Source organism: Rhinoraja longicauda, chromosome 14, assembly GCF_053455715.1.
Source record: "Rhinoraja longicauda isolate Sanriku21f chromosome 14, sRhiLon1.1, whole genome shotgun sequence".
NCBI classification, from domain to species: Eukaryota; Metazoa; Chordata; class Chondrichthyes; order Rajiformes; family Arhynchobatidae; genus Rhinoraja; species Rhinoraja longicauda.
The window spans coordinates 52,885,304-53,173,661 of NC_135966.1; the positions used below are offsets into that span (position 1 = coordinate 52,885,304).

A 288,358-nucleotide genomic window follows, 5' to 3' on the forward strand; every position below is an offset into this window, starting at 1 on the left:
ATCTACTCCGCCACTCAATCATGGCAGATCTCTGCCTCCTGTGAGAAACAGGATGATTAAACCACCAGAAACAGGATACTGGAACAACCACTCTACCAAGGACAGGGCTATTAAACTGTCCGGGGGGGGGTAGAGATAGGCTGGATGATTGAACTACCATGATGCCGGGGACAGGGCTATTAAACCGTCAGAGACAGAGACAGGCTGGATGATTGAACTACCACCGAGTTCGTTGGAGCACTGAGAGTGTGGTACGGGGATAGAGGCAGACTGGACAAAGGGCCATAAATTTAGGAGAGTGTCAAAGCAGCAGGGATGGGTTGAAATGGGTTGTGAAGGTAACTAAGGGTCATGTGGATAACTACTGCGCTTGCTCAACTAGATAAATGAATATTGCAAATACGCCCCTGAGTGGGGAACTGCCAATTGCCATGCACATACAATGTATGATCTGGGGGGGTACCTGGGGGCGGTACAGAAGATTGTGCACCTCAGCGCTCTGATTGGAAGGAGCCCGAAGGGGAGGAGGATTCAGCAGAAGGGAGGGAGATTCAACGAAGTTGTACTGTATAAAGAGAAGGCACTGTCTTTGTCTCGGGGTGTCTCAGTTTAGGGAGGCACCCGGTTCTGCAGACTCGTAAATAAATTTCTTGTTTCCACGACTTTGTCTCTGGCATCGTGATTGTGAGCACTCACATTTTACATCTCACACTCCTAATCCCATTTTCTTGCTTTCTCTCCATAACCCTTGACACCCGTTCTAATCAAGAATTTGTCTATCTCTGCCTTGGCCTCCACAGCCCTCTGTGGCTATGAGTTCCACAGATTAACTACCTTCTGACTGAAGAAATAAGGCCACATCGGGAACACCGGATGCAGTAGATGAGTTGCGAGTGAACCTCTGTCTCACCTGGAAAGACTGCTGGATGGAGGCGAGGGAGGAGGTATATGGACAGGGGGAGGAGGGTGGAAACTAGTGGGGAAGTTGATGAAATCAATCGTTTACTCGTGTGTCAGACGATGTTCTGCCATCGCTTTGCCACAGTCAGTGGCACATCTGTGCCTCTGCGGAGTTCATCCACAGTGCATGCCTCTCCACCACAAGTCAGTAGGAGGGCCATTGTCTGTACCTCTCCACTGTTGCATTTGTCAAAATGCAGAACTCAATGAGTTCTGCACGGGTGCAGGAGGCAGCCCCGATGCGGTCGTTGATGTAGCAGATAAAGAGTTAAAGCATGGTGCATGTGTAAGCCTAAAACAAGGACTGTTCAATGTAAAAAAACTTTAGTCTTTCATGCAAAGACAATCCATAGAAGTTCATAGCTGAGGTTCATGTATGCAAAATAACAATTTTAAGATGTTGGCACTAAGACTTGAAAAAAGCTCAAAGAACAGCCAATGCCAGATAAAAATAATCATAATAACACGCAAAAAGCTGGAGTAACTCAATGAGACAGGCAGCATCCTGTCCCGCTGAGTTACTCTAGCATTCTGTGTCTATCCTCAGTGTAAACCAGCATCTGCAGTTCCTTCCCAAACATCATAATTACGCAATTGTCCCATCCTGCAGGAAGTCTGGAAGAACAATTGAAGACTGAATTAAGTTAGAGTGCTGATGTTACCCACTAAGTTACTCCAACACTTTGTGCCTTTTTTGTTGTAAAGGAGCTTCTCTGGAGAAGAAGGATGAGTGATGTTTGGGGTGAGGATCCTTCTTCACACTGCAGTTGCTTGTGCCGGAGACTATTTTGTTTCTTTTGCTACTCCAGCACTTTGTGTCTATCTTTGGTATATACCAGCATCTGCAGTTCCTTTCTTGCCTGAGACCACATGCTGGCATCCAACAAAGTCTCTCTGACAGTGTCTCTCTCCAGCATTTTGTGTCTACGCTGGCATCCAACTACTGCCTTGAGCAAAGATGGCGACGCCTGGAGCAAGTTGTCACAGCCGCAACACGCATGCGTCTGGAATGACGTGACGTGAAGCTCTATATAAGGGCGGTGGGGGGAGGCGGCCGTCCATTTTGTCGATGCCCAGGTGAGGAGAGAGGAAGGGAGGGGAGGGGAGGGGAGTGGAGGGGAGTGTAATCCGCCGCCATCCTGGGCGAGGGCGGCCTGCCCGGCACCGCCGCCCGTGCCGGGGGATAGGGTGGGTGCTGGGGAACCCAGGGATCCCTGTATGGATGGCGGTGTTTCCCGCTGGTGCCGGGCCTGGCGGTGGACAGGGCGGGGATTGTGGTCGTGCAGCGGCCTGGATGTGTGTGTGTGGCGGGGCCTGGTGCCGGTGGCTGCACCAAGCCGCAGTGTGCTCCATGCACACACTGAGTCTCGGGGTGTGGGCACCAGGCCCACAGCTGAATACTAGCCCTCCCTCGCCGCCCCACAGCTGAATACCAGCCCTCCCTCGCCGCCCCACAGCTGAATACCAGCCCACAGCTGAATACTAGCCCTCCCTCGCCGCCCCACAGCTGAATACTAGCCCTCCCTCGCCGCCCCACAGCTGAATACCAGCCCTCCCTCGCTGGCCCACAGCTGAATACTAGCCCTCCCTCGCCGCCCCACAGCTGACTACTAGCCCTCCCTCGCCGCCCCACAGCTGAATACTAGCCCTCCTTCGCCGGCCCACAGCTGAATACTAGCCCTCCCTCACTGCCCCACAGCTGAATACCAACCCTCCCTCAGTACTGCGGTTGTTTTAAGTTGCATTTTAGGCACTCAGCCGGTTGCGATAGTCAAAGAACAAACAATACAAAGTTGGGATGGAGCTCTAGAATTATCCCTCCCTGTAGGCAGTGGATGTATAAATTGGATAAGGGAATTGGGTGAACAGATGATCAATGGTCGGCGTGGATTCGGTGGGCTGAAGAGCCTGTTAACATGTTCTATATCTAATCGGGTTAGGAGGAGAGATAGATCAGCCATGATTGAATGGCGGAGTAGACTTGATGGGCCAAATGGCCTAATTCTGCTCTAATCACTTATGGTCTCATATTCACGGTCTGATAGCATGGATAGGTGCCGATTTTCGTTGTGACCTTTCTCCAGCATAAAGTCTGAAGTCATAGAAGGTAGACACAAACTGCTGGAGTAACTCAACAAGACAGGCAGCATCTCTGGAGTGAAGGAATGGGTAAGGTTTTGGGTTGAGACCCTTCTTCAGAGTCAGAGCTGTATACTTCTAACCAAATAACCTGAACCAATAACATGGAAACAGCTCCTTCAGCCCACCGAATCCATGCTGAACAAGTTCTCGTTTTATAATCTTCCACATTGGCAAAACAACTGGGTGTTCACTATCCATGTCCCTAACGATTTTGTACATTTCGATAAAGCCACACCATGGCTTCTGTTGATACTGCTCAGCAAGCCCAAGGTTGTATCTTAGCTCCTTTAAGTGAAATTGGTTCCTGTTTGTGTAGTTACACATTTTTTGGTTATTAGTTAGAAACGAGGAACTGTAAATGTAGTCTGTAGAAGTGTCCCAACTTGAGACGTTACCTATCCATGTTTCCCAGTGGTGCTGCCTGACCCACTGAGTTACTCCAGCACTTTTGTGTTTTTTAGTTATTAGTTGGTAGATGCTAAATGGTTTAAATTAGCAAAAAAACTCCAGATAGGTTGTGTTCAGCTGCTATTCAAAATAGCTTGACACTGGACTGCAGAGGGAGTGTGAAGCAGTGATCTGTGTTTTTAGTTAGAAGCTCAAGGGTGTAGGCCTGGAAGGGAAGTCCTAGGCAACTGAAGGCTCAAGCTGTGTTTCCACTTTGAAGGAAGTTACCCGAAATTCTGGTTGTCTTTGGATAATTTTAGGGAAATCATTTCGGGAAATTTCCGCATGCGAAGGGGTCCAATCCGGCCCGTGGTATGCTGTGGGGGAAAAATACCGTCTCCCCGTGCTTGTGTGCTGTATCCGCACGTACGCAGTGGGCTCGGTATCCGCACGTACGCAGTGGGCCCGGTATCCGCGCGTGTGCAGTGGGCCCGGTATCCGCGCGTGTGTAGGGGGCTCGGTATCCGCGCGTGTGTAATGGGCCCGGTATCCGCGCGTGTGCTGTGGGCCCGGTATCCGCGCGTGTGCTGTGGGCCCGGTATCCGCGTGTGTGCTGTGGGCCCGGTATCCGCGCGTGTGCTGTGGGCCCGGTATCCGCGCGTGTGCTGTGGGCCCGGTATCCGCACGTACGCCGTGGGCCCGGTATCCGCGTGTGTGCTGTGGGCCCGGTATCCGCGCGTGTGCTGTGGGCCCGGTATCCGCGCGTGTGCTGTGGGCCCGGTATCCGCACGTACGCCGTGGGCCCGTATTCCACGCATGCGCAGAGTGCCCGTTATGTGCGCAGAGGGTCCGTTATCCACGTTTGCCTGGTTGGGGAAGGCTGAGCATCGCCTCGTGTATGGGTGAGTGGTGGGGCATCGCCGCCACCAAGGCCCCGTCGTCGCGAGGCTTCACCGCTGTCGACATCCCCCACTTCGTGTTTCCATCCAAGCCAACCTTCTTACTTACTTTTAATTGGTACAGAATCAAATCATCTAATACCAAGCGATTTGGATCATGTTGCGAAATGGATCGCTTTACAGGGATTGGATCTAATGAAAGTTCCAATGATCATCGTATTCATGATGGACCTCGCGGTTATACACGTTCAAGCAAGGATGGGGAACAGTCCGATGCACCAGAAGCAGTACTGTCGTGTTCGTCTGCCAAGAAGAAAGTAAGTATGAACCCAAGTTTTCAGATGGGTGGATTCATAACCCGCATTTTTCACAGTGGCTACAGAAGAAAGACAGTGCTGGGCAGTTTGTACCGTTTTGTAGCACTTGTAAAGTGGACATCACTATAGGGGAAAGTGCAATTATAGACAATAGGTGCAGGAGTAGGCCATTCAGCCCTTCGAGCCAGCACCGCCATTCAATGCGATCATGGCTGATCACTCTCAATCAGTACCCCGTTCCTGCCTTCTCCCCATACCCCCTCACTCCGCTATCCTTAAGAGCTCTATCCAGCTCTCTCTTGAAAGCATCCAACGAACTGGCCTCCACTGCCTTCTGAGGCAGAGAATTCCACACCTTCACCACTCTCTGAAAAAGTTCTTCCTCATCTCCGTTCTAAATGGCCTACCCCTTATTCTTAAACTGTGGCCCCTTGTTCTGGACTCCCCCAACATTGGGAACATGTTTCCTGCCTCCAATGTGTCCAATCCCCTAATTATCTTATATGTTCAATAAGATCCCCCCTCATCCTTCTAAATTTCAGTGTATACAAGCCTAATCGCTCCAACCTTTCAACATACGACAGTCCCTCCATTCCGGGAATTAACCTAGTGAACCTACGCTGCACGCCCTCAATAGCAAGAATATCCTTCCTCAAATTTGGAGACCAAAACTGCACACAGTACTCCAGGTGCGGTCTCACCAGGGCCCGGTACAACTGTAGAAGGACCTCTGCTCCTATACTCAACTCCTCTTGTTACGAAGGCCAACATTCCATTGGCTTTCTTCACTGCCTGCTGTACCTGCATGCTTCCTTTCAGTGACTGATGCACTAGGACACCCAGATCTCGTTGAACATCCCCTCTTCCTAACTTGACACCATTCAGATAATAATCTGCCTTTCTATTCTTACTTCCAAAGTGAATAACCTCACACTTATCTACATTAAACTGCATCTGCCATGTATCCGCCCACTCACACAACCTGTCCAAGTCACCCTGCAGCCTTATTGCATCTTCCTCACAATTCACACTACCCCCCAGCTTAGTATCATCTGCAAATTTGCTAATGGTACTTTTAATCCCTTCATCTAAGTCATTAATGTATATCGTAAATAGCTGGGGTCCCAGCACCGAACCTTGCGGTACCCCACTGGTCACTGCCTGCCATTCCGAAAGGGACCCATTTATCCCCACTCTTTGCTTTCTGTCTGTCAACCAATTTTCTATCCATGTCAGTACCCTACCCCCAATACCATGTGCTCTAATTTTGCCCACTAATCTCCTATGTGGGACCTTGTCGAAGGCTTTCTGAAAGTCGAGTTACACCACATCCACCGACTCTCCCCTGTCAATTTTCCTAGTTACATCCTCAAAAAATTCCAGTAGATTTGTCAAGCATGATTTCCCCTTCGTAAATCCATGCTGACTCGGAATGATCCTGTTACTGCTATCCAAATGCTCAGCAATTTCGTCTTTTATAATTGACTCCAGCATCTTCCCCACCACTGATGTCAGACTAACTGGTCTATAATTACCCGTTTTCTCTCTCCCTCCTTTCTTAAAAAGTGGGATAACATTTGCTATCCTCCAATCCACAGGAACTGATCCTGAATCTATAGAACATTGAAAAATGATCTCCAATGCTTCCACTATTTCTAGAGCCACCTCCTTAAGTACCCTAACACTATCCTACACCCACTAGGGACAATTTTTACCTTTACCCAGCCAATTAACCTACATACCTGTACGTCTTTGGAGTGTGGGAGGAAACCGAAGATCTTGGAGAAAACCCACGCAGGTCACGGGGAGAACGTACAAACTCCTTACAGTGCAGCACCCGTAGTCAGGATCGAACCTGAGTCTCCGGCGCTGCATTCGCTGTAAAGCAGCAACTCTACCGCTGCGCTACTGTGCCGCTACCGATCTCTTGGAAGATCTGCTTGCACTGCTGAGGAGTTTATTACCCTCTGATGAAACTCAAATATGTTACTTAGATAAACAGAAAGTAACCAACACAACCAGACAGGTACTAAGCTTTCATTACATGAAAGAGGGAGTTGAGTAACTGAAAGGTCACAAATTTTCATTAATCAGCTGGATCCTTGCAAGGGCATGCTCAAACTACATGGCACGATGCAAGCTGCACAGCTGGACATGCTCAAACTGCATGGCACGATGCAGATAGTGCAGCAAGCTGCACAGCTGGATCCTTGCAAGGACATGCTTAAACTACATGCCAGGATGCAGATAGTGCAGAGGCAGCTGAACTTTGCAGGAAATTCATGGCTGAGTTCTGCCAGTAAATTGATAAGTTATGAAATGTAATATTTTTTCAGTTCATCTTTCATTCAATCCAAAGTTAATTTTCCTGTACACATACTGTGCAGTAGCTGCGTGTTGCATAAAGTGAACCAATGACCAGTGAAGAGACTGAAGTGAACATAGTCAATGACCCTTATTGTATTGAGTTCTTTGTGACACTATTCCAGGCACACACTGCACTGAACACACAATATGTATACCATGCAGGCTAGGCTACATCATATATAATATGCACAGTGCATAACGCCTTGCTTAAGTGAGTAACAGAAGCAGGCAGATACAGTTTAGTTACATAGATCTGTTTTGCCTTCTTTGTGTTAACGTGTGCCCGCGAAAGAAATACAACAAATTGCACACAGGAAGCATTTTTGAAAATTTCAGGAAATGCCATCAAATTCCAGGAAATTTGGGATTCTATTTAAGGATTTATTTATTTTTTGAGGTGTGGAAGCCCTGGGCTCAAGTACAAGTGGGGTGAACATAACTTGGGTGTGTATATTGATAGATAAATGAGGAACCAGTGTTGAGACAGGATTAGGGTGTTGTGTGATCTAGGGGTTGCAGTTGAAGGTGAGAGTGTGCCCATAAGTAACTTTCTCCTTGCATGTGCAACTTGCCCATCTCCAGAAAAGGTGGAAGATTCCTGATCTGGTAGGTGTTGCTTTTAAACCTGCCAGTGGTTAGTCAGCTGCCCTGTGCTTTGCTGTGCCTGTGCTGGCGTTACATCACTGGGAAATGAATGGCTGTTAACCTGGCAGTTAATTGTTGCCGTTTTGGTGATGGTTAACGATAGGCCAGGGCAGTACTGTGCATCCTAGAGTGGACCACTGCATTCACGTGTGTGGCTGGTCCTAGTACGGTTGCATACATGATTACTGCTTCATTTAATGTTTGACCTGTCAGTTTATCATTGTGGTTACACCTGCAAAAACAATTATTGTTTTTGTTGCAAAAACAAATGTCCTGAGTTTTTAACGTGGCATTAATGAAAGGCATACTTTTTGATATGTGCAATTAATGATATATACTAGTTATATTTCAGATATATACTAGTTGTATTTCATAGCTAGTTGCTGCCATTATGAAACTTGTGTTATTTGGGCTTCACATCTGAAACTTGCCTTGGTTTGATGTTGGTTTCGTTATTGTCACATGTACCAAGGAAATGCTAATAGTTTAAGGGCTGCAATAAGTTAGATTGGGACTTCATCATTGGTGTGTGAGGACTGTTCAGTTGTCTGACAACAGCAGGGAAGAAGAAGCTGTTCCTGAATCTGTTAGATTTGTTGAAGCCCATCCATACTCTGGAATAACAAACACCATCACACACTAATATTAAAGGCACAACTTTATTACGCTAGCGGGAGTGGGAGTCACTGCAAGTATGCACATTTGCAGCCCCTTCCGGTCCCACTCAATTATTTGGTGCACCGGCAGTATATTTATACATTAGTCACGGGTCCAGCTAATCACACAATCAGCACATTTCTGCACTAGTTCTTATTGTCTAGAACAGACTTGTTTTTCTCTGCAGTACTACTTGATTTAGTCGTGGTTTTCTTCAGCTTCGAAATTAAAACAGGCGACATGGAGAATTCTTCAAGAAGTTAAAAGCCTTTATTTGTAGACTGATGGGACTGAAGGCTGATAAATCCCCAGGGCCTGATGGTCTGCATCCCAGAGTACTTAAGGAGGTGGCTCTAGAAATAGTGGAAGCATTGGAGATCATTTTTCAATGTTCTATAGATTCAGGATCAGTTCCTGTGGATTGGAGGATAGCAAATGTTATCCCACTTTTTAAGAAAGGAGGGAGAGAGAAAACGGGTAATTATAGACCAGTTAGTCTGACATCAGTGGTGGGGAAGATGCTGGAGTCAATTATAAAAGACGAAGTTGCTGAGCATTTGGATAGCAGTAACGGGATCATTCCGAGTCAGCATGGATTTACGAAGGGGAAATCATGCTTGACAAATCTACTGGAATTTTTTGAGGATGTAACTAGGAAAATTGACAAGGGAGAGTCAGTGGATGTGGTGTACCTCGACTTTCAGAAAGCCTTCGACAAGGTCCCACATAGGAGATTAGTGGGCAAAATTAGGGCACATGGTATTGGGGGTAGGGTACTGACATGGATAGAAAATTGGTTGACAGACAGAAAGCAAAGAGTGGGGATAAATGGGTCCCTTTCGGAATGGCAGGCAGTGACCAGTGGGGTACCGCAAGGTTCGGTGCTGGGACCCCAGCTATTTACGATATACATTAATGACTTAGACGAAGGGATTAAAAGTACCATTAGCAAATTTGCAGATGATACTAAGTTGGGGGGTAGTGTGAATTGTGAGGAAGATGCAATAAGGCTGCAGGGTGACTTGGACAGGTTGTGTGAGTGGGCGGATACATGGCAGATGCAGTTTAATGTAGATAAGTGTGAGGTTATTCACTTTGGAAGTAAGAATAGAAAGGCAGAGTATTATCTGAATGGTGTCGAGTTAGGAGGAGGGGGAGTTCAACGAGATCTGGGTGTCCTAGTGCATCAGTCAATGAAAGGAAGCATGCAGGTACAGCAGGCAGTGAAGAAAGCCAACGGAATGTTGGCCTTCGTAACAAGAGGAGTTGAGTATAGGAGCAAAGAGGTCCTTCTACAGTTGTACCGGGCCCTGGTGAGACCGCACCTGGAGTACTGTGTGCAGTTTTGGTCTCCAAATTTGAGGAAGGATATTCTTGCTATGGAGGGCGTGCAGCGTAGGTTCACTAGGTTAATTCCCGGAATGGCGGGACTGTCGTATGTTGAAAGGCTGGAGCGATTGGGCTTGTATACACTGGAATTTAGAAGGATGAGGGGGGATCTTATTGAAACATATAAGATAATTAGGGGATTGGACACATTAGAGGCAGATAACATGTTCCCAATGTTGGGGGAGTCCAGAACAAGGGGCCACAGTTTAAGAATAAGGGGTAGGCCATTTAGAACGGAGATGAGGAAGAACTTTTTCAGTCAGAGGGTGGTGAAGGTGTGGAATTCTCTGCCTCAGAAGGCAGTGGAGGCCAGTTCGTTGGATGCTTTCAAGAGAGAGCTGGATAGAGCTCTTAAGGATAGCGGAGTGAGGGGGTATGGGGAAAAGGCAGGAACGGGGTACTGATTGAGAGTGATCAGCCATGATCGCATTGAATGGCGGTGCTGGCTCGAAGGGCTGAATGGCCTACTCCTGCACCTATTGTCTATTGTCTATTGTCTAACAACGGCTGGAACAATCAGGAAGTCAACCGCATGACTGCCCTGACTGTCCACTTAGTACATCGGGCAGTCTATGTTTATAGGATTATTCCAAACCTTATCTTCTTTACATTACCTCATACCCACACTCTCCTGCTCTATAATAATTCATTTCTTTGCAACCCTCCTGTCTGGTCTGCCACCATTAAATCCCATTTACTGACTTACTCTTATCTTAATACTCTTATCTCTTCACATTCCCCCACCCTTGTTTTCTATTCCAGTCCATCCATCCTCCCAAGACATATGTCTTCTCTTGCCACCATTATCTTTCATCCAAATGTGACAAGACAAAAGAGATAATGGTATACACGCTATAATGGTATACATGGTATAATGGTATAAGTCAAAAGTTACCAAAGTAGGAATGCCTAAGAGTACACATGCTACACAGTTAACACTTGAATGTCTGAATAGTTACAATGTGTTTGTTCGTGCAATATACAAAATATATACTCCCATATATCCCCCCTTTGAGACCTACAAGGTCTCAGAGAAAAAGAAAATCAACAGTCACACATGTCATTGACTTACGGCATATACCTGATCATTATTAGCCCCCAATTCAGGATGTTTAGATATATAATGTGCAGCTCGTCAGTGTTCTTCTCATACTAAAGTCCTGGGTCACTAGGCCAAAAACCCACGCCCATTTGCCTGGGGTAGGAAAAAAGACCCAGCTACCCTTACAATCTATATCCCTAGTACTCCTCCAATGCAATTTGGTCCTCATTATAGTATTCTATCGGCGGGGTCTGCTTCTCTTAGAGGGTAGACGCGCTCTTATCCTGGAACAACGGGAACTGCTTCACAGTAGCTTTCACGAGGAGAGATTTGATACATGGAAAAACACAACACAATATTATAGCAATTACAAGCAAGGCGATTCCAATAGACATCCCCATTGCTAATGTCCCTTCGATCCCTGAGGTCCTGCAGCCTTCTGATGTCTGCTTCTAGTCCCCGTGCTTCTTGCTTCATCCTTTCCTTTTCTCGCTGCCCCCTTCTCTGTCTATATTCCTTTATGTCTTGCTCATCGTTCCAAGTTGTGACTTCTCCCTCTGTCTCCACTATTCCCTTCAGCAAAGGACACTGCTTTATTCTGCCCTGGTCGGAATAGGGAGGGGGATACCCAGGGTCCCTTAGGCTGGGGTACAGAGTTGATTTTTTCTCCTAAAGCTCCTGACTTTCATGCTGTTTTTCAGGGTTTTCACCCTTGTTTGGAGTGGTATTCTTTTCCTGGTATGCTTTCCTCAGCCTTTCTCCTATTCTAAACAATTTAAGCACGTCTAGTTCTTTTTCCTTTTTCGTTACTCGGGTTTCTGATTTATCCTTAGGCTTATAGTTCTTAATTAATACTTCCATTTCATCACACATATCTATATCAAAATAAAAATATATCAAATTTGTATCAAAATCTATATCGGAATTTATATCATTCCGTGGGCCATTTTGTAACCAATTTTTTCATCCTTTTTTCCCATTCTTCAGAATGTTTTTTAATATCCTCTTTGGATACGAGGAATTTCTTACTTAGTAGTTCAACTGCAGTTATTTTATTCATTGTACTCGTCTTATGTTAGTGCACTTGGTCAGTCAGTTTAAATACAGTCCTTGTTCTCACTCCGTTCCGTCTCTATAGTCACTATGCTACCTATTACGCTATTTCTATCTTCTACAGTTCCTTTAATATTTTGCAATTTTATTTTTTATGTTATCCAATTATTCCAATTCTTGTTCTGCCCGTACAGACCCCCACTCACTTAGGGGGGTATCCACAGATCATCTGATCCTGCCCGTACAGACCCCTAGCTAACCAAAATGGTATCCACAGGACGTCTCGTCCGTTCAGTCCCCTATTCTCTTAGGGCGGTATCCACGAGAGTTTAGTGACGTCACAAAATCTTACTCAACTATTATCCACTTACCCCACTGTGCAGCTTTCTCGAGCAATCCTCCGGGTCTCCTTTTTTTAGAGTAATTTAACGATAGGTTCTGTTGGATCGGAGAGGCCCTGACCCTGTGTCACCAGTGGTCCCCCGTTTTCAACAGGATGTTAGTCCAAATAAAGCGGGAAAACCACCTACCTTTTTGCGGGTGGCCACCCTTTACCTGTTGAACCGGGGAGCCTCTGACGGGCTTGGAAGCGCCTTTAGCTTGTCGTCCGTTATCGAACGGGCCTCTTTCCGATCCTGCCGACTACGCCAATTTTGTCGTGGTTTTCTTCAGCTTTGAAATTAAGACAGGCGACACGGAGAATTCTTTGAGAAGTTAAAAGCCTTTATTTGCAAACAACGGTTGGAACAATCAGGAAGTCAACCGCATGACTGCCCTGACTGTCCACTTAGTACATCGGGCAGTCTATGTTTATAGGATTATTCCAAACCTCATCTTCTTTACATTACCTCATACCCACACTCCTGCTCTATAATAATTCATTTCTTTGCAGCCCTCCTGTCTGGTCTGCCACCATTAAATCCCATTTACTGACTTACCCTTATCTTAATACTCTACAGATGCTTCCTGAATCTGCCTGACCCGCTGAGCTACTCCAGCATCTTTCAAAATATTGTGTCTTCTGCCCAGCAGGAGGGGGGTTGATCAGGATGTGGATGCACACTACAGTCTTATTGTTAGCTATCCTCATTATAAACTTTTTTTAAACCATTTTTCGTTTGTCTTGAACATTAATGTGGAGTAATACTTTCCTCTGTCATTTTAATCCATGCTTCCATGTAACTTTTGCAGAGCGGCTAAATTGGCATTGAATAGTTTTGAGAGATTGGAGCACCATCTTGAGATATCAGGCAAGATTTGTCTGCCCAGCTTGCACCAGTTCAAACATTCACTGCTTTGATGGTTATTTGTTTGAATGGGAAGGTGTGGCTCCAAGCAAACCAGGTATGTTTCAGTAATTTGTTTGTCTTGATTTTTTTAATTGTCAATAGTGTGTGTTAGCTTGTAAGTGGAAGCACTTGCTTTTACCACCAAAGTACCATTTTGGTAGCTCTACTTAACATTTCCTGCACATATGCACTGCATGGCCATTGGTACTCAAGAAGGACTTTGGCTAAAGGTTTGTCTTTGTGCTCTTGGGTAAATGGTGCACAGCCCTTGAATAATGGTGCCATTTTTAAGGAACTGCTGGGGCTGTGTAGGTTTAGTTAGGTTTTACATTCAGCACTGTTTAACTTTTGGTCGAGGGGCTATGGCGTTGAGTAGGAAATTCTGAATGCTTGCATCTGGTTGGCTTGTCTTGCAACAGTTTTCTGATTAGGATGTCAGAAATCTCAGACAGTACTTTCTTGTTTTTACGAGTCTGAAAATAGCCCTTCAGCCCAGCATTGTTTCCAAAATATCCTTGTTCCCTGGTTGGGGCTCTGGTTCTGAAAGTGAGCATTGTGGGTTGTCTGGTAAATACAAGCCTTTTGATTTATCCAAAATGATCACTGGCATCCTTCATAATGTTGGTGCTGCAGTCAGTATTTTGAGGTTGTCATTGCAACTTCGTCAGCCATTTGTGCAGTTTGTCTCAGTGCATATCTTTTATTCTGTAAGCAAATGCTAGTTTTTCTGGTGGTGCATTCCCTGTAGCTTTTAAATTGGATCTTGCCAACAATTTATTTTTGCTGATCTTTAGGCTGAGGTAACCTGATTGAAAAGACTGGTTCTTTCAATGCAAAGTCAAAGCTACGATGACTTGTAAAAACAAGGAACCACGGATGCTAGTTTACAAAAGACACTGCTGGAGTAGCTCAGTGGGTCGAGCAGCATCTCGGGAGAACCTGGATAGATGATGTTTTGGGTTGGCACCCTTCTGACAAGGTAACATTTAATTATGCATCTGAAAATTATTGTACCCTCTTTGTTGTCAAGGTTAACTAAAATGTTGTACTTTGACTCTCTTCTTTGATGTAATGCTGTTATGCGTGCATTTTCTGAATTTGTTTCAGAGGTTTACAGCAACAACTGATTACAATGCAGTAGATTGAGTGCTGGCATTCGGAATGAAAAACAATGAAGCACAGTCAGCAGACCAGGTGGCATCTTGGAGAGACGTGATGCCTTTTCATTGTGACTGGTGAGTTCTGTTTTATCATTTCTGAAAGGATGTCCGTCTGTAATGTTAACTGATTTTTCTACAGAAATAAAAATATGACACAGTGGAAACTTAATTGATCGGGCAGCATCTGTGGAAAGATATGATATTATCGTTTGAAGACTAAAAATTGGGAAGCCAAGTTTTAGGTTGTACAGAGGATGGTGCTGTCAACCTTTTCTATTCCATTTTGACAGGTTTTGACTGGCCTGAGAATGAATTGTGGCCGAGACGTTTTGAGTGCACGTGGCCATTTAATAAGACGTGGCTGATCTGATTGTATGGTTTAACAGCTGATCATTTATGACCAGCAGGATCTTTATTAACTATTGTACAGGATTTCTGACCGGCAAATTACCAAGTAAGTACACTCATGGCATAGGCTATTCCTGGCCGTGATAATCATTCTTGGGAGATTATAAACAGGACTTGGCACGGGCTAAAGTGGCTTCAATTCTCCACAATTGCCTGACTAAAAGACCTGTAACATGCCCATGAGTTGCATTCTGACTGGCACTTCAGTGCAGTATACCAGAAGTGTTGGTGTTGGTCTAGAATTGAATGAACTATTTTCCACCCAGGTAGCAGTGTTTTTCTCTATATTTTTGTCGTATAAGGGTTCTATTGTTCCTGGGCTCTTCTATTTACAAATATTGCTGGCTAAGAGCTGGCATAGGGTGAGCAAGTGCAATGATTGGTCAGGCACTTGGGTCGTGAAATTATTCTCATACATTTCAGTTTTTTATTCCTAACTAAAACAATTTTTAGAAATGGATTCTAGACTGGGATGTTCAGTGTAAATCATGATGACTACCTGACTGAGATAGTTTTATGCATGCCATGATTTACAAAGGGCCTGTACAGAAACAACAAAACCAGCTGAATGAATGAACTGCAGGAGTTTTACTGAGACATTTGGCTTTGATACAGACAATGCTTTCCCAAAGATTTGTACTGCCTTAATGTTCATGGCATAACATTAAGTTTGTTTGCACAGAACATAACTGACACCAACATTGCACTTGTATTGACAATCCAGGAGTCACCATTATTGATGCAATCTTGATGTTGTGAACCTGTTGTGGAGATGCATCGACTTGTTTGGCAGGTGAGCTTTCCATATTTAATGCTGCAACTACTGTGAATGTGGTTGCAGTTACCATGAACAAATTCTTCAGTCTGAAGAAGGGTCTCGACCCGAAACGTTATCCATTCCTTCTCTCCTGAGATGCTGCCTGACCTGCTGAGTTACTCCAGCATTTTGTGAATAAATACCTTCGATTTGTACCAGCATCTGCAGTTATTTTCTTACATGAACAGATCATTAATCATTTTCAATTTCTACACATGTTTACTGTGTTGATTCCAACATATTTATCATTTGTTTTAGGGTTCGAACACATCTGTATGCTTGAGAAATTCAACCGATGTGAAGCTTTCTAAGTCATCCTAAGTAAAAAAGAACTCTGCTATTCAATCTGCAGCACCTGCCAAGATTAATGAAGACAAAGTTCTAACTTAATGCCAGTTGCAAAAAAATATGTATTGGATAGTGTGCAGTATGCTTTTACACGGGTATACATGACTAGAATTATTGAACAATGTATCGATGTTTGTTCAAAATTGGTACTTTCAAATTTGGGTTGAAATCCTGAACAGTGATTGCTCTGTCGTAGAGAAGGGTCTCGACCCACAACATGACCCATTCCTTCTCTCCAGAGATGTAGCCTGACCAGCTGAGTTACTCCATTTTGTGGCTGTGTCATAGTTGTGCAAGAGGGAAATGGGCCCTTTAGCTCACCATGTTCATGTTGACATTTCAGACTACACTTGACAGAATAAACTTTGTTATGAGTGGATTTGTATGTTGAATCTAATTTTGCAGTTTAGGTGACCATTCTGTGGCTAATTGGCAACATTAATTATTTTGAATCTTTGACATGTTGACTGTTCTTACAATATAATCAGTGCATAACTCTCCCAAATCATAAAATGGTTAGAGCACAAAAGGTTTTGGCTTGCAATGTCTCCAGCTTTCTAATAAAATGGTTGGTCTTCTCGCTAGAGTGAGGTGGAGGTAGCCTGAGCATCTTTGTTATAGCTTCACAGACAGCTCAGATGGTGATGGATTTCCGCAGGCGCAGCCAGGTCCCCCCAACACCGGTGAACATCCAGGGAATGGACATCGGGAGGGTGGATTCTTATAAGTACCTGGGTGTTTACTTCAACAATAAATTGGACTGGACCGAAAACACCAATGCGCTATACAAAAAGGGCCAGAGCAGACTTTACCTGCTGAGAAGACTCAGTCCTTTGGAGTGCAGGGGGCACTCCTAAGGACCTTCTACAACACGGTGGTTGCATCAGCCATTTTCTATGGAGTGGTCTGCTGGATCAGCAGCATCTCAGCGGCGGAGGGGAAGAGACTCGACAAGCTGGTCAGAAAGGCCAGCTCTGTCCTGGGTTGCCCCCTCGACTCAGTACAGGCAGTGGGAGAGAGGAAGATGATGGCAAAGCTAACATCTAACATCGCTGCTGGAGAATGACTCCTGTCCCATGCAGGACACTGTCACTGCACTGAGTAGCTCCTTCAGTGACAGACTCCTTCACCCCAAGTGTGTGAAGGAGAGATATAGGAGATCCTTCCCGCTGCTGTGAGACTGCACAACCAGCACTGCTCCCAGCAGACCAGTCAACAGTGACAGTTAAGGAAAACACAGTAAACTGATGACAATTTATCATTGTCTTTACTATTATTTATAATGAATGATCTCTTGCTACTGTAACATTAAATTTCCCCGGTGTGGGGCAAATAAAGGAATATATTATAATAAATTATACGCATTTTGCGATTACAGTGGAAAAAAATCCCTCTTCACCTGTCAGCCACCCTTTATCTCTCCCTATCCACACACGCACAAGACTACAATCAGTTTGGATTGGGGTGGGATAAGTTTTCGATTACATTAACAGCTATTCTGAGACTGCAGTGTGAGTGGAAGATTTATAGGTCAGTTAACCTGCCAGCACACCAATTGGATGTTAGAGGAAGCCAGAACATGGGAAAGTTACAGGAAGGATGTATGAAGTGCAGTTACCTGGGAGAGCAGCAACATCTCTGGAGAACATTGTTGGTTGATGTTTATGGTCAAGGCACTTGTTCAGACAGATGGGGAGGGGGGCAAGAAACCTGAAGGGTAGAGGTGGGACAGTGCAGCAGGTTAGAGGGGGGGGGGTGTTTAGCAGGCTGTTTTAGGCAGTGGAAATAGGCCCTTTGGCCCACTGCATAAATTAAGTGAATCGCAAAATCGATGTCTTGCACTTTCTGTTAGTGAAGTAAATCCCAGCTTCCCATCCTGCATACTGGGGGCAGTTTATTGATGCTAATTAACTACAGCCCTGTGTGCCTGGAATGTGGGAAGGAGCTAGAGCAGCCAGAGAAAATCCATGTGACGAGGAACACACAGACTTTGTACTGACCGCACCTGTGGTCAGGATTAAAGTCAGATCTTTGGTGCTGTAAGGCTGCAACACTTGCTGCTGCACCATTGAACAAAGGCCAGCTTTGTGAGCCATTTTGAGAACTGATATTATTCGCCATTAGCAATTGTACAATAACTTAAGGCCATGAAGTTATTGGTAGTATTCAAGGAAGAGTCGAAAGGTTAATCCGAAGTTGGACAACTGATCTTGTTTCCGCTAGAATGAAGGAAATGATACTTTGTGAAAGGAATCTGATAATTGAGATCTGAAAGTCTGATAATTGCTTCTTAAAAACTTCTTCACAACCAAGCTTAAATTTCTGAAGAATTCCCTGTTGCATTTTGAGGGAGAAACTGAAGAATAATGTTAATTTGTAATCCCTTCAAATTCAGGAGGGTGATCAATTATTTCAGGTCTCTGCTTTCTAGAATGTAGATCCAACCATTTCCCATCTACTACCTACTGACTTATAGACAATAGGAGCAGCAGTGTGCCATTCGGCCCTTTGAGCCAGCACCACCATTCAATGTGATCATGGCTGATCATTCTCAATCGGTACCCCGTTCCTGCCTTCTCCCCATACCCCCTGACTCCGCTATCCTTAAGAGCACTATCTCGCTCTCTCTTGAATGCATTCAGAGACTTCCACAGATTCTGAGGCAGAGAATTCCACAGATTCACAACTCTGACTGAAAAAGTTTTCCCTCATCTCCGTTCTAAATGGCCTACCCCTTATTCTTAAACTGTGGCCCCTGGTTCTGGACTCTCCCAACGTGTCCAAGACCTTAATAATCTTATACGTTTCGATAAGATCCCCTCTCATCCTTCTAAATTCCGGTGTATATAAGCCTAGTCGCTCCAGTCTTTCAACATATGACAGTCCCGCCATTCCGGGAATTAATCTAGTAAACCTACGCTGCACGCCCTCAATAGCAAGAATATCTTTCCTCAAATTTGGAGACCAAAACTGCACACAGTACTCCAGGTGCGGACTTGTTGCATTTGTTCTCGTCTTTATCAGTTTCTCTGATTCCTTTCACAAAGTATAGGTATGTACATCAGAAGTGTCAGTGTTGCAGTTGAACAAAGGGGACTATGAAGGCATGAGAGGAGTTGGCTAAGGTTGAATGGAAAAGGATCCTAGCAGGAATGACGGTGGAACAGTAAAGGCAGGAATTTATGAACATAATCCAGAAGATGCAGGATCATTTCATTCCAAAGAGGAAATATTCTAAGGGGAGTAAGAGGCAACCGTGGCTGACAAGGGTAGTTAGGGATGGAATAAAACTAAAAGAAAAGATGTATAACATGGCAAAGAGTAGCGGGAAGCCAGAGGATTAGGAAACTTTCAAATGGCAACAAGTTAGCAATACAGGCTGAAAAGATGTACGAGGGTAAGCTGGCCAAGAATATAAAAGACAGTAAAAGTGTTCGGTATGTTAAGAGAAAAAGATTAGTAAAGACAAACGTGGGTCCCTTGAAGGCAGAAATGGGAGAAATTATTATGGGTAACAAGGGAAATGGCAGAAGAGTTGAACAGATACTACGGATCTGTGTTCACTAAGGAAGATAAACAAACTCCCAGATGTACTAGAGCAGGGGCCTCCAAACCTTTCAGCATGAGGGCCACATTATATATTTGGCACATTTTTGTGGGCCATAGGAAAAAATAATGTGTGAGTTTTATAAATATAATTAACTCAAAAAAGATTAGACCATATTATGTTCGATTAGATTAGACAGTAGACAATAGGTGCAGGAGTAGGCCATTCGGCCCTTTGAGCCAGCACCACCATTCAATTTGACCATGGCTGATCATTCTCAATCTGTACCCCGTTCCTGCCTTCTCCCCATACCCCCTGACTCCGCTATCCTTAAGAGCTCTACCTAGCTCTCTCTTGAATGCATTCAGAAACTTGGCCTCCACTGCCTTCTGAGACAGTGAATTCCACAGATTTACAACTTTCTGAAAAAGTTTTTCCTCATCTCCGTTCTAAATGGCCTACCCCTTATTCTTAAACTGGCCCCTTGTTCTGCACTCCCCCAACATTGGGAACATGTTTCCTGCCTCTAACGTGTCCAACCCCTTAATAATCTTATATGTTTCGATAAGATCCCCTCTCCTTCTAAATTCCAGTGTATACAAGCCTAGCCGCTCCAGTCTTTCAACATATGACAGTCCCGCCATTCCAGGAATTAACCTAGTAAACCTAAACCTAATAGCCCTCAATAGCAAGAATATCCTTCCTCAAATTTGGAGACCAAAACTGCACACAGTACTCCAGGTGTGGTCTCACTAGGGCTCTATACAACTGCAGAAGGACCTCTTTGCTCCTATACTCAACTCCTTTTGTTATGAAGGCCAACATTCCATTGGCTTTCTTCACTGCCTGCTGTACCTGCATGTTTCCTTTCAGTGACTGATGCACTAGGACACCCAGATCTCGTTGTACGTCCTCTTTTACTAACTTGACACCATTCAGATAATAAACTGACTTCTTATTCTGCCCACCAAAGTGGATAGCCTCACACTTATCCACATTAAACTGCATCTGCCATGCAGTGAAATGAAAGATTACCCACAGTCCAACAATAAGAGCAATAAAAATAAGCAATAACAATAAGCAATTACACACACAATCATAAACCAACACCAAACAAAAAGAAACATCCATCACAGTGAGTCTCCTCCAGTCACCTCCTCACTGTGATGGAAGGCCAGAATGTCTTTTCCCTTCCCCTGCCGTCTTCTCCCGCTGTCAGGCTGTTGAAGTTGCCACGTCGGTGCTCCCGACATTGAAGCCCCCGCCGGGCAGAGAATATCCCGCAGCCTATTTCAGGCTGCGCCGGACGGTGAAAGGTCCGCGGCGGGCCGACCCAAGCCCCGCGATTCAAGGCGGGCGAAGACGCCGCTGCCAGAGCTCCTGGTGTCAGCCCCCACCCAGAGGCCTGTGAGCTTACGATATCCACGCGACCCGCGGCCAATGTAGCCTCCGGAGACGAGTCGCAGCCGCTCCCGCAGTGCCACCACAGCCTCCGAAGGCAGCCAGCTCCTCCGGTCCCCGGGCTCTGCGAACCAGAGCCCAGGTGGTCCCAGGTGGAGGGTGCCAGCTCCAGGTGCATGGCCAATGGTAGGCCGCAGCGGGAACAGAGACACCACCCAGAAAAATGGTCGGGTCTCCATTCGGAAGAGACAATTTGACAGTTTCACCCCCCCCCCCCACAAAACACTACATCACATCTAAACACTACAATTAAGACAAAAAACACAAAAGACAAACGGACTGCAGGCAAGCCTGCTAGGGCAGAGCAGTTTTGGAAGTTTTGAGAGGACAATAGGCCATTCGGCCCTTCGAGCCAGCACCACCATTCAATGTGATCATGGCTGATCATTTTCAATCAGTACCCCGTTCCTGCCTTCTCCCCATACCCCCTGACTCCGCTATCCTTAACAGCTCTATCTAACTCTCTTGAATGCATTCAGAGAATTTTTCCTCCACTGCCTTCTGAGGCAGAGAATTCCACAGATTTACAACTCTGACTGAAAAAGTTTTTCCTCATCTCTGTTCTAAATGGCCTACCCCTTATCCCCCCTGGTTCTGGACTCCCCCAATATTGGGAACATGTTTCCTGCCTCTAATGTGTCCAACCCCTTAATAATCTTATGTTTCGCTGCGATCTCTCGCCTTGTCCCAGCTCTGGGTCAGTGGCGATCCGCTCTCCGGCGCACCTTCTGCCTCCAGTCCCCACTGTCTAAGAGCTTGCTGCAGGCCGGATAAAATCTCGTGGTGGGCCAGATGTGGCCCGCGGGCCATAGTTTGGAGATCCCAGTATTACAGGATGGAGGATCTAGGGAGACAGGAACTGAAAGGAATTTGCATTAGGCGAGAAATAGTATGGGTAGACTGATGGGACTGAAGGTTGATAAATCCCCAGTGCCTGATGGTCTATATCCCAGGGTACTCATGGAGGTGGCTCAAGAATACGTGGACGCATTGATGATCATTTTCCAATGTTCAATAGATTAAGGATCAGTTCCTGTGGGTTGGAGGATAGCTATCCCACTTTTCAAGAAAGGAGCGAGAGATAAAACAGGGAATTACAGACCAGTTAGCCTGACATCCGTGGTGGGAAAGGTGCTGGAGTCAATTATTAAAGAGGTAATAATGGCGCATTTGGATAGCAGTAAAAAGATAAGTCCAAGTCAGCATGGATTTATGAATGGGAAATCCTGCTTGAAATTTCTGGAATTTTTTGAGCATGTGACATTGAGCATTTGAGTAAAATGAATGAAGGGGAGCCAGTGGATGTAGTGTATCTAGACTTTCAGAAAGCATTTGATAAGGTCCCAAACGGCAGGTTGGTGAGCAAAATTAGAGCACATGGTAATGGGGGTAGGGTATTGACATGGATAGAGAATGAGTTGGCAGACAGGAAGCAAATAGTAGGAATAAATGGGTCCTTTTCAGGCAGTGGCGAGTGGAATGCCGCAAGGCTCGGTGTTGGGGCCGCAATTGTTTGCCATATATATTAACGATTTGGATGATGGAATTAGAAGCAACACTAGCAAGTTTGCAGATACACAAATCTGGGTGGTAGTGTAAACTGTGAAGAGGAAGTTAGGAGGTTGCAGGGTGACTTGGACAGGTTGAGTGAGTGGGCAGATGCAGTATAATAATGTAGACAAATGTGAGGTTATCCACTTTGGCATCAAAAACAAAGAGGCAGATTATTATTTTAATGGTGTCAGATTAGGTAAAGGGTAAGTGCAACGAGACCTAGGTGTCCTTGTACATCAGTCACTGAAAGTAAACGTGCAGGTACAGCAGGCAGTGAAGAAAGCTAATGGCATGTTGGTCTTCATAACGAGAGGATTTGAGTATGGGAGCAAAGAGGTCCTTCTGCAGCTGCATAGGGCCCTGGTGAGACCACATCTGGAGTATTGTATGCAATTTTAGAAGGATGAGAGGGGATCTTATAGAGACGTATAAAATTATAAAAGGACTGGGCAAGCTAGATGCAGGAAAAATGTTCCCAATGTTGGGGGAGTCCAGAACCAGGAGCCACAGTCTAAGAATAAAGGGGAGGCCATTTAAAACTGAGGTGAGAAGAAACTTTCTCACCCAGAGAGTTGTGAATTTGTGGAATTCTCTGCCACAGAAGGCAGTGGAGGCCAATTCACTGGATGAATTTAATAGAGCTCTAGGGGCTAGTGGAATCAAGGGATATGGGGAGAAGGCAGGCACAGGTTACTGATTGTGGATGATCAGCCATGATCACAATGAATGGCGGTGCTGGCTCGAAGTGCCTAATGGCCTCCTCTTGCACCTATTTTCCATGTTTCTACAGTGCCCTCCATAATGTTTGGGACAACGACCCATCATTTATTTACCTCTGTTCTCTACAATTTGAAATTTGTAATAGAAAAAATCACATGTGGTTAAAGTGCACATTGTCTGGTTTTAATAAAGGCCATTTTTATACATTTTAGACAATAGATAATAGACAATAGACAATAGGTGCAGGAGTAGGCCATTCGGCCCTTCGAGCCAGCACCACCATTCAATGCGATCATGGCCGATCATTCTCAATTCCTGCCTTCTCCCCATACCCCCTGCCTCCGCTATCCTTAAGAGCTCTATCTAGCTCTCTCTTGAAAGCATCCAGAGAATTGGCCTCCACTGCCTTCTGAAGCAGAGAATTCCACAGATTTAGAACTCTCTGACTGAAAAAGTTTTTCCTCATCTCCTTTCTAAATGGCCTGCCCCTGTTTCTTAAACTGTGGCCTCTGGTTCTGGACTCCCCCAACATTGGGAACATGTTTCCTGCCTCTAACTTGTCCAATCCCTTAATAATCTTATATGTTTCAATAAGATACCTTCTCATCCTTCTAAATTCCGGTGTATACAAGCCCAGTCGCTCCAGTCTTTCAACATACGACAGTCCCGCCATTTTGGTTTCACCATGTAGAAATAACAGCAGTGTTTATACATAGTCCCCTCATTTCAGGGCACATAATGTTTGGGAAACAGCAATGTCATGTAAATGAAAGTAGTCATGTTTAATATTTTGTTGCATATCCTTTGCATGCAATGACTGCTTGAATTCTGCGATTCATGGACATCACCAGTTGCTGGGTGTCCTCTCTGGTGATGCTCTGCCAGACCTGTATTGCAGCCATCTTTAGCTTATGCTTGTTTTGGGGGCTAGTCCCTTTCAGTTTTCTCTTCAGCATATAAAAGGCATGCTCAATTGGGTTCAAATCAAGTGATTGACTTGGCCACTCAAGAATTGTCCATTTTTTAGCTTTGAAAAACTCCTTTGTTGCTTTAGCAGTATGTTTGGGATCATTGTCTTGCTGTAGAATGAACCGCAGGCCAATTAGTTTTGAGGCATTTGTTTGAACTTGAGCAGATAGGATGTGGCTATATCAGAATTCATTATGCTACTGCCATCAGCAGTTGTATCTTCAATGAAGATAAGTGAGCCAGTACCTTCAGCAGCCATACATGCCCAGGCCATAACACCCCCACCACCGTGTTTCACAGATGAGATGGTATGCTTTGGATCTTAGGCAATTCCTTCTCTCCTCCATAATTTGTTCTTGCCATCACTGATAAGTTCATCTTCATCTCATCTGTCCACAAGACCTTTTTCCAGAAATGTGGTTGACCTTTTTAGTACTTCTTGGGAAATTGTAACATGGCCATCCTATTTTTCCAGCTAACCAGTGGTTTGCATCTTGCAGTGTGCCCTCTATTTCTGTTCATGAAGTCTTCTGTGGACATTGGTCATTGACAAATCCACACCTGACTCCTGAAGAGTGTTTCTGATCTATCGGACAGGTGTTTGGGGATTTTTCTTTATTATAGAGAGAATTCTTCTGTCATCATCTGTGGAGGTCTTCCTTGGCCTGCCAGTCCCGTTGCGATTAGTAAGCTCACCAGTGCTCTCTTCTTAATGATGTTCCAAACAGTTGGTTTTGGTAAGCCTAAGGTTTGGCTGATGTCTCTAACAGTTTTATTCTTGTTTCTCAGTCTCATAATGGCTTCTTTGACTTTCATTGGCACAACTTTGTTCCTCATGTTGATAAATAGCAATAAAAGTTTCCAAAGGTGATGGAAAGATTGGAGGAAAGACTAGGTGCTGAGAGCTCTCTTATACCTGCATTAAGGAGGCATTTAAACACACCTGAGCAATTACAAACACCTGTGAAGCCATGTGTCCCAAACATTATGGTGCCCTGAAATGGGGGACTGTATAAACACAGCTGGAATTTCTACATGGTGAAACCAAAATGTATAAAGATAGCCTTTAATAAAATCTGACAATGTGCACTTTAACCACCTGTGATTTTTTCTATTACAAATCTCAAAATTGGTGAGTACAGAGGCAAATAAATAAATGATGGATCTTTGTCCCAAACATTATGGAAGGCACAGTACACCTATGCCTACTTTGTCATTGGCTATATGGATCAGTCTTTGGTCCAAGTGAATTCTGGCCACAACACTCCACAACACTGATTTTATTGATGCTGGCCCTGCACCTGTGCAGAACCTGAGCTAATAACTTTCATGCCCTAATTCTCTCGCATCATCTTTGACACCCCCCCCCCCCCCCTGATCTCAGGGACAGAATATCCACTGATACTACAAATGCACCACCTCCCACTCTGGAGTAACTCAGAGGGTCAGGCAGCATCTCTGGAGGACATGGACAGATGACATTTAGGGCAGGACCCTTCAGACTAAACCTGAAAAGTTGACTGACCGGCTGATGTTTTTTAAATATACATATAAACCAGTATCTGCTCCTGTCTTGAGATAAGGCTTTTCGCTTCATGACATCGGAAATCTATCTGCAAATGCAGCAATCCCTGCCCTTTGGTGTGGTTGACCTCGTCCTCACCTGTATCTTCTGTCCTCACACTTCCCACTGATAAAACGAGTAGACTTCCCTCAGTTCTTACCTTTCACCCCAACAGCCTCTGCAGTCAGTACATAATTCTTTACCCACCATCTGTCATTTTCTGCATTCTGCAAGGACCATTCTGGTTCACTTATTTATTTATTTATTTTTTCATATTTCAGATACAGCGCGGAAACAGGCCTTTTCGGCCCACCAAGTCCGCACCGCCCAGCGGTCCCCGCTCATTAACACTATCCTACACACACAAGGGACAATGTTTACATTTACCCAGTCAATTAACCTACATACCTGTACGTCTTTGGAGTGTGGGAGGAAACCGAAGATCTCGGAGAAAACCCACGCAGGTCACGGGGAGAACGTACAAACTCCTTACAGTACAGCACCCGTAGTCAGGATCGAACCTGAGTCTCCGGCACTGCATTCGCTGTAAAGCAGCAACTCTACCGTTGCGCCACCGTGCCGCCCTATCCTTCCCTACTCATCCACCCCCCTCCTTGGACACTTGGCCCTCCATGTAGGGAGCTAAACTGCCTACATCTGGCAAGTGAGACCGATTCACTTGCACCTCCAATGGCAGTTCATGCTGCCAAAGTGCTCTTATCCACATCGTGAGACCAAATGCAGAGTTGCTGTGCAGCTGCACTCTGTGCACTATGGCCATCTCCTGATTTCAACCCATTTTAATCCCATTCCCACACTTACCTGTCTGCCCTTGGCCTCCATTGACCAAAGCAGACCAGTGGAACAGCACCTCAAGTTCTGCCTGGGCAATCTATATAGTTAACTCCATCCACTGTCCCCCTCCCAAACCTATCTTGTCATCTCACTGGCACCCTTCTTCCCATGTATGGTGCGATCTGCACCAGACAAATTGCAAAAAGCTTTTCACTGAATCTCGGGACACATGGCAATCGGCCAATAAACATTAAATGCTGTACATTTGTTGCAGGTGAATGAAAGGCGTGCACCTTAATAATAAAGTACAGCTTCTGGAGTGTACTCAAGATCAGCAACTTGGAATTGGGAGAATGGAGAGGTGTTAAACATTAATTATTACAATGATATTGAAAAGGAAATCTGTATTTAAGACTTTTAACTTGCATAAATAAACAAGCAATGCAGCCAGTTTGAATTGTGATACACCACAAGTATAGCCCAGAAGGTGGCACCATGGGACAAGGAATGGTACAGAGGGAGCAACGAAAGTTAGAAATGCAGCAGTCAATGAAGATCCCATAGTGTATAAGGAAGACATGATTTGTGTAAGGGAGGAAAGAATATCCATTGTAGATAGGAGTTGAGGAGGTGGGGAGAGACATTTACATCATGATGCGTATCTTACCAATTAATTGGGAGGTCAGGAAAGTAAATACTCCAGATAGACCCTTTCAGGACTGTTAAATGAGTTAGTGATCTCAAGATTATTCCCATTACCACTAAGAAATGAGAATGAGCAATATTTTCCCAACTTCACTGAAGTAGCAGTACTGACTCCGAGTGGGCTGGCAGCTCAACATTTCAGTGTTTTGATGTTTCAGACATAAAATGGAGGGAAAAGAGGTGAAGTTGCTTTACTCATCATGGAGAATCATGTCACAGTGGCACTCATATTGAGATGACGTGCTAAAAGTTTAACCACTGAGCCACTCTGGGTAGAGCTCAAAAATAGTGAGGGTGTAATCCCTCTAATGGGATGATACTGTAAACCTCACAATAGCCAGAGGGAGATAGAGGAACAGATATGTAGATTGGGTACAGAAAAATGTAAAATCAACATGATTATCATTAACATCCCCAATATTGAATCGGAATCAGAATCAGAATAGCCTTTATTGTTGTCCAAAAAAACAAGTCTTTTGAACAAAATTCCATTATCCACAGTCCAACAATAAGAGCAATAAAAATAAGCAATTACACACACAACACAAAACAAAAAAAGAAACATCCATTACAGTGAGTCTCCTCCAGTCCCCTCCTCACTGTGATGGAAGGCCAGAATGTATTTTCTCTTCCCTGCCGTCTTCTCCCGCGGTCAGGCTGTTGAAGTTGCCACGTTCCAGGCCGCGCCAGATGGTGAAAGGTCCGCAGTGGGCCGACCCAAGCCCCGCGATTCGGGGCGGGCGAAGACGCTGACGCTGCACGTCGGGGCGGTCTTGGCTCCCGACATTGAAGCCCCCGCCGAGCAGAGAAAAACCTCCCCAATATTGACTGGGGCCTTTCAGGTGCAAACGGCTTAGGCCGTTTTTCAGGTGTATCCAAAAAGGTTTATTGAAACAGTATGTTGATAGTCTAATTCAAGGAGGGACCATATTTGGAAACACGCCTGACCAAGTGACTGGTAGACTTGGTAGATGCTGGTTTACAAAATAAGACACAAAGTGCAGTAACTTCTGAGAAGGGTTTTGATCCAAAATGTCACTTATCCATGTTCTCCAGAGATGTTGCCTGATCTGTTGAGTTACTCCAGCAAATTGGGTCTTTTTTCTGACCTAGTGACTGGCATTTCACTGGACAAGCATTCAGTGAACAATGATCACAACTCCATTAGTTTGAAGAAAGGTCTCGTCCCGAAACTTCATCCATTCCTTCTCTCCACAGATACTGCCTGTCCTGCTGAGTTACTCCAGCATCTTCGGTTTAAACCAGCATCTGCAGTTCCTTCCTACACCCTTAGTTTTAAGATAGTCAAGAATAAGGATAAATATGTATCTTGGAGAAAATAATTAAATTGGGGGTAAAGCAGATGACAACATTATTAGCCAGTAGTTGGGGAGAATACATTGGGATCAGAGGCTATTGGGATAAGTCCACATCAGACATGTGAGAGTAATTTAAAGGCCAGCTAATCAAAGTTCAGGGCCGGTATATTCCCATAAAGAGAAGGGATACACGGTTAACAAGATAAGGGAACTTTGCATGACCAGAGAAGTTGTAAATTTGGTCAAAAAGCAACAAAAAAACATATGATGTTTAGGAAGATGAAATTAGCAGGGCCTTTGAGGAATATACAGCAAGCAGGAAGGAACGCAGGCAGGCTATTAGAAGGGCAAAAGGGATCATAAAATGTTATTGTCAGGTCTGATTAAAGAAAATCCCAATGCTTTTTAAACCTGCATTAAAACAAGACACCAACGAGGCAGAAGGTAGGATAATTCAAGGATAAAGGAGGGAATTTATGCTTGGAGTTGAGGGAAGTAGACAATGCACTAAATGAATACTTTGCATCTGTATTCACGTAGGAGAAGAATATAGAGCACAGTGAGATCATTGGGAGGTATATTAATATACTCAGGCAGTTTGAGATCAAGGAGTTGGCGAGTCTTTGGAAAAGCATTAAGGTGGATAAAACCCCACAGCCTGAGATGATCTTTCCCAGGTTATCGAGAAAGGCAAGGGAGGAGATTGCAGGGGGCTTGACAAAGATCTTAATATCCTCACTAGTCTCAGGCAAGGTCCCGGAAGACTGGAGAGTAGCCTATTTTGTTTATTTAAGTATAGACAATTCAAGAATCTATAGGCTGAGGACCCACCTGTCAGTGGCAGGGAAGCCATTAGATGGAGAAACATAGACAATAGGTGCCAGAGTAGGCCATTCGGCCCTTTGAGCCTTTCCATATGGTCATGGCTGATTATCCAAAATCAGTACCCCGTTCCTGCTTTTTCCCCTTATCCCTTGATTTTGTTAGCCCTAAGAGCTAAATCTAACTCTCTCTTGAAAAAACATCCAGTGAATTGGCCTCCACTGCCTTCTGTGCAGAGAATTCCACAGATTCACAACTCTCTGGGTGAAAATGTTTTTCCTCATCTCAGTCCTAAATGGCCTACTCCTTATTCTTAAACTGTGACCGCTGGTTCTGGACTCTAGAAAGGAAGATTCTTTGGGACAGGATTTACTCACATTTGGAAGAGAATGAGCCAATTGGTGATGTTTTTGCCTACAACAGGTCATGTCTTCCTAACTTGACAGAGATTTGAGGAGGTGATACAGCTGATTGAAGGGTAGCACAATGGATGTTGACTATAGTTTTTAGTAAGACATTTGATAAAGTTCCCCCATGGTATGCTATTCAAGAAGGTGAAGATGCATGGGATCCACAGTGACTTGGATTCAAAGCATGCGAACCCATGGAAGTTAGAGGGCGGTTGTACAAGAGTGCCATTTTGGCTGGATGTCGGTGATCAGTGGAGTTCTGCAGGAATTTGCTGTTTGTGATTATATATAAAGAACTTGGACGTAAATGTAGATGGGTTGGTTAGTAAGTTTGCAAATGACACCAATGTTGGTGGAACTGCAGACAGTGACGAAGGCTGTCAATGGACAAGACAAAGATAATTTACAGATGTGGGCGGAGAAAGACCAGATGGAGCTTGATACAAGTGCAAGTGTGAGATGTTGAACTTTGGGAGTTTGGAAGTATACAATTAACGGCAAGGCCTTTAACACCAATGATGTACAGAGGGATCTTGTGGTCTATGTTTATAAGGAAAGGTTGCACAAACTAGGATTGTTTTTTTCGGGAGCGTCGGAGGTTGATGGGAGACATGTTGGAAAAATAATAAATGATGAGAAGCATAGACAGGATAGATAGTCAAAACCATTTTCCCAGGGTGAAAATGTCAAAGACTAAAGGACTTGGCATTGTGGCATTAAGGGCAAAGTTACTGTGGTGTTTAAGAGGCTTTAACACAAGGAATTGAGGGATATGGCAGAGAAGATTAGTTGAAGTCGGAATCATGATCAGCTCAGACACGGACCATAGAGCCAATTACTGTGCTACACTAATCAACGTTCTCTGTCTCCTTGGATTTCTCCACTTTATATACCTGATTCATTTAAATCCCTTCTTGGAGGTCTCAACTTGTACTTTATATACCTTTTGAATGGAAAGTCAGCGTAATGATGTCACGTGACAATAATAAATCAACACCAATATCTCATGATTTTTGTACTGCTGACTTTAATCTTACCTAGCTTTGGTCAATTCACATAGTTATTTTTTATTAAGTACTAATATATTAGCAATAGCTAGAACTACTGAATTTGAATTCTCTAAATTTGGAAAGTGCAGTGAATAACTTGCCAAACTACTTTTGTTTGTACAATGCCCAATGTTATTAACACTCTCCTGTTATTAAACGTGACTAATCTAGACTTTTTTTAAATAAACTTCTCTTTAAATTAAAGTAGTAGCCAGGACATTTATTTCAATTTCAATTTCAATGATTTTATGGGATTTTATGGGGATTTCATTTTGTATTTCATCTTTTCCAGATACTGTTAGCAAAGAACCTCTCAATAAATTGGTGCTTTTCACAATCTCTTTCCAAGCTGAGGACCATTGCTGCTGTACTGAGCAGCAAATGCTGAATGAATCCTGCACTTCAGGTAGCATTCATGTCGCCATCAGGGAATTGAAGAATTTGATGTCTTTCTTGAGTTTGGAGGAATTGCAGCAAAAACCACAACCCCACCTGAGACTTTCTGACTCAGCACAACCTTTTATTGTATAATTCCTCAGCTCCAGAAATTTAACCTTGGTTGTGGCCAAATGTTTAGAAACAATAATCAGAGTTCAATTATTCCTGATGGATATAACCTTTTCCTTCAAGCTACACTCTACACTGCATCATTTCTAATCCAAATCTCAAATTGGCTTTCTTGGCTCTTTTCCAGATCATCTGTTGGTAAATAGATTGACAAGCTTTTAAAGATAGTGTTCAAACTGCACATGATATTTCAAGCATGTTTTAGCTTTTGATCTATGCAAGGCACAATCAAATTAATTAACCATACTTTAGTGCAGCAATCTTAAGTTATTCTTCCAAAATCATGGAAATAAACCAAGTAATGTTCAGTGACAAACCTTGAAAAGATATGAGCTGTTAATACAAGAGGTGGCCACAGACCGAGGGATTAGATGGATCGAGAAGATTACCACATTTCTGGGGTGGAATGACAGTTATTATGGATGCCATACATCTTCCCAACACCTGGGTTTGATTCTCAGCTTAGATGCTGTCTCTGTAGAAATGTTGCACGTTCTACCTGTGATTGGACAGTGTAGTTGTCTCCTGACTTCTTCCACCAAAAGTGCAAAAGACTCTCGTCCCTCAAATTTCATCCATCCATCTTAAATTGATAGCTGGTTAGTGTTGAAAAGTGACCTATAGTTATAGATTAGAAACATAGGAAATAGGCGCAGAAAAAAACAAAATTTGAAAGAATTTGGACAGCTACGATGAGAAAGGTTTAGAGAATGAAGCAGGATGAAGGGGAGCCAGTGGATTTAGTGCATCTAGACTTTCAGAAAGCCTTTAATAAGGTCCCACATGGGAGGTTGGAGAGCAAAATTAGAGCACATGGTATTGGGGTTAGGGTATTGACATGGATAGAAAATTGGTTGGCAGACAGGAAGCAAAGAGTAGGAGTAAACGGGTCCTTTTCAGAATGGCAGGCAGTGGCGAGTGGAGTGCGGCAAGGCTCGGTGTTGGGGCCGCAACTGTTTATAATATATATTAATGATTTGGATGATGGAATTAGAAGTAACACTCGCAAGTTTGTGGATGACACAAAGCTGGGTGGCAGTGTGAACTGCGAAGAGGATGTTAGGAGGTTGCAGGGTGACCTGGATAGGTTGAGTGAGTGGGCAGATGCGTGGCAGATGCAGTATAATGTAGATCAGTATTTCTCAACCTTTTTACACTTGTGGAAGCCTTGAAATAATTTTCATGTCTCAGGGAACCCCTACATAAAAATTCGTCACGTACAGCTCCTGTCCACTGACCACTGAAGGCCATTTCATACTGACGCCGTATAGACATCACTAAATATATTCCCTATGATTATTTTACTTTTAAATTACATAACAGGTTGAAGACTTTATTATAATACCCAAGTGTTTTCCAAGAATATGCCGTACGTGTATAATAAAATTATGAATATGAAATTAAACACAGAAATGACTCAAAAATTCATTTGCATATGATTAGCAAGGATGTGCATTTCTGCTCTACATTGGTTCCAGTCCTGGGGAAAACAAATCCACATATGACCACTAATGCAGTAATTTAGAGTATAATGTCATTTTGCTTATTGAAGTACATAAAGTACTTGTTGAAGTAAATTCGCACATAAATTGATGATCAACCCAAAAAGGTGGCAATTGGCTTTTCTGCTGTGTTTTATATTTTAACCACGTCTTAATTAATTAATATAGTGTAGCGAGTCCAAATCGAGCGATGTTATCAAAAGACTTTATTCTTGGTAAAAACCGTGACAAAACGCAACGCACTTACTTTGGACACACACTACTTAACTAGCTAATATAATCTAATCTAATCTCCCCAGTTTGGCGCCAGACACATCTATACCTCGCGCTCCCGCACCACGTGACCCGTTAGCCCAACCGAGGGTTCGAGACCCCCCCCCGCCAATCCGTATGTCCCTACAATAGTTATATAGTCTTACACTTAAATTTAATATTTACTCATCACAGTTCCACCACTCTTGGTTCCAGAAAATCAAAAAATGGTTTATCCATTGTACCTGACCAAAGGAGGTCACGGCCTCTGATAGGGATACAACGGTACCAGAACGGTCCGCCTCGGCTGCTGGGGGTGCCGAGATACCGCCTGCAAAACCGGCTATGGGGATAGATGTGCTGGCTCTAGCTGGGCTGGAGTTCCAGAGCCCCGGCCGCAGATTGCAATTCAACATACCGATCGGCCATGGAAGTCCCGATGAGGTCGAGATTGGCTGCCTTGCCCAGCCTAGGTGCCACATTTTTGGGGAGATTTCCAGGGCATGGGGGATTTCTCGCAGAACCCCTAGCGACCTCTAGCGGAACCCTGGTGTTCTGGGGAACCCCGGTTGAGAAACGCTGATGTAGATAAATGTGAGGTTGTCCACTTTGGCGGCAAAAATAAGGAGGCAGATTATTATTTCAATGGGGTCAGATTACGTAAAGGGGAAGTGCATCGAGACCTTGGTGTCGTACACCAGTCACTGAAAATAAGCGTGCAGGTACAGCAGGCAGTGAAGAAAGCTAATGGCATGTTGGCCTTCATAACAAGAGGATTTGAGTACAGGAGCAAAGAAGTTCTTCTGCGGTTGTATAGGGCCTTGGTGAGACCACATGTGGAGTAGTGTGTGCAATTTTGGTCTCCTAATTTGAGGAAGGACGTCCTTACTATTGAGGCAGTGCAGCGTAGGTTCACGAGGTTAATCCCTGGGATGGAGGGACAGTCATATGAGGAAAGATTGGAAAGACTGGGCTTGCATTCACTGGAGTTTAGAAGGATGAGAGGGGATCTTATAAAGACGTATAAAATTATAAAAGGACTAGACAAGCTAGATGTAGGAAAAATGTTCCCAACGTTGGGGGAGTCCAGAACCAGGGGACACAGTCTAAGAATAAAGGGGCCATTTAAAACAGGTGAGAAGAAAACAGGCAAATGGGACTGACTCAGATGAGGCATCTTGAAAGGCATGAACACGTTGGGCTTGTTCCGAGTTGTATGTCCCGACAACAACCCGCTCCTTCCAGTTATTAGTTTAATAAATCTTGGCACTGCTTCTAATGCAGTAATAGTATTCCTTAAAGACACCCCTGCTGCACAGTCCTTCAGCTAATGCCCGATTAACTGAACCAGAACTCCCTGTACATCATATTTCATTCTACAAGCAATAGACAAGGCAGCTTTTCTAAGTCCTTGCCATGGCTGGGAACAAACCATGCAAGTCCACAGAGCAGTGGAATGCCACTAACTAGATCCCTCTGCTGGAAACCTGTTCAGGCTTAATGAACCGAATAACCTTTAGTGACATACCAATTCTATGACATGGAATAATTATGGACCTGACTTTGAAAGGGAGTGGCTTAAATTGTCATGTGCATTGTGAATAAATAGAATAAGGATATGATAATGTAATGAATTACCTGCAGACTGGCCCCTTTCACTTTGCAGGATCAGATTTAATTGAAATACAAATCCATTGATGACAAACTTTGCAGAGTTAATGCTGTGAGCAGGTTCACACAATCATATGCTGCAGAATGGTGGTGCAGAGTTCTGTACAGAGTTTGCCTTCTCCCCATGACCACATGGGTTTTCTACGAGATATTCGGTTTCCTCCCACACTCCAAAGACATACAGGTATGTAGGTTAATTGGCTTGGTGTATGTGTAAATTGTCCATAGTGCGTGTAGGATAGTGTTAATGTGCGGGGATCGCTGGTTGGCGTGGACTCGGTGGGCCGAAGGGCCTGTTTCCGCACTGTATCTCTAAAAAAAGATTACAAACCCACCAAGGCCAGAAGTGACATCAGCTATAGCACGAGCTGCCAACCAACAGTGACCAAAGTGAAACAAAAACAGGAGCTGGAAATCTACAAAAATAAAGAACACATTCAAAAGACTGTTCAGGCAGCACTTTTGCAGAAAATTAATGGTATCAGCACAATTAGTACCTGCAATTGCCAGTATTTGGAAAGATAGATGCAGTTATTAAATGTTGCAGGCTTTGTCGGGAGACTGGGTGGTGTACCCAACACCATTCATTACACAATTTGAGTTTTGTTTTTCTCCAATGTAGGTTACATTTTATAAATGTCAACAAAGGTGGACTGCCAGGAGGGGGGGGAACCTGGCACGGGATATTTGGTCATTTTGTCGCCGGCCTTTATGAGACGACTATCGCATACCTTGGGTATGGAAGCAAAGAATCTCACTGTGCTGATAAAGTATTCATTCAAATGTCAATTAATGGGATGGCAAAGAATTGGTACAAAGAATTGGTGTCACCTGCGTTTGGAAAGGTGCCAAGCACTACGCTGGAAAAATTTTCATTGGTCCTTGCCATTCATTTATGTTATGGAAATCATTCAGGTGATGTCTTTCACTTGAAAATCAGGCATAATGCTGCAAATTATTCATAGAAGAAGTGGACATACCCTGAGAGATTAGATGCATTTGTAAGTCTAAGCATATGGATCCGTATTAAACACAAGCTTCTGCAATACCTAAGCAACTGTACTTGGCCCCACTTCAACTCTGCTACGTTCAGGAACACTATTCACTCTCCAATCCAATTGCAACTCACTAATGTTGACGCTTCCTCTCTCAAATAACACCAGACTCTCCAAACACTACATTCCATGCCTCCAAAACTACATTTTCTCTCCAAGTCACCATTCTTTTTTTTCTGAAGATAGACACAAAAAGCTGGAGTGACTCAATGGGACATGCAGCATCTCTGGAGAGAAGGAATGGGTGCTGTCCAGAGATGCTGCCTGTCCTGCTGAGTTGCTCCAGCTTTTTGTGTCTGTCTTCGATTTAAACCAGCATCTGCAGTTCCTTCCTACACATTCTTTTTTTCCCCGGTAGCTATTACCTCCCATCAATATCCATTTCACTCTCTTTATCCCTGAATTTTACTGGGTGATTTTTGCATTCCCACTCTAATCCTACCCACCTTCCCTGATCACGTCCGATCCCTATTTCCAATATCCATCTATTAACTGATATGAAAAGCCAGAAGAAGTTGTTTCCTGGTGTAAGACCCATGACATGCCCAACTATAGCTGACCCCATTACTGAACCATGACCAGGTTGTGTGGGTGGGGTAGGTGGTCAGCAGAAAGAGGAGTGGGGTGCATTGGAGTTATAGTGGAGGAGATAGACTACAGGAGCTGCAAACCCAGGGGACGATAGGCATGACATGTTTGTTGTCTTTCAGGAATACATGCCTGGTACACTAGGAGACACAAAGTGTTAGAGTATCTCAGCCAGTCAGGCAGCATCTCAGCAGGACATGGATGGGTGACATTTTGGGTCGGGACCCTCACACTGATTGTTGGTGGGTGGGGGGGAAATGAAAGCTGGAAGAGAGGAGTGACAGGACAAAGAGAGGCAGCTAATAGGTGAACACAGGCAGGGGGTAATTGATAGATAGTTGGTTGGATAAAGGCTAGGAGGTGTGAGGCAATAAAGAAGGAAGAGTCGCAAATTGTGAAGCTAGAAGAAGAAATGTTGGTGAATGGGGGAGTGGGAGAAATAGGTGCGTGTCTAGGTGCAGACAGTCCTGGTACAATGACTGCAAGTACTGCAGAGCCAGAAACAAGAATGTTGCAATAAAAACCCAGAAAACAGGTAGTCTTTCAAGCTTGCGTTGTCATTCAATATGATCACAGTGATCTTCTACATCGATCAGCCAAAACATTATGACCACTGACAGGTGAAGTGAATAACATTGATTATCTTGCTACAATGGCACCTGTCAAGGGGTGGGATATATTAGGCAGCAAGGGAGTGGGATATATTAGACATCTTGAAGTTGATGTGTTGGGTGCAAGAGAAATGGACAGGAGTGAAGACCTGAGCGACTTTGACAAGGGCCAAATTGTTATGGCCAGACGACTGGGTCAGGGCATCTCTGAAACGGCAAGGCTTGTGGGGTGCTCCCGGTCAGCAGTGGTGAGTACCTACCGACAGTGGTCCGAGGAGGGACAAACCACAAACTGGCGACAGACAGGGTGTTGGGCGCCCAAGGTTCATCGATGCGCGAGGGCAATGAAGGCTATCCCGTCTGGTCCGAACCGACAGAAGGTCGACTGTGGCACAAGTCACAGCAATTTTAATGGTGGTCACGGGAGGAATGAGTCACAATACACAGTGCATCGCACCCTGCTGCGTATGGGGCTGCACACGGAGGACCAACAGCATATTAGGCAGGTGGGCAAAATGTTTTTGTCTGATCGGTGTATCTCGGTACTCTATTCCCACTCTCCTCCCATGGCCCTTGCATCAAGGAATATAACTGACCCCTTCTTAAAGCTTTCTTAGATTCCCTCCCATTCTATCGAGTTAATCTCTCCTCCTATTGCAACTCTGCTGGCCCAGGAACCGGTCTGGTGAAACCTCCACTCCATTCCTTGTTTAGCAGCCGTATCCTTTCCCCAGGTAGGGAGACCAAAGTTGCACACAGCAGTCTGTTAGTGATCTCACCAAAGCCTTGCATCTCGCAGCCGAACTCAAATGCCCTTCCCATGAAGGACAGCGTACCACTTGCCTTCGAAACTGCTCGCTGCAGCTGCTGGTTTCATTTCAGTGACTGGGTACGAGAACTCTTTGTAAATCAATACTTCCCACTCTACACCATTTAAGTAAAGAGCCTTCTTTCTGGTTTTTCCATTGCCTGGCATGACTACACATGTATCCACAGTCTACTGCATTTGCCAAGCTTCTGCACACTTGGCTTAATCTGGCTGAGCCAATTTCACGCCGGTCCCATTTCACAACATACCCATTCTAGTGGCATTGGCAAACATTATAGTATTACTTTCTGCCCATCATCTCTCACTCCCTCGTGCAATGGAGCCCCTCATAAATATCGGAAAGATTTGACCTCACGCATGGTGACCCTGGCTTCTGCCTGGACCACTGTGTTGGCCCCATCCTCACTGACTTCAGGAATTATATCTGGTGAACCCAAGCATACCTCTGGCAACGTCACAGCAGTAGTTTGCTGCAATGTTATAGGTACTTACAACCTACTTTAAAAATATATATATTAGAACTGTGGCTAGACTGTGGGTTGTAGAAAAGTCCACATACTTCACCTGTGATTGGATGATTTTCATCACCCTACTCTTTGCCTACCATCTATTAGCCAGTCATTCAGCTCCGAAATTCCTTCCCTAACCTCTCCACCTATTTCTCCTCCACTAAGATGCTCCTTAGAGCCTGCCTGCCTCTGTGGCCAGCTCTTGGTAACTTCTCCTATGCCAACACAACCAAGTCCCACTGCCTCCCCCCACCCCCACCGCAGTCAATCCATCTTTGCAGAAATTGCAGAGAGTTGTGCATACAGCTCAGTCCATCACAAAAACAAACTTCCTCTCCCAATCGACTCCATCTACTCTTCCCGCTGCCTCGGGAAAGCAGCCAACATAAGCAAGGACCATTCTCACCCCCCAATAATGAATCTATAATATACCAATGCCTTTTATCTTCCTCTGTCGTTTAAGGACACACTGCGTTGATAAAATTCTGTGAAGCACCTTGTCATATTAAAAGTGTAAGCCATTGCGTGGGAAACAACATGGTGTTGCATATATGAGGTGATTGCTTGCTTCGTGCTCGTGCTGGTGTCAAAGAAAACTCTCAGAGTGCTCTGCCCAAGATCGTAAGAGACTCCAGAGAATCGTGATGCAGCCCAGCCATCACTCAACCCCCCCTCCTCCTCCAATGACCATCTACTGCTCAAGCCCCAGTCATTCTCTCCTCTCCACTCTCTCGTCAGGCAGAAGATACAAAAGCTGGAAAGCACATAGCACCAGTTTCAAGACCAGCTTTTTACTTAAACAGACATCTCACATGCCAAGGATATGGCTCCAATCGTATAATCTACCTCATTGCCCCACTTGCACTTTTTTAAATCTGTACTTTCTTGGAAGCTGTAAAACTATATTCTGTACTCTTGTTTATTTTCTCTTTTGCCCTACCTGATCTACTTATGGTATGATTGTTTGGATAATAGGCAGAGCAAAGATTTTTAAATAATAATAATCAAAATGAACCAATACCAGTTCTCAAGGCTGTTATGATAAAAGTAATGGTCCACATTCCATATTACTAGATGTAGATCCGATATTATTAAGAGAGTTAAATAATGCCTTACCTTATACTTCCTATATCCGACAGGATGTTTGTTAAACATTCTCTAATTTGCTAGAGTCTACTTTTCACCTTTAATACTCAGATTCATAGTTTGTAGCTTATTTCCTCTAGTCTGGTACATGTTTATATTTCCGCTATGTAAAGACTACAGATCTCAGGGACCCTCGCAAAGTACCTGTGTCAATTCATAGACTAACTGCATCAATCAATGTTTTGTATTTTGTCAGACGTGCATTTGGTTGTATGTTATATGGGAATGTGCATTTTAAGTCAGATTCCAGGCTGCAAGGAGCAGAAGTTAAGCATGAGAGAACATGGCTCAGGTCAAGAATCAAGAGCATTTCATTGTCATATGTACCAATGATGGAACAATGAACTGCTCATTTGCAGCAGTTTAAGACATCCATAAACTCAAAACACACAGGTAATAATATATTATATATATATTTTTTAAATCAGTAAGTTATTATCTAAAATACCAGTGCAATATCTAATGTTCTCATTGCAAAGACAGTCCATAGAAGTTCATAGTCAAGGTTCGAGTTGTGTTTTCTGCAAGAGGCCAATGGTTGTTGGGAAGAAACTATTCTTGAACTTGGCTGCACCATTGTGCCATTCTAAAGATTAGATTGCAACTCCATCACAGACATGAGGATGTACCGTCTCATCAGAGCTGCTGCCTTCAAGATGAGACTTAAAGCTCCGCATGTTTATTCAGGTCAACCCAAAAGGTCCTATGCCACTATTTTCAACAAGAGTAGGAGCATTTTCAATGGAGTCTTGCCAGTGGCTATCCTTCAATGCAGATGAAGTAAACAGGAGGCAATGGCAGATGATGCGGTTCATTTAGATTTCCGAAAGGCATTTGATAAAGTACGATGTAATAAGGCTGCTACCACACTCGATGCCCAGGGAACTAAAGCATCTGTGGCGGCAAAAGTTAACAAACTGTCTAGGCAACTGAAAACAGGTAGCAGTGATTACAGACAGTTGACTTGACAGGGATATGAAGTGGAGCTCTCCAGGGTTAGGTGAAAGGAGGACTGCTTTTCTCAACACATATAAATAATTTGAAAGGGGGAGAATGGGGTAAACAGCAATTCCACATTAGCAGATGACACAAAACGACGGTTAAATGAACGTGAGGTGGATAGTAATAGATTTTAAGAAAATATAAATAGCTAGTGGAATGTACAGGCAGTGATAATGAGTCACGTCTGAAAAATGTAAAATATCACATTTTCGTAGGAAAAATTAAGAGGTAAACACTGATCCTCTCCCTAGTGTGAGAGCAGCATTAACTGCTGCAACACAGACAGCAGCACTAACTGCTGCAACACTGACAGCAGCACTAACTGCTGCAACACCGTGACTGCAGCACTAACTGCTGCAACACCGTGACTGCAACACTAACTGCTGCAACACTGTGACTGCAACACTAACTGCTGCAACACTGACAGCAGCACTAACTGCTGCAACACCGTGACTGCAACACTAACTGCTGCAACACCGTGACTGCAGCACTAAACTGCTGCAACACCGTGACTGCAACACTAACTGCTGCAACACTGACAGCAGCACTAACTGCTGCAACACCGTGACAGCAGCACTGACAGCAGCACTAACTGCTGCAACACCGTGACTGCAACACTAACTGCTGCAACACCGTGACTGCAGCACTAACTGCTGCAACACCGTGACTGCAGCATTAACTGCTGCAACACTGACAGCAGCACTAACTGCTGCAACACCGTGACTGCAGCATTAACTGCTGCAACACTGACAGCAGCACTAACTGCTGCAACACCGTGACAGCAGCACTGACAGCAGCACTAACTGCTGCAACACTGTGAGAGCAGAACTAACCCAGTCCCAGCTGTAGTGTAACAGCAGAACTCACCTGGATCCATTGGGTAGTGTAGCAGTCTACAAAGCCAGTCCCTGCTGTAGTGTGGCAACAGCACAGATGCCATGCAATGTGCCAGTCAGCTGGACATTGCCGCACCATCTGTCGCTCGTGGAAAGGTTCTTCCGGACCAACACCTTTGACCACAAGTCCATCGGACAGTGGTCAGCACAGAATGTCCTGCAGGCACTGCAGGGGAATGACTCCATGGATCCTGTGGCGTGGTTCCCAGAGCAGACTGCCCAGCTTGTCTGGCAAAATGCCTCATCGCCAGAACTAACCAACAAGCACCAAGACCTGGCTTGGCTGGCGGTGAGGGGAGCCCTCTCAGTCAGATCCTTCCTGCACCGCCGCAACCTCACTACCAGCGCACGCTGCCCTCGGGACGGCTGCTATGGAGAGGAGACGGTGGCCCACCTCTTCACAGAGTGTGGATTTGCCAAGAGAGTCTGGAGAGGTCTGCAGGGGTCCCTGTCACGATTCATTCCGAGCAGCTCCGTCACAGAGGACTCTGTGATCTACGGACTGTTCCCAGGGACACATTCCGAGACTGACATCGAGTGCTGCTGGAAGGTCATCAACTCGGTGAAAGACGCTCTTTGGTCTGCCTGAGCTTTGTTGGCCTCCCAACGGAGCAAGCTGTCCGTCAAGGAATGTTGCCGACTGGCCCGCTGCAGACTGCAGGAGTACGTGCTGAGGGACGCACTGAAGCTCAGTGCAGCCAACGCCAAGGCCCTGTGGGGGAGGACCACAGTCTAGGGTCCTTCCTCTGCTGGACATGGGGGCTAGGGTGTGGTGGAGAGAGACGCCTCTCCAAATAAGGGAAGGGATTCCACGCCAGTGGGCCACATGAGTGGCAAGGGTGGGGGGTAAAATTGTGTAAACCGTATTGAATGTATGTACAGCCTCCGAGAATGGCGGATGGAGTTTTATAAGGATCATATTTATTGCTCGAATAAAGTATATTTTGAAATTTTAAAAAACAGTACTAAGCTAGTCAACAGCGCAGTGTGGCAGCAGCACTAACTGGCAGCAGTACTTCAATGTGGCAACAGAACTCACCTGGATCCATTGTGTAATGTGGCAACTCACCTGGATCCAACTCACCTGGATCCATTGTGTAATGTGGCAACAGTACTAAGCCTGTCGGTTGGTCATGGTGGATACAGTGTGTGGTGTGGTAGCAGGATTCGCAGATACTTGTAGAATCTGACAGGGACCGCGACGAGATCGCTCCTGCTATGGCCCCGACCAACCGTGGATAACCTGACGCAGTCTCAACAGACTGTGGACAGGCATGGGGAGGAGCACATCCAACATGCTGAAGTGAGGATAGACTGAAGATGCGGCAGACTGCCAGTGTGGACGGGGTCTCCAGACTATGGAGCATCTCCTGAGCTGTGACATGCTGCATAACACATGCACTGTAAAGGATCTTGCTAAGCTAGTCAATGGCACAGTGTGACAGCAGTACTAACTGCTGCTACTGTGTGACAGCAGAACTCACCCAGTCCCTCTGTAGTGTGACAGCAGAACTCACCTGGATCCATTAGGTAGTGTGACAGCAGTACTAACTGCTGCAACACTGTGTGACAGCAGTACTAACTGCTGCAACACTGTGTGACAGCAGTACTAACTGCTGCAACACTGTGTGACAGCAGTACTAACTGCTGCAACACTGTGCCATGTCCTCTCAATAAAGCTCGATCATGTCTGGTTCTACGTTCATCAATCATGCATCCCAACCCCCACCCCAATGCCCCAGCTAAGTAGGCATTGTCCACATGTGAGCCTGTTTAATCCCGGGCAGCATCATAAATGATCTCAGTACAATCCTGACTCTTCTTCCACACTCAGGTTTTTTTTAGCAGAGATCATCAGATAATAATGAGTTCTCAATCAGAATACAAATTGGAGAATAACTGCGGGAGTCCGGCAACATCTGTGGAAACATAGAAACATAGAAAATAGGTGCAGGAGTAGGCCATTCGGCCCTTCGAGCCTGCACCGCCATTCAATATGATCATGGCTGATCATCCAGCTCAGTAGCCTGTACCTGCCTTCTCTCCATACCCCCCGATCCCTTTAGCAAAAAGAGCCACATCTAACTCCCTCTTAAATATAGCCAATGAACTGGCCTCAACTACCTTCTGTGGCAGAGAATTCCACAGACTCACCACTCTCTGTGTGAAGAAATGTTTTCTCATCTCAGTCCTAAAAGACTTCCCCCTTATCCTTAAGCTGTGACCTCTGGTTCTGGACTCCCCCAACATCGGGAACAATCTTCCCGCATCTGGAGGGGATGAATGGACAGTGTTTCGGCTTGGGAACTTTATTCCCACCTAGATAATTGTAACTAATTTTCCTCCTCTTCCCCCCAGCCCCCCTGCCCCCCCCCCCCCCCCTCCACAGCCTAGATAATCTGAAATCATTTACAGCACCATCTCTGCCTCAGGTCTGTTGGTGAACTCAGCGAAGCACAAGCACTTTCCCTTCTTCTCCCAAATCTCTTCCATTCTCAACTCTGCCCTTCCAGTACCACCTCACATCCACCACTACTTCACACTCACTTCCTATCTCCCTGATAGAGTTGCTGCCTTACAGCACTTGCAGTGCCAGAGACCCGGGTTCCATCCCAACTATGGGTGTGGGTTTTCTCCGAGATCTTCGGTTTCCTCCCACACTCCAAAGACGTACAGGTTTCCAAGTTAATTGGCTTGATATAAATGTAAATTGTTCCTAGTGTGTATGGGGTAGTGTTAATGTGTGGGGATCATTGGTCGGTGTGGACTTGGTGGGCCGAAGGGCCTGTTACCGCACTTTGTCTCTAAACTCAACTAAACTTAGGGGCAAAATTAGGCTATTTTGCTGATCAAGTCTACTCCATCATTTGATAATGGGCCATATATTATTCACTCTAAACCCCATTCTCCTGCCTTCTTCCCATCACCATTACTTAACGCCCTTACTAATCAAGAACCTATCAATCTCCACTTTAAAAATGCCCAATGACTTGGCCAGCACAGCTGTCTGTGGTAATGAATTCCACATATGCACCACCCTTTGGCTAAAGAACCTCCTCCACATCTCCATTCTAAACATACATCCTTATACTCTGAGAAAACCACACGCAGGTCATCTGCCATTTTATTGTTCCCCATTACTACTTCTCCAGCACTTGAATGACCACTCTTGCCCCTCTTTCACTCTTTATATATCTAAAACAAATTATGGTATCCTCTTTAATATTATTTGCTAGCTTACCTTCATATTTGATCTTTTATCCCGTTATTGCTTTCTAGATGCCTTCTGTTGGTTTTTAAAAGCCTCCCAATCCTCCAGCTTCCCGCTAATCTTTGCCATATTATATACCTTCTCTTTTGCTTTCATGCTGCCTTTGACCTCCTTTATCAGCCATAGTCGCCTCATACCCTTAGTATGTTTCTTCTTTTTTGGGATGAAAAGATCCTGCATCTTTCAAATTACTTCCAGAAACCCATGCCTTTACTGCTCCACTATCATTCCTGCTAGGTTCTACCTCCAAACAATTTTAGCCAGATCCCCCTCATTCCTCTGTAGTTACCTTCACCCAAAAGTAAAACCGATACATCCAATTTCAGCTTATCCCACTCTCAATTCAGTTACATCAATATTAGTTAGCTTGCAAAATGATACCTGATGTGCTTGTGCCATTTTAGATATGTAGACTGCCCACATGTTCAGTGCCAATTTACTCAATGGCAGAAGCACTGAGGTCCACTTGTCATAAACACTCAATCTTTTCATAGATTAACACAACTTGGAAACATCCCACTGAGTCCAGCAAGCCCCAACCTACACAAATTCTACCTTAATTCCATTTTGAAGATGGAGCAAGAGAGGAATTGCAGAACGCAGAGGAGATGAAGGTGAGCTTTCCATCTACGATAACAGAGCACAGACCACATTAACTAAAGAGGAAATCTCGACGTCCTGGAGTGGAAAGCTTCATCTCAGGAGCAGAGATGGAGAAATTGAGAGTCAGGGATGGCATCCTTACAAGAGATGGCATGGGAGGAGGTGTAGTTAAAGTAGCTGTGAGAGTCATTGGGTTTTTAGCAGACGTCATTTGATAGTCTGTTCCCTGTGATGTAGACAGAGAGATTGAACAATGGACGAGAGGTGTCAGAGAAAGTCCAGAGCTGAACCAAAAATAAAACATGAAGGTAGATACAAAATGCTAGAGTAACTCAGCGGGTCAGACAGCATCTCAGGAGAGAAGGAATGGGTGACGTTTCGGGTCGAGACCCTTCTTCAGACTGAAGAAGGGTCTCGATCCAAAACGTCACCCATTCCTTAGATGCTCCTGAGATGTTGTCTGACCTGCTGAGTTACTCTAGCATTTTAGACAATAGACAATCGGTGCAGGAGGAGGCCATTCGGCTCTTCGAGCCAGCACCACCATTCAATGTGATCATGGCTGATCATTCTCAATCAGTACCCTGTTCCTACCTTCTCCCCATACCCCCTGACTCCGCTATCCTTAAGAACCAGCATCTGCAGTTATTTTCCTACAAAAATAAAACATCCTACATTTCCGCTGTTTTCAACTTGATCCCACCACCAGTCTTATTTTCTTGTCTCCACCCCTGAACCAACAATAAAAAGTAAAAAATCTCAAACATATTTATTGCCAGAGATTTTAATAGAATCAAGGTCACCAAAGGACAATCTCTCCACAAGAAAAGAGAAATAATCAAATAACTTCAATTCCTAATATTTGCTGAAGAAATTGATTACAATCAAAACTTATTTGGTCTCCAGGTTTAGTCTCAGCATTCCTTAGGCAGAGAGGAAGGGCATTTCCAGGTCTTTTGTTGCTGATTGACTAAACTTGATTCTATGCGAGCACTGTGTGATGCCGTGTGTGGTTGGATAGTCATAGAGTGATGCAGTGATACAGTGTATTAACAGGCCCTTTGGCCAACATGTCCCAGCTACATTAGTTCCACCTGCCTGCGCTTGGTCCATATCCCTCCAAACATGTACCTGTCTAACTGTTTCTTAAACGTTGGGACAGTCCCAGCCTCAACTACCTCCTCTGGCAGCTCATTCCATACACCCACCAACCTTTGTATGAAAAAATTACCCTTCAGATTCCTATTAAACCTTTTCCCCTTCACCTTGAACCTATGTCCTCTGGTCCTGGATTCCCCTACTGTGGGCAAGGAAAGATAACAAGCTGATGATCGCCGTAAAACCGGAATGATAGTCGTCGTGGTCAAAAAGGTGAGTGGTGAAATCCAGGCAGATTGACTGTCCTGATACACAGTGTTGGCAATAGCCGAGAGCTCACAGCAGAGGGCAGTGGCCAGCGACCGGGGGAAACTTTGATGCTTGTGTGAAAGTTGTGTGAAAGTTTGAGTCGAGAAGTCAGCGACTCGTTTAACAGTGTGTTCCCCACCTCCAACGTGACAGCAGCAATCTGACCGGCTCGCAAACTCAGGCACACAACCCTACGGATACGTAGCAAAGAGAATCAGTAATGCCTGTTGTCACTGAATGGTTTCACATCGGGACACTCAGATGTGAATTCCCACAGATCTTACAGTGACATTTAAACCGTTCTCTTGGTTGATCTCCACCAACACATTCAGGAAATGATTGACTCTTTTTCTAAAATATACATATACTGAAATTTGCAAACCCTCAAGACCTTTTCTGTTTCGGTATTGGAATATTGTCTGTAATCTTGGCATCAGTGTGCGATGATTTGATTTCCCACCACCGTGGAAGGTGGACAGTCATCTGAGTTGGTGGATGCAGATATCGTGGGGTAAGTTGCTTTATTGGGGTATCTGAGAATGTTCGTGCACGTTAATCATTTTAAGAAAAAGAGTGTGTTCGTGTGTTAGACGGAAGCCTGTGTGTGGACAGAATGGCAGTGAGATAAGCAGACAGATTCGAGAGAACGGGTACAGGGAGGGGTAGAATGGGGTTTGATTGTAACCAATTGCATCAGCATATATCTGGATTGAAGTTATCCGATAATTTCCTAATGTACGGGCCAGTATACAAACAAGATAAGACCAGAGGCAAAGGAAACCAGAGCTGGATGAGCAAAAGTGACTGAAAGACAGATTCTGAAAGAATCAAGAGAGATGTGTGACTGATGTGGGAAAGTGGCACTGATTAGTGAATGGTGACGCAGGTACGAGGGGCCAAATGGGCACCTCCCGTCTCTACTGTCTCCAGTTCTAATAGACTTATTCACAGAAACAAAATGCCTAGAAAGCCAGTAAAATAGGAGGGAGAGAAAGAGAGAGAGAGGGTGTGTGGGGGACAGAGAAGGTCCATGGGACAAGGAAAGTATAGGGAGTTAAGGTGATCTTTCCAAGCTCTTTGGTACATCCAGGATAATGTAAATGTAGTGCAGCTTGGTACAATCGAGTATAAAGGGCGTCCTTCACCATGCCCTGGGAGTGGAAACATCTAGACCCTTCAACAAAAAGTCACTGTACTTGCTAAGTGATTTTTAAAAAGCAATTGAAATAATGCTGAAATAACACTGGCTGCTTGTTCCTGATTTCATTAACATCAGCAGCCGCAATTAGCTGTAATTTTAATATTTAGGCTTTTGCTTCTACTGTTCGACATCTCTGTAAAATAAAACCACCAGACTTTATTTTCTTTTCTTTCTATTTAGTTAGGCACCGATATTAAAGTTTAGAAAAATGCGCTGAAATCCAAGAAGTCGACTTTCTATAAAGCTGCATTTTGAAGTGAATTTAATAGTTTGCAAGTGAGGGATAGATTATAGAAAGAATGCCAATATCAGCAATATGATATGAAAATATTAGCTGGTATTTGAGCGGGGATTTCAGATTGTTGCCATGATTGTCAGGGGTCTGTGGGATATCTGGTAACGGAGTTTGAGCAGTCATTTGGATTTGGATAGAGTCACAATCATAGCGCTACTCAGGATTGAAACAGGCCCTTTGGCCCACCTTGTCCATGTTGTCCCATTTGGCCCATATCACTATAAACCCTTCCTATCTGTACATCGATCCCATTGTCTTTTGAATGTTGTAATTGTATTTGCTTCAACAGTTTCCTCTGGCAGCTCATTCTAGTTACAAACTACCCACGGAATGAAAAAGCTGCCCCTGTGGTCTCCATTAAATATTTTCCCTCTCACCTTAAACCTATGCCCTCTGGTTTTAGAATCCTCTACCCTTGTAAAAAGACTGTGAGTGTTCACCTTATCCATGCCCTCCACGATCTTGCACACCTCAATGAGGTCACCCTTCAGCCTCCTCTGCTCCAAAGAAAAAAAGTCACAGTCTATTCAGCCTCGGCCTGCAAGTCCAGGTAACATCCTGGTAAATCTTTTCTACATCTTTTCCAGCTTAATGATATCGGGTGACCAGACCTGCACACTCTGTGTGGTCTCACCAAGCTGAATGATGATATCTCAACGTTTGTACTCAATATCCATCCCTGTGAAGACAAGCCTTCTCCACCACTCTGTCCACCTGAGTTGACACTTTGATGGAACCATGCTCATGTACACCTAGATCTCTCTCTATTACAACACACACCAGGGCTCTACCATATGCTGTCTCAGTCCTGCCCTGGTTTGACACACAAAGTGCAACACCTCACACATAGTTGAGTACATTTTATTTGCCATTCCTTGGCCCAATGGATCTAGATCCTGTGAGATATTCTTCCTCAATATTCACTGTACCATCAATTTAGGTACCTGGAATTTTACTAACAATGTGAACAGCATTGTCATCCAAATTGTTAATGTATGTAACAAATGTAACAGACAGCAATGGACCCAGCACTAACCCTGTGCTCTTCACTGGTCACAGGCTTCCAAACATGGCACAACTACTCTTTGACTCCCTCCCTCTGAGCCAGTTTTGAATGGAATTGGCTGGTCACTTTGAATTCTATGTGATACAACCTTCCAGAGTAGCCTACCATGTGTGGCCTTCTCAAAAGGCCTTGCCAAAGTCCATATAGGTAATGTCCACAGCCCCACCCTCGTCAATCCCTTTAAAAAACTCGTATCGCACGAGATATCTGAGATGTTGAGGGGCGAGTGGCAAATGACAGAATGTTACTCTGAAGGTTGAATAAGGATGTGGAGAATATGAATAAAGCTATAGTAAGTAAGATATGCATGCAACATGAAATGTTGCTAGAGTGAAGAATGTGTGTTCAGTATATCAGAGGGCTCCAGGGAGGTCTTAAGTTATTTCTGATATCAGTGTTACAAAGTGTGTTGTGTTTTCTGTAGAAATATTAAAAAGATTAAATGCAGGAGGTGAAAAACTATCACAGTGAAGATGAAGCATTGAGAATGTCACAGTGCAAGATATGGTATGGCACTTCAGAAATATTATTTAGGTTTATATTACATTTATTTTTTGGATTATATAAAAAATCACATTAAACCACTTGTAATGTTCCAGTGTAGAGCATCATGGTGGCATGGCTTAATATTCTCTGCAGAAAATAATCCCCTACCAATAATTAGATAATAAGAATATTACATTTGTAATATCAATATGCATATATTACATTTGAACATTCTTATAAACTGCACATATTATATAGGTATTATGAAATAGTACCACTGAATTATGAAAATGCTGCTGCACTTTTTATCATGATATTCCTCCCTATTTAAAATAAGCCTTTAATGCCTCTTGCATTTGAATAGTAGAAGAAAAATTGTCTGTACTACATAATAATGCTCTTTATATTGCTTGCAGTGAGACTATGTATATAGTATTAATTTGTTATATACAATAACTGCTATACATATATCACCTAATTCCACTGCTCTTTGAATAATATGACATGCACATTGTAAACCGTGATATCACTGTATCGTAGTCAGACCGCTGTGTGAAAGGGAAAGAATTACAGGCAATGAGGTGTTTTGTGAAGTGTAGCCATTGTTGTAATGCGGGAAATATTGCAGCCAGTTTTTACACATGAAACTCCCAGAAGTACCATTGAAATAAACAGTCAGACAATCTGGTTTAGTGAGGCTGATTGAGAAGAAAATATTGCCCAGGCTACCAAGCCAGCTTTTTATCCTGAGATATCTTGCAGCCAACTGAGAGAGTAAATGATATCTCGGTTGAATACTTTGTACGAAAGATGGCCCCATAATCAATCCCGAGCTTTGTCAGTGTCAACTGGAGTGTCAACTTAAACATTTGGAGATGGACATCAAGTTCTGCTGGACAATCGTTAAGATGTTCTTTGGTCTGCCCAAACTGTGTTGGATTCCCAGCCCAGCAAGATGTCCATCTGGGAATGTTGCCGACTGGCTCATTCCAGACTGCTGGAGTACTTGCTGAGGGACTCACTGAAGCTCGGTGCAGTCAACGCCAAGGCTCAGTGGGGGAGGACCACAGTCTAGGGTCCTTCCTATGCTGGACACTGAGGAGCAGAGCCTGGTGGGAACACTCCTCAAACAAAGGATGGGATATCACTGCAGAAGGCCACTTAAGTGGTAAGGGTGTTTTGTTTAAAGATAGGAGCCAATGCGACTGAGTATGAAACTAATGAATGTATAGACGCTGAGAGTGTCTGAAAAGTTTTTTGCAGTTTTTGTTTTGTATATGTCTTTTTATTCTGAATACATTTTATTTTTGGAAAAAAACTTAAGCTGCGTCTTCAAGCACATGGAGTGGAGTTTGAACCCATAACATGCTGACCTAAACACAAGTATGCTCCGCAATCACTGCAGATAGCATGTGTTTTTAGATGTAAAAGAACCGTGGCACAATTATATATCTATATATAACTTTGTATATTACACATAGTGACACACATTTAATGTACAATAGCGACGATGTGCTCTGGTGGCAGGTCTATATTTATTAACATTGCTCTGTATGTGACTGGCTCTGTAGGGAAAATAAATTTCAATCAAACTTTCCTCAAAATAATGCATCTCAAAGTACCTGCTACTGAAGTGCTGCTGTTTATCATATTAAAAGGCACTGCTTTGTGCTGGGATATATCAGCACTGTTTTGGGTGGAATATCACTGTTCCTTGTATTACACACATTTGTACTATTCTGCTTTAAATGTTCAGACAATAATACAGATGGATGATAATAACTTATTAATTACTGGGCGACGGCAGGAATGTGAAATGAACAGCTGTAATGGGTCAGTCATTGCCTGAGCTAAGCCTGTGGGAGAGTGCAGACCATGCCCTGTGGCCCCGTTTCTTGTGTGCTTGTGTAACTGATTTGTACAATATAAGGTATCACAACTCTGTGACGTACAGTAGCACAGCTCAGTATTGTTAGAGCATCAACTGAAGTGTGTGTGGAGCCGGGGGGGGGGGGGGGGGGGGAGGGTTGTGACTAAAGTAATGCAGAATTCTTAAGGAGAAATAAAATGGGGCCAAAGAGCAATGTAGCTGATTTGGGCAACAAATGAAAGGGTTAGGCCACTAATATAGTCAAATGAATGGAAATGGATAAAACTAAATGCTTTTTATCAATGGATAAAAGATTCATAACAGTCAGACAAATGGAGATGAACGGCCTCTGACATGATAATCATCATATTAACATGTTGCTTGACAGCCAACATGGATAATTAAATATTCTAGGTACTTGATAAGTTGGGAAGGAAAAAGTTCAAGTAAAATAGACAAGGAAGAGGTAATAACCATGAAAAACAATTGCAAAGGAGAGTGTAGAAGCAGTATCTGCTGTCACAGAAGCAGAAAGTCGAATCAGTGTAGGCAGAAAATTGGCAGGAAACACTGGTGAGAATTAATGACCCCCCCCCATGATCACATTGTTCTATTTAGTTAATAAAATGGTTTGTAACAGAAATTATGCAATAAATAAAGGATATGCAAGAGACTTGAATTTTGAGCTAAAAAGAAAATGCTGGTGGAACTCAAAGGGACATGCAGCATCTGTGGAAGGAAATGGACAGATGGCGTTTCAGGATGGGTCTGAAGAAGGGTTCCAATTCAATATGTCATTTGTCCATTTTCGCCACAGGTGTTACCTGGCCTAAGTTCCTCCAGCATTTTGTGTTTTTGCAATAAATGCAGGAGCTTCTATTTTTGTTTTTACATTATTTCTGATTGTTATGAATGCTTTATCCATTAATAATTTGACCATATACACACTTTCATTGCCCAAATCAGTTACATTGCTATACAGCCTCGTTTTTCTTTCTCCTTATCAATTCCCCACATATAATAATCAGACTGGCAAAGATAATTTGATGGAGGTGGTATAAGGCGATCGTCTTTTCCTAGAATGATCTGTAAGGGAAGTGACAAGAGAGCAAGCTGTTTTACATATTGCCTCATTCCATTAACCATGGTTGAATAATAATTTCAGAGTAAGAAAACATCTGTGAAAGACTGATCATAAGATCATTAGAATCTTACATTGAATTCAAGGGTGATACTTTATATCATCGAGTCGTACAGCATGGAAGCAGGCCATTGTCCATGCTGATCAAGATGCTCCATTTACACTAGTCCCACCTTTTCCCCATATCCATCTAAATTATTTCTAACCCTGTACCTGTTCAAATGTCTTTTAAACCTTGTTATCTGCCTAGTACCTGCTTCAACTATCTCTTCTGGAAACTTGTCCATCTTACCCACCACCCTCTTGTGTGAAAACGTTGCACTTCAGGTTCCTATTAAATCATTCACCTCTCATTATTAGCCTATGTTTCTCCTACTCTGGGTAAAAGACTCATTCAAATACATACTGTATCAGTCAATGTAACAATAGGTATGAGGGGTGAATTATGTTTTACTTTTGAGTCCATGCCAACCAATGATGGTACCAACCGTCCAGGCACTAGTGCACTGGTTCTATGTTATCCTAGTTTCGCATCCTACACACTGGGGCAATTTTACAAAAGTCAACTAATCTACGAATATGCATGTCTTGGAACATGGGAGGAAATTGGAGCATCCAGAGAAGACCCAGGCAGTCACAGGGAGAATGTGCAATCTCCATACTGATAGCACATGAAGTCAGGATCGAACCTGGGTCTCTGGCGTTGTAAATGAGAAACTAAAATGTAAATGTTAGAAAACCAATGACAAATGACTGAAAATAAATCATGATTTTTCAGAATACAAGCTCCATTGGAAAGGTCATCCATCCATAATTTAAGCATGGTATTAGACATTTAAAAATATACTAAAAGTATGAAAAGTTATTAAAAGGTATTTACTATTGACAAGACTGAGGATTGTAAGAGTCAAATTAGGACCAAGAATTGACAGAGCAAATATAGACTGAGCATAAAATAACAAGTATAAAATAAATTTCAAAAAAAATCAAGAAATTCCATAAGAAAATAGAAAGGTGAGTATTGAAAGTGATGTGTGGGACCCTAGGGGAGCAAGGATAGAAGGCATTTTAATGGGAGTACAGAAATGTTTAAATGTCAAGCAACCATTTTTTCTGTCTGTCAATGGTGGAATTTTTTATTATGGGTGATACAAATAACATACCAGAACTCAGGGAAGTGAGTAAAGTAATTTTACTTTAAACATAAAAAATAACAAAGGGAGCTAATTGCCAGTGGACCTGCTGATTATATGCAGATATTCCAAAAGAAATTGGTTAAAAAAAGATGATCAGTCACTGTGTTTTAAACTTTGCCAACATCTGGAACTATTATTGTTAATCTGAAGAAATGTTACACAACCATAGAAGGGGAAAAGAGAAAATAGGGAATAGTGAACAGTTACACTGAAATGACCAGTCATCAGAGAAATGCCAGAATGCATTAATAAGGACATGGAGACCAGGGCTTACATTCAGCAAAGGTTTTTGAAAAGGAAATTGTGCCTGACAAATACATGTGTAATACAGTAGTGTTTTTTGAGAATGTGGCCAGCCTCATGAGTAAAGTGGAGCCAGTTGCATTTTAATTTGGATTAAATTTGGATTTGGATTTTCAAAAGGCATTCAATACAGTGTAGAAAGAGTAATTACCCATGGAAACATAAATATATGAAATCTTGGAATCTATCAAATTTATCACTGAATATAAAAGCAGGGAGATTATGTTCAACCTGTAAAAAACACTGGTTAGGTTTGAACTGTGTCCAGTTCTGGTCACCCCACTGAAGAAGATGTGAAGGCCCCAGATCGAATGAAGAACATGATCACTAGAAAAGCTGCTGGTTAGAGGGATTTCAGAAACAAAGAAGAGGAGTTACTTGGAGGAGGTGTGGATCTTATCCCTGGAGTAGAAAGCATTGAGCAATGATTTGATTGATGTATACATGGTGCAAAAAAGCAAACTGCTGGAGGAGCTCAGTGGGTCGAGGAGCATCTGTGGAGCAGAAGGGATTGTCAGTGTTTTGGTCTAGAGCCTGCATCAGGATTCAATCCCTTAACCCTTTGCCTCCACAGATGATGTTTGACCCATTGAGTTCCTCCAGCAGTTTGTCTTGTTGCTTCAGATTCCAGCATCTGCAATATCATATCATCATATCATATATATACAGCCGGAAACAGGCCTTTTCGGCCCACCAAGTCCGTGCCGCCCAGTGATCCCCGCAAATTAACACTATCCTACACCCACTAGGGACAATTTCTACATTTACCCAGCCAATTAACCTACATACCTGCACGTCTTTGGTTTCTGCACAATCTCCTGTGTTTCTGGTGTGTACAAGTTCATGGATAAAGAAAGGGAAGAGGTTCCCATTAAGGACCCCTTGGCACATACTTAAACATTTGGACAAAAGATTCAAGGATGGCATGAGAAAATAGCTAGGAATCCTCAGGGAGAGAGGAGCAGCTGGGATAAATTCAACCAGGCTTTCTAAAGGAAAATGGATAGGCCCGAACAGGATTGTTTCATTGGGCTCAATAACTCCTCAGCTTCCTGTCATAGAGCCATGCAGCACAAAAATAGGCCCCTTAGCCCAACTCATCCACGCCAATCACGGTGCCTATCTACGCTGGTCTCATTTGCCCATCTTTGTCCCATACTGCTTTAAACCTTTCGTAGCCATGTACCTACCTTTTAAATGTTAGCAATTCTATGATTCTATAAGAATCTATGCATTGGGATATGAATACAGTAAGTTCATTACGGTTCACAGAGGTTGATAAAAGGATAAAAAACAGAGAAGAGGTGTAAATGGGTTATTTTCAAGTTACCCGTGGACAGCTATAAGATCAGTGGAGACACAAGGAATCGCAGTTGCAGATAAAGATCAGTGTTGGATTCTCAATTATTCAATATATATTGATGACACATGAAGGGACCAAGTATAATATATTTAGGTTTGCTGATTACACACAGTTAAGTGAGAAAGCAGAGCAGTTTTAGGACAGACTTTTCAATGGGATATTGGTGGGAGAGGACCTGAAGGGGTCAGATGATGAATATGGCGAATTATGGGTTGATTCATATTGGAAAGAAGCAAAGAAATACAGGGATTTTTTTCACATATTGGCAACATAATAGATTTTGATCTTCAGAGGAATTTGAATGCCCTTGAACATGAAACCTACCATGCTAGTACAGGAAGTGGCTAGGGAAGGAAATGATACATTAACTTTAATGAGTCTCTTTAATCCCTAACCTTGAAATTACACTGCGATCATTTGCCCTACTATCTTCATACTTGCTCTGCCTGACTTTTCTTGTCTTTGAAGCACAGCTTCCATTTTCCCAACCCTATTCCCACTAAATTGATGACTACCTAACTTTCCTTTCTGATCCCCTATTTAATTGGTACTAGTTTTCCCTCCTCATTACTGATTCCTTCTTAATTCTTTGTCCAGATTCCATTTTTTTGTCCAGATTTGCTTGAATTCTTAATCATAGTTACCTCTAGAGTTTCCCAGTGTTATGCCCTATTTTTCATCCACACTCTACACCTAAAATCATCGTTTCCATGCACACATTACGCAGTTCCGCCTCGTGGCATGGCGGTAGAGTTGCTACCTTTCAGCACCAGAGACACGGGTTCGATCCTGACTATGGGTGCTGCCTGTACGGAGTTTGTTCGTTCTCCCCATGATCGCGTGGGTTTTCTCCGGGTGTTCCAGTTTCTTCCCACACTCTAAAGATGTACAGGTTTGTCGGTTAATTTGGCTTTGGTTAAAAAAAAAAGTAAATTGTGTAGGATAGTGTAGTGTACGGGGATGGCTTTTCAGTAGGGACTCGGCAGGCCGAAGGGACAGTTTCCGCGCTGTATAACTAAACTAAACTAAACTAAACTAAATTTGTTACAATGTCTACATTGCCTCCAAATAGCCAGACTGCTTAACTAATATTCAATAATATTCAATATAGAAAGCTCAAAAACTTGAGATCTTCATTCAGTGCTTTCTTGTATTGACTAAAGGGGTGCTGGCACACCATGGGCGGAGATGAATTTTATCATCACTGTCTGCCTTCATTGAGAAGTGGTCCACATTTTCTGAAGAAGGGTCTCAACCCGAAATGTCACGCATTCCTTCTCTCCAGAGATGCTGCCTGTCCCACTGAGTTACTCCAGCATTTTGTGTCTATCCACATTTTTCAGTGTCTCTTGATGAACCTTTATTGTCAGAGGAAGTTGTTGAGGTAGGTTAGCATAGAGCTTTTGTCTTGTGGATGTTCAGTGTAAGGCTCCTACCCTCATCCTGTATGTTCCATCGGACGATGGAACTCAGCCTTCCAGAGCGTGCAAGTGCAAGCCTTACCTGTATACAGTAGCTCACTACTGAACGCAGTGCGAACCTGGTTCTGGGGTGTGGTTGCAGTAAGTTGAAGAGTCCTGAGGTTTAGCTCCACTCCCATGGGAAGGTAATTGGAGTTAAAATGCAGCTCTGTGTCAAAGATTGATTAAAATGTATTGGGGTAATTTCACAGCCTTGTTTGATACCAATCTTCATAGACATTGGCTATGCTGTAGATCCACTGCTTCAAAATATGAGCCCCATACCTTCATGAAGCAAATGGAAGATGGAGATTAATGGAGATTAATATCTGTGGCAGCTGTATTCATGGAGGGAGCTCCACATTCCCCCCGGTTGATGGAGCCTTGGCCTTTAGTGATGTCAAAAAAGGCTGCTGGTGCTGGACCTTGCATTGTTCTTGGAGTAGTTGCATGCTGAAGATCGTGTCCATTGTATATTGAGATTCTGGGAGCAATTTAGGCAAGGTGGTTCAGAAAGTCAATGACCATCTTTGTGGAGGACAACAGGGAAACCCCACAAGAGTTATGACATCTCTGAGGAACCCTGAAATATTCACCTCTTCCAAGATGTGGAAAATGAGACTGTGGATACATGAACTTCAATCACTATTCACGGTACTATGCAATATCACTGTCAATATTTACAGCCAATGTCAAGTCAAGTCATCGAGTTTATTGTTTTATACACACGTACAGTGAGGTAAAGGTAGAATAAAAAGTCTTGTCTGCGGTACATCACAGTTGCATCGAGTCAGACAAACACAAAGAAACACATTATACATAGATTATACAAGTCAGTGACAAGAAAAAAGATCGCAAAGACAAGACAATAGTTCAAAACAGAATTAAAGAACAAGACCATGGTAGTGCAAGAGATTGTGCTTAGTATTCTATTGCTGAGGTGGTATTATGATGGGGCAGGTCAGTTCAAGACCCAGAAGGTTGTATGAAAGTAGCTGTTCCTGAACCTGGTGGTGTGGGACTTCATCCTTCAGTTATCTTGCTCCATGGTAGCAGCAAGAAGAGGGGATGGTTTGGATGGTGGAGATCCTTGATGACAGATCCCATCTTCTAAAAGCAACACCTCATGTAGACACTTTCAATGGTGGGTTGGGCTGTTTCCATGATGGGCTAGGCTGAGTCCACTACTCTCTGCAGAAGCTTGGGCTATGTGTTGGAATTGCCATAACAGGTCAACCTATTTCTCTAACATGGCAATGCTTTTGTATAATATATAATAACACTGCTCTAGTATATAATATGCAGGCTCAGTTATTTGCAATAATACAGCAATGCTAGGTATGGGGGATGCCACCTTATTCTGCAGAGGACTAGTCTTACATTAGGATACTCTGAGTTTCACAAACTGAATGGAACCATTCTGTCAAAGTGTGTGTGTGTGTGTGTGTGTGTGTGTGTGTGTGTGTGTGTGTGTGTGTGTGTGTGTGTGTGTGTGTGTGTGTGTGTGACCTGGCCTCGTGTCTGAATTCAATCATTATTTTGGCAACAATATCCATGAATCACTGCACTGACATCACGCTAATGTCAAACGCTAGTGTTTGGCTGCAAAATGGAGACCTCAGTGTCCAGCTATTCCCTTGGCACTGAAGGGCACAGAGTGGCCAAAGGAAGCCTTCGGGGAAGTTGCACTGGAGAATGGTAAAGGATGAATAACTGATTAATCTTTCTTCGTGTGCCTTTTTTGCTCTAGCCTCGAGTAACTGGGTTGATGCAGAGTGGCAGCAAACTGAGAATGGACTTCCTGTGTCTCCTTGCCTTCACGATGATGTTTGGTCTGAGCGGCAGTGCGAGAGGTAATGTGCAACGGGACTGGTGCTGTCATTGAGTTGTTTAACCATCAATGAAGAAAGCTTTCTGCTGGACGTTTCACATTAAGAGTCCACAGAGGAGATGGGGGGAAAGCACAGATGAGAAAAGGGAAAGCAAATTGTGGGCAAGTAAAAGGGATAGCATCAGGAGTTGAGCAGGCAGGTTATGCTCAAGAGTTCTTTGGACATGAGGCTCATGAAAACACTTTAAAATTCAGGCACTTGCCAACCGCTGGAGTCAGGAGTCCATGAACCAGTTCAGGGGTCAAGAGTTCATGGTCTGACCTTGGGGGTCAACAGTTTATTGGGCAAGTTAAGGCTTTAAGTATTAAGGTGGCTAAGTGGACAGGTGGAAACAAATATCACCCATATCGGAGCATAGCCTGTTTTCCACCTTCTAAGTGGACAAAAATGATCAGATGATCTTTGTGAGGACTTTTCTACACAATAGGAAAGAAGAGAGGGGCATGTGCAGGACTGGAGACAACTGTAATAGAGTATTTGGGTTCACAGGATGCTTCACCTCCACTGAAGTTCATCGTAGGAAATGCAGATATATGTGAGACATGAGCAGCTTAAACAACACGAGTGGTTTATTTCAGGGCTCTTTCAAGGGAACTCTCTCCAAAACAATATTGCAAGCCAAGAGCAGTCAGTCCCTTGACATGATCCTTCAAGGGGAAACAGCTCTAAAATGGTAATTAATGTTCACAACCAATAATACTTCAACTACACTACTTTACTTTCCTTAAAAGGTGATTTAACACATTGACAAAGTTTATGTATTTCTGTAATCTGCACTGCACTGGTGGTATTACCAAATATGAGAGCCATGGAATCATAGAGTCATGCAGCACAGACACAGGCCCTTCAGCCCAACTTGTCCATCCGGCCAAGATGCCCCATCAGTGCTACTCTGGCACATATTAAACCTTGCCTATACATGTTTCCATCCAAAAATCTTTTAAATGCTGTTACCTGCCTCACCTACTTCCTCTGGCAGCTCGTTCAATTTACCCACCTTCCTCTACATGAAAAGATTGCCCCACGGGTTCCTATTAAATCTTTCCCCTCCCACCTGAAACTTATGTCCTCACGTTCTCGAATCCCTTGCTCTGAGAAAAAGTTCCTATCTATTCCCCTCATGATTTTATACACCTCTATAACATCACCCCTGAGACTCCTGCACTCCAAGGAATAAATTGCTAACCTGCATAACCTCTGCAAATACCTCCCTCTCCTCAACATTGTTGGAATTGTGTCAATTTCTGGACTTACTGTCTCAATTGAACTCTTGTTGGAATCATCGCATGCTGAATTCTGTTCAACAATAGTGAAGGAGCATTTTGGGGTCAGTGATCACAACTCCATAAGCCATCTTACGTAATCATGCTTTCCCTTGAATCAATTTTGAAGTAATATTGCACCAGTGAGAACAACCTCCCCCTTGAGCAACTATGTGATAATGATCCAGTAAGAAAATGTGTAGGAAAAAAACTGCAGATGCTGGTTTAAATCGAAGGTAGACATAAAATACTGGAGTAACCCAGCAGGTCAGGCAGCATCTCAGGAGAGGAGGAATGGGTGACTTTAAGGGTTGAGACCCTGACCTGCTAAGTTACTCCAGCATTTTGTGTTTACCAGTAATATATTGTTATCAAATCAGTCTGAAGAAGGGTCCCAACCCGAAACATCACCTATCTATGTTCTCCAGGGATGCTGCCCTGATCAGTTCGTCCACCATTTTATGTCTTTCCTGGGTAAACCAGCATGTACAGTTTCTTGTTTCTACAATATATTGTTGGTGTTGGGGAATTGTTCGAGGAATGAAAATTGGTCAGAAAACATCATGGCTGTGCATCGACTACCAAGCGATCCTGAACACTAATTTGGCATGGCAGAATACCCTCGATCTAATCCTTGTCTGACGCAGCACTCACTACACTACTGCTTTCCATTGATTCATGCTGGAACTGCACTGTAAATTGTGTGCTGATACATAATTCTTCTTGATGTGTTAAGAAGGCACCGTGAGTTATCACTGGAGGCTTTTAACATACAATTTCACAGCAAAAAGAGAAATGCGTTGCCTTCTAGAGATGAGAAAATTAACTACTGCAGTGGCAAGATCAAGTTCGGCCAACATTTAGTTAGTTAGTTTATATATTGGCACGTATACAGAGATACAGTGTTCTGTTTGCTGTTCAGTCAAATCATACTGTACATAAGTGCAATGGATCTTCTGAAACAGTGCACACTCAGAACATATCACCGCTCTGAGAAAGTCATCACATTCCAGCACCATCTTGCAACTTCCAAGTCTCTGGTAAATCCTTGGGCCAAGGAGATATGCAATTTCTTTTCATCTCACTTTAAAGCCTGGTGCCCTGGCAGCACTGGGTTGAAGTAGGGGTTGGCCTGGCCGTGTGATACGGCCGGCTCCTTCCACTGCAGCTCCGTGCCGCTGCCACATGTTGTGCTCAATCACTCATTCACCAGGTGCCGTAGACCCACCTGTGGCTACCTCTGCCAACACCACACCCCACGACCAGCCACAAACGCTCTGTGCATCGCTTCCAGCAGCCTTGCCTTACCTTCGGTACACTGAGCCCACCACCTTCCACTCCCCAAGCCATTCACGGAACTTTAGGGTGCAAAAAACATGACTTCACCTTCCACAGCCGCCATCTTGAAGATGCCAAGATATTGAGATCGGTTTCAGTATTTTGGCCCAACAATGGTGAAGGAACGGTAGTACATTCAGAGTGCGTTTAGGATGTGGACTTGGAGATAATAATAATCCCATGCAGCTGCTGTCCTTGTCTTTCATGATGGAGGTCACTGGTTTGGAAAGTACTTTTGAGGCAGTCCAAGCAAGTTTCTTGGCATCGGCTGATTTCCTATCACGTCCTTCAGCTGAGAAGAAGAAATAACTTCTTATATCGGATAACTGACTAATTAATGCTCAGATCTGCTGCTTCCCTTGTGTGTCTCATGTTGTATTTTAAATAGCCCAGGCTCCTGATGCAATAACTTGAGAGTCCACTCACTTCACTCTCTTCAATCATCATGACATGATCTGCAAGAGTTTTGTTTCTTTTTGAATCACCACTTTCTGCTCAGTACGCAGGTTGTTTTTCTGAAATATAAAGCTGTCTACTTTTAACTAGTGAGATGACCGGGTGAAGTGTGACTCAATTTCTGTCCGTGTTGCCGGCCTACCGATTTGGGATAACATTACCTGCCAGAATGGTGCAGAACATCGCTGTCTCATTTTTATAATATTTAGCTGATTTGGGGATCCCGGGCATCTGTTGCCTGCTGTTGCTTCTGTTCTTAAACTGAAGAACCCCCCGAGTGGGAGGGAGGGAGGGTGCTCCAGTATTTTGACCCAGCGATGTTGAGAGAGCAGTGATCTTTTCCAAGTGTGTGTTGGATGTGGACTTGGAGGTGATGATAATCCCAGGCACCTGCTGCCCTTGTCTTTCATGATGAAGGTCGCGGGTTTGGAAAGTATATTTGAAGAAGTCCAAGCGAGTTTCTATAGGTTGTACTCCCTGCAGTGCTTTCCACAGTCAGTACATTTTGTAGGTAGTGCACTTGGTCAGTGGAGAGAGGAATGGGAGTTGGAGAAGCAAGCTATCTTCTGTCTTGCTGTATAAAAAATAATAGGCTGAAATTAATGATGTGGTAAAATGAAGAGTTGATCCCACAGCCCCCCTGTCTGACATTTTGCTAATAATAGTGTGTTCCCCACCCACCCTCTCAAGAAAATATTCACTCCATTGCATCTCACAATTGCTCCTTCGACAGTTTGACACAGTTCCTTTCAATTTGAGGATGATTCCCATCAGTACAAAGGAATAATGCCTTCTGACGAAGCAAAGCGGATAAGACGCATGCAGTAACTGGGCACGTTTTAAGCTTTGCCATCCATTGACTGAAATCTTGAATTGAGCATATCATTTGAAAACGACGTGCTGGAGTTGAGGCCTCTCTTTCTTGTACTTTTTGTGAGGTGATAAGCAAAGGGGTGAAAAGATACGACAGATAAACCAAAATACAGAACCGTGGTAACAATCAGATTAGCCAGGACATATTGAATGGTAAAACAAACTCAAGGGGAGTCAAGGAGAGTGGCCTGTTCCTGCTCTTAGTTGATACGTATGTTCTGGAACCCACATCATGAGGGTCGGTGCAACCAGATGCTATCACAACATTAAAGAGAAGCTCTTAAAAGGAATGCCAGAGGCTGAGGTTAAGTTTAGGTTGAGTGGAATTACAAGCCTGGCTCAATGCTGCAAATGGCCTCTTCTTCTGGCTCTCATGGTCCTGATTCTATCTGCTCCAATGCATTGGGTCAAAATATTTTTCAAGGCATTTCTACCAAAATGGAATTGAACACCAAGGCGTCCTGGGAGAATAAGGAGATGGGATCAGATTCTTCGCCACAAAACTGTGCTTCAGGAAAACAGTTGAGGGTGCCGGGAGGAAGCGCGGATGGGAGGGATGAAGTGGTCATTTAAGGAATCAGTGTCAGCTAATCAAAACCACATTTTTGGAAAGATATATTGGTTTTCAGTAGAATAAGGTAAATATTTTGATTTATTGTAATGGTTGTTCTTTGAGATCCAATATTGGACAAGGTAACCTAAGATAATGAGTAAATAAGATCATAAGACAATAAAATATAGGAGCAGAATTAGGCCATTTGGCCCATTGAGTCTGCTACACGATTTGATCATGGCTGATCTATTTTTCTCTCTAACCTTTGACCAAGAACCTATCAATCTCCACTTTTAAAAATACCCAATGAATTGTCTTGTGGCAATGAATTCCACAGATTCACCACTCTCTCACCCAGCTCCTTCCCCCTCTCCTACCCATGACAACGCATATCAAATTGTCCAGAGGTGTCCAATAGTTGTTACATAAGTGTAAGAAAATAACTGCAGATGCTGGTACAAATCAAAGGTATTTATTCACAAATGCTGGAGTAACTCAGCAGGTCAGGCAGAATCTCAGGAGAGAAGGAATGGGTGACGTTTCGGGTCGAGACCCTTCTTCAGACTGAAGAAATGTCACCCATTCCTTCTCTCCTGAGATGCTGCCTGGCCTGCTGAGTTACTCCAGCATTTTGTGAATCAATAGTTGTTACATGGTGCATTTAACCTTCTGATTCAGGGAACATCTGTCAGCTCATCGCTGCTGTTCACTGCTATTCCTGTTGGGCAAGAATGGCAGTCAGGAGTGTAACATGCCCAAGCTGGGTTCCTCCCCAGTTAAATAGCCCAGTGTCATTCATCGCCTGACAAACACATGAAGATTGACTGCCAGGGCTCATTACTGGGGTGACAAGTGGGTGTGTAGTCAGTCGGGAACAAGGGGTTAGGACTGGAGTCAAGAACAACAATAGCAAAAAGTAGGCAGAGCATAACTTTGAGTAAGGGACATGGGAAGAGAAATGACATGAATTTGATTTCCATAAGTTCTGGTAAATTAAAGAGTGGGTTGGTCTTTAAATGGTTGTAACGAAGAGCAGCTCACAGAGGAATTAAACTCCTACAGTGCTCATCACTCTTCACATCAAAGACTGGATTTGTTGAGCAGCCGAGGTAAACTGACTGTTTTACCCATCAAACTGCATCAACAGAGACCCTTCATTGAGGTCCCTTGCAGAACTGGTGCTTTGATGCCATTGCTGGTTGGGAACCATGCTTTCACATGAAGCCGTGTGCTCCACCTATGTCAGAATACTATCCTAAGGTGCAATCTACTGTATGTAACCCTTGGTACACTCTGTGTTAGTCAAATCATTTTAAAGTAAAATAGCTGATGGAGACATTTCACATTGGCTTAGTATGTAAGACAATAGGGCACAGGTTAGGGTAAGACAGGCACAAAAGCTGGAGTAACTCAGCGGGTCAGGCAGCATCTCTTGAGAAAAGGAATAGGTGACGTTTCGGGTCTGAAGAAGGGTCAACTGCAGTTCCTTCCTACACACATGGTTTGGATAAATTGGACATTGCTTTGCTTGGAAGTGTTGTACTGCAGGGGCCAGTGCTTGGTATTCAGTGTGTAATTTAGCTTAGTTTAGTTTAGTTTCAAGATACAGCATAGAAACAGGCCCTTCAGCCCACTGAGTCCACGCCAACTATTGATCACCCGCTCACATTAGTTCTATGTTATCCCACTTTCTCATCCACTCCCTACACATGAGGGGCAATCTGCAGAGGACAATTAACCTCCAAACCCCTCACGTCTTTGAATGACCAGAGGTTTGGCTGCAGGGATAATGCAGGAATATAATCTGAATTCTGCTGGTAGCACAGACGTGGAGGGGAGGTGTGAGGGGGGCAGGAGTGTTGGGGAACCAGACAAGTGATGAAGCCATATGTGAGACTCGAGGGACTAGGACTTTAAAAAAGAGCAACTTCATCAGCTCTGGCGCTCAGTGTGCCAAGTATTAAAAGCAGCAGTTTTTCTGGAAACACAATGAATGTACATTAGCCAACAGTCCAGACTTAATTGGCAGCTTGTACCTGACTAAAGCTAAACAAACGCGAGCTTTTGTGAACCAATTAATGAAAGTGATTCAATATGATCATTAGGGGGAAGCAAACATGTTCTCAGGCTAAAAGGCAGAGTTTGAAGAGACCAGGATGCAACAATCTTTGCCAACGTGTATTTCTTGTTCTAAGAGTGGCCAGGTTGTTTCCATCATGGCATTTGCACACATGTTTGGACTGAGTCTCGCCACTGGTAGGGAAATGAGTGCGGGGATTTGTAACACAAATCAGGAATGTATAGAACAAGTGGGTTGTAATGCCACACGGCAGTAATGCTGTTTAGAAGCACAATGTTCTGGCCAACAGTCCCTCCTGACCACAGGGACTGACCAAAGAGAGGGACCACTCCTCCCCACCACTAACCCCCCCTGTAACACATGTGTGCCCATGTCCCACATCCATGCATATACCTAGAAACACCCACATGGAAACACTCAAGAACCCTGCGGCCAACCAAAATGAATATGCCACAGCCATCACTGATGTTGTCAGCAAGTGTGTAGAGGACTGCATGCCAAACAAGTCAACCGGAAACATGCGGTCCATTACCAGGTCAATGTGTAGACTCCACACAGACGGCACCAGAAGTTCAGGATTTAACTTGGTTCTCTGGAGCTGTGAGGCAGTTCAATGCCCAGCACCAATGTGTTGTGGAGTTAGAGCTGGCTGTGTGCTGAAATCATCTTCAACTGCGAGTGTTCAACCTTGAACATGGTTTGGTACCTGAGGTGCTTTGTACAACCTTCAGTTTAAACAGCCACCTCCTTTTTGGCAACAATCCTATTCTCTCCTTGCATCAAACGAAAAAACTACTCTAATAGCTCAGCAGGACAGGCAGTGTCTGTGGAAAGGGAAAAACAGGGATGACATTTCAAATCAGTGAACATTTATCAAAAGCACAGCTGCCCTGTTGCAATCCAGCCCACATTGAGATGCAATATCATCAGCCTGCAATGCTAACTCTTTGTTTCCCTCCCCTCAGATGCTGCCATTCTTACTGAGAGTTTTCACCTTCTCTGTTTATTTCAGATTTTCAGCACCTGCAGTATTTTGATTTTGGTATTTAGCTTTGTGAGAGAGGACTTTAAACTTTAAACGTCACAGATTAAATTTGTGTGGTCCATCAGTAAGAAAAAGCAATATGCTCCCATTTTTATCACCATGTGATGTTTCTAAAGAACTGTCCCAATACTTCACTGGGCACTGGCAGAGGGCACTTGGGAATTACAGTATTTGTTATTAATTCTAACGTTGACTAGGAATATAAAATTAATGATGACAATCAAACGCCCATTATCCACTTGATCTGATTCTTGCTTTCTGTGAAGTTCAAGGGAAAGAAACATCAGGCTGGATATACTGTTGGCAGCTGATCAACTGTTTTGTACGAAGTTGCAATTAAATTCGCCTCTAGCTGAAGTTTACCGTGTTCTTCTACTGGAGAATAGGTAAAACCTTATAAATATCTGATGCTGCTCTTTGATCCTTTGTTTGTGTCCACACTACACAACTGTGTAGTGGTGGTACAGCAGTAGAGTTGCTGCCTTACAGCGCCAGAGACCTGGGTTCGATCCTGAAGAAGGGTGCTGTCTGTATAGAGTTTGTACGTTTTTCCCGTGACCTGCGTGGGTTTTCTCCGGGTGCTCCGGTTTCCTCCCACACTCCAAAGACGTGCAGGTTTGCAGGCTATTTGGCTTAGGCAAAATTGTAAATTGTCCCTAGTGTGTGTAGGACTGTGTTAGTGTGCGGGGATCACACTGGGTGGGTCGAAGCGCAATGTATCTCTAAATTAATCGAAAAAAATAATAACTGGAAATCTCCACTGTTGCAATACTGGTGCGATTTATTTGGATGTTGCCTCCCTGAATTGGGACACCTGATTCTCCCGACATACCATGAGTGTTTCCATACTAATTGACAAAGTCAACTCCTTTGTCAGCAGATGCAGCAGGTGTTCAGAGTACTTGCAGTGCTCATTATGCAGGTCGTGCTGGGAGTCAGCGTACATAACGTACTGTGTTGTCACAGTATGCATGTCACTTGTAGGAACACGATACGTTTGGTGACCACAATAAACAAGGTCCCTAGGTAACCCCGCACAGAAAACATTCACAAGACTGCAGTGAGAATGCTGAAATTACATCTGTAATGTCATTGTCAGATTCCTCCCAAATAGCTGCTATTGATTCTTGAAAACCAGGTCAACAAATATCTCGACCTGAAACATCACCCATTCCTTCTCTACAGAGATGCTGCCTGACCCGCTGAGTTACTCCAGCATTTTGTGTCTACCTTTTATCCAACAAAAGTGAGTCATTTGAGAGGTTGCATAAGGACGCCCGATTACATTGGTGGCAGGTGAGTGGAGTGTAGTCACATCATGGGCTGGCTCTCCTCCATCCCTGTAAGCAAACATCTTTAACAAAGTGCAGGTGCAATCACTGAAATATCATGATAAGACAAATGCATCATTACTCAGACTGGGTTCTGTTTGAGGATGAACTTCAGTGTTTCTGATTCCTCGGAGTCATACAGTAAATCCTCCACTTTCATGTCGACCAGCAAGCTCCCTTTTACATGGGCTCATTTTATTCAGCCTTCTTCCCATTAACTTCCCCAAGATCCTTTCACAACCACTATACTCACCTACACACTCGAGGCAATTTTCATGGTCAGAGAGTCATTCAGCATGGAAAACAGGCCCTTAGGTCCTATTCATCCATGCCGACCAAGATACCTCATCTAAGCTATTCCCATTTATCCACACTTGGCCCATATCCCTCTAAGCCATTTCTGTTCATGTGTCTGTCCAAATGTATTTTCAATGTTGTTATTGTTCCTACCTCAATGACCTCCTCAGGCAGTCCATTCCATAAAACCAACACCTGTGTGAAAAAGTTATGCCTCAGGTTACTATGAAATCTTTCCCTTCTCATCTTAAACCAATGGCCTCTAGTTCTTGATTCCCCTACCCTATGGAAAAGACTCAGCACATTCACCATTTATATTCCCACATGATTTTATACACCTCTATATGATCACTTCTCAGCCTCCAGTGCTCCAAGGAATAAAGTCCTAGCCTACCCAACTTCTCTCTGTAGCTCAGGCCCTCAGGTCCTGGCAATATCTTCATAAATCTTCTCTGCACCCTTTCCAATTTAATGCCATCTTTTGTATAGCAGGTTGACCAAAACCGAACACAATACTCCAGGATTGGCCTCATCAACGTCTAATACAACTGTAACATAACCTCCCAACTTTTATACTAATTCTCTGAATGATGAATGTCAATACAGTATAAACCTGCTCCATCATCCTTTTTACTTGAGATGCCACTTTCTGGGAACTATGTACTTATACGCCACAATCCCTCTGCTCTATAACATTCAGTTCACTGTGAAGACCCTGCCCTGGTTAGACATCACAAAATGTAACACCTCACATATGTCTGAATTAAACTCCATTAGGTATTTCTCGGCCCAGTTGTCGAGCTGATCAAGATCCTGCTTTCATTATTAATATCATCTTCACTGTCTACAAAACCTTCCACTTTAGTGTCATCTGCAAGCTTGCTAATTAATCATGCCTTGTACATTCTCAACCAAACCATTGATACAAGGGCCAATTAACCTACTAAGTCCCATTACTCCGGAGCACACAGGGGAAGACCACAGGATGGCACCGAGAGTGTCCATGCACAGACAGCACTGGATTGAACCCAGGTCTTTGGAGTTTCAAGCTGCACCACTATGCCTATGTCATCTGTTCTTCAAATTCGATGAAATCGACAGAAAAGAGAGAATAGTGATATTATGTATTTATGCCTGACTAAATAGTATTACTAATGCATAGTCCCTGGCCAGCTACATTGAGCTGTCCAAGCCTGTAGCCATGTGCACAGCTGGTGGAAGTAATGAGGATTTTTGTCCAAGTACAGAAGCAAATGTTGTGGGCCAGTAACCTCATATTGTGAGTGTGCATCCCTCCTGTCCATGTGTTCCTGTTGGAAGATGTGGGAAGGTGGTGTGAAAGGTCAATGAGACTTCCACTGTCTGGTTTAGGAGTTCTTGTAAAATGGCAGATACACCATGTTGAACTGGAGCTCCGGGAGCAGACTGATGGAAGCAGGAGTCACTATATCCATGGACTATCCCAGAGTGGAGCATCCTTCCCAACACCACCAGATGTGCACCAACCTTGTCACTCTTCAACTTGGACATGGATCATCTCGCCAAACTTGCCCACATAAACATCTAAATAACCCTTTTGAAACCAGTACCCAGGCGAGTGCAACCTGCATGAGATAGCCCAGGTGTTGGCGGATGTGCAGCAGAAAGCAGAAACAGAAACAGGATCTGAGGCATGAGCTCACTGGGACAGCCAGCTACTGTTCTCTCAGTATCCTGGCCTCCATTTTACTTTCAGAGTGGGATGCCAGGGAAACGTTGCAAACTGCAGCAGATTTACAATGGTTAATGCTGCTGTTAGCGGGCTGCTAATGGAGAAGCTCAATGGAGAAAGTGGCCCACTTCAAATTGTCAGTGAGCGTGGGTTCACGAGAACATTCCTTGTTGTGTTTTTCGGCCTTTCCTCTCATCTCTTTAAATCACAAATTTCAAATAACTCTCTTCCTTCACATTTGCCTGCCCCTATTTTCCCACCCAGTCCCAATTCCACCCCATCCCCCTCTTTGTCTCCCTCCAATTTATCTCAAATGTGATTATTTCAATCTCATTTTCAAATTGAGAACTTAACTAGGGGGGCACTGCGTGGGGTAGAGCTGCTTCCTCACAGCACTAAAGAACTGGGTTTTGATCCTGACCATGTGTGTACTCTGTGTGGAGTTTGCACGTTCTCCCTGTGACTGCATGGGTTTCCCTCGTGTGCTCCGGTTACCTCCCACATCCCAAAGACACGTGGATTTGTCGGTTAATTGGTCTCTGTAAATTGCCCCTCGTGTATAAGGTCTAGATGAGACAGAGTAGATCAAGGAATCCTGCCACCCTGGCCATTCCCTTTCCTCTCTTTTACCTTCAGGGCGAAGATACAGGAGCTTGAAACCCTGGCCTCCAGGTTTAATGACATCTTCCCCGTTGCCACCTGACTCCAAAATCAATTTTTCACAACCCCCTTCCTGGAGGTGCATCCGCATACTGGTACTCTTGACTCTTCCTCATTCATATATCGTGGAGGCCAAGTCATTGAGTATTTTTAAGGCAGTGTGTATGGAGTGTGCACACTCTCCCTGTGAGAATGTGCATGGCTGAAACTCCTCGAGGGCCAAGGCCCACAGGGGAACAGTAAGGCAGAGGCTCTGCCAATGGAGCTACTGTGCCACTCCATCGCTCTATCTATCCTGAAGATGCACAGAATAGAAACAGGCCCTTCGACCCACTATGTTCATGCTGACCATCTAGTACCTCTCTATACTAATCCCAATTTTCACCAATTGATCCATAGACTTCTGTGCCTTAGCAATTCAATTGGTCTTCTGGATACGTTTTAATATTGTGAGTCTCCTCACTACCACTATCCAAAAAGGCAGTGACTTTCAGATACCAACCAAAATCTATTGTAAAAACCATTCTGCAAATCCCCTCTCAAACACTTCCCTCTTATGTCAAATCAGTGTTCTCTGTTTTTTGACAGCTCTGTAATGGGGAATCATTTCCTGCTGCCACCTTATCTATGCTATTTATAATTTTATATAACATTATCACATCCCCCAAAGCATCCTTAACTTCAAGGAAAATAAAGTCAGTTTATCCCGTCTCTGCATTTGCTAATTTTTGAGATCCAGCAGGCTCTTCGGCCCACCAAGTCCACACCAACCATCAATCACCCACCCATACACTACTTCTATGTTATCCCACTTTCACATCCTACACACCAGTGGCAATTTACAGAAGCCAATTAACCGACAAACCTGCACATCTTTGGAGTGTGAGAGGAAACCGGACATCCGGAGAAAGCCACAGGGAGAATGTACCAACTCCACATGGACAGCATCTGTAGTCAGGATGGAACAGGGGAGTCATCAACCCTACCGCTGCACCACTAATACAACTGCCCACTCAGAACTGAACCGCTCCACCCCAGGCAACATCGTGGACTATCCCTTCCACACTTGCATCCTTCCAGAACTGCACGCAGTTTTTTTTGTTTTTGTTTTTTACCAAAAATTATTTAATCAATTATTTCCAATAATAGTTACAGTGCAAAATTAAACAAAACAAAACCCACCACCATAATACAAGACAAACAAATATACTAAATAAACTGTTATACAACTATATTACAATCCTTATTGAGGATGACTTCAACCCCACGCGGTGCCTAGCGGTCCTGGAAATCCCCCATGCTCAGCCGTGAGTACCACACACGTTCAAGCCCCCCCCGACACTCGGTGGGGCGGGACAAGGGCCGGCCGAACACCACACAGTAGTCCAGCTGTGGCCTGACCAATGTTTTACATTTGCCATAATGCTGCCATGAATATCGTGGATAATTCTCGAAGCTCCGTTCACACTGGGAACCAAGCTAATTTTTGCACAAAGCCAACACAGACCACTGTGAGCGACAGAATCCCCTCAGAAAAGGCTGCTTGCTTTCTTGGTGAAATTCCGAGCCTGCCAGAGACAGCTGTCCACATCCCAGGACAGCTGCAGCAGTCGACAGAGCTGCTGATAGTATTGTGCCGCGCATTCCTAAACAACACGCTTTCTGAAAGTGAGTTACTGAGTAACTGCAAGAAGTTGATGGAGTCAGAATTAACAGCATTACTGGCAGCAGTGATTTTTAACATTGGTTTAAGCAGACTGTTTGTGTAGGCAGCCAGTCGAGCTATTGTATCTGCAGCGCAGAGAAGTGGGTACAACAAAATATAGTTTGCAGTTGATCAAAATATAGAAAGGGTAATTGATTAAGGCCCACCAAGCTTGGACAGAGGAACAAGAGGAAGCAAATAAGGAAACATCATGTCAATTAAACTACAATCATATGGAATGTGGGAAACGTCCATTCCTAGATGGTTTGCTGGCTTGACGTATCTTCTTGCGTGGCATGGCGTCACTTTTAGCCAAGGAACCAGGGTTCCTGTCACCAGCATTTGCTTCCTGGCATGAGAGTAAAAGTACAACAGTTGAGGAAAATGACCTTAACTTCTGCAAGGAAAAGACACCACCCGCTTCACTGTCCCTGGTGCCAATCCTACTCTCAAAATTCATTCTATTTGTGGATAAGGGGTGGGGAAAACCACTGGAACTCAGATGCAGAGACCTGAACAATGCAGAAGTAGACGAGCCATTGACCGGTTGTCAACTGAATTGGAGTTCCAATTCAGGGAGATGTTTCTGATTGTAAATTTCTGAAGTCACCTCCCACCTCAAAATAATGAATTGTTCATGGTTAGATCCAGTCTGAAAATGATTTACGGTTCTCATCTTTATTTATGGGGTGCGTGTCAATGGTGCTAACACTCTAAGCCTTGTCTTAGCATCAACCTGCAGAGCTCTGAGGCAAGCTTATACTGCAGTTGGTCTGCTGATGACGTCTGGCACTTAATCCCGGAGGGAAAGTAGAGCTTTGGAGTGAGAGTAAAGGTTAGTATCAAATCTGCAAGAGGTGTCACCACGATAGCCTTGCTATGATCAATCACAGCCTGTCATCACTGCCATAATACGTCATGCTGACAGGCCTAAAACCCCAGCCCTCTGCATTTGTCTTCCTCCTTGTTAGTAAAGGGATCACAGATAAGAAAGGCTTTGTAAGATGGACGAAGGTCTCACACTATGTAACCAAGGAAGTCATTGATTTCATGTGGGGCTGACCTGGAAACGGGAACGTATTTACTGTAGCACAGGTTCAATAAGCAGCACGAAGGAGCACAAAAGTACATTTTCTAGATGTCAGCCAACTGAAGAAATGCTGTGTTATGTGACATATTTTTAAGCCAGCATTCCTCGTTCTTCCTCTAGGTCTATCTGGAGGTTGCGGGCTCTTGCTGGGATTCCATGCCTTGCAGGAAAACCTCGGCTACCTCACCCAACCTCGGCTCCCTTCACCTGTAACATCGTGCAATATGTCTGCCACACATCTCCTGGGAAAGAGGGTGTTCCTGCAATGAAAGATGCGAACGTGGGGCGATTTCCCTCTCTACCTCCCCACACATGAGTACAGAAAGTAACTCCAATGCCACAGGTTGAACCAAGCTGGGTGGAGCTGCTGCATCTTTGTGCCAGAGAGCTGGGTTTCAACCTCGTCTGTGTGGATTTTGCATCATCTCCCTGTGTGTGTGCATGGGTTTCCTCCAGGTGCTACATCATCCCAAAGACATAGACGTTTTAGATTAATTGGCCTCTATAAATTGACAATTGTGCACCAGGATTTGATTTGGACTGTATGGACAGAAAGGCCTGTTTCCATGCTGTACTTTTCAATCAATTCAATCAATCGATCATGCACTATTTGGTTTTGTACTGCACCATAAGCTTGAAGGTTATCATCAGAGTCTCTTTAAAATAAAATATTATTCCACACTGTAGTTTAGTGTGGGCCGAACTTCAGGTTTTACACAGGACTTCAGCCAAAATGTCACCAGGTGATCAGAAGAGCTTTTACACAAGATTTCCAGTTTTCCCTCTATAGGACTATTAGTCACCCAGTAGCAGCTGAGTGTTGGTGTCAGGAAGCTATTTAACTGCGATCTCTATTACTATGGACAGTATCAGTACCCATTCACCGGTCCCCGCCATTAAAATCCTGAGAACATCAGTAACCAGAAACTCAACTGCAGCCAATTAAATGCAATGAGAGCAGGTCAATGGATGGGAATCAGGTAGCAAGTGCCTCACCTCCTGAGACCTCAAGCTCTTTCCACTATTCACAAGGCACAAACTCTTTGATTGCCCAGTTGGCTGCAGCTTCAGCAATCCTTAGAAAGTTTGATGCCATCTCAGAGAAAGCAATCTTTATCAACGACCATAAATAAACGTTTGCTCCACCACTGACATGCGTAGCTGCACCACATTATCCACCCCGGCAACTCTGATAGTATTTCCAAAACCCAAGATATCTACCACCAAGAAGATGAAGGGCAGCAAGAACATGAGAAAGTCACCACCCGCAGGTACCCTTTCAAGGGTGTGGCACGGTGGCGCAGGGGTAGTGTTGCTGCCTCACAGCGCCAGAGTCCTGGGTTCGATCCTGACTAGTGGTGCTGTCTGTGCAGAGTTCGTATGTTCTTCCCATGATCCTGTGCGTTTTCTCTGAGTGCTCCGTTTCCCTCCCACACTCCCAAGACATGCAGGTTTGTAGGTTAATTGGCTTCAGAAAAATTGTAAATTGTTCCTAGTGTGTAGGATAGTGGTAGTGCACAGGGATCGCTGGTCGGCACGGACTCAGTGGGCCGAAGCACCTGTGTCCTCTCTGTATCTCTAAATTAAACTAAACTAAACTAAGGACACGTATCATCCTGATTTGGAAATATATTATCAATACTTTATTGCCGACAAGGCAAAAACCCTGAAACAGCACCTTCACCAGAAGGGTGATTCACAACCATCGGCTCCATTACAATTCGGATAGGCATTAAATACTGGAATTACCAGCAACATCCAAAAGATGAATAAAGTTGAGATCATTCAATAATTCTCTTTTTGGCAAGATCAAAATCAGAAGCAGAACCAGTCTGACACTTTCCAGCACGTCTGACAATGATTGTGGTACGTCCACCACTATCCTGATTGTAGACACAAGGAACTGCAGGTGCTAGCTTACCAAGGAAAGACACAGAATGCTGGAGTCACTCAGCGGGTCAGGCAACATCTCCAGAGAACATGGATAGACAATAGACTATAGACAATAGGTGTAAGAGTAGGCCATTCATCCCTTCAAGCTATTCAATGTGATCATGGCTCATCCTTCCCAATCAGTACCCCGTTCCTGCCCTCTCCCCATACCCCCTGACTCCGCTATCATTAAGAGCTCTATCTAGCTCTCTCTTGAAAGCATTCAGAGTATTGGCCTCCACTGCCTGAGGCAGAGAATTCCACAGATTTACAACTCTCTGAATGCAAAAGTATTTCCTCATCTCCATTCTAAATGGCCTACCCTTTATTCTTAAACTGTGGCCCCTGGTTCTGGACTCCCCCAACATTGGGAACATGTTTCCTGCCTCCAACATGTCCAATCCCATAATAATCTTATATGTTCAAAAAGATCCCCTCTCATCCTTCTAAATTCTAGTGCATACAAGCCCAGTCGTTCCAGTCTTTCAACATACGACAGTCCCGCCATTCCTGGAATTAACCTAGTGAACCTACGCTGCACTCCCTCAATAGCAAGAATGTCCTTCCTCAAATTTGGAGACCAAAACAGTACTCCAGGTGCAGTCTCACTAGAACCCTGTACAACTGCAGAAGGACCTCTTTGCTCCTATACTCAACTCCTCTTGTTATGAAGGCCAACATGCCATTAGCTTTCTTCACTGCCTGCTGTACCTGCATGCTTACTTTCAGTGAATGATGAACAAGGACACCCAGATCTCTTTGTACTTCCCCATTTCCTAACTTGACCCCATTCAGATAATACTCTGCCTTCCTGTTCTTACCACCAAAGTGGATAACCTCACACTTATCCACATTATAGATGACGTTTCTAGTCGGGACCCTTCTTCAGAACCTGTCTGAGTAGGAGTCTGAAGAAGGGTCCCGATCAGAATCGTTACCTCTCCATGTTCTCCAGGGATGCTGCCTGACTCGCTGAGGTGCTCCAGCATTTTGTGACTATTCTGTTTGTCGCTGATTGGGGATGAAATCTGCACTCATGGGGCTTTCCTCCTAACAATGCCGCAAGAAAATTCCCAACGCATCAACACCTGTCCAGACCGCCAGGTGTTTCCCAATCCCTCCTCAACTCTCAGCACATCCCAGCAGCTGTCAGTGGTCCTTCCCCTTCACTCCGTGCCTGCATATTCCCAATGCCTCCTCACTTCCCAACACTACCAGGAAAGAAAGCTCCCTGTATTCCCAGATTATGGTTCAAGCACACATTTTCTCAGGGATTCCTGTCTCATTTCAATAAAGTGATGTTCTGAATAATCTACTGGAAACACAGCTAATGTTTCCCTAATCCTCACCTGGAACCTTTTTATTTTATTTTATTGTATCTATTTATTTATTTTCCGGTCAATACAATGCAACAGATTGACCATATTATGAAATGAGTTGTTGGTTGAGGCACAAGAACTGGCGCTCATTTAGAGTATTGGAAGCTTGGCTTCACAACAGCTGAGTCCATTGATCTATTTTGTTAACATTGTAATTCTAAGTTAGGGTCTTCCGATATCAGGCAGGCCTCTGTTCCTTAAACAGTGGACCATGAATGGGACACCTGCTACAGAGGTCTGGTTTTGAAGAGAATGCCTCTTGCAACAAAGCTTCTATTGACTCAGTTTAGCCCTGTGCCCTGCCACGTGAGTGAAGTAAGGTTTGGGTCGATTAAAACATTATTGTTGCACCAACAACCTCTTTAATGTCTGTGTTCAATATTGTTGACGGAGCTGACAGTTGTTTTGTTTTAATCACGTTTCACACTCTAAAGTGGGGTTCTTACCTTCTGACTGATTGTCCACACAATGGTGTGACTCATTAACCCTCCACTCCCAGTTACTGTATTACCTATTGATAAACTGACCATTACCGTGTGATTCATTAACCTACTGCAGGCTCTGTATGAATGACGATAGCACATCACTCCAGGGCTGTGTGACAGAAAAGCCTGACAAAGTCTGAGCGACACAGTGGCGCTGCAGTCGAGCTGCTGCCTTACCGGGTTCGATCCTGACTGCGATTGCTGTCTGTATGGAGTTTGCACATTCTCCTTGTGACCACGTGGGTTTCCTCCCACACTCCAAAGATGTGCAGGTGTGTTTGTTACTTGGCTCCTGTAAAGTGTCCCTCGTTGGATAGAACTAGTGTAAGGGGTGATCATTAGTTAGTGTGGACTTGGTGGGCCGAAGGGCCTGTTTCGAAGCTGTATCTCTAATCTAAACTAAATTAAACTGTGCAATTATCAAGCAGCAGTGCAGGTAATTATGCCATAACACAAGTGTTGCGTTCCGAAGAAACCTTGCATAATGAAAAATGGTGCTATCATATCTAATACGTGTTATGGAAACATGCATTACAGCAGGACTATCTATATCATCTATCTATCTATCTATCTATCTATCTATCTATCTATCTATCTATCTATCTATCTATCTATCTATCTATCTATCTATCTATCTATCTATCTATCTATCTATCTATCTATCTATCTATCTATCTATCTATCTATCTATCTATCTATCTATCTATCTATCTATCTATCTATCTATCTATCTATCTATCTATCTATCTATCTCGGTTTGTTTGTGTGTATGTGTGTATGTATGCACCATGCCCTTGCGTTTCTACACAGCCAAAACAGTACACGATAGCGCCACAATCTTTGGCCCACCTTACTCACCATTCCCCTATGGTGTGAATAAACCCACTTTCGTTACTTTTTACAAACAATTTACCTTATAAACTTTAATAAATCCGTCCCCGTCCCCCCCGGAGGACCAGCGGGAGGGCCAGCGCCCATCCCCGTCTGCCCCGCGCCTGACCTTCCTCCCATACTGCAGCGCGCCACAGAGGCTCAGGCAGAGGGTCCAACAAGATGGCCGTCACCCGCCGCTCGCAGCAGGAGAAATGCCACCGAGGTCGCCTTCTCCCTGTCCACTCGCGCCCACCCATGGCCCCGGGAGACGCTCCACGCCTGACAACGGGTCCATGCCGTTCCCCCCGTTCTCCGCCGTAGATTGCAGCCGAGCTGCAGGAGACGCTTCAGCCCTGCAGGAGAAACGGGGCCGACGTTACTGCTTTTTCCCTCTCCCCCCTTGCTGGCACACGACCACGGGGGCACTCCCCGCCCGGCAACGGCTCCACGGCTGGGTCGAGGGGGGCAGGAGAGGAGGGGTGGAGCGGGAGGAGGGGGCTGGGGGGGATGGGAGGGGTGGAGGGAGGGAGGGAGGGAGGGAGGGAGGGAGGGAGGGAGGGAGGGAGGGAGGGAGGGAGGGAGGGAGGGAGGGAGGGAGGGAGGGAGGGAGGGAGAGGGGAGGGAGGGGGAGGGATGAAGGGGATGGGGGTGAGAGGAGGGAGGGAGGAAGAGGGGAGAGGTGAAGGGGTTGGGGTGAAGGGGATGGGGAGGGGGGTTGGGGGGAGGGAGGGGTGAAGGGGATGGGGAGGGGGGTTGGGGGAGGGGTGAAGGGGGTGGGGAGGGATGGGGAACGGGTGAAAGTGATGGGGAGGGGTGAGGGGGAGGGGTCAAGGGGAGAAGGGGTGCTGCACCAATGCAGGAGAGGTTTACACTTGGTCTAGTGTGTAATAAAAAGGAACTGCAGAGATTTCCCGACCCGATACGTCACCGATCCATTTTCTCCAGAAATGCCTACCTGACCCATTGAGTTACTCCAGCATTTTGTGTCTATCTCAACAAGTAGCTGACAACAAAGCAACGTTGCAGACACATCTTTAGCAATGTACACTTGTTACTGCGTGACTGATCATTTTTTAACAATTCAACCTCTTGACAACTGCATAATTTCTGCCTGTCACGATGTGTTTGACAGCCCTGTGACAATGCAGTTACATTATCATGTGGGTGACAATTGTACAGTGGTGCAGCATGTCACATTGTGACTGATTACCATGAAGACTTGTCACTGTGCTGTATCAGTGTGACACAGTCACTGCACAACAAACATATTGTAATATTGATTATCAATTGTTTTATAAAGTCGTACATGGAAGTTGATTTGTAAACTTAAAGCCCATAGAATGAAAGGCATGGATAAGAGTTTTGCAAAGAGAAGTGGTAAATTATTATTTCAGGACGGAGACAGAATATGGAATTGTCTGTCAGAAGACTCTGTGATAGGTTCTGAGATCTTGCCTTTTTTAATATATATAAATGGCTTGTAGTGCAGGGTATAGTTTCCTAATTGCTGGTTTACACAGTTTTTGACAGTGTGGTGTAAGTCAGTAAGGTGAAATTATTCTATTGCAAAAAGGCATAGATAGGTTGGGTGAATGGACAGACAAGTGGCAGATGAAATTTAATACATTATGAAGTGAAGATAGACACAAAAAGCTGGGTCGAGACCCTTCTTCAATCTAAGGAAGGGTCTCGATCCGAAACGTCACACATTCCTTCAGACTGAAGAAGGGTCTCGACCCGAAACGTCACCCATTCCTTCTCTCCAGAGATGCTGCCTGTCTCACTGAGTTACTCCAGCTTTTTGTGCCTATCTTCTGTTTAAACCAGCAACTTCAGTTCGCTCCTACACATTATGAAGTGACCTACTTTGGCAAAAAAATAAGGCAGTCCAGATAGCACAGGTCCATAACATGTGCAGGAACAGGATATATTTGTGCATGAAATCTAGAGTGGTCGTGTCTGAAGAAGGGACTCAAACCAAATAATCTGTCTGTCCGTCCCCTCCACTAATGCTGCCTGACCCATTGAGTTCCTTCAGCACTTTGTTTCATTTTCAAGATTCCAACATGTGCAGTCTCATAGTTCCTAGTGGCAGGGCTTGTTGGCAATGGTCAGTATAGTCTATGCACTCATAAACACATTGAGCACATGAGCACCAAAGGTATGTTTAGCCCTTATAAAATGTTGGTTCAGCCATAAGTGGAATATTGCATCTCATTCTTGTCACATAAATTTAGGAATGAAGTGAGCGTGCAAGAGAGGGAAAGAGAGGGAAACATTTATTGAGGGAAAACCAATTCCAGTTATAAAGTTAGACTGCAGAAGCTGAGCTTGTTCTATGTGAACTAAGGAAGGTTGATGGAAGATTTTATAGGGTTGTACAAAACTGTGACTGGTTTAGACTGAGAAATGTTGGTTAGTACATCAAGGACAGTAGACACTGACTTAAGATTTTGTCAAAAGATAGGAGGGCGCATGTGGAAATATATTTTCTCAGAGAGCGGTTATATTACCACATCCACTGCCTGTAACGGAGGTAGAAGCAAAATCAGTCAGGGCCCTCAGCAAGGAAAGACACAAAATACTGGAGTCAGGCAATGGGTCAGGCAGCATCTCTGGAGAACATTGATCGGTGACATTTCAGGCCAGGACTTCTTCAGACTCCAAAGAAAGGAGAAGAACTCCTTCAAAGTAGGCATACCTTGAAGAGATTTTGCAGTGAAACTCAAAACATCACCTATCCATGTTCTCCAGAGATGCTGCTTGACCCACTGAATTACTCAAGCACTCTGTGAAACGTCACCTATCCATGTTCTCCAGAGATGCTGCCTGACGCTGAGTTACTCCAGCCCTCTGTGAAACGTCAGTTAACCATGTTCTCCAGAGATGCTGCCTGACCCGCTGAATTACACCAGCACTCTGTGGAATGTCACCTATCCATGTTCTCCAGAGATGCTGCCTGACCCATTGAATTACTCCTGCACCTTGTGTCTTTTTTAGTAAAACAACATCTGCAGTCCCTCAGCAAGGAATTGGATATGCACTTGAGGGAGAAAAATTTGCAAGTTTAGAGGGAAAGGACTAGGACAGTGTGAGCCATGGGCTTCCTTTACTCAGAGCTGGCATAGATTTGTTGCACCAAATGGTTTTCTGTACCATGCCAACTATTCTACGTTTCAGTATATTCTGACAGATATTGTAATACTGCATAAATACAACTGCAGCTAAGACTCAGCGAAGCCATCACTGGCATTAAACTGTTACTAGGGAGCATAGCTTTAAGGCGAGAGGGACAAAGTTGAAAGGAGATGAGCTGGGCAAGTCGTTTCCATAGAGAGTAGTGGAACACACTGCCAGGGTTGATGATGGAGGGAGATTGGAGAGTCGTATTTAAGAGTCTTTAGGCAGATGGATATGCAGGGGATGGAGGGATATGGACCACGTGCAGGCAGGGGAGATTAGTTTAGCTGTACGTGTAGCATGGACATTGTGAGCTGAAGAGCCTGTTCCTGAGCTGTACTGTTCTATATTCTATGTTCTAATGCAACAGTGCAGCTCTCTCACTGTGTGACGGATAATCCTGTAACTGTACAGACACATCCTTATCCTGTATGGACCTTATCCTTTATCCTGAGACTGTTGTCCATTGTCTGCATTTCAGTGCACACTTCTCCATGCTCATGAGGGCTGAGGCTTGTTCATTTCTGCCCTCTTTCCTTCACATAAGCTGGCGTGCAAGCATGGCCCCATTTCAGTTTGCCTGATACTAAAGAAAATGGTATCAAATAGCAAGGCCAAGGCCACCTGTTGTTCAGCAGTAATCAGCTCTACACTCCCCCCCCCCCCCAACCCAACCTCCCTCCTGCTACATTTTTCTTTGTCGGTCTTTCCATTACATATAATTGCTTAGGTAGTCGACCAGCAAAAACCCGTTCCTTTTAAATGTTTTCAGTGCATTATTTGGTTTCAATCATTAACTCTCTTGATGTAAGTAGGTTAAGTGTTAGGTTAGTCAGGACAGGAATTTCACATGAACACATTAAGCAGTGTGCTGCCAGTAGAGGAAAAATAATGTACTTCCGTGTTTCATTTTACTTTCCCTTTCAAGCTACAATGGGTATTGTTTCCTGTTCACCGTGATTATGCGGTAACGTTCCGCCACTCAATGCGAGAGGTTACTACCTACTGATCGTTTTTAGGACTCATAGATCTGTGTGAAGGTTGTGGACTCAACTCCAGCTTCAGGAGACCTAGTCAGATCTGCTCAGCTGAGAGGTCGGGGGAGAACTGAGGGAAACAGAACTGGGTGGCTGGTGGCGCAGCGGTAGAGTTGCTGCCTTACATCACCAGAGACCTGAGTTCGATCCTGACTACGGCTGCTGTCTGTACGGAGTTTGTATGTTCTTCCTGTGACCCCATGGGTTTTCTCCGGGTGCTCCGATTTCCTCCCAAACTCCAAAGACAAGCAGGTTTGTAGGTTAATTCGCTTGATAAAAAATGTAAATTGTCCGGTGTGTAGGATAGAGCTAGTGTGTGGGGATCGCTGGTCGGTGCGGACTCAGTGGGCTGAAGGGCCTATTTCTGTGCTGTATTTCTAAAGTTTAAAGTCTATAGTCTAAAGACGCAGTGCTGGAGATATTGTTTTTAGGTTGAACTACTAAGCCAGGTCACATGGCATAGAGTTAATTTCATGGAAAGATGGCACTTCTGCCCGTGCCATGATCGACCTGCTGGCCACAACCAAACTTGCTGCAGGGTAACTTCATTTGCTACGTTTCGTGGAACTTTGGTTTGCACAGAATGTCGGCATAACTTGCATCATAGAAATATAGAAACATAGAAAATAGGTGCAGGAGGAGGCCGTTCGGCCTTTCGAGCCAGCACCACCATTCATTGTGATCATGGCTGATCGTCCCCAATCAATAACCCATGCCTGCCTTCTCCCCATATCCCTTGACTCCACTAGCCCCTAGAGCTTTATCTAACTCTCTCTTAAATCCATCCAGTGATTTGGCTTCCACTGCCCTCTGTGGCAGAGAATTCCACAAATTCACAACTCTCTGGGTGAAAAAGTTTTTTCTCACCTCAGTTTTAAATGGCCTCCCCTTTATTCTAAGACTGTGGCCCCTGGTTCTGGACTCGCCCAACATTGGGAACATTTTTCCTGCATCTAGCTTGTCCAGTCCTTTTATAATTTTATATGTTTCTATAAGATCCCCTCTCATCCTTCTAAACTCCAGTGAATACAAGCCTAGTCTTTTCAATCTTTCCTCATATGACAGTCCCGCCATCCCAGGGATCAATCTCGTGAACCTACGCTGCACCGTAACCCTAACCCTAACCCTAACCCTAATGCACTGGTGTATAAGGCCACCCAGGTCTCGCTGCACCTCCCCCTAACCTAACCTAACTCCATTGAGAACATAATCTGCCTCCTTGTTTTTGCCACCAAAGTGGATAACCTCACATTTATCTATATTAAATTGCATCTGCCACGCATCTGCCCACTCACTCAACCTGTCCAGGTCACCCTGCAACCTCCTAACATCCTCTTCACAGTTTACACTGCCACCCAGCTTTATGTCATCTGCAAACTAGCTAGTGTTACTTCTAATTCCCTCTTCCAAATCATTAATATATATGGTAAACAGTTGCGGCTCCAACAACGAGCCTTGCGGCACTCCACTCTCTACTGCCTGCCATTCTGAAAAGGACCCGTTTACTCCTACTCTTTGCTTCCTGTCTGCCAACCAATCTTCTATCCATGTCAACACCCTTCCCCCAATACCATGTGCTCTAATTTTAGTCACCAATCTCCCGTGCGGGACCTTATTAAAGGATTTCTGAAAGTCTAGATAAACTACATCCACTGGCTTCCCTTCATCCATTTTACTTGTCACGTTCCCAAAATTATCAAATATATCAAAGATATCAATATATCAAAATTAATTAGTCAATTATACTGCATCTGATGGTGTTTGAGGATTGACCAAGGTGCTGTCTAAATACATGACCTATCATTGTATCCTTCCTCGCTGGCTCCCAGCTGATGCTAATTCAAGGTGATCCTCAAAGGATAATCATGATGAACATTGACTCAAAGATAGACACAAAAAGCTGGAGTTACTCAGCGGGAGGGAGTATTGACTCTCCGAGTTAAAGGTGTAGCCATGGCACTCGCAGTGGCCCCACTATACCTGTCTTTTCGGTGATTACGTGTTTTAGGTGTACTATCCCCACCTCTTTTTACAAAGCCTGAAGAACGGTCACGACTCAAAACATCATCCATGTTCTCCAGAGGTGCTGCCTGACCTGCTGAGTTACTCCAGCACTCTGTGAAACGTCACCTATCCATGTTATCCAGAGATGCTGCCTGACCTGCTGAGTTACTCCAGCACTCTGTGAAACGTCACCTATCCATGTTATCCAGAGATGTTGCCCGACCCGCTGAGTTATTCCAGCACTCTGTGAAACGTCACCTTTCCATGTTCTCCAGACATGCTGCTTGACCTGCTGGGTTACTCCAGCACTCTGTGAAACGTCACCTATCCATGTTCTCCAGAGATGCTACCTGACCCGCTGAGTTACTCCAGCACTCTGTGAAACGTCACTTATCCATGTTCTCCAGAGATGCTGCTGAGTTACTCCTGCACTTTATGTCCTTTTGATTCCACACTGTTTGGCAAAGTGATGCAGCTGATAGGGATCCAATGACCTAGGTTCAATCCTGACCACGGACAGTGGCTCTGTGTAGTTTGGACTCAGACAGCACACAAAGTGGCTTTCCCCAGGATGTTCTGGTTTCCTTCCAGATCCCAAAGAAGTGCAGTTGGTAGATTAACTGTAAATTGCCCTCGTGTGTGAATAAATGAGAGAATCTGGAGGAATTGATGAGAATAAAATGAGATTAGTGAAAATGGGTCTTCATCGTCAAGACAGACTCAATGGGTGGAAGGACCTGTTACTGCACTATTTCTGTGATTACTAGGAAGATTCCACATCACCATGTCAACTGCACATTTGCTGCATTGAATAGAGATCTTGGGAAGGACTACACAGTCCTGCAGCAAAACGACACTCTTAGACTGGAAGCTCAACCTGCCCACAACCTGCCCACAACCTGCCCACAACCTGCCCACAACCTGCCCACAACCTGCCCACAACCTGCCCACAACCTGCCCACAACCTGCCCACAACCTGCCCACAACCTGCCCACAACCTGCCCACAACCTGCCCACAACCTGCCCACAACCTGCCCACAACCTGCCCACATTAAGGTGATGCACTTGCCAAGCATTGCTTCCCTTGGATGGATTCCAGAGACAGGAATCACCACCTCTGCTGAGACTTTTGTATTGCTGTTTGTAATATATGTGGATGATTTAGACATGATATAGAACTTTATAGATGTTACAAACCTCGGCCATGCTGTTCGCAGTGAGGAAGAAAGGTTTAGACTTCAGGGAGCTGGAGATGGTGCAAAAGTGTCTAATGGATTTAATCCAGAGATTTAAAACTGAGGTGAGAAAAAGCTTTTTCACCCAGACGGTTGTGAATTTGTGAAATTCTCTGTCACAGAGGGCAGAGGAAGCCAAATCACTGGATGGATTTAAGAGAGAGTTAGATAGAGCTCTAGGGGCTAGTGGAATCAAGGGATATAGGGAGAAGGCAGGCACGGGTTATTGATTGTGGACAACCAGCCATGATCACAATGAATGGCGGTGCTGACTCAAAGGGTTGAATGACCTCCTCCTGCACCTATTTTCTATCTATCTATGTAAGCATGAGGTAATGCATTTGGGGAAGTGCAATAAAGCCAGAGAAGGTACAATAAATGGAATGATACTGAGTAGAGAAGCAGGCAGGCATTGCGAGAGTGGGCTTGCCTGCGGTCCGTCTGTCTTTTGTGTTTGTTGTTGTTTTTTGTCTTAATTGTATTGTTTAGATGTGATGTAGTGTTTTTTGTGGTTGTGTACTATGTGTGGGGGAACTGTAAAATTGTCTCTTCCGAATGGAGACGCGACCTTTGTTTTTTGGATGGTGTCTCCGTTCCCGCTGCGGCCTACCATCGGCCAAACACCTGGAGCTGGCGGCCTCCAGCTGGGACCACCTGGGGCTCTGGTTCGCAGAGCCCACGGACCGGACTTACCATCTGTAGAGCTGGCTGCCTTCGGAGGCTGTGGTGCAGCTGCGGGAGTGGCTGCGACTCGCCTTCGGAGGCTCCGGAGGTTCCAGAGGCTTCGGCCGCATGGATATCGGAAGCCCGCAAGCCCCTGGGTGGGGGCCAACATCGGGAGTTCTGGCAGCGGCAGCGTCTTCGCCCGCCCTGAATCGCGGGGCTTGGGTCGGCCCGCCGCGGACCTTTCACCAGCCGGCGCGGCCTGGAACGTGGCAACTTCAACAGCCTGACCGCGGGAGAAGACGGCAGGGAAAGAGTAAAGACATTGTGGCCTTCCATCACAGTGAGGAGGGGACTGGAGGAGACTCACTGTGATGGATGTTTCTTTTTGTTTAGTGTTGGTTTATGATTGTGTGTGTTATTGCTTATTTTTATTGCTCTTATTGTTGGACTGTGGGTAATCTTTCATTTCATTGCACATTTATGTGTATGTGACAAATAAAATTGACTATTGACTATTTAGTTTGGAGGAACAAAGATACTCTAGAATGTACAACTATACCACTTTACAAGCTAAAATTAGCAGGGAAGGTCAAAAAGGCAGTTCAAAAAAATATACAGGATGTTTTGCATTAATAGCTGAGGCATAGAATATAAAAGCAGGGATCAAATGCTCATAATATTAGTGTTATAGTGCTAGGTATGCAGTGGTAGTTAGCCTGACTATCTATCTACCGACCTACCTACCTACCTACCTACCTACCTACCTACCTACCTACCTACCTACCCGCCCACCCGCCCCCCCACCCACTGGTTGGCCGACCAGGGCAGGGCGGTCCTGATCCAAGTGTGCAGGTTTGAGCCTGGACACAGAGACGAGCTCACTCCTGCCCCCAACATCCAAGGTGAAGGTGACCGTCCCTTTACGCAACACGCGGAACGGTCCTTCATAGACCCTCTGCAACGGGGAACGATGGGTATCTCTACGGAGAAACACAAATTCACAGTCCTTCAAGGCAGGCGGTTCATGCACCATGGAACACCCGTGACGTGAAGTAGGAACCGGAGCCAGGGAACCCACTCGTGCCCGGAGGGATGCTAAAACCAACGGAACCGAGGGCTGCTGTCCAGAGGACTCCGGAAGGAAATCCCCGGACACTGTGAGTGGCGAGCCATATACCAGTTCCGCGGACGAAGTTCCGTGATCCTGCTTAGGAGCAGTACGGATGCCCAAAAGGACCCAGGGCAGCTGATCCACCCAGTCAGGGCCGTCCAGCCGCGCACTGAGGGCCGCCTTAAGTTGCCTGTGAAACCTCTCCACGAGCCCATTAGTCTGTGGGTGGTACGCCGTGGTCTGCTGCAACCGGGAACCGTACAGCTCCGCAAGCGTAGCCCAAAGGGCAGAGTTCAACTGGGACCCCCGGTCGGTGGTAATGACGGACGGAACACCGAAACGGGCCACCCAATGGAGGGCCAGGGCACAAGAGGCGGCGGAGGTGTCGGACAACGGGAAGGCCTCCGGCCAACGGGTAAATCGGTCAACCACCGTGAGTAGGTGAGTGTAGCCCCTGGAGGAAGGTAAAGGACCAACTAAATCAACGTGAATATGAAAAAAACGGACCGCAGGGACCGCAAACTCCTGCACAGGAGGTTGGACATGCCGGTGAACTTTAGCGGTCTGGCAGGGAACACAGGAACGGGCCCAAGCAGCTACTTGTTTCCGCAGGCCATGCCACACAAACCTAGCGGCCACTAAGGCAGAGGTGGAGCAGATGGACGGGTGCGCCAGCCCATGAATGGCATCAAACACCAGGCGCTGAAGGGCGGCCGGCACCACCGGCCTGGGGCGGGGAAGGGAAACATCACACCAGACTTTTGTACCCGCAGGCCCGCAAGCCACTTGGACCAACTTCAACCCCGAAGTGGTGGAGTGGTATGCTGAGGCAGTGTCTGCTCCTGGAAATCCACTTCGCATTCCACCGCTGAAATTGGGGAAATGGCTGGTCGGGACAGGGCATCAGCAACGGCATTAAGCTTACCAGCGACGTGTCGGACATCAGTAGTAAACTCTGAGATGGTAGTCAGGTGCCGCTGCTGGCGGGCCGACCATGGGTCGGACACTTTCGAAAAAGCAAAAGTCCATGGTTTGTGGTCCGTAAAGCCCACAAATGGGCGGCCTTCTAGAAAATACCTAAAGTGGCGGACAGCTTAATCCGGCTGAGCTGAAGTATAGCACCTTTGACCGAGAGCTTCTGGCTCTCTATTTAGCTGGAAGAAGTTTCATTGAAATCGGTGTAATATTTTTAAAGTTATTCACATTTTAAAGTTTTAAAAATCTATTTTAAATCTACATTTTAAATCTATTCCCTAGGGAGGGAGGGGTAGGGGGGAGAGAGTGAGGGAGGGGGTGGAGGAAGGGGAGGGAAGGAGGGAGGGGGGGAGGAGGGAAGATAAGGGGGGTTGAGGGGGATGGAGTGGGGGGGAGGGGAGGGGGAGGGGAGGGAGGAGGAGAGGGTGCTGCACCAATGCAGGAGAGGTTTGGGCCCAACGGGTCAATTGGTCTCGTATATTACTAAAACTCATTGTGTTTGTTCCCTATCTTTGTGCCCGTTGTGCATTTGTGCCCGTTGTGCGGTTGTTACTTTATGTGGTTTTCATCAAATAAACGGTACATGATAGCGTGACAATTTTAGGATCACCATTGTCCTGGGGAGTGTTTAACACAAGTTTCATTCAAATTGGTCCTATATTTTTAATGTTAGAGAGATTTAAATGTTTCAAACTAACCTTACTAAACTGATGCTTGTCATCTTCAGCATATGACGCCACAATGGGACCCACCTGAGTGACGGCCAATGAAGGGGGGGAGGGGGTCCACAAACTCACCCACTCCATCCCCCCTGAAGAACCCCACTCCTCCCCTCCCCCCCACTCACCCACTCCTTCCCCCCTCAACCCCCCTGTTCCCCTCCCCCTTCACCCACTCACCCACTCCATCCCCCATCAACCCCCCTTATCCCACACCACCCCACTCCATCACCCACTCACCCACCCCCCGCCATGATGACTAGCTGCGTTTTCGACGTCACTCCACATCTGCGATGGTGCAAACGGCAGCGACCCATAGTTTTACCGGCCACTTGAGGGGAGGTGGAGTGGTTGAGTGGGTAAGGGAGGCGGGGGGGGGGGGGGGGGGGAGTGGAGGAGGGAGATAAGGAGGGTTGAGGGGGGATGGAGTTGGGTGAGTGGGTGAGTGGGTGAGGGAGGGGGTGAGGAGAGGGAGGGGATAGGGGGGGGTGAGGGGAGATGGAGTGGGTGAGGGGGGAATGGGAAGAGGGAGGTTCAGGGGGATGGAGTGGGTGAGTGGGGGAGGAGGGGAAGGGGTGAGTGGGGGAGGGGAGGGTGCTAGAATAATGCAGGAGAGGTTTGGGGGGTTGAAGGGGGATGGAGTGGGTGAGTGGGTGAGGAAGGGGGTTGAGGGGAGGGGGGGATAAGTGGGGTTGTGGAGGGATGGAGTGGGTGATGGGGGGGAGGGGAGGGGGAGGGGGGAGTGGTGGGGAAGGGGGGAGTGGGGAAGGAGAGGGTTCTGGACCAATGCAGGAGAGATTTGGGGCCACTGAGGGGGAGGGTGTTGCTGAGTCCATGAGCTGCCGCTAACTTTAATAGATGCGCCCCCCCCCCCCCCGGAGGACCGGCGCCCGTCCCGGCACCCATCCCGGCGTGCCCCGCGCCTGACCCTTCTCCCTTAGTGCAGCGCGATGGCAGAGGGTCCAACAAGATGGCTGCCCTTGGCCGCTGTTGGCCGCCGATCACCACCATGCTGCAGGAGAGGCTTTGGGTCCACGGCTCACTCTGGCTGCAGTGCTGGTGGCATGCGGCCGGGGTGAGTGGCTCCCTCTCCTCTTCCCTGTCCCCCCTCGCCTGCCCACGGTCCCAGGGTACACTCCCCCCCAGCAACGGCCTTTGTCAGTTGGAGAGGGCCGCCGGGCCCGCAGGATCGTCAGTTGGGGGAGGGATGCCCCAGGAGACGCCCACAGGAGAGATGTCTAGTTACACATAGTTCTGGCCATTACATTTGGGAAAGTTGAGATTGCAGTAGAAAAGGTGCAGAGAAAATTCACAAAGATGTTTTGAAACTAGAATATTATAGCTAAGAGGAAAGGCTGGATACATTTTTTTTAGGGGAGAGGAGGTGAAGGAGTGAATTAATTGAGATGTATGACAATATGAATGGCTGGAAAGTGTAAATAGGAAGGGTCTTTTCCGATTGTAGTGTCAAAAACCATGGGCCATGGATTACGCCACTTGGTGGGACAGTTAGAGAGGGGATGAGAAAATGTTTTTCCCCAGAGGATAGTCGGGATCTGTAAACCACTGCTGAAAGGGTAAGAGAGGCAAGAACTTCCACAGTTAGTACTTGGATGTGCATTTGAAGACGTAGTCTGAAGGCATGATACTGGAAGGTGGAACGAGGTTGGCTGGCCTCTTTATCCAGCACAGTCGTGATGGTCAGTCTGCATTGTAACTTTACTGTGGTTCCATAAGCCTGGTCTGTGTTCTCCAGAAGCAGGTCTCTCCCTCAGCTACCCTGATGCTGCCTGACCTTCACCAACAACAACTTACTTGTGCGCTCTGACTTTAATGTGGTGGAGGGTTTCATGGAAACTTCACAGGAATCATTTTCAAACAGAATATGGCACTAACTCAGTCAAGTTCCTGTAACTTAAAGCTTGATCAAAGAGGTAGGATTTAAAGGATTTCTTGAAAGAGAAAGGGCTTGAGAGAGAACATCAGAGTGCTGGATCTTGGCAGGTGTAGGTTTGCTGCCAGTAGTGGACAAATTAGTTTAGCTTAGTGAGAGATGTGGAAGAGATACAGTGAGGGATGTGGAAGAGACCAGAAGTAAGGAAGCTAGGACGTTTGAGAAGGTTGTAGGGATGGATGATAATATAGATTAATTAATTAATTAAATAAATCGTTGAAGACATTAGTGACGCAGTGGCGCTGGTTTGCGACGGGCACGGTGATGGACGCCCCACACATCTCTGTCCTCTGTACAGCTGGTAAGCTGGGGTGATGGACGCCCTTGGTCCTCTGTACAGCTGGTAAGCTGGGGTGATGGACGCCCCACACATCTCTGTACAGCTGGTAAGCTGGGGTGATGGACGCCCCACACATCTCTGTACACCTGGCAAGCTGGGGTGATGGACGCCCCACACATCTCTGTCCTCTGTACAGCTGGTAAGCTGGGGTGATGGACGCCCTTGGTCCTCTGTACAGCTGGTAAGCTGGGGTGATGGACGCCCCACACATCTCTGTACAGCTGGTAAGCTGGGGTGATGGACGCCCTTGGTCCTCTGTACAGCTGGTAAGCTGGGGTGATGGATGCCCCACACATCTCTGTCCTCTGTACAGCTGGTAAGCTCCTCTTTTGTATCTACATATGTGTCTTCCATATTATAGAGACAGGTTTATGTTTTTTTAGTTTTAGAGACACAGTGTGAAAACAGGTTCTTCGGCCCACTGAGTCCGCGTCGACCAGTGATTGTAGATCAATGTTAGCTTGGGGAAGGTGACAACGAGTCTACAGAGATACAATTTATCAGGAGGACGATCAGATTGGTCTGAGAACTAGGATGAGGGAGGGATGGAGAGAGAGGGAAAGCAAGGGTTACTTGATGTTAGAGAAGTCAATATTCATACCATTGGGTTGTAAGCTGCCCAAGCAGAATATGTGGTGCTGCTCCTCCAATTTCCTTTGGGCCTCACTCTGACAGTGATGGGAATGGGAGGGGGAGTTAAAGTGTTTAGCAACCGGGAGATCATGTAGGTCTAGGTGGGCTGTGTAGAGGTGTTCAACGAAATGATCGCTGAGCTTGTGCTTGGTCTCGCTTGGTCTCGCTGATATATAGTTCATACCTGGAACAGCGGATACAGTAGATGAGGTTGGTGGAGCCACTAGTCCATAAAACCATCTTCTGCCACCACCCTCTGTTTACTGCTTTTAGGCAATATTGTGTCTAGTTAGCTAGCTCTCCCAGGATCCCATGCCATCTAACCTTCCAGAGCTGCCTACCATGCAAACCTTATCAAAGAGCTTAATGAAGTCCAGAAAGACTGTACCCACTGCCCTGCCCTTAGTAACCTTCTTTGTTACTTCTTCAAAACTTCAAACAAATTGATGAGGGATAATCTCCCATGCACAAATCATACTGATTATCCTTCATTAATCCCTATCTTTCCAAATGCATGTAAATCTTATCCCTCAGAATCTTTTCCTATCATGGATGTTAGGGTTTCTGGTTTCCCAGGTTTTTATTTGAAACCCTTCTTAAATTGAAAAAACATAAGCCACCCACCATCCACCTTCTATCTTTCCTTCACAACCACATTCTTCTGCCTTCTCCCCATAACCTTTTAACCTTCTCCCCACAACGTCTCCATTGTAGAAACAGAGGGGAAATGTTCTTTGAAGTTCTTGCCCATCTCCAGTGGCTCCAGACACAGATGTCCACGTTGGTTTCTGATAGGCCCTGTTCACTCTTTTGTTCTTGCCCATCTCCAGTGGCTCCAGACACAGATGTCCACGTTGGTTTCTGATAGGCCCTGTTCACTCTTTTGTCACCCTTTTATTTCTTAATGTGTTCTTGCTTCATTTGCCTGAGCTAAGATTTCTTTAATTTAAGGAAAATGTATTCATAAAAATTACAGCCTTAAGCACATTTTATTGCTGGCCTACCAGTAGAATGAGGACATGCCAGGTAACTTTCTCCTCCCCACATTAAGGTACTGAAATGACAAATACAACAGGCTCCTAATACTATTCCTCAGCTGAGGTTAACAGATCTGGTGAATGGAGCCAGGTTACCTGGTTTACACTGTTTTACACTGGTTTACACTGTACTCATTGCTATCTGTTCTCTCATTGAAACCAGCCTCCAACAGATTGTAGTCATGGGTTTTCCACCAACACATTGAGCAGCCCATTTCTATTCAAACCCAATAATTCAATTAAATCCACTCAATGAAGTGTTGTCAGATCAGGATATAGAAGCTGAATTCATTGGATAAGGACAGAGTGGGGGAATAGGTTTAGATGATGTTGAGTATAGAAGTCAGGAGGTTATGTTACAGTTGTACAAGATATTGGTGAGGCTACATTTAGGGTCTCTAGGGCCTCAGCTATAGGGAGAGGTTGGCAGGCTAAGACTTTGTCCCTTGGAACACAGAAGGATGAGGGGTGATCTAATAGAGGTATACAAGATCATAAGAGAAATAGATAGTCAATGCACAGTCTTTTACCCAGATTAGTGGAGTCGAGAACCAGAGGACATAGATTTAAGGTGAGGGTGGAAAGATTTAATAGGAATCTGAGGGGCAACTATTTTACACAAAGGGTGGTAGATACATGAAACATAACGAGGAGGTAGTTACTATCACAATGTTTAAAAAACATTTGGACAGATACATGGATAGGAAAGCTTTAGAAGGATATGGGCCAAGCACAGGCAGGTGGGACTAGTGTAGGTGGTGCACATTGGTTGGCACGGGCAAGTTGAGCTGAAGGGTCTGTTTCCACGCTGTATGACTATGTCTCTATGACTGATCTTTTCATTCGATTAGAAACGTAATCATGTCGTGGCCTAGTCAAGAGGAAGTGAGATGGGGCTAGTGTTTAATATGACATGAAGTTTGTGGCAATGGCTCAGCTCTTTTTGCGAATTTGCATCTCTTGTCATTGTTCTCCCTTTGCTTGTGCTCCACTAGTTAACAGAAACCATGTTGCAGTGACCATTCAACACTTTTTTTGTTCGGTGTCAGTCAGCCTTAACCAGAACACCCTGAGCTTGGCTGAATTCTTGTTTGTACAGCTGTTAAAATGATGGTGCTTGCTGCATGCCTGTCATGAATAAGGCAGGGAGAATGTTGTCAGCTGGATTCACTTCTCAAACGTTGTGTTTGCAGAAGTTGGTGGAAGCCTGTTGTGGTGGAAGGGGGTGAGGGTGTCTGCCTGTGTGCATGGTGACAGATGTTATACAGGGTACTGTGTGCATGGTGACATGGTGACAGATGTTATACAGGGCACTGTGTGCATGGTGACATGGTGACAGATGTTATACAGGGCACTGAATGCTTTTCATATTTGAAAGGAGCACTCAGCTCTTCATGTCGAGGCACCTGTGAACCAATATTGACATTGATCTCCATCGGAAATCAGTAAATTCTTCAATAGGGAAGCTCCAGGACTCAGAATCCAGCATGGGATAAACCTTCATTGCAAAGATCTGAAAAAATGCCAGGTCATAGCGCAAATTGGTCAAGAAATTGCTGCCGCAGAGAAGGGGTAGAACAGAGCCAGGATTTTTGATAACTTCTCAATGACGTCACATCGATGAAGGCCAAGACTAAAGTTATTACTTAGTGATGTAGTATATAGGGCCATGACAATAGATTATTATTTAGTGATGTTGTAGAGGTTAGGGCCAGGATTGTGGATTATTAATTAGTGATGTAGTATAGATTAGGGCCAGGATTATGGACTATTAGTTTTATTTAGTTTAATTTAATTTAGTTTAGTTTAGTTTAGAGATGCAGAGTGAAAACAGGCTCTTCAGCCCATCGAATCCCGTGCCGGCCGGCAATCATCTCTACACTAGTTCTATTCTATACACTGAGGACGATATACTGAAGCCAATTAAACTACAGACATGCACATCTTTGGGGTGTGGGAGGAAACCAGAGCAACCACAGAAACCCTACCTGGTCACAGGGAGAAGGTACAAACTCCGTGCAGACTGCACCTAAAGTCCGGATCCAACCTGAGCCTCTTCTTCTCTTCTTGCGTTTGAGGCAGCAGAAGTTATGTAATGCCCTCCAGGCGCTGTAGCCAGTGCAATGTGCTGTTGTTGAGGGCCGTGAGGTCTACCCCTCCACCAGGGGGACGGAGGACAGTGCAGTCGAGAATGCCGTGCTGCGCTGTTTGCTGGTCTGCTCCACACACGCAGGATGTGTGATGGACGCAACCCCCAACGATGCATGTTGGCGTTGGACCGGCCGACCCCTGTGCGGAGCCGGTTCAGGGCGACCCACTCTTTGCGGGGCATGTCCGAGCCGGGTGGGGCTGTGGTGTTCGGTGCGACAGTGAATTGAGGAGGTGGCGATGTCTGTTCCCAGCTGGTTCTCCATGCTCCTAGTATGTTGAAACCGGAGCCACAGAGGGTCGCTGCATGACGGGAGAAAGGGCGACGAGATGACAGGCGTTGAGGTCCCAGTTGCTGTGAATCTTGGGCGAGGTGGTGCAAAGGATGTTTGGTGTCCGATGGGGCCTTGCACACCAGCCTATGAGTGAAGAACTCTTTGCGAAGCTTGGCGGGCGCAATACCTGCGAGCACCGGCAGGAGATCCGTTGGAGTACGGCGTAGGCAGCCAGTGATGATCCACATGGTGTCGTTGAGGGTGGCGTCTAGCTTGCTGGTATGAGCGCTGCGGCACCATGCTGGGGCAGCGTACTCAGCGGCGCTGTACACGAGTGCAAGAGCACTGGTTCGAAGAGTGGATGTCCTGGCGCCCCATGACGATCCGGCCAAGCATCGCAGGAGGTTGTTCCGTGCCGAGACTTTAGCACGGAGAGCTTCAAGGTGTTGCTTGTAGGTCAGCTGCCGATCTAGTTTCACCCCGAGGTATGTAGGAAATGGGTTGTAGGGTAGGGGTGACCCATTGAGGGTCAACCCTACCTGAGCCTCTGATGCTGTAAGGCTGCAACTCTACCGCTGCATCACTGTGCCACCCCTATCTCAGCAATGAACTACTGTGAACTCTGTGTAGTTGCACCAAGTAGTTTGGTTTGCACTGTTCTGGGCTGGTCACCGAGTGTCAGTGATAATTTATTGCACTATTGATTATCGTGGACACATGTCGTCACCTTGTAGTGATGTAGCCATTTTCTCTCTGTTGCCTGTGTCCACAGGAAAATGTACCTGTTTGCCAATGGGTGAAATAGGCCAGGACTCTAAACCATCTTAAGTTCACCGCTACCAATAGATGGCAAAAACCATTGCTTTCATAGAAGACTTCCCTCCCCACTCTAGCCATCTCTCCTTGACCCTTCCTCATGCATGCATCCACAGATAAACTAAAGTTGACAGAAAGATTAACCTGTAACATGAGGGTTAATTGAGTGCTCTTGACAGAGAGCCTGGGTCAGAGAGCATGCCGTTCCATCTTCCGACCTGCCCCAAGCTGTCTAGAACTAGGCTTTCATTTAGCAGTTTATTTAAATTGTCTCCGTACTTGTGACATATTTAGTGCAGCTGATGCCTGGTGAATTGTAATTGTCTGTGTCCTCTTACAAACTTACTCTGTTTGGTAAGAGCGCAGGACAGGAATCTACACAACATGCTGCCAATACTTTAATGTTACAGCACTTTTGAGCAAGAACCTAGACCGCAGCAGTTCTAGTCAGGGACACGAAGATTCAATATCTTCCTTGCATTCCTAATGCCGAATAATATTCCCAGTCTGTTTTTAACCTACTATAAAATCCCCTAATAATTGATCGAATTGATTGAACGAAACTGCTTGGAAACAGGCCTCTCGGCCCACCAAGTCCATCTCGAATGTCAATCTCCCATTCTGACTAGTTCTCATCCACTCCCTACACACTAGGGACAATTTATAGAGGGCAATTAACCTACAAAGATGGACTTCTTTGGGATAACATCTGACATTTAACTTAGCCACCAGGTTAAATGGTGTATGATTTAAAAATAAGTATTTTTGTAAGAGAGACTACAGAAGCACCTGGCCTGCAGCTCCAACAAGCACTGGCTACATTTGGTACGACCAGCCTTGACAACATTGACTTGCTCACACACCTTTGAGGATCCTGGTGGCAGAACTATGCTTTTGAGAGAATGACTGGTTTCAAAATGATTTCACAGGATTGTGGTCCTCCACATGAACTCTGATAAATTTCTGCTCACAATCTATCATCGGCTAACCAGGTTTCAATTATGTGTAAATGAAGGGGGTGTTGGAGATCAAGGGCCGGGCATTAATTATTATGAGGCCTGGTTTCAATTGAACCCTGTGCACGTTGGAGTCCCCAGTAGCAACAATTTTGTACATCAGACTTTGTCCCCTGTCTTCACCTAATTCCTAGTGCAGTTTGGGAGAGTTTTCTCTGCATTGTATTGAGGTGGAACATGAGCGAGACATGAAATGTTAAGCCAGTGATGAGGCACACTAATATCTGCAGAGAGGTACAGAGGATTCACAACGGTTGATATGCTCAGGACAGGGAAGGTAGAGTCTTAGATTTAAAAATACAAATACATTGGAAACACTCAGTGGGTCAGGCAGCATCTGTGTAAGGAGAACCAGTCAATATCTCAGGTCCAGGACCCATCACGAGGACTTGAGATGGAATCTTTCTTTATAAATGCTGCCTCTCTGTCCTGTGATCTCTACCGTGTAACCTTTCACATCCTTTGTGTAATGTGGTCGCACAGGACAGTGCGTAAAGCTTCATCTACAGTTGAACGTTTCTTTCTTTCCTTTCATATTTCTTCGGCCCAAACAAGAAGCCACAGTCCTTTCAGTGCACTAATGACAGATGGAGAATATCTGACTCGGTGAAGAGAGCAGGCAAGGCAGCATGCAGCAAACAGCAATCTCACCAAGAGGCACTGCCAACAAGGAGAGCGACGCCTTGCAATTTAAATAAACCTTGCGCATAGTTTGGATGTTATGTGTGTGAAATAGACAATCATAATCCAGCAATCTTTTCTACTGCTTTTCTTTTCCAGTGCTGCTTTACAATTTTGGGTGGCACAGCCTCACAGCGCCAGAAGCCCAGGTTTGATCCTGACCTCGGGTGCTGTCTGTGAAGAGTTTGCACATTCTCCCTGTGACTGGTTGTCTTCTTCCAGGTGCCAAAGGCGTGTGAGTTTGTAGGTTAAATGGCCTCCGTAAATTGCCCCGAATGCATAAAGAGTGGATGGGAAAGCGGGATAACATAGAACCAGTGTGAATGGGTGATCGATAGCATGGACCAAGTGGGCCAAAGGGCCTGTTTACATGCTGCATCTTTAAACTAAACAAGACTAGTACACCTTGCCTAATGTACAGCCCTGTAGTCCAGAGTTTTATCCCGTGACAGAATTTCCCTCCAGTGTAATAGGAGAGAAGGGGGTTGGTACCTGGAAAATGTTCCATTGAAATTCCAGCCCTTGGGAAAGAGGGAGCTGTCCCCAGGGGTTCCATGTGCCCAGTGCCCTACCTGTAGCTCCCTAATTGAACAGAAAGTTTGAGTGAGATCCAGGACTTTCCTGAAATTCCACCCAAAATGCCAGCCTGAACAGAACCCATATCAGCCAAAGATAGACACAAAATGCTGGAGTAACTCAGCGGGACAGGCAGCATCTCTAAAGAGAAGGAATGGGTGATGTTTCACAGAGTGCTGGAGTAACTCAGTGGGACAGGCAGCATCTCTGGAGAGAAGGGCGACGTTTCACAGAGTGCTGGAGTAACTCAGCGGGTCAGACAACATCTCCAGAGAGAAGGAATGGGTGATGTTTCGGGTCGAGACCCTTCTTCAGACCCAGCTGTCAGAGTACGTTTCATTATAGCCTGATAAATCCTTTTGGGCATTTCCAAGAAGTGTGATTCAATGCTAGAGGGAATCAGTCACCTCAATACAAAATGTAAATAGCACCTTCCAGGTCTGAGGTGTCCCATTAACTTTGCACAAGGTTTCCTTTGCACCTTCCCATGTCAGCTGGACATCAGCCTTACATCTTTAGAGTTTAGACTTTAGAGATACAGTGCAGAAACAAGGCCTCCTGCCCACCTAGTCCATGCCAACCAGCGATGACCCTGTTAACCATATAACCATATAACAATTACAGCACGGAAACGGGCCCGTTCGGCCCTACCAGTCCACGCCGACCACTTTCTCTGACCTAGTCTCATCTACCTGCTCTCAGACCATAACCCTCCAATCCCCTCCCATCCATATACCTATCCAATTTACTCTTAAATAATAAAATCGAGCCTGCCTCCACCACTTCCACCGGAAGCTCATTCTATACAGCTGAGTAAAGAAGTTACCCCTCATGTTACCCCTAAACTTTTGTCCCTTAATTCTGAAGTTATGTCCCCTTGTTGGAATCTTCCCCACTCTCAAAGGGAAAAGCCTACCCACGTCAACTCTGTCCGTCCCTCTTAAAATTTTAAAAACCTCTATCAAGTCCCCCCTCAACCTTCTACGCTCCAAAGAATAAAGACCCAACCTGTTCAACCTCTCTCTGTAGCTTAAGTGCTGAAACCCAGGCAACATTCTAGTAAATCTCCTCTGTACCCTCTCCATTTTGTCGACATCCTTCCTATAATTTGGCGACCAGAACTGCACACCATACTCCAGATTCGGCCTCACCAATGCCCTGTACTTAAAGTTGAGCCGAGTTTTTGAGATTGAAGGAAGGTAAAAACGTTTGATTTTTACAGTCTAGGTTAAATCTTTGATCATTGACTCGTACACCACTCAAAAGGATGTTTGCCACGTTATCAGAGGTTTGTTCGTGACATTCTGGCTTGCTCAGTGGAATTGAAGAGAGAATTTTGTGTTTGTTGGTGTGTGTCTGGCTGTGTGTGTCCATGTGTGCATGTGTTTGTATGATATATGTGCACAAGCATATGTGCAGATGCATGTGTGTCATGTATTTGTGTGTGTAAGTGTGTGTGTGTGTGTGTGTGTTTGAATGAGTGTATTTGCAAGAAAGTGTTTATGGGAGCATGTGAATGTGCATGTGCATCAGTATTTGTGTGTGGGTATGAGTGTGAGTATGAGTGTGAGCATAAGTGTGGATGAGTGTGTGTGTTTGTATTTGTGTTTATGTGTGTGTGTGAGCGTGTGCGTGCATGTGGGCATGCAAGTGTGTGTGTGTGTGTGAGTTTGAGTGTGAGTGTGGATGAGTGTGTGCTTGCATTTGTGTTCATGTGTGTGTGTGTGTGTGTGCGCATGCGTGCATATGTGCATGCAGGTGTGTGTGTGAGTGTGAGTGTGGATGAGTGTGTGTTTGCATTTGTGTTTATGTGTGTGTGTGTGCACGCGTGCATGCATGTGTGCATGCAGGTGTGTGTGCATGTGTATGTGTGTGTGTGTTTGAGTGTGGATGAGTGCGTATGTTTGCATTTGTGTTTATGTGTGTGTGCTCGCGGGCGTGCATGTGTGCGTGCAGGTGTATGTGCGTGTGAGTGTGAATGTGAGTATGGATGAGTGTGTGTGTTTGCATTTGTGTTTATGTGTGTGTGTGCGCGCATGCGTGCATGTGTGCATGCAGGTGTGTGTGCATGTGTATGTGTGTGTGTGTATGAGTGTGGATGAGTGCGTATGTTTGCATTTGTGTTTATGTGTGTGTGCTCACGGGCGTGCATGTGTGCGTGCAGGTGTATGTGCGTGTGAGTGTGAATGTGAGTATGGATGAGTGTGTGTGTTTGCATTTGTGTTTGTGTTTATGTGCATGTGTGTGTTTTCAACAGTCAGCTTTCTTTGTTTTAATAGAACTTTGTGGTTTGCCCATTGTTCCAATCAAACCATTCTGAACTTTTACACCAACAAAACCTGCCAGTATCAGAGATGAGGCTTCTCCCAGTGACCCAGGGAGCTGATGTACTGAGCTGAGAAGGAGTCGGACAACTCTTCCGGCTTCCTACGTTGGTGGAAGATGCTCAAAGCCCTGACCCAGTCCTACACCCTGCAACCAGCAGCATCGTTTAGTAGTGTTGCTTATTGATCCAGCATAGACTTTAGTTAAGCCTTGCCAGCTGGCCTTGCTCCAAGTCCCCTTCTGGAACCTCTTATCAGTCTATGCTTGAGGCCAGTGGAGAATGTTCAGTTCAAAGTTTCATTAGATAACTTCAAAGTGCTGCGGAGGTCAGGCAAGTGATGAAGAAATAACACTGGCTTCAATCAGTGATTTATAAAATCTGTTAAAAGATTGTGTGTTGGGTAACATAACATTTCACACATAAAGGATTCCTTCATTTATTACATCTGTACCTTTCATTTCATTTTTTATTGTTTTAATATGTTTCCGCGTTAAACTCAGTCTAGTATCAGTGTCAGACACAAAGTGCTGGAGTAACTTAACGGGTCTGAAGAAGGGTCCCAACCCAAAACGATACCCAAACCTTTTTCTCCGGAAATGCTGCCTGACCTGCTGAGTTACTCCAGCACTTTTTGTCTATCTTTGACATAAACCAGAAATCTGCAGTTCCTTATTTCTATATTAGTATCAGTTTTGTGCCGGTCACATATTGTTCCTGCTTCAGTTCAATTATTTGGCAAGTTGTACCATAGCAAATTAACTCAAGGACCTCAGGATAGTATTTTGCCCGAAAGGTGGCACCTGTGTTGAGAGGCAGACCATCTGCTTCCAGGCAAGTCTTGCAGCTTCCCAATCGCACTCCGTTAGGCAGACACCGTTCCTTTCAGCATCCCAAGGTTTTGTTCTTCCTGCTGGGAGGTGCAAGACGCTGGGAACGCAAGGACCTTCTGACTATTGAAGGCCCATCATCCACTTGACAGTTGGGCAGCCCTTGCCCTTGCTCCCTGCCTGTCAAATGAACGGTGGTTCTCATTGTTGATCCTGGTATTTCTTTATAAATAATCCACATTGTATTTTAGGGCGAGCTGTCTACCAACTCGTCTCAGGACCACCATTATTAATTTTACTATAAAACCAGATCATGTATTGTCCATATATATTGTGCTGGACCACCAGGCAGTATATGTGCATGGTCTTTTGTCCACACCAGTGTTTTCCTGTTCCACTTTGGAGACCCATGTCACAGACTGACTTTGGCCCCAAATAAATTCTGAACGACAGTCAAATTAGTCCAGAAATGTGTCCACACCCTACAATGGTGTAGAATGAGTGTATGTGGCTGATTGAATAGGGACGAGGATTCTATTTTGTGTTCGTTATGGTCAGGGTTTGTGGAAGTCGATGATTTTGCAGATTTCTGAAGACGTGGATGTAATTGACTAATCCACCTTGCAATCAAAGTTCAAAGGCTGTGCTTGTGCGCTTGGAAAGTTATAAACTGATGATTCCAAAGGTCCAGAACCCCAGGCACTTGGGACCAAGCCTTGGATAACCTTGGTCTAAGTCCACAACAGATATGCACCCCACCCCACCACTCCCCACAGCAGTTCAGCTGTGCTGACTCAGATCATCACTGGCTGAGGCCGTGTCAGCACATGGGCCCCAGGGGTGGACGCCACTGGTGCAATAACAGGAGAATGGCTGGAATAACAGGTGTAACAGTGGCTAAAGCCCATCATTGTCAGCAGTCACAGGAGTGAATGGCTATGGGCAAGATAGGCCATTGATTATTTATCCCTCACGATTGTACTGAGGACTGAGCTTAGATTTTGAATTTGGATCGCAGGTTAAGAGGACCCCTATTTTCTTTACAGGGGAGACAGGGAATCTTGTCTCTCTGGGTTTCACCCACTGTTTTTTTTCCTAAATGAGAGTCAGCAAAATGAGATGTGGAGGGGAAGCCTGGGATGATGTGCACAGCCTGTCCATTTCCAAACACCGTGGAACCAGATTAATCAACTGCGGGACATTTTGATTGGAAGAAAGCTACTGTATTTTTTTTAGATACATTTCACTTTTTTCAAAAGCAATTTACAGTGTGCCAGTCAAATGCTTAAGTGGCATACACACACAACTAACAGAAGTCTTGGTGTCTCTCAGTCTGAGCAATGGGGCCACAGTTGTAAAATCTGGTTGCTAATTTCGGAAAAAGTTATACGTTCTTTCTACCACAGGGATGTAGCCTATCAGGAATGGTTTTATGTTGGATTTGCTGAGCTGGGTTGCATCTTACAGACCAGAAACGCTGGGTTGCATCTTACAGACCAGGAACGCTGGGTTGCATCTTACAGACCAGGAACGCTGGGTTGCATCTTACAGACCAGGAATGCTGGGTTGCATCTTACAGACCAGGAAAGGCATTCTCATATTCTGCAACTTTGTCAAAAATATCTCATGACCTCATATGATTATTTTCCACCAACATCAGTAGACTGAACATTGGACTCCAAATCAGACTATTTATTTGGCATAAAAGCAGACAAATAGCCAATATACAGTATACAGGGTAATAGTTCCTGTAATTATGGACCTTGTTTAACTGTTCTATGCAGTATGTTTAAAATAGCAAAGATGTATAACCTGAGCCAGCTTTCATTCCAACTTTGTGATCTATGTTCTGTATTCCTGCAACATTCAGCCACGTATGGCAGTAAACATTTAAACAACACATAGGAGGAGGAGATTCCAAGAACATTTCAGTCCTAGAGCACAGAAAATGAACATAAAATACAAGGCTGGCACACTTGTGTCATCAGCCAGCCTGATGATCTACCCTGCCCAATTCCTTCCCATTATAGTAATCAATACTGAACTAATTCAATTCACTCTTGTTATGCAGCTAGGGCCATGGGCTTGACAACACACTGTTTGTAGAGTGAAAGGTGTGTTGCAGAATTGTTCTTGCCTCCAGCCAAGCTGCCACAGTTCAGCTACAAAAAAACAGCATTTACCTGAGAAAGTGGAAAATTGTCCCATCAACAAGTAACAGGACAACATTGACCCAGCCATTTGCTGCTCTGCCAGTTTACTCTCAATCATTGAAAGATGATGGATGGGGTCATCAGTGGTGCAGTCAATAAACAACTGGCCAACTCTCAGCTGGGATCCCAGCAGAATCAGTGAGTTCCAGACCTCATTACAGCCGAGCTACATGTTCACAAATGATCTATTTTCCAGTCAATGGTAAGAGAGTCTCTTGTTGACATCAAGGCAGTATTTGGTGTAGTGTGAGATTAAGAATCTTTGGTGAAATTGAAGTCTAAGAATCGAGGAGAAAAGTTTTACACATTTAATATGAAAGAAGATTACTGTAGTTAATGTGGATCCAATGTACTGCCAATGCTGGTTTACAAAAGACACAAAGTGCTGGAATAACTCAGCGGGTCAGGCAGCATCTCTGGACAAGATGAATATGTGATGTTTTGGATCGGGACCCTTCAACAGTCTGTAAAAGGGTCACAACACAAAACATTACCTATCCATGTTCACCAAAGATGTTGTATGACCATCTGAGTTACTCCAGCACTTTATGTCTTCTTTTGCTGTGGTTCATGTTGGCGAAACTCTCAGCCCAGGGCAACCCACCAAAAGTTCCTTGGAGCTGTCTGCCAAGCCCAACTAATTGATCACCAACCCTTTACTGCACTTACAGCCGATTGCAGTGCTCAGCTCCACCTCCCCTTCATCAGGATGAAGTGACAGTCTGTGCCCACATTTAACACCATTCCACAGAAAATCCTCTCCCGTTGATTCCTAACGATTCCTAACTGATTGGGACGGCACGGTGGCGCAGCGGTAGAGTTGCTGCCTTTCAGTGCCAGAGACCCAGGTTTGATCCTGACTATGGGTGCTGTCTGTATGGAGTTTGTACTTTCTTCCTATGGCCTTGTGGGTTTTCCCGAGGTGCTCCGGTTTCCTCCCACATTCCAGAGACATGCAGTTTTGCTGGTTAACTGGCTTTGGGGGAGATTGTAAATTGTTTCTCATGTGTAGAATAGGGGTAGTGTATGGGGATTGCCAGACTCGGTGGGCTGTTTCCACGCTGTATCTCTAAAATCTAAAAAGAAAGACTTCAAGTTTATCCTCATTTATCAATGAGAAGACATGGTATTCCAGCTGAAAGCCACATCAACTCTTTGCACAAATGGAACGTTTCAGGGGGTTACAACTGATGACAAAAAAAGAGGAGCACATTGCTTCTGTGTGTGGGAGACCTTGCGTCGTGGATTTGATTGTTTTTTGAAGAATTAACCGAGAGATATGATGAGGGAGCGCAGTGGATGTTGGCCACATCGATGAGAGCAAGGCTTTCAACAAGTTTCTCAAGGTATGCTGGTCCAGAAGGGTAGGTCATGTGGGGTCCAGGGTGAGAGAGCACATTGGATATGAAATGAGCTTGGTGGCAGAGGAAAGAGGGTGGCAGTGGAAGGTTGCTTTTCATATGGCGGACATGTAACCAGTGGTGTACCACAGAAATTGGTTCCTCTGTTGTTTGTCATATATATATATATATATATAAAGAGGATTGTCCAAGGTTGCAACAGGATCGAGGTCAACTGGGAAAGTGGGCAAGGGTCAACATAACAATGGACAACACAATACCCTAAGCCTCCAGAACCTGAGCTGAGCTGAGCAAGGTTGCTGCAGAATGTATGCCATAGTGTAAGGTGGCTTTGACAACTGCAGGAGTCCTGCTTAAACATAATTCTATGTGCAAAACCGCTTCACAGTTCCTCACAGGAGTTGTAGCCAATTTTGTATATTTTTGCAAGGATAACTGATGGGTGTTAATGCTAAATGCATCACCTGTTTGGTCTAATAAATATGAGTGGATTCTAATTTCTAGATAGTGGTGCATTTATTAAGGAAGAAAATTTTTCAAAAGCATTTCACGGCTACAGTTATCAGTTATTTTCTCCCAACATAGATAACTCCAGTATATCAAGCACATGGGCCGACTGGACTTTGTACTTGAATAATGGCTCCAAAAATGGCAGTGCCAGCATGTGTAATACAGTATATGCAACAAGAATTTCACTGCAGTTGCATATGTGACAAATAAAGGACCTGTCAACCATTAAACAGTAGCAACTTAACCGGCTGACATTGGGATATGGGAGGAAACTGGAGCATCTGGGAAGAAGCCTGACACTCACAGTGGGAATGTGTAAAGTCCGTGCAACTCCGTGCAAGATTGTACCAGCGCAGTTTAGCTGCCCAACCATTCTGCAACCCTTGTAAATGATTCAACATTGAGCCAGGCAGGGTGATATTGGAACAAAGATTCCTCAACAAAATAATATTGCAGAGAAGTGGACAGACGTTTAGAAGGACTTTGCCTTGGACTATATCTCCATTCATGAGCAGACACAAAGTGCGGGAATTACTCAGTGTGTCAGGCAGCACCTGTGGAGAACATCAATAGGTGGGCGATGATTTGGGTTAGGACTCGTCTTCAGACTGATTGTGAGTGAAAGCTGGAAAAGAGCAGAGTCAGGAGAAGGCCTGGCAGGTAATAGGTTGTTACAAGTGAGGAAGATTTTTTGATAGGCAAATAGTTGGACAAAGGTGAGACCCATTCAAGAGCACTAGGTGTAATATGCACAAGCCATTGCTTTGCACTGGATGATTGGAGGTAGAGGAGTTTGGTGGAGTTTATGCACAGCCTCTAAAAAATAACACATGAAGCGTTACCAATCAAGATGAATGCTGAGGCGTTAGAAAACTGTAGGTATTATTATTATTATTATTATTGGTGGAGCAGTTAAAATCAGGTGAGGATATTATTGGTGGAGCAGTTAAAATCAGGTGAGGATATAAAGGGATGGAGGTCGTAAATCCCAGAGTATTGTAGAGTTTGTGGGGGTTTTAGGTTTCATTTTCCCCTCACTGCTTGGGTGAGATGCAAGGAAGTGAGAGGGGTGAGAAGAAGTTTGGAGGCATTGGTCAGCTCGTTATTCAGCATGGAAAAAAAGCCAATCTGCCCAGCTAGTCCATGACGGAAATCAAGCACCTATTTTTACACCGATCCCACTGTAACCCATCCTGTTCTCCATTTTCCCATCAAATACCACCCAGAGTCTACCTCACACTTACACCCTTGGGGCAATATACAGTGGCCGATTATTCCTACCAACCCACATGTCTTTGGATGTGGAGGGAAACTGGAGCTCCCAGAGGAAACCCCTGTGGTCACAGGAAGAATGTGCAGCATTCATACAGGCAACACCGGAGGTCGGGATTGAACCCAGCTCGCTGGAGTTGTGAGGCAGCAGCTCCACTAGCCGTGCCTTTGGCCATCCTTGTAGGCAGCAAGCTCCCAATATTCTGCCGCTAAAAGAACCAAAAAGCACTATGAAGGAGGAGAAATATTTTCATTGGATCAAGATGATGGCTGCAAGTGTTATGCCTGGCTGGAAGATTTTAATTCACTTGGAAAAAAAGTGGAAATGATTTGATGATCATAATTCCATTCTAGGATTTTGCAAAAATTATATTTGGATTAGATGTGTATTTATCGGTGCAGACTATAAATAAATAATCTTGAATAAGAAGCTGGCAGAAGAAAGAATTCTAAATAAAACCTTTGTTTTTATTATTAGTTATTTTACTCGTTTTGCTTTAATTACACATTTTTTATTTTTGTACCATTTCCAAAACAATCCTATTCATCTCAGGAAGAAGAAAGGAATGCTATTTAACAAAATAAAAGTCTTTGTTTCCTACCTTGGCTCAGTTGGTTGGTGACTTCTCTGCATGGAGGCCATCGAGATGTCCAGCCATCTTGTCTGGAGCCCCATCACATTTTTAAAAAACTTTGTCATCTCCCTTCCCGTTCCAAGATTTACTCCAAAAAATGTCCTTGCACTTGACTAAGTGCATATTCAGTTTCATTGCCCCAACTCCCCTCCCCTAGCTATTTTTAAAGTTTCTTTCTCACAAAATAATTAGAGCATGGAAGGACTCCATATCAAGAGGAATCCAAGAGCATCACTCCCAAGACCCTCCTTATCACTTTGCAAATTAATTTTTTACAGAAGTAAATCCAGCTCCCTTCTGAATGTTACCTCTGAATGTACCTCCACTACCCTGAATGTACCTCTACTACACAAAAAGCTGGAGTAACTCAACGGAACTGGCAGCATCTCTGATTGCCAATTTCTGCTGGTAGGTGAACATGTGTTGATTGAGGGGAGGAACACCATCGACCTCAGTTGTGATGCTCACCACAGTTAACCAGTGTCTAATGTCATGGCAATAGAAAAGGCTGCTTGCTCAAAGAATCGTAGGACCACCAGTATCAATGAAAGAATAGAACAATCAGTGCATGGGGGGGGGGGGGGGGGGGGGGGGGGGGGGGAGGGGGAGGGAGGGGCGAGAAGATAGAAGCTGGAATGTGGAAAGCAAAAAATTGCGATGATTGGCGCAAAGTCCTGGAAATTGCTTCAATATCAATGCTGCCCCGTGACCTGCAAACAAAATCGCACATTCATTGCCGTCGTCTCAAATGCCTCATTCACAACCCAAGTGAAAATAAGAGGTTGCTGTTTGGAATAAGCTGGTAACGCAACAGGAAATGATTGGAATCGATGTGCTGCTGCAAAGGCGTCCAAGGTACACACTTGCCAGAGCTCTGGCAGAGGAGCATTCCAACATAAACGCAGCACAGGGATCTCCAGGGAGGGAAAGGCAAAACCGGGATTGCAAAGAATGAAGCTCAACGCAGGAAGAGTGCGGACATCAACTCTTCCAAGAAACACAGACTGGAAGCAGAAATCCCCTTCAGTAAAACATCACGTGGTGTTTTCCTTTTCTGTTAACCTTTGCCCTGCTGAATAAATAAGGAGTGTGTGTGGATGCTTGGCATGGCAAACGCTGTGAGAGGCATTTTATGATCTTTGGATAATGTATCACTCTTATGCGCAAAACTGCTGTTTTTCTTTCTTTTTTTATGGAATGGGATTGGGTGGGTGGTCACATTCACGTGTGATCGTTGATCTAGCACCTCCATTTCAATCCAAAGCAGACCGAGCCGATTGCCTTGGCTGAAACCAGATGATAGGGCGGGCTGGAACAGTGAATGGCCCCCAATGGTCACAGAGTTGGGTTTACTGTGTTGGCCAGTGTTCTCCCACTTCCACTGGGAGCATCAGTATGAGAAGATAAACAATGGAAGGTAGACACAAAATGCTGGAGTAATTCAACGGGTCAGACAGCATCTCAGCATTTTGTGTCTACCTTCGATTTAAACCAGCATCTGCAGTTTCTTTTCCTACCCATAAACAATAGCAGGTTGAACACTGGTCAGACTGATGAACCTACTGTCCATTCACATGTATATCCTCCTCTGCATTTAGAGTGGGAAGTGTTGGACATACTCTGGGAAGCATGTACAGCCACTACCATTCTCTCTCTGCAGTCACATATGTTAGAGAATGGACATTCAACTGACATGTACAATGCAAACATGGACGGGCATCACATGGTTACAAACAGACACACCAACACTATGGACACAAACACACACAGATGCACACACATACGTACACACACATACACACACACACACGGTACAGTTGTACCACTAACATTGCATTGGCCACTTTTATTAGTCCATCTACCCTATTGGTTTCCTACCACCTCTGATCTCCACATATCCAGTCACATACCATCAGTGCCTGACCTTTGACTCCCACATGGCCATTCACACACCATTAATCATGAGGACACATCTCCGGAAGTTTGGATGATGACCACAGTAAACTGCTGCATCGTTTCCCATCCAACAACTTGTCTCAAACCAGCTTAGTTAGATGTGTGGGTATGCTTTTGCAGGAATTGACAGTGGGAGAATACCTGTGGGAATAGGTGAATGGTTACCTTTTAATTTTCATTGCTTGATGCAGGGTATAAACAAAGGCAACTGTGTGTGGCGTTGACTTGTTGATCTTAAATTGATTGATTGTTTATTGAAATATACAGCATGAAAACTGGCCCTTCAGCCCATCGAAGGTAGACACAAAAAGTTGGAGTAACTCAGCGGGACAGGCAGCATCTCTGGAGAGAAGGAATGGGTGACGTTTCGGGTCGAGACCCTTCTTCAGTGGAGTGGGCAGGACAGAGAGAAAATGTAGTCGGAGACAGTAAGACTGGTGGATGAACTGGGAAGGGGGAGGGGATGGAGAGAGAGGGAAAGCAAGGGCTATTTGAAGTTAGAGAAGTCAATGTTCATAGCGCTGGGGTCTAAGCTACCCAAGCCAAACATGAGGTGCTGTTCCTCCAATTTCACTCTGACAATGGAAGAGCCCCAGGACAGAAAGGTCAGATTGGGAATGGGAGGGGAGGGGTTAAAGTGCTGAGCAACTGGAAGATCAGGTAGGTTAAGGCAGACTGAGCGGAGGTGTTCAGTGATACGATCGCTGAGCCTGCGCTTGGTCTCGCCAATGTACAGGAGTCCACACCTGGAACAGCGGATACAGTAGATGAGGTTGGAGGAGGTGCAGGTGAACCTCTGCCTCAACTTAAAAGACTGACGGGGTCCTTGAACGGAGTTGAGGGGGGAGGTATAGGGACAGGTGTTGCATCTCCTGTGGTTGCAGGGGAAAGTACCTGGGGAGGGGGTGGTTTGTGTTGGAAGGGACGAGTTGACCAGGGAGTTGCGGAGGGAACGATCTCTGCGGAAAGCAGAAAGTGGTGGAGATGGGAAGATATGGCCAGTAGTGGGATCCCATTGGAGGTGGCGAAAGTGTTGGAGGATTATCTGCTGAATGAGACGGCTGGAAGGTGAGGATAAGAGGGACTCAGTCCTTGTTGTGAATGGGGGGAGGGGGAGCAAGAGCTGAGCTGTGGGATATAGAGGAGACCCTAGTAGGAGCCTCATCTATAATGGAAGAGGGGAACCCCTGTTTCCTAAAGAATGAGGACATCTCCGATTATCTAGTATAGAAAGATTTAGTGGGATATGGGTGAAAAGCAGGCAAATAAGACTAGCTTAGATGGGGCATCTTGGTCAGAATGGATGAGTTGGGCTGAAGGACATTTTTCCATGCAGTATGACTATAATTAAGAATCTAAATAACTGTGTCGTCTGGTCCTTGACCCCCACTGCTGGAAACATGCTCTTCACATCCACTCTATCTAGGCCTTTCATTATTCAATATGTTTCAATGAGATCTCCCCTTATCCTTCCAAACTCCAGCGAGTACAACACCCTACATGCTGAAGTGTCTGCCCATAAGTCCACAAGTCATAGTCATAGAGTCACACACTGTGGAAACAGGCCGTTCGGCCCAACTTGCTCACAGCAACCAACATGGCCCATCTAAACCAGTTCCACTGGCCTGCTTAAAGCCCATATCCCTCCAAGCCTACCCTACCCACGTACCTGTCTAAATGGTTCATAAACGTTGCGATAGCATCAGTGGTGCAGAAATGGATCTAGTGTGATCTTTGCTCGAGATTGCTCCCCTCATTGGACAATGCCAGAAGACTAGCTGGAAGCAAAGTAACCAACCCGTCCCTCAACATCTTCCCTGTCTTTGTCGTAGACCATTAAGTTGCCCATTTGTTTCAGGTGCAAGCTGGAGGAGTCAGCTATTTTGAATTCATGAGTTGGTACAATTTCCAGTTGAAGCCAGCTTCTATTTGCACCATCATTGACTGCTGAACCTCTGTCCGTCATTGACTGCTGATCCTCTTCTGTGCCAGGTCCTCCAAGGATTTCTAAGAAGGTGCAGAGCCGGCAGCCGGTGAAGCTGGGTCGCACAGTCAGGTTGGCCTGTCCAGTGGAGGGCGATCCACCGCCACTGACCATGTGGATCAAAGATGGGCGCACCATCCACAGTGGCTGGACAAGGTTCCGAGTCCTTCAGCAAGGCCTGAAAATCAAGGAGGTGGAAGTGGAAGATGCAGGAGTCTACGTTTGCCGAGCAACTAATGGGTTTGGCAGCATCCATCTCAACTACACCCTGATCATCATTAGTAAGTATACAGGCGGCCTCTGGCCCTACCTTTGGAATAGCTTATTATTTTACTGTTGCTTGAAAATCTGTAAACCTTGTTCGGTCACGCAAAGTGAAGAGTGAAGTGTTTTATTATCATCTGTCTCGAAACGGAACAATTAATTTCTTACTTGCAGCAGTGCAACAGATATGTAAATATACTCAGTAGACATCAAATTAAACAACAAAAAAAAGTTCAATATGTAAAATCAAAACTAAAACGACACAGTGAAAGGAGTTTGCAGTTCTCCCTGTGATCGCGTGGGTTTTCTCCCAAATTCCAATGACATGGTTAATTGGTTTCTGTAAATTATCCGTAGTGTGTGGGATGCGAAAGTGGGATAAGATAGAACTAGTGTGTTGCTGATCGATGGTTGGCATGGACTCAGTGGGACGAAGGGCCAGTTCCCATGCTGTAAGATAGAGCTAGTGTGTTGCTGATCGATGGTCGGCATGGACTCAGTGGGACGAAGGCTGTTTCTCCAAAAACTAAAACTAAATGCAAAGACAAAAACAAAGCCTCAAGTTTCAAGTGCAATCAACGCAGTTCGCAGCTCAGGGTTTAGTTGGAACTCGTAGTGATTAATAGCCTGAAGGTTGTTGGGAAGAAGCTGCTCCTGAACCTGGACGTTACAGTTTTCAGGCTCCTATGTCATCTTCCCGATGGCAGGAGTGAAATGAGAGCATGGCCAAGATGGTGTGGGTGGCTGCCTTTTTGAGACAGTGACTCTTGTAGATCCTTTTGATGGTGGGGAGGTCAGTACCCGTGATGAACCAGACAGTGTAACAAAGTTTTGGTGATATCTTACTGGTACACTACAGGGAGTTCATACAAAAGCAGTTGTAACAATCTTTCCCCATACTTGATACAACCCAAAGTGTAACCATAGCTGTGAAGTAATGTCACTGTTGTACTTATTGGTTATCTGTAACCAATGGTGGGTTATAGCCTGCTTTAACTTACAAAATGACCACATTTTGTTTGGCATGATCCCAATGAACATCACTCATTCCCCCCGATCTTCCGCTCCTCGTCCGCTCAGCTGAGGGCTTTGCTTTTGCCACAGTTGCTGGAGGAAGGGAGAAGCGGCAAAGAAAGGGCAAAATATAAGGGAATGGCCAAGATAAAAAGAAATTATCATCCCGGTGTTTGTAAAAGGTGGCAAATCTCTGGGATTCTGTCATGGGGAGGTGGTGGAAACTGGAGTATTAGAAGTATTTAAAGTGGAGGTGGATACATATTTGATAGATTGAAGAATACTGAGGTATGGAGAAATGGCACAGAAGTAGAGATAAGGCTGCACAGATCAGCCACGATCATATTAAGTAGTAGGGGAACTTGAAAAGTGTGATGCCCTATACTTTTTAGTTTTCTACTAGATGTTTTATCAACAGCGATGAAAAAGATCATTATAATTAACAATGAGGGAAAAGTTCATCATAATTCTCCTGCATGTTGCTCTGCGTTATTTGGGTGAAAGATCAATGGGGAAGTACCAGCAAGTGATTTTTTTGTTGCTAAGTCTTTGTGTGCTTTTTCATTCGTTGATTATGAACATTTGGGAGGTGATATTGTTTCGCAGAGCGAGGTGCTTGTGTGAGGCCTTGTGTTGAGTCCCCAAAAATATATCTTAACATAGCAATTAGTGTAACTCAAGTAAAATTCATTCTGACTAATGTTAACGTCTTTTATACTTGATAATCAGTGGTTTGTAGACAATAGTAAAGCTACACTATCAATTTAGACGCATGGTGCTGTTTATGTGGAGTCTGCATGATCTCCCTGTGACCATACTGTCTTCCACAAGATGCTCCGGTGTCGTCCCACATCAAGTCACATGAGTTGGTAGGTTAATTAACCAGTGTAAATTGCCACATGTTACATGCAATGGGGATGTGAGGAGAACAGGTCATAGAATGAATTAGTGAGGCAATGAGATTGCTCTGTGAGCCAGCATAGATTCTAAGGGCTGAATGGACTCTTTCTAGATGATAAGGAAATACAGACTATTTGGTGTGATCTATCCAGTGAAGAGCATAGGAAGGAACTGAAGATGGGTGACGTTTCGGGTCGAGACCCTTCTTCAGACTGATGTCAGGGGGGGCAGGACAAAGAAAGGATGTAGTTGGAGACAGGAAGATAGTGGGAGAACTGGGAAGGAGGAGGGGAAGAGAGGGACTGAGGAACTATCTAAAGTTAGAGAAATCAATGTTCATACCTCTGGGTTGGCGCCGCTGCTGCCGACCTCCGCCACCTCCCTGGGGCCACAACCGCCTCCGACCTCCACCGCCTCACCGCCGCCACCACCGCCTCACCGCCGCCACCACCGCCGCCACCACCGCCTCACCGCCGCCACCAACGCCTCACCGCCTCACCGCCGCCACCACCGCCGCCACCACCGCCTCACCTCCGCCACCACCGCCTCACCGCCTCACCGCCTCACCGCCGCCTCCACCACCGCCTCCATCACCGCCTCCACCACCGCCTCCACCACCGCCTCCACCGCCACCACCGCCACCACCGCCTCCACCGCCTCCACCGCTTCCACCGCCTCACCGCCGCCACCACCGCCTCCACCACCGCCTCCACCGCCATCACCGCCTCCACCGCCGCCACCGCCTCATCGCCTCCACCGCCTCCACCGCTTCCACAGCCTAACCGCCGCCACCACCGCCTCACAGCCTCACTGCCACCGCCGCCACTACCACCGCCTCCACCGCCTCCACCACCACCGCGTCCACCGCCTCCACCACCACCGCCTCCACCACCACCGCCACCACCGCCTCACGCGCCGCCACCACCGCCTCCAGCGCCTCACCAGGGCCACATCCTCCACCGACCTCCGCCTCCACCGCCGCCACCACTGCCTCCACCGCATCCGCCGCCTCACCGCTGCCACCACTGCCTCCACCGCCGCCACCACTGCCTACACCGCCTCCACCGCCTCACCGCCGCCACCACCGCCTCCACCGCCGCCTCCACCGCCTCCACCGCCGCCACCACCGCCTCCACCACCGCATCCACCACCGCCTCCACCGCCACCACCGCCTCCACCGCTTCCACCGCCTCACCGCCACAACCGCCACCACCGCCTCACCGCCTCACCGCCACCGCCTCACTGCCTCACCGCCACCACCGCCACCGCCACCGCCACCGCCTCCACCACCGCCAACACCGCCTCCACCGCTTCCACCGCGTCACCGCCGCCACCACCGCCACAACCGCCACCACCGCCTCACCGCCTCACCGCCACCACCGCCACCGCCTCAATGCCTCACCACCACCACCGCCACCGCAACCGCCTCCACCACCGCCAACACCGCCTCCACCGCTTCCACCGCCTCACCGCCGCCATCAACGCAACTGCCACCGCCGCCACCACCACCGCCTCCACCGCCTCCACCGCCTCACCGCCGCCACCACCTCCGCCACCACCGCATCCACCGCCTCACGCGCCGCCACCGCCGCCTCACCGCCGCCACCACCGCCTCCAGCGCCTCACCAGGGCCACAAACTCCACCGACCTCCGCCTCCACCGCCGCCACCACCGCCTCCACCGCCTCCACCGCCTCCACCACCGCATCCACCACCGCCTCCACCGCCTCCACCGTCTCACCGACGCCACCACCACCTCCACCGCCTCCACCGCCACCACCGCCGCCACCGCCACCACCACCGCCTCCACCACCGCCTCCACCACCGCCTCCACCGCCACCACCGCCACCACCGCCTCCAACACCTCCACCGCCTCACCGCCGCCACCGCCGCCACCACCGCCTCCACCACCGCATCCACCACCGCCTCCACCGCCTCCACCGTCTCACCGACGCCACCACCACCTCCACCGCCTCCACCGCCACCACCGCGTCACCGCCGCCACCGCCTCCACCACCGCCTCCACCACCGCCTCCACCGCCACCACCGCCACCACCGCCTCCACCGCCTCACCGCCTCCACCGCCTCCACCGCTTCCACCGCCTCACCGCCGCCACCACCGCCTCCACCGCCACCACCGCCTCCACCGCCTCCACCGCCGCCACCGCCTCACCGCCTCCACCGCCTCCACCGCTTCCACCGCCGCCACCACCGCCACCACCGCCTCACCGCCCCCGCCTCACTGGCTCACCGCCGCCACCACCACCGCCACCGCCACCGCCTCCACTGCCGCCACCACCGCCACCACCGCCTCCACCGCTTCCACCACCTCACTGCCGCCACAACCGCCACCGCCACCGCCTCCACCGCCGCCACTACCACCGCCTCCACTGCCTCCACCACCACCGCCTCCACCGCCTCCACCACCACCGCCTCCACCACCACTGCCACCACCGCCTCCACCGCCTCACGCGCCGCCACCACCGCCTCCAGCGCCTCACCAGGGCCACAACCTCCACCGACCTCCGCCACTACCACCGCCTCCACCGCCTCCGCCTCCACCGCCTCCACCACCACCGCCTCCACCACCACCGCCACCACCGCCTCCACCGCCTCACGCGCCGCCACCACCGCCGCCAGCGCCTCACCAGGGCCACAACCTCCACCGACCTCCGCCGCCACCACCGCCTCCACCGCCTCCACCGCCTCACCGCCGCCTCCACCGCAGCCACCACCGCTTCCACCGCCTCCACCGCCTCCACCGCCTCCACCGCCGCCACCGCCGCCACCACCGCCTCCACCGCATCCACCACCGCCTCCATCGCCTCCACCGCCACCACCGCCTCCACCGCTTCCACCGCCTCAGCGCCTCACCAGGGCCACAACCTCCACCGACCTCCGCCGCCACCACCGCCTCCACCGCCTCACCGCCGCCACCACTGCCTCCACCGCCGCCACCACCGCCTCCACCACCGCCACCGCCGCCACCACCGCCTCCACCACCGCATCCACCACCGCCTCCACCGCCTCCACCGCCTCCACCGCCACCACCGCCTCCACCGCTTCCACCGCCTCACCGCCGCCACCACCGCCACCACAGCCTCCACCGCCGCCACCGCCTCCACCGCCTCCACCGCTTCCACCGCCGCCACCACCGCCACCACCGCTTCACCGCCACCGCCTCACTGGCTCACCGCCGCCACCACCACCGCCACCGCCACCGCCTCCACTGCCGCCACCACCGCCACCACCGCCTCCACCGCTTCCAACGCCTCACCGCCGCCACAACCGCCACCGCCACCGCCACCGCCTCCACGGCCGCCACTACCACCGCCTCCACCGCCTCCGCCTCCACCGCCTCCACCACCACCGCCTCCACCAGCACCGCCACCACCGCCTCCACCGCCTCCACCGCCTCACGCGCCGCCACCACCGCCTCCACCGCTTCCACCACCTCACTGCCGCCACAACCGCCACCGCCACCGCCTCCACCGCCGCCACTACCACCGCCTCCACTGCCTCCACCACCACCGCCTCCACCGCCTCCACCACCACCGCCTCCACCACCACTGCCACCACCGCCTCCACCGCCTCACGCGCCGCCACCACCGCCTCCAGCGCCTCACCAGGGCCACAACCTCCACCGACCTCCGCCGCCACCACCGCCTCCACCGCCTCACCGCCGCCACCACTGCCTCCACCGCCGCCACCACCGCCTCCACCACCGCCACCGCCGCCACCACCGCCTCCACCACCGCAACCACCACAGCCTCCACCGCCACCACCGCCTCCACCGCCTCCACCGCTTCCACCGCCTCACCGCCGCCACCACCGCCACCACAGCCTCCACCGCCGCCACCGCCGCCACCGCCTCCACCGCCTCCACCGCTTCCACCGCCGCCACCACCGCCACCACCGCCTCACCGCCACCGCCTCACTGGCTCACCGCCGCCACCACCACCGCCACCGCCACCGCCTCCACTGCCGCCACCACCGCCACCACCGCCTCCACCGCTTCCAACGCCTCACCGCCGCCACAACCGCCACCGCCACCCGCCTCCACCGCCGCCACTACCACCGCCTCCACCGCCTCCGCCTCCACCGCCTCCACCACCACCGCCTCCACCACCACCGCCACCACCGCCTCCACCGCCTCACGCGCCGCCACCACCGCCGCCAGCGCCTCACCAGGGCCACAACCTCCACCGACCTCCGCCGCCACCACCGCCTCCACCGCCTCCACCGCCTCACCGCCGCCTCCACCGCAGCCACCACCGCTTCCACCGCCTCCACCGCCTCCACCGCCTCCACCGCCGCCACCGCCGCCACCACCGCCTCCACCGCATCCACCACCGCCTCCATCGCCTCCACCGCCACCACCGCCTCCACCGCTTCCACCGCCTCAGCGCCTCACCAGGGCCACAACCTGCACCGACCTCCGCCGCCACCACCGCCTCCACCGCCTCACCGCCGCCACCACTGCCTCCACCGCCGCCACCACCGCCTCCACCACCGCCACCGCCGCCACCACCGCCTCCACCACCGCATCCACCACCGCCTCCACCGCCTCCACCGCCTCCACCGCCACCACCGCCTCCACCGCTTCCACCGCCTCACCGCCGCCACCACCGCCACCACAGCCTCCACCGCCGCCACCGCCTCCACCGCCTCCACCGCTTCCACCGCCGCCACCACCGCCACCACCGCTTCGCCGCCACCCGCCTCACTGGCTCACCGCCGCCACCACCACCGCCACCGCCACCGCCTCCACTGCCGCCACCACCGCCACCACCGCCTCCACCGCTTCCAACGCCTCACCGCCGCCACAACCGCCACCGCCACCGCCACCGCCTCCACGGCCGCCACTACCACCGCCTCCACCGCCTCCGCCTCCACCGCCTCCACCACCACCGCCTCCACCAGCACCGCCACCACCGCCTCCACCGCCTCCACCGCCTCACGCGCCGCCACCACCGCCGCCAGCGCCTCACCAGGGCCACAACCTCCACCGACCTCCGCCGCCACGACCGCCTCCACCGCCTCCACCGCTTCACCGCCGCCACCACCGCCTCCACCGCAGCCACCACCGCTTCCACCGCCTCCACCGCCGCCACCGCCGCCACCACCGCCTCCACCACCGCATCCACCACCACCTCCACCGCCACCACCGCCTCCACCGTTTCCACCGCCTCACCACCGCCACCACCGCCACCACCGCCTCCACCGCCTCCACCGACTCCACCGCCGCCACCGCCGCCACCACCGCCTCCACCGCCTTCACCACCGCCTCCACCGCCTCCACCACCTCCACCGCTTCCACCGCCTCACCGCCGCCACAACCGCCACCACCGCCACCACCACCACCGCCACCACCGCCTCACCGCCACCACCGCCACAGCCTCACTGCCTCACCACCACAACCGCCACAACCGCCACCGCCACCGCCACCGCCACCACCTCCACCACCGCCAACACCGCCTCCACCGCTTCCACTGCTTCACCGCCGCCACCACCGCAACTGCCACCGTCTCCACCGCCGCCACCACCACCGCCTCCACCGCCTCCACCGCCTCACCGCCGCCACCACCTCCGCCACCACCGCCTCCACCGCCTCACGCGCCGCCACCGCCGCCTCACCGCCACCACCACCGCCTCCAGCGCCTCACCAGGGCCACAGCCTCCACCGACCTCCGCCTCCACCGCCGCCACCACCGCCTCCACCGCCTCTACCGCCTCACCGCCGCCACCACCGCCTCCACCACCTCATCCACCACCGCATCCACCACCGCCTCCACCACCTCCACCACCTCCACCGCCTCCACCACCTCCACCGCTTCCACCGCCTCACCGCCGCCACCACCGCCACAACCGCCACCACTGCCTCACTGCCTCACCGCCACCACCGCCACCGCCTCACTGCCTCCGCCACCACCGCCACCGCCACCGCCTCCACCGCCGCCGCCACCGCCTCCACCGCTTCCACCGCCTCACCGCCGCCACCACCGCCACTGCCACCGCCTCCACCACCGTCACCACCACCGCCTCCACCGCCGCCGCCGCCGCCACCGCCACCGCCACCGCCACCACCGCCACCACCGCCACCGCCACCGGCACCGCCTCCACCGCCGCCACCACCACTGCCTCCTCCGCCGCCACCGCCACCGCCTCCACCACCACCACCGCCACCGCCACCACCGCCACCACCGCCACCGCCACCGCCTCCACCGCCGCCACCACCACCTGCACCACCGCCTCCAACGCCACCACCGCCACTGCCTCACCGCCACCACCACCGCCTCCACCGCCTCACCGCCTCACCGCCACCACCACCACCGCCTCCACCGCCCCGCCGCCACCACCGCCTCCACCGCCACCGCCACCGCCTCACCGCCACCGCCTCCACCACCACCACCGCCACCGCCTCCACCGCCTCACCGCCGCCACCACCGCCTCACCGCCACCGCCTCCACCACCACCACCGCCTCCACCGCCTCCACCGCCTCCACCGCCTCACCGCCTCCACCACCTCCACCGGCCCCATCCCCGAACTCTACCACCGCTACATCGACGACTGCATTGGTGCTACCTCTTGCACCCATGCAGAACTCGCTAACTTCGTACATTTCACACTAATTTCCATCCTGCTCTTAAATATACCTGGACTATCTCCGACATCTCCCTCCCGTTTCTGGATCTCACCATCTCCATCACAGGAGACAGACTAGTGACGGACATTTACTATAAACCCACTGACTCGCACAGCTATCTGGACTACACTTCTTCCCTCCCTGTTTCCTGCAAAAAGTCTATCCCCTACTCCCAATTCCTCCGTCTACGCCGCATCTGCCCCCGGGATGAAGTGCTTCACACTGGAGCATCAGAGATAACAATAGACAATAGGTGCAGGAGTAGGCCATTTGGCCCTTCGAGCCAGCACCACCATTCAATGTGATCATGGCTGATCATTCTCAATCAGTACCCCGTTCCTGCCTTCTCCCCATACCCCCTGACTCCGCTATCCTTAAGAGCTCTATCTAGCTCTCTCTTGAATGCATGTCCTCATTCTTTAGGAAACAGGGCTTCCCCTCTTCCATTATAGATGAGGCTCTCACTTGGGCATCCTCTATATCTCGCAGCTCCGCTCTTGCTCCCCCTGCCCCCATTCGTAACAAGGACAGAATCCCCCTCGTTCTCACCTTCCACCCCACCAGCCAGCGTATCCAACAAATCATCCTCCAACATTTCCATCACCTCCAACGGGACCCCACCACTGGCCACATCTTCCCATCCCCTCCCCTTTCTGCGTTCCGCAGAGACCGCTCCCTCCGTAACTCCCTGGTCCACTCGTCCGTTCCTACCCAAACCACCCCCTCCCCAGGTACTTTCCCCTGCAACCGCACGAGATGCAACACCTGTCCCTTTGCCTCCCCCCTCGACTCCATCCAAGGACCCAAACAGTCTTTCCAGGTGAGGCAGAGGTTCACCTGCACCTCCTCCAACCTCATCTATTGTACCCGCTGCTCTAGATGTCAACTTCTCTACATCGGTGAGACCAAATGCAGGCTTGGTGATCGTTTTGCTGAACACCTCCGCTCAGTCCGCCTTAACCAACCTGATCTCCCAGTGGCTCAGTATTTCAACTCCCCCTCCCACTCCCAGTCTGACCTTTCTGTCATGGGACTCCTTCAGTGTCATATTGAGGCCCACCGCAAATTGGAGGAACAACACCTCATATTTCGCTTGGGCAGCTTGCAGCCCAGCGGTATGAACATCGACTTCTCTTACTTTTGATAGTTCCTCTCTTTCTCCTTCCCAGTTCTCACACTCTCTTCCTGTCTCCACCTATATTCTTCCTTTGTCCCACCCCTTCCCCTGACATCAGTCTGAAGAAGGGTCTCGACCCGATACGTCACCCATTCCTTCTCTCCTGAGATGCCTGACCCGCTGAGTTACTCCAGCATTTTGTGACACCTTCGATTTGTACCAGCATCTGCAGTTATTCTCCTAAGGAACTGAAGATGATGGTTTAAATGGAAGATAGACACAAAAAACTGGAGTAACTCAGCGGGACAGGCAGCATCTCTGGAGAGAAGGAATGGGTGAGTTCTGTTCCAATTCTGCTGCTCAGTTGTGCAATGGGCAACTCATACAAATAGTTTGCCACTGTTGACACCCAGTTATTATCATCCTGTCAGATAGCTAAGCATCCTTTGATTGAAAAAGGTCTTGTACAAAGAAAAATGAAACAATAGGGAGAGCGAAAGAAACTCACAGGAGATAGTGCATTTGGGAAAACGCAGATATAGAGAGGGCATAGAGGAAGTTAAAGATACCAATGGATTGTTAAATGGGTAAGTCAGGTGTCATGAAGAGCAGGAAGAAAGTCAAAGACATTTCCAAATGAATAACTTTCTTTATTCGTACTTTTTCAGCTTCAATGTTATATCTTTGCACCAAATGTCGTACCTTTTATTCTTTATCCTTGCACTTGATTGTATTCACGTATATTTACTTTTGACTGGATAGCACCTAAAGGAAAGCTTCACACGATATCTAGTTACACATGACAATAATAAACTAGACTAAACTAAATTAAACAATAGTCAAAATGTCAGCATTTGCTGCCATTTCATTGAGAAACCATCATGATCTTCAGGACAAAGCAAAAATGTGGCTAAAGACAGGACTTCAGAAGCTGCTATCCTTGCTCCGCCACTCCCTGCATCAATGAGATAGTCAGTGATCACAGCTTCTCATCATACAAATGCCTGAAAATATTGCACTGTTGTTTTGTTAATTACTCTAATTGTTGGTGGTCAGCACCCTGGCCATAAAAGAGTCATTTTACTTTGTAAGTTGTAATTCCCTCAGATAAATATTTCAAAATACAACTTATGTTAAGGTTGATTTACTGAGCATTGACATCTACCTGCACCTGTAGCACTGTACCTGCGGGTCACCTATTAAACTGACCAGACCTCCAGGGTCCACCAGGAGTCTGGGGACATTCTGTAACATACTGAGCTGATAGGCCACATTCACTGTGTACCTTCACACCAGCCAGTGCACAATATTTTCAAGTACTAATTTCAAATGACAGGTAAGTCATTTGTTTTCAATTTCTTTTCAATTAATATTAATATTGTAATTAATTTACCTAGTTTGAATGAGGTTAAATATTTTATTTAAATTCAAACAATTTAAGCATTTTTTCAACTCTTTCTAAATGTGTGTGATTCCCTGAGACTTTGTTAGTCAGTAGATGGTCTTCAACAGCAGAATTGGCAAATGGTTATCAGAGAATCAATGGGTGAGACCTTGCTCTCCACCCCCCAACCTGAGACCCAGTTATTGGGCCAAGTTCAGCCAGCAGTGTGCAGAGGGCACAGCTGCCAGACCAGCCAGACCAGCCAGATGTGGGGAACCACATGGCCACAAAAGGTAGTGAGAGGTGCACAAAAGGCTGGTTAGCAACATCAGTGCCTTTAATAACTGTATTTGCTGGACCAGACCACTGTGAAACAACATATGCTCCAGTTTTGCTTTTGCCACCCTGCAGAACAGTTAAAATGTTGGTTAAACATTGTGGTTTTTCCTACCGAAATTTGTAAGAATTCCTCAGTGCAATTGACTGTTCAGCCAACTCAAGTCAAGTCAAGTCAAGTCAAATTTATTTGTCACATACACATACACGATGTGCAGTGAAATGAAAGTGGCAATGCCTGCGGATTGTGCACAAAAAAGAATTACAGTTACAACATATAAATAAAGTTAATAAGTTACTATAATGTAGACAAAAAATTTAGTCTCTGGGGTTATAAAAGTTGACAGTCCTGATGGCCTGTGGGAAGAAACTCCGTCTCATCCTCTCCGTTTTCACAGCGTGACAGCGGAGGCGTTTGCCTGATCGTAGCATCTGGAACAGTCCGTTGCTGGGGTGGCAGGGGTCCCTCATGATCTTGCTTGCTCTGGATCTGCACCTCCTGATGTATAGGTCCTGCAGGGGGACGAGTGTAGTTCCCATGGTGCGTTCTGCCGAACGCACTACTCTCTGCAGGGCCATCCTGTCCTGGGCAGAGCTGTTCCCAAACCAGACTGTAATGTTGCCGGACAGGATGCTCTCTACAGCCCCAGAGTAGAAGCAATGAAGGATCCTCAGAGACACTCTGAATTTCCTCAGTTGTCTAAGGTGGTAAAGGCGCTGCTTTGCCTTACCCACCAGTGCGACAAAGTGCGTTGCCCACGTCAGATCCTCTGTGATGTGGACTCCCAAGTATTTAAAACTGCTCACCCTATCCACAGTAGACCCATTTATCTCCAGTGGCGTGTACGTCCTTGGATGTTTAGCCCTTCTGAAGTCCACAATCAGCTCCTTCGTTTTAGTGACATTCAAGAGGAGGCTATTGTCCTGACACCAGAGTGCCAGATCAGCCACCTCCTCCCGGTAGGGTAGGCCTTCTCATCGTTGTTGGAGATCCGGCCCACCACCACAGTGTCATCAGCAAACTTGATGATGGAGTTTGAGCTGAACCTGGCCCCACAGTCATGTGTGTACAGGGAGTACAGTAGGGGGCTAAGGACGCAGCCCTGGGGGGATCCTATGTTCAGGGTGAGGGAGCTAGATGTGTGTTCCCCCATCCTGACCACTTGGGGCCTGGTGGTGAGAAAGTCCAGGACCCAGGCACACAGAGGGGTGCTAAGCCCCAGTTCCAGCAGCTTCTCAACCAGTCTGCTGGGGACTATTGTGTTGAATGCTGAACTAAAGTCAATGAACAGCATCCTCACATAGCCCCCCTGGCTGTCCAGATGAGAGAGAGCGGTGTGTAGAACCTGGGAGACCGCATCATCCGTGGACCTGTTCGTGGGTCCATGTTGCGAGGAAGGAGGGCGCAGATGTGGTTCTTGATTAGTCTCTCGAAGCATTTCATGACAACCGAGGTGAGGGCCACCGGTCGGTAGTCATTTAAACACGCTGGAGAGGCATTCTTTGGCACCGGTACAATGATGGATCTTTTGAAGCATGCAGGGACCACGGACTTGGCCAAGGAGAGGTTAAATATTGTGGTGAGCACTGGAGCAAGCTGAGTAACACAAGACTTTAGTACTCGCCCAGATATACCATCTGGGCCTCCAGCTTTCCTCGTGTTCACACGCGTCAGAGCCCACCTCACCTCATGCTCGGACACTGAGAATGTGTGCACATCCCCGGCCGTGGATCCCCCTCCAGCCTCGCTAGCCAGCGCCCCTTCGGTGCTGTTTGTAGACGGCGAGCTGGTGGTGTTACCCATCTCAAACCGTGCGTAAAAAGAGTTCAGGTCATCAGCTAAAGAGGAGCCGGCACTTCCGGTTGAGGGGGTGCTGGACCTGTAGCTAGTTATAGTCCGTAGCCCCTGCTAAAGGCACCTGGTGTCCTGCTGCTCCATCTGTGACTCCATCTTGTCCCGGTATCTCCTTTTTGCATCCTTCACTGCCCTTCGCAGTCGGTAGGACTCTCCCTTGTAGTCGTCCATGTTGCCGGATGCCAGGCCGGAGTTGTAAGCAGCGGTGCGAGCATTCAAGGCCACGCCAATAGACCTGTCCACCCAGGGTTTTTGGTTAGGGAAGATACTGACCCTTACCGTGGGGATGATGGTATCGGCTATTGTGGCAATGAAGTCCGTAACCGCTTCCGCAAACTCACTGACGTCTCTGGAACTTGCTTGGAACATGTTGAGTCGACTTCGATGATATTACTAATTACTAACTCGATGATATTACTAATTCTAAGGCAGTGCTAGTACTCATTGATGTCACTAATACTAGGCAATACCAGTACTAAATGATGTCATTAATAGTAGACAATATTAACATTCAAGATCACTAATACCAGACAGCACTGATACTCGATATCACGAACATCAGACAGTACTTATACTTGATGATAGAGAGCACCAGTGTTGTTTTTGTGACCGCCTAAAAGGTTAAGCATTATTATTTTGCTTTCCAGGCATGTGACACAAATGTTTATTCATTGAGCATACCAGCACCTTTTTGTCTGCAAAAAATGCACTGGACAGTACTAATATTAATCTCACTAATACTAGACCATATTAATTCTTCATGGTATCATGAAAACAAGACAATACTAATCCTCAATGATATCACGAATACTAGACCATACTAATACTCCATACTAGACATACTAGACAATACTAACCTTCACCAATGCAACTAGTACTAGACCATATTAATACCCCATGATATCACTAATACTAGAAAATACTAATTGTCCCTGATATCACTAATACTAGACAGCTGCGAGCTGCTGGAACTGATGCCTAAAAGCAGTTCATGCAGGAAAAATAGAACTTCTCACCACAAAGAACATTCAACCTTTATGGTCATCTGGTCAAGGTCACTAGAGGATGTTGTAATTGACTGTGAATCCAGCCCTTTCTAAATGGAAATCTGGATTAAAAATCAAGGGAAATTAAAGGATATGTGGAGAGACAGAAGGAGAAAAAGGCAAGAAATACAGTCATGGTCTTCACGCATATGCACATGTCCTCTTGCACACACACCACACAAACATACACACCACACTTTCCGGATACACACACACATATCACACAAGCAGACAGGCACATAAAGAAACACATGAGCACACAACCGTTGCATCCAAATACTAACACACACACACACACACAAACACACACGCACACACATACACACACACACACCACCCAGAGAGACACAAACACAGATATAACCCAAATAACACACATACCCACATCCAAATAGACAAAGGCACATTTGCACACACAAGCACACTGAGCACACACACCACTACACACACACACACCACTAATATCTTCACATGCGCACACACGCACGCACACGCGCGCACGCAAGCACACGCACACACACACACACACACACACACACACACACACACACACACACACACACACACACACACACACACACACACACACACACACACACACACACTGTAGGCTACCCATACAAGTCTCTGATCTTTGGCATTCACTTTTGATTCATTCTGCAAAAAGTCTTGCCCTGACTGAAAATAAGGATTTGTGGTGGTGGTGGAGATTTATTCAAAAACAATCTGCTGAGATATGCAGTATATAAAAAGTTGGAAAATCTAGCAGCACATTTAAAGGATTTTATAGTAACAAAAGAGTGTATATTTGTGGATTTATTTGCTCCTGTGGGGAACGGTTCTGCTGCAATTTGTCCTGCTTTGTCTGACAGCTAAGGGAAGGAAATGGACCCATTCGGTCTTCAACTTTTCCGCTTTTAAATTGCCCCCTGAGCAAAATTTAGGGCTAAATGAACTGTAAATCTCAGCGCATTAACTCAAAATGCAAGGAGGATTTTTCTTTAGCGAATGCTTGTGGAGCAGGAAGGTTGACAGAAAATGTCTGTAAGATTTTTTCAAAGTGACTGTCAGCTCTTCCATTTAATGTTTTACTTTTAATTTCTTCCCTTTTTTTATATTAAACAGACTGCTTCAATCACCGGGCTTTTAATGTCACCTTCCCACTCTTGTTAGCCTTGCTAGGCCTGCCCTTTTATCCAATAAAACTGAAACCCGTGCATTTTACTTTATGTATAATGCGTATGTCATGTGACACTGTTGGAAGCACAGAGTAAGCTTTACCCTAACTCTGAGCCACACAAGAGAATGTGCTACTGTCTGGATTTAGATTGAGATCCAGAGTATTGATCTAACTTTGCAAAACCCAACCATCTCAAGGCGAGGAGGTGACCTTGGGTGCAAAAGAGATTTGCAAGGATGTTACCAGGTCTAGAAGGTTTGAGTTGCAAAGAGAGGATGGTTAGACTGGTGCTTTTAACCCTGAAGCCTAGGAAGCTGAACAGTAGTCCCGTAAAGGTACATAAAATAATGAGGGACATCGATAAGGAGGATAGCCAAGGGGTAGGGGAGTCTAGACGGCAGATGTTTAAGGTGAGAGGAGAAAGATTTAAAAAGCAGCAGAGAGACAACTTTTTCACTCAGATCATGGTGGGTATATTGAATGAGCTGCCAAGGACGGGGTAGAGGTAGATACAAGAAACAGCATTTAAAAGGCAGGTACATGGATAATAAAGATTTGGAGGGACGTGGGCCAGGCAAGTGGGACAAGCTTAGTTATGCATCTTAAGTTGGCATGGATGAGTTGGTCCAAAGGAACTATTTCCTTGCTGTATAGTTCTATGACTGGATGACACTATGACCCATGTGTAAACATCACTTGGCTTTGCAATCCTTAATTACCCCAACCATCAAAAAGCTGAGAGAGATTCAAGTGTGTGATTGTCAGCCTGTGTTGTGGAGGTTGCAGGGGAGGGGAGCGATGGGGAGGGAAGTTCATGATTGTCTTGTGTCTGTATGTGAAGTAATACTTGCCACCACCCTGAATGAACGAGATTACTCCTCCTTGATCTGAGGAGGTAGATTGTCTCTATCTGATACATCAGTTAAAAGGCTCTGTTAAACTACCCTAGAATTTTCTTCACCCAAAGAAACTTAAGCCCTCCCAATGGTGCTGGTATACATTAATTAATCCAGAATTAACGCATGGTCATTCTGCTCCATTTGTGTCTAAACTGCTTCATGGCCGGTACACAAAATTGAATGTGATATTCTAAATGAACTGCAGATGCTGGTTGACAAGAAAAGACACAAAATGCTGGAGAAACTCAGCAGGGCAGGCAGCATCTCTGGAAAACAGAGATGAAGATGTTTCTGTAGGAAAATAACTGCAGATGCTGGAACAAATCGAAGGTATCACAAAATGCTGGAGGAACTCAGCAGGTCAGGCAGCATCTAGGAGAGAGGGAATGGGTGATGTTTCGGGTCGAGACCCTTCTTCAGACTGATGTCAGGGGGGCGGGACAAAGAAAGGTTATAAGTGGAGACAGGAGACAGTGGGAGAACTGGGAAGAGGGGGGGGAAGAGAGGGACAAAGTAATTATCTAAAGTTGGAGAAGTCAATAATCATACCGCTGGGCTGCAAGCTGCCCAGGCGAAATATGAGGTGCTGTTCCTCCAATTTCCGGTGGGCCTCACCATGGCACTGGAGGAGGTCCATGACAGAAAGGTCAGACTGGGAGTCAGAGGGGGAGTTGAAGTGCTCAGCCACCGGGAGATCAGATTGGTTAAGGCGGACTGAGCGAAGGAGTTGACCGAAACGATCGCTGAGCCTGCATTTGGTCTCGCCGATGTAGAGAAGTTGACATCTAGAGCAGCGGATGCAATAGATGAGGTTGGAGGAGGTGCAGGTGAACCTCTGTCTCACCTGGAAAGACTGTTTGGGTCCTTTGATGGAGTCGAAGGGGGAGGTAAAGGGACAGGTGTTGCACCTCCTGCGGTTGCAGGGGAAAGTGCCCGGGGATGGGGTGGTTTGGGTAGGAAGGGACGAGTGGACCAGGGAGTTACGGAGGGAACGGTCTCGGCGGAATGCAGAAAGGGGAGGGGATGGGAAGATGTGGCCAGTGGTGGGGTCCCGTTGTAGGTGACGGAAATGTTGGTGGATGATTTGTTGGATCCGCTGGCTGGTGGGGTGGAAGGTGAGAACGAGGGGGATTCTGTCCTTGTTGCGAGTGGGGGGAGGGGGAGCAAGAGCGGAGCTGCGGGATGTAGAAGAGACCCTAGTGAGAGCCTCATCTATAATGGAAGAGGGGAACCCCAGTTTCCTGAAGAATGAGGACATCTCTGAAGCCCTAGTGTGAAACACCTCATCTCGGGCGCAGATGCGGCGTAGACGGAGGAATTGGGAGTAGGGGATAGACTTTTTGTAGGGGACCGGGTGGGAAGAAGTGTAGTCCTGAAAGTTGTGCGAGTCAGTGGGTTTATAGTAAATGTCAGTCACTAGTCTGTCTCCTGTGATGGAGATGGTGAGGTCCAGAAACGGGAGGGATCCAAGGACCCAAACAGTCTTTCCAGGTGAGACAGAGGTTCACCTGCACCTCCTCCAACCTCATCTATTGTATCCGCTGCTTTAGATGTCAACTTCTCTACATCGGAGAGACCAAACGCCGGCTCGGCGATCGTTTCGCTCAACACCTTCGCTCAGCCCGCCTTAACTAACCTGATCTCCCGGTGGCCGAGCACTTCAACTCCCCCTCCAACTCCCAATCTGACCTTTCTGTCATGGGCCTCCTCCAGTGCCATGGTGAGGCCCACCGGAAATTGGAGGAACAGCACCTCATATTTCGCTTGGGCAGCTTGCAGCCCAGCGTTATGAACATTGACTTCTCCAACTTTAGATAGTTCCTCTGTCCCTCTCTTCCCCTCCCGCTTCCCAGTTCTCCTACTGTCTTCCTGTCTCCACCTATATCCTTTCTTTGCCCGTCCCCTGACATCAGTCTGAAGTAGGGTCTTGACCCGAAACGTCACCCATTCCCTCTCTCCTAGATGCTGCCTGACCTGCTGAGTTACTCCTGCATTTTGTGATAAGTTAGATGATGTTTCTGGTCAGGACCCTTATTCAGTCTGAAAAATGGTCACAACTCAAACGTCACCTATCCACTGAATTAATCCAGCACTTTGTATCTATTTTTCTCGACTTTATATGTCCATAATTCCCAGATTTACTATGCTATATGAGATTCCTGGCTGGAATGTCACAATGCTGATTTTCCATGTTCTGGAAAACAGCCTTTCACCATCTACCTTCCCACCTTCCCTCGATTCCTGGCGAGCATTCAGGAGGGGAGTGTGTCATTGTAGTCATGTATTACCATGGCTCACATTGAGACATGGACCACATGTTGGAAGTCTGTGTATTCTTCACCTTCACTGCCACCTCCAACGATCTAAGTGCTATCGACTAATTGGAAGACCTGCAGAGTGTCAGTATTTTTCCTTCCAACAGCTATCTCTTGGACGTATATTTTCTGTACAAGATAAGCTCTTTAAGAGAAGAGAAAAGAGAGGTCTCTTGCAGTCGGAAACAGGTGAATTGATCATTGGGAACAAGGAGATGGCAGACCAATTGAACAACTACTTTGGTTCTGTCTTCACTAGGGAAGACATAAACAATCTGCCGGAAATAGCAGGGGACCGGGGGTCTAACGAGATGGAGGAACTGAGGGTAATCCAGGTTAGTCGGGAAGTGGTGTTAGGTAAATTGAATGGATTAAAGGCCGATAAATCCCCAGGGCCAGATAGGCTGCATCCCAGTGCTTAAGGAAGTAGCCTCAGAAATAGTGGATGCATTAGTGATAATTTTTCAAAACCCTTTAGATTCTGGAGTAGTTCCTGAGGACTGGAGGGTAGCTAATGTAACCCCACTTTTCAAAAAGGGAGGGAGAGAGAAAACGGGGAATTACAGACCAGTTAGTCTAACATCGGTAGTGGGGAAAATGCTAGAGTCAGTTATTAAAGATGTGATAGCATCACATTTGGAAAGTGGTGAAATCATCAGACAAAGTCAGCATGGATTTATGAAAGGCAAATCATGCCTGATGAATCTTATAGAATTTTTCGAGGATGTAACTAGTAGAGTGGATAAGGGAGAACCAGTCGATGTGTTATATCTGGACTTTCAGAAGGCCTTCGACATGGTCCCACATAAGAGATTGGTGTACAAACTTAAAGCACAAGGTATTGGGGGTTCAGTGTTGAGGTGGATAGAGAATTGGTTGGCGGACAGGAAGCAAAGAGTAGGAATAAACGGGTCCTTTTCGGAATGGCAGGCAGTGACTAGTGGGGTACCGCAAGGCTCAGTGCTGGGACCCCAGTTATTTACAATATATATTAATGATTTGGACGAGGGAATTGAATGCAATATCTCTAAGTTTGCAGATGACACGAAGCTGGGTGGCAGTGTTAGCTGCGAGGAGGATGCTAGGAGGCTGCAGAGTGACTTGGATAGATTAGGAGAGTGGGCAAATGCATGGCAGATGCAATATAATGTGGATAAATGTGAGGTTATTCACTTTGGCGGCAAGAACAGGAAAGCAGAGTATTACCTGAATGGTGGCCAATTAGGAAAAGGGGAGATGCAACGTGACCTGGGTGTCATGGTTCATCAGTCATTGAAAGCAAGCGTGCAGGTGCAGCAGGCAGTGAAGAAAGCGAATGGTATGTTAGCATTCATAGCAAGAGGACTTGAGTATAGGAGCAGGGAGGTTCTGCTGCAGTTGTACAGGGCCTTGGTGAGACCGCATCTGGAGTATTGTGTACAGTTTTGGTCTCCTAATCTGAGGAAAGACATCTGAGAGTACAGAGAAGGTTCACCAGATTGATCCCTGGGATGGCAGGACTTTCATATGAAGAAAGATTGGATAGACTAGGCTTATACTCGCTGGAATTTAGAAGACTGAGGGGTATCTTATAAAAACATATAAAATTCTTAAGGGGTTGGAGAGGCTAGATGCGGGAAGATTGTTCCCGATGTTGGGGGAGTCCAGAACCAGGGGTCACAGCTTAAGGATAAGGGGGAAGTCTTTTAGGACCGAGATGAGAAAACATTTCTTCACACAGAGAGTGGTGAGTCTGTGGAATTCTCTGCCACAGAAGGTAGTTGAGGCCAGCTCATTGGCTATATTTAAGAGGGAGTTAGATGTGGCCCTTGTGGCTAAAGGGATCAGGGGGTATCGAGAAAAGGCAGGTACAGGTTACTGGGCTGGATGATCAGCCATGATCATATTGAATGGCGGTGCAGGCTCGAAGGGCCGAATGGCCTACTCCTGCACCTATTTTCTATGTTTCTATAAGTTGTCCTACATCTGTCACATAAGTGTTCACAGGCCATTTCACTATCAATATTATTCCATCCTATCAAGCCCAGTCTTGACTTCATTTGGAATCCTTAAAGTCAGTGGACGAACTCAGATCCTGATTTACCCTTCCCATCCCAGGAGGCCAGCTCTGATCCAGTTCCGCCTAAAGGAAGTCAGTATTAATGCCTGTGCCTGTGCACAACCCGCAGGCATTGCCACTTTCATTTCACTGCACATTGTGTATGTGTATGTGACAAATAAATTTGACTTGACTTGACTTGATTGTCTTGGGCATAGCTGAGTGCTCAGTCCATTGCTGGAATAACTTTAAATGATTCGTGTTGCTTCAGGCTTGGATAAAAAACAGGACATTAACATGGTGCAGACGGAAATTTGTAAAGGTCCAAAGGTGCAAAGGTTCAAAGGTCAGTTTATTGTCACGTGTACCAATTAGGGTACAGTGAAACTAGAATTAACATACAGCCATACTAAAGAAAACAAGACACACAACTACATAAAAGTTAACATAAACATCCACCACAGCAGATTCCCCACATTCCTCACTGTGATGGAAGGCAATAAAGCCCAAGCTTCTTCATCATTCTCCCACAGTCCAGGCAGTCAAACTGTCTGCAGTCGGGGCGATGAAAGCCCCCGCGTCTGGGAGATCGAAGCCCCCACGTCGGGGAGATCGAAGCCCCCACGTCGGGGAGATCGAAGTCCCCGCGTCGGGGAGATCGAAGTCCCCGCGTCGGGGCGATCGAAGCCCCCGCGTCGGGGAGATCGAAGCCCCCTGCGTCGGGGAGATCGAAGCCCCCGCGTCGGGGAGATCGAAGCCCCTGCGTCGGGGAGATCGAAGTCCCCGCGTCGGGGAGATCGAAGTCCCCGCGTCGGGGAGATCGAAGCCCCCGCGTCGGGGAGATCGAAGCCCCCTGCGTCGGGGAGATCGAAGCCCCCGCGTCGGGGAGATCGAAGCCCCCGCGTCGGGGAGATCGAAGCCCCTGCGTCGGGGCGGTTGAAGCTCCTGCAGTTGGAGCTCCCGAAGTTGGTCTCTTACCAGAGACCGCAAGCTCCACGATATCAAAGTCCGCAGGCTCCCGCATTGGTCCCCGACAGGGACTGCCAGCTCCACGATGGTAAGTCCCACAGGCTCCCGCAGTTGGAGCTCCCGAAGTCGGTCTCCGGCAAAGGCCGCCAACTCCACAATGTTAGGCCGTAGTGCGGACGGAGATACGATACGGAAAAAGATCGCAACTCCGTCGAGGTAAGAGATTAAAAAAAGTTTCCCCCAACACCGCCCCCCACCTCCCACATAATACAAAGTTAAAGAACACTAAAACATCCATTTAACACATACTAAAAAACAACAAAGAAGGAAGGGACAGGCAGACTGTTGGCGAGGCAGCCATTGCTGGCGCCACCTGGTCAGGGAAAAACAAGGACTAAAGAACCATATTCAGACAAAGGGCCATTCCCTGTGCATTGTTGATCTAATTATAATGGATAGTGCAGCCTAGGATACCACATTACAAGGAAAAAACTGAGAGGTAGAAAAGGCTGGGTTGACAGTGTCAGGCAGTATCCCGAGTCAGTTTTTATAGCCCGAGATGCCTTGAAGAGTATGTCTTTGTAAGTCCTTTGTGCCCTGCAGGAAGTGTTTACTTTAAGACAAGGGAGATGCTTCTGTGTTCTGGAGCATGTCAGCTGCAGGAAGAGATCAGACGCTTGGCCTCAATCCTAGATGCTTGGACGAGTTCCAATTAACCAGGTCCACCATAACTGGGCGATGTCCTTTGGTGTTAAGCAGGAACCTGTCACTGTGTGCGGTCTACATCAGCTCCACAGTCACCAGACTAAGATGGCACGCATAGTCCAAGAGAACATAGTAAGCTCCAACTTCCCCAATCAGTTATCACAACCAAAGTATAATAACCCAGCCTTAACTTCTATTATAACTCACTATCTCCTGATGAATTAAATAATGATATATATGCAGAACATCTGATTTATAATCTGTGGTAGTGTAAAACACCTGCATTTTACAGTCTTGGCTGACTATTCCTCAATCCTATCTATGGAACAACACCTGCATTTTACAGTCTTGGCTGAATATTCCTCAATCCTATCTCAATCAATCAATTGTGTTTCACTCCATGGAAATGAGTTTACAGGCTTTGGGAACTCAAGGATACCAACTGGTCCATCAACACAGAATGAAGGTGCAGGAACCAAAGTTGACATCAACAATGTTATTATTTTAAGGCCGCAAGTGTCTGAGAAGAAAGAATCTTCAGTGCTGAGGGGAGAGGGGAGGGGAATGGGGACGCAGAACCACTGTGGACTCAAAGGGCCAAATTGCTTCCTTCCACACCATAATCATTCAGTAATTCTGCTCCAGCTTACCCCACATAGTGGTTCATCCCAGTGAATGGAGACCACAAGTGTGCTGAGAAGTTCAGTTTAGACTTTAGAGATACTGCAAGGAAACAGGCCCTTGGTCACATCGAGTCCACCCTGACCATTGTTCACCTGTTTGCACCAGTTCTATGTTATCCCACTTTGTCATCCATTCCCAACACACTCTGGGCAATTTTACAGAGGCCAATTAACCTACAAACCTGCACGTCTTTGGGTTGGCAGGGGAAATGGGTACATCTCGAGGAAATTGGTAGAATGTGCAAACTCCACAGATAGCACCCGCAGTAAGGATTGAACCAGGGTCTCTGGTGTTGTGAAGCCAGATTGTGACATTGCAATTGGAACTCAGACTCATCCTTCCACGAATTTAGCACCTAGTGATGGGAGAGGGTGAGGTGGAGTACACTGGAGATTGTTACACCAGCCAGGTATTGTGCCAACAGTTGTGTTAACCATGACCTTGCTGTGAGCCGGAAGGTTGTGGTCTGAAACCTCCTGACAATCACATAACCCAACCTGATACTTGCACGCAGTGTTGAGGGGGCACTGCTCAGAAGGAGTCACTCATTTCCCTTTCCCATGACTTTCAGTCTGAAGAAGGGTCTCGACCCGAAATGTCACCCATTCCTTCTCTCCAGAGATGCTGCCTGTCCCCCTGTTACTGCAGCATTTTGTGTCCATCTACTGCTCAGATGGAAGAGGTGATCTTCGGGTGAGATGCCAGATACTGCAACTCCCCTCTTTAACAGAAGCAGTGGGTACAAAAGCACAATTCAAAGAGAGCAAGCTAATTTGCCAACGGTCTGGCTAATGTTTATTACAGCACCAACAGGTGATCATATTACAGCAACTTGTAATTAGCAATACATGGGGCCTTTTGAGTCACTGATTTGGGGGAAGAGGATGTTAGGGATTGAACATCTGATGCGATTTCGATGTCGGATTGCAGTGTGGAAATTAACTGCCACGATTGCTTCTCGCAACAGTGACTGTCTTTCAAAAATACTTAATTGGGTGCTAAATAGCTTTGGAATGTCCTGACGCCGTGAATTCAAGCCGTTCGTTTCTTAGCTGCCTACACATAAATCTAGGGAGTTTACTTTTGAAAATATATTTGTTTATTTACTGGGCCTTGCAAGCATCCTGGTGTACTCAGTGTTCCATTATTCTGAGCTGGGCAATGGAAAGCATTGAGTGCGAAGGGTAGGGTTTGTGTTCCATAACAAGCCGTGCCAAAACTCTCTGTTAAAAGCACAAGGACGCTTGCAGCTGCTGCAGTTTTTGCAGGATATTTTGTTATGTTAATTTAACCATGGGCATCCTCAACGTCTTGCCGTTTTGGATGAATGATTATTTTATCAGCAGCTTCAGATCAAGACACTGCTGGCCTTCAGTCTCCAGTTACTAACACGTGGCAGGTGTACCTTTTTTTCCTCCAATTTGTCAGGGCCCAGTTGAGGTCAGGGCCTGCAGTGTCAGGGCCGTGATGTCTAAAAGAATGTGTGCTTCTGAGTCTCAGGGTTCACTGGCCTCCCAAGGCTGACAGTCACCAGGAAAGGCATCTCACTCTCCAGCCTGGGATTCATTATTCACCTCATCTTCCAGGAGTCCATTGGGGCTGGGTCGTTTCCTTCATCCATTGAATGAGAAAATGTACACAAAAGCTGACATACTTTTGCAGGGCGGTTTATTTGCTGCAGGTTTTCCCGGTGGGACTGCGGTTTATACTGCACGGTGATAAATTGCAGGCAAGATAACATGTCAAAGATTATGAAAAGTTCCATCCAACCTCCACCACCTCTTTAAGGTATCAGGAGCTGCATAAACAGCTAGGATGAAACTGATGGGCGGATGGGTAGATTTGATGACTACCATGGATAGATTCCATTGGCTGTCTTCTGTACATCAGAGTCATGGAGTCATAGTCATAGGGCACAGAAACAGGCCCTTCAGCCCATCACATTCATGCCGACCCCTTTGCCCATTTACACTGGTCCCATTTGCCCACACCTGGACTATGTGCCTTGCCAATTCAGGTGCCTGCCTAAACACCATTTGTATCTGATTCTGCCACCGTTCCAGATATCAACCACTCCTGTGTAGAAAACAAACCAACCTCCCTTCTATTGACTCCATTTATACCTTGGCCACCAGCATAATCAAGGACAAGTCGCACCCTGGCCACTCCCATCCCTCTCCCATCAGGCAAAAGATAGAGAATTATGAAAATGTGCACCACCAGATTCAGGGACAGTTTCTTCCCAGCTTTTATTGGGCAACTGCATCATCCTACCATAACCAGAGAGCAGTGCTAATCTACTATCTACCACTTTGATCTCCTTCGGACTATCCTTGACCGGACTTTGCTGGCTTTACGTTGCACTAAAGGTTATTCCCTTATCATGCATCTATACACTGTAAATGGATCAATTGAAATCAAGGATGAGAGGGGATCTTATAGAAACATAAAATTATAAAAGGACTGGACAAGCTAGATGCAGGAAAAATGTTCCCAATGTTGGGCAAGTCCAGAACCAGGGGCCACAGTCTTAGAATAAAGGGGAGGCCATTTAAAACTGAGGTGAGAAGAAACTTTTTCACCCAGAGAGTTGTGAATTTGTGGAATTCTCTGCCACAGAGGGCAGTGGAAGCCAAATCACTGGATGGATTTAAGAGAGAGTTAGATAGAGCTCTAGGGGCTAGTGGAATCAAGGGATATGGGGAGAAGGCAGGCACGGGTTATTGATTGTGGATGATCAGCCATGATCACAATGAATGGCGGTGCTGGCTCGAAGGGCCGAATGGCCTCCTCCTGCACCTATTTTCTATGTTTCTATGTCTATGTTTCTATGTATTGTCTTTCTACTGACTGGTTAGCAGGCAACAAAAGCTTTTCACTGTACCTCGTGACTGTACTGTACACGTGACAATAAACTAAAGTGAAACTGAACTTAGCTATTCAAGTCCTCTTCCAAACCCTTTGCTTTCACCTTAAACTGACTCTGGAAAGAGGTATCAAAATGAAAGAAAGGAACGATTGATTCTGACTTCCTGCTGTCCTTAACAACCTTATCATCAGCTGTGGTGGTTTCAGATGAATTCTGTCACCTCCATCTCCAGCCTTTCCTCTTGTCATGCATCAGCTTCTTTTCCTGCTAACTAATACTGAATCATTTTAAACTTTTACCTCATTAACTTCTTATCGAGTCCACATCACAAGATTAGAAATTGTTCAGCCTGAGCTGAACACACTTCTGGGCATCTGCATACAATGGCATCCTGCCCGTCTTGTGCTTCTTGTGCTTCTTGTGCTTCTTGTGCTTCTTGTGCTTCTTGTGCGGGATGGAGGAAAGATTGGTGGAAACCGTGATGTGAACACTCTTTCCTTGACCCCCCTCACTAACTGTAAATTCCCCTCACAGCTTTGTTCCATTTAACTAGTAGGACAAGGGCAACTTGTCCAATCTGACGAATGGCCTTCACCCTGAAAGATTAACTGTTTCTTCTTCCACATATGCTGCCTGACCTGATGAATGTTTCCAGCTCTCTCTGTTTTTATTTCAGATTTTCAACGTCTGTGGTTGTTTTGAGTTTATGTGTATGTAGTTGCCATGAGTATTATACTCAGGAGCAGCCTAATGGTGCAGAAGGCAGGGCTGCTGCCTCGTAGTTCCATTGACCCAGGTTCATCCTTGCCTTTGCTATCTGTGCAGAGTTTACACTTTCTCCCTGTGACTGTATGGGTTTCCACTGGGAACTCTAGTTTCAACTCATTTCCCAACATGCCGGTTGGTAGGTTGATTGGCCATTATAAATTACCCCAAGAGTAATTGTAATAGGAAAATCAGTATGGAATTCATGGGCACCAGTGGGGGAATGGCATTGATCAGATTGACATCTCGCCAATAGACTTGATGAAGCTCCAACTGCGTTGTAGGTAAATATGCAAAATAAAAAACAGAGGCAGATTGTGCAGTCCAATAATTTAATGATTCTAAATGAAAACAAGAGATGCGGGCAACAACAAGCAGTCGGGAAGCTTCGATGGAGGGAGAAACATGGTGGCAGGTGGCACAGCGGTAGAGTTGCTGCCTTACAGCGCCAGAGACCCGGGTTCCATCCTGACTATGGGCGTTGTCAGAGTTTGTACGTTCTCTCTGTGGACGATTGGGTTTTCTTCGGGGGCTCCGGTTTCCCCCCACATTCTGAAGACATGCAGGTTTGTAGGTTAATTGGCTTCTGTAAGATGTCTCTAGTGTGTCGGACAGAAGTAGTGTGTGGGTGATCATTGGTCAGCGTGGTCTTGGTGGGCCAAGGGGTCTGTTTCCACTCTGTATCTCTACCAGTTAACAAGTTAATGGTTCATGTCAATTACCTTTCATCAGAACAGGCTGCTCTGACACAAACTGGAAAGCTGGAATTGTTGAACTTCATAGATTTATACTTCACGGAAACAGGCCATGATGACCAAGTTACCCATCTAAGGTGGTATATTATGAAATGCCTCGTTTCATAATATTGAGTCTTGGTCAGTGAATGAGGAACTGCTGCTTGAGCAATTCTGAGCCTTGTTGGAATAGTGCAAGAAGATGCTGACAGAGAGGTTAACATGGGAACGGGGCAGAACATTAAAATAGGTGGCTCAAGGTTACCAGTGCAGATGGAACCCTTTATTCTCTCCGTCTCAAATCCTTGTATTCACTGGAGTTTAGAAGGATGAGAGGGGATCTTATAGAGAGATATAAAATTATAAAAGGACTGGACAAGCTAGATGCAGGAAAAATGTTCCCAATGTTGGTGGTCCAGAACCAGGGGCCACAGTCTTAGAATAAAGGGGAGGCCATTTAAAACTGAGGTGAGAAGGAACTTTTTCACCCAGAGAGTTGTGAATTTGTAGAATTCTCTGCCACAGAGGGCAGTGGAGGCCAAATCACTGGATGAATTTAAGAGAGAGTTAGATAGAGCTCTGGGGGCTGGTGGAATCAAGGGAGATGGGGAGAAGTTGGGCACAGGTTACTGATTGTGGATGATCAGCCATGATCACAATGAATGGCGGTACTGGCTCGAAGGGCCAGATGGCCTCCTCCTGCACCTATTTTCTGTTTCTTTGTTTTTTCTGCAATTTAAACCATGTTGGATTTTCAATTATTCACAGTTTTGATGAAAGACCATGCTTGTGAAACGTTAGGTCCAATATCCCCCCCAGACAACCAATCCCAATGGAATGCCAAATTTATCTAAGCTCTCCATGATTTCATGTCAAATTTCCTTGTGGCCTGCTCTGTTTTAAGGTGAATGCCCCAGCTTTTCATTATTACTGATCTTTCATACCCCATGCATTCAAGTCAATCTGTACCCTCTCCAAATCTTTCTGCCTTTCCTCAAACAAAATGCTCAGAATTAGGCATGGTTCCCCAGACAGACCCAGATGAGTTTTTTATGCAGGTTTACCATAATAAGTTTAGAGCTTAGTTTAATTTAGTGAAAAAGCGTGGAAACAGGGCCTTCGGCCTACCGTCCACCCCAGCAACACTCACCCGTACACTAGTTCTATCCTTCACACTGGGGACAATTTACAGAAGCCAATTAACCTACAAAGCTGCATATCTTTGGAATGTGGAAATAAACCTGTGCACCTGGAGAAAACCCACACAGTCCCAGGGAGAATGTACAAACTCCATACAAACAGCCACCGTAGTCATGAATGTGTGGGTCTTTAGCAGTGTAAGGCAACAACTCTACCACTGCTGTCCTCTTCTCTTAATTCTCTTAATCTCTTGATTTTTCTTCTCTTTGTCTCCACCTTTAAAACAAACACCAGAGTAAGCTTTATTAACGACCCATGATGAAGAATCCAACTTGAAGCTGTTTTTGCCTCCACAGAAAGTGATGGAAATACAAACCATGGTATCATTATAAGGAAAGGCAAAATGTGGAACCTCCCGGAGCAACTAAGAATACTTAGCTTCTTCTCTCTGCAGCCTCACCAAAGCTTTTCAAGACTTTAAATGGTCAGTTGTTCGGGGAGGAGGGAGTAAGAAGCTCCATCATAGCTGCATAATTCCAGAATTAGGGAATGGAAAGGCCCTAAAAATACTTCAGAATAATTAAACGTATATAGTCAGCACCTCATCATCCTTAGCTGTACAACAGTACAGCAGAGGTACATTTGACCCCGCCAGTAGGTCATGTGATGTCATAGAACCATCCCTTCAACATAAGGCCTTGCAGCAACAAAAGGTGTTCTGTCCATGAGAACCTGGCACCAACACTGCACGCAGCCATTTCTGTTTAGCAATGAAGAAAGATTTCCTCTGCTTGTGTGTCTTGGCGAGCCTTGCCCTATTTGTGCAAAGTACAGTTTCTGGAATTCAGAAATATTTTCCCTCAGTTTGCTTTACTGAGGTAGCTTAGAGGGGAAAAATGAACAAGAAGGGGCTCCAAAAGTCCCTGCTGTGCTGACGAGAGATTGCCATGTAAGTTAGAGTCTTCAAGGGCCAGCCAGTCTGTAATACAGTAATTTCCTGTTTCACACACTGGAGAAAATATTCCTAAGCTAGCCAAATATAAATGTCGGAGAGTAAATCTCACTGAGGAGAAGAGGCTTTTATTTCAGATCTCCCACCTTTCCGGCAAAGTAGGGAAAAATGATCTGCTTGCCCAGGAGTCAAATTCACACAGGTTTCATTATAAGGCAATGAGACATCTTGAATGCCATGTAGACTCTTCAAAAGGACGTTGCGTTATTCTGGTGAAGGTGGGCCCGAGTAGGGGCAACAGCTTCAATGCTGCAACAACACCGCCTCTGCATACTTTGTTTGATTTTTGTTTAACGGAGTAGAAGTTTTACACAGTGACTGCAATTAGTCCACCCTTGGGGGTGGGACAGAGGCTGTGTGGAGGGGCTGGGACAGTGTAGAGAGGGTGGGACAGTGTAGGGGGGGTGGGACAGTGTGGAGGGGGTGGGACAGTGTAGAGGGGGTGGGACAGTGTAGGGGGGGGTGGGACACTGTGGAGGGGGTGGGACAGTGTAGAGGGGGTGGGACAGTGTAGGGGGGCTGGGACAGTGTAGAGGGGCTGGGACAGTGTAGAGGGGTGGGACAGTGCAGAGATGGTGGGACAGTGTAGAGGGGCTGGGACAGTGTAGAGGGGGTGGGACAGTGTAGGGGGGTGGGACAGTGTGGAGGGGGTGGGACAGTGTAGGGGGGTGGGACAGTGTGGAGGGGGTGGGACAGTGTAGGGGGGTGGGACAGTGTGGAGGGGTGGGACAGTGTAGGGGGGTGGGACAGTGTGGAGGGGGTGGGACAGTGTAGGGGGGGTGGGACAGTGTGGAGGGGGTGGGACAGTGTAGGGGGGTGGGACAGTGTAGAGGGGGTGGGACAGTGTAGAGGGGCTGGGTTAGTGTAGGGGGGTGGGACAGTGTAGAGGGGCTGGGTTAGTGTAGGGGGGGTGGGACAGTGTAGAGGGGGTGGGACAGTGTAGGGGGGTGGGACAGTGTGGAGGGGGTGGGACAGTGTAGGGGGGTGGGACAGTGTGGAGGGGGTGGGACAGTGTAGGGGGGTGGGACAGTGTGGAGGGGGTGGGACAGTGTAGGGGGGGTGGGACAGTGTAGGGGGGGGTGGGACAGTGTAGAGGGGGTGGGACAGTGTAGGGGGGGGGTGGGACAGTGTGGAGGGGCTGGGTTAGTGTAGGGGGGTGGGACAGTGTGGAGGGGGTGGGACAGTGTGGAGGGGGTGGGACAGTGTAGAGGGGCTGGGTTAGTGTAGGGGGGGTGGGACAGTGTGGAGGGGCTGGGTTAGTGTAGGGGGGTGGGACAGTGTGGAGGGGGTGGGACAGTGTAGAGGGGCTGGGTTAGTGTAGGGGGGTGGGACAGTGTAGGGGGATGGGACAGTGTGGAGGGGTGGGACAGTGTAGAGAGGGTGGGACAGTGTGGAGGGGGTGGGACAGTGTAGGGGGGGGGTGGGACAGTGTAGGAGGGGTGGGACAGTGTAGAGAGGGTGGGACAGTGTAGAGGGGGTGGGGACAGTGTAGAGGGTGGGACAGTGTAGGGGGGGTGGGATAGTGTAGGGGGGGTGGGACAGTGTAGGGGGGTGGGACAGTGTAGAGGGGCTGGGACAGTGTAGGGGGTGGGACAGTGTAGAGGGGGTGGGACAGTGTAGGGGGGTGGGACAGAGGCTGTGTAGAGGGGGTGGGACAGTGTAGAGGGGCTGAGACAGTGTAGAGGGGCTGGGACAGTGTAGGGGGTGGGACAGTGTAGAGGGGCTGGGACAGTGTAGGGGGGTGGGACAGTGTAGAGGGGCTGGGACAGTGTAGGGGGGTGGGACAGTGTAGAGGGGCTGGGACAGTGTAGAGGGGCTGGGACAGTGTAGGGGTGGTGGGATAGAGGCTGTGTGGAGGGGTGGGGAGAGGGGTTGCATGGTGACGGGCTAGGGGGTGAGCAGAGGGATTATACAGGTGATGTTTTAGTGTGAGGAGTGAGAGTATAGAGGGGGTGGGGTGAGGTAATGCACAGTGAAGGTGTGCAGCAGGTGAGTGGTTATACAGTGATGGTGTGGAGGGGTGGGGAGGGAAGGGGGTTATACAGTGATGGTGTGGAGGGGTGGGGAGAGGGTGCAGGGGGCATGGGGAGATACATGGGGAGAGGTAATGCACAGTGAAGGTGTGGAGAGGAGGGTTTTTAAGCCTTGATAATTCAAATACAATCTTTGCTACAGAAATCTGATTGTTGGAAGCTACTGTTTTTTTTACTGCATCTTTCACTAACCACATCCAAATGCTATTGGGTCTTCCAGGCACATGGCTTGGTTTGCTATGCACTGCCCAGAATTTATAAACCACACAATATAACAAAAAGGAACTGCAGATGCTGGTTTATACCTGAAGAAGGTCCCGAACAGAAATGTTACCTGTCCATTCTCTCCAGAGATGCTGCCTGACCCGTTGAGTTACTCCAGCATTTTGTTTCTAACTTTCATATATCATGCACAAGATTCCACTTCAGGATCATACTGTTACCTAAGCATGGTGATTGGAAGGAATCCAGGTTCAGCTACAGGAGGAAGAGGTTATACAGGTCTTCCAAGCTAGGTCTGGAATCAGGGACACACCCACAGATAGACCCTCTTCTATTTATTTACTTGATCTATACTTGATCTGTGTTGGGTCCACTGTTGTTTGTCATTTACATTAATGATCTGGATGATGGTGTGGCAAATTGGATTAGTAAATATGCAGATGATACTAAGATAGGTGGAGTAGTTGATAGTGAGGTAGATTTTCAAAGTCTACAGAGACTTGGACCTTTTGGAAGGGTGGGCTGAAAGATGGCAGATGGAGTTTAATGCTGATAAGTGTGAGGTGCTGCATTTTGGTAGGACAAATCAAAATAGGACGTACAGGGTAAATGGTAGGGAATTGAGGAATGCAGTGGAACAGAGGGATCTGGGAATAACTGTGCATTGTTCCCTGAAGGTGGAATCTCATGTGGATAGGGTGGTGAAGAAGGCGTTTGGTATGCTTGCCTTTATAAATCAGAGCATCGAGTATAGAAGTTGGGATGTAATGTTGAAATTGTACAGGGCATTGGTGAGGCCGAATCTGGAGTATGGTGTGCAGTTCTGGTCGCCAAATTATAGGAAGGATGTCGACAAAATGGAGAGGGTACAGAGGAGATTTACTAGAATGTTGCCTGGGTTTCAGCACTTAGGCTACAGAGAGAGGTTGAACAGGGTGGGTCTTTATTCTTTGGAGCGTAGAAGGTTGAGGGGGGACTTGATAGAGGTTTTTAAAATTTTGAGAGGGACGGACAGAGTTGACGTGGGTAGGCTTTTCCCTTTGAGAGTGGGGAAGATTCCAACAAGGGGACATAGCTTCAGAATTGAGGGACAAAGGTTTAGGGGTAACATGACGGGGAACTTCTTTACTCAGAGGGTTGTGGCTGTATGGAATGGGCTTCCGGAGGAAGTGGTGGAGGCTGGCTTGATTTTATCATTTAAGAGTAAATTGGATAGGTATATGGATAGGAGGGGATTGGAGGGTTATGGTCTGAGTGCAGGTAGATGAGACTAGGTCAGGGAGAATGGTCGGCGTGGACTGGTAGGGCCGGACAGGCCTGTTTCCATGCTGTAGTTGTTATATGTTATATGTTATGTTATACAGCCACCCCACCCAGAGCCCTGTTACTGTACCCAGCTCCACTGTGACCGAGCCCAGCCCCCTCAGGCAGCTAACACCAACCCCTTTCTTCACCTACCACCCAAGCCTAATGTCCTCATGATCCCGATGTCCTCCACCTTTAACTCTCGACTGACCACATTGGGAATCAGTTGGACTTCCCTTCACCGCAGCCCAGCTGCAAAGTCACAGATTGTGCTGAATAACCCAGATCCATTTAAGCTTAGCCTGAGATTCCGTATTCTGTTTGCTCCACATTTGAAAACTATTGCGCAAAACATGCTTACTGTCACCAGGTATTGTGGCAAAGTCTAGGTTAGCATGGAGAGACACCATTCACTGCTTTCAATTGTCATGCAAAAACAATTAGGTATGGACAATAGATGTCGACATTGTCAATGGCATCCACAGTCCAGGAACAAAATATTAAGGGCCTTTTCCGTTATTCGTTAACTGGACCCCTTGCTGTACCAGGAGGTAGGACCCAAATGTCTTCAAATCAATGCCAACTAGCAAGCACATCCTTAATCCTCTCATTTCTCCATTAACAATTCTTTCAAACTCAATTCCTGAATGGCCACAGGGAGGATATACAAACTCCACACTTGACTTGACATAGGATTGAATTCAGGTCTCTGGAAATTGAATGCCAGGCACACCAAGGAATGCTCTGCTCTGCCACCCTACAGAACAATGGCGGGGGTGGGGGGGAGGATGGTTTACTGGAGGGGATTCAGTGGGCACAACTACAAATCATCCCTTCCATGTTTTCACTCCAAAGTCTTTAAAAGTTCTCAAAGCAAAGATTAAATTCCTCTTGCTAGGTGTGAAATCCAACTAATTCTGCCAAGTGAGCCAATTGAAAGAAATTTCATTGACCAGTAAAGATGTTCTTCTGCAGTTGTATAGGGGCCTGGTAAGACCACATCTGGAGTATTGGGTATAGTTTTGGTCTCCTAATTTGAGGGACATCCTTGTAATTGAGGCAGTGCAGCGTAGGTTCGCGAGATTGATCCCTGAGATGGCAGGACTGTCATATGAGGAAAGATTGAAACGACTAGGGTTGTATTCACTGGAGTTTAGAAGGATGAGAGGGGATCTTATAGAGACATATAAAATTATAAAAGGACTGGACAAGCTAGATGCAGGAAAAATGTTCCCAATGTTGGGCGAGTCCAGAACAGTCTTAGAATAAAGGGGAGCCCATTTAAAACTGAGGTGAGAAGGAACTTTTTCACCCAGAGAGTTGTGAATTTGTGGAGTTCTCTGCCACAGAGGGCAGTGGAGGCCAAATCGCTGGATGAATTTAAGAGAGAGAGAGCTCTGGGGGCTAGTGGAATCAAGGGATATGGGGAGAAGTTGGGCACAGGTTACTGATTGTGGATGATCAGGCATGATCACAATGAATGGTGGTGCTGGCTCGAAGGGCCGAATGGCCTCCTTCTGCACATATTTTCTATGTTTCTATGTTTGTGTTTCTATGTTTCTATGACCAGGACTAACAATCACCTGGCTTAAACCATGTCCGTGCTGGCATAATGCAACAGTCTATCTTACTGTTCCCAATCCAAGGAGACTGAGGTACCCCAATCCAATAACTCTATCAAATCTCTCTCGTTTCTAACCCTTAGTGTTTAAGACCTCGATCTTTTGCAATTTGGCTGTTTGGCATTGCAATATGTTGCAGACTTTAATGAGCCAGGCAGTCACCGAATGGCAACATGGAGGACTTCTTGGCAATTTTTAAATACGATACGATATGATACAGTACGATAGAACTTTATTTATCCCAGGAGGGAAATTGATCTGCCAACGGTCATAAAACACAAAAACACAAAAACATATGTGGGATCTCCCCCAACAGCTCAATAAGACCTTAAGAATTCGACCAACCAGCCCGTCAAGTCCACTCCCCCAATCAATTATGGCTGATCTATATTTATCCCTCTCAACCCCATTCTCCTGCCTTCTTTGATGCCCTTCCTAATCAAGAACTTATCAACCCCCGCCTAAAAAATACCCAATGTCTTGGCCTCCACAGCAGTTTGTGGTTATGAATTCCACAGAATCATCGCCCCCTGGCTAAAGAAATACCACCTCATCTCTATTTTGAAGGTACGTCCATTAATTGTGAGCCTTTGCCCATTATCTTGGTTTTAGATTTCCCCCACTACTGGAAACATCCTTTCCACGTCTACTCTAATCATAATCGTAATCATAATTTTATTAGCGAAGTATGTTTTGCACCATACAAAGAATTTGATTTGCCACACAGTCATACCAAAAATAGCAACAAGACACACAACTACATAAAATTTAACATAAACATCCACCACAGCGGCTCCACCACATTCCCCACTGCGATGGAAGGCAATAAAGTCTTATCCTCTTTCCTCCTTTTCTCCCGCGGTCGGGGCAGACAAACCATCCACAGTCCGAAGTTCCCGCATCGGGGCGATCGAAGCTCCTGCGCATGGTGCTCCCGAAGTCGGTCTCTAACCAGGGACTGTGAGCTCCACGATGTTAAGTCCGCAGGCTCCCGCGGTTGCAGCTCCCGAGACCGATCCCCAGCAAGAGGCCGCCAGCTCCACAGCGTGGACGGAGACATGATACGGAAAAATGACGCATCTCCGTCAGGGAAAGAGATAAAAAAAGTTTCTCCCACCCCCCCACATAATACAAAACTAAAGATACACTAAAACATACATTTAACAACAGACTAAAAACAAACAAAAAAAAGAGGAGACAGACTGTTGGCAAGGCAGTCATCGTTCGGTACCATCTAGGCCTTGCATTACCAGTCAGCTGTAAGGAGTAGATGGGGAAGGGCCTGATGAACCACACAGTGGGCCATTCACATTCACTCAGCAGCTTCCAGAACTGCACGCAATTCACTTGCTGTTGAGCAGTTTGCTAATCTGGCGCGCTTATCTCAACTACACTCTGCTTTTCCACCCAGCCTCCATTCTCCAATTGATAATCACCTCTTCACTGTTACCCCTATATGCATGCCCTTGCAGTAATCCTTGACATGTGTTTCTTCTTGGTGCTACCTATGAATGAGTTGACACTCCCCCACAACTCCCCCACAACTCCCCAACCTCCCACCAGAAACCTGCAGAGTGAATGAACTGACTTTTTTTTTGTTGCTTGTTAATCGCACCACAAACTTAATGGAAGCTTTAGGGAAATAAACATGTTGCTGCAGGAAGGGATCAACATGGGCTCACACATAAAGGCAGTGATTTGCTAAGTTATCTACTCACGCTGTAAATGGATCAGATCACTGTTTAAATACAGAGCTTCCTTTGTGTGTCTGCCTTTGGGAAACTGCTGTGCTTTATTCTGAGACAGGGCAATAAATGTCATTTATTTTCAGTCAAGTGTAAAGAGTTGACGGACCGGGGAGGGAGGGCCTAATTAAACATACCAAAGGTATCACAAAAAGCTGGAGTAACTCAGCGGGTCAGCCAGCATCTCAGGAGAGAAGAAATGGGTGACGTTTCGGGTCGAGACCCCTCTTTAGACAATATTTCAGGTCGAGACCCCAATTAAACACACCATTGGCATTCACACTCCCTCCGAGGAATGTGCATTGATCACAAACTAACAGAGTTAAATCTGTGAGGACGGGATGTATTGACCATGCTTATGGTCCCTTGTGTTTAGGAGATGAAGGGGTGTTCTAATCGAAGCATTTATGATGATCACACCAGTTGATAGAGTAGATAGAAAAAACACGTTTCCTCTATGAGGGGCACAGCCTTAAATTTAGAAATAAACCATTCGAGGTGTTGTCAGGAAGCATGTTTCTCCCCAATATGCACTGCACGCAAAGTCAATTGAAGTGCATTCGATAGGTAAATGTATCAGGTGTTACATAACTAGAATGCTGATCAGCAATATTGGTAATGGTTAGTGAAACACTGCAGAGTGTGGATTCCTCCAACATTCTCTGCTTTTGTTTCAAATATCTAACATCTGCGGTCCGTTTTTAATCATCTGATTCGTTTTGTTCTTGACCTTTCTTCTTTTATCCACAACAACCCAAGCACCATCAACCTCAATACTTTCTTCTAGAACACAGAACATAAATCACAGAACATAGAACAGCACAGCACAGGCCCTTTGGCCCACAATGTTTGTGCTGAAAATGATGCGTAGTTAAACTGATCTTATCTGCCTGTCCGTGATCAATATCCCTCTATTCCCTGAATTTCCATGTGTCTATCTAAAAGCCTCTTAAATGCCAATGCGTTCCAGCCCCCACCACCCCTGCCAATGCGTTCCAGCCCCCACCACCCCTGGCAATGCGTTCCAGCCCCCACCACCACCCCTGCCAATGCGTTCCAGCCCCCACCACCCCTGGCAATGCGTTCCAGCCACCACCACCCCTGGCAATGCGTTCCAGGCCCCACCACCACCCCTGGCAATGCGTTCCAGCCCCCACCACCACCCCTGGCAATGCGTTCCAGCCCCCACCACCCCTGGCAATGCGTTCCAGCCCCCACCACCACTCCTGCCAATGCGTTCCAGCCCCCACCACCCCTGGCAATGCGTTCCAGGCCCCACCACCCCTGCCAATGCGTTCCAGCCCCCACCACCCCTGGCAATGCGTTCCAGCCCCCACCACCCCTGGCAATGCGTTCCAGCCCCCACCACCACCCCTGGCAATGCGTTCCAGGCCCCCACCACCACCCCTGGCAATGCGTTCCAGCCCCCACCACCACCACTGACAATGCGTTCCAGCCCCCACCACCCCTGGCAATGCGTTCCAGCCCCCACCACCACCTCTGGCAATGCGTTCCAGCCCCCACCACCCCTGGCAATGCGTTCCAGCCCCCACCACCACTCCTGCCAATGCGTTCCAGCCCACCACCACCCCTGGCAATGCGTTCCAGGCCCCCACCACCCCTGGCAATGCGTTCCAGGCCCCCACCACCCCTGGCAATGCGTTCCAGGCCCTCACCACCACCCCTGGCAATGCGTTCCAGGCCCCCACCACCACTGGCAATGCGTTCCAGCCCCCACCACCCCTGGCAATGCGTTCCAGGCCCCCACCACCTCTGACAATGCATTCCAGGCCCCACCACCACCCCTGGCAATGCGTTCCAGCCCCCACCACCACCACTGACAATGCGTTCCAGCCCACCACCACCCCTGGCAATGCGTTCCAGGCCCCACCACCCCTGGCAATGCATTCCAGCCCCCACCACCACTCCTGCCAATGCGTTCCAGCCCACCACCACCCCTGGCAATGCGTTCCAGGCCCCCACCACCCCTGGCAATGCGTTCCAGGCCCCCACCACCCCTGGCAATGCGTTCCAGGCCCTCACCACCACCCCTGGCAATGCGTTCCAGGCCCCCACCACCACTGGCAATGCGTTCCAGCCCCCACCACCCCTGGCAATGCGTTCCAGGCCCCCACCACCTCTGACAATGCATTCCAGGCCCCCACCACTCTCTGTGTAAAAAACTTGCCCCGCACATCTCCATTAAACTTTCCCCCTCTCACCTTATAGCGATGCCCTCTAGTGTTGGATATTTCCACCTTGGGGAAATGTTTCTGACTGTCTATCCTATTGTAATGCCTCTCATAATGTATTATACTTCTATCAAGTCTCCCCTCAACCTGCGACGCTCCTGAGAAACTGCCAGAGGAAACATTCATTAGTGCAATGGTTACAAAGTTAGCATCCATCCATTAACAAGGCAATTCTACATGATCTGGACAGCAAACTCTTAAATCACCAACAGAATCTCAGTTAAGCCCAATCCCTTTCTTGACCACCATCCAATAAAAGCACATTTTCTCCAAGGGAATCCATTGGGGGAGGATTCCTGGCAGATTTCCACACTTAAAGGGCCTGTCCCACTTTAGGCGATTTTAAAGCGACTGCCGACAACTGTCAAAGTCGTAGCAGATCGCCAAACCTTTCTTTTACCCGACGACAATGACCACGACAATGTTGAGTCAGGTCGAGATTACACCGTCTTCGGAAACATCGTGAAATTCCCACGTTGTCAACGCTTCTCCGGCTTCCTAATTTTCGCTGAAATCACTGACAAGTCGACAAATACTTGAGAGTTTTGAACAATAACATCTTGTATGGGTTACTTAAAAACCAAGCTTCACTGTAACAAGGCATAAACTGGATTTACTTCCAGTTTACTAATAGCTGTATTTCAAAAAATAATTTTAAAAGTGGTTAAGTGGATTTTGTGAAAAGCATGTGGGCATTCTTTGAAAATGTAAGGGAGATGCATATCTGGTTGCATATTTGGGTTGGGAACCCACTTTAAATGTAATGGCTGATGGCCATAAACATCGTGAAAATTCCCACACTTACCTGACCGTCAAACTGTCGCCTCCAATCTACCTGTCAAATGTCCTGACGGTAAATAAATTGGTTAAACACAAGTATTTTATGGTATTTTGAAATGACTTTACTTATTTTAATATTATGTGCTTCTAAATGCATCTAAGAGAACCTATCAAACCTGGGGACAGCAGGCGACAGCGCCCACAATAAGCAACGATACCTGCCGACAAGCCAGTTGTCGCCGAGAAATTTCACTCCGGATGATTTCTCAGCGACGTGCTGAGATCCACTACAATTCATGGAAGATCCCTCACGATCATGCCCGCGACACCTGGCGAACTGTCGGTGACAGCCTAGTCGCCGGCAGTCGTCTTAAAATCGCCTAAAGTGGGACAGGCCCTTATGCCTCGAAGCCTGAGGCAAAGCAAAGAACCCAACTATTGCCCCACCCCCCCGGTCCAGCCCTGTTCTGGCACACTTCAGGAGAACAGCAAACTCAGTACACCACCCCCTACCAGCCCTGTTCTGGCACACTTCAGGAGAACAGCAAACTCAGTACACCACCCCGTACCAGCCCTGTTCTGGCACACTTCAGGAGAACTGCAAACTCAGTACAGACTTGGAACTGAACCTGTGACTGCGAGAGTTGAATTTCACACTAATCAGTACAGTTCCCAGCTGAGCCATCTTTGCCCTGCACACACATGTCATGAAATGTTCGTTTTTCTCTTAAAACAATGAACTATTGGCAGCAGCAAGCTGACAAAGAAGCATTTTTTGTTCTGTTTTGAAAAGGAAGTTAGTATTCAAGCATGTGAAAAGCCCCACTTGAGTTTTCATGTTCTCACTAGTGTTACGGGACCGTAGTGAAAGTTAGCAGACTGTACAAATAGCAATCATAAAGCTAATGGAATGTTGGCCTTCAGGGGGCTGTAACACAAAGAGGAGGAAGCTATGCTTGAGCCATTTAGGGTCTTGTTTTGACCCTGTCTGGAGGATTGCACTAAAGCATGGGCACAACAACTTGGGAAAGAAATATTGGCCTTGGAGGGCATGCGGTGCAAATTCACCAGACTGATAACATTCCTCAAGGCCTTAAATTATGAAGGCAGGTTGCAGGCCTTTGCTGGTAGAATGGTATAATCATCGCAACCAGTGTCAAAATGACTGCAGTCAATAGACAATAGACAATAGGTGCAGGAGTAGGCCATTCGGCCCTTCGAGCCAGTACCACCATTCAATGTGATCATGGCTGATCATTCTCAATCAGTACCCCGTTCCTGCCTTCTCCCCATTCCCCCTGACTCCGCTATCCTTAAGAGCTCTATCTAGCTCTCTCTTGAAAGCATTCAGAGAATTGGCCTCCACTGCTTCTGCCTCCACAGATTTACAACTCTCTGACTGAAAAGGTTTTTCCTCATCTCTGTTCTAAATGGCCTGCCCCTTATTCTTAAACTGTGGCCCCTGGTTCTGGACTCCCCCAACATTGGGAACACGTTTCCTGCCTCTAACGTGTCCAACCCCTTAATAATCTTATATGTTTCAATAAGATCCCCTCTCATCCTTCTAAATTCCAGTGTATATAAGCTTAGTCGCTCCAGTCTTTCAACATACGACAGTCCTGCCATTCCGGGAATTAACCTAGTAAGCCTACGCTGCACGCCCTCAATAGCAAGAATATCCTTCCTCAAATTTGGAGACCAAAACTGCACATAGTACTCCAGGTGTGGTCTCACTAGTACAACTGTAGAAGGACCTCTTTGCTCCTATACTCAACTCCTCTTGTTATGAAGGCCAACATTCCATTGGCTTTCTTCACTGCCTGCTGTACCTGCATGCTTCCTTTCAGTGACTGATGCACTAGGACATCCAGATCTCGTTGTACGTCCCCTTTTCCTAACTTGACACCATTCAGATAATAATCTGCCTTCCTATTCTTACCACCAAAGTGGATAACCTCACACTTATCCACATTAAACTGCATCTGCCATGCATCCACCCACTCACACAGCCTGTCCAAGTCACCCTGCAACCTCATAGCATCTTCCTCACAGTTCACACTGCCCCCCAGCTTTGTATCATCTGCAAATTTGTCATTCACAGTCACATTCTTTCAATGCTCCGATGATGTTCTGAGACGGAGGATTGGGCTTCTCCAGGTGAACGCCCACAGGCCACAAAGATGGCCAGACAAGGAGAGGAGAGGGACGTCGGTTCACGGGAACTGCTCCAGTACTCCAAGCCGGCGGGCCGATCGGACTTTGGAAATGGCGGCAAAAATGTTGTCGGCAGCATTTGTAATACATGCAAAAATAATTTCACTGTGCAGTTGCATATGTGACAAATAAAGGAGCATTGAGCCATTGAACCTTTGATTCCAGTTCTAAAGTATCAGCAGTGTACCTGATAGAGCTGCCATCTCACAGTGCCAGAGACCCAGGTTCAATCGTGACCTCAGGCACCGTCTGTGTACACTCTAGTTTCCTCCCACATCCCAAAGATGTGCAAAGAAGTAGGTTAATTGGCCTCTAAGATTGCTCCTAATCTGTGGAGAGTGGATGAACAAAGTGGAATAATGTAGTCTGAAGAAGGGGCTCGACCTGAAGCGTCACCCATTCCTTCTCTCCTGAGATGCTGCCTGACCTGCTGAGTTACTCCAGCACTTTGTGAATAAATACCTTTGATTTGTACCATCATCTGCAGTTATTTTCTTACACACCAGTGTGAGCAGATGATTTATGGCTGGTGTGAACTCTGTGGGCCGAACGAAGTGCCTGTTTCCATGATGTCTCTCTAAACTAGCCTAAACTAAAATGATTTCATAACTTGGATACATCAAAATGATCTTTTCTTGTCGGTGAATTATGAATGGGAAGATGTAACGGTTGAGGTAAACCATTCAGAAGCACTTTAGAAGTCAAAGGATAAGTGAGATCTGAGATCCCCACTCTAAAATAAAAGCTATGCTTGTTTTAATTTATCCTATTGATTGTGAGATCAATAGATGTTTGTTAAGAAATGATGGAGCAAATTTGAGTTAATAAAGGTGAGATGAAAATCAGACAAGAGCCAACCGAAAGCTCTGGCTTGGACTGGAAACAAAGTTTAACATCTCTTTATTCCCATAAGACCAAAGACGTACAGATATGTAGGTTAATGTTAAATGTTTTTTTAATTGTCCTAGTGTGTCTACGCTTGGGTTAATATAACATAACATATAACAACTACAGCATGGAAACAGGCCTGTCCGGCCCTACCAGTCCACGCCGACCATTCTCCCTGACCTAGTCTCATCTACCTGCACTCAGACCATAACCCTCCAATCCCCTCCTATCCATATACCTATCCAATTTACTCTTAAATAATAAAATCGAGCCAGCCTCCACCACTTCCACCGGAAGCCCATTCCATACAGCCACAACCCTCTGAGTAAAGAAGTTCCCCCTCATGTTACCCCTAAACCTTTGTCCCTCAATTCTGAAGCTATGTCCCCTTGTTGGAATCTTCCCCACTCTCAAAGGGAAAAGCCTACCCACGTCAACTCTGTCCGTCCCTCTCAAAATTTAAAAAACCTCTATCAAGTCCCCCCTCAACCTTCTACGCTCCAAAGAATAAAGACCCAACCTGTTCAACCTCTCTCTGTAGCCTAAGTGCTGAAACCCAGGCAACATTCTAGTAAATCTCCTCTGTACCCTCTCCATTTTGTCGACATCCTTCCTATAATTTGGCGACCAGAACTGCACACCATACTCCAGATTCGGCCTCACCAATGCCCTGTACAATTTCAACATTACATCCCAACTTCTATACTCGATGCTCTGATTTATAAAGGCAAGCATACCAAACGCCTTCTTCACCACCCTATCCACATGAGATTCCACCTTCAGGGAACAATGCACAGTTATTCCCAGATCCCTCTGTTCCACTGCATTCCTCAATTCCCTACCATTTACCCTGTACGTCCTATTTTGATTTGTCCTACCAAAATGCAGCACCTCACACTTATCAGCATTAAACTCCATCTGCCATCTTTCAGCCCACCCTTCCAAAAGGCCCAAGTCTCTCTGTAGACTTTGAAAATCTACCTCACTATCAACTACTCCACCTATCTTAGTATCATCTGCATATTTACTAATCCAATTTACTAATTGGATATGTGGGGATATATTTACATATTTACATATTTACTAATATTTACATATTTACATATTTACTAATCCAATATGTGGGGATCGCAGGTCAACATGGACCCAAGGAAGGGCTTGTTTCCACGCTGTATCTCTAAAACAAAAAAAAATAGCAGATGTAGGCCATTCGGCCCATTGAGACTGTTCCGCCATTCGATCATGGCTAATCTATTTTTGCGTCTCAACCCCATTCTGCTGCCTTCTCCCCATAACCTTTGATGCCCTTACTAATCAACAACATATCAAGCTACGCTTTGAGCTTCACGTCCTAACCTGTGCGAGGTGTGATTTGAGATGACGCAAGTGACCCTTCTGCCCTTCTATTAATATCATTCTGCCTCCTAAAAGTCTCCCTCCGCCCACCCCATCTCCACATTATCAGCATGGGCATCAGGCAACTGCTGAAAGTCCATCTGCTGGTTTCTCACTTCATTGTGCTGAGAAGAAATGTTACAATGCCCTCTGACGTAGAAATCTCAAGGACCATCTCTACAGAACAGCATCCTAGTACATTTAATAAATCTATCAGACAGTTCTACAGATGAATCATCGACTAATCTAAAAGGCAATTGTAAAGGGGGGAAATGTAATCATTGACTGAAAAGGAAAATATGGCTGGGCAACAATAATAGTGATACGGTGTGTGATTTTAGGTTCCCACGGTAACCGGGGAACCTCGTTACAAGCTGGGCTGATGGGCTTGCAAAGATTGCTGGCTTTGTCCCTGACGCATATAAGAAATGCCACAATACAGGCCAATCTGAACCTTTTCAAGGGGAGTTGCTCCATCTTTGCATCCATGAAGAACCCATTGCCAAACCTAGTTTGTAATCTGAATGCTGTTGTGGGCTCTATTTGTCTTAAGTAGAATTACAGCAAAGAAGTAGATGGGTTTACTATGGCGGAGAGTAGAGAAGAGAGGGAATGTGTAGGGTTGGGAGTGGGAGAAGTGGATGGGGGCAGGGTACTCCTGGTACTCTTGGAGTAAGTGTACTCTTAGATGATGTTCATGAGGCCTATTTGATGCTCTAAATGCAGGGTGCGTGCGTGGTGCGAGCAAGTTAGAGGATTTGGAATAGATTTTGTACAGCATTCTGAGTTATTCACTTATGAGTTGCCTCTTCTTCGTTTGATGCCTCTGTAATAGAGCAGCTCATGGATGAATGGATTGTAGGAAAGGATGGTAAGATCTTCTCATTGCCTCATCTAATCCTATGTTTAAGATCAATGAAAGCAAAGCAGGAGGGGTTGCCTAGACTTGGAGATAAATCCCAACTCAAACTTCAATATTTGCCGGAGGTTCAGATAAGTTAATCTGCGATCTTGATTTCATGTATTCAAATCATAGATTCAAATCACAGATTCAAATAAGGAGTGTAGGGAGGAACTGCAGATGCTGGTTTAAACCGAAGATAGACACAAAATGCTGGAGTAACTCAGGGGAACAGGCAGCATCTCTGGAGAGAAGGAATGCATGACGTTTTGGTCTAAACCATTCTTCAGACCTTAGAAACAGACCTTGAAAAGGTCCGAAGAAGAGGCTTGACCCGAAATGTCACCCATTCCTTCTCTGCATGTTGTGTCCATCTTTGGATTCAAATGAGCTACACGGAGATCCCAGAGATAAATGGCAAGAGAAAGCCCTATGTGCACAACTCAAGGTGTTACACAGAGTTTGTTGCAGGAAGGAGGTACAAATCAAGGTGTGCACTCCATGGGATAAAACACAAAACCCAGTATGAACAATGATGGTCAAAGCAAGGTTAGTGGAGATCCCTCAGATAAAGGATGGCACCATATAGACCCCAAAATGTGTTATGAGGAAGGTATGCTATACGGGATATACTACCAAATTGACAATACATTGTAGGGTTGGTATTCGCCAGAATGGGAATAACACTAACACAGCATGTGTTATAAGGTAGATAGACACAAAATACTGGAGTAACGCAGCGGATCTGGCAGCATCTCTGGAGAAAAGGAATAGGTGACATTTTGGGTCGAGACCCTTCTTCAGACCTACTGAGAACCTTTTCTCCAGAGATGCTGCCTGACCCGCTGAGTTACTCCAGCATTTTGTGTCGATCGACAGTGTAAACCAGCATCTGCAGTTCCTTTCCACACATGTGGTATAAGGTAGTTATGCATGGTACACGTATAACACAGAAACCAGAGGTGTGCAAAATACAGAACCAGCGTGCGGCATACAGTGAGTGTTTGCTGTACACTATCTATATACTAACTCTCATTTGTTTGTTTGTTTGTTCCTGAACTACAGCCAAAACGGTATACGATAGCAAGACAATTTTAGGCCCACCTTACTCACCTTACTCAAGACGTTTCATTGAAATCGGTGTTATATTTTAAAAGTTATTCACATTTTAAAGTTTAAATCTATCTCATAGGGAGTGAGGGGGGAGGGAGGGAGGGAGGGAGGGATGGAAGGAGGGAGGGAAAGGGGTGGAGGGAGGGGGGCAGGAGAGAGGGCGGGGAAGAGGATAAGGGGGGTTGAGGGGGGTAGATTTGAGGGGGAAGGGGGGAGGGGAGGGGAGGGGGAGGGGAAGGGGGAAGGAGGGAGGGGGGGAGGGAAAGGGAGGGAGGGGGAGGGAGGGAAGGGAGGAGGGAAGGGGAGGGAGGGAGGGGGGAGGATAAGGGGGGTTGAGGGGGATGGAGTGGGGATGGGAAAAGGGGGTGTAGAGGGGAGGGGGAGGGGAGGGGGAGGGGGTGGGGGGAGAGGGGAGGGGGAGGGGGAGAGGAGAGGGTGCTGGGCCCAACGGGGCCACTTGGTCTAGTATAACATAGAACCCAGAGTGCTTGCTGCAGGTGGGTATGCCTGAAACAGTATACACCACAGAATCCAGTGTATTTTGTTGGGTGGATGTTTGTTGGGGGTACAACACAAAACTGATTATATGTTATATGTTAAATATTGTTTAAATAAGTTAAATGTTAAATATTGAACACAGAGCTGTATTAAACAGAACTCTAAACCATGGTTATAAAGGCATTTGGTGTATTATGTGGCAACAACAACTTCAAGGGACAAATGGTATAAACAGAAATGTAAAATACAAATAGTTTACTCATTGATCTTTCACCAATCTAAACATATTTTGCAATGGAAGTACAGGAGACAATGGAAGTGAAGTACACAATGCTCTAAGCACATGGCATTTATTTGGCCATCTTGACATCGGGGAGCATGCCACCTGAAAGACCTGTGTAAATCCAAATCTTTATTTAATTCCATAAAAGACAAAAAAAGCTGGAGAAACTCAGTGGGTCAGGGAGCATCCCTGGAGAACATCGATAGGTGATACTTCAGATCGGGACCAGTCTGACGAAGAGTCCTGACTTGAAGCATCACCTAGCCATGTTCTCTAGGGATGCTGCCTGACCCACTAAATTACTCCAGCACTTTGTGCCTTTTTTTTTTAGTAAACCAGCATCTGCAGTTGATTGTTTCTACTTCTTTATTCAGCCCACTAGGTTGTCGTAAGGATCATTAAACTGGAGACTTAGATTCCCCACTGATGGATAAATTGACCTAAGGATGAGAATTTTGCCCGTTGTGCAGAGGTATATCCCAGTTTATGATATTAGAGAAGTGTGCAGTCTAATGTATCCTACAGGGCAGTCTGCACTCTGACACATTGTCCAATGTGCTTTATAGAGTTGATAAATACGCTGCAGAATGATATACAGAACCAGGTGTAGTGAGTGCGGTATGGCCATTTTGGTGTATGTACTGGATGTGGTACTAGTGTTTGGAAGAAGGGGTTGAATTTCATGAAATAAAAACACTTCTTTGTTGATTTCTGAAATAGAGAATTTCAGCAGCAAGATCACTGGACATCTAGGGATGATGTGATGATGCCTCACGGTCTGTCACTGTATGTCACTGTCTGTCACTGTATGTCATGTCACGGTCTGTCACTGTATCAGACAAGCTTCTCTCAGTCCAACCTGATGGACACTTTAACTCCCCCTCCCATTCCCACACTGTCCTGGGCCTCTTCCATTGTCAGAGTGAGGCCCAGCACAAATTGGAGGAACAGCTCCTCATATTTCCCTTGGGCAGCTTACACCCCAGAGGTATGAACATTGCCTTCTCTAACTTCAAGTAATCTCTGCTTTCCCTCTCCTTTTTATTTCCTTATCTATTTATCTCCCCTCCCCACCCCCGACGTCAGTCTGAAGAAGGGTCTCGACCCGAAACGTCACCCATTCCTTCTCTCCAGAGATGCTGCCTGTCCCGCTGAGCTACTCCAGCATTTTGTGTCTATCTTTGGTTTCAACCAACATCTACAGTTCCTACATACACAAGCTTCTCTCTTTGTTGTTTTATTTGGGGATTAAACTAAAAGAAACTACAACAGATTCGAGAACTACCAAACGAAAGCAAACTAATGAAGGGTGTTAGTTATTCACAGGGTCTAATGCACATGGGACCATGGCGGTCTTGAGCGACAATTGAACAGAGAGCCCCAGAATGTGCAGGAGGAACAAGATCAAATTGATCAGTGCATGATCCAAGGATTGGGGTCACAGCCAGTGATGGAAAAGAGGGACAGCGTTACCCTAGTTTTCAATTTCCAGCTTGGGTTTAATGAGTACTGCAGAAAGATTCGAGTCGTTTATCACTTTATTCAACTCAGACGAAAACGATTTGTTAACTGCCACTGTTAGCACTTGTTAACAGCCAGTAGTTTACAGGTAGTAGTTATACAATGTGTCATCAATACATCGATCCACATTCCTCAGTAAATGTAATTGTGTTTTGACCATGTATTAATGACACTGCGTTCCTTTGAATAAAATTCAAGGGAGAATTTCTTAAACTCACTGACACGGCTCAGGTAAAGTCACGTTATTTTGCTATTCCACGTTATTTTATTTGCCGCTCTGCCGCTCTGCCGCTGTGCCTCTGCCGCTGTGCCTCAGTTGTTTCAGTTAAGTTAGAATGGATGGGGAGAAAATTAAATAAGTAGTACTAATAGTTTTTTCCAGCCTAAATCGTGAGTGGTGAATATTTTATTGTGGGTGGTTTTATTTAGCAAAACAATAATGCAAGCGGAAATATTTTATTATATATCACTATCAAATTTTATTATATATCACTATCAAATCACTATCAAATATCTATAAATTTCAGATTTGTGTACCCCTGTGAAAATAAGCATACTGAGATACTTTGAAAGACAGTGTCTTCGGATCGATGAAGAAATAAATGATAATGAAAACACTCAGCCAGAAAAGAAGGCAAAATTACTTGAAAATGATAATGTAACTGATGGAGCTGTTTTGCCTGATGCTGCATGTGGGGACATTTCGAAAGATATTGAAAAATGTGATCTTCCAGACTGTTGGACACAAGAAATGTACTTAAACAAAAAGAAAGAATATCCCTGGCTAATTGTTATAAACAGAAAACTAGGATGTAGTGTAGGCAGCAAGTGTCATCTTGGACTTGAACGAACACAAGGAATTCATTTGTCTCGTGAGTGGTGCAGTGTTACTGTAGTAGGAATGAGTGATGACAAAGCAAAACAGTTAATGAGTTTAAGTAAAAAGATTTCTAAGCACAAAAATAGTGAATCTCATATCAGATGCCACAAAATCAGTGAAACAGCCGGAAAAAAAAGCAATCGAAAATGTAGTGTATATGTCACTGAAAAAGGACGAAGCAAAAACAGGTTGAGTTTTTAAAACTGTATATAATATTGTACACAAAGGTAGGCCCTACACAGATATGTCTTCTGATATTGAACTGCAAGAAAGAAACGGCATCGACTACTCTCGGTTCTATACTCTCGTAAGTCATGTGCAGATGTTTCTCACCACATAGGGAACAGATGCGAAAGACAGCGGTGGAAAATATAATTTCAAAACAATCTAAAATGTCTATCGTGATTGATGAATCTACTACTATTAATGGGAAAACTGTTCTAGTAGTCTATTTGAGAGCAGCAGTTGATGAATCTTCCCAACCTATATCATTCTATTTTGACTTAGAACATATGAAACTTGGTGCAAATGCAAAATCTATATATGATGGGCTTCTAAGTTGCTTACAAAGAGGTGGTTTTTCAATACAGTACCTAAAAGAAAATGTGATATCACTTATAACTGATGGTGCATCAGTAATGTTAGAACGAAATGCAGGGGTTGCAAAACTATTTCTTGATGATTTTCCTAATGCAACTGTTTGGTACTGTGCCAGTCACAGGCTTGAACTCAGTGTAGGTGATTCTATAAATGAAGTTGCAGGTTTGAATCATTTTCAGATATTTTGTAATAAATTGTATTCCTTATATCATAGGTCTCCTAAGAATCAGGATGCGTTAACTGCATGTGCTGAGGCTCTTCACTGTCAACTGTTGAAAATTGGTCGTGTTTTCAGTGTGAGATGGGTTGCTTCGTCTTACCGAACTGTAAAGGCAATGTGGCAGTCTTATAAAGCTATTTGGGAGCATTTTGGAAAAGCACGATGTGATGCTTCAAGATCTAGTGCAAAGAGAACAAAGTACGAGGGGCTGAAAAAAGTATTAGAGTCATCAGCTTTCGTAAATAATTTGGGCTTGTTGATGGACAGTTTGCTAGAGTTGTCTGAACTGTCACTTGAACTGCAGAACCAAAATTGTACACTTAGTAAAGCACATGAGGAAATTAAATGAACTATCAAGGTTCTTGAATGTCAAATAGAGAAGCCAGGAGAATTTTATACTCAAGCGGAGAAAGCAACAAGCCAGATGATATTTAATGGAATAAATTTGAGAGCTGGTAAAGTACCTACTATACATAGACAACAATTTTTGAGGAGTTTGGTCAATAATATGAAATCCAGGCTGCTTGAATCTACAACAGCTTCCAATGATAAATGTAAAAAGTTAATTAACAAGTCGAAATATTTAGATATTAACAATATTCCAGAAGATTCATTTTTTACCTTTGGGGATAATGATGTAGAAGAAATGGCAGAACAATTTGGCTTAAATGGTCGGCTTTGTGTCAGAGCCTTCAGAGAATTCAAGGAATCTAAAGGGAAGCACGGCAGTGCGGCACGGTGGCGCAGCGGTAGAGTTGCTGCCTTACAGCGAATGCAGCGCCGGAGACTCGGGTTTGATCCTGACTATGGGCGCCGACTGTACGGAGTTTGTACGTTCTCCCCGTGACCTGCGTGGGCTTTCTCCGAGACCTTAGGTTTCCTCTCACATTCCAAAGACGTACAGGTACGTAGGTTAATTGGCTTGATAAATGTTTTTAAAAAATTGTCCGTAGTGGGTATAGGATAGTGTTAATGTGCGGGGATCGCTGGGCGGCGCAGACCCGGTGGACCGAAGGGCCTGTTTCTGCACTGTATCTCTAAATCTAAATCTAAGATAGTTTCTGCAGATTTTCAGCAGCTGGTAACAACTGTAAATACAGCAGAATGTATCAACAGCAGAATGTGAAAGAAGCTTCAGTGGCATGAATTTCTGCAAATCACCACAACGTGCAAGACTTCAAACTGATCATCTCTCAACTCTTCTATTTATTAAGTTGGTGGGACCTCCTCTGTCAAAATTCAACCCCAAAGAATATGTGAGGACATGGCTTCTTAGTGGCAGAAGGCGTGCTGAAGAAACGGCATGCAGAAAGAAAGAGAAGGTGACAGAAAAAAATGGAGATTGTATACCATTATGGAACATTTTGTAATGTAAACAGAGAGAGAGAAAGAAAGATGCCAGAAAGCAGCTATGACATATAATACACAATATACTATATTATAAATACACAATAAACAAGTTATGCATTCTTGTCCTCTTACATGGGTATGACCGCACATAAAAAAATTCCATCCCCCCTTCCTTCCCAACCTCAGCCTCACGGACCTTAGAGTCCTCTAGTTCCTAAACCCATTTTCATCACTGGTCACAGCCAAAGGGACTGGGAACACTAATGAGGAGGGAGAGGAGTGAACAAGGCAAACGACACGAGGCAAAACGGTCGATCCAGAGTTCAAAGTCTGCACCACTCTGCGTTCTTTTCACGGAGGATTAATACAATTTGTTCCCGTGCACAAGGAAGAGTGGTTGTAGGACAGGGCTGAAGAGAAAGGAGTTTGGAATGGGAGGCACTGATCTGCAGCGTGAGAGACAAATGCTCCTGATGTCTAAGGCCAGATACGTAGCTGTCTTTCAGACTACCAACAACAAAGACAGAAACTTATCCATGGAATTTTCTCTCTGGTGCAACCGACCGTACTGAAGCAGAAATAGACAGCTATGTGAGACCAACAGGGGAAGCTGATAACCTTCTCACCCAACTCCACCCCTTCCCAGTCACCACCACCATCAATGGTGCTGAAGTGGAGATGGTCAACAACTTTGAGTTTTTCAGCATTTTTCAGCCTAAACCTAAATTGGACCGGCCTTGCTTTTTACTACAATTTAGGATTGCTGGACCTTGCTGTGCACAAATTGCCATTTCCTATATTGTGGCAATGACTGTATACATCAAGAACTCTTATTCACAAAATGCTGGAGTAACTCAGCAGATCAGGCAGCATCTCGGGAGAGAAGGAATGGGTGACGTTTCGGGTCGAGACCCTTCTTCAGACTCTTTATTGGCTGCATAGTTGTCAAGGAAGTTCTAGGCTAGGAAAGGCGCTATACAAATGCAACTGCTAGTTTGTCTTTTTTGCTCTTCGGAATGGAAAGTATGATGTGAGGCAATGGAGGTTCAGCTGAGATTTTTCACTGCATCTCTAAAGTCTAAATTAAAGTAAAACTGAAGCCTGGTGATTCTTTGTGTGCTCTTCCCAAAGAAGGATCTACCTGTCGGATACAATCGCTGGGGTAAAGTTGCTGCCTCACAGCACCAGAGACCCAGGTTCGATCCTGACTGCGGGTGCTGCCTGTACAATATTTGTGCGTTCTCCTTGTGACTGCATGGGTGCTTCGGTTTCCTCCCACACTCCAAAGACATTCAGGTTTGTAGGTTTGTGTAGGAAGGAACTGCAGATGTTGGTTTAAACTGAAGATAGACACAAAAAGCTGGAGTAACTCAGCGGGTCAGACAGCATCTCTGGAGAAAAGGAATAGGTGACGTTTCAGGTCTATCCAGGTTTGTGGGTTGATTGGCTTCTGTAAGAAAATTAGTGAATTGTCCCTAATGTATGTGTGTGTAGGGAGATGCTAGTGTATTAGGTGATCACTGCTCAGCATGGACTCAATGGGCCGAATGGCCTGTTTCCACGCTGCTTCTCTAAAGTAAAGTTGATGCCTGGTGATTCTTTGCGTACTCTTCCCAAAGAAGGATCTACTGTCATCTGATACAATCGCTGTGTTCTTTTAAATCTCTTTTCTACCTTTAACTCGAGCACCATTTACAATGCTGAGAAGTATATTCTTCACTCTTTATCTTCCCCATTGCTATGCCTATTGTGCGAGAGTTTGACATGATTGTATCTCTGTATCGTATTATCTGATCTGATTGGAAAGCAAGCAAAACAAAGCTTTTCACTGTACCTCGGCACACATGACAATAATACACCTAAAACTAACGGACCGCCCTTGTTTTTCACTACAATTTATTCCTTGGTGATGAACATGTTTGATAAATTCTATCTGGAAAAGTTATTTCCATTTTCAGGTGAGAGTAGAACAGCGGAGAAAAAGGCTGAATATGTGAGATAATCAATATCACGAGGAAATGCATGAGATGCAACACATACATATAGGATGACGAACATAGAACAATTCTCTGCATGGACACAAGCCCCTCAGCTCACAAGGTTCTTGCTGAACATGATGCCAAGATAAACTAAGCTCATCTGCCTGCATGTGATCCTTATCCCCACATTCCTTGCAAATCCGTGCCTATCTAAAACCCTCTTAAATGCCACAATTGTATCTGCCTCCACCATCATCCCTGGCAATGTGTTCCAGCCCCCACCACCCACCGTATAAAAAACATGCCCAGCACATTTCCTTGAACCTTTGCCCCTCTCACCTTGAAGCTGTGCCCGTTTTTACACTTGGGAAAGAATGGAATTCCTTATCACAGAGAGCAGTCAGAGCAAATAGCACTGTTACGTTTTAAGAGCAGGAAGCTTTTGTGTTTTATTCTGTGGTCCATTTTCTCTTTTGCACTACCTGATGTATGATATGATTTACCAGGAGAGTATGCAAAAAAAATGTTTTTCATTGTACCCTTGTACATTGTACATGTGGCAATAATATACCAATACTAATATCAAATAAATTAGATAACTAGATTCTCAGGTAACCATCTACAGGTTATGTTTTTATGCAATGGAGGGATAATGTTGGATAAATGTTCAGCTTAGTTTAGTTTAGTTTTGCTTAGTTTATTATTGTACTGAGGTACAGTGAAAAGCCTTTTTGTTGCTGCTATCCAGTCAGCAAAAAGACTATACATGATTACAATCAAGTCATCCACAGTGTACAGATACAGGATAAAGTGCATAACATTTAGCGCAGGATAAACTTTAAAACCATGGGATTTCTCTGTAGCTGCATTGTTCATGGGATAGTAAAGAGAGTGAAAGCTGCTCACTCAGTAACATTATCAGGGCTACAGGTAGTGGAAAATAATTTCCTTGTGATTGGCTACAGCAGCCTATTACCTATTAGGTGTCTCCTTGTCTACAGTTAGTTTTGGTTTAGAAATACAGCATGGAAAGAGGCTTTTCAGCCCACTGAGTTCACGCCGACCATCGGTCATCCATTCACACGGGTTCTTGATATCCCACTTTCTTATCCACTCCCTACACATTAGGGACATTTTTGCGGAAGCCAATTAATCTACAAGCCCATACATCCTTGGGATGTGGGAGGAAACCAGAACACCCAGAGGAAACCCAGGCCATCACAGGGAGATGTGCAAGCCCCACACAGACAGCACCCGAGGTCCGGATCGGACCCAGGTCCCTGGTGCTATGAGGTTCATATAATGTGCATAATATGGCCATTCATTCTTGCCCCATGGACATGCCATAGTGATGCTAGTGCGCCAAGTCAGAGTGTTAACTGTTTAAACCCCAGGCCTGAGTGTGGATAAAGACAATGTTGAACATCCATCATAAAGCAATTGCAGCCTAAAATGGCTCAGTCATCCCAATGTCTTCCTTTCCTTGATCTTCACTCTCTAGCTTCCTGCCCTTAACACGTAACAGTGCTATTTGCTCTGACTGCTCCTGTGATAAGGAATTACATTCTTTCCCAAGTGTAAAAATGGGCATAACTTCAAGGTGAGAAGGGGCAAAGGTCCAAGGAGATGTGCTGGGGCAGCACAATAGGCAGAGCAATGGGGAAGATCCAGTTCTCAGCATTGTCAATGGTGCTCGAGTTAAAGGTAGAAAAGAGATTTAAAAGAGTACAGCGAATGTAATGGATGATAGTAGATCCTTCTTTGGGAAGAGCACGCAACCAATCACCAGGATTCAGCTTTACTTTCATTAAGATTTTAGAGATGCAGCGAAAAATCTCAGCCGAACCTCCATCACCTCATCATACTTTCCATTCCAAACAGAACAAAAGACAAACTAGCAGACTTGCATTTGTATAGCACCTTTCCTAGCCTAGAACCTCCCAGACAACTATGCAGACAATAAAGTGTTTTTTGAAGTCTCCAGTCATTGCCGCGATATAGGAAATGTCAATTTGTGCGCAGCAAGGTCCTACAAATAGATTGCAGCCAATTGTAGTGGTAGTGCCTCCGGCAGCCCTGCTTCAGGCAGGGATTCATCCAGGATATTCCTTGTCTGAAGCTTTTAATAGCAGCACACATATGGTACTCCTGCCCATGGAGCCAGCAGAATCCAACAAAGCTATCATGTGGATAGAGGTGGAATATGTCCACCCACAGTCTTTCGCAGTCTCAAATATCTACTGTAGCTGCAGTAGACACATACCAATTTAGGCTGGTGACACGATTCCCCAGTAATCGCTGCCTTATTAAGAGAATATGATTAAAATTAAATTGGAACAAGCAAATGTGCTGGAGGGTGAAATGGAGTCCTTTAGGCCCTCATCATTTAACACATGAAAAGGTAGATTGCCGGATCATATTATCCCCATCTGTCTTTGGTTTATGCTCCCACTTTCCTCTCGTTACACGGAGTACAGGAATTGACAAGCAAAAGTGCCAGTTATTTGTTTAACCTTTAAGCAAAATGTTCATTCTGTTTGAGAAAACACAGCAATTAAGGATGAAGCCTCTTGGCGTTTCCTAAATGAGATGTTTAAAAAAAAAAAAATTGGCAAATAAACTCCTCTCCGTTCTTACACACGCATCTTTGCAAAGGTGTTTCATCTAAAATCCAGTGAACTGTAACAGTGCAGAGTTCAGTTTTAGATCAGATTGAAGAGAACCCTGTTTTATCAGCCGAGAAACAAGGAACTGCAGATACTGGAATCCTGAGCAAAAAACAGTGCTAGAGTAACTCCACAGATCAGGCAGCATCTGTAGGTGACGTGGATAGGTGACGTTTCCAATGCAGGCAAGAGAGTCCTTGACTGGCAGAAGAATGGACAGAAGCGAACTATATCCCCTCCTCTGGCTTCACATTTCACTCGACTTCTCTCCTTATCTTGCAGCCTTTTGTCTCCTTTTTATCTCCGGCTTTTGTCCACCCCTTTGCCAATCCAAGCCCCCATCACCTGCATCCACCGATCATTTGCCTTTCCAGTTTTCTCCCCACTTAACACAACCAGTCTGAAGAAGGATGCCGTCACAGGTGCTGCCTGACCCACTGAGTTACTCCAGCACTTGGTGTTTTAGCTGTTATTTCAGTGTAGGCTCAGAGGAGCCGTAAAACAATCTGGGCGATGGTGCCTTATCCAGCAGAGAACACATGAAGACTCAATGTTGCAAACACCCTGAGCATTGTCCTGGAGTCTCCTGGAGTTCAAAAGGTGTGTCTCAGCAAACAAGGAGAAATATCATAGGAACATGGATAAAAACAAAAGCCTTCCCTTAATTTACTTGAATATATTATGTTTGCTAATGAAAAAATATTAGAAATATGAAACAAGGCTACTTGATATTTAGTTTCGTTTAGAGACACAGCGTGGGAACAAGCGTTCAGCCCACTGAGTCCACGCCGACCAACGATCACCCTGTACGCTAGCTCCATCCTTCACACCAGGGACAATGATCACCCCGTACACTAGCTCCATCCCTCACACCAGGGACAACGATCACCCTGTACACTAGCTCCATCCTTCACACCAGGGACAATGATCACCCTGTACACTAGCTCCATCCTTCACACCAGGGACAATGATCACCCCCCGTACACTAGCTCCATCCTTCACACCAGGGACAATGATCACCCCGTCCGTACACTAGCTCCATCCTTCACACCAGGGACAATGATCACCCCGTACACTAGCTCCATCCTTCACACCAGGGACAATGATCACCCCCCGTACACTAGCTCCATCCTTCACACCAGGGACAATTTACAGAAGCCAATTAACCTACAAAGTTGCACGTCTTTGGAATGTGGGGGGAAAGCGAGGCACCCGGAGAGAACCTACGTGGAGAACGTATAGACAGCACACATAGTCAGGATCAAACCCGGGTCTCTAGTTGAAGCAGATACTATAACAACATTTAAAAGGCACTTGGACAGGCACATGGATAGGGAAGGTTTAGTGGCAAATGGGACTAATTTACATGGGGCATTTTGGACAGCACAGATGAGTGGGACCAAAGGGCCTGTTTCGGAGTTGGATGACTCTATGACTTTATGACTCTGTAAGAACTACGCACAGTATTCCAAATAGAATTAGGCTTCTTTAAAAATCAAGATATTTTCCCCACTTTTCAGATTTATTGTTTCAGAAGTAACTCATTATTGATCTGCCCACTTAGGCCTTCACCTGCAACACCATCTCTAATGATTTCTGTACCTGAGCTCCTAGATCTCTGTCCCACCTTGCCTGGGTGGAACGTGTTGCTGGTGGAGTCCCATTGAAGGCAATGGAAGTTATAGATCATGATTCATCGAATGTGGAGGCTGGTGGGATGGAAGGTGAAGATAGAGGAATGTCTAATGACGGTCTCGATGGAGGAGAGGGAATGAGAACAGAAGTGTGAGTTCAGAGCCCAGTGAACAACAATGGAGAGAAAGGAACAGTTGAGGAAGAAAAGAGACGTCCTAAAGACTGGCATGGAAAGTCTTGTTTTCAGAGCAAAATGTAACTACTCCATTCACTCAGTATTAAGACTACTGATCTTTTTGAAATGTAGGCTTGGATTGCAAAATATAATTTCAACATTTTGAAAACACGACGTTGTGCTGAAATTCAGCATAGGGTGATGAGAATATTTGTCTGCAGAGAAATAGGCAGACTGGGTGAAGGGGAAGACGAGGAGGTGTATAAAGGGATAGATTACGGTGGGAAAAATGAGGAGAGCTAGTATAAAGTTAAAGTACACGGTTTGACCGTTCAATAGGAAGATCTTTGGTGTAAGGATGGAAACCTCGGAAGAAAGTTGTTCCATCATGAGTACTGATCTCCCCACCATCAAAGGGATCTACAAGAAGCACTGTCTCAAAAAGGCAGCCAGCATCATCAAGGACTCTCTCCACGCTGCCTATACTCTCATTTCACTCCCACCATCGGGAAGAAGGTCTGAAAACTGTAATGTCCATCAGGCTATTGAACGCTATGAACAGTGGCCTGGGTGGCACTTGGACATTGGGCTTGCGTTTTTTGAGCTATAGTAGGATTTTTTTTTAATGAACTTTTTTTGTTTGTTTAGAATATTCTCTACTGAGTAATGTGATTGCACACTTCTTGTGCTGCTGCAAGTAAGAATTTCATCATTGCATTTTCAGCACACATGACAATAAAACAGTCTTGACACTTAACTCTTGAAGGGTTACTCAAGAATCAACAGGGATTCTTGCTTGGAGCCTTATTAACAGAGGCATGGAACAAAAAAAGCCAGGAAAACCTATTCAGCTTTTATAAAACACCAGTTAAACTTTGGTTGGAGTGCAGAGTTGATTACTCAACTCCACACTTTCAGAAAGATATCAAGAGGTGAGGGAAATTGTCAAGCCCATGGTTGTGCTTCAGCACAACAAGTGTTAATGAGAAACCTCATTTATTCCAGGCACTGGATGTGAGGTTTGCATCTTTACAATGCAGTCGTTTGACGTCTGTCTGCCGATAATTAGAGATCTTTCAATATTTTACTCTAAAATATCAGCCCCTTGCTTGATGTTCCGGGCACTTGTGTCATACAGCACCTGCTGGCTATAAATACCGAGTATTTCCCTTTCATCTCCTGGAGGCTTCAATGCCAGCCCGTGTGATATGGACCTCCATGTCTGTCAACTGGCACCAGTTCTCCTCCCAGCCACATAGCCACCTGCTCCAGGAATCCAAGTGCCTTGCTCCATTTGCAAGGGAGCTGCTTTTGTCTGCCAACTCCGAGCATTCTTCGGTTTGCAGACAGCCTGTTCCTGTTTTTGTTTGCTCTGCTTCCCTAAACAGTCAGAGAAGGAGGCGATGAACTGTGTGTAGGTGCCTGTGCAGGGCCCTCACGTTTCATTCATGGTGTGTGAATAGCTTCAGTCTGGGCATTCCATCACTGAAAACATTCTTTACTCCTTGAGCCATGCATTTAGTAAACAGATTCAGCGTTGGAGAATGGGAGTGAGCAAGGGAAGATGATGCAGCATTAGAGGGAGGACAGGTGAGGTCGCAAAGGGTGAAGGGTTGAGAGGATATGTGAAGAAGAAGCCTGGATGGCTGACAGAGAGGGAGGACTTGTGGATGAAGTGTTACATACACTGAGGTTGCAAAAAGGGTATGTGTATGTGTAGGAAAGAACTGCAGATGCTGGTTTAAATCGAAGGTAGACACAAAATGCTGGAGTAACTCAGTAGGTTAGGCAGCATCTCTGGAGAGAAGGAATGGGTGATGTTTCGGGTCGAGACCCTTCTTCAGACTGATGTCAGGGGAGGAGGCGGGACAAAGATAGAAAGTAGTCGAGACAGTAAGACTAGTGGGAGAACTGGGAAGGGGGAGGGGAATGGAGAGAGAGGGCTATTTGCAGTTAGAAAAATCAACGTTCATACCACTGGGGTGTAAACTATCCAAGCGAAATATGAGGTGCTGTTCCTCCAATTTACGCTGGGCCTCACTCTGACAATGGAGGAGACCCAGGACAGAAATTACAGATTGGGAATGGGAGGGGGAGTTGAAGTGCTGAGCCACCGTGCTAATCAGGTAGTTAAGATGGACTGAGCGAAGGTGTTCAGCGAAACGATCGCTGAGCCTGCGCTTGGTCTCGCCGATGTAGAGAAGTTGACATCTGGAACAATGGATGAGGTTGGAGGAGGTCCAGATATGCTGCCTGACCCGCTGAGTTACTCCAGTATTTTGTGTCTACCAGCAGCATTAATTTACTATGTACGATATTAAGTCAGAGGCATCATTTAGATTGTCACATAATTTATATACAAATGAAAATAAATCTATCAAATAAAACCACAGATGACTCCATGCTTTTAATCAATTCCACAGATTCACCACCCTCTGACAAAATAAATTTCTCCTCATCGTCTTCCTAAAAGAATGTCCTTTAATTCTGCAGCTGTGACCTCTAGTCCTAGACTCTCCCACTAGTGGAAACATCCTCTCCACATCCACTCTATCCATGCCTTTCACTATACTGTAAGTTTCAATGAGGTCCCCCCTCATTCTTCTAAACCCCGGCGAGTACAGGCCCAGTGCCGACAAACGCTCATCATAGGTTAACTTAATCAATCCCTCTCATATCCCACAACCCTTTCAATTGCTCCAGGAAATTCCCAATGTTTTTCTCAACCATTTCTCTTCAGATTTCTCTTGCACTCTTCCTTCTGTTTCTCACGGCGTTTTATACCCCCACCACTCCTTTTTCCTTGTTCTCTCCTATCTTCCCTCATCAATTCTCCGAATCCCCAAAATTGTTGAACTCTCTCCCTCCCTGGCATAGTCCAACTCCCACCCACCTGATTCTCGATGGAGATGGCTAACCGCACACCAGCCCATCTCCCATCAGTAAACTAGAGCTGGAAATGAAGGATGACATAGGATAGACTGGACATTTATAAATGTTTCACATGCAGGACTCCTGTGGATGAACGAGAGACACAATAAAAAGCCGAGCTCTCAGTTTTAAGATATCACTGACAACCACTGCTTCTTGAGATTATATATTAATTTGCTACAGTACTTCACAAGCATATGGCATCAATAGGAATTCTGTCAAGGCAAGAGGTAATTTATTGTGACACTTGCAAGGCTGCAGCCCAGCCATTGTGCTGTTAGTGAGTTATACTTTCCAGCTGCCACTCTGTGAATTATTTCTCACATCCTATGCTGTTTTGCTGTGAGTGGTCCCCATTTAGAAGGACATGAAGTTTTCCACGATAATTTTGCAGACTTACGGAAGTTTTGCCCAGGGAATTGTTGTTGGCAGCATATTAATTTCTCAGGCGTCGTGGTTCATTTTTGCATTGGTGCTAACAGGAAAGGTGGAGGGGAAAGGAATATTTGGTTAACATCTGCATTGATCAACACTGATCACTCCTAGAATGAAAGGATCCTGCAATGACTTAGATTTATTTTGTGATCCTAATCTATTAAAGTGTCTCAAGCACTGGAGGGGGAGTGCCTTCATGAACATTTCACATTCTTCCACATTAGGAGGTGTTAGAACAGAGATCAGAAAGTCAGGATTTAATCAAGGGACAGAGAGAAACCGGGACAGAAATATTTTCAAAGGAACAGGATACAAACAGATGAAAGCATGGGTATAATGAAGAGCGATAAAAATTGATTCAGTACCAAAATCAAAGACGTTGGAGGTTGCAAGGCCAAAGGACAAGGTTTTGATAAGTTTAAAAAGTGGGATGAGAATTTTAAAACTGTACATTTGCCAGAGTTGGAAACAATGTGATTTAGTTCAAGAGACACAAGGAACTGCAGATGCTGAAACCTTTAGTAAAACACAAAGTGCTGGAATAACTCAGTGGGTCAGACAGCATCTGTGCAGAGAATGGAGAGCCAATGTTTTGGCTCAGGACACTTCCTCATGCAGATTTAGTTCACATTGATATACTGTAGAGGCACAAAGTTTTTTGTGAACTTAATTTTACAGGCAGCGTATGTTGAAAAGGTTGGTTGTTGGGACTATGATCGTTGTGTCTCATGATAGCTAGAAGCATTGAAGAGGGTTCCAGGAGCAAATTTGATGAAGCAGTAGTGAGACCAGGTAACGTAACAGAGATGAAAATATACTAGCTTGGTAATGAAAAGGATATGAGACAAAAATTTAGCTTGTGGTCAGATGGGATGGCAAGATTATGAAAATTCCTTTCCATCACAGCCATGTTTAGAGATACAGTGCAGAAAAGGCCCTTTGGCCCACCGAGTCCGCGGTGACCAGCAATTCCCCTACACTAGCTCTATCCTACACTCTAAGGACAATTTACAATTTTCCCAAAGCCAATTAACCTACAAACGCGCACGTCTTTGGAGTGTGGGAGAAAACTGGAGCACCTGGAGAAAACCCACAAGGTCACAGGAAGAATGTACAAACTCCGTACAGACAGCGTCCATAGTCAGGATCGAACCCGGGTCGGTTAGCAAATTTGCAGATGATACTAAGTTGGGGGGTAGTGTGAATTGTGAGGAAGATGCAATAAGGCTGCAGGGTGACTTGGACAGGTTGTGTGAGTGGGCGGATACATGGCAGATGCAGTTTAATGTCGATAAGTGTGAGGTTATTCACTTTGGAAGTAAGAATAGAAAGGCAGATTATTATCTGAATGGTGTCAAGTTAGGAGGAGGGGGAGTTCAACGAGATCTGGGTGTCCTAGTGCATCAGTCAATGAAAGGAAGCATGCAGGCACAGCAGGCAGTGAAGAAAGCCAATGGAATGTTGGCCTTCGTAACAAGAGGAGTTGAGTATAGGAGCAAAGAGGTCCTTCTACAGTTGTACCGTGCCCTGGTGAGACCGCCCTGGAGTACTGTGTGCAGTTTTGGTCTCCAAATTTGAGGAAGGATATTCTTGCTATGGAGGGCGTGCAGCGTAGGTTCACTAGGTTAATTCCCGGAATGGCGGGACTGTCGTATGTTGAAAGGCTGGAGCGATTGGGCTTGTATACACTGGAATTTAGAAGGATGAGGGGGGATCTTATTGAAACATATAAGATAATTAGGGGATTGGACACATTAGAGGCAGATAACATGTTCCCAATGTTGGGGGAGTCCAGAACAAGGGGCCACAGTTTAAGAATAAGGGGTAGGCCATTTAGAACGGAGATGAGGAAGAACTTTTTCAGTCAGAGGGTGGTGAAGGTGTGGAATTCTCTGCCTCAGAAGGCAGTGGAGGCCAGTTCGTTGGATGCTTTCAAGAGAGAGCTGGATAGAGCTCTTAAGGATAGCGGAGTGAGGGGGTATGGGGAGAAGGCAGGAACGGGGTACTGATTGAGAGTGATCAGCCATGATCGCATTGAATGGCGGTGCTGGCTCGAAGGGCTGAATGGCCTACTCCTGCACCTATTGTCTATTGTCTATTGTCTATTGTCTCTGGCGCTGTAAGGCAGAAACTTTAAAACGCTGTGCCACCCTGCCATCATGTTAGGAGTTGATAGAGAATGACAGTAATGGCAAGAAGACGATCCCCTCTTAATGCTTCATTGGAGAATCTTTTTGGTCCTCTATTGCTGGGTTGGATGCGACTCAAAGAACCAAGAAAAGGTCAAGAGAACTCATGAACGCAAAACAATAAAAAAGGACACTTCAAAGGGAACAAAGTCACATCACTCGGATGCTGAACAGTCTGAAGAAGGGTCTCGACCCGAAACGTCACCCATTCCTTCTCTCCAGAGATGCTGCCTGTCCCGCTGAGTTACTCCAGGATTTTGTGTCTGTCTTCGGCTTAAACCAGCATCTGCAGTTCCTTCCTACACACTTGTCAATGCAACTTCAACTTATTACTGACTGAGTTTCTGAGGTTTTTTGGAAGTTATTTCCATCACATTTCACTGGGCAAACAACTAGGTTCCAAATGCATAAAAAACAGTACAAAATGTACAGATCCCTATGTCTATTTATTGCAGAGAAGGGAAGCCAAGGGCTACCTTCCATTTCTAGGAAGGTTCTAAATTAAAATAGTGAAGTTTGCTTGGTTTTTGCTTTTGCTTTATATAGTCTGCCCACACCCAGCAATGAATGGTTAAATATTTACATCTAATGAACTATTTCTGGAAGCATGATTTCTGTGGTGCTATAGGAACCATTACTGTAAAGTTTCATACTCGCTGGTGGTATTATAATGACCGAACAGAATCTAGTGTGTTTTGGGATAACACTGCCACAGGAAGCACATTTATAAGAGTGAAGAGAAGGCCAATGTTGGGTCCTAGGGAGATACAATAGGTGACATGAATTGAAACAGGAAGTTATTGCACTGCTGTAACAGGAAGCAGTTCAAGCAGGGAAGGTCAGGAAGGGTATGGCAATGGGGGTGCAACAAGTAGTGCTGCTGCCTCATAGGGACTCATGTTCAATCCTGATCTTGCATGCTTTCTGCACAGAGTTGGAACATTTTCTTAGTGACCTCTCCAGGCTCTCCACTTTCCTCCTGGAGACTTTCTGGTAGGTTCATTGACTGCTGTAAAATTTCCCATGGTGGAAGTCAATGGCAAATAAATCAAAGTGGAGTTTCCACAGAGATACAGCATGGAAACAGGCCCTTTGGCACACCAGGTACATGCCGACCATCAATCACCCATTCACACTACTTCTATGTTGTCCCACTTTCTCATCCACTCCCTACACATCAGGGGTAACGTGCCGAGGCCAATTAAAGTACAAACCCGCACGTCTTTGGGATGTGGGAGGAAACTGGAAACATAAATCATCGGAGCAAAATCAGGTCATTTGACCCATCAAGTCTACTCCACCATTCCATCATGGTTGATCTATTTTTCCATCTCAAACTCATTCTCCTGCCTTCTTCTCATAACCCTTAACTTATCAAGAACCTATCAATCTCCACTTTAAAAATGCCCAGTCAGCCTCCACTGCCATGTGTGGCAATAAGTTACACAGATTACCACCCTCTGGCTGTAGAAATTCCTCCTCATCTCCATTCTAAAGGTACGTCCTTTTATTCTGAGGCTGTGACCTCTGGTTCTACGACCCCCCCCCCCCCCCCCCCCCCGTTACTGGAATTTCCACATCCGCTCTATATCGGTCCTTCTGGGTCAAATCATTCCTCAGTGAGGGCTGGAGCTGGGGCCTGAGTCGAGGGGGGATGAATTGTCAAGGCCAATTGCTTCAACAGGCCAGGGTTGTGGAGCAACCAGGCAGTGAATGAGTGATTGGGGAGTTGGGAACTGAACAGGGAGCAGGGATGAAAAGAGGCAAGGAATGATGGAGAACTTGAGGGTTTGCTGAGGCAGTGGGCTGTTTAGTTTAGTTTAGTTTATTATTGTCATGAATACCGAGGTACAGTGAAAAGCTTTTGTCTGCTTGCTATCCAGGCAAAGAAAAGACTGTACATGAATACAACTTAAGGGCCTGTCCCACTTTAGGCGATTTTAAGGCGACTGCCGGTGACTAGGCTGTCGCCGACAGTTCGCCAGGTGTCGCGGGCATGATCGTGAGGAGTCTTCCAAAAATCGTAGTGGATCTCAGCGCGTCGCTGAGAAATCATCCGGAGTGAAATTTCTCGGCGACAGCTGGCTTGTCGGCAGGTATCGTTGCTTACTGCGGGCGCTGTCGCCTGCTGTCCCCAGGTTTGCTAGGTTGTCTTAGATGCATTTAGAAGCACGTAATATTAAATTAAGTAAAGTCATTTGAAGATACCATAAAATACTAGTGTTTAACCAATTTATTTACCGTCAGGACATTTGACAGGTAGGTTGGAGGCGACAGTTTGACGGTCAGGTAAGCGTGGGAATTTTCGCGATGTTTATGGCCATCAGCAATTACATTTAAAGTAGGCTCCCAACCCAGATATGCAACCCAGAAACCAGATATGCATCTCCCGTACATTTTCAAAGAATGCCCACACTCATCACAAAAATCCATTTAACCACTTTAAAAATTAAATTTCTTAATACTGCTATGAGTAAACTGGAAGTCAATCCAGTTTATGCCTTGTTACCGTGAAGCTTGGTTTTCAAGTAACCTGGGCATGATGTTATATTTCAAAACTCTCAAGTACTTACCGACTTGTCAGTGATTTCAGCGAAAATTAGGACGCCGGAGAAGCATTGACAGCGTGGGAATTTCGCGATGTTTCCGAAGACGGTGTAATCTCGACTTGACTCGGCATTGTCGTGGTCATTGTCGTCGGGTAAAAGAAAATTTTGCCGATCTGCTATGACTTTGACAGTCGCCTAAAAAATCGCCTAAGTGGGACAGCCCCTTTAGCCTTCTAGAGTGTACAAACAAAGGATAAAAGGTACAACATTTAGTGCTAGGTTAAGTCTGATAAAGTCTGATTAAAGATAGTTCAAAGGTCTCCAGTGAGATAGATGGGAGGTCAGGACAGTACTGTAGCTGATGAGAGGACCGTTTAGTTGCCTGATAAGTGCTGGGAAGAACCTATCCATAAATCTGGAGATATGAGTTTTCAAACTTCTATACCTTTTTCTCGATGGGAGAGGAGGGGAAGAGGGAGTGACCGGGGTGAGACTGGACCTTGATTATGCTGGTGGCCTTGAAGGCAGAGGTGGCAAGGACAGTGGGGGCTTCAGTCCATTAGAGAGGTCAGTAGGAGTGAAGTTCCCTGATTTGGAGATTCCCTGCTGTTAAACCTTGGTTGCCCAATGACAATATCCTCCAACTTGCTGGACAACAGTCTGAACGGACACCACAGAGGCAATGATTTCTTTGGGCATGCTTCTGACATTTTTAGCAGAGGCTCAAATTGCAACAAAGCACCCGGTTGAATTTCTGGATTCAGCTTGAAATCATCGAGCTCTCTGAAAGCAGCCACCTTCCATCAGCATACCTCTGATGAAATCAAATGCCCAAATCTCCAGCCTTGTTTGCAGTGGAGAAGAGAAGCCAAGTATTACCTTCTGGTTCCAGAAAGATTGTTAAAACAGTGAGCTGTGTTTCAGAACAGAGCTTGCTTAGGGTTTGTATGTTCTTGCCGAAGCTGGCAATGAATGGCAAAATGTAGAAGGTTGCACCCAATTAAACTCTTTTTATGAAGTGTAGGCCTTTTTGTGGTGTATGAAAATGTGGCAGAGAAAAGTGCACAGAAGGATCCTATGAACAGCATCGTGATAATGATCAGATAATCTGTGACATTGAGCTAGGTTAAGGGACAGATAACGTCTATGACACCACAGAGCATGCGTTATTCTGCTGCATGGTTCCATGGGTTCTATTATATTCAAAGGTCATAATGTCCCTTCTGAATTATGATACCTATTCACATTGCAGACATTCTCAGTGAGCCTGGAGTTAATGGGTAATGTGCAATTGACCCTTTATCTCAGGACTGCCACTAAGTAAAGGCAAGAGGAAATTGGTGAAGGAAAATAGTTGTGAGGTTCAACGTTCTGAAATCTGTTCAAAGAAAAAAATAATTAAAGTTCTGGTGCTGGAAACCTGCAATAAACAATTGAAAATAGAAAATACTGGGAGCACTCAGCGAGTCAGGCAGTGTCGACGGAAAGAGGAATATGGTTATTATTTTAGGTCCAAGATTTCTTGTCAGAACGTAAAGAGGAGGGGACAAAAGCTTTCTGCCTCGGAGAATGCTTGAGAATGATGGAGGGATATAGGGAATACCTTTGATAGCGTGAGACCAAGTGAGTTAGCGTGCCAGTTAGAAGCAGATAAGTTTAGGTTTAGGTTTAGGTTTAATATTGTCACGCATGCCGAGGTACAGTGAAAACCTTTGCTTTGCATGCTATACAATACATAACTATAATCAATCTAAACTCAAGTACAATAGATACATTTCCTCACCAGAAGATCCTCAGACTATCTTTAATGGAACTTTACTGGACTTTATCTTGCATTTATCTTGTACTAAATGTTATTCCCTTTATGGTGTATCCGTACACTGTGGACGGCTTGATTGTAATCATGTATAGTCTTTCCGCTGCCTGGTTAATACGCAACAAAAGCTTTTCACTGTACCTCGGTACACGTGACAATAAACTCAACTCAATGCAGGGAAAGATACAGAATGCAGAATATAGTTCTCAGTATTATAGTGCAACAGTTCCAGAGATAAAGTCCTATGTCTGCAATGAGGTAGTGGCGAAATGGACTGTATCCTAGCTTCTGAAAGAACCCTTTTTCAGCCAGATAACTGAGGGGAAGATGCTGTCCCTGAGATGGTTTCTCCTGATAATCTGCATCATGTGTTGCTAATAGCAGGGTTGTGGGGATGACCAGCAGGACAAGCTGAACCATCAGAGAAAGAAAAACTAAGTTAGACTCATAGAAACAGAAACATAGAAAATAGGTGCAGGAGGAGGCCATTCGGCCCTTCGAGCCAGCACCGCCATTCATTGTGATCATGGCTGATCGTCCTCAATCAATAACCCGTGCCTGCCTTCTCCCCATATCCTTCAATTCCACTAGCCCCTCGAGCTCTATCTAACTCTCTCTTAAATCCATCCAGTGATTTGGCTTCCACTGCCCTCTATGGCAGAGAATTCCACAAATTCACAACTCTCTGGGTGAAAAAGTTTTTTCTCACCTCAGTTTAGGGCATCCCCTTTATTCTAAGATTGTGTCCCATGGTTCTGGACTCGCCCAACATTGGGAACAATTTTCCTGCATCTAGCTTGTCCAGTCCTTTATAATTTTATATGTTTCTATAAGATCCCCTCTCATCCTTCTAAACTCCAGTAAATACAAGCCTAGTCTTGGATGACGGGATTAAAAGTAACATTAGCAAATTTGCAGATGATACAAAGCTGGGTGGTAGTGTGAACTGTGAGGAAGATGCTATGAGGTTGCAGGGTGACTTGGACAGGTTGTGTGAGTGGGCTAATGCATGGCAGATGCAGTTTAATGTGGATAAGTGTGAGGTTATCCACTTTGGTGGTAAGAATAGGAAGGCAGAGTATTATCTGAATGGTGTCAAGTTAGGAAAAGGGGACGGACAACGAGATCTGGGTGTTCTAGTGCATCAGTCACTGAAAGGAAGCATGCAGGTACAGCAGGCAGTGAAGAAAGCCAATGGAATGTTGGCCTTCATAACAAGAGGAGTTGAGTATAGGAGCAAAGAGGTCCTTCTGCAGTTGTACAGGGCCCTAGTGAGACCGCACCTGGAGTACTGTGTGCAGTTTTGGTCTCCAAATTTGAGGAAGGATATTCTTGCTATTGAGGGCATGCAGCGTAGATTTACTAGGTTAATTCCCGGAATGGCGGGACTGTCGTATGTTGAAAGACTGGATTGACTAGGCTTGTATACACTGGAATTTAGAAGGATGAGAGATCTTATCGAAACGTATAAGATTATTAAGGGGTTGGATACGTTAGAGGCAGGAAACATGTTCCCAATGTTGGGGGAGTCCCGAACAAGGGCACACAGTTTAAGAGTAAGGGGTAGGCCATTCAGAACTGAGATGAGGAAAAACTTTTTCAGTCAGAGTGTTGTAAATCTGTGGAATTCTCTGCCTCAGAAGGCAGTGGAGGCCAATTCTCTGAATGCATTCAATAGACAATAGACAATAGACAATAGGTGCAGGAGGAGGCCATTCGGCCCTTCGAGCCGGCACCGCCATTCAATGTGATCATGGCTGATCATTCTCAATCAGTACCCCGTTCCTGCCTTCTCTCCATACCCCCTGACTCCGCTATCCTTAAGAGCTCTATCTAGCTTTCTCTTGAATTCAAGAGAGAGCTAGATAGAGCTCTTAAGGATAGTGGAGTCAGGGGGTATGGGGAGAAGGCAGGAACGAGGTACTGATTGAAAATGATCAGCCATGATCACATTGAATGGCGGTGCTGGCTCGAAGGGCCGAATGGCCTCCTCCTGCACCTAATGTCTATTGTCTATTGTCTATTGTCTAACGCTCACCAAATCCACCCAAAACTTCATCCTCAACATTGATGGTCTCCCAGTATCCACCTCACCTCACATCCGGAATCTTGGAATCATCCTTGATCAAACCCTCTCCTTCGACAAACACATCAAACACATCACAAAGACAGCCTTCTTCCACCTCAAAAACATTGCCCGTCTCCGTCCATCCCTCTCCTCCACAGCTGCAGAAACCCTCATCCACGCCTTCATCACCTCCCGTCTGGACTACTGCAACAGCCTCCTCTATGGCGCACCCTCAAAAATCATCAATAAACTTCAATACATTCAAAACTCCGCTGCCCGTCTACTCACACACACCTCGATCTGTGACCATATCACCCCCGTCCTTTATAAACTCCACTGGCTCCCCATCCCCCAGAGAATCCAGTACAAAATCCTCCTCATAACCTACAAAGCCCTCCATAACCTGGCCCCATCCTACCTGACCGACCTCCTCCACAGGCACACTCCCACCTGCACCCTCCGCTCTGCCGCTGCCAATCTCCTATCCCCCCACATCCGGGCCAAACTCAGATCCTGGGGGGACAGGGCTTTCTCCATCGCTGCTCCCACCCTATGGAACTCACTACCCCAAACCGTTAGAGACTCCTCCACACTCACCACATTCAAAACATCGCTGAAGTCTCACCTGTTCAGTACTGCCTTCAACCACTGAAGGTCACCGCACCTTCTGTCTCCTTTCTCTGTTCATTTATTTATTTACTTATTTATCTATTTATTCATTTCCCTATGTTCTCAAAATCTCTGTAAAGCGTCTTTGAGTATATGAAAAGCGCTATATAAATAAAATGCATTATTATTATTATTATTATTATTGTCTTTTCAATCTTTTCTCATATGACAGTCCCTCCATCCCATGGATCAATCTTGTGAACCAACGCTGCACTGCCTCAATTACAAGGATGTCCTTCCTCAAATTAGGAGACCAAAACTGTACACAATACTCCAGATGTGGTCTTACCAGGGCCCTATACAACTGCAGAAGAACCTCTGCTCCTATACTGAAATCTTCTCGTTATGAAGACCAACATTCCATTAGCTTTCTTCACTGCCTGCTGTACCTGCATGCCAACTTTCAGTGACTGGTGTACAAGGACACCCAGGCCTCGCTTTACCTCCCCCTTACCTAACCTAACTCCATTGAGAAAATAATCAGCCTCCTTGTTTTTGCCGCCAAAGTGGTTAACCTCACATTTTTCTATATTATACTGCATCTGCCACGCATCTGCCCACTTACTCAACCTGTCCAGGTCACCCTGCAACCTCCGAACATCCTCTTCACAGTTTACACTGCCACCCAGCTTTGTGTCATCCACAAACAGCTTTGTGTCATCCATAAACTTGCTAGTGTTGCTTCTAATTCCTTCTTCCAAATCATTAATATATATGGTAAACAGTTGCACCCCCAACACCGAGCCTTGCGGCACTCCACTCGCCACTGCCTGCCATTCTGAAAAGGACCCGTTTACTCCTACTCTTTGCTTCCTGTCTGCCAACCAATTTTCTATCCATGTCAACACCCTACCCCCAATACCATGTGCTCTAATTTTAGTCACCAACCTCCCGTGTGGGACCTTATCAAAGGCTTTCTGAAAGTCTAGATACACTACATCCACTGGCTCCCCTTTATCCATTTTACTTGTCACTTCCTCAAACAATTCCAGAAGATTAGTCAAGCATGATTTCCCTTTCATAAATCCTTGCTGACTTGGACTTATCCTTTTACTGCTATCCAAATGCAGTAAATAATTTTAAATAATTGACTCCAGCATCTTTCCCACCACCGAAGTCAGGCTAACTGGTCTGTAATTCCCCGTTTTCTCTCTCGCTCCTTTCTTGAAAAGTGGGATAACATTAACTATCCTCCAATCCATAGGAACTGATCCTGAATCTATTGAACATTGGAAAATGATCACCAATGCGTCCACTATTTCTAGAGCCACCTCCCTGAGGACCCTGGGATGCAGACCATCAGGCCCAGGAGATTTATCATCCTTCAGTCCCTTTAGTCTACCCAATACTGTTTCTCGTCTAATGAAAATTTATTTCAATTCCTCTACCCCCCTAGATCCTCTGTCCTCCAGTACATCTGGGAGATTGTTTGAGTCTTCCTTAGTGAAGGCAGATCCGAAGTACCTGGTCAACTCTTCTGCCATTTCCTTGTTACCCATAATAATTCAACCCGTGTCTGCCTTCAAGGGACTCACATTTGATTTTGCTACTCTTTTTCTCTTAACAGATCTAAAGAAGCGTTTACTGTCCTTCTTTATATTCTTGGCCAGCTTCCCCTCGTACTTCATCTTTTCAGCCCGTTTTGTTACCTTCTGTTGTCCTATGAAAGTTTCCCAATCCTCTGGCTTCCAGCTACTCTTTGCTGTGTTATAGATACATGAGTGGTAGAAATACACAGTTGTGATACAGATAGGAATTAGAATATAGAATATAAAACAACCATGAAGCACAAGAACAGGCTCTTCAGCGCATGATGTCTGTGCCGAATATGACATCAAGTTAGACTAATCTCCTCCGCCTGCACGTGATCCATATTTCTCCGTTCCCTGAATAGCTGTGTGCATATCTAAAAGTCTCAAACTTTGGCTTTGAAAGGCATCAAAGAATATGGGGAGAAGGCAGGAGAATGGGGTTGGGAGGGAAAAATAGATCAGCCACGATTGAATGGCGGAGTAGACTCAATGGGCTGCGTGGCAATAGACAATAGACAATAGGTGCAGGAGTAGGCCATTCGGCCCTTCGAGCCAGCACCGCCATTCAATGTGATCATGGCTGATCATTCTCAATCAGTACCTTGTTCCTGCCTTCTCCCCATACCCCCTGACTCCACTATCCTTAAGAGCTCTATCTAGCTCTCTTTTGAATGCATTCAGAGAATTGGCCTCCACTGCCTTCTGAGGCAGAGAATTCCACAGATTCACAACTCTCTGACTGAAAAAGTTTTTCCTCATCTCCGTTCTAAATGGCCTACCCCTTATTCTTAAACTGTGGCCCCTGGTTCTGGACTCCCCCAACATTGGGAACATGTTTCCTGCCTCTAACGTGTCCAACCCCTTAATAATCTTATACGTTTCGATAAGATCCCCTCACATCCTTCTAAATTCCAGTGTATACAAACCTAGTCGCTCCAGTCTTTCAACATATGACAGTCCCGCCATTCCGGGAATTAACCTAGTAAACCTACGCTGCACGCCCTCAATAGCAGGAATATCCTTCCTCAAATTTGGAGACCAAAACTGCACACAGTACTCCAGGTGCGGTCTCACTAGGGCCCTGTACAACTGCACACAGTACTCCAGGTGCGGTCTCACTAGGGCCCTGTACAACTGCACACAGTACTCCAGGTGCGGTCTCACTAGGGCCCTGTACAACTGCACACAGTACTCCAGGTGCGGTCTCACTAGGGCCCTGGTCTACTCCTATGTCTAATGGTCTTGTGGTTTTATGGTCTTAAACACCACTATTGTATCTGCTTCCACCACAAGGGTGTTCCAGGTACCCACCACACCTTGTGCAAAAAACCTGCCGCGGATATGTCCTTTAAGCCTTTTCCCCCTCTGAAGGTAAGGCTATGTCTATGATATGACAGGTCCACCTGGGAAGCAAGATTCTGTCAACGCTATCTGTGCTTCTCATAATTTTATAAACTTCTGTCAGGTCTCCACTCAGCCTACAGCACTCCAAAGAAAACAATCCGGCTTTGTCTATTCTCTGCTTGTAAATAGCCTCCAATCCAGACAGCATCATGGTAAACCTCTCAAAAGCCTCCACATCCTTCATTTAATGGAATGACCAGAACCACACACAATAAATTAAGAGAAAAATCTATTTAAATCCATTCAACTGGACCAGCAGCAACTCAATGTGAAAGGGGAAAGTTAAGACAAGCAGGGAGCGCAGATCTAACTATTCTAACAGAGATCAGATGTTACCACAATTCTTGAACACCCACTAACAGTAAGCCCACAGCACCAGTGTGCAGTCAGAAGTTAAACAATGAAGGAACTCAGATTTAAAACACAGCCTGCATGGCTGCAGCAAGGTGCTCACACAGAAACCTACCAACTTTGGGAAATGAGTAGGTGCCAGTTTGGTTGGCGGCAGAAGTTTTTTGAAACCCATGGAAGATGTTGTGATATTTATTCTGGAAGCAATGTTGGTGTTAGGTTGCAGGGGAAAAAATGTTACCAAACATTGAACCCTTTCGTCTTCCCCCACAGAGAGATTCCTGAACTGTTTTTAGAAAATAATTAAGACATTGAGAACTTAAAATGTCCACAGGAAAAGCTGGCATTTTTGTCGCACCTTATCCGTCTCTCTATCGGTGCTCCAAGGAAATGCTCTAGAAATGTAATGCCTGCGGTTAGTAGACAAATCCACAGCACACACAAACACTGACTGGCTTGTGAGTTAGTGTTAGTTGAGGAATGGATCGCAGCTAAGACAAGTAAAAGCTCATAAAAGAAAAAGAAAAACCAGCATTCCAAGCTTCGATGGCAAGTTTATTTTACAGTTGGCACGGTGGTCAAAAGGAAAGGGCAATGGTTGAATGGGAAATTCCAGTCTGATTTCAGTCTGATTCGAATTAATCGCGTGCTCCTTTTGAACCGATGTGCAGGAGCCATGATTGGGAAGGTTCCAAATTGTTAATGAAGAAGAAAGCTGTCCATTGGGTGCTGATAATGAGTCAGAAACATTGCAAATGCAATTCATACCAAAGAGATGAACACAAATGCATTTAGGGCAAAGCCAAGAGAATGGACAATAAATTATTGGGCACAAAGAATTGTAGAGAAACAGAGAGATGCAGGTGTTCCTAGCCACAAATCATGATGATAACAGGACTGGTAAAAAGAATATGGCTAAGGATATATATTTGATATTTGACTTCATTGGCCAAAGGGATAGAATATAACAATGGGGAGATTATGACAGAGCTATACAAGTCATTGGTTAAGGTACAGCTGGAGTATTCATATATTTGTAGCTTCAGCACCAGCAGAGAGAATAAATAATGCTGGAGAAGTTTTGGAGAAGATCTACAAAGTTGTTGACAAGGAGGGAGAATGTGAATAAATTGATGAGGTTGGCCTTTCTACAGTTACTTTCTTTGGAATGGAGAAGGCTAAGGAAACATGTGATTCAGTTGCATTATATGGCACTGCGTACATGGATGCCAAGTGTAAACTGCAGAAGGTCTGCCCACCCCACACATTCCCCGTCAGCCTCATCCTGTCCTACGTGTGCCAGAGTCCTTCATGGGCTCATCAGCCACCTGAGAACTGGAGTAGAAGGAAGTCATCCTTGATCCTAAGGGGCCACCTGAGATTTTTTTTTAATGGTTTAGTGTGTCTTTCGCTTTAGCTGAGACTATGTCCTTAGTTCTCAGTGTCGGGGACTTATCCCAGAACTTCTTGACTCAGAATTAATATCTGAGCTGAACTAACATGCCCAATAATGTCCACTCGTGGATTTCCCAACATTGTTTAATGGAAATGTGTGCTTTTGGTGAACATGACCGCTTTTAGATTCAGACTGAAGAACTGTACACTATCCCAATGCTGATCAAGTGAAAGGCCTGTGAACAGTTATCTCATTCACTGGTGGAGAGGAAGGTCAGGGATGGTGAAGTCAGTGCATGGACTGACTGCCGTTCACTCAGGGAGCAGGGCTTGCATCGGGCAATGACTGCCAGCTCTCCTGACACTCACAGAACATGTTAAGATACATTTTAAAACTTTGCATTTCTTTTCTATGCAGCCTCTAGGGAAGCCAGCTTCCTGTTAAATCCACAAAATGAGGCCTGTTGGGATCATGCAGTGTTTTCCTGGAACCCGTGCTGATGATATGAATAAATACAAATCCTGTCATGCATTCCCAACATCAACTGTTGTTTGCTTTGTCGCACTGCTCACTAGGCATAGCTTGCAAACTAAGATGTTTAATCATCCAGCAAAGAGCTGCAGAGTAACTGTATAAACGGCCATTTTGTGCAAGCATGGTGTGCCAATGAAAATCAATACTATTGCATGTTTTATTTTGTGTGGTAATCTTGGACAAGTAGAATAATTATCACTTAGCTTGAGCTTAAAATGTCTTTGGACCTCTTCTTCAAGTACCTGTGGCCCCAACTTTACACAGCTGCTGAACTGAAAGCAAACGTTGTGAATGAAATGCATTTTAAAAATATGATGAATGACTGGGTAGTTGGTTGAGTAGGGTTGAGGGAAGAATATTGACCAGAACAACTGGAGAACGCTTTGCTTTTCTACAGAAATCTTCATTGGATATTGCACATCTCCAGTGTTTGTAAATGTATGATAAATATAGGAGGTATGCACAGGTGTAATATTACAAACACATTGAATAAACCAATTACACCTATGATGTCTTCTTCGACTGCACAAGGTGATTTACAAATCGGTTATGGGTGAGTTCAGGTGATATTATTAAACATGTAGAATCTCACATTTGATCATCATGTTCATAATGATAGGAGCAGAATTAGGCCATTTGGCCCAACAAGTCTAATCCGCCATTCAATCAGGGCAGATCTATCTATTCCTTTCAACTCCATGCTCCTGCCTTCTCCCCATATCCCCTGACACCAGTACTAATCAAGAATCTATCTCTGCCAAATATCTGCAAATTTGAATGGTCTATGGGGAATTGCACTGAGGAATGCTAAAGATGTTTGTCCAATTTAAGTTACAAACGGAATGGCAAATCATAGTCAAAGAGCAACAGCAAAGATAGGGTTCCAGAGCAGTATCTGAAGCATGAAGGTGAGAATGGTGTGAGCTGTTGCCTTAGATGTAATACAGCCCTTCCTCTGCACTATGCCAACTCAAAGGGGCAAAGTGTTTACTGTCAGATGAAGAGCAAACATCCTCAGCGTGTAAGTCTAGACCCGAGCTTCTTAGGCAAAGCAACTTCAAGATCATGATTTCTTCCTAGAAGCGATATTTTCACAAAATAAAGCAAGAGAGATGAAGTCTAAAACAATATTGAAGCCAGTATGAACACCGGAGAATTGAGCCAATGGAGCCTCAACACCAGCCGCAATAACAGGAAGCAAAAACCTCTTCCTAATGTGCACCAGTCAACCCACATGAGCATTGACAAGGCAGCAGGTGTGGGGAGCGACATGTCAATGTAGAAAATGCTGCTAATGAGGGATAGTGTCATAGTCAGAGTCATACAGCATGGAAACAAGCCCTTCGACCCAAATCATCCATGCCAACCAAAATGCCCCATCTAAATTAATCCCATTGACCCATACCTCTCTAAACCTTTCCTATCCATATACCTGTTCAAGTGTACTTTAAAGGCTGTTTCATACCTGCCTTAACTGCATCCCCTGGCAGCTCGTTCCATATATTCATGGCCCTCTGAGTTATGCCCCTCAGTTTCCTTAAATGAAAATATTCTGGTTCTTGATTCCCCTATCCTGGGTATAAGAATCTGCGCATTCATCCTATCATCCACCTCTATAAGATCACCCTTCAGCCTCCTGCACTCCAAGGAATAAAGTCATAACCTGCCCAACTGTTCCCTATAGCTCAGACCCTCAAGTCCTGGGAACAGCCTCGTAAATCTTCTCTACATTCTCTCCAGCTTAACTTGAACACAAGACATCATTTTCAGATATGTATTGCAGACCTTTGGGCAAATTAAATAAATCCATTGATGGTTATGGCTAATTATATAAATTTGTAAATATTGATGAAACAGGCCCCTCTGCCCACCAAGTCCAAGCCGACTACTATTGTGAAAGTATGCAGAAATAGTCTTGGATGCAAACATAATTATTACCTCAATTCTGTCCCTGTCACAAGGGAGGAGATTGCGGGGGCTCTGGCACAAATTTTCAGAGCCTCTCTTGCAACAGGGGATGTACCGGAGGACTGGAGGATAGCTAATGTGGTGCCATTATTTAAAAAGGGCAGTAGGGATAAACCTGGGAACTACAGGCCGGTGAGTCTGACATCGGTGGTGGGGAAGCTGCTAGAAAAGATTCTGAGGGACAGAATCAGTCTTCACTTGGAGGATCGAGGGTTAATTAAGGATAGTCAACATGGCTTTGTTAATGGAAGGTCGTGTCTGACTAACTTGATTGAATTTTTTGAAGGGGTGACCAAGGAGGTAGATGGGGGTAGTGCAGTGGATGTGGTATACATGGATTTCAGTAAGGCTTTTGACAAGGTCCCACACAGGAGACTAGTCAAGAAGGTAAGAGCCCATGGGATCCAGGGCACCTTGGCAAAATGGATAAAAAACTGGCTTAGTGATAGAAGGCAGAGGGTGATGGTAGAAGGTTGCTCCTGTGACTGGAGGCCGGTGTCCAGTGGGGTGCCGCAGGGATCGGTGTTGGGTCCCTTACTGTTTGTAATCTACATTAATGATCTGGATGTCAACGTACAGGGCATGATCAGCAAGTTTGCAGATGACACAAAGTTAGGGGGGGTGGTGAATAGCGAGGAAGGGATCTGCAAGCTGCAGGAAGATATAGATGAGATGGTCAGATGGGCGGAGCAGTGGCAGATGGAATTTAATCCTGAAAAGTGCGAGGTGATGCACTTTGGCAGGAATAACTTCGAGAGGGAGTACACCATGAATGGAAGGACCCTAGGGAAGACAGGGGTACAGAGGGACCTTGGAGTGCAGGTACACAAGTCCTTGAAGGCATATGGGGTACTGGCCTTCATTAGCCGTGGCATCGAATATAAAAGTAGGGGGGTAATGATGGAATTGTACAGAACACTGGTGAGGCCACAGCTGGAGTATTGTGTACAGTTCTTGTCACCACATTATAGAAAGGATGTGATAGCTTTGGAGAGGGTGCAGAGGAGATTCACCAGGATGCTGCCAGGGATGAAGGGCCTCGGCTATGAGGAGAGACTGAGCATACTGGGGTTGTTTTCCCTGGAGCAGAGAAGGCTGAGAGGGGACATGATCGAGGTGTACAAGATCATGAGGGGCATAGATAAGGTAGATGGCGGGGAACTTCTTCCACTGGTGGAAGGTTCAACAACGAGGGGACATAGAAACAGGGTAAGGGGAGGGAGGTTTCAGGGGGATGTGAGAAAGAACTTTTTCACCCAGAGGGTGGTTGGAGTCTGGAACTCACTGCCTGGGGTGGTGGTGGAGGCGGGAACACTCACAACGTTTAAGAGGCATTTGGATGGGCACTTGAAATGCTACAACATTCAGGGCTACGGTCCAAATGTGGGAAAATGGGATTAAAATTAGACTGTGTTTGGTAACGGGCGGCGCGGACACGATGGGCCGAAGGGCCTCTTTCTGTGCTGTAGGACTCTATGACTCTATCTATGACTCTTCTTGATTTTAAAAAAAATTTGGAAAACCTGGATAAATTAAAATAAAATGTAATTTTACTAAAGACTAGGCAGTAGTACCTAAAGCAGAAACAATCTGTCTAAGAAATGTGTATATGGAGACAGTGGACGAGGCGGCGGATAATGTTTGGTGTCCATTGCCTATTTCTCAGGAACCACATGCAACCAAACTAGAGCTGGTCCATCCATATGGTCATTAAAGGACTAATGACAACTTAGTGTGTAGGAAGGAACTGCAGATGCTGGTTTATACTGAAGATAGACACAAAATGCTGGAGTAACTCAGCTGGACAGGCAGCAGCTCTTGAGAAAAGGAATAGGTGGTGTTTTGGGTCGGAACCCTTCTTCAGACTGAAAGATAGAGATGGGGTGGGGGGGGGGGAATAGAGTTCTTCAACTTCAGTTCACATAAATTGAAAATCAGTTTTGTTTTGTTCTGGTCTTTTCTCGCCTCCGTTTCTTTTCTCATATTTCACGTATTCCATTTCTCCAGAGATGCTGCCCTTTAGTTTAGTTTAGGTTAGGTTAGGTTAGTTTAGTTTAGGTTAGTTTAGGTTAGTTTCCAGAGACGTCTCCAGAGACGCTGAGTTACTCAAGCTTTTTGTGTCTATCTGCGGTGATGACCACGAAAACGCATGAGAGCCCTTAGTCCTACTCACAACTATATTATGGTGTGAAATTATCAGAGAAGAACTATTAAACTAGAGTTAATGCAAGGTTTCGCAATCAAGATATTCAACTTATAGATAAGGGCCACAGAAGAAAATCCGTGAATATCGGAAAACGTGTTCAGGTGGCTGCATGAAGACAATGTAAAAATCAAAAGAAGTAAATATGATTTGTAGAGAAAAAGGTTCTTTGTGTTGGGCTGGAAATACAATTGCAGTCAGTCATCCAAAAGTAGAACCAATTATGAAGGTAGTGAAACCTGAAAATATTGTGAACTTATGTTATTCTTAGGCATGGTCTGGTTGCAAGCTGGAATTTAGCCAAATGGTATAAGTGTACCAACACTATTAATGACTGAAGAAAGACAAAAAGTAGAATTGGGACTGAGAACAACAAATGGCATATGACATAATGTAAGGGGAGTGTGAAGTTAATCTCTGCTGGCTGCCTGTGATACAACATGTGCATTGGAGCTTGTGTGATGCTTTGAATTAGGGAGTGCAAACTATAATCAGTCATATGCGGGGCCAAGGTCAAGAAGAGATAATCATATTGGAATCATGTACATTGAAGAAGACTGAATGAAACTAAGCTCAAATTGAGAAAGAGATACAAGGAACTGATTGTGGTGTGAAAATGTTCCACCACTGGCAATTGGACAGCATTTTAACTTTGGTCATAGAACATTGCCCATGTAAACAATTCTTGGTCCTAAGTCAGTAACCTGACTTAATGGCTGCATTGGGGATGCAAAGATGGCACATTCTCTTATCTCAAACTGATTCGATGATTTAATTTGAAAGATTTAAACAAAATGGTATTATAGATGACCAAATATTTGCTTTAGTTTAGTTTAGTTTAGTTGAGTTTATTGTCGTGTGTACTGTGGTGCAATGAAAAGCTTTTGTTGTTGCGTGCTACCCATTCAGCAGAAAGACTATACATGATTGGAATCAAACCATCTGCAGTGTACAGGATATGGGAATAATGCTTAGTGGAAGATAAAGTCCAGTAAAGTCTAATAAAAGATAAATCGAGGGTCTCCAATTAGGTAGATGGTAGGTCATGACTGCTCACTAGTTGGTGATAAGATTGTTGTTCAGACACAAGTAAAAATTTGATATTCACTTAGGAACGTAGTGGCAGATTATAACAATGAAGATTACAGCAAAAATTATAGTAAAAAATACTACTGTCCCGAAGTAGTGAGAGAGAGCTTCATTCCGAATATTCTAGTTATTCTGAGCACGAAAGCTATTGTCAGAACTTATATTTATGAGTCTGGGTTAATTAAAGATTTTGATGAACTAATGGACTCATGTACCATCTGTCAAGTTTGCAAAGGCTAGCCAGCGAAGGCATTTTGCAGAATTAAAAATGGCCAACAAAACTATTTCAAAGAGTATATTTTAATTATAGTGAATGATAGCATCTTAGTACTACTCAGGGAGAATCCTTTGGGTCCTGTCCTACATTGGGGCATACTGTTGAAGAATTGAGATCCATGGTCTCATCCATGCTCACCAGAAATTCTAGCCTTGGATAATAATACTCAATTAAAAAATTTTTTTTTTTGACGGCCTGTGGAACAAAATGGTATTTTTCACAATATTGTCTAGAATGAAATTGAGTGCCCCAAGAGATGAGTGATAATTATCAAAGAAGCATGAAAGAAATAGTGTTATAAGGGGGCATAAGTTGAACTGCGAGGCATTGATTAACTAACTTCTTGTGAAACTCCAGAATAGCACCACATTCCACTAGATCTTCCTACTGAGTTACTCATGCACTGGAGACTGACAACGTCCAAATCTTCATAGAAACATAGAAACATAGAAAATAGGTGCAGGAGTAGGCCATTCGGCCCTTCGAGCCTGCACCGCCATTCAATATGATCATGGCTGATCATCCAGCTCAGTAGCCTGTACCTGCCTTCTCTCCATACCCCCTGATCCCTTTAGCAAAAAGGGCCACATCTAACTCCCTCTTAAATATAGCCAATGAACTGGCCTCAACTACCTTCTGTGGCAGAGAATTCCACAGACTCACCACTCTCTGTGTGAAGAAATGTTTTCCCATCTCGGTCCTAAAAGACTTCCCCCTTATCCTTAAGCTGTGACCCCTGGTTCTGGACTCCCCCAACATCGGGAACAATCTTCCCGCATCTAGCCTCTCCAACCCCTTAAGAATTTTATATGTTTCTATAAGATCCCCCCTCAGTCTCCTAAATTCCAGCGAGTACAAGCCCAGTCTATCCAGTCTTTCCTCATATGAAAGTCCCGCCATCTCAGGGATCAATCTGAGCTGAGTTCATCCAAATCTTCAGGTGGAAGTGGAATGGAGGTGGAAGTCAATCTTCAGTTATGAAAGAAACAAAATTATGGCTCAACTCCGAGAGAAATATATTTCAAATAAATTAGATTGTTCATGAAACATGTACATTGAAGAAGACACCATGCTCAGTGGAATGTCGAAGTGAGCGTGTAAGTTTAGTTTAGTTTAGAGATGCAGCGTGGAAACAGGCCCTTCGGCCCACTGAGTCCACACTAACCAGTGATCCCCGCACATTAACACTATCCTACACACACTGTGGACAATTTTTACATTTACCAAGCCAATTAACCTACAAACCTGTACGGCTTTGGAGTGTGGGAGGAAACTAAAGAGCTCGGAGAAAACCCACGCAGGTCACAGGGAGAACGTACAAACTCCATACAGACAGCACCGGTAGTCAGGATCGAACCCGGGTCTCCGGCGCTGCATTCGCTGTAAGGCACAATCTCTACCGCTGTGCCACCGTTACTGCCCAAATAGTAGAAACTTCAAAGGGATACCTAACATAGTTCTGCAATCATATCATATCATATCATCATATATATACAGCCGGAAACAGGCCTTTTCGGCCCTCCAAGTCCGTGCCGCCCAGTGATCCCCATACATTAACACTATCCTACACCCACTAGGGACAATTTTTACATTTACCCAGCTGCACTGAGTATTGCAAGCAGTTCTGGTCACCATCCTACAGTGATTAAACTGGAAAGCATGCAGAAAGGATTCACAAGGATGTTACCTGGATTGGGGGACGAGTTATGAGGAGAGATTGGACTGGCTAGGTGTAGAAACAAGGAACTGCAGATGCTGGTTTTCCAAAGAAAGACACAAAATGCTGGAGTAACTGAGCAGGTCGGGCAGCATGCCTGGAGAACATGGATAGGTGGCATTTCAGATTTAGACCTTTCTTCAGACTGATCAAAGCGTTTTGACCCAAAACATCAACTATCATGGGATTCTGTCTAACCCACTGAGTTGCTCCAGCATTTTATGTCTTTCATTGGATAGGCTGTCTATTTTATGTCTTTCATTGGATAGGCTAAGTCTATTTTCCCTGGAGTGAAGGAGGCTGATAGGAGAGATGATTATAGAATTATGAGAGGCAGGGATAGGATAGATAGCCAGTGTCTGTTTCCCATGAGTTTAGAGATACAGCGCAGAAACAAGCCCTTCGGTCCGTGCCGAACAGCGATCCCCGCACATTAACACTATCCTACACAAACTAGGGACAATTTTTACATTTACCAAGCCAATTAACCTACAAACCTGTACGTCTTTGCACTGTGGGAGGAAACCGAAGATCTCGGAGAAAACCCACGCAGGTCAGGGGGAAAACGTACAAACTTCGTACAGACAAAAATTGCAAACATACCAGGCTGACACTCACCATGCTCAAAAGCACCAACCTTACATTTTCCTATAAATTATAACTTCAAAGTGCACCAAATAGGGTGCAAGTACAACTAGTCTGCATCATCATAAGTGAGGATGCCAGGTCCTCCCTTGCTTTCTGCCCTTCACAGTTCACACTAAGTGTGGTGGGTGTGTGGAACGAGCTGGCAGAGGAGGTAGTTGAGGCAGGGACTACCCCAACATCTAAGAAACAGTTAGACAGGTACATGGACAGGACAGGTTTGGAGGGATATGGACAAGGTAGGACGAGTATAGCTGGGACATGTTGGCCGGTGTAGGCAAGTTGGACCGAAGGGTCTGTTTCCATGCCGTATCACTCTGTCCATATAACTCCATGACTCTATGACTCTACGACACAGTTGAATAGTTCACTGTCACTCAGTTTGTGCTCTCATACCTGGAGAAACACCTTGAGGAACAGTGCCCGAGGTCAGTGTGACCCAGTGGGCTTAAGCGGCCGGCTGGGTGGTGGCTGAGTTTGGCAGGGGTTGACAAACGCTGGGAAAGTTATTTGAGACAGGTATGAGGAGACAGGTATGAGGTCTATGTTTGAAAGAAGCTTGTGTGCATGCGTGAGGAGAAGTCTGGCACTGGGAATTCTGAAGTTGCCTCTATTCTCTCATCTAGGGAGAGGGAGCATTGATGGGAGGGTGGGGAGGGGGGAAGGGGGGGGGGGAAGGGGGAGAGTGGGGAGTGGGATTCCTTCCCAGAAAATAAAGTTCTTTTTGTTCTTCCATCTGTGGGAGATTCTGGTGAGACCCAAGTCATTCACAGGCCGCAAGCGAAACTGAGCACCTCGGAATTAACAGCATGATACCCTATATTTAGTCTCGGCGCATTAACTTGATCCTCCGCTCCGCATTTGCTTGGATACGATGTCTGGGAGCGATGGTTGTGCCAGCGGCAATGAGCTTTCATCTGCCTGCAGCTCAACTCCTCCCAGCGTTATGCCTCCTGGCTCTGAAGTGGCTGAATTTGTTTCCGATTCAGTAGAAAATGTGGGCTGTGTAATTGCAGATTAAGCTGCTTTTTCCAGGCGGGTCTTCAAAGGCCCATGTCAGGCCCGTGGAGCCCTTTCAACAGGTGTAGGGTTTCCAAGCAACCGGGTGGCTTAGGCTGCACAGAGCTGCTGATGGCTGCTTGTTTTAACCATTTCTTTAAAAACAGATACCACAAAACATAAGTGGGATTTAAGAAAAAGGCAAAACGCACTGTGACACATAATCGAACAAAACCCTTAGTTTCATAGAGAAGTGCCGCTGTGGTGTTCCAGGTATATTGTGCTCTAGGTAAATGAGATGTCTGTTGTATAGACTTTATTTTACATGGCATGTAGAGCCATTTGGTTCAGGTGAGCTTCCTGCTACAACCAGAGTTCAGTCTACTCATCTTCAATCAGCATTGGCTATTTACCACAGCTGAAATTTTAGTCCAACAGCCATCAAACCTATCCCCCTGTTTGCTCCTATCCCACCTCTCTCCATTTTGCTCCCACATCTGTATTTTATCCCATCAACAAAATGCACCGAAACAGCACAATGCAGCCACATTGGTTCTGTGGTGAGCCGCTGCTACACGACTGTACTAAGAACTTTTGAAACTTTGTCGGCTGCAGTAACGTGGTAACCTTTTGTGGACTGTCTAGGTAAAGTCTGCCAACCGATTTTCAAGGATTGTATGCAAAGACAATGAATTTCACTGTACCTAGGTACATGTGACAATAAAGTGCCAGTGAATCATTGAATCTTCAACATCACCATGCAAGCCCACTGCATCTACATACCAGGACAATGGTAGCAGATGCAACACAATGTCAGTGGCTGCAGGTACACTCCAGGCCTTAGCAATACGTAGCCATTTCTTCATCATGCTAGGTCGAAATCCTGGACTGCAGTCTTTCAAGTATGCATTTCCATGCATCCCTGTTCAAGGACAGGTGATGATAGACAATAAATGGCAGCCCAGCCATCAAAACCCACTTTCATATCATATCATATCATATATATACAGCCGGAAACAGGCCTTTTCGGCCCTCCAAGTCCGTGCCGCCCAGTGATCCCCGTACATTAACACTATCCTACACCCACTAGGGACAATTTTTTACATTTACCCAGCCAATTAACCTACATACCTGTACGTCTTTGGAGTGTGGGAGGAAACCGAAGATCTCGGAGTAAACCCACGCAGGTCACGGGGAGAACGTACAAACTCCTTACAGTGCAGCACCCGTAGTCAGGATCGAACCTGAGTCTCCGGCGCTGCATTCGCTGTAAAGCAGCAACTCTACCGCTGCGCTACCGTTCTAGAAATAAATCAAATTATTTTGATAGTTCAATTCATTTACTTTGAGATCATATTCCCAGCATTCAGATGCTGGGACAGTGAGACACCTTGGAGTTTCTGCATGCGTCCAGTTTTTTAGTCTTCAACGTGTGCTGGAGATAGACACAGTACCTGGTTGCAGTCCAGTTTATGCAGTGGCCTCACAGCTTCAATCCTGTGGCATCTGTGTTGTTTGTACATTCTTGCAATAGTACCTGCCTCAACTACCTCCTCTGGCAGCTCGTTCCATACACCCACCATTCCTTTGTGTAAAAAAGATACCCCTCAGATTCCTATTTAATCTTTCCCCCCTCACCTTTCCCCCCCTCATCTTTCCCCCCTCATCTCAATTCCACTACTCTAGGCAAGAGACTCTGTGCATCTACCCATCCACTCCCTTTATGATTCCACACACCTCAGGTGCTTTGCTGTGATGTTGTTAAGGTTAGGTTATGTTGGCAATTCCGAGATAGTTTCTATCTGTTGAGGTTCACCTTGCACTTGATATGTGATGGAGTACATCACACATCAGGTGCAAGGTATGTGATATGTGCTACAGTCTATATCAAAGGTGTTGAAGTGGAGATGGCCAAGAGCTTTAGGCTTCGAGGTGTAAATATCACCAATAATTTGTACTGGTCCAACCAGATTAATGCTACTGCCAAGTAAGCACACAAACCTCTAAATCCTCCAAAAACGAAGGAAATATTGCACATCTTCAATTTCTAAAGATATACCAGGTATGCATCCTGTTGAGTTGCAGCACTGCTTGGTAAGGCAACTGCTCTACCCAAGACTGCAAGAAAGCAAGAAATAGCAGAGACTTATGGACACAGCCCAATCCATCACACAGAAAGCAGTGGAGGCCAATTCTCTGGATGCTTTCAAGGGAGAGCTAGATAGAACTCTTAATGATAGTGGATTCAGGGGGTATGGGGAGAAGGCAGGAACGGGGTACTGACTGTGAATGATCAGCCATGATCACATTGAATGGTGGTGCTGGCTCAAAGGGCCGAATGGCCTACTCCTGCACCTATTGTCTATTGTCTATTGTCTATTGTCTATTATCTATTGTCTATTGTCTATTGTCTATTGTCTATAAACCAGCCTTCCCCCCAGTCGATTCCATCTATACTTCAAGCTTCCTTTGAAAAGCAGCCAACATAATGAAGGCCAATCACAATTTCAAAGATTACGGGGAGAAGGCAGGAGAATGGGATTGGGAGGGAAAGATAGATCAGCCATGGCAGAGTAGACTGGATGGGCTGAATGGCCTAATTCTGCTCCTGTGACTTATCACACCCTGGTTCTCCCATCTCCCATTGGGACAAAAAAGATAAAAGCTTGAAAGCATGTCCCATGAGACTGAAGAACAGCTTCTTCCCTGCTGTTATCAGACTCTTGAACATCCTCTCATATGCTAAAGGTGTATTTCCAATCTACCTTGTTGTGGAGCGTGCATTTCCTTTTGTCTGTACTTTCTCTGATACTCTAATACTCTGACACTGCACTCTGTTTCCTTTCTCATTTCGCTCTATCTTTTGTACTCATGTATGGTATAACTGAACTGTGGTATAACTGTACAGTGTGGTATGAATTGCCTGGATAGGGCACAAAACAAAGTATTTCCCGGGATCTCGGTACATGTGACAGTAATAAACCAATACCATCACAAATGCTGATGGAGAATATTGAAAAGGACTGACAGTAAGCAGTGGGGTGTCTTTAGCATTCCAAGCACAATTCACATGGCTAATTTCCAGCTGATTGCCGATGACATCTACATCAATTGCCTCCTAGTCTGAAGAAGGATCCCAACCCAAAATGCCACCTATCCATGTTCTCCAGGGTTGCTGCCAGCACTCAGTTACTCCAGCACTCTGTGTTTTTGGTTTGTAAACCAGCATCTGCAGTTCCTTGTTTTTGCTTTCGCCAAACGTGTGGATTTCTTAATGATTCAATTGGTTTTTTTAAAGATTTTTTTTTTGGCTCAATTTGAAGTCCAAGTTTCCCTGTGTGGTGGAAAAAATGAGGTGCTTGGGGAGTTTTAGAATGGAAAAGACTGGCAGAATATAGGTGTCACTGTTAAATGTAGAAAATTGTAGCAGTCAATTAACGCAGCACCAAAATAGTGCTGTTATAATGATCAGATAATATCACTTTGTCATGTTGATTGATGATATTTATTGATTGGGATACTTGCTGCCCTTTGAATTAACACATTGGGATCTTTTTTTGTGATCATATGATCATATGTGATCAACATTGTGATCCACACAGTGGAAGTCCTGATCGAGCACATCTTCTCAATTCTGCGCTGGAGTGTTGGTTCGAATTATGTGCTCAAGCATTTGGAGTGGAGGTACTTATATACTAAAACTCCCATTTGTTTGTTCCTGAACTACAGCCAAAATGGTACACTATAGCGTGACAATTTTAGGCCCACCTTACTCACCCTTTGGTGCTAATGGAAGAAGTTTCATTGAAATCGGTGTTATATTTTTCATGTTATTCACATTTTAAAGTTTAAATCTATCTCCTAGGGAGGGAGGGAGGGGGGTGGACGAAGGGAGGGAGGGAGGGAGGGGGGTGGGGGGAGGAGGGAGGGGGAGGGAGGGAAGGTGAATGAGGGAGGATAAGGGGGGTTGAGGGGGATGGAGTGGGGAGGCAGGGGAAGGGGAGGGGAAGGGGGACGGGAAGGGGGAGGGGAAGGGGAGGGGGAGGGAGAGGGGAAGTGGGGGAGGGAGGTTGGGAGGGGAGGGGGGAAGGGGGGAGGTGGGGGGGGTGGGAGGGAGGAGAGGGTGCTGCACCAATGCAGGAGAGGTTTGGGCCCAACGGGTCCACTTGGTCTAGTATCAAATAATCTGAATCACAGTGGAGAATGCACCAACTGAGTCCCATCTTCATGCTATAATGCCCAGAAAACAGCAAGGTGGTAACAGACAAGAGGGAACGAAATTACACTGCTGGTAATGAACAGGTTTCAGAAAGCTCAAAGCATTATTGAAACTTACAGCATCGAATGAGGCCAGCCAGAAAACAAATATTTGGAGTAATCTCAAGCTCTTGGCCCAGGGTCTTCAATGCGTAAACACATCAGTATTAGATTAGTCAGTGGGTTACATGGAGGCTAATAGAATGTGGTGGTGTGTTACATAGAGTGTAATAGACTGGGGAAGTATTGTACACAGAGGGGAATAAACAGTGTGGTACAAAGAGGGGAATAGACTGTGTGGTGTATTTTACATGGTGTAAAAGACTGAGCCAGTGAGTGTTACACAGTGGATAATAGACAGCAGCAGATCATACACTGGGGCAGTGTGTTACAAAGTGACCAATGGCGTGGTCCTGTATGTAATAGATTGCAAAATGATGTTGCATAGAATGGAATACACTGGGACTGAGTGTTACAAAAGCTTATAGATTTGGGCATGGGTAATAGAATGGAGTATGCATTACGCAGAGGGGAATAGACTGGTCAGTGTACTGCACAGAGGATAGTAAACTGCGGCACAGTGCTACACAGAGAGGAATAGACTGGTCAGTGTGCGGCACAGAGGGTATTTGACCAGGAAGTGTGGTACACAGAGCGTAATAGAGTGTGTTACACTGGAGCAACAGACTGGGGCATATGTACCAGGGTAATAGATTGGAGTAGTGCCTAACACAAAGGGTAACAGACTGAGAGCAGAGTGTGGCTGGGGGCAATGGATTGGGACCTGGGCAATGGATTGGGACAAATGAGTGATAGACTGGGAATAAAAAATTAAGGAATAGGCAGTTTTAAGACCAAGTTTAATGATCAGCTGGGAATTTGCTAGATACATGGTGGACGAACTTTGATAGGTATTGGTAGGAAGATGCCAAAAGACGTCAGAATATACAGGGCACGATTCGGAAGAGGTGCTAGAATAGAGAATCCTGGATGTGTGCACACATAGTTGTTGTGAGGTTATACATGTTGCAAAAGTCATTGAAAAAGTTTATGGGCTGCAGGGATTTATTAATAATAGATGAATAGAGCCAAAAAGCATAAACCCCTTCAACATCACGTTGAACTAAACTGTTCTGGTCACCACATTATAGTGAAGGCCCTATTCAGGAAGCAGAAGAAAGTTCATGGAATTATCCCAAGAAGGAGTGATCATATTTTCTTAGAAACCTGGAAAAGATGGGAATATGTTTGCAGTATCGCAGTGACGTTGGCAAGCTGGCCTGATGGAAGTGTTCAAAAGCATCAAAGATTGAGTGAAAGTGAGGAAAGGGAGACATTTCCCTGGTGGAACAGTCAAAAACCATGCATTTAATGACTGTCATGAAGAGAAGCTTTTCCATGTTCCAAGAAGTCTTGATCTGGGGTCACTACCTGCACAGGTGTGGCAGCAGTTTCAATCATTGTTTTCACAAGGGAAAAGGAGAATTGAGTGAGGGAAAAAAAAGTTGTAGGACTTTGGAGAAAGAGTGAGCTCACACCATGTAATGGCTTCCTTCTGGTCTGTAACAATCCTCCAGTTTTATGGTTCTCCATCTCTAAACAGGAGTCCGAGAACTAGACAGTTCGGTAGAACAGCGGCACAGAGTGCGTAGGAAGGAACTGCAGATGCTGATTTACACCGAAGACACAAAATGCTGGCGTAACGCAGCATTTCTGAAGAAGGACCTCGACCCGAAACATTACCCATTCCTTTTCTCCAGAGATGTTGCCTTTCCCGCTGAGTTACTCCAGCAATTTGTGTCTATCTTTAGTGGCATAGAGTGGGTAAGTTTGTAAGTTTACCATAGATACAGTGCCCTCCATAATGTTTGGGACAAAGACCCATCATTTATTTATTTGCCTCTGTACTCCACAATTTGAGATTTGTAATAGAAAAAATCACATGTGGTGTACATTGTCAGATTTTAATAAAGGCCATTTTTATACATTTTGGTTTCACCATGTAGACATTACAGCAGCAATGTTTATACATAGTCCCCCCCATTTCAGGGCACCATAATGTTTGGGACACAGCAATGTCATGTAAATGAAAGTCGTCGTATTTAGTATTTTGTTGCATATCCTTTGCATGCAATGACTGCTTGAAGTCTGCGATTCATGGACATCACCAGTTGCTGGGTATCTTCTCTGGTGATGCTCTGCCAGACCTGTATTGCAGCCATCTTTAGCTTATGCTTGTTTTGGGGGCTAGTCCCCTTCAGTTTTATCTTCAGCATATAAAAGGCATGCTCATTTGGGTTCAGATCGGGTGATTGACTTGGCCACTCAAGAATTGACCATTGTTTAGCTTTGAAAAACTCCTTTGTTGCTTTAGCAGTATGTTTGGGATCATTGTCTTGCTGTAGAATGAACCGCCGGCCAATGAGGTTTGAGGCAATTGTTTGAACTTGAGCAGATAGGATGTGTCTATACACTTCAGAATTCATTATGCTACTGCCATCAGCAGTTGTATCATCAATGAAGATAAGTGAGCCAGTACCTTCAGCAGCCATACATGCCCAGGCCATAACACCCACACCACCGTGTTTCACAGATGAGGTGGTATGCTTTGGATCTTGGGCAGTTCCTTCTCTCCTCCATACTTTGCTCTTGCCATCACTAAGTTGATCTTCGTCTAATCTATCCACAAGACCTTTCTCAAGAACTATTGTTGTTCTTTTAAGTACTTCTTGGCAAACTGTAACCTGGCCATCCTATTTTTGCAGCTAACCATTGGTTTGCATCTTGCAGTGTAGCGTCTGTATTTCTGTTCATGAAGTCTTCTGCAGATAGTGGTCATTGACAAATCCTGAAGAGTATTTCTGATCTGTCAGACAGGTGTTTGGGGATTTTTCTTTATTAGAGAGAGAATTCTAATGTCATCAGCTGTGGAGGTCTTCCTAGGCCTGCCAGTCCCTTTGTGAATAGTAAGCTCACCAGTGCTCTCTTTCTTCTTAATGATGTTCCAAACCATTGATTTTGGTAAGCCTAAGGGAGAGAGAGAGAGAGAGAGAGGAGAGAGAGAGAGAGAGAGAGAGAGAGAGAGAGAGAGAGAGAGAGAGAGAGGGAGAGAGAGAGAGAGAGAGAGAGAGAGAGCGAGAGAGAGAGAGAGAGAGAGAGAGAGAGAGAGAGAGAGAGAGAGAGAGAGAGAGAGAGAGAGAGAGAGAGAGAGAGAGAGAGAGAGAGAGAGAGAGAGAGAGAGAGAGAGAGAGAGAGAGAGAGAGAGAGAGAGAGAGAGAGAGAGAGAGGGGTTTGGGTTTAATTACACTCACTGGCTTCCTGTGCAGGGTTGTGTCAACATGGTTCATGTTAAGTTTACAACAGTGACCTTTCTCTATGGAAAATAAGCAAGAGGTGCTACAAAGAGGTACTGTCCTATAACAATCCTTTCCCACAACTCCCCCACCCCCACCCCCTCACCCACATATGCATGCCCATGCACACATATAGGCTGAAAACCCCGAGGAAGTGGAACATTTCAGATTTTAAATAACTCTTTCTTTCGACATTTAATACCTCTTGTATTTTTTAACTGTATGCCATTAAGTCTTGGGGAGTTTGGTGTTTTCCAAAAAACCCCAGGGTTTTCAAGAAAATCTTTGCCCATCACACCTCTTACTTTGAGGCAAGAAGGAAACGTCTCCGGCACATCACTAACATTGGTCTCCAGATCACCAAGAGGTTATGGAAGCACTGGCTTTCATTTCTAAAGGAACAAGATTTAAAAGTTAAGAATGATATTAAACCTGTACTGATCCTTGGTTAGACCACACTCAAGGTATAACTCAAACATCTGGTCCACATATAGCAGAAAGGATACCGAGGTACTGGAGAAAATGTAAATCTACCAGTGTGTACCCAGAAACAAGATGGTGGAAATATCAAGGAAAACAGACACTGGGGCTCTTTTATTGAGAAAGGGGAACAGTAAGAGTGAGATCGTAGCAGGCTTTAAAACGATGAAGGCTTTTGATAAGGTATTTGATTGAGAAGATTTTTCTCGTGTGAGAGAAGACAACAGTGTTGATTGTGAGTACAAGATAGTCATTAAGAAGTGCAATCAGAAATTCAGGACAAAAGACCTTTGCTCAGAATCTGGTAAGATCATGTGGATTTATTCGAGTGAATTATACAAGTATTGAGCCATTTAAGGGGATAATAGATAAGTAGAGAAAAAGGAATAAAGCATAAAACCCTATGTCATAGAGTCATTGAGACATACAGGGTAGCAACAGGACCTTCAGCCCACCAAGTAAACACTGACCATCAACCTCCCATTTACATATAATCCTACATTAATCTCTTTTTTGTTATTCTCCTGTCATTTCCACCAAATCCCCACAGACTTTCCCACTCACTAGCGGTAATTTACAGTGGTCAATTATCCTGCCAATACACTCGTCTTTGGCATGTGGGAGGAAACTGGAGCACCCAGAGGACATTCACACATTCACAGGGAGGACGTGCAAAATCCATACACACAGCACCCAAGGTCAGGCTTGAACCTGGGTCTCCAGTGCTGTGAGACAGAAGCTCTCTCAGCTGCAACACGATGCCACCCAATGCTATTGTGGAATCCCTCTAATTTATAAAAACATAAGAAATAAAAGCAAGAGTAGACCATTCGGCCCATCATTTCTGCTGCACTCTTTCAGGAAAATCATGGCTGATCATGTACTTGAGTATTGCTTTCCTGTAATCACTACTTATAACCATATAACCATATAAAAACTACAGCACGGAAACAGGCCCGTTCGGCCCTACCATTCCACGCCGACCACTCTCTCTGACCTAGTCTCATCTACCTGCTCTCAGACCATAACCCTCCAATCCCCTCTCATCCATATACCTATCCAATTTACTCTTAAATAATAAAATCGAGCCAGCCTCCACCACTTCCACCGGAAGCCCATTCCATACAGCCACCACCCTCTGAGTAAAGAAGTTACCCCTCATGTTACCCCTAAACTTTTGTCCCTCAATTCTGAAGCTATGTCCCCTTGTTGGAATCTTCCCCACTCTCAAAGGGAAAAGCCTATCCACGTCAACTCTGTCCGTCCCTCTTAAAATTTAAAAAACCTCTATCAAGTCCCCCCTCAACCTTCTACGCTCCAAAGAATAAAGACCCAACCTGTTCAACCTCTCTCTGTAGCTTAAGTGCTGAAACCCAGGCAACATTCTAGTAAATCTCCTCTGTACCCTCTCCATTTTGTCGACATCCTTCCTATAATTTGGCGACCAGAACTGCACACCATACTCCAGATTCGACCTCACCAATGCCCTGTACAATTTTAACATTACATCCCAACTTCTATATTCGATGCTCTGATTTATAAAGGCAAGCATACCAAACGCCTTCTTCACCACCCTATCCACATGAGATTCCACCTTCAGGGAACAATGCACAGTTATTCCCAGATCCCTCTGTTCCACTGCATTCCTCAATTCCCTACCATTTACCCTGTACGTCCTATTTTGATTTGTCCTACCAAAATGCAGCACCTCACACTTATCAGCATTAAACTCCATCTGCCATCTTTCAGCCCACCCTTCCAAAAGGCCCAAGTCTCTCTGTAGACTTTGAAACTCTACTTCATTATTAACTACACCACCTATCTTAGTATCATCTGCATTCCATTAATATATAAAAATGTATTCCACTTAGGCTTGAATGTGTCCAATAACTCAGCTTCCACAGTCTTCTTGGACAGAGAATTCCAAAAATTTACTTTGTGAAGAAATATCATCACATCTCTGTCACAATTGACTACTTACTTTGAGACTGTGTATCATGGTTCCAGACACCCAAGAACCTTGGACATGTTGGGGATGGAAACAGTAAGGATGTCTGGCAGATCAAAGTGTGGAGAATGGTTTCGGAGGATGAATCTATCCCATTCGATCTGGTGCTAAGTGACCCACTTGATGGACCAAGTGTCCTCATGTGTTGGTATCACTTGTCTTTCTTTCTGCTCAAGATGGCAGACTGGTCTATGTCCTTAGACGTTCACTCAGCAACAAACACAGCACTTCTTTCAGAAAATGGCTGCGCTCCCTTTAAAATATTTAAAGTTGCAACCTGGCCTTTAAAGCTTTAAAGGTAAGTTGGTAACACTTTTGGCTGGAGGTATGGGTAGACTAGAGCTTCTCTAGTGAACTGGTTCCTGAGTGAAGTTGGGATTAGGAAACACATGGTTACAGTTATTACATTAGTGCCTTGATGCTTAACAATCCATTCCATGGGATCAGGCGATCAGACACTCGTTTTGTAATCATGAGGTCAATGGATGGTAAAATCAGAAGTTTTATAAAACAAGTGTCCAACTCACGTGTGTAACTTTACTTTTAGGTCATTGAAGAAACAGTTTATTGTTTGATGAGGATGCACATTCTAGTTGTTGGGCATTTCTGAAGTTAAGATTGAGGCAGTTTTGCAAGAGTAAGAATGGATCCTATACCTTCAGGCACTGTGAACCACTCTCACATCTCAGACACTCTACATCTCTTCAAAATTACTGCCTCATCTTTTGGCTACCAAAATAAAACAACCGGCTAACTTTGGTTTCACATCTCCTGTTGGTGCAATTTAACACTTTGTTCGCATTGAAAAGCCTTTTGCATTCTTCCCCGTTCTCCCACTCCAGCCAACTGTAACCTTAATCATATCCCATTCATTGCTTTCTCTCAGTCCCCCATCCTCTGAATCTTGTTCTTTCTATCCTGAATACTCTCTTTAACAATTTCGATCATCACCTTTAAGAAACCCCCATCTCTTCATCTCGATCTTCAATCAACACTTTAAAGGCTCAGGTTACACTTCTTCCTTCCTATGGCCATTTATCCATGTTGAATACCTTATTTGATCACAAGCCTCTTCAATCTACCTGTTACACATGAGTAGCATGTGCAAGAGCTGTGACCAAAGTTAGCCTGCCACCACCAAGTCCAATTGTTTCTACAATTTCCCCACCCTCCTGTAAATACTGCGACCTATATTTGCCCCATTATCCAAGAACAATCCCTGAACAGAACTTGTGGAGATGCTTGTTGTTGAACATTAGCTTATCCGACACTGCTTGTTGGTCAGCATTAACACCCATGTACACAGTGCCAGCACTTTGCCTTCCCTAATGCTGGCTAAAAAGGGGAGATTCTGCACTGACAGAAGAGAGGCTTCGGATGGCTCCAGTAGTATGCTTGAATGCACTCGGTTAGATTCCCGTGAAGCCATGGTATTTGTTAAAAGCAACCTAATCCCAGGGGAATTCTAGGATGGTGTGTACCCATCAGACAGTCAGGGCTGCCGTGTCATTCCTTCTGAATACCAGCACTTGAATTGCTATTTGTACTGCGTCAAAGGGAACAAGAACGTTAACCCTTTAAGAGCTGTTGGACGGCTTTGGTAGAGGAAGATAATCAAAGGCATTTGTTACTCTTTATAACAGTATATGTGGAATACTGTGCCTGCAGCCAAGATACTAATATTGAGATTATTATGAGCATTCCATTGTCAAGAGTCAAGAGTATTTTATTGTCATGTGTCCCAAAACTATGTTTACATACCTGTTGTAATTCTGCAAGTGAGATTTCATTGCTCCGTTTTGGGACACATGACAATAAAATACTCTTGACTCTTGACAATGGAATTACCTTAGCTAATTACCTTAGCTAATTACATATACTATAAAATAGCATAGATATGTTCCTACACATCCTATATACATACATATATATATATATATATATATATATATATATATATATATATATACACACGTGTGTTTGTGTGTGTATGTGTGTAAATGTATATATATATATATATACACACATATATACATATATATATATGTATGTGTGTGTGTACGTGTATTTGTGTGTTTATATATACATACATATATATCACAAGTGTGAACCTAAGAAGACAGTTGTTTGATTCGGGAGAGAAGGAATGGGTGACGTTTCAGAAGAAGGGTCTCGACCCGAAACGTCACCCATTCCTTTTCTCCCGAGATGCTACCTGACCTGCTGAGTTACTCCAGCATTTTGTGAATAAATCGATTTGTACCAGCATCTGCAGTTATTTTCTTATACTTTTAAGAAAGTTGTTTGATTGGGAGGACTTAATCATGTATTTAGACAGTTTCAATCACATGTATTCTAAGCTTTAACAATTAATCAAATGTAAAACTCATTACAAGTTCACAGTTGCCAATATGTATCTACGCTAATAGAAACTTGTCAGTTAGACCAAATGAAAGAGTAAGATTGGAGAAATAAGGAACAGCCGATGCTAGTTTATCAAGGTAAGTTACAAAATGCTGAAGTGACTAAACAGGTCAGTCAACATCCCTGGAGAACATGGATAGGTAATATTTCAGGTTAGGACCCTTCGTCAAAGCAAGGGATGCTACCTGACCCACTGAGTTACTCTAACACTTCGCGTCTTTCCAATGAAAGAGTAAGTCAGCCAACTTAGAGAAACAAGTTGGTAGCTTATGCTCTGAGCAATCAGATAATGGACTGAGCCTGGGAAAACAGCAACAAAGATGTAACCACAAAGAGAAACAAGGCTGGAGAAGGATCTTCCTTGGTTCAGAATTAAGTAACACTGGAGGGTCCTCAAGGGAGAACATCTACCTCATAATAGCTATAAAGATGTGGTAAATGGATTCATTTTAAAGATTAAAAAGGTGGGAGACAAATGTAAGGTTTCTTAATGAAACTATTTAAATGTCTGATTTGGGAAGGTAGAGTGTTTCATTAGGAAGGCAGTGGACTGCTAGTGTCTTCAAGATTTCTTTTAGAACAATGTTATCTACAACAGGAAACAAACCAGTTTGTGCAACATTTGGAAATAATTTGTCTCAGTTGATAACCTAAGAGTAAAGGAACATTTATCTGACATTGAATGTAATATGCATTTGTTCAAAGTTAAGTTTGAAAAGTTCCTGAGATTCTGCCTTTTACTACAGTTAACCGTAAGCAGATAAGGCAGTGAACTAACTACTAGTATGGTCGGGTAAAATACATATGAACATGACAAAAAATTAGCACAGAGCCGAACTATAATAGGCCTGTGAAAGGATGGATCTCCAAATATTGAACTCACCCAGGTTGATGAATGAGGCAAGATCATCCAATACCAAGGAGAGAAAAGTGCAAACAACTAGGAAAGGTGTAAAGAAAGGTGTAAAGAACTAGGAAAGGTGTAAAGGTGTAAAAGAAGCTGTAAAGAGAAGAGCAAAAAGGTGATATATGCAGAAAATTGGAAATATGAAAAGAAGTCTACAGGAGATATATATTTATGACATTCCATGAAAACTCATTAAGAATTAACAAATGAAATTCTGAATATCAGAAAATAAAAATGGTTCCAAAGAGTGAAAAATCCCCCAGACATAATGAATTCCACTCAGGGTTTAAAGCAAATAGGTTAAGAAATTGAAGATGTTTCTAAAGTTTTCCTGATTCATGAGTTTCTGCTGGAAAGTTAGAAATTCATCATTATTTTTTAAATGGTGTGAGAAAAAAAACTAAGAAATGATTGGTGAGTACAATAGGGAAATTAATGAAACCGATAAATACAGAGCACCTGGAGAAATGTGAGCCATTTAGAGAGAACCAATAAAGTGGTCATGTCTCATCGGCATGATTGAATTTTTTTTGAGGATATAACCCTTGATAAAGGAGAATGTCCATGGGAAAGACACAAGGTGCTGGAGTAATTCAGCAGGTCAGGCAGCATCCCTGGAGATCATGGATAGGTGACTTTTCAGGTTGGGACCCTTCTTTGTATCTATGCGTGCAGTTTGTATGGACTTAAGGAGATTGATTACAGGGTTGTACATCAAAGAACTGAAGGTAGATAATTGAGCTAGGTAAGAGATTGTTTAGAAATCATAATCAATAGGGGTAACAAGAAATGTGTAATTGGGAGAAGATACAACCCTGTTATTCATTGTTGTACTCATGATTTGGATAAGACAATGGAGAGCTACATGTATAACTTTACTGAAAACACAAAAGATTAATAGTGAATTATGTGGTATAGGAGTAGGAATTTACAAGTTGATGGTGTTAAAAGAGTGGCAAAGCTGTGGCAAGAGGCATAACAATGTGACGTCTTTCAGTTTAAGTGCTAGAAAAATTAATTTGTTTAGTTTAGAGATACAGCGTGGAAACAGGCCTATTGGCCCACCGAGTCCGTGCCATCCAGCGATCCCCGCACACTTACACTATCCTACACACACTAAAGACAATTTACAATTATACCAAACCAATTAACGTACAAACCTGTACATCTATGGAGTGTGCAAGGAAACCTGCGTGGGTTTGATCCTGAAGAAAACCCACACAGGTAAAGGGGAGAACGTACAAGCTACATTCAGGCAGCACCCATAATCAGGATCAACCCAAGTCTTTGTTGCTGGAAGGCAGCAACTCTACTGCCGTGCCACCCAAGTATTATTTTAATTTGGAAAAGACAGGAACTTCAGAGGTTTCTTGAACATAGATCAGATACAATCAAAGGGGTTAATGGAGATTTGGCTTTAATAATGGGAGCTCTAATGAGAAGAGAGATTTTTCCACAACTGTAAAAATAATTTCAATGAGATGGCACCTAAGGTACAGTGCACAGGTCTGGGCAACACTCTTTTGTAAAGGTACATTGGCCCTTGAAGATATGAAGCACAGATTATCCATCAGAGTTCCAGGGGTTAAATTATGAGTGGAAATTGTACACCTTGTTTTCACCGGAATATAAAGGTGATTTGATTGAGTTTTGTAAGTTTGAAAGAAATTGACAGGGTAGAGAGAAGGAAACATGTTCCACTTGCAAGGGAGCCAAGAACACGAGGATGTAAGGTCAGGATCAGTAGAGAAGTTTGGAAGCACAAGCTCACAAAAAGTGTGTGATCCCCCCTCAAAGAGCAGTCATTCAATTAATAATGTTGAATCTGAAATCAATAGGTCCTTCATGGCAAATGGGTAAGGGATTGAGTTCAGGTACAGATAGTTCTGGGCATCATGGAGTGATGGAACAGGATCAAAGAGCTGAATGATCCCATGGAAACCATTCAGTTGCAATGTTCCTTGTTAAACAAGTATTTTGTACCTTTGTAACATTACATCAAAGGTTTAATAAAATAAAGATAAATTCTATTGATTATTTACTTTTGGATATCAATTCATCGTCAAACGGGTTCAATATTTGAAATAGATAACCTGAATTAAAACCACCAGGACACAATACAAGAGTAACTGAAAGATACCACATTCTCTAAAATCAGCTTGTTTTCTCAATCAAACCTCATATTTCAATATTGTTTTCTTGAAATAGGAAAATCCAAGAATAATATTTTTCGAATTAAAATCAGAAGAAAAACTAACTCCAGTTTCAAGAACAGTTATGAATCAGGCGAGGACTAGACTTTCAGAAAATAAAGTGAAAATAAATCATCTGAGAAGTTATAAGAAATACTGGGACAACAGGCCTCTTGCAAGCTTTGAATTAAAGAGCAGTGTGCGTTTGCCAGAACGACCACTCCATAAACACAAGACCCAGATCACTTGGATAGACCAGTTGTAAAAGTCAGCATTGAAATTGTGGGACAGTAGAGGAAATTGTGTCATATTATATTGGATGTGTGTTTCTGGTGCTCAATGGCCTACTTGGAGGAAGGCCAACAAAAATACATCATGGCAACCAGGATCTTTTCATGACTCTGTAACTGCCTGCACTGCTTGGAAGTCTTGCATCATGCAAGACGTGAGCAAAGATATTGAACCACCAAGGCTGTTAATGGTGGTTCAAGTTCCACAGCTTCAATTATCCAATGAACCCAAATCAAAATCTTTTTTCCTAGGGCAGCTCATAGATAGTATAAGAAAATAACTGCAGATGCTGGTACAAATCGAAGGTATCTATTCACAAAATGCTGGAGTAACTCAGCGGGTCAGGCAGCATCTCGGGAGAGAAGGAATGGGCGACGTTTCGGGTCGAGACCTTTCTTCAGACTGATGTCAGGGGGGGCGGGACAAAGGAAGGATATAGGTGGAGACAGGAAGATAGAGGGAGATCTGGGCAGGAGGAGGGGAAGAGAGGGACAGAGGAACTATCTAAAGTTGGAGAAGTCGATGTTCATACCACTGGGCTGCAAACTACCCAGGCGAAATATGAGGTGCTGTTCCTCCAATTTCCGGTGGGCCTCACTATGGCACTGGAGGAGGCCCATGACAGAAAGGTCAGACTGGGAATGGGAGGGGGAGTTGAAGTGCTCGGCCACCGGGAGATCAGTTTGGTCAATGCGGACCGAGCGCAGGTGTTCAGCGAGGCGATCGTCGAGCCTGCTCTTGGTTTCGCCGATGTAAATAAGTTGACATCTAGAGCAGCGGATGCAATAGATGAGGTTGGAGGAGGTGCAGGTGAACCTTTGTCTCACCTGGAAAGACTGTTTGGGTCCTTGGATGGAGTTGAGGGGGGAGGTAAAGGGACAGGTGTTGCATCTCGTGCGGTTGCAGGGGAAAGTGCCCGGGGTTGGGGTGGTTTGGGTAGGAAGGGACGAGTGGACCAGTGAGTTACGGAGGGAACGGTCTCTGCGGAACGCAGAGAGGGGAGGGGATGGGAAGATATGGCCAGTGGTGGGGTCCCGTTGTAGGAGACGGAAATGTTGGCGGATGATTTGTTGGATCCGCTGGCTGGTGGGGTGGAAGGTGAGAACGAGGGGGATTCTGTCCTTGTTGCGAGTGGGGGGAGGGGGAGCAAGAGCGGAGCTGCGGGATGTAGAAGAGACCTAGTGAGAGCCTCATCTATAATGGAGGAGGGGAAGCCCCGTTTCCTGAAGAACGAGGACATCTCTGAAGCCCTAGTGTGAAACACCTCATCCCGGGCGCAAATGCGGCGTAGACAGAGGAATTGGGAGTAGGGGATAGACTTTTTGCAGGGGACCGGGTGGGAAGAAGTGTAGTCCAGATAGCTGTGTGAGTCAGTGGGTTTATAGTAAAGATAGGATGTCAACGTCCATCCGGTTGAAGTCTGAAGAAGGGTCTCGACCCGAAATGACACCCATTCCTTCTCTCCAGAAATGCTGCCTGTCTCGTTGTGTTACTCCAGCTTTTTGTGTCTATCTTCGGTTTAAACCAGCATCTGCACTTCTTTCCTACACGGTTAAAGTCAATGATATGTGTTCTTTACCCTGCAGATGACAGCAGCACGGTAAACAGTGACCTGCCACTTCCTGAAGGATCTCAGTCCGACTCCGCAAACCTGGAGCCCAGTGGAAAGCAACTGAGTAGGTATCCACTAAAAAGTCGGCAGCATCTTTGTGCCACAGCAAGTGGTGCCACCTGATTGCTGCCATGGCCAGGCGTTAGTCAGCCTGAGGTGTGCGGGGGTGACAAGAACGCAGGCAGGCTTCAGTGACAGTGCAAATGGTGCATCGTGGGCCCCACACTGCAGTAGGTCATTGGTTGCAACCCAGGATAAAACTGATATGGTATGGCAGCCTCACACACAGGAGAAGATGTCCAGGCTTTGGGTAAAGAAGAGATACAAAGGTGCACAAGATGCAGTTGAGGTTTAACTAAAGCACAATTTGGGCACAATGGGATATTGGGATTACGTTTACAAATATATTTTCTCAATTTGTTGTCATATTTTACTTTCCACAAATCCTAACAATGCAGTTGAAGGCCATTCGACCCATTTAGTCTATACTGGTTCTTAGAACAAACCCACCCAACCCATTCTGGCATCAAAGGTTATGGGGAGAAGGCAGGAGAATGGGGTGAGAGAAAAAAATAGATCAGCAATGATTGAATGGTGGAGCAGACCCGATGGGCTGAATGGCCTAATTCTGCTCTGATGTCTTATGATCTTATGATCTTGTGATATTATTCTTGCACGTATGCCCCTGCAACCTTGTCACTCTCACATGTCCATCGGTTTCTCTCACAGGGCCCTGATTTTCCCACCAGTACCAGGAGTTATTCATAGTATGTTTCATGTATCTTGTATTTTATGACTGTTGGCAGATCAATTTCCCTCCTCAGATAAACAAAGTTCTATTGTATCGTATCGTAGTAGCAATCAGCCCACTTTGGGACGTGGGAGGAAAGTGGAGCCCCCGAAGGATATCTATACAATCAGACAGCGAACTTCACAAACCCGAGGTCAGGATCGAACCCCAGTCATTGAAACTGACATTTAAACCCCAGTCATTTATTACCCATCTGGTTTAGAAATCCTTCTCTCAGCAGTGTTGAGGGAGGTTTATCCTGCAGCCATGCCTGAGCTGAGAGGCTGAGAGTGCACATTGAGGGAAAATGGAGCGAGATTTAGTGAGCCAAGTGCCTAACTACCCTCCATAGGATGATCTGCTGGGTACTACCATGTGTTTATATCTTCACATTTGCCACATCTGCAGCGTTTCCGTTTTAGTAGTCTCATTTATGGTCAGACTGTGAATTAGCCTGGCCAGCTCTGTGTGAGTCTTCCAGAGGTCTCCAGCCGCATCAGAACAAAGGCATAGTGGGCGGCATAGTTGCATAGCAGTTCAATTGCTGCCATACAGCGCCAGAAACCCAGTTTCGATCTTGATTATGGGTGCTGTTTGTACGGAGTTTGTACGTTCTCCCTGTGAACACGTCTGTTTCCTCTGGGTGCTCCGGTTTCCTCCCACACTCCAAAGACATGCAGGTTTGTTGATTAATTGGATCCTGTAAATTGTCCCTAGTGTGTAGGATAGAACTAGTATATGGGTGATCGTTGGGCGGCACGAACTCAGTGGGCTGAAGGGCCTGTTTCCACGGGGTGTATCTAAACTAAACTAAACCAAACTAAACACAGCTCATCTCAGGTTAAGGGCAACAGCTAAATGTGGGGATACTTGCATCCTGAGGGCATTGTCACACTATACGATCATTCAACGTGTTTGCTAAACTGTGTACAAATACCACACGGCTCGTGTTTGGACGTTTAGTTTCCTTTTTTAGTTTAGAGATACAGTGCGGAAACAGGCCCTTCCCCACCGAGTCCGCGCCAACCAGCGATCGCCCGTTCACACACTAGTTTAGTTTAGAGATACAGTGTGGAAACAGGCCCTTCAGCCCACCAGCGATTCCCGTACTCTTACATGAGGAAAAACTTTTTCAGTCAGAGAGTTGTGAATCTGCGGAATTCTCTGCCTCAGAAGGCAGTGGAGGCCAATTCTCTGAATGCGTTCAAGAGAGAGCTAGATAGAGCTCTTAATGATAGCAGAGTCAGGGGGTATGGGGAGAAGGCAGGAACGGGGTACTGATTGAGAATGATCAGCCATGATCACATTGAATGGCGGTGCTGGCTCGAAGGGCCAAATGGCCTTCTCCTGCACCTATTGTCTATTATCCTACACATGCTTGGGACAATTTACAATTATGCCAAACCAATTAACCTACAAACGTGTATGTCTTTGGATTGTGGGAGGAAACCGAAGATCTCGGAGAAAACCCACGCAGGTCACAGGGAGAACGTACAAACTCCGTACAGACAGCACCCGTAGTCAGGATCGAACCCGGATCTCTGGCGCTGTAAGGCAGCAACTCTATCGCTGCACCACTGTGCTGCCCTGAGATAATTTATAAGAGACCACATTGATAAGATGGCGAGAGTTGGTCTACACTGCCAAGCCATGGTGGTGGGTAGATGCAGAACCTGGTCATGGTGTTAAAGGATGACTCTGACAGGGGTGATATGTCGATGTCTGATTTCTCTGCCCTCTGTTCCCACGTCACAGTTAAGCCCAGGTTCACACAGCCCAGTAAGATGCGCCAGCGAGTGATAGCGCGTCCTGTGGGCAGCTCGGTCCGCTTGAAGTGCACTGCCAGCGGGAACCCGCGCCCAGACATCGTGTGGTGGAAGGACGATCAGCAGATCGCGGAGGACAGGAGGAACAGGTGGACCCTTAGCCTGAGAAACCTGAAGCCCGACAGCAGCGGGAAGTACACTTGCCACGTCTTCAACACCGCGGGGGAAATCAACGCCACCTATAAACTCGACGTCGTTGGTAAATACCCTGATATCTGCTTATTTCAAAAGGACTAGAATATAATTGCAAGGTGTCATGCTGAAGCTTTATATGGGGATGATGTGGTCACATTTGGAATATTGCGAGCAGTTTTGAGCCCCATACCTGAGGAAGAATGTGCTGGTGTTAGTGAGGATCTAGAGGAGGTTTATGAGAATTATCATAACCCATATGAGATGATGGGTTAACAAATGAGGAGCGTTTGATGGCTCTGGTCCTGTACTGGCTGAAGTTTAAAAGGATGAGGGGGGATCTCATTGAAACTTACCGAATAATGAAAGGCCAAGATAGAGTGGATGGGGTGAGTATATTTTCAGTCGTGGATGTGTCTAGGACCAGAATAAAAGAATGTACCTTTAGAATGGAGATGAGGAGGAATTTCTTTAGCCAGGGCATAGTGAATCTGTGGAATTCTTTGCCACAGATGGCTGTGGAGGCCATGACATTGAGTATATTTAAAGCAGAGATTACTATGTTCTTGATTAGTAATGGCATCAAAGGCAATGGGGAGAAAGCAGGAGAAAAGGGTTGAGAGAGAAAAATAGATCAGCAGTGATCGAATGACAGAGCTGCCTCGATGGGCCGAATAGCCTAATTCTGCTCCTATGCCTTATGATATTATGATCCTATGCAGTGCCCGCACAAACCCAACTTATGCCTAGACATCTCACATTTCCTGTTCACAACTCTCCTGATGTGAAGAGTCAATAATGTTAACTTGTCGTTTGTTCCAAGAATGGAATAATGGAATTCTGACTGGCTGCAGCACTGCCAGCCTGTAACACAATACTCAGAGATAATATATAATAAACAACATTTGAATAATTAATGACCCCAATGCTTGTGCAAGTAGAAAGCCAAAGTCTTAGTACGACCAAGGACAGTCGTTTGTGTTGTGTACTGTTCAAGAGTCTGACGGTTGTTGGGGAGAAGCTATTCTTCAACCTGGAGGTCACAGTTTTCAGAGTCCTGTATTTTCTTCCCGATGGTAGAAGTGAAACAACAGCATGGCCAGGGTGGTGAAGGTTTTTGATGATGCTGGCTGACTTTTGGAGGCACCTCCTCCGATAGAGCCCTTCTATGGTGGGAGGTCAGAAGTGTACTCAGCGTTAGGATGAGTAACGTAGTTACAGGCTCCAATGTAGCAGCCTGTTTAGACACAGACAGATACCATGAACAACAAGATATTAGGTGATGAGGGTTGAGGGATGCCAGGGAGTGCCCACCCCCCTTCCCCCCCGCCCCGCCCTTCTTGAGAAAGTGGAGTCCAGCCACTTACTGGCTGATCTGAAACCAGACACTCCCAGCACTGTGAGCCCCCCTCTCAAAACTGCACGGATTTGTGTTGGATCACATCACGTAACAAAAGGGATAAGGTGAGGTCAGGCAAGGTAAAGATTTAAGATGGGCCTCAGAGACACCTTTATCACTCAGAGGGTAGTCTGGCTCAGAAACAAGCTGTGAGTGAAGCTATGGAGGGGGATACAAGTACAACATTTGATATGATAGGTACGATACCATAGAACTTTATTTATCCCAGGAGGGAAATTGATCTACCAACAGTCATAAAACACAAGATACAAGAAACATGAAATTAAAGTGATGAGTGGAAAGGATTGGGGATGTGCAAAGATTTGGGGACGGGGGGGATGGGATTCAGCCTACCCCACGACACAGGGGGAGGAGTTGTACGGTTTGATAGCCACAGGGAAGAAGGATCTCCTGTGGCGATCTGTACTGAATCTTGGAAGTTATTTCGGGCTGTGGGAGCTTCGACTGCCCCGATGGATGGTTCGACTGCCCTGACTGTGGGAGAAAAATGAGGGAAAAAGATTAGACTTTATTGCCTTCCATCACAGTGAGGAATGTGGGGAATCCGCTGTGGTGGATGTTTATTTTAACTTTTATGTAGTTGTCTGGCTTGTTGCTTTTTTTTGGTATGGCTGTATGGGAATTCGCATATCACTGTACCTTGATTGGTACACTTGACAATAAAAGACCTTTGAAACCTTTGAAGATAGAAGAGCTTAGAGGAATGTGGGATAAATGCAGGCAAATGGAACTAGCCCAGAATGCCAACTTATTCGCCGTGGACAAGGTAGGCTGAAGGGCCTGTTTCGGTGTAGCTCTGACTCATATAGTCTTCCAGCTCTGAACCAAGGGTTTGGCCAAGTGGAGGGAGCTGAGTCAGAGGTTGGCTTGTGCATGGACTAAAGAGCCTGGAGCCAGAATCTCTCATAGAACTCCAGAGAATGTGTCTACGTTGAGGGACGATGGGAGTGGAGTGGGGGGGGGGGGGGGGGGGAGAGTTGGAAGGATGAAGGTGGAAGAACTGAGGATTTGTTTAATCATTTTAGGATGAAGGAGATTCGAGTGGTAAATAGAAGTTTGAAACCGAGTATGTTGATTTTAGATATGAAAATGGTGTAGGTGGCAAGTCAGTTTAACCAGGCAGATCCATACATAGAAACCAAATGATATAGGTTTAGCTTTACTCTTGTCGTGTGTATCAAGGTACAGCGAAAAGCTTTTGGATAGAAAGGAACTGCAGATGCTGGTTCAAATCGAAGATAGAAACAAAAAGCTGGAGTAACTCACCGGGTCAGACAGCATCTCTGGAGAAAGGGAACAGGTGACATTTTGGATCGAGACCCTTCTTCAGATGTTTGCCGTCTATTCAATCAAATCAGATAATGCTGTACATGAATACAATCAAACAAAACAAGCCTATGAAAGGCAGGAAACTAATGATCAGTTCTCCATTGTGCCCAGACTCACAACATCTGAAACAATATAATCAGGCACCCCACCCCAACCATTCATCATTTCCTCCACCCCACCTCTAAGGAAGGAAAGAAACTCTCGTGGAAGATAGACCCAAAAAACTGGAGTAGCTCGGCAGGACAGGGGTCTGTTTCCATGAATCGCGATCAAACCCGACCAACTAGCTTGGAAAGTCCCATGGCCCCATCAAACTGCTAGCTTCACGATGGTAGGAGCGGGGTCACGTGTCATTTCCCAATTCCCACATCTTCGCCATTTGGTGAGGACAAAAAAAAAGAATATTTTGAAAAGCATGGCCCAACAGAGGAAAGAAAAACTCTGGAAAATCTCTCTCATTCTATTCATTACCGCCCATTACTCACATCATTTGATTTCCTCTTCACGCAGAGAGAACAAGATCTAAACCTGTTTTAACTGGCACTCATCCAGTCAACACCACAGTGGAGTACGGAGGTACAACCTCCTTCCAATGCAAGGTGCAGAGTGATGTGAAGCCGGTTGTCCAGTGGCTGAAGCGAGTGGACTATGGTTCCGAGAACAAGTACAACTCCACCATCGAGGTCGGGGGCCAGAGGTTCGTGGTCCTGCCGGCGGGCGATGTTTGGTCTCGGCCAGATGGTTCATACCTCAACAAGCTGCTGATAGCGCGGGCAACAGAAGACCACTCTGGGATGTACATCTGCCTGGGCGCCAACACCATGGGCTACAGTTTCCGTAGCGCCTTCCTCACTGTGCTCCCAGGTGGGTCATTGATCAACTGCTCATGTCTAAGGATCGGGAGGGGGGTGGGGGTGGGGGGATGCATGAGTTGGAAATTACGTCAAGTGTTGAGGCAGGATAGGGAGACATGGCCAATGTCAATGGACAACCCGGCGCTCTCATGCCGAACAACTTGCCTAATCATCCCAAAAGTATTCATCCCTGATATGCACTTTGGAGCTTTCTTCTTCGATTAGGATCTCAAACAGGTTTGTAATAAGATTTGACAACATCATCCTCGAATAGTGTTTCACTAGACTTTTCTCATTATCGATTGCTGCAGCAAGAATGTACCAATAAAGGAATGATTTCTGCCAGTCAGGCCAGTTGCGGGGGGACACCAATCAGGAGAAGTGCAAGGCATTCAATAGTTCACCCAATTTTGCTTTAGTTGGTATAATTTGGCAAAGTCATTCAAAGAGGTGAAGGTGAGTACATGGGTCATGTGTGCTCCACTGGGAAAGCACATGGCAGCTGTAACCTTAGCTGAAGATAGACACACAAAGCTGGAATAGCTCAGCGGGTCAGACAGCATCTCTGGAGAAAAGGAATAGGTGACATTTCAGGTCCAGACCCTTCTTCAGACTGAGAGTAGAGGGGAAGAGAAATGAGAGATATAGACTGTGATATGGAGGGATATAGAACAAATGATTGAAAGATATGAAAAAAGTAAAGGATGATAAAGGAAACAGGCCATTGTTAGATGTCCGCTAGGTGAAAACTTTAGCTGATCTGAATTGAGTCAATATGATGGCACAGGCAGGGCTCTATGCTATATACTAAAACTCTCGTTTGTTATCTTGTTTGTGACTGGACCTCAGCCAAAACGGTACATGATAGCGCCACAATTTTAGGCCCACCTTACTCACCATTGTCACCTTAGTGGTAATGCAAGTAGTTTTATTGAAATCGGTATTATATTTTTTAAGTTATTCACATTTTAAAGTGTAAAAGGAGGGGAGGGGGAGGGGAGGAGGGAGGGGGGAGTGGGGAGAAGGGAGAGGGGATGGGGGGTTGAGGAAAAAGGGGAGGGGGGGAGAGGACAGGGTGCTGCACCAATGCAGGAAAGGTTTGGGCCCAACGGGTCCACTTTGTCTATATAAAAGCTGCCTTACATCTGAAAATAAAGTGCTTAATACACTCAATTAGAAACTATGAAAATAGCAAAGATTAAGCAAAATGATCACTGGTAGATCTTTCTTCCAACTCCCACATGAGGTAAATGCTGGTTTCTATTTTGTGAATGCTCTGCTAACCAATGTACTTTTATTTCCCATTCAATGTTATTCCTGGACTCCTGGTAATTGCCACAGATCCCAAAATTGAGAAGACAGCTACCTCTTCACGTGCTGCCAGTGGATTACCGTGGCCCGTCATCATTGGCATCCCCGCTGGTGCCATCTTCATCTCTGGCACCATTCTGCTATGGTTTTGCCAGACAAGGAGACACGGCTCGGCTTCACCACAGCACCGGCACCAGCGAGAATGTGCCGTCCTGGACAAAGACTGTGTGCCCATCGGGAGCCCAGAGTTTGCAGTGGCTTCTCAGTCCCACCTGCTGGTTCAAGCCCCTGCCATTGCCCCCACTGCCACCCCCAAAGTGTACCCCAAGATCTACACGGACTTCCACACCCACACCCACGCGCACACAGAGGGCAAGATCCACCAGCACCAACACTTCCACTACCAGTGCTAGCTGTGGCAGGTGCAGCCCTGGCACCCCAGGCCTCTTGCTAAAGAACACCAAGAGCTCAATGGCACATGGACCTAGATCTCAAATCCCAGCAGCGTGTGTCTAAAAATAATGTGAATGCTCCTCGAACAGCCCAGTTTTGAGAAATCACTTGAAAACCTCCTGGCTCCAAGTACTGCTAGCAATAATTGAAGATGTGCTACCAGCACGAGACGTGGCCACTATCCAGGAGGCGACTGCAGTGGGTGCCTCCACTGACCGTCTCCTGCACGCTGCATTTATTCTGTCAGGTTCCCATTTACTCTGTGTTCCTGAAACTGAATGGACCAGAATGTTGCATGTCCGCTCACCGTTTGAAGAGTCCAGTTTTTATTTGTTGGGTAAGGTGTCCAGAAAGGTCCAACATGTAAGCAAGGCTGCGGAAAACGACAGACAATCTCAGGATGGTCGGCTTGGCTGAAATTTGTCTCTCAAGAGTCTGGGTTAGTTTTGCTTGCTGAAGGGTTTGAAGGGCTGTGATTTTCAGTAAAGCTAAGAAAGAAAATCACAACCCAGGCCACAATCCTATCTGTATCAAGGACTCAACTATTCTGCATTAGAGCAGAGGTGCCAACCCACCCAGTGTGGGAAATGCCAGGCTCAAATACCTGATCCCTGTCCATCCATCCACCCCCTGGAGTTTTATATTGCCCAAGTTTCTTGGAAAAATTCAGCCTCTGTTGTTCTTTAAGAAGCAAAGCTTCACATTCAGCACAACCCCACCATTGCTTTTCCTTCCAACCTTGTCTGGCTCCTGTTGTTATGATATAGGTTCAAAGTAAACCAACTGAGGGTGGGGAACGGTAAGCACCAAACCAAAGATCTAAAGCCAAGGATGGCTTGTTGAACCATTGCTTTCAATGCAAACATCAGGACACCTCTGCACTGAGGTATGCAAGTGAGTGTCTGTATTATATACACAACAGTATGATGTAGAAAGACAACACAATATGTACAAAGGATGTAATTGGATGATCTCATCAAAATATTTATGAGAATTCAACTAATTTTATTAAAAAATAGAAACAAACGTCTTCATATTGCGACGTTATGTATTAGAGTCATACAGTGGTTGAATCAGGCAGCACGGAAACAGGCCCTTCAGCCCAATTATGCATGCCAACCAAGATCATGGAAACAGGCCCTTCAGCCCAATTATGCATGCCAACCAAGATCATGGAAACAGGCCCTTCAGCCCAATTATCCATGCCAACCAAGATGCACCATCCAAGCTAGTCCCATGTACTCACATTTGGTTCATATCCATCTAAACCTTTCCCATTCCTGTACCTGTTCAAGTAAATACTGCTATGGTACCAGTCCAAACTACCTCCTCTAGCAGCTTGTTCCATATATCGTTGTCCTTCAGGTTCCAATTAAATCTTGCTTCTCTCACCTAAAACCTAAGTCCTCTGGTTCTTGATTCCTCTACAAAGGGTAAAAGATTCTGGGCATTCACCTAATCTATTCCAGAGGGTGAAGGAAAAACACTACAATCTCCAGTATGAGAACCCTCAGCTTCGAGCTGTTGAATACACCTACAGCTCCTATGTGAACTCAATCTGTTGAACAAGCAATGGGGGAGAGTGGAGCCTGAGTCATCCTTCACTTACTTATCTCCTGAACTCAGCTGTGTAATCTGAGGAGACAGTGAATGGAAGCTCAGTGCTCAGGTCTATGGGCTGGAAGTGTCATCTTTGAGGACAATAGACAATAGACAATAGGTGCAGGAGTAGGCCATTCGGCCCTTCGAGCCAGCACCGCCATTCAATGTGATCATGGCTGATCATTGTCAATCAGTACCCCGTTCCTGCTTTCTCCCCATACCCCCTGACTCCGCTATCCTTAAGAGCTCTATCTAGCTCTCTCTTGAACGTATTCAGAGAATTGGCCTCCACTGCCCTCTGAAGCAGAGAATTCCACAGATTCACAACTCTCTGACTAAAAAAGTTTTTCCTCATCTCTGTTCTAAATGGCCTACCCCTTATTCTTAAACTGTGGCCCCTGGTTCTGGACTCCCCCAACATTGGGAACATGTTTCCTGCCTCTAACCTGTCCAACCCCTTAATAATCTTATACGTTTCGATAAGATCCCCTCTCATCCTTCTAAATTCCAGTGTATACAAACCTAGTCGCTCCAGTCTTTCAACATATGACAGTCCCGCCATTCCGGGAATTAACCTAGTAAACCTACGCTGCACGCCCTCAATAGCAAGAATATCCTTCCTCAAATTTGGAGACCAAAACTACACACAGTACTCCAGGTGCGGTCTCACTAGGGCCCTGTATAACTGCAGAAGGACCTCTTTGCTCCTATACTCAACTCCTCTTGTTATGAAGGCCAACATTCCATTGGCTTTCTTCACTGCCTGCTGTACCTGCATGCTTCCTTTCAGTGACTGATGCACTAAGACACCCAGATCACGTTGTACATCCCTTTTTCCTAACTTGACACCATTCAAATAATAATCTGCCTTCCTATTCTTCCTACTGAATTCTTCCTACTGCCTTCCTACTGAAACTGCGCTCCTCAAAATCACAAACGACATTCTCCTCTCCTCCGACGCTGGCAACCTCAACATCCTCATCCTACTTGACCTCAGCGCCGCCTTTGACACCATAAATCACTCCATTCTCCTCACCCGACTTGAAACCTCCCTTAACATCACCGGCACAGCCCTATCCTGGTTCAAATCTTACCTCTCTGACAGACACCAGTTCATCTCCATTAACAACTGTAAATCCCCCACCGCTCCCCTCCCCCCCCCCAAGGTGTCCCCCAAGGCTCAGTCCTTGGCCCCCTCCTCTTCATCCTCTACCTGTTCCCCCTTGGTCAATTAATCCGCCGTCATGGTCTCAACTTCCACTGCTTCGCCGATGATATCCAGCTCCTCATCTCCACCAAGTCAATCTCCCCCACCACACACTCTACACTGACAAACTGCATTACTGAAATAAAATCTTGGCTTCAATCAAACTTCCTCAAACTTAATTGCAACAAATCTGAAATCATCATCATTGGTCCAAAAACGCTCACCAAATCCACCCAAAACTTCATCCTCAACATTGATGGTCTCCCAGTATCCACCTCACCTCACATCCGGAATCTTGGAATCATCCTTGATCAAACCCTCTCCTTCGACAAACACATCAAACACATCACAAAGACAGCCTTCTTCCACCTCAAAAACATTGCCCGTCTCCGTCCATCCCTCTTCTCCACAGCTGCAGAAACCTTCATCCACGCCTTCATCACCTCCCGTCTGGACTACTGCAACAGCCTCCTCTATGGCGCACCCTCAAAAATCATCAATAAACTTCAATACATTCAAAACTCCGCTGCCCGTCTACTCACATACACCTCGATCCATGACCATATCACCCCCGTCCTTTATAAACTCAACTGGCTCCCCATACCCCAGAGAATCCAGTACAAAATCCTCCTCATAACCTACAAAGCCCTCCAGAACCTGGCCCCATCCTACCTGACCGACCTCCTCCACAGGCACACTCCCACCTGCACCCTCCGCTCTGCCGCTGCCAATCTCCTATCCCCCCACATCCGGGCAGGGCTTTCTCCATCGCTGCTCCCACCCTATGGAACTCACTACCCCAAACCGTTAGAGACTCCTCCACACTCACCACATTCAAAACATCGCTGAAGTCTCACCTGTTCAGTACTGCCTTCAACCACTGAAGGTCACCTCACCTTCTGTCTCCTTTCTCTGTTCATTTATTTATTTACTTATTTATCTATTTATTCATTTCCCTATGTTCTCAAAATCTCTGTAAAGCGTCTTTGAGTATATGAAAAGCGCTATATAAATAAAATGTATTATTATTATTATTATTCTTACCACCAAAGTGGATAACCTCACACTTATCTACATTAAACTGCATCTGCCATGCATCCGCCCACTCACACAACCTGTCTAAGTCACCCTGCAACCTCATAGCATCTTCCTCACAGTTCACACTGCCACCTAGCTTTGTATCATTGGCAAATTTGCTAATGGTACTTTTAATCCCTTCATCCAAGTCATTGATGTTTATTGTAAATAGCTGCGGTCCCAACACCGAGCCAACACCGAGTGACTAGTACCCCACTAGTCACTGCCTGCCATCCTGAAAGGGACCCATTTATCCCCACTCTTTGCTTTCTGTCTGTCAACCAACTTTCTATCCATGTCAGTACCCTACCTCCAATACCATGTGCTCTAATTTTGCCCACCAATCTCCTATGTGGGACCTTGTCGAAGGCTTTCTGAAAGTCGAGGTACACCACATCCACCGGCTCTCCCCTGTCAATTTTCCTAGTTACATCCTCAAAAAATTCCAGTAGATTAGTCAAGCACGATTTCCCCTTCGTAAATCCATGCTGACTCGGAACGATCCTGTTACTGCTATTCAAATGCTCCGCAATTTCGTCTTTTATAAATTGACTCCAGCATTTTCCCCACCACTGATGTCAGACTAACTGGTCTATAATTTCCCGTTTTCTCTCTCCCTCCTTTCTTGAAAAGTGGGATAACATTAGCTACCCTCCAATCCACAGGAACTGACCCGGAATCTATAGAACATTGGAAAATAATCACTAATGCGTCCACAATTTCTAGAGCCACCTCCTTAAGCACCCTGGGATGCAGACCATCAGGCCCTGGGGATTTATCAGCCTTGAGTCCCATCAGTCTACCCAAAACTTTTTCCTGCCTAATGTGGATTTCCTCCAGTTCCTCTGTCACCCTAGGATCTCTGGCCACTAGAACATCTGGGAGATTGTTTGTATCCTCCTTAGTGAAGACAGATCTAAAGTACCGGTTCAACTCGTCTGCCATTTCCTTGTTCCCCATAATAAATTCCCCTGCTTCTGTCTTCAAGGGACCCACATTTGCCTTGACTATTTTTTTCCTCTTCACATACCTAAAAAAGCTTTTACTATCCTCCTTTATGTTATTGGCTAGTTTACCCTCGTACCTCATCTTTTCTCCCCTTATGGCCTTTTTAGTTATCTTCTGTTGCTCTTTAAAAGAGTCCCAATCCTCTGGCTTCCCACTCTTCTTTGCTATGTTATACTTCTTCCCTTTTATTTTTATGCTGTCCTTGACTTCCCTTGTCAGCCACGGGTGCCTCTTACTCCCCTTAGAATCTTTCCTCCTCTTTGGGACAAATTGATCCTGCAACTTCTGCATTATTCCCAGGTATACCTGCCATTGCTGTCCACAGTCTTCCCTGCTAGGGCCTCCTTCCAGTCAATTTTGGTCAGCTCCTGCCTCATGCCTCTGTAATCCCCTTTGCTATACTGTAATACTGACACCTCCGATTTTCCCTTCTCCCTCTCAATTTGTAGAGTAAAACTTATCATATTGTGGTCACTGCCTCCTAATGGCTCTTTTACCTCGAGTCCCCTTATCAGATCAGGTTCATTACATAACACTAAATCCAGAATTGCCTTCTCCCTGGTCGGCTCCAGTACAAGCTGTTCTAAGAATCCATCTCGGAGACACTCCACAAACTCTCTTTCCTGGGGTCCATTACCAACCTGATTTTCCCAGTCTACCTGCATGTTGAAATCTCCCATGACCACCGTAGCATTACATTTGTGACATGCCAATTTTAGCTCCTGATTCAACTTGCACCCTATGTCGAGGCTATTGTTTGGGGGCCTGTAGATGACTCCCATTAGTGTCTTTTTACCCTTACAATTCCTCATCTCTATCCATACTGATTCTACATCTCCTGGTTCTATGTCATTCCTTGCAAGGGAGTGAATATCATTCCTTACCAACAGAGCTATCCCACCCCCTCTCCCCACCTGCCTGTTTTTTCTGTACATTGTGTACCCCTGAATATACAGTTCCCAGCCCTGGTCCTCTTGTAGCCATGTCTCAGTGATTCCCACAACATCATACTTGTCAATGTCTAACTGAGCCTCAAGCTCATCCACTTTATTTTTTATACTTCGCGCATTTAAATACAACACTTTAACTTCGGTATTCACCTCCCCTCTCACACCGGTCACAATTGGCCTTGACCTTACTCTCTTATCCCTTCTAGAACTTCCCTCCCCATTCATACGAGAGTCCTTTACAGTTTCTCCTGTATTCGCTTCCCCTTTAACTCCATCTCCATATTCCCAATTTGTCAACCCCTCCCCCCCACTACTTAGTTTAAAGCCACGCTTGTAGCACTAGCAAATCTGCCTGCCAGAATGTTGGTCCCCCTGCTGTTAAGGTGTAACCCGTCCCTTTTGTACAGGTCACCCCTACCCCAGAAGAGATCCCAGTTGTCTAGAAATCTAAATCCCTGCTCCCTGCACCAGCCCCTCAGCCATACATTCATATCCCCGATCTCTCTGCTCCTGCCCTCACCAGCACAAGGTACAGGCAGCAGTCCAGAGACAACCACCTTCGACGTCCTACTTCTCAGTCTTCTTCCTAACTCTCTAAACTCACGTTGCAGTATCTCCTTCCTCTTCCTCCCGACATCGTTTGTTCCCACGTGCACAACTACTTCCGGTTGATCGCCTTCCCTCGCTAGGATGTTCTGAAGCTGCTCCATGATGTCTTGAACCCTGGCACCAGGGAGGCAACAGACCATCCTCGACTCCCGCCTGTCGCCACAGAATCTACTGTCCGTACCTCGGACAATGGAGTCACCGACTACTATGGCTCTTCCTGACTTCGGTCTCCCTGGTCGAGTTTCCTTGCCTGGGTTAGAACCGCCAACACTTCCACGTGCTTCAGTGGCAATGCCTCGTGAGCCCAAGGTGGATGAGAACAAGTCTCATTGATAAGACCCCATTCCAGCCTGAGGTGGGAAACTGGGCAGCATCATCCCTGACATTCTGCACGCTGAGATACTAACTTCCCTGCTCACTGTATACAACAGTGTCGCAGCAGGTAGAGCTGCTGTCTTACAGCACCAGCGACCCAGGTTTGATCTTCACCTCGGGTGCTGTCTGAGCAACATGGGTCTCCTCCAGGTACTCCAGTTTCCTACCACATCCCAGAGATGTGCAGGTTTGTAGGTAAATTAGCCTCTGTAAATGCCCCTTAGTGTGTAGGGAGTGGGAAAGTGGGATAACATGGAACTAATGGACTTGGTATCTCCAAAGTAAACAAAACCAAAGTCAACATTGGGGACATAGGCCATTCAGACCATCATCCAGTGCCAGTTCCTGAAATATAACCGGCAATGATGTTTGTGAATGACATTGTCACCAATCAACTTCTCAAGGTCAAATAAGGAGGGACAGTAAAAGTTAGCTTCTCCACAATGTGGAACAGGAATGTAAAACAAGACTCATGTCATGTCAAAACCAGGGTGAACTGGACTCCATGGGTCCAGGAAATACCCCAGGCCTCCATACCCCCTCCCCCTCATTAACTGTGGGCTCTGGACAGTGGGAGGTTGCCCAATCATGAGGGAATCAAGGATGAGATGTGAGAGGTACAAAATAAAGGGGACATGAGAAAAACTGCTGTGGTTGGAATCTGGTGTGCTGTACTTGCAGATGTGATGGTGACTGTTTCCATCGAGGCTTCCAAGAGGGACATGGATAATATATAGTGGGGGGGGGGGGCAAGACTACAGAGAAATAACTGGGAACAGAACTAGTGAGTTGTTCTGGCAGTTCATAAGTTCTTAAGTCATAGGAGCAGAATGAGGCTATTGGTCCCATCGAATCTACTCCGCCATGCCTGATGCATCTTTCCCTTCCAACCCCATTCTCCTACGTTGTCCCTATAACCTTTGACACCCTTACAAATGAAGAATCTGTCAATCTCCACTTTAAAAATACCCAATAACGGCCTCCACAGCAGCTGGTAGAAAGTTAGTGTTGACATGATAGGTCAAATGGTCTCCTTCTGTTCTATGAGGTACCTCACGATGCTCTGATATCCCCCCCCCCCACTGCACCCCACATTAAACAGGAGTGTTACCCTTAGAGTATACAATATTTTTCTGCTCCATTCAGCCACAGTACATAGCTCCCCACTGTGAAATCTGGTTGACCATGCTTTTGGCTCTATGATTGCATTAAAAGTAATGACGGTACCAGTAACAAGGGGACACATGGATCTTTACACAGAGTAATGCTTGCATTTCCATTGCACCCTGTACAACCTCTGATGAGGCCCAGAAGCTTTGCAGTTGATGAATTGCTTTCTGATGTGTAGTCACTGTTCCAATAGAGAAAATATGGCAGGAAATTTGCTCACAGCAAGCACACACAAACAACGGTGTTACAAAATATTATAAGGGGTGTTTGATCCATGAACCGCAATTTACATTAAAGTGTAAACAGCTGAATTTGATTTTAAATGCTGACATTCTACTCGATTGAACGGCATGCTGAGAGTTTCCCCCAGTGGGCCAACCAGCGTGGAACTCAGCCCAGAGATCTACATCCAGGTCCCTCATCGTTGCTCAGCTGCTCCCTGCTCGGTCTGGGAAGCCGATGTGGAAAGGACGGTAAACAAGACCGCACAAAGCTCCCCAGTCTCCATTGTTGAGGCCAGGGATGGAAGATGTGAGCGTGACACATGACATCAGGAGAGAGGCAGCCTAACTTTGATGACCTCCCTCTGCAGAATACCTAAGACCATTCCTGTAAACTGCTCTTTCACACTGGATATTGTGTTTGCAAGTTTGTTGCTTGAGTTTTGAAGACTGTTCAGAAAGGCCATTGGAACATAAAACAACATGGTACAGGAACAGGCCCTTCAGATCATTATGTCCATGCCAACATTGATGCAAATCTAAACTAATCCCACCTGAATGCACGCAGTCCATATCCCTCTCTTCCCTGCCTGTTCATGTATCTCTCTAAATGCCTCCTAAACATGACTATCATATCTGTTTCCCCCCACCTCTCCTGAGCCCACCATTGGCACCCACCACTCACTTGGCTCCCACCAATCTCTATGTAAAAAGTACTGCCTTGTACATCTTCTTTAAACTGTCCCCCTCTCACCTTAAATCTATGCCCTCCCATATTTGATATCTCCACCTGTGACTACCTGTGCCTCTCATAATTGTATCGACTTCTATCCAGTTACTGACTCGGCCTCCAGAGAAATCAATCACGTTTGTCCAACTTCTCCTTTTTGCTGGTAGACACAAAATGCTGGAGTAACTCAACGGGTCAGGCAGCATCTCGGGAGAGAAGGAATGGGTGACGTTTCGGGTCGAGACCCTTCTTCAGACTGATATCAGGGGAGGGGGTGGGACAAAGATAGAATGTAGTCGGAGACAGGAAGACTCGTGGGAGAACTGGGAAGGGGAGGGGATAGAGAGGGAAAGCAGGGACAATCTGAAGTTAGAGAAGTCAATGTTCATACTGCTGGGGTGTAAACTACCCAAGCGAAATATGAGGTGCTGTTCCTCCAATTTGCGCTGGGCCTCACCCTGACAATGAAGTAGGCCCAGGACTTCTCCTTTTTCCTCATACATTCCAATCAAGACCACCTCTTCAACACTGGTTATGAACCTCTTTGGTACCGTCTCCAAAGTCTGCACATCCTTTCTGCAATGCGGCAACCAGAACTGCACACAATGCTCCAAATGATCACTGGTCACAGGTCTCCAGTCAGAATAACTTCCTTCTACCATTACTCTCTATCTTCTATGACTGAGACAATTTTGGATCCGGTTCCCATGATTACCCTGTAGATTAACTACAGTTTAAAGTGTACTCTGTCCACTCCCACCATTGCCATTGCCACCCATCAAATGGTCTCAGCATCTTCTAGGACAGAACCTCAGTTGCATTCTGCCAATAGCCATACGGCACATTGCTCAGGCCCTACTGCATCCTGCCAGATGCCTTCCAGCGATGGAGTGTCGGCAACACTGGCCCTACATTTCGCCAACCCTGCTCAGTGTCGATGAAGGGGAGCCTTAAGGAAAAGCTTCAGACTGTGGGTCGTTCCAGCTGTATTGGCACAATGATTTAGATGATGTAGGTGGTCAGAATCAAGAGACACATGCTGGGAGGTTTCCAGAGGCAAGATCTACTCACCAACTGGTTAGAGAAAAGAGTGGACAAACACTCCCAAATCACCACCACGGGACCACCGCTGGAAGCTAAGTAGTGTGGCCAAGTAATGTCAGCAGGACTGTGTACCAGCATCTGCAGTTATCTTCTTGTACTACTGTGTTGTGGTGTCATGGATTCAGGTAGGGAATGGGCTGAAGACACACCAAGACACACCAAGCCAAACCTGACCAGATTCTATCACTTGGTTATATGTTAGAGTCAAGTTACAGTGGCCGATTAATCTACCAACCTGCTGATCTTTGGGATGTGTGAGGAAACCATGTGGTCACAATGAGGACACATGCAAACTCCACACAGACAGCACCTGAGGTAAGATTGAGCACAGGTCTCTGGCTTGTGAAGCAGCTGCTCTGCTCACAGGTAGACACAAAATGCTGGAGTAACTCAGCGGGTCAGGCAACATCTTGGGAGAGAAGCTCCCCTGACATCAGTCTGAAGAAGGGTCTCGACCCGAAACGTCACCCATTCCTTCTATCCCGAGACGCTGCCTGACCCGCTGAGTTACTCCAGCATTTTGTGTCTATCTTCGATTTAAACCAGCATCTGCAGTTTTTTCCGAAGCCCCACTCACAGCACCACTACCCCACCACGTGATCACAAGGAGGACATGCAAACTCCACACAGACAGCACCTGAGGTGAGATTGAGTCCAGGCCTCTGGCTTGTGAAGCAACACTCACAGCACCACTCTACCACCCTTTGGTTCATTGCGTCAAACATCCTGCAGTTTATTTTAATTTAGAAATACTGCGTGAAAACAGGCCCTTCGGCCCACTGAGTCCTCGCCGACCAGTAATCAATCATACATTAGTTCTATCCTACACACACGGGACAACTTACAGAAGCCAATTAACCTCCAAACCTGCATGTCTTTGGAATGTGGGAGGAAACCGGAGCACCTGGAAAAAACCCACACGGTCACAGGAAGAACGTACAAACTCCGTACAGACAATACCCGTAGTCAGGATCAAACCTAGGTCTCTGTTGTTGTACAGCAGCAACTCTACTGCTGCACCACTGTGCCGCCCTGTTCTTTAGATGGGCACATGAGGGACAACTCCACAAAACCACCAGGAGGGAGGGGGTACCACAGAGGGGTGGGGGGTTTGGAGAAACACTTTCAACCAATCAGAATGTGACACACCGTGTGCTGAGCTGGGAATGTTCTGAATATTCACTTCAGTAAATATTCACTCAGCAGCAACAGGAAGGACTGCAACATGCAGTCAGTAGAAAGCGTTACCATTTTATGCTCCTGTTTGCTTTGCTTGGACCATGCCAGAGTGTTTACAGAGCTGGAGGAGATGAGTATGGGACACTCCAACACATCGACTGTTACAAGTGTAATAAACAGGCTGCCACACGTGAACAAGCAGAAGCTGTGCAGGTTGTACCTGGAGGTGTACATGGGAGGTAGCACAGAATGTACACTGTGGATGCAGGGTGCTCCTGGGATGGTGAACATGGAATCCAATGCTGCATATACATCAGGTATAGACAGGATGCACTGAGGTGCAACAGGATACTCACAGGCATTACTGTCGGTGTGCACAGGATACAACCGGAGGGTAGGCAGGGTCTAAGTGGGTTGTATGCAGCATGCACACAGGATATACCAAGGTGGTTCAGGGTGGCGATGAAGAGGGACAATCATCAAGAGGGACAATCACCATTTCCAGGTAAAAGCAGACCACTTCACTGGATCTAGCCCCTCCATTTGCAAAATGAACCTGCATCACAGAAGTAATTCCCACGCCTGGAGTTACATCATTCCCCACACAGAGCATCTTCCAAACGTTACTGAGGGAAATAGGGCAATTCTGGTCTTAGCTGTGCCTGACATTGGGCACTCCCAGGGCAAGGCAAGGCAAGGGAGGACATGGTGATGAGAAGTGAAGCAAGGACATGTTGTGAGAGGACACCATGCCCCGCCCGGACCAGTCCTGCTCGGGAAAGGCCCTGTTAAACCAAGACTCTGCTGAGATAATAATAATGCCATTCCTGTTGAGAATGGGCAGAGAATTCTGAACGGTTGGGAAAGGTCAAGGAGTTGAGTCATAGAGAGGGGATGGAAGTTTCTGAAGTTTCTGACTGGATGGAACTTAGTTCCCAACAACATTTATTTCAGTGAAAAAGATCACTTGCCATAACTTTATCAGCCGCACTCATTATCAAGCAAGTTGCCTCCTGATACATCATCTCAAATAGGCACATGCATGAATGTAGAGCCTTGGACCAGAGTCCACTGTGGGCACACTGAAGTCACCAACGACTTAGACCTGTTAGTAAGTGGTTTTTGTCTCCCCCTGGTGGTGTGTTTGGAATAGTGCAACATCAGATCCCAAGCCAAACTAATCACACCTTACTAACACCTAAACACCTAACACCTACTGAAATAGCTTTCAGAGCAATATGACTGGCCCCTAATATTGGCAATAACTGTTAACCTATTGATCTATTTTCCTTCTGATCACTCACATTTTTCTCCTTCTCGATTGGTTAATTTTCAGCTTTTGTGATTCCAAATTAGCAAAGCCTTTCTCACTTATTTTAACCTCCTCACGTAATTTCTGTTGTCAAACAAATATCTTCTCAGGCAGTTCCTCATCCATTTTATCACCTACTCTGAAGAAGAAATGCAGGAAGGAAGCACAACGGTAAACTCGTTCACCCATGTTCTTCCACAAATAATAGCTCGACATTTAGGATTTTATCAGCTTGTGTGCACTTCGCTATTTATTCTAAAAGGGTCCTGTGTGTTATTCAATAATGAAATGAAATACTTAATTGGATCTCCTCACAGCCCCTATCCAGCATGAGGCCATCTAGCTGAACATCCATTATAAAGAGGGTAGGAAGGAACTGGTTTAAACCAAAGATAGACACAAAATGCTGGAGTAACTCAGCAGGTCAGGCAGCATCTCTGGAGAAAAGGATTAGGTGACGTTTCAGGTTGAGACATCTTCAGACTGAGAGTCAGGGGAAAGGGAAATATAGAAACATAGGAACATAGAAAATAGGTGCAGGAGGAGCCCATTCAGTCCTTCAAGCCAGCACTGCCATTCATTGTAATCATGGCTGATCGTCCACGATCAATACCTCGTGCCTGCCTTCTCCCCATATCCCTTGATTCCACTAGCCCCTAGGAAACAAGAGATATACAGTGCCCTCCATAATGTTTGGGACAAAGACCCATCATTTATTTATTTGTCTCTGTACTCTACAATTTGAGATTTGTAATAGAAAAAATCACATGTCGTTAAAGTGAACATTGTCAGATTTTATTAAAGGGTATTTTTATACATTTTGGTTTCACCATGTAGAAATTAAAGCAGTGTTTATACAAAGTCCCCCTATTTCAGGGCACCATAATGTTTGGGACACAGCAATGTCATGTAAATGAAAGTAGTCATGTTTAGTCCCCTTCAGTTTTCTCTTCAGCATATAAAAGGCATGCTCAATTGGGTTCAGATCGGGTGATTGGCCACTCAAGAATTGACCATTTCTTAGCTTTAGATTTAGATTTTAGATTTAGAGAGAGATACAGCGCGGTCCTTTGGCCCACCGTGTCCGCGCCACCCAGCGATCCCGTACATTAACACTATCCTACACATACTAGGGACAATTTTTACATTTACCCCAGTCAATTAACCTACATACCTGTACGTCTTTGGAGTGTGGGAGGAAACTGAAGATCTCAGAGAAAACCCACGCAGGTCACAGGGGAACGTACAAACTCCGTACAGACGGCGCCCGTAGTCAGGATCGAACCTGAGTCTCCGGCGCTGCATTCGCTGTAAGGCAGCAACTCTACAGCTGCACCACCGTGCCGCATTGAAAAATTCCTTTGTTGCTTTAGCAGTATGTTTGAGATCATTGTCTTGCTGTAGAATGAACCGCCTGCCAATGAGTTTTGAGGCATTTGTTTGAACTTGAGCAGATAGGATGTGTCGATATACTTCAGAATTCATTACGCTACTACCATCAACAGTTGTATCATCAATGAAGATAAGTGAGCCAGTAACTTCAGCAGCCATACATGCCCAGGCCATAACACCCCCACCACCGTGTTTCACAGATGAGGTGGTATGCTTTGGATCTTGGGCAGTTCCTTCTCTCCTCCATACTTTGTTCTTGCCATCACTCTGATATAAGTTCATCTTCATCTCATCTGTCCACAAGACCTTTTTTGCAGAACTGTGACTGATCTTTTTAGTACTTCTTGGCAAACTGTAACCTGGCCATCCTATTTTTGCAGCTAACCAGTGGTTTGCATCTTGCCGTGTAGCCTCTGTATTTCTGTTCATGAAGTCTTCTGCAGACATTGGTCATTGACAAATCCACACCTGACCCCTGAAGAGTGTTTCTGATCTGTCGGACAGGTGTTTGGGGATTTTTCTTTATTATAGAGAGGATTCTTCTGTCATCAGCTGTAGAGGTCTTCCTTGGCCTGCCAGTCCCGTTGCGATTACTAAGCTCACCAGTGCTCTCATTCTTTTTAATGATGTTCCAAACAATTGATTTTGGTAAGCCTAAGGTTTGGCTGATGTCTCTAACAGTTTAATTTTTGTTTCTCAGTGTCATAATGGTTTCTTTGACTTTCATTGGCACAACTTTGGTCCTCATGTTGATCAACAGCAATAAAAGTTTCCAAAGGTGATGGAAAGACTGGAGGAAAGACTAGGTGCTGAGAGCTCTCTTATACCTGCATTAAGGAGGCAATTAAACACACCTGAGCAATTACAAACACCTGTGAAGCCATGTGTCCCAAACATTATGGTGCCCTGAAATGGGGAGGACTATGTATAAACACAGCTGGAATTTCTACATGGTGAAACCAAAATGTATAAAAATACCCTTCAATAAAATCTGACAATGTGCACTTTAACCACATGTTAAACATGTTCTCTGTTACAAATCTCAAATTGTGGAGTACAGAGGCAAATAAATAAATGATGGATCATTGTCCAAAACCTTATGGAAGGCACTGTAGACGGTGATATGGAGAGATATAGAACAAATGGATGCAAGATAGGCAAAAAGTAACGATGATCAAACAAAGGTCAAGCCTACATTGTTGTCTGTGGGCTAGGTAATAACGAGTTAGGCACAAAATGCTGGAGTAACTCATTGGGACAGGCAGCATCTCTGAAGAGAAGGAATGGGTGACGTTACGGGTCGAGACCCTTCAGATGATAACAAGTTATACAGACAGTGAAACTCAACAGGACGACAGTGATACTAGTATGATAACTAGGGTGGGGGAGGGATACAGAGAGAGGGGATGCCTGACCCACTGAGTTACTCCAGCCTTTTGTGTCTATCCATTATAAAGTCCCTTGTATAAACAATCATAGTTCCTTTTCAAGAGCAATATCTCCAATGTAAATAACCACAACTTCCAGAAGCCACATTGCATTTTTCAAACACCTTTGAGGCTTGTTATGGAGTGAGAGAGAAAGTGAAAAGAACTGCATCAAAGGAGAGGGGAAACAAAAGAATATTTTAATAGGTTTTCACTGATGCTGATCGGTAGTCGTGAGGTGTGGTGATGGATGGTGGCTGGGCAGAGAGAGAGTTAGCCTCAAATCAAGTTTTATGTGCTCTCAGGTGGCCTGGGGTAAGGATGTGAAATTTGAATCAGAGAGAGCCAGATATGGTGCTGGGAAGACTGGATATGACAACGCAAACATGTCAACAGAAATGCAGTGGCTAGATTGGAACAGACAGCAAAGGAAACACAGCTGCAATTCTCTACTGAATGCAATTGGCAGCATGTGCAGAAAGAGGCAGAGGGTCACTGGAGCGATTGGGCTTGTATACACTGGAATTTAGAAGGATGAGGGGGGATCTTATTGAAACATATAAGATAATTAGGGGATTGGACACATTAGAGGCAGGAAACATGTTCCCAATGTTGGGGGAGTCCAGAACAAGGGGCCACAGTTTAAGAATAAGGGGTAGGCCATTTAGAACGGAGATGAGGAAGAACTTTTTCAGTCAGAGAGTGGTGAAGGTGTGGAATTCTCTGCCTCAGAAGGCAGTGGAAGCCAGTTCGTTGGATGCTTTCAAGAGAGAGCTGGATAGAGCTCTTAAGGATAGCGGAGTGAGGGGGTATGGGGAGAAGGCAGGAACGGGGTACTGATTGAGAGTGATCAGCCATGATCGCATTGAATGGCGGTGCTGGCTCGAAGGGCTGAATGGCCTACTCCTGCACCTATTGTCTATTGTCTATTGTCTATAACATCACATGGGGAGGGATGGCAATGGGGCTGACCCACACTGGGCAATGGGGCTGACCCACACTGGGCAATGGGGCTGACCCACACTGGGCAATGGGGCTGACCCACACTGGGCTGACCCACACTGGGTAATGGGACTGATCCACATTGGGCTGACGCACACTGGGCAATGGGGCTGACCCACACTGGGAAATGGGGCTAACCCACACTGGGAAATGGGGCTGACCCACAGTGGGCCAAGAACAGAGAGGGTGTGCAAGTGTAAAGAAATGCCACTGAATCTCCCACTCTTGCATTTGTCAGTTATGTTAAATCTGCAATGAATTCTGGCAATGAATCTATCTACGAAGATAACCCCACTTATTCAAACTAAAATACTTTCACCCCCTCTATTCTTACAACTCTGCCCCCCATCCCTCCCCATCTGTACTCCCCCATTCTTGAAAAGAATAACGTCAGAAGTTTTAGTTACTCCATATCTAATTTCAAAGTGTACGTAGCAACGTGTACGGTCATGAACTTTGGAAGAAGGTATAAAGGTGTAGACTACTTTCTAAATGGGGAAAGAAGACAGAAATCAGAGGTGAGAAAGGAACTTGGGAGTGCTGGTGAAGAATTTCCAAAAGGTTAATTTGCAGGTTGACTAAGTAGGAAGGCAAATGCAATGCAAGCATTCATTTCGAGGGGACTAGAATATAAAACCAAGGATGTAATGCTGAGGGTTTGTAGGGTGCTGGTCAGGCCACATTTGGAATATTGTGAGCAGTTTTGGGCCTCATATTTGAGGGAGTATGTGTTGGCATTGGAGAGGGTCCAGGTGATGTCTAGGAGAATGATCATGGGGATGATTGGGTTAGTTTATGATGAGCTTTTGAAGGCTCTGGGTCTGTACTCGCTGGAGCTTAGAAGGATGAGAGGGGACCTCATTGAAACTACCAGATAATGAAAGGCCTAGATAGAGTGGACTTGAAAAGGATGTTTCCATTAATGGGAGAGTCCAGAACCAGAGAGCACAGTCCCAGAATAAAAGGACATTAGAATGGAGACGAGGAGGAATTTATTTCGCCAGAGGGTGGTGAATCAGTGGAATTCATTGCCACAGATGGCTTTGGAGGCCAAGATATTGGTTATTTTAAGCGGAGATTGATAGGTTCTTGTTTAGTAAAGAATGAATGAATGAATGAATGAATGAATGAATGAATGAATGAATGAATACATTTGGAGTAATGTGCACAGTTCTGGTCGCTCCATTACAGGAAGGATGTTGTCTGGAATTGGGAAAATTAGTTGTCAGGACAAGTTGGATTGCTTTATCTGGGGTGTCAGTGCCTCAGGGCTAACCTATTTTAAATTATCAACAGCATAGATAGGGTAGACAATCAGAACCACTTTTCTAGCATGAAAACATCAAATAGGTTTATGGTGAACAGGGTTAAATTTAAAGGAAATTTTGCCAAGCAAGTTATTTTACACCAAGTGGGGAACTCGCGGATGTGGATATGATAGCAAGTTTTTAAGAGGCACATGGACAGATAGGGAATGGAGTGATACAAACCCTTAGCAGCCAGATGGGTATTTATTCACAAAATGCTGGAGTAACTCAGCAGGTCAGGCAGCATCTCGGGAGAGAAGGAATGGGTGACGTTTTGGGTCGAGACCCTTCTTCAGACTGATGTCAGGGGGGCGGGACAAAGGAAGGATATAGGTGGAGACAGGAAGATAGAGGGAGATCTGGGAAGGGGGAGGGGAAGAGAGGGACAGAGGAACTATCTAAAGTTGGAGAAGTCGATGTTCATACCACTGGGCTGCAAACTGCACCAATGCAGTCGTCGATGTAGCGGAGGTAGAGTTCGAGATGGGGTGCTACCTCTTGTACCCATGCAGAACTCACTGACTTCATACACTTCACCTCCAATTTCCATCCTGCCCTTAAATATACCTGGACTATCTCCGACATCTCCCTCCCATTTCTGGACCTCACCATCTCCATCACAGGAGACAGACTAGTGACGGACATTTACTATAAACCCACTGACTCGCACAGCTATCTGGACTACACTTCTTCCCACCCGGTCCCCTACAAAAAGTCTATCCCCTACTCCCAATTCCTCCGTCTACGCCGCATCTGTGCCCGGGATGAGGTGTTTCACACTAGGGCTTCAGAGATGTCCTCGTTCTTCAGGAAACGGGGCTTCCCCTCCACCATTATAGATGAGGCTCTCACTAGGGTCTCTTCTACATCCCGCAGCTCCGCTCTTGCTCCCCCTCCCTCCACTCGCAACAAGGACAGAATCCCCCTCGTTCTCACCTTCCACCCCACCAGCCAGCGGATCCAACAAATCATCCACCAACATTTCCGTCACCTACAACGGGACCCCACCACTGGCCATATCTTCCCATCCCCTCCCCTCTCTGCATTCCGCAGAGACCGTTCCCTCCGTAACTCCCTGGTCCACTCGTCCCTTCCTACCCAAACTACCCCATCCCCGGGCACTTTCCCCTGCAACCGCACGAGATGCAACACCTGTCCCTTTACCTCCCCCCTCAACTCCATCCATGGACCCAAACAGTCTTTCCAGGTGAGACAAAGGTTCACCTGCACCTCCTCCAACCTCATCTATTGCATCCGCTGCTCTAGATGTCAACTTATTTACATCGGCGAAATCAAGCGCAGGCTCAGCGATCGTTTCGCTGAACACCTGTGCTCAGTCCGCATTAACCAAACTGATCTCCCGGTGGCCGAGCACTTCAACTCCCCCTCCCATTCCCAGTCTGACCTTTCTGTCATGGGCCTCCTCCAGTGCCATAGTGAGGCCCACCGGAAATTGGAGGAACAGCACCTCATATTTCGCCTGGGCAGTTTGCAGCCCAGTGGTATGAACATCGGCTTCTCCAACTTTAGATAGTTCCTGTGTCCCTCCCTTCCCCTCCTCCTTCCCAGTTCTCCCTCTATCTTCCTGTCTCCACCTATATCCTTCCTTTGTCCCGCCCCCCCTGACATCAGTCTGAAGAAGGGTCTCGACCCGAAACGTCACCCATTCCTTCTCTCCCGAGATGCTGCCTGACCCGCTGAGTTACTCCAGCATTTTGTGAATAGATACCTTCGATTTGTACCAGCATCTGCAGTTATCTTCTTATACGAGCAGCCAGATGGGGTTAGTCGGATTGACATCATGATCAGCATAGACATGGTGGTCAGCATTGACATGTAAGATGGCTGCCATTCAGCCCACATAATATCCCCACCCAGCACAATCTTTGCGGTGCACTGGAACTGCAGGCCTGTCTGAACACCTACTGCACGCCTTACCTACTACGTGCATCATTCTAGGGCAGCACAGTGGTGCAGCGATAGAGTTACAGTGCCGGAGACCCTGGTTCCATCCTGACTACGGGTGCTGTCTGGTGAAGGGCCTGTTCCTGTGCTGTACTGTTCTATGTTCTGTGCAATCCGTGCCTTTGCAAAGGTTCACTGGGAAACTGTGGTTGGAGACCACAAGGGGGTTGAAGGAACATGGAAAGAAAACTGGCTGAACTAGGAGGAAGAGAGTTATGGCGTAGGGATTGTGTTCAGATTTACTCAAGGCTGTTTGAGGGGTCAGCAGTGGGCTCAGAAGGGTAAATGACACTTGAATGGAGGGAACACAAAGTTGAAACTTTGCTGACAATGTAACACCAATTTGTGGAGAGAGGAAGGAGGACTGGCAGAGAGCGTGGAGAATGGTGAAATAGTTCTTCAAAAGGAGATGGTTTAGCGGAGATGTGACAGGTGCAAAAGCATGAAATTACTTTACTTTAGACTTTAGAGATACAGAGTGGAAACTAGCCCTTTGACCCACTGAGTCCGTGCCGACCAGCGATCACCCTGTACACCAGCCCCACCCTACCTACCAGGGACAATTTACCATTTACAGAAGACAATTAACCTACAAACATGCACATCTTGGGAGTGTGGGAGGAAAGTGGAGCACACGGAGAAAACCCACGCGGTGACGGGGAGAACGTGCAAACTCCATACAGACAGCAGCCTTAGTCAGGATGGAACCCGGGTCTCTGGCGCTGTAAGGCAGCAACTCTATCACTATACCACTGTGCTGCCCTAAAACAATGCATGTAGTGGGTGTACAGACAGGCCTGCAGTTCCAGTGCACCGTAAAGATTGCATGGGAGGGGATAGCACGTGGGCTGAATGGCAGCCATCTCACATGCCTCAACCCATTAAAAACCTCAGATGACCAGACATTGCCCACTTGAAGGAGAGCACAGTGATGCAGCTGCTAAAGCTGCAGCCTCACCGCTCCAGAGATCAGGGTTCACTCCTGACCTCCTTGCTCTCTGTGTGGAGTTTGCACATTCTCCCTGTGATCCACCAGGAACACCCCAAAGGCGTGAGAGGTGGGTGTTTAATTGGCTGTTGTAAACTATCCTTTGCATGTGGATGAATGACAGAATTTGGGGGGGTGTTGATGGAAATGTGGGGAGAATAAAATGGGAATGTCTTAGTTTAGTTTAAAGATACAGCATGGAAACAGGCTCTTTGACCAACTAAGTCCACACCGACCATTGATTACCCGTACACTAGTTCTACGTTATACCCACTTTCATATCCTACACACTAGGGGCAATTCACAGAAACCAATTAACCTACAAATCTGCAAGTCTTTGGAAGGGGGGGGGGTGGAATCCAGAGCACCAGGAGAAAACCACGTGGTCACGGGGAGAAGGTACAAATTCCATAAAGACAGCATCTGTAGCCAGGATGGAACCCGGGTCTCTGGCGCTGTAAGGCACCTATTCTACCGCTCCGCCACTGAGCTGCCTGAATGATGTTGGATAAGTAAATGGCAGCCTGATGGTGCAGACTCTAAAGGGTCCGTTTCTGTGCTGCAAGACTCCATATAACTTTCAGAAAAGCTCCTTTCAGAGGCCAGGTCACCTGTGGAGAAGCAGTACATCATCTTCTGTGGGAATGACATCATCCTCTGTAACCTGGTGCAGAAATCATCCATGGGGTGGAGTGCACCTCATGCCAACCTTTGGAACTGAGTGAGAGTTTATAAAATGGAAGTTTGTAGTAAAAGATGTTTTATGAATTTATATCAAGCATCAAAGTCATAATTAAAGTACCATTGATAATTGTCAGAGACACATTACCATAAGGTTACATTTCACCGATCACATGCGCTGGGTCAGCAAGGTTTACTGGATCTCTCAGTTGCTCACCATTTTAACTCCCCTTCCCATTCCCATACTAACCTTTTCATCTTGTGGACCTCGGCCATTGCCAGAGTAAGGCCACGTGCAAACTGGAGGAACAGAAACTCATATTCGCTTGAGTAGCTTACAACCCAATAGAATGAACATTCAACTCTAGGTAACCTCCAACAACCCCACCTCTCCCTCACCTTTCTCCCTATGGCATCCTTAGTTTCCCCTCTGCACCCCATCCCCCCTCCACCTGGAATCACACCTATTTCTCCCCCTCCCCCTCCCTCCACCTACTTTCCTTCCCCCGGCTTCACAGTTTGTAACTCATCAATCCTTTTGTCTCACATTTTCTCATCTCTGGTGTTTGTCCAACCATCTGGCTATTAAAAAAACCCTTGTCTGTATCCATCTATTGCCTGCCACACTTTGTCCTGCCCTTCCTCTCTTCCAGCTTTCTAGCTCTCCCACCCCACCAATCAGTCTGAAGAAGGGTCCCGACCCGAAACATCACCAGGGATGCTGCCTGACCCATTGACTTACTTCAGCATTTTTTGTCCTTTTTTATTAAAAGGCACGGATAGCTGGCAGCAGATGTCAGCAGAAGACCAGAAGTGGCCAAATGTAATCACAGAGAGCCATGCAGTATTGGAGCTGGCTAGAAAGTCAAAGTAGTAACGTGACGTGATGAAGGGTTATTGCTTCCACCTGAGGAGTAAGAAAGAAAATCAATTTGTAATGGAAGGGGACAAATGTTTCCATCGTGGAGTGCCTTATCAAGGAAGCTGCTGTTAAAGACCATTGTGCCAGGTAAATTGGATAAATAGTTAGCACAAAATAAGTAGCAAATACTAGCTAGTGATTCGCCCATTGAACATAACCAATGACTATTGTTGGCCACAATGAATCACATTTCATAACTGACCATCCCAGGTCCGTATAGCTTTTCCTGGTTTTTATCTGCTGAATTGCAGGATGTTGCGTGATGCGGGAGTATAAATGAGCGTTAAGCTGGAAGGAAATGCTTTAGGCACAGGGGTGCAAAAGGGTTTGTTCTTGGACGGTGTAGGCAAGCGCTTGTCTAACGCAGCAAATGTCTGAATTAATCAGAGTGCATTAGCAAGTCTGCCATCAGTCCCACTTTCTCCATTCATTATTACAAGCTGCTTTCCAAACTCTTCGATATATCTTGACATTATTGATATCAGAATTTAAAACTTTTCTATTAAATGTACTGAGAATATTCTGAAAATTAAAACATTGAAGAGAGTGAATGCCTCTTGAATATTTTAAGATGTGGCATTTAAATCTAGTTATTGCACCTGGATGTAGGCACTTTAAACCCAAAATGTAAACATGAACAGGAAACTGGAATTAAACCAGGAAAATTCTTAAGTTTCTTTTTCAACTAAGTCTAAAGAGCCTAATAGATTTAGGTCTCAAACTCAAGATCACTGACTCTACAGACTCTTTCCTTTAAGTATTTACCCCATTTACAAGTACAAAACAGTCTTCTTTATCTAGCTGCTTCCTCTGGCAAAGCATCCCTTGGTCCAACAACAGTCCTGCAGTGAACATAGAACATGGAACAGTACAACACAGTTCAGACTCTTTGACCTACGATAGGCATCATGCCTAATCAAACTCATCATCTTAAACCCATGCTCTCTCGTATTTTACATTTCCAACCTGGGAAAATGTTTCTGAATACTTCTCGTAATTGTATAAACTGTTATCAGGTTTCCCCTCATCCTCGGAGGCTCCTGAAACTATTCAAGTTTGTCCAATTTCTCCTTATACCTATTATTCTCTCATCTACACAGCAACTTGGTAAACCTTTTCTGCACCCTCTCCAAAGCTTCCACATCCTTTCAGTGATGGTTGCCCAATGTAAAATGTAACCTAAATGTAATCTAACCAAAGTTTTATAAAGTAGAAACAAGAAACTACAGACAGAATAAATTTATTTGTAAATGTCTGAGGGCTGGAGTAACTCAGCGGATCAGGCAGCATCTCGGGAGAACATGGATAGGCAACGTTTCGGATTGGGACCATTCTTTAGATTGATTATGGAGGAGGGGGTAGAGAGAGGTGGAAGAGAGAAGGGGCAGGACAAAGCCTGGCAGGTAATAGATTGATACAGGGATGCTTGATAGGCTGATGGTGGGAAAAGGCCAGAGTTGAAAAGACAGAAGATGTGAGACAAAAGGATTGAAGATTTGTGAATTGTGAAGCTAGAGGAAGGAATGTAAGTGGAAGACAAGGTGGAGGAGCAAAATAAATGCAAGTCCAGTTGGGGCACAGGGGAGAGGGGCAGGGGAGGGGGAGGGGGAGGGGGAGGGGGAGGGGGAGGGGTTGTGGGGGAAGAAGGGAGAGGGGGAGGGTTTTGTAGTTACCTAAAATTGGAGAACTCGATGTTCAGACAGGATGAGTGAACCAAAGAGTTGTGAAGGGTGTGGTCTCTGCAGAAGATGGAAAGGGGTTGGGATGGGAGATGTGAGGGGTGTTGGGTATTTTCTTACTTGCGAATCCAGATGGGACGCAGGAGGCGGCGTAGGGGGGGAGAGAAACGTTTTATAAAGCTGCAATATGACTTCCTTAAGTGTATCACCAATATGACTTCCTTAAGTGTATCCTCACACCTCACAGTTGCTCTGATTAAACTCCATCTGCCATTTCTCCATCCATATCTGTAAATGATCTACATTCTTCTGTGTCCTTTGATGGCTTTCTTCACTGTCTGTAACTCCACTAATGTTTGTGGTGTCCACAAACGTACAACCCAACGACATTATCGTCCAAGTAATTTACAAATGTATATCACGAACAAGAGAAGTCAGTGCACATCATTGTAGAACACCACTGGTCACAGACCTCCATCCAGAATAACACCCTTAAACCACCACCCTCTGTCCAATATTACTGAGCAAGATCTGGATGCAAACTACCAAGTCACCATGGATCCCAGGCATCTTAATCTACTGGATCACCCTACCACTTTATTAAATGCCTTACTAAAACATGCAGACAAAACCTCTTGCCCTACCCTCCTCAATCACCTTCAAAACCTCCTCAAAAAAACCTCTGTCAAGTTAGTAAGACATGACAACATGCACGGTGAGTGTGTTGAATCTCCATGAAGAGTTGCTTGGGTTGGAGTCTTCCAGAAACTGTTCAAATCTGAAATGGTGCCCAGAACTGTCAGCCTCACGGAGAGAGGTGGGTACCTGGAACAGGGATTACCCCTGGAAATCCTCTGCCAGGGGTGATAGTGGAGGCAGGTATGATAGTGGTGTTTAAGAGGCTTTTAGATAGGCACACGGATATACAGGGAATGGATGTATATGGACTATGTGCAGGCAGACGAGCTTAGTTTAAGTCGCCATTATGATCGGCACATACATAAGTTCATAAGGTCATCAGTGATAAGAGCAGAATTAGGCCATTTGGCCCATCAAGTCTCCTCCGCCATTCAATCATGGCTGATCGATCTCTCCTTCCTAACCCCATTCTCCTGCCTTCTCCCCATAACCTCTGACACCTGTACTAATCAAGAATCTATCTATCTCTGCCTTAAAAATATCCACTGACTTGGCCTCCACAGACTTCTGTGGCAAAGAATTCCACAGATTCACCACCCTCTGACTTAAGAAATTCCTCCTCATCTCCTTCCAGAAAGAACGTCCTTTAATTCTGAGGATATGATCTCTAGTCCGAGACTCTCCCACTAGTGGAAACATCCTCTTCACATCCAGCCCATTGTGGGCTGAGGGGCCTGTGACTGTGCTGCATTTTTCTCTCTGCTTTGTTCTTGTTCTTTAAAAGAGGCTCATTCTCCAAGTGGGAATGAAGCAGTAAGGATGAATTTGCCATCCACGCCAATTGTCCGCTAGTGGATGAAATCCACTTCATCCCCCCCTGCGGCCAAACTCTGACCACGTTTTCACGAACCGATGGTTGGTGGGAGCTTGGCCAGGAATTTCCAGCATCCGTCACTCCAGATCGACGTCTCCCACTGTTAAAGATCCATGAAGGAGTAAATGTCTTGAATCACCACCCCCCCCCCCCCCCCCCCCCCCCAACAGGAGAAGAGGCAAAATTGTGTGGGAAGGAACTGCAGAAGCTGGTTTAAACCGAAGATAGACACAAAATGCTGGAGTAACTCAGCGGGTCAGGCAGCATCTCTGGAGAAAAGATAGGGTGACGTTTCGGGTCGAGACCCTTCTTCAGACTGATATCAGGGGCCAGGGAGATACATAGATAAGGAAGTGTAAGGTGAATATGACAAAGGGAATGGAGATCAATGGAAATGTAGAATAGATTATATATATATTATTGTTAGCTGGGAGAAGATAACAAAAACAAAGCAAATAGAGATAGAATGTAGTCGGAGACAGTAAGACTGGTCGGAGAACTAGGAAGGGGAAGGATGGAGAGAGAGGGAAAGCAAGGGTTACTTGAAGTCAATGTTCATACCACTGGGGTGTAAGCTGCCCAAGCGAAATATGAGGTGCTGTTCCTCCAATTTGCACTGGGCCTCACTCTGACAGTGGAGGAGGCCCAGGACAAAAAGGCCAATGTGGGAATAAGAGGGTGAGTTGAAGTGTTGAGCAACTGTGATGGCAGGCAGACTGAGGGGTGTCAGGGTGTTCCCAGGGCCTGTCACCAGGGCAGACTCAGTGATGAAGGCAGATGTGGAAACTAACCCTCAGACCACCAGCCTTTTGTGTAACGGCACACATGTGCTGGGTCACTTACATTTGACTGGCTGGCAAATGCATGCTGCAGGAAATGAAGTCTATTAATAATAGCAGCAAACACTGATCTCATTGTGCCCGTGGCCATCAATGAACTCATATGGAAATTGCTCAGCACAGGATAGAATGAAATAAATGGGTTTCCTGCTCCTGGGTACACAGAGAAGTTATTATTTTAATCCTGTTACATTCAGCAGCACCTCATGTTACTGCTACCACAGTCACGTATTTTTGACATGACCCTTGGCACACACACTGTAGTTCATTCAAACCTCTTCTGGAAAGAAAGATTCCCTCTAACATATTTGTCGGTTTAAATGATGACAGCCTTTCATTTTACCCAGGTGGCGTGGTGAAGAAGAAACAGAACATTTCATTTCTATAGTGCTTTGCAAATCCAATGATTCCAAATCTGTCGTTGTTCAGCTCAGTTCAGTTTGGTTTATTGTCACGTGTACCGAGGTACAGTGAAAGGCTTTTTGTTGCGTGCTAACCAGTCAGCAGAAAGACAATACATGATTACAATTAATCCATTTACTGTATACAGATACATGATTACGGAATAACGTTTAGTGCAAGATAAAGCCAGCAAAGTCCGGTCAAGGATAGACCAAGGGACATCTAAGAGATAGATAGTAGTTCAGCACTGCTTTCTGGTTGTGGTAGGATGATTGGTTGTGGTAGGATGTGATTGAGGTTGTGGTTGAGGCACATTGGGAAAGACAGCAGCTAATTTATTCACTGCAAGCTCCTGTCATCTGTGGTGAAACAATGGCTGGAAAGCCCGCTGAGTCCTTTCATGTTTTGCAAAAATTAAATTAGAGAAAAGGAGTCAAGAAGTCATCAGTGCTTGCCAGAGGAAACTATACAATTACAATTTTTAAAAGATATTTGGATGTATATATGGATAGGACTATGGGCCAAATGCAGGAAAATGGGAAGAACCCAGTATGTCAACCTGGCTGGCATGGACATGGTGGGCCGAAGGGCCGGTTTCCATGTGGTATAGCTATATGACTCGATGAATGTAGAAGCAGGCCCTTCAGCCCACCATGTCCATGCCAGTCTATCTACACTGACCCGACTTCCCCACACTTGCCTTGTCACCCTCTCTGGTGAGGCATATCAATGCTCGTCTAAATACTTCCTAAACTTTGGCAGAGTCTCTGCCTCCTCCACCTCTCAGGCAGTGCGTTCCAATCATCATCTGCACCCTGCAGAATCCCATATGGTCACACCGAGAAGGTTCAAACTCCAAACAGAGAGACAACAAGGTCAGGATTGCACCCAGGTCCCTGGCTCGAAGGGCTGAATGGCCTCCTCCTGCACGTTTCTATGGTTCTATGGGCCTGGAGCGGTTAGTTCAGCCAGTTGCTCAGATCTCTGTTCAGAACTCGAGCAGTGTATAGTTCTGGGTGCTCAGATGAGAGGGAGACACAGAGGGGAGTTACGAAGCAGATCACTAGAGCCAGGATGTTTAGGCGCTAAAAATCTCTCAAAATAGGCAGGCAAATAGGCATCATAAAATTACAAAAAAGACACGAAAAAGGCATTTATTGACCAAAAAAGGCATAAAAAGGCATATATTTCCACCACCAAAATATGGTTAAAAATGTGTTTCGCTGTCTGTACATGCTGGGAGACGAAATACCTGAACAAAGGTATAAAAAGGGCCAAAGACACCCACAGGCAAGGTTGGAAGACCACTTCAATACCACGGACACCAGAAGCATGTGGCAGGGTGTCAGGGACATCACTGGCTACAAGAGCAGCCCTGCCTTCCCCCACAGCGATATGGCACTGACCAACGAGCTTAACACCTTCTTTGCCCGCTTCGAAACTGGCAACACCACCTTGAGTGGAAGAACCCCAGCCAAGGTGGAGGGACAGGTCTTAACATTGAGCACACAGGATGTACAACGCGCTCTGCGAAGGGTCAACCCACGCAAGGCTGCAGGCCCAGATGGAGTTCAAGGAAGGGTACTTAGGGACTGTGCTGAACAGTTGGCTGAGGTATTCACCAGGATCTTTAACCTGTCGTTATCTCTGGCTACGGTCCCCAAGTGCCTGAAGTCGGCCACCTTAGTGCCGGTGCCGAAAAAAGCAAAGATCACCAACCTGAATGACTACCGCCCGGTTGCCCTAACTCCTATAGTCATGAAGTGCTTTGAAAGGCTGGTCCTCTCACACATCAAATCCAGCATCCCTGACTCACTAGACCCACATCAATTTGCATACAGGGCAAACAGATCCACAGAGGACGCCATCTCTCTTGGCTCTTCACACTGTCCTGACACACCTAGAGAGACAGGGCATGTACGTGAGGATGCTATTCATTGACTATAGGTCCGCCTTCAACACGGTCATCCCCACCAAGCTCATCACCAAACTCCACCAGCTAGGCCTCAGCTCATCATTATGCGACTGGATCCTGGACTTCCTGCTGGAGCGACCGCAGGCAGTGAGAATGGACCCGCACCTGTCCTCCACTATCACCCTGAGTACTGGCACACCACAGGGCTGTGTTCTGAGCCCCATGCTCTACTCCCTCTTCACACACAACTGTGTTCCTGCATTCGACACCAACACCATTGTCAAGTTTGCAGACGACACAACGGTGATCGGGCTGATCACCAACGGTGATGAAACAACCTACAGAGAGGAGGTGCAGAACCTGGCGGACTGGTGCTCAGATAACAACCTGTCCCTAAACACCTCCAAGACCAAGGAGCTGGTCATCAACTTCCGTAGGTCACATAACGGGGAATATGCCCCGATCTCTATCAATGGGGACAGTGTGGAGAGAGTGTCCAGCTTCAAGTTTCTGGGTACTCACATTTCGGAGGACCTAACATGGTCCACTAACACTGCTGCGCTGGTCAAGAAGGCACAGCAACGACTGTTCTACCTAAGAACACTGAAAAAGTCTGGTCTACCCCAACAGCTGCTGACGACCTTCTACCGCTGCACCATAGAGAGCATCCTAACGCATGGCATCCCTGTGTGGTATCTCAACTGCACGGAGGCAGAGAGGAAAGCTCTTCAGCGGGTAGTTCATAGAGCTCAGAAGACTATCAGAACACAGCTACCAGACTTGGAGGGCATCTACAACACACGATGCCTCAGAAAAGCCACCAGCATTCACAAAAACTCCTCACACCCCTGCAATAGTCTGTTCGAAATTCTACCATCGGGCAGATGCTACAAGGCCTTCTACGCCCACACCTCCAGACTCAGGAACAGCTTCATTCCCAGGGCCATAGCTGCTATGAACCGGTCCTGCTGAGCCGGATAGTCACATCGCACAGTGCAGACCTACTTGAACTTTATTCTGTTTTTAAACTGTTTCTAATTTTGTTTCATTGGGTTGTCTAAATTTATACTGATTAACGAATTAATTTATTGCATCGTATGGGAGGCGCATTCCCAATCTCGTTGTACCCCTGTACAATGACAATAAAGATATATTGTATTGTAGATTTATTCTCATGATTCACTGCTTTCTCACATGCTTTGTAAAACAGCACACAGTTGTCTGTAGAGAATATATCACTCCCGTACACTATCACCAAATCGTTCAGTTTTTTACATGGTGTTGACTTGACTTTAGGCATTTTGACGCTTGCAGGGGTAGATCCTACAGGAGCGGGGATGCAGACCTCTACAGGCAGGCCAAGTACAAGCTGAGAAGGGGAATCAGAGCTACCAAGGAAAGGTCTCTGAGAAGTTGAGGAGCAAGTTCTCAGCTAATGACCCTTCTTCAGTTTGGAAAGGCTTGCAAGAAATCACAAGTTACAAGAGGAAAGCCCACCGGCCCTTGGACAATCGTCAGCTGTCCAATGACCTGAACACGTTCTACAGCAGGTTCGAGAAATAGAAACTTAACCCTGGTAGCCCCTCCCCCCCTCCCCAACCAACACTTCACACCCACTCACAGCCTGACTCCAGTTTGAAAAGACTGAACCCTTCCCCACCCAACCCTCTCCAATCACCACTTAACACCCACTTACAGCCTGACTGCAAAAGACTGGAGCCTCGTCCACTACCCACGAATGAACGACCATTGGTGGGGCCCCCGGTTTCGCCCTGGCGGTGGAAATTTTCTTACAAGTTACGTTAACACGGCAAAAAAAGGCTGATTTAGGCACTCGATCGTGAAAAAGCCATCATCTTGCTGAAATCATTAAAAAAAGCATGAAAAGGCCATTATGGCAAAATCCTGGGTCCGTTGATCACAGTTCCGAGCTGTGAACAAAAACAGCAGAAACAGGAGTGTGAATTAGGAAAGAAACAGGGAGGAAAACGAGTGGTAATCTCATTGATGATGATCAAACCAGTGAATGATCTAGATAAGAAAATCTTCAAACAAATTCAAACTACATGGAGAAATGAATAGGAAAGAAGTCAGATGATATTAGGAAATTCTCTTTTGCACAAGAATAATTGATGCAGGGAAAGGGCTTCAGGATAGAATGGGGTTGAAGAATCATGAAGGAATCAGTTAGTAGGGGGCTGAGAAGTTGTACTAATGTGCTCTGAATGATTAATTAAGATAAGATGGATGACATTCCATACCATAATTACCTTGTGTTCATTAAAGTTTGAGTCAAGTATGTTGCTCTTGAGTTTTATACGGACCACCCATGTGCTGGCTGCTGCCAATTATCTTTACATAAATCAGCTTTTACTGTTCTTTTGCTGGAGTCACTGGCTGACTGCTTTGTGTGCGTCTGTGTCAGTGTGAATCCATTTGTATTTGTGTTTGTGTCCGTGTATTTCATGTCTGTCTGTGTGTGGATATTTGTACATGCGTATGGGTATATAGTTGTGTGTATCTGTGTGTGAGTGTCTCTATGCATGTCTGTGGATCCAAGGATCCACCAATGATGGTTTACAAATAAAAAGCACAAAGTGCAGGAGTAACTCAGCGGGTCAGACAGCATCTCTGGAGAACATTGATAAGTGACGTTTTAGGTCAGGACCATTCTTCAGACGTGAGTGTGCTTGTAAATATGTGTGTACAAATATATGTCAGTGGCCAGTACTTTCCACCAAATCCAGCCAATATATTGTGGCGATACTGACCCTGCATGAATTGGCCACCTCGTTTTCCCCTGTTGCAGCAGTGACCACTTGCAAAAAGACCTTCACTGACTGCAAAATACTTCTGGAAGATCTTAGGTCAGTGTGCAGATAGATGAAAGCACAATTCCACATGTTACCACCAGGTGGTGGAGTTTACCCACCAGGATAGAATGGGGTTGAAGAATCATGAAGGAATCAGTTAGTAGGGGGCTGAGAAGTTGTACTAATGTGCTCTGAATGCAAAACAGAGGAGACAGTGGCAGATCTGTGCATTATTACCCATGAAAGTTCAACACTAAGGAAAAGATTTACAAGTCACTTGTCATATTTGTTTTCTTCATTTTAAAATCTCGATCTCCCAGTCCACCTCGTTGTGGCCATTGCACTTTTTTTTAATCTGCCCTGTTCCTGTAGTTGTAACCACTATATCTGAACCGTTTCCCTTCTCTTTTTGCACTATCTCATGCGATGATCTGCCATTTTTCACTGTATTTTTTTGTACACTTATCAATAACAAACTAATACCAAGGTATAAAGGAGACCATGAAGAACAGGTGACGTTTTGGGTCGCGGCATTTCTTCAGTCTGAAGATAGGTCTTGACCTGAATCATCACCTATTTCTGTTCTCCAGCGAAGCTGCCTGATCCGCTGAATTACTCCAGCACTTTGAGCCTTTTTTAAAAATAAACCTGCAGTTCCTTGCATCAACATGGTATAATACTCTTGCAATTTCACAGATTACAAAATGTTAATTTTACTACAAATAAGATTTAATTCACCAGCCAGCTTTCACTGTTCCTCAACTTGGCTAGGCTAATTGAAATGATGGATACCTGGAACAAATAACACTGCCTTATTGTGCAAGGTGGTGTAAATGAAAATTTAAAAATCTCAGAAGCTGGAAATTTACAATAAAAATGCTGGAAACATGGAGCAGATCAAGCAGCATCAACGGAAAAAAAACCAGAATTGATATTTGAGGTTAAAGTGCTTCTTGGAAAGAGAAACAGAACTAATGCTTCAAAATCAAAGAGCTTTTGTGGGAAAGGGAAACAGAGTTCATGTTTCAGGTTGAAAATCCATGCTGCTGAATGTTTCCAGCATTTTTCGTTTTTATTTCAGGAAGCTGGTCTAAAACATGTGTTCCCAGTTTCCCAGTTCCCACTAAATCACTCAGATGGTAGTCTGCCTCAGAAACGAGCTGCGAGTGGAAGCTATGGAGGGGGTCACAAGTACAACGTTTGATATGATAGATACGATACCATTATGGCGAGTCTGAAGGCTTGTAATTTTGTTAAAGAAGTTTATTGCGGTAGCAATATTCAATTACAAAGATAACAACCGAGATCGCAGATGACCATTAACTCAAACTATTCACATCGATGTTCTCTTCCCACTGACTGGTTTTGGGCGCCAAAACCACCACGTGACCTTGCTGGCCAATCCGAGGGTTCGACTCTCAGGACCAATCCCTATGGTCGCACCACCATGTGACCTTGCTGGCCAATCCGAGGGTTCGACTCTCAGGACCAATCCCTATGGTCGCTACATGACCCCCCACCCAGAACCCGAGGTACGGAACCTAGCAGGGAGCCGGATTTCACGACCAGAACGAGTAAGGAGAGGGGCTGCAGGAACCACAGCAGCAGGGGGTCCCAGATCAGGGGGAATTGCAGGAGGACGGCCCCGTCGAGGCGGTTGACCGACCAGGACAGGGCGGTCCTGATCCAAGTGTGCAGGTTTGAGCCTGGACACAGAGACGAGCTCACTCCTGCCCCCAACATCTAAGGTGAAAGTGACCATCCCTTTACGCAACACGCGGAACGGTCCTTCATAGACCCTCTGCAACGGGGAACGATGGACATCCCTACGCAGAAACACAAATTCACAGTCCTTCAAGGCTGGCGGTTCATGCACCATGGAACACCCGTGTCGTGAAGTAGGAACCGGAGCCAGGGAACCCACTCGTGCCCGGAGGGATGCTAAAACCGACAGAACCGAGGGCTGCTGTCCAGAGGACTCCGGAAGGAAATCCCCGGACACTGTGAGTGGCGAGCCATATACCAGCTCTGCAGACGAAGTTCCGAGATCCTGCTTAGGAGCAGTACGGATGCCCAGAAGGACCCAGGGCAGCTGATCCACCCAATCAGGGCCGTCCAGCCGCGCACTGAGGGCCGCCTTAAGTTGCCTGTGAAACCTCTCCATGAGCCCATTAGCCTGTGGGTGATACGCCGTGGTCTGCTGCAACCGGGAACCGTACAGCTCCGCAAGCGTATCCCAAAGGGCTGAGGTGAACTGGGACCCCCGGTCGGTGGTGATGACGGACGGAACACCGAAACGGGCCACCCAATGGAGGGCCAGGGCCCGGGCACAAGAGGCGGCGGAGGTGTCGGACAATGGGAAGGCCTCTGGCCAACGGGTAAATCGGTCAACCACCGTGAGTGGGTGAGTGTAGCCCCTGGAGGAAGGTAAAGGCCCAACTAAATCAACATGAATATGGAAAAAACGGACCGCAGGGACCGCAAACTCCTGCACCGGAGGTTGGACATGCCGGTGAACTTTAGCGGTCTGGCAGGGAACACAGGAACGGGCCCAAGCGGTTACTTGTTTCCGCAGGCCATGCCACACAAACCTAGTGGCCACTAAGGCAGAGGTGGAGCAGATGGACGGGTGCGCCAGCCCATGAATGGCATCAAACACCCGGCGCTGAAGGGCGGCCGGCACCACCGGCCTAGGGCGGGGAAGGGAAACATCACACCAGACGTTTGTACCCGCAGGCCCGCAAGCCACTTGGGCCAACTTCAACCCCGAAGTGGTGGACTGGTATGCTGAGGCAGTGTCTGCCAGGCGCTGTGCCTCCGCAAGCTCCTGGAAATCCACCTCGCATTCCACCGCTGAAATTGGGGAAATGGCTGGCCTGGACAGGGCATCAGCAACGGCATTAAGCTTACCAGCGACGTGGTGAATATCCGTGGTAAACTCTGAGATGGAAGTCAGGTGCCGCTGCTGGCGGGCCGACCATGGGTCAGACACTTTGGAAAAAGCGAATGTCAGCGGTTTATGATCAGTAAAGGCCACAAACGGGCGGCCTAGAAAATACCTAAAGTGGCGGACAGCTAAATAGAGAGCCAGAAGCTCTCGGTCAAAGGCGCTATATTTCAGCTCAGCCCGATTAAGCTGTCGGCTGAAAAACGCCAAGGGCTGCCAACTGCCATCTACATGCTGTTCCAAGACCCCTCCCACCGCCACGTCCGACGCATCAACCGTCAGGGCCGTGGGGGCAGAGGTGCTCGGGTGGACGAGCATGGTGGCGTCTGCCGGAGCCATTTTAGCTGCCTCATAGGCCGTCTCGGCCGCAGCGGACCACTCTAACTCGACAGGTTTGCCTGCGAGACACTGGAAGAGCGGATGCATGACCCGTGCTGCTGCCGGCACGAACCTGTGGTAGAAATTCACCATCCCTACAAACCCCTGCAACCCCTTTACCGTGGTGGGCCGCGGAAAGACACGAACTGCCTCCACTTTTTCCGGCAAAGGAGTGGCACCGGCTGAGGTGATCCAGTGACCTAGGAAATCAATAGAGGAGAGACCAAATTGACACTTTGAGGGGTGAATGATGAGCCCGTGGTCTAGAAGCCGTTGGAACACAGTCCGTAAATGGACCAGATGTTCTTGCTCCGAGCGACTGGCGACCAGGATATCATCCAAATAAATAAAAACAAAAGACAATTCCCGACCGACATGGTCCATAAGCCTCTGGAAAGCCTGTGCCGCGTTTTTCAAACCGAAAGGCATACGCAACCATTCGAACAACCCGAACGGAGTGATCGTGGCAGTCTTTGGTATGTCCTCCGGGCGCACAGGTGGTAGCCCCGCACCAAATCAATTTTGGAAAACACCATAGCACCTCCCAGCCCAGACGAGAAGTCCTGGATGTGCGGTATGGGGTAGCGGTCTGCAGTGGTGACGAAGTTAAGACGTCAGTAATCTCCACATGGTCTCCACCCCCAGATGCTTTGGAGACCATATGCAACAGAGAGGCCCACGGGCTGTCGGACCGACGGACAATGCCCATTTGTTCCATCTTCTGAAATTCTTCACGAGCCACCATTAGTTTGTCCGGCGGCAACCTCCGGGCCCGAGCGAAAACGGGGGGGCCCCTCGGTGGAAATGTGATGGACAACGCCGTGCCGGGCAGAAGGGTCGTCAAAACGCTGAACGAGCAGCTCCGGAAACTCAGCCAGGGCCGCAGCATACGGGTCGGAGGCTGCGACAACGGCCTGGACAGTCGGGCTGGGCGGGGTGGCCGGCGGTGGAGCAGAGGGCTCATCACTGCTAGCGGAGGGTCGAAGGCCTTTACCTCGGACATCGGGAACTAGCGAAAAGGCCCAGAGGAAATCTGCGCCCAGGATCGCCTGACCGACTTCCGCGACGATAAACGACCATTCGTACGTGCGGGTGCCGAAAGCCAGAGACATTGCCTGCGTACCATACGTGCGGATGGGGCTACCGTTAACCGCGATGAGGGTAGGCCCTCTCTTACCCGATCGAGCTTCGAGGTCGGTTGGCGGTACGATGCTGACTATGGTTCCCGTAACGACTAAGAACTCTGTGACAATAAAGATATATTGTATTGTATTGTATTGTATTGTGTCTGTGAATCGATCCACGACGTAGAGGCGTCGGTTCTGGCCAATCGCAACTGCCTCTATGTACGATCGGCCGAGGCATTTCCCGAGAAAGTGCAAGGTGAGCGGCAGTTGCGGGCTTCTCCACCCCATCGCAGATGATAATAACACCAGCCGCGCTTGTGCGGATCTTTTTGGCGGGGTTTTGGAGAAATGGCGGGAGTCGCGGCGCCATCTTGGTGTCGCGGCGGGCTGCCCGATGGTGCCGAGACTCTGTTGATCGAACTGTACTTTCGCGATTTCGAAGCCATGAGCGCATCGGCTTTCTCCACGTATGCCACGGGATCCTCGAAAGAACAATCCGTGAGCATAAGCCTAACGTTTTCTAGAAGTTGCTCTCGGAATGCCTGCTCAAACATGAGGCAATCCTTGTGCTCACCTGCCAGCGCCAACATTTCGGCCATGAGGATGGACGGCAGCCGAGATCCGGCATGTGCATAAGCCTCTCAGCTCGATCATGCCTACTAAATCCGAAGGTTCGAAGCATGAGTACCTTCAGCGCCTCGTACTTGCCGTCTGCGGGAGGGGAGGTGATGAATTGCATCACCCGCGCGGACGTCTCAGGCGGTAGAGCACTGACCAGGTAATAATATTTCGTCTCGTCCACCGAGATGCCTCTCAGGTGGAACTGAGCTTCAGCATGGGCAAACCAAAGGTGTGGTTGGTGCGCCCAAAACGGAGGAAGATGAACGCTGACCGCGTTTAGCTGCGGTACGCCGGGCGTTAGAACCGGAGCAGGGGCGTCCTGTCCCTGCATGGTAGGTGATCGGCTAGATCACGTCGGGGTCACCAATATGGCGAGTCTGAAGGTTTGTAATTTTGTTAAAGAAGTTTATTGCGGTAGCAATATTCATTTACAAAGATAACAACCGAGATCGCAGACGACCATTAAACTCAATCTATTCACATCGAAGTTCTCTTCCCACTGACTGGTTTTGGGTGCCAAAACCACCACGTGACCTTGCTGGCCAATCCGAGGGTTCAACTCTCAGGACCAATCCTGGTCGCTACACCATAGAACTTTATTTATCCCAGGAGGGAAATTGATCTACCAACAGTCATAAAACACAAGATACAAGAAATTAAAGTGATGAGTGGAAAGGATTGGGGATGTGCAAAGATTTGGGGATGGGGGGGATGGGATTCAGCCTACCCCACGACACAGGGGGAGGAGTTGTACGGTTTGATAGCCACAGGGAAGAAGGATCTCCTGTGGCGATCTGTACTGAATCTTGGAAGTTATTGCGGGCTGTGGGAGCTTCGACTGCTCCAATGGATGGTTCGACTGCCCTGACTGCGGGAGAAAAATGAGGGAAAAAGATTAGACTTTATTGCCTTCCATCACATTGAGGAATGTGGGGAATCTGCTGTGGTGGATGTTTATTTTAACTTTTATGTAGTTGTCTGGCTTGTTGCTTTTTTTTGGTATGGCTGTATGGGAATTCGCATATCACTGTAACTTAATTGGTACACTTGACAATAAAAGACCTTTGAAACCTTTGAAGATAGAAGAGCTTAGAGGAATGTGGGATAAATGCAGGCAAATGGAACTAGCCCAGAATACCAACTTATTCGCCGTGGACAAGGTAGGCTGAAGGGCCTGTTTCGGTGTAGCTCTGACTCCATGTTGACTTGGACTTATCCTTTCACTGCTATCCAAATGCACCGTTATTACCTTTTTGGTTGCTAGGAACTCCCTTCCTATTTCCACACTGACCTTTGGCTGATGTAAAGGAGGCCACATCAAGAGCACAAAATGCAATATATAAGGTTGGAAGCGGTGCAACATACAAAACACCAATCGGTGATTGGTGATCATCCAAAATGATTTGTTAGCTGTGACGTTCCATTATTATTTGTACAGTACTCCTTTGATGAAAATTGAGCATTGCTGAAGTTTCATTGTTTAATATTGCAATAACATATCGTTTATATTGCAATAACAATAACCTGCACAGTTAGAGGATGGTCTGAGGAGACTGAAGAGGTTCTGAGAGACTGTTTCGAAACAACTGTGTGGGAGGAACTCTGTGATCCCCATGGGGAGGACATTGATGGTCTAACTCAGTGCATCACAGACTATATTAACTTATGTGTGGAGAACACTGGACCCACCAGGACTGTACGGTGTTTCTCCAACAACAACCCCTGGGTCAACCCTGACATAAAGGCTCTCCTTAAGGAGAAAAAGAGGGCCTTTAAGTCGGGAAATAAGGAGGAGCTGAAGGCTGTGCCAAAGGAGCTGAGGAGGAAGATCAGAGAGGGGAAGAACAGCTACAGGAAGAAGATGGAGGACCAGCTGTAGAGGAACAACATCAGTGGAGTCTGGAGAGGCCTCAAAACCATCTCTGGGTACAAGGAAACGAACTCCCGAGCCGTGGGGGACCAGAAGTGGGTGAACGATCTGAATCTTTTCTACAACAGGTTCGATCAGTCACCTACTTCTCCCCCAGTCCAGTCACCCCTGCTGCACCCCCCCCCCCCTCGTCTGCACTTCCAGTACACTGCCCCACCCCCCCTCCCACAGCACCTGGGTCACAGTCACCACCCACTGCTTCTGCTTCTCCTGTCCCAACCCCCCCCCCCACCCCCACCCCCTCCCCCCACACCCTCTCCTCCTCTCACACCCTTGAGCACCCAGCCCCTGTGCTCCAATTTGTCTCTCTCTACAGACCAGATGACAAATTAGCTCAGAAAAATCAATGTGAGGAAGGCGGCTGGTCCGGACGGCATCAGCTCGAGGCTCCTCAAGTCCTGTGCAGACCAGCTGTGCAGGAAAGTGGAACACGTGTTCAAACTGAGCCTGAAAGTGGGGAGAGTTCTACAGCTGTGGAAAACATAGAAAATAGGTGCAGGAGGAGGCCATTCGGCCCTTCGAGCCAGCACTGCCATTCATTGTGATCATCCACAATCAATACCCCTTGCCTGCCTTCTCCCCATATCCCTTAATTCCACTAGCCCCTAGAGCTCCATCTAACTCTCTCTTAAATCCATCCAGTGATTTGGCTTCCACTGCCCTCTGTGGCAGAGAATTCCACAAATTCACAACTCTCTGGGTGAAAAAGTTTTTTCTCACCTCAGTTTTAAATGGCCTCCCCTTTATTCTAAGACTGTGGCCCCTGGTTCTGGACTCGCCCAACATTGGGAACATTTTTCCTGCATCTAGCTTGTCCAGTCCTTTTATAATTTTATATGTTTCTATAAGATCCCCTCTCATCCTTCTAAACTCCAGTAAATACAAGCCTAGTCTTTTCAATCTTTCCTCGTATGTCAGTCCTGCCATCCCAGGGATCAATCTCGTGAACCTTCTGCCTCAATTATAAGGATGTCCTTCCTCAAATTAGGAGACCAAAACTGTACACAATGCTCCAGATGTGGTCTTACCAAGACCCAAATACAACTGCAGAAGAACCTCTTTACTCCTATAATGAAATCCTCTTGTTGTGAAGGCCAACATGCCATTAGCTTTCTTCATTGCCTGCTGTACCTGCATGCCAACTTAGAGTGACTGGTGTACAAGGACACCCAGGTCTCGCTGCACCTCCCCCCTTACCTAACCTAATCCATTGAGATAATAATCTGCCTCCTTGTTTCTGCCGCCAAAGTGGATAACCTCACATTTATCTGTATTATACTGCATCTGCCACGCATCTGCCCACTCATTCAACCTGTCCAGGTCACCCTGCAACCTCCTAACATCCTCTCGGACAGGGTGGTCTGCAGCACAGGGGTTCTGCAGGGAAGAGTGCTAGCTCCTTTCCTGTTCACCCTATACACTGCGGGCTTCAGGCACAGCTCAGCAGACTGCTAACTACAGAAGTTATCTGACAACTCAGCCATCGTCGGCCTCATCACAGAGAACTGATCAGGGAGTTTGTGGACTGGTGCCAGCAGAACCGCCTCCGGATCAACGCGGGGAAAACCAGGGAGATGGTGGTGGATTTCCACAAGCGCAGCCAGGTCCCCCCGACACCGGTGAACATCCAGGGAATGGACATCGGGAGAGTGGACTCTTATAAGTACCTGGGTGTTTACCTTAACAATAAACTTGACTGGACCGAAAATATCAATGCACTGTACAAAAAGGGCCAGAGCAGACTTTACCTGCTGAGGAGACTCAGGTCCTTTGGAGTGCAGGGGGCACTCCTAAGGTCCTTCTACAACACTGTGGTGGCATCAGCCATTTTCTATGGAGTGGTCTGCTGGAGCAGCAGCATCTCAGCAGCGGAGGGGAAGAGACTTGAAAAGCTGATTAGGAAGGCCAGCTCTGTCCTGGGTTGCCCCCTTGACTCAGTACATGCGGTGGGAGAGAGGAGGATGATGGCAAAGATAACATCGCTGCTGGACAACGACTCCCACCCCATGCAGGACACTGTCACTGCCCTGAGTAGCTCCTTCAGTGATAGACTCCTTCACCCCAAGTGCGTGAAGGAGAGATATCAGATGTTCTTCCTTCCCGCTGCTGTGAGACTGCACAACCAGCACTGCTCCCAGCAGTCTAGTCAACAGACCAGTTAACAGTAATAGTAAAACATTTTTTTTTTAAACCCAGTAAATGACAATTATCCTTATCTTTATTTTTATTCATAGTGAATGTATCTTGCTATCGACTTTGCTGCTGTAACACTGCAAATTTCCCCGGTGTGGGACAAATAAAGGAATATATTATTATTATTAACATCATCTTTATTGTGGTCATCAATCACACTGCAATACAGATATGCTGGATGACTGGTGTCAGCATTCTGAGGAAAACCTCCTTGGACAATTGTCAGCTGACCAACGACCTGAACAAGTTCTACTGCAGGTTCGAGAACGGAAACATAACCCTGGGACCGCCTCCCCAACCCCCCCACCCCACAATCACCACTTCACACCTACTCACAGACTGACTCCGTTCTGCAAAGACTGGACCCTTCCCCATCCACTCTTCCCCAATCACTTCACATCAACTCACAGACTGACTCCGTTCTGCAAAGACTGGACCCTTCCCCACCCACTCCCCCCCAATCACCACTTCACATCTACTCACAGACCGACTCCAGTCTGCAAAGGTCCACTGCACACCCCCTCCTTGCTGCCCAACATCAGTCTAGCCACTTCTCCATCTCCAACAATAGAAATTGAGGAGGTGGAGAGGCTATTCAGGAGACAGAAAAGCCAGAAATCTCCAGGACCGGACAATGTTTCCCCCTCTACCCTCATGCTCTGTGCCGAACAACTGGCAGTCCCTGCAAACCTGCACTGTCCCTGCCTGCTTCAAAGTCTCCACTATTGTCCCTGTACCCAAAAAGACAAGGATCACTGGTCTTAATGACTGCAGGCCTGTCACACTGACCTCTAGTCATGAAGACCTTTGAAAGACGTGCTGGCCCAGCAGAAAAACATCACAAACCCCCTGCTGGACCCTCTGCAGTTTGCATACAGGGCCAATAGATCGGTGGATGACGCAGTTAACCTAGGCCTGCACTTCATCCTCTAGAAACCTGGACCGCAAGGGGACCCGTGCAAGGATTTTGTTTGTTGCTTTAGCTCTGTATTTAACACCATGTGCCAGAGCTACTACACTCCAAACTCTCCCAGTTGACTGTGCCTGAACCCCTCTGTTAGTGGATCACCAACTTCCTGACAGGAAGCAGCATGTGAGGCTGGGAAAGCACATCTCGGTCCCGCAGACCCTCAGCATAGGAGCACCTCAAGGCTGCGTACTCTCCCCTCTCCTTTACTCTCTCTACACCAACGACTGCACCTCCACAGACTCCTCTGTCAAGCTTCTCAAGTTTGCGGATGACACTACCCTGATTGGACTGATCCAGGATGGGGAGGAGGAAGTGACACAGCTGGCATCCTGATGCCATCGCAACAACCTGGAGCTCAATGCTCTGAAGACAGTGGAACTGATTGTAGACTTTAGGAGTCAATCAATCAATAGTCATTTATTTGTCACATACACATAAATGTGTAGTGAAATGAAACATTACCCGCAGTTGAAACACTAAGACCAATAAGAATAATCAATAAAAATGCAATAACACATACAATCATACACTAACACCAAACAAAAGAAACATCCATCAGTGAGTCTCCTCCAGTCCCTTCTCACTGTGATGGAAGGCCAAAATGTATTTTCTCTTCCCTGCCGTCTTCTCCCGAGGTCAGGCTGTTGAACTTGCCAGGGGAGGGAGCTCCCCCTCCCCTCACCATCAACAACACAGTCACATCTGTGGAGTCATTTACGTTCCATGGAACCATCATCTCCAGGGACCTTAAATGAGAGGCCACCATCGACTCCAGTCAAGAAGGCCCAACAGAGGATGTACTTCCTGCGGCAGCTGAGGAAACACAATTTGCCACAGGCAATGATGGTCCAATTCTATACTGCTATCATTGAGTCCGTCCTCACCTTCTCCATCATGGTCTGGTTTGGCTCAGCCACCAAGCACGTCATCAGGAGGCTGCAATGAATCGTTCGATCAGCTGAGAAGGTTGTTGGCTGCAACCTTCCCCCCCCCCATTGGCAAACTGTATACTGCAAGGGCCAGGAAGCGAGCGGGTAAGATCATCTCTGACCCCTCACCATGGCCACAAACTCTTCGAAACACTTCCCTCTGGAAGGCGACTCCAGATTGTCAAAGCAGCCACAGCCAGACATAAAAACAGCTTTTTCCCGTTAGTAGCTCTACTCAATAACCAAAGTCTGTGGTCTCTTTTTGCTCTAGTTTATTTCACTCACATGTTTAAACCATAATGTTGTATTCTTAATGTTTTATGCTTTATTCTTAATTGTTTACGTATGTTCGTGTTGTTACTTACACGTGGAGCACCAAGGCCCACTCCTTGTATGTGTACATACTTGGCCAATAAACTTATTCACTTCACTTCATCTTTTGGTACTAACATAACATTGCCATACCCAATCATTAGTCCTGGTTCAGTTCATCAATTGATCTGTGTTTTCCTTCGACTTCTCAAACTTGCATACTTCAGGATCAAGTTAATATCTTGAAGCTGTACTCCTGGAGGACTTGCACAGCAGAAAGTAATCAAAAATCTCATTTGCAAACCTGCAAATCATTCTGATCGGCATTAGTCTCTGTAGTCTTATTTACAAATTGCATCCATCTATAAATTTGTTGAAGGTAGACACAAAATACTGGAGTAACTCAGTGGGTCAGGCAGCATCTCAGGAGAGAAGGAATGGGTGACGTTTCAGGTCAAGACCCTTCTTCAGACTGATGACAGGGGAGGGGACGGGACAAAGATAGGATGTAATCAGAGACAGGAAGACTAGTAGAACTGGGAAGGGGATAGAGAGGGGAAGCAGGGACTACCTGAAGTGGGAGAAGTCAATGTGAATTGCCCAAGCAAAATATGAGGTGATGTTCCTCCAATTTGTGCTGGGCCTCACTCTGACAATGGAGGAGGCCCAGGACAGAACGGTCAGCGTAGAGTTGGAGGGCAGGAGGAATCACGGAAAGGGAGCAGTGAGAGAGCATGTTGCTAAATTCTCATTGAAGAAAGGAGAACTTCTTCAAAGTCTTGAGGAGGATTTGCAGTGGAGCGGCAAGATGTGTAGGAAAAAAAACTAGATGCTGGTTTAAATCGAAGGTAGACACAAAATGTTGGAGTAACTCAGTGGGTCAGGCAGCATGGGTGATGTTTCGGGTCGAGACCCTTCTTCAGAATTTGTTGACATCAAATTCAAATTAAATTAGATCTTCAGCAGAATGGAGTCCCTAACAGTTAAATGCAGGCCTTTTTACCTTCCTCGCGAATTTACAGGGGTTATAGTAACAGCAGTCTACATCCCACCGAATGCTAACGCTAGCACAGCTTTAGGTTACCTGCTCGGTGCAATAAACTCACAACAGAGCACATATCCAGAAGCAGCCCACATCATAGCCGGGGACTTCAACCATGCAGACCTAAAGTCAGTTCTCCCGAAACTTGAACAACACATAAGATGTGCTACCAGGGGGAAAAACACACTAGACAAGGTTTACTCAAATATTAAGAAGGGGTTCAGGGCAGCACCACTACCACACCTGGGGCAGTCAGATCACCTGTCCATATTCCTAACCCCAGCATACACCCCACTCAGGAGGAAAGCTCCAGTCACCATAAAGACTGTTAAGACATGGCCTGAAGGAGCTTCCTCGCAGCTGCAGGATTGCTTCGAAAGGACCAACTGGGATATTTTTGAGGATCAGGACTTGGAGGAGTACACATCAACTGTACTTTGCTACATCCAAAACTGTGTTGACAATGTCACCGTCGACAAACGCATCCGGTTGTACCCAAATCAAAAACCCTGGATGACAAAGGATGTCAGGTCTCTCCTCAAGGACCGTAACACCGCCTTCAGGTCTAGTGATAGAGCTCTATACAGTGCTGCTAGAACCAACCTGAAGAGAGGCATCAAGGATGCCAAAGCGTCCTACAAGAGGAAGATTGAAGACCACTTCTCCAACAATGACCCACGGCGGGTATGGCAAGGCATCCAGCACATCACCAACTACAAGACCAGCAACCGCACGACTGCCGACGGCGACGCCTCGCTGGCTGAGGAACTTAACTGTTTCTTTGCTCGTTTCGAGGTGAAAGCTACAGTGGCAGACATTACACCCTCTCCAGCACCTGACAGCAACACCTTCACTGTGCAGGAGTATGATGTTAAGCGCGTGCTCAGAGCAGTGAATCCCAGGAAAGCTGCAGGCCCCGATGGTGTGACGGGCAGAGTGCTGAGGGAATGTGCAGACCAATTATCTGAGGTCTTCACAAAAATCTTCAACCTGTCCCTTTTAAAATCCACCATCCCTCCCTGCCTGAAGTCCGCCATAATCATCCCACTGCCGAAAAAGTCTGTCATCAGCAGTCTTAACGACTACCGTCCGGTAGCACTCACACCGGTCATCACAAAGTGCTTCGAGAGACTGGTCCTGCAGCACATCAAAGCCAGCCTCCCACCCACCTTCGACCCACACCAGTTTGCCTACAGAGCAAATAGGTCTACAGGGGATGCCATCGACACTGCTCTTCACACTGCACTGACCCACCTTGAACACCAGGGGAGCTATGTGAGGATGCTCTTCCTCGACTTCAGCTCTGCCTTTAACACGGTCATCCCGAGCAGACTGGTCACCAAACTTTCCGACCTTGGATTTTCCCAAACCATCTGCAAATGGATCAAGGACTTTCTGACCAACCGCCCCCAGACAGTCAAAATAGGCCCTCACCTCTCCTCCACCATTACACTGAGCACCGGCTCACCACAGGGCTGTGTGTTGAGCCCCATCCTTTACTCCCTCTACACTCACGACTGCGCCCCCACCCATCCCACCAACACCATCATCAAGTTCGCGGATGACACGACTGTGGTTGGACTCATCTCAGAAGGAGATGAGACAGCCTATAGGGATGAAATCCAAAGGCTGGCAGCATGGTGTTCAGTGAACAATCTGGTCCTGAACTCCTCCAAAACAAAGGAACTTATAATTGACTTTAGGAAAACCAGTGGAGATTACGACCCACTCTACATCAATGGGGCCTGTGTGGAAAGGGTACCAGCTTTCAGGTTCCTGGGTACGCACATCGCAGAGGATCTCACCTGGTCTACCAACACCATCACCACAGTAAAGAAGGCACAGCAGAGACTCCACTTCCTGAGGATCCTCAGGAAAACCAACCTGCAGGAGAAGCTCATGTTGTCCTTCTATCGCTGCTCCATCGAGAGTGTGCTGGCATACTGTATAACCACATGGTATGCCAGCTGCTCAGAAAAGGACAGGAAGGCCCTTCAGAGGGTCATCACGACGGCCCAGAAAATCATCGGCTGCTCACTGCCCTCCCTGGAGCACCTGTTCAGCCTACGCTGCCTCAGTAGAGCAGGCAAAATAATAAAAGATCCATCCCACCCCGGCCACCGTCTGTTTGTTCATCTGCCCTCTGGTCGACGTTTCAGGTCGATAAAATCCCGAACAAACAGACTTAAGAACAGTTTTTACCCCAGGGCCATACGAGAACTGAACACTACCTTTGCACTAGGCAACACTAAAAAATCTTTGTACTTAACATAATTGTATTTAATTGTATTTATGTATTTATTTGTTTTTGCATTTATTGCATATATGTTTGTACGCACCGTCAGGATTGGCTATTTTTTAATTTCGTTGTACTCGTTGCAATGACAATAAATGAATATTATATTATTATTATAATGTACTTGGGCTTTACCACTTCCTTAATCACCCACTGGAGAGCCATGAATGAATAGCACACCTTATTCAAGTCAGCCACAAATGGGGGTACATTTCAATAAAGTGTCAAATTTAGTTCAGTTTAGAGATACAGCGTGTTAACAAACTCTTCGCCCCACAAAGTCTGCGCAACCAGCAATCCATACACAATGCTAGCATTTTAAAGCACATCACTGCCATCTTTAATGATATCTTTAAGATCCATCATGGGCAGTCTACGCAGAAACAATGAACACTTCCATTTTAAATCTCCAAACTATTGAGCATCCCAAGCCCGGCAGTGATATTTGAATGCTAATTTAAGATTATGTATTCATCAATGGTTCAAGATTCACATTTTTTTTTAAATGCTTTTTAAAAAAAAAATTAGGCTTTAAATAAATTCTTAAACAGCACAAGCAGAAATACATTACTGGCATTTTGGTTAAAAGTAAAATGACCCACAAGTTCACAATCTATATACGAAAACTCTCATTTGTTTGTTCCTGAACTATAACCAAAACGGTACACGATAGTGTGACAATTTTAGGCCCACCTTACTCACTGTCATTCCGTTGGTGCTAATGGAAGAAGTTTCATTGAAATCGATGTTATATATTTAAAGTTATTTGCGTTTTAATGTTTAAATCTATCTCCTAGGGAGGGAGGGGGAGGATAAGGGGGGTTGAGGGGGATGGAGTGTGGGGGAAGGGAATGGAAGGGGGATGAGAAGGAGGGAGGGGGGAGGAGAGGTTTGGGCCTAACGGGTCCACTTGGTCCTAATGGCATCAACCTTGGTTAACTCAAGGGTTCCAGCCAAGCCCTGGTCCAGCTCAGGCTGCATTTCTCAAAGGCAAAGAGGACAATGGGTCATGGGTGTGTAAACTCTTTTATTAAACATGTTTAAGTGAAAAATAAATTCCATTTAAAAGTTCTTTATACAAAAGCCATCTTATTGCATTTTGAAAAAATTAGCTGCAGCGTCCCACAAGATTTAAATTCTGAAGTCATATAAAAGCAGAGTGCAGTTAGCTGCAGAGTGGCAGGTCAAATCTAGATATACAAATTAAATATTCTCCTCAGATTCACTTTATAGTGTTGCTTATCTTGTTATTCTAAATGTAGGTGGATTTTAATTTCAGTACATTAAGAATTTCAGTACATTAAGAACTTTTGAATTTAAATACATCACTAGTTTCATGGATACAAGCACTAAAGGTTTCCCCATACTTCAACCAAGGAGCTGATCTTCATTGGCAAAGCTAAAGAGCAGACTATTTACTTCAGCATGTCAAGGCAATTCCAGAATATTTTTCTTCCTCCGCGAATTTGATTTGGGAGGGGCCAATATTCATTGTCCTCACGCAGGCCAATGTTTCAACTTAATGGTACCATAACACTGTCAAAAATCAGTTAATTTGTATCTGATCAGTGTCAAACAGTACCACTTCTACACAATGTCATTAGGCGTTTAAAACATTTTGCCTTTCATTATTCCCATGTATTAATATATCCTGCAAATAATCAGATGAACTGAGGTGCAGCCTGATAAAGGGGTAAATCCATTTTTGCCAATACTACCCCATTATCTAAATAAACTTTCTTTGTACCCCACAATTAAGAAAAGCTTCTTCCACTTCCCAGCGATGCAGTAAAACTACCCATAAGATGTGCAAGTTCTAAGCAGGGATGACTGACGAAAAGTCTGAAGAGTCCCAACCCAAAACGGGTTGCTGCCTGACCTGCGGAGTTGCTCCTGTCTATACTAGATTTCAAAGCTTATCTTTAAAAAAAACCTTAGCTCCCTACCACCGGTGTTGGATCAAAATGAAAGGATTTATGTGGCTCTGCAGCAAAATTATTCTTTTCAGTCTGCTTTGCACTATTCTGTGCATACAAGAACTCAATTCAACAGTTCAACTGGCACACTGTCACAATTTACAACAACCCAGCAATAGTTCAAAATGGTAAATGTGCTGAGTAACAAGTGTTAGAGGAATAATGAGAAACTTAAAAACAAAGATAGAAATAGTTTATTTCAAAAATGAGAACATTGAAAAATGGTCCACAGTCAACATAACTACAAACCATTCTCTGCAACACAAGGAATCTCTTTAAGCAAGGTAAACCTCTAAACAAAATGTTTCGGTCCAAATTAAAGATCGAGGTGTGGAAACATAAAATGGAAAACAAAAGGAATGAGCAGATCATTACATTCAGGGCAGTATTTCAACACCATGTAAGAAACTGGCTCTGTGCAACAAAAAGATCTTGCATTCAAACCAAACTTGCTGCCGTTATGGAGAGGTTCATCATAAAACTTTTTCTTTTGATTTAATAAATTAAGCTTTGTTCACCTCCACTTGAAAGTTCTGCACTCGGATCTGTTCTTAAACAAATGTTGCTACTTATAACCAACTAAAGATAGAAGACATAAATAATGGCTTCAACCATCTATCCTTCACCCTTCCAACACACTGAAATAGTGTTTCTGTAACAAGAATCCTTCACTAGTGTAATTGATGAAAGAACATGTACTGTATCAGTAGCAACGCAATAGCACTTTCCCAGCAAAACCAGAGTAAAATTCTTGAACCCCTAATCACACTTTTTAGTTCAACATTTGGATAAAGCTATTAATGTTTCCCTTACTGTTTCAGATAGCCGCATCTCTAGGATGAACCCCTTTCTTCATTTCCCCCTTTTCTACAAGCTCTCCTGAAATAAGCTGTTTGGTGCATGTCCCTGGAATGCATGTAAAACTGAAGCACTGAAGTAATCACAGCCTTGGGTATTCTATCTAGAGGCCGTTGATAAAAATCATTCCCCATGAGGTTTGACGTTGAAGACCACGGTCATCGTCAAGACTGCCATAATCAATTGGATTAAAACACATGGATTTAGTAATAAATGTATAGAGGTATGCTTCCAAGATTCCCAAGCCAGGAAAGTAGATTTGGGAGAAATTAGTGAAAAATTAGTTCTTTAAAAGGAGAAACGACATTCATTTATGAACATTCAATGTATCAACCTATAATCGAGGGCTGGGGTTAAAGATTGTAGGAATGATTCAAACTAAAAATAGGATTCAAAAATTATTAAACAAGCATGATTTATAATAGATCAATCATGGCATAGGTTTTGGAAAGAGTGAGATTTCAGGCCAACAATCCAAGGAGACTGACTCCTCAACTGCAACCATTACCTCGGTTTTTGGAACAGATTAAATTTGGGGCACCACATTTCTGGTGCTTTCTCTTGAATAATCCGCCAACAGACCGCCAAGACACCAACAAGTGTTAATCACAACACTTGGCTAACCATGTAAATGATCAAGCTGGATTATTACAAACAATAAGCAAATACATATATGGCCAGTTGCAATGAAGGGTGCAAAGCAGTTCAGATAGCTTAACATTTCCTACACCACAGAGAAAACCTTACTCCCACTGGATTAATAGGACCCAAGTGATTCACTACGTCATATGCTGCCCAACAGATTCTCAAACTGGAAACCCTAATGAATGCAACCCAGGGGAGGGGAGATTTGTCTGCTTATCATTCAGTGAAAACACTCCACCCTTCATTTGCAACAGCAAAAGTTGCAATGACTACATTCATTTCACTGAAAAGAGGGAGCAATCCATCAAAAATTAAACCTGGAAATCCAATGAAATTTCTACCCACTCTCTATTAATCTATTAAAACTAAATCCAAACTTTGTGTCTGTAGCATATTTTGCATGTTCTGTGAATTGGAGCACCAGAAAGGTTAACTTGTCAGAGCAGTACCTACAGTTTCCATTCCTGCCTGGGTGCCATTGGATTCTTGATCACCACCACCTTGTTACAGATATATACAGCTGCTGATATTGTTGCAGCGCAATCAATATAACTTCACTCCTTTCAAACACGGGTTTGAATAGAATATCTTTCACAGTAACGACTGGTAGTTCCTACATTATCCCTCAATTTTCACATGACCAAAGCAAGGTTTCCAATTACAAAGAGGAGACAGTACAATAAAATATATTTGTGCAGTAGTTAACCAGAGCCTTAATTCATCAGCTTTGTCCCCTCAAGTCAGACAAATTCAATTCCACTCAGAAAGTTATAAATAATCCAATTCTTGTTTAGTTACCCAGAGAGTGTCAATGAGATCTCACAAGTCTAACCCCATCTCCATGATCACATTTGGTCAAAGCGAGGTTCGTGTTGCACAATATATCATAGCTAGAGTGAAACGTTCCAGAAAATATGCATTATGCAAGTCTCAAGGGGATGTTCACAGGACATTGCAAATGCCTAAAAATTTCAAAAACATTAAAATTAGTCAACTTATTTAACAAAGCTTTGAAAAAAATGAAACATTTACAGTGGCTTGACAAGATACTGGAAGTCGAGAGGCAGCATACCAGAGTTAACTCCAACCATTTGTTGCTGCCTTTTAAACAGCAAAGGCTTATTTCAAAAAAACAAAATGGCAAAAACCTGTTGCTTCTTGCCAAGTTCCATTTGGAGGCACTGCATGTCAGAGGTTAGAGGGGACAAGAGGATAAAATTTGGCAAAATCCAATGAGCCATGACTTGTGACTGAAAATGTGCTTTTGCCCAATCAGCCTTGTACTGTATTAAATCAAATCAAGAACAGACCATTGCATTCAGGCCTTACACCAGTTTCTTGGCCTCAAAGAAACTTTTCAAGTGTCTCATCTGCCAGATGCCAGTTAGAATAAGTATCAGTGTTTGCACGATTGACCACCATAATACCCTTTGATTGGTGCTTTCACTGGTCCCCCGGAACCGTTCCTCACGATACTGAAACAAGAAAAATTATTTTAGGAAATAGAATCCAGTGCGTTGCAGGCCATATCTTGTAGGTCTCATTATATTATCAATACAGCCATTTTGTAGCCATTCACATTGCCTATTGTAGGAGATCTCAAAGCACATATTCAGCTTTTCTAATAACAGTTACCACTAAACAGGTCATTCATTAACTACCATGGATATCAAAGAATATTAAGAATTAACCATGTCTACATACAAATTCATACATGTTTCACTATGTTGTTAAAACATTGGTACTGGAGGGTAACCAAGGAAGATCGATGACACTTTCCAGCACTCTGCTAATGAATTAAAAATAGACCAACTGGTAGTTAAGTAGGTTTGATATGGACCCCTTTTCTTTATTCACAGGTTATCTATCAGATTGCTAGGAAGTTCTGGTATTATAAACTTATGAAAACAGTTCTGGTATTATAAACGTATGAAATACGTGGCTAGATCTGGAAGGCATGCGTTCAATATTACAGCAGGAAAGTTTGGTCCTTTATTCTTCGTCTCATCATCTTGGCCATCTTTTGCTAACAAAAAGTAAATAGGCAAAAGACTGCCTTCTGTGATGGCGGAGGAACCAGAGATGCTTCACTGACTTCGCCAATGCAGTTCAATATGGCTGTAATAATCTCAGCTTTGACTTTAACACTCAGTGGGCTACAGCCAGCAAAGGGAAAACTGCAACTTAATCCCATTTCTGAAAATGTTTATCACCATTAAAGGCACAGTATTCAATTGCCATTTCATTCATTCTGATTATCCTCATACAAAGTACAACGTTCCCTACATTAAACCATTGCATGGACAGTGCATTATACCTGCAGAGCTACAGTTAATCAATAGTTCTTTGATTCATTACCAGCCATCCTGTCCAACTGTTTGGTAATTACCTGCATCATTGAGCATGGCAGTAAATTACATTTTGCAGCTTACGAGTTTTGTTGGTACAAATGTAAATTGTTTTACCCTGGAGTAAATCAGATTTGCACACATTTCAGGGTGACTTAGTGCCCACTAGGAAATTAAAATCTTGGTAATTTCATTTTTCACGAAGGCCTCCCTCAAATGGCACTGAAAGCAGCCCAAGTAAAATTTAAGTCCTGTTTTTTTTCAAACTATTCACCCGAAAAAATATTCTTTCTGACTGACAGAACTAACACCGATTTCCTGAATCCATACTATTTGTAATTCAAATTGTTCCCCGCCATCCTGGGAACCCAAGGTATTTATTCACAAAATGCTGGAGAGAAGGAATGGGCGACGTTTCGGGTCGAGACTCTTCTTCAGACTGATGTCAGGGGGCGGGACAAAGGAAGGATATAGGTGGAGACAGGAAGACAATGGAAGATCTGGGAAGGGGGAAGGGAAGAGAGGGACAGAGGAACTATCTAAAGTTGGAGAGGTCAATGTTCATACCACTGGGCTGCAAGCTGCCCAGGCGAAATATGAGGTGCTGCTCCTCCAATTTCCGGTGGGACTCACTATGGCACTGGAGGAGGCCCATGACAGAAAGGTCAGACTGGGAATGGGAGGGGGAGTTGAAGTGCTCAGCCACCGGAGATCAGATTGGTTAGTGCAGACTGAGCGCAGGTGTTGAGCGAAGCGATCGCCGAGCCTGCGTTTGGTTTCGCCGATGTAAATAAGTTGACATCTAGAGCAGCGGATGCAATAGATGAGGTTGGAGGAGGTGCAGGGGAACCCCCGTCTCACCTGGAAAGACTGTTCGGGTCCTTGGATGGAGTTGAGGGGGGAGGTAAAGGGACAGGTGTTACATCTCCTGCGGTTGCAGGGGAAAGTGCCCGGGAATGGGGTGGTTTGGGCAGGAAGGGACAAGTGGACCAGGGAGTTACGGAGGGAACAGTCTCTGCGGAACGCAGAGAGGGGAGGGGATGGGAAGATATGGCCAGTGGTGGGGTCCCGTTGTAGGTGACGGAAATGCTGGCGGATGATTTGTTGGATACGCTGGCTGGTGGGGTGGAAGGTGAGAACGAGGGGGATTCTGTCCTTGTTACGAATGGGGGGGAGGGGGAGCAAGAGCAGAGCTGCGGGATGTAGAAGAGACCTAGTGAGAGCCTCATCTATAATGGAAGAGGGGAAGCCCCGTTTCCTGAAGAATGAGGACATCTCTGATGCCCTAGTGTGAAACACCTCATCCCTGGCGCAGATGCGACGTAGACGGAGGAATTGGGAGTAGGGGATAGACTTTTTGCAGGAGACAGGGTGGGAAGAAGTGTAGTCCAGATAGCTGTGCGATTCAGTGGATTTATTGTAGATGTCAGTCACTAGCTGTTCCAACCTCAAATACAGCCTCACATATGCCCTACCCTTTGCCTGTGGAGGTCAGATACTCACAGTTGCCTCAAGAACATTTGAGACTGTTGCAGCACCATGACACACCATGAGATCGCTGCCCATAGCTGCATAAGTGAGATCCCCTGCAAGCTATATACTAGAGGACACAAGACTTCCATTCTTCCTTCAGAACACAGGAACTTGCAAAAAGAAAATAGCTGTTCACCACCACCTTATCCTGGCCTCAGTTCCCATTGGGAGCATTCATCCATCAGCCCCTCCCTTAAATCACTTCAGCTTCTATTTATTCAGCAGAAATATTCCTCCACAGATAGAAGAGCATTACATCCTCTAAAATATTTTCCACTAAGAGTTAGCTGCAGATATTGCACACCCCTGATGCGACATGCCATAGGCCGCAAGAACTTGCAATGAATCGATAGAGGACACAGCATTAAAAAAGTCAAATTTGGTACATTACTACCCGAGGAAGTTCAATAATGAAGAATTCTTCAACGTTACAAACAGCTTTGTTGCAGTTACTAAGCAAGAACGTGGTGTGGATCAAACACAAGCCCAGTGACCATTACTCAATTCCCTGAAGCAGAGTAAAAGGACTTTTCAAATTTTAATAAAAATGAACTGTAGATGCTGGTTTATACCAAGATAAACACAAAATGCTGGATTAACTCTGCGCGTCAGGCATCATCTCTGGAGAAAATGGATTGGTGACGTTTCAATCTGAAATGTCACTTATCCGTTTTCTCCAGAGATGATGCCCGTGTCATTTGGTTACTCCAGCATTTTGTGCCTATCTTTTCAAATGTTATTGTTGCTACATATCCACATTCAGTTTCTCTTTCTGCATACTGACCACTTCCAACTTTATTTTCTTACCCTTCAAGTTTACACCACTCCTAACCTCACTTTCTATTTTCATTGCTGTCTTTATCCTCCTGCCAGCACTTGTCTTAATCTCTTCCATCCCAAGGATTTTCCCCTCATTGATTATGTATGCCCCCTCATTCTTCTTACTCTTGTGATAATTACGAATCAACCTCTTATTAACACCTATGATAGGATTCTTTCCCATTTTTTCCCTTCACACAAATATTCCTGGTCCCCTCACATACCTCCTCAATAATTGTATCTTAGCTCCATTTACTCCTTCCTCACCCTCACTTTCCCAAATCCACAGCTATCTTTATAATACGTGCATATTGTTGCCACCTGCCTCCACCCCCACCCCCAATGCCTGCCAACTTACTCGCTGGTAGTTCTGCTCTTTCTGTATTTGCTCCACTTGTTCGATCAGCTGCCTCACTCGAAGCTGAAGCTCAGAGAGCTTGTCCTTGGCTGCAATCTCCACATAATCATTTGCATGTTCACCAACCTGGATGTCCAAGTGAACCCGCTGTAACAGAAAAACAAAATCCTTATTCAAGCATATTCTATGCAATTACCAAGAGGCTCATCAGCATTGCACATCTGGGATCTACCCTGTCTGAATGGATTAGTACTAAAAGAACCATGAAACTCTTGATGTTGCCTGACCTGCGGAGTTACTCCAGCATTTTGTGATACCTTCGAGGAAACTCAAGATAATCTTCTTCAGAGAAATGTGTACATATAAACATATACATATTGCAGAAGCATTTTATAATTGTGTAATAAGGTAATATTTTTGTAATTCCGTTTGCTATTTCTGAAGCCATAAGATGCTGCAAATGGCTATTAGAATGTAATGCTTTTGTCTACAGCGCCCGGAGGGCGTTACATAACTTCTGCTGCGTCAAACGCAAGAAGAAGAAGAATGTAATGCAACAGATGGGAGAGAAAAATGATAACTGGAATCTGAGCTAAATTGCATTATCAGAGCTCCATAATTTTCACTTTTACATCCCTCCACTGTAAGGGAATGTAGAAGAATTCTGACAATTCATTGGTCTATCAACAGATTAGTAGACTCCTGCTTTCTTTGAGTAAAGAGCAGAGAAACTGATAGGGCCAACATCAGATTATTAGACATTGGGGGTCATTTAAGGCACAGTAGTATCAAACAGGGGAATATGTAATAAAACAAATTCAGATACCCACAACGAAGATCACTGCTCTTTTTAATTGAATGGTATGGTGAATACAGGGGAGTTGGGATAGGGGAGGTGAGATTTAGGATAAATCACGCTATAGGAAACCCGATTTGATAAAATTGTTTAGATTTATGAGATTTAGGTTGAATTTTTTTTTTAAAAAGCTTTCAATGACTACATGGTCAACAAATGAGACATGTTTAAGAGGTCCAGAAAAGAATTAGAAGTGACAAGAGGACATTTTTTGTTCTCTGTACCAAATGATTAGAATCTGGAATGCAATAGGTGATTAGGTGGATACCTTTAAACTGAAGTTCTTAAAAGTGTTTTGAAAAGACATCTGGGATACAAAATTGAGGAAAAGAGCAAGATTGTTTTTAGAAAGAGCCAGCCCAAATGCTTTTGCACCATACAAACCTATGGTGCTATAAAAGACTGCCACAGTACAGCGACAAAGGAAAGAATACCACTTTAAACTTCTGTCAAATAGTACTTTGGAGTCATAGAGGCATACAGTGTGGAAACAGGCCCTTCAGCCCAACTTGCCCACATTGCCCAGCTACACTAGTCCCACCTGCCCACGTTTGGTCCATATCCCTCCAAACCTGTCCTGTCCATGTACCTGTCCAACTATTTCATAAATGTTGGGATAGTCCCTGCCTCAACCACCTCCTCGGGCAACTTGTCCCATACAGCCAACATCCTTTGTGAGGAAAAAGTCACCCCTCAGATTCCGATTAAATCTTTTCCCCTTCACCTTAAACCTATGTCCTCAATTCACCTACTCTGTGCATCAATCCAATCTATTCCTCTCATTTTATACACCTCAATAAGATACCCCTCATCCTCCTGCACTCCAAGAAATAGAGTCCCAGCCTACTCAACCTCTCCCTATAGCTCACACCCTCTAGCCATGGCAACATCCTTGTAAATCTTCTCTGTATCCTTTCCAGCTTGACATCTTTCCAATAACCTGGTGCCCAGAACTGAACACAATACTCTAAAGTTCTCCCACCAGTCTTACTGTCTCCGACTACATTCTATCTCTGTCCCGCCCACTCCCGACATCAGTCTGAAGAAGGGTCTCGATCCGAAACTTCACCATTGCTTCTCTTCAGAGATGCTGTCTGTCCTGCTGAGTTACTCCAGCATTTTGTGACCGCCTTCGATTTAAACCAGCATCTGCAGTTTTTCCTACACATTTTGTCTGCTCCACTGCACAATCTCCTCAAGGTATGTCTACTTTGAAGAAGTTCTCCTCCTCTCTCCGACGAGAGGTCAGCAACATCGTCTCTCAATGCTCAGCCAGTTCTCCCACCAGTCTGTCTGCCCAATCCCGCTGAGTTACTCCAACATTTTGTGTCTACAATACTCTAAATGCAGCCTCACCAACGTCTTATACAACTGCAACATGTCCTCCCAACCTCTATACTTCAATACACTGATTGATGATGGCCAATGTGCTAAACGCTTTTTTAACCACCCAATCTACCTTCAATTCCACCTTCAAGGAACCATACATCTGCACTCCTAGATCCCTCTGCTCCACAACACTCCCCAGAGCCCAACCATTCACTGTATAGGTCCACCCATATTAGACTTCCTAAAATTCAACACCTCACATTTCTCTGTATTAAATTCTATCAACCATTCCTCAGTCCACCCGGCCAATCGATCAAGATCCTGCTGCAATTCATCCCAACCATCTTCAATATCTGCAAAACTACCCACTTTTGTATCATCTGCAAACTTGCTAATCTTGCCGTGTATGTTCTCATCCAAATCATTGATATAGATGACAAACAATGACGGGCACAGCACCAAAACCTGTGGCACACCACCAGTCACAGGCCTCCAGTCCCAGGAGCTTCCTTCCACCATCACCCTCTGCTTCCCTCCAAGAAGCCAATTTTCTATCCATTCAGCTATCTTTCCTTGGATCCCATGCATCTAACCTTCCGGGCAGCCTACCACACAGCCTGTGGCGGATCAGGCCACTCCTCGGGTCAGCCCCCTCGTTACGTGACGGACAGGTGAAAGGAGTTAAAAGCCAGACCAAGGGAAGGCGTGGATCATCCCTTGGAGAACTACGCTGTGGGCACCAGCTCACAGCCTAATAAAGAATCTAACAAAACACTGCCTGGCGTCTTGCCTTTTCTCTGGCCTCCGCCAGGCCACTACATTGGTGACCTCGACGGACATCACAAGTAGTGATGTCGAACAATGGACAACCCGGTCCTGCCGCCCTCGCGCAACCCGGTCCTGCCGCCCTCGGCCCTGCCGACCTCGAGGCCGTCTCCCTCAAACTCCCGACCCTGTGGACCGAAGAGCCTGAGGTCTGGTTTCAGCAGGCAGAGGCACAGTTTGCTGTGCGAGGGGTAACCGTCGACTTGACGAAGTACTTTTACGTCGTCGGCGCCCTGGACCAGGCGACAGCAAGGCGAGTAAAGCCCTACCTTAATGAACCCCCCGCGGATGACAAATATAAGGGCCTGAAAGAACTCCTTATCAGGAGGTTCGGCCTCAGCGACGCCGAGAGGGCAACTCGCGTTATGAGCCAGGGGGGGCTCGGGGACCGACGGCCGTCGGCCCTTCTGGAGGACATGCTCGCCCTTATGGGCAACCACCCGCCCTGTTTTTTATTCAAGCAGGCCTACCTGCGGCAGCTCCCCGTCGACCTCCGTTCTCAGCTCGCAGAGGACCCCTTCACCGACACGCAGCGGCTGGGCGAGCGCGCTGACCAAATTTGGATGTCCCGTCGGGAGGACCTGGCAGCCCTAGCCGTCTTTTCCGCGGCGTCGGAAGGCCAACAGCAAGCTGGGGCCGCCGTCGACCCCGTTTCAGGGCGACCCCCGCGGCGAAATCCGGCCGCCATCGGGAACCCCGGTGCCGGCACGTCCTTCTCGCACGGCCCGCCGACAATTCAGCCAGACGCCACCAGAGGTCGCTGGTGGTCGGCCCAAGCAGCACCACCTCCAATACCGCTGGAGACCACCGGAGGTCGCTGGTGGGCATCCCAGTCTGCACCACCACCGGACACCAGCAAAAGCTGGTGCTATTGTCACCGTCGTTGGGGACCGAACGCCAAGCAATGTCGCCTATCCTGTGCTTTTCCGGGAAACGCGAGGGCCGGCCGTCAGTGATCCCTTCGGCGGCCGGCCAGATCCATCGCGTGTTCGCTCGGGATCGCCGCACCGGGGGTCGGTTCCTCGTCGACACTGGAGCAGAGGTGAGCGTCCTACCTCCTTCCACCGCCGATATCCATACGGGCAAACACGGCCCCCTCCTCACTGCGGCGAACGGTAGCCCCATCAACACTTACGGGGTCTGCCAGCTCGCCCTTAACTTCGGCGACAGCTGGTTCACGTGGCAGTTCATCATTGCCGATGTATCCCAGCTGCTGCTGGGCGCCGACTTCCTGCGGGCGCATTCCATGCTCGTCCATCCTAAGGAGGATGCCCCAACCGCCCTGACCGTGGACGCTTCGGAGGTGGCGGTCGGCGCGGTGCTAGAGCAGCACATCGACGGGTGTTGGCGGCCACTCGCCTTCTTTAGCAGGCACCTCAGCGGGGCCCAACGGCATTACAGCACGTTCGACCGGGAGCTCCTCGCCCTCTACCTCGCGGTACGCCACTTTCGGTACTTCCTAGAAGGGAGACCTTTTACCGCGTTCACCGACCACAAGCCACTCACATTTGCGTTCGCCAAGGTTTCGGATCCGTGGTCTGCGCGGCAACAGAGACAATTGGCTTATGTGTCGGAATATACCACCTCAATTCGGTTCGTGGAGGGAAAAAACAACAGGGTGGCCGACGCCCTGTCTAGACCCGCGATCCACGCCGTCCTACAAATGGCCGGGGGGATCGACTATTCCGCCCTAGCAGCCGCACAGCTGGGGGACGAGGAGATGGCCGCCTATCGTACAGCCGTGTCCGGCCTGCAGCTGGAGGACATTGTCTGTGGCCCCGGGGATACAACACTGTTGTGCGACACCTCCACTGGCCTGCCGCGGCCCATCGTCCCTGTCGTCTGGCGTCGCAGGGTATTCGAGGTGCTCCACGAGCTGTCTCACCCCTCCATTCGGGCGACGGTGGCCCTTGTATCCTCCCGTTTCATGTGGCACGGGCTGCGTAAGCAGGTCGCACACTGGGCACGTACCTGCATCCCGTGCCAAACTTCAAAAATCCAGCGACACGTGCGTGCGCCTCTGCAAGAGTTTCGTGTCCCTCGGCAGCGTTTCGACCACATTCATGTAGACATCGTGGGGCCGCTGCCGCCGTCCCGGGGCATGACCCACCTCTTCACTGTGGTAGATCGCTTCACGCGGTGGCCGGAGGCCATTCCGCTGGCAGACACCTCGACGGCCACCTGCGCGCGGGCCTTGGCGGCGCACTGGATCGCCCGGTTCGGGGTACCACTGGACATTACATCCGACCGGGGGCCACAGTTCACTTCGGAACTGTGGTCGGCCATGGCAAGACTCTTGGGTGTCAGCCTACACCACACTACGGCGTACCATCCACAGTCGAACGGGTTGGTGGAACGCTTTCACACTACAAGCCTATCAATTTGGAATTGAAAATGCGCCATATGAAATTTTCATAAGTGCATAAGTCAAAGGAGTAGAATTAGTACCATTACGTCCACTCCACTATTCAATCATGGCTGATATATCTTTCCCTCTTAACCCAATTCTCCTGCCTTCTTCCTGTAACCATTGACACCCGTACTAGTCAAGAACCTGTCAATCACCACTTTAAAAATACCCAAAGACGGCTCCACAGCAGTGCGGCAATGAATTACAGATTCACCACTCTCTAGCTAAAGAAATTCCTCATCTCCATTCCAAAAGATACATCCTTTTATTCAGTCTGACCAGCACCGTATAAAACCTCAGCATAACATCCCTGCTTTTACATTCTATCATTCTCAAAATGAATGCTAACATTGCATTTGCCTTCCTTACCTGCAAATTAACCATTTGGGGATACTGCACCAGCACTCCCAAGTCCCTTTGCACCTCCAATTTCTGAATCCTCTCTCCATTTAGAAAATGGCCTACACCTTTATTCCTACTTCAAAAGTGCATGACCGCACTTTTCTACGCTGTATTCAATCTGCCACTTCTTTGCCCACTCTCCCAACCTGTGCAAGTCCTTCTGCAGACCCTGCTTCCTCTACTCTACTTGTCCCTCCACATATCTTCATTTCATCCACAACTCAGTTCCCATAAAAAATATGCAAAGCCCATTCTAGGAAAAAACAGGGGGAACTTAAAACATATTTAATCATCCATCTTTCCCTGACATTAAAAGTGTAGAGCTGAGCCAATGTCACTTTAAAGTATTTGCTTTCTGGCAATCAAAGTCAAAATGTGTGTTTTTATAATTTTGTAGAAAACAGATCTGCAGCAATTCTGTCTCTCTGCATCTAATGACATAGCACAAATCAAAATTCTCCCAAACTAAGTTCAAGGAACATAATGGATTACCTTCTTTGTAAGGTAGACATCCTAGTATTATATCTCATATTAACTGAGTAATGTTGGTGGGAGAAGCAGCTGGAGATGTAAGGCAGAACAGTCTGCCTTTTAAATGTTAAACACATGGGACTTGCTGAGAGTATGCTCAAGTAATATGCAGTTATACTTGCCAAATAACACATAGATGTGAAAAGATATTAAAGAACTTTAGAAGAATAGGAAGTTTAAAAGATGGTTTCAACTTGCAACTAAGCCTCTTTTATCCATGTAAAAACAGTGAGAAACCATGCAACAGAGGTTTTTAAATTCTGGCTGAATTCTTTAGGGTAAAGAATAGCAAAAGATTTAAGTACTCATTGTCTGTAGTTTAGGAGAACACCCATTAGGATTCACAAAACTAGATATACACATTTGCCTTTTCCCTGTTCTGGCGAGCACAAAATCAAAAATCCAGAAATTAAAAATAGCCACCACAAAATTCAACAAAAGTCTGGATAAATTCTCTCCCCGAATAGTTGTAGGAATATGAAACATGCCACCACAAGAGTTGATGACCAAATTATAAATACATGAAAATAATGATGGATAATTAGGCAAAAAATAGAATGGTATACATATTGAACTATGAGGCAAGGTTAGGGTGTTATGGGCAGTGTGAATATCAGCACTGACCTGTGCTATATGACAATAAATTTACTATTACTGATTTCATTGTTCTCTTCACAGCATGAATGTGGCGTTCCTATTATGTTCATTCCTTACCAGCACGCCTGATGCAAAAAGGGAGAGTTTGGTGGAATTAGAGTGCAGGCAGATCTGATGTTCCCCTGGAATATGAGAGGTGAATGTGAATCTTCCCTCAGCAGCATATTGTCGTGAGAGAATAACCTATATAGGATGAGAGGTAAACACTGTTAGTATTTGATTTTATTTCCATTTGTAAACCTTGATCAGGTGATAAAATACTGGATGAATAAAGACTGCAAATTTCTTTGAATACTAGAAGCAATCAACCTGCTATACAAAATAATTTCCACATAATTTCATGAATAAGCCTCTGCAGCTTCAGAAATCCATACATTATCAATTAAAATAATGCACTAAGATATTAATTTATACAAATTTGCACCTAGCCTGATACTGTTATCAAAGTTATTAGACCAGAGGCCTGGGAAACTCGTTGGGCAAATTATTGGAAATAATTCCAAGGGGCAGCATCGAATCAGTATTTTAAGAGGGAACAGATTCATTAAAATCTTGTATTGTGCAATGAGATAGAATTAATGGTCTCACAATAAAGGATCCCACCAGGCATTAATATTTCATAAATTTCAATGGATAGAAAGGAAGACCCTGCAATAAAAATGCACCATCAGCCTATGACTAAGGAAGCAAAGGTATCATATTACAAGGCAGAATTTTGTATGGCTCAGTGATAAACTGCAGGACAGAGAAATTTGTAGAAATCACCAAAAGATGACAATAAATATTCTAAAGAGGGAAAATGATGGGTATTGGAGTAAAACAAGTAAATATAGATGGTAAAAGTTTGCAACGGTATGAAAAAAGTAAAGGGATTAACTCAAGTAAACATTGGTCCCCTAAGAGAGCAGACTGGGAAATTAATAATGGGGTACCGAGAAATAGCAGAACACTTAGATCAGTCTCCACAGCAAAAGACTCAAAAAAATCCTAATAATAATCAACTTTGGGGTTTATAAGGAGTGAGATCTTAAAACAATTGCTAACATTACAAAAAAATGCACCAAGGATCCAGTGGAGATCCTGGATTCCCCAAGACCCGATTGTCTGCACCAGAAATAGACACAAAATGCTGAAGTAACTCAGGCATCATCTCTGAGAAAAAGGAATGGGTGATGTTTTGGGTCGAGACCTTTCTTTAGACTGATGTCAGGGGAGTAGGGGGTACAGAGATAAAATGTAGTCGGAGACAGTAAGACCAGTAGAACCGGGAAGGGCGAGGGGATGGGGAGAGAGGGAAAGCAAGAGCTACTTGAAATTTACCACTCCCCTGACATCAGTCTGACATTTTGTCTGCACCAGAGGAACCAGCTGCAGTGATAGATATATAGGTAGACACCAATATATAACTTGCAATCTAACAAAATTCCTTGGATTTTGGAAATAACCTAGAGAAAGGAGATCTTGAATGCAAATAAAGCAACTAAGGCAACATAGGTTGTTCTTAATCAGTCATAGAATGTAAGGTCACGTTAATAGATAGTACAACCAGAGAAAAGCTACAGCTCGAGCACCAAGTGCACCTGTAGTCACGTCATCCCAGGAAAGATGCTATCCCTTGAAGTGCAGATGAGACTTGCAACGATATTGCCATGACTGGAAAATCTTCGTTTTGTCGAGAGATGGGGTTGGTTTATTTTGTCCATTAAAGTGACTGATGGGAGATTTAAGAGAGAAGTATAAAACAATGACATTCTGCTGCGATAGGGTGTGCAGGGAACTAGTAATATTGATTGATAGAATTTGAGGGACCGCGTGGTCACAGGTCTAAAACGAGCTGTCTGAAATGGTGACAGAGGCAGAAACACTCCTTTTATATAAACATACAACACTGTTCAAGATAAAATTGAAAATGGGATACACTGAATAAGAATCATTTTCTGGCCAACATGGGACTCCTTTAAGTTTCTTAAATTCTATAATTTGCAGATATTTTTTAAGCTTTCCCTTACCAAATAAACAGTTTACCGCACATGACACAAATGGAAATCTCTGCAAAATAGCAAATGTCTCATACTGGATTAAGGCTAAATTGAAAGGAAAAGACATGGAAATATCTAGTATGAACCTAATTTTTAATTTAAAATTCACCTGGAAAGCTGATTAGTTTGGAATTAGATTCTCAGAAAATCTAGCTTCAATTTGGACTATACTGTACCTTTTCATCAGGATCTTTCACTTCCACAAACATTCCTAGCCCTGGAGGCGAAGGTAAATACTGTTCCCTCTGTTTGTCATACATCAGTGTTTTGTAATTACCTAGAAATTCAATCAAAAACTGACCATTAATCACCAAATTACACCAAATCTTCCAACAGGCATCAGGAATGGTCCAAGAATGTGCATTGCAAATTGACCCTCTTTCTGGCAAACTACTCAACTTAGTGCAATGAACTGGTTAAGAATGACTCTTGCATCAAATTCTAACCTTTCCGTTAGTGGGGATGGAAACTAGAGCATAATTAATAGAATTAATAGAAAACTGAGCCAAAATGCAAATCTTCAGTTTTTAACTTTTGAAGATAAAAACAGAAAATGTTGCCAACAGCAGGCCAGACAATAACTGTGGAAAGAAACATGTAATATTTTCACTTTGTTAGGATCAATGCAGCCCATATCTTCCATCCTCAAGATCCACAAGTGGGACCATACTGGCACCCTTGTCTCAGCCCACGAGCCCTGCCTAACCTCGGCATGATATTTGACTCTGCATTAAAATTTGATAAGCAAGTCAACGCTGTGGTAAAAGCCAGCTTCTTCCAACTTCGAACCATAGCTAAAATCAAACCTTTCCTCCAATTCGACGACACAGAAAAAATCATTCACGCTTTCATTTCCTCCCGCCTAGACTACTGCAACTCCCTATACACTGGGATCAGCCAATCTTCCCTGTCCCGCCTGCAACTGGTCCAAAACGCCGCAGCGAGACTCCTGACGGGTACCCGTAAAAGGGACCACATCACCCCGATTCTGGCCTCTCTCCACTGGCTCCCTGTACGGTACAGAATCAACTTCAAGCTCCTCCTATTCACGGCACGGTAGCGCAGAGGTAGAGTTGCTGCTTTACAGCGAATGCAGCCCCGGAGACTCAGGTTCGATCCTGACTACGGGTGCTGCACTGTAAGGAGTTTGTACGTTCTCCCCGTGACCTGCGTGGGTTTACTCCGAGATCTTCGGTTTCCTCCCACACTCCAAAGACGTACAGGTATGTAGGTTAATTGGCTGTGTAAATGTAAAAATTGTCCCTAGTGGGTGTAGGATAGTGTTAATGTACGGGGATCACTGGGCGGCACGGACTTGGAGGTCCAAAAAGGCCTGTTTCCGGCTGTATATATATGATATATGATAAAGCCCTAAATGGACACTCCCCCCCCTACATCAAAAATCTTCTAACCCCCTTCTCTAACTCCAGGTCCCTCAGGTCGGCCGACTTGGGGCTACTCACTATCCCGCGGTCTAGGCTTAAGCTCAGGGGTGACCGCGCTTTTGCGGTTGCAGCTCCTAGACTGTGGAACAGCATCCCTCTCCCCATCAGAACTGCCCCCTCCATCGACTCCTTTAAGTCCAGGCTCAAAACCTATTTCTACTCCCTAGTGTTTGAGGCTCATTGAGGAGGCGCTGTGAATTCAGTTTGCGTGCTACTGTATGTTTCATTTTTTTCTCCATTGGAACCTAATCAGATGTACAGCACTTTGGTCAACGTGGGTTGTTTTTAAATGTGCTATACAAATAAAATTGACTTGACTTGACTTGACTTAACCTGCTGCTTCGTAATCCGACTCCACTCTCTCTCTGGTAGACACAAACTGCTGGAGTAACTCAGCGGGACAGGCAGCATCTCTGGAAAGCAGGAATGGGTGACGTTTTGGGTCGAGACCCTTCTTCAGACTCTGCAGTTTCATTTTGTGTCTACCTTTGATTTAAACCATCTTCTGAAGTTTCTCCAGAGATACTGCCTGTCATTACAGTCCTACTCAGGGCCACGCCCTCAACCCATTTTTTTTCAGGTATGTTGACAACTGCATACTATATTTGTTATATTTGTACAGAACCTGAAACTACATCTCTGGCTACACGCCACTCCCCATACCTCCCAGACAATGCAAGAATAATTTTTCCGATCCTATATTTTCTATAATTTATGAGATCATCCTAATCTCCCCCCATCCCACCCTCTGTACTTAACAGGTCGCAAACAATTTTTACCATCTTCAGTAAAATTCCACCACCAGACATTTCTTTTGTTTCTTGGAATGAAACAGTACTTCAGCACCATCCTTTGCACACATATTTTTTCAGAGAAAATCTTTGCAATGGAATGAGAAGGTAAGGTGGTGGTGATCAATGATATGGGACACAACAAAAATTACCATCTCCAGCTGACATCCACATACATGCCTTTCTATATGGGATCACTGAATGTTGATAAGAACATTGCAATAAATAAAATGAGTAAAAAATACAAATTTACAATAAATGTCAAATAACATCTGGAGGTAGAAGCTGCAGACAGTAATTGTCGTTTT

General features: G+C 45.9%; 2 protein-coding genes, 1 long non-coding RNA gene and 1 other non-coding gene across 5 annotated transcripts in view; 3 read left to right on the forward strand and 1 right to left on the reverse strand.

Annotated features, from left to right (window-relative positions):
• Positions 1-2,001: 2,001 nt before the first annotated feature.
• Positions 2,002-17,217, forward strand: LOC144600261 (uncharacterized). Of its 2 annotated transcripts, XR_013548110.1 has the most exons (7): positions 2,002-2,037; positions 4,513-4,705; positions 13,050-13,202; positions 13,942-14,126; positions 14,255-14,382; positions 14,598-15,508; positions 15,791-17,217. It is a non-coding gene; the product is annotated as an uncharacterized LOC144600261 (long non-coding RNA). The 2 variants fall into 2 exon arrangements; XR_013548109.1 differs by having other exon boundaries at positions 14,255-15,508.
• LOC144600267 (small nucleolar RNA SNORA74) lies at positions 7,700-7,898 on the forward strand. Its single transcript, XR_013548112.1, has one exon. It is a non-coding gene; the product is annotated as a small nucleolar RNA SNORA74 (small nucleolar RNA).
• Positions 17,218-46,875: 29,658 nt separating the features above from the next.
• On the forward strand, positions 46,876-223,036 carry LOC144599964 (fibroblast growth factor receptor-like 1). Its single transcript, XM_078411249.1, has 8 exons — positions 46,876-47,215; positions 58,836-58,938; positions 111,543-111,819; positions 128,525-128,577; positions 195,900-195,920; positions 216,525-216,794; positions 219,987-220,340; positions 221,672-223,036. Exons 2-8 carry the CDS (start codon positions 58,854-58,856, stop codon positions 222,052-222,054), a joined length of 1,443 nt encoding a protein of 480 aa, XP_078267375.1. The 5' UTR covers positions 46,876-47,215; positions 58,836-58,853; the 3' UTR covers positions 222,055-223,036.
• Positions 223,037-270,383: 47,347 nt separating this feature from the next.
• LOC144600262 (transmembrane emp24 domain-containing protein 9-like) overlaps positions 270,384-288,358 on the reverse strand; it is a 21,751-nt gene continuing 3,776 nt past the window's right edge. Inside the window, exons 2-5 of the mRNA XM_078411837.1 lie at positions 285,991-286,091; positions 283,833-283,958; positions 276,766-276,912; positions 270,384-273,182 (exon numbers count right to left, since the gene is read on the reverse strand). Coding sequence (XP_078267963.1) covers positions 273,033-273,182; positions 276,766-276,912; positions 283,833-283,958; positions 285,991-286,091 — 524 coding nt within the window. The 3' untranslated portion in view covers positions 270,384-273,032. The remainder of the gene's footprint in view (positions 273,183-276,765; positions 276,913-283,832; positions 283,959-285,990; positions 286,092-288,358) is intronic.

What these genes read in the sequence shown, in the direction of transcription:
- LOC144599964 (XM_078411249.1), top strand. Translation starts at nt 58,854, where the DNA reads ATGCAGAGTGGCAGCAAACTGAGAATGGACTTCCTGTGTCTCCTTGCC. An exon ending in GGGCTTAAGCGGCCGGCTGG is followed by an intron (nt 195,921 to 216,524) that starts GTGGTGGCTGAG and finishes CCCACGTCACAG; the next exon opens with TTAAGCCCAGGTTCACACAG. An exon ending in CTATAAACTCGACGTCGTTG is followed by an intron (nt 216,795 to 219,986) that starts GTAAATACCCTG and finishes CTCTTCACGCAG; the next exon opens with AGAGAACAAGATCTAAACCT.